We start from the raw sequence: 288,358 nt of genomic DNA on the forward strand, positions 1-288,358 counted from the left end.
CTAGCAACCTGAAGTGATAGACGCACTCCTCAGCTACACACACTGCCTGAACGTTTCCTGATTCAAACTTAATTCAAATTTAACTGGGTGTTCTGTATTTTTATTTGCTACATCTAGCAACCTGAAGTGATAGACTCACTCCTCAGCTACACACACTGCCTGAACGTTTCCTGACGACGGCCATGTAAGAATGTTTCTTAATAGCAGCCAGTTGTGAGCCTGACCAGGGGAGCTTGTTGCCCCCTAGTGGTGAATCTGGTCAATGTCTGTGCCTTCAATGCCCCCACTAAATCACTATTAAACACTTAATTACCAAGTGTCAGCTACAAAGGTTAAAAAAAAGAAATCTCTTCCTAGGCACCATGCTAGACACACATACAGGTACAGGTGGGGCACAAAGACGACTTCTATGTGTGTATAGAGATCTTTTGGGAAGATTTGAGTGCATGATGTACCTTCATACTAAAACAACTCATAATTTTTCTGTAAGTAAAATTTCAGAGTATAAAAAGCATTATAAAATTTGGTAACGATAATAGAGTCAAGTGCACAAAATGAATTATGCTATTATACATTTAAGGACTACTTTTGGGAAAATGGGCTTTCTACTGGAAAGACAGGAAAACAGGGATTTTTAAAATTCAATTCTCCCTCAGCTTCTTCCTTGATGATGGATCCAGAAAACTTTGGGGAGAGGCAGGGGTGGCGAGTCACTGTGAGAAGGAATGTTTAACTTAAGCTATTGACTACTGTAACTTTTCAATTCCCTCTCTCTTCTCAAGCCTTGTTTTCCCCCTAAGCCAGAATATCTACTGTCAACTTTGTTTTCTTCACCCTCATCATTATTTCTTAATTTACAAAACATCTCCTGCTAGAACAGAGTTCCAAGTGGGGACAGATCACAGAAACGGTGGGAAACTTCTATATTCTTCATATGAAAGACACCATCAAATTCTCTCTTCTTGCCTTTGCTCCCCTCAGGGGAAGGAAAAGATATTGCTATTTTCCATCAATATAGATATCACACCACAAATATCCACTTGTATTTATGTTGCCCTTAAGACTTGTAATTCTGTAATCAGCCTAAGCCCAAGAAAAAAGGTAATGAGCAAAAACTGGAAGTTCCTGGTATTTTATCACTGCTAAGTAACGGCATTTCTTGGGCATCAGAGATGATGTATTTAATTCATATTTGCTTCCCTATCCATTGTGAAAAAGAATTTAAGGAAGCTTAGAAACACAAAAACAGAATTCCTCCCAGCATGAATACAAATTGTGTTCAACTTCCAAGGCAAATGTGTCTAGATGGCAGGGGATGGACATTTACCTGGGGGGTCTGGGGAGCCTCCTTGGAGTGAACTTATCCTGAGAGAATTAGTATCAACATTGCAACGGGGAAAGCGGTTGAGTTCCAGAAAGCAAGGAGATGCATTGCCGCCGCAAACTTTCACGGAAAGACGTGCTCCTGTCCAGTCTCGAGAGTGTGAAGAGAAAGCAAACACGCTCTACCTCCTTCAGAGTCCTCAGCACTGGGCCCTGGAACAGCTGCACAGGCCACGGTCCTCTCTGTCATGATACCTTTTAAAGGCATCCGCTGCAGCACCTTTGCTGCATAAAAATTTATTAAATTCAAGTACAAAAAACCCCCAACAAAAACCAAAGACTTTCAGGCCCAGTGTTTATTATATAAAATTGTTTATATTAACAGCAGGAGGGTTTAAGACAAAAACACAAATGAAATAAAACATACAAGTTTGTTGCATAGAAACACAACCTGGTTATGTCCTTCTATCATACAACCCACAAAACCTACAAACATTGTCAGAAACACTCCCTTCTTCATATTTTAGATTTCATTCATTTCAATAATTATTTTCTGAGCACCTTCCATGTGCACGGCCCTGCACTGATGGGTGCCGGGGACACAGCAGTGAGTAAAACTAAGTCCCTGCTCTCATGGAGCCTTGGACTCTAGCGTGGGGGCAGACAGACACCAAACAAGACAAATACACATCACAGCATGTCTGGCAGGCACAGGATTACCAGGGGAGGGCATGGGGAGGAGGGAGCTTCCGTCCGCCCTCAACTCCTTAGCAGCAATTTGAGGCTGCTTTAAGTGTCATAGGCTCTCTTGGGGGGAAAGATACAAACTCTAAATTATATATGTGTATATATATATATATATATATTTTTTTTTTTTTTTGAGACAGAGTGTCGCTTTGTTGCCCTGGCTAGAGTGAGTGCCATGGCGTCAGCCTAGCTCATAGCAACCTCAAACTCCTGGGCTTAAGCGATCCTCCTGCCTCAGCCTCCCGAGTAGCTGGGACTACAGGCATGTGCCACCATGCCCGGCTAATTTTTTCTATATATATTTTAGTTGGCCAGATAATTTCTTTCTATTTTTTAGTAGAGACGGGGTCTCGCTCTTGCTCATGCTGGTCTCGAACTCCTGACCTCGAGCGATCCACCCGCCTCGGCCTCCCAGAGTGCTAGGATTACAGGCGTGAGCCACCACGCCCGGCCCTAAATTATATTTTTAAAGTAACTTTTTCGGAGGTTGCAAATTTCTGGCCAGACTCTTAAAGTTCATACTTTTGAGCAGCATTTCTAATTTTCTAATTAGAATGTATACTAGTGAGTACTTTATTGCCATATTAACGGAATAAGGCCCACATTGTGTGTGTGTGTGCGTGCACACGCGTGTGTGTGTGTGTGTGTAGGTGTACATATACAGATATAGACATCTGTATGCTTATAGGCCCATGTCACTATTTACATATACACATGCATATTAATGCATACATATTGTTAATATGTATTATATATTAATATAACATTTTTGGCTCTAATGATGTAAGTCTTTCACGTACATTCTTAGATTATATCTAGTCTAAGAACTACCAATATTATAATTTTGAAGCGGTTTATTAGTGCCCCCAAGTGCATGGTGTTTTTTAAGTAAACTGTTGTTCAGAAAAAATATTTATCTCACTACCAAGCACATCCTGATTAAGCAACATGTAGAACACAATGAAGGATGGAATGGAACTGCCTTTGCATGTCTAGAAGACAAGGCAAAAATGAAGTCTTTTTTTTTTTTCAGCTGCTGCTGCCCAGGTGCTTGTTTGCTGAAAACCAGAGATGGTTTCAAAACTTCAAGACCGGTGTTCACATATCTTAGGGCCCTAAAGACTTCACCGGTGTCTTTCAATGTCAATGCCTCCATTTTCCTTTCTCCACATCCTACAATGGCATTGTTTCTTTTCCGGATGTCCAGCCTGAAGCAGCTTTTCCCTGTGATGAACACAGGCCTGGAAGTGCTAGACAGGCTCACTGAATTGGTCTGGTCTGAAAGGCAGTGGTGGCAGGGAGTCATGGCATGTTCCCAATCTTCTCTTCAAAGAGGCAAACTTCCAAAGTGACAGGGCCTTTCCAAATGTAAGGCCAACCCAGCAGATGTGCTCCACACCAAATGCCTCTGGTGACAAAGATGAAAAGGTGTCACTGCAGGCTCTCCAGCTGAGAGCTGTGTCTCAGAGAGGATCCCTGGGCCTCCTTGGTGGCCCATTGTGCTCTGCTAGAACGACTGAGGACGCTGGGGCGGCAGGTCCAGGAACACGCATGGTGTGGTCTGCACACCTGTGTATGTGCCTAGGATGTGCTGAGCGTCCCAGCCTCACTAGGCCTGCTGCTTTCAGCCTTTCCTCCCACCAGGACGACCCTGCTACCTCAGCAGAGACAACTACATAATTGAGACTGGCCTCAGCGATGGACACTCCCCAGCAAAGTCTGTAACTTCATCTTTCTCTTTCACTGGTTCCTGCTGCAACAACTGAAGGGAGAATTCTGCCCTAGGGGCCATCAGAATTCCCAGACTTCCTGCCTATAAAGAATATCCAGGGAGAATCCCAAATATCAAGTAACTTAAAAATAAGTTATAGGTGCCTTTGGAAAGCATTATATAATTTTTAAAATTAGGTTTTTGTTCTTAGTTACATTTTTCTCTCACCTTGCCATTCAATAATTTGTATTTCCTTGAGTGCATGCAGGCTGAGCAGAAGGGGTACCTGAATACTGCTAGGCAGTATAGAGAAGGTGGCCCAGTATTCAAAATGACCAGATGAGCTATAAGAACAAACATACATAGTGGGTTAATAATTAAAAGTGGATTATATATTCTTATTTTTTTCACCAAAGTCATTTTTTTCCCACTGAATTAGTCTACTTCTTTCTGTCTCTTCTATCATTGGCATTTTCTGGTCCCAAGATTTCTTGCATAAACTTTGACTAGTACATACCCTCAGATCTTAAAATAAAACAATGACTTCTCTAATCAGATAGTTATCCATTTTCTATGACTTCACTCATTGCAAATTCTAATCAGAAGCTATCGTTCTAATAAGTTATGGATCAGGAAGTCCTAATGCACAGTAAAAGATTACTCGGTTTTCATCCGGGGCCATGTGAGGGATAGGTAACTGTGGTGTAGAAGCCAACGTTCTGGGATAAATGGATAGAATTCCCCAAACATTTTTAAGGATCATCTTTCTAGCATCTGTGGCTGTTTTCTAGGGTAAGCTACTCTTCAGAAACCCAAGTGATAACAGTGTCCAGGCTTGCCTATATACGCTTCCTCAGGGCCTACAGCAGTATTAAAAGAAAAGATCAAACGTTCTAAATATCTCTCGAAAAAGAATGACATGTAATCCCGGGAATGAAGAACAAACAGCTGACACACACAGCAGGCTGCAGCACCCGTGACGGCAAGTGACAGGAACACAAATACCATCTTTCGCCACAGAGCACAGCTAGCACCGTGGTACTTGAGCTGTCATGAGAAAGATGGGTGGTCATCTTCTTGACCTGACTCATCTCATCAAAGACAAGACCGACGACAGGTCTTTCGAGATTTTACACATGGGAAAGAATGTAGGGAACTTTTCTCCCAACTCCTGTAATTTCATTTTTAAGTAGTTAAGTGCTTGCCTGTATTGTTAGGACCTATGATCTGAAGATGTTTTTTCTTCCCCAACGAGCAAATATCCTCCTTCATAGTTACTGAGAGGAGCAAGGAGCTCAGGCTTCCAGCGAGCTCCCGCAGAACCACCTAATACCTTATAGAGTTCGTTTCTGGTCATACCATTTCCTGTTCTAGAAGTTCTTCACTTGTTTTACTTCCACTATTTTCATCTTCATTGGAATAGTTTCCTGAATCTTCACTAGTTTGGGAACTATATTTTTTGTGATCTTCATCAATTTGATTAGTTTCTTCTATCGGAGTAATTGTGTTTACATTTTCAATTATAAAACATTTTTCAGTTTGTTCCTCAGAAGTTGAAAGCAGAAGATTCTTTAATGGTTGTTCAGAGACATACTAATTTAAAACAGGGAAAGAACAGAAATGGATTATTTAAAATAATAAAATTTTTTTTCTAATTAAAATAGCTTTAGTTTCTATGTCCATTATTTAGAAAACCTATCTTTTAGCATGCATATTAAAGTCAACCAAGAACATACCAGATGCATTGTAATGTTTAGAATAAAATCATTAGTAAGATCACTCATATCTGAGCACCTTTTGTGGAGAGTCTATGAAGAACACCTAAGAAAGACGCGCTGTGCTCTCAGGAGTCGGGGTGGAAGAGCATGAGAGAAGACTAAAGGGGGGCAGCACTGGGGATTATGAAAATTTTATTTGAAATAATAATAAATTTTTATCCAATCTACAGATATCTGGGAGAAGCACAAGTGAGAAATTAATTTTTTCATGTTTAACTGAGAATAATTAGCTTTTGGAACTAGCTAGCTTTAAGTCTATTATTTTAAACAATAGTTATTAATATTAGAGCATATAGGAATGATATTTAAAAATTCAGAGGTATAACAGTAAAATAGTTAATAGCTATAATTGTTAGAGTGCAAAAATTTTTATGGTTTATCTCCTTTGTTCTGTACAACTCCATGGGGTAATATTATTATTATTATTTTTAATTCCTCCTAAGATTTCCACATCCTAATGGGGCAGTATTATTGGCTCCATTTTATAGTCTGAGGGTAGGTGCTCAACAACCCTTAGGTGATTTGCTCAAGGTAAGTCAGAAACTCACTCTAGCTGGCATATCATTCCCCAGGCACAGATTCTGTGCTTAGCCTTCAACATTTAGTGCTTTCATTAAATATGCTAACTTCACAGGAGTGCCACACAAAAACTGTGATGTGTCATAAAAAAACCTTCATGCTATTAGTGATTTCATCCACTGACAGAATATTTCCGTCTTTTGTGTTTATATAGACGCTCCTGGACTTATGACGGGGCTATGTCTCAATGAATCCATAGTTTAAGCTGAAGATGTCGTAGGCTTGAAAATGCATTTAATACTTCTAAAAACCCATCATAAAGTGAAAAATTGTAAGTCAAATCATTGTAAGTCAGGGACTGTCCGTACTGTGAAGAAATCACAAGGACTTTAAGTTGTAAAACAAATGCCACAATGAGTCTATAAATTGCTGGAAAAATATGAGATTAAGGACAAACCTTACTACCCCAAGCTATGTTATTACATTAAATGATGGTTTCTAAAGTTAATTTACTAAATCTTAGAAGAAAATATCCAAATCAGTCTGTATTTTTTTCTGAATATCAAGAAAACCTATATATTCTTTTGAAATCAAACATTTTCTGTTCATTTCCTAGCTGTTGACAAAGAAAAGTAACATACCTCATCTATACTGGAAGAAGGTTTAAGTGATGGAAAGAACACATAATTGATGCCTTTCCAGAGGACTTTCACAGCATAAATGACAACTAGGACAGCAAATAATGCAGTGCAAATCCCAGCTATAAGCCAGCTCTTGGAAGTATTTCCTAAAACGACATAAATCATGTTTAGCATTAATATATGGTTTGGTACACAAATACTTTAATAGTGCTGACAGCTTGTGTGAAAGCCTAGCTATATGAAAGTATATAAAATCTATTAAATAATACCCTTAAAAATATTTCTGGTAGCAGTGAATCCAAAACAACTGTGGGCAATGACATTTATATTTAATGATCGGCCTGGAAGATGCTTAAGGAAGAATATGATATTGACATATAGACCCAAACATGCAAGTATTCTTCAGCACTCTACAACTAGTGAAATTTAAAAAATACTCTGTAGGCCGGGCGCGGTGGCTCACGCCTGTAATCCTAGCACTCTGGGAGGCCGAGGCGGGTGGATTGCTCAAGGTCAGGAGTTCGAGACCAGCCTGAGCGAGACCCCGTCTCTACTAAAAATAGAAAGAAATTATATGGACAACTAAAAATCTATATAGAAAAAATTAGCCGGGCATAGTGGCGCATGCCTGTAGTCCCAGCTACTCAGGAGGCTGAGGCAGTAGGATCGCTTAAGCCGAGGAGTCTGAGGTTGCTGTGAGCTAAGCTGACGCCACGGCACTCACTCTAGCCTGGGCAACAAAGTGAGACTCTGTCTCAACAAAAAAAAAAAAAAAAAAAAAAAAAAAAAAATACTCTGTAACTAAGCCTCTACCAGTCACCTCTAGAAACTGTAAAATACAAAGTAAGACTAAATCATTCCTGCATAAAAAAATTCATAGTTGAAAGAATTAAGTGATTTCCACATGATAATTATGTTAAGGATTATATAAAAAATTAAAAGCCAATAGTCTTATTAAATGTCAAAGAGCAATAAATTAAGGAAATTAATTGTATGGATACTGAATGAAATAGAAGGCATTCAAAAAACACTGAATTAAGCATTAAAAATATTTTCTAAAATGGAAAGACTTAGCTTAAGGGTCTACATTTGATGCACATAGTTCATGAAGAAAATATTCTATTTATCTTTTGCAGTAAAGAGAAAATATTTTACAATTTTCAACGTACAGTATTGAATTATTTTTATTAAATCCAGTTACATTTAAAAAAGATGTAAAAGATTCTGACCTGGTTTTGTTTTCTCGCACACAGTATCACTAAAAACACTGCTTTTATTCCATTTTCCATCCACAAGGTGTGCTCTGGCTTTGACACAATATACAGTCAGCGGTTCCAAGTTAGGAACAGTAAAATCAGTTTTTTTCTCTAGAAATTTTCTCTACAAAAATAATTAAATCATTGATAAAATTTAGTCACCTCATGAAATCAGATAGTAAATATCTATTTTCTCAATTCTTTTATAAATAATCCAGGACTGGCCTCTTCCAAACACTGAGTTGGTATATGTTTAAGAAATACAAATTCATTTTAGAATTATAATCAAATTATAACCATTATAACCAAATCAGAAAGTTAAAAATGCTGCTGCCCAAAAAGCACACGATATATTCCTAAGGCAACTCTAATTTATAAGTACTGCTGGTTTGGTTTAATTGTCATTGTATGATATTACCTCTGATTCGTGACAAAATGGTTAAGAGTAGGGGTTTTGGCCTCAAATTGCCTGCATTAAGAAGTATCACTTACAGCTGTGTGGCCTTGCACAAGTTATTTAATTTCTCAGCACCTTATTTCCTCATCTGTAAAACGAGGACAATGACTGCTCCTATCTGCACTAGTCAGCGGTTGCTACACTCTTGTGTAATAAAACCTTCTCAACACTCAGTGGCTCAAAACCTAATCCTGTTTCTCACTCCCAAGTCTACGGATTGGCTGGGGAGCTTCCCCCATCAGGCTGTGCGTCAGGTTTAGCTCCGCTCCACCAGTCTCATCCTCCTTGGACCGGAGACTACGTGCAATATGCTTTCCTCCCCGCAAACGGGCGCACAAGAGCCAGGCCACCCTGCGACCACACTACGGCTTCTGCTCGCAGCATATCACTCAGGCTCCACCACTGGAAGCCCCGCATCAGCGAGGCAGAGGTGAAGACTCTGTCCCAAGTGCTTGCCAGGCAGCAATTTAACTGATCATACCATCTGGCAGGCTTGTTCTGAAGAATAATTGAGAAAGTTCATGTAAAATACTTAGCACAGTACCCGATATAGAATACATATTCAGTAAAAGAGCTGCTATTATAATAATCTTGGAGCATTATCCAGCATAGGATAGGATGGCAACCAAAATTTATTAAATCTTTGCTATTTGTCCAGCAATGTGTTAGGTATTTTGATGTTTCCTCATTTTATTTTTTTTGAGACAGAGTCTCCCCCTGTCGCCCAGGCTAGACTGCAGAGCATCATCATAGCTCACGGGGATATTGCCCTCCCCACACCAGACTTGGCAGAGCCAGGAGGCTGCAGTCCCTGGAGAAAGCTGCGGTCAAGGCCTCAGGCCCCAGGGTGCCTGTGCTCTTACACACACCTGTGTCCCTAGCCCCGGCATCTTCGTTCCTGGGTCTTTCTACCCAAGGTCTTTTTTCTTTTTTTCTGACAGGGTCTCACTCTGTCACCCGGGCTAGAGTACAGGTGCGTCATCACAGCTCACTGCAACCTCAGGCTCCTGTGCTCAAGTGATCTTCCTGCCTTAGCCTTCCGGATAGCTGGGACTACAGGCGAGTGCCACCATGCCCGGCTGATTTTTCTATTCTTTGTCGAGTTGGGGGTCTCACTCTCGCTCGGGCTGGTCTCAAACTCCTGACCTCAAGCAATCCTCTTACCTCCAACTCCCAGAGTGCTAGGATTACAGGCGTGAACCACTGCGCCTGGCCTGTTTCCTCATTTTAAACCTATAAACATTCTTTTGAAAGATTTAGTTGCTGTGATTACCACCACCTTAGAGAAGAGGAAACAAAATCTCAAAGAGGGAAAGCACCTTGTCTATGGTTACACACTTTGGTAGTGACACACACATTTAGATCTGTCTTATCTAGGGACAACAGAAAACTGACCATAATTCTCAATGGGCTAAGTATGCAGGGGTAACAGTTGTCAGTTAAAATGAAAGCAGCCAAGTCATTCGCATTTGCTTAGATTTCCAACAGGGAATGAAGTTATAGAATTTATCAACCTGACTGCATGAGATTTTTAAATGTTGATTGTAATTCCACAGGGGAAAAGTGATCTAGGAATCATGTAGATTAGCTGATGTTGCATTATCTTTGCCAGTGGTTTCTGAATTTTAGTGTTTAGAGCAGTGTTTTTCAACCCTATTTTCACTACTGCCCCCCTAAAAAAGGCTTTTTAGACAGATTTTTTTCTAATCCCTCCCCCACCATGAAATTAAATACCAAAGAATAACACTCTGTTGGGCAATGTTGAACTGTGAAGACATACTTTCCCCCTGGGAGGCCACAAACCATTGTAATAGCTAAGATACTTTTGCTCCATAAGAACAAACTTTTGTCCCCTTGGGGGTACCAGTAGGGGACATTTGACAACGTCTAGAGACATTCTGGGCTGTCACAATTGGGAGGCAGTGCTACTGGCATCAAGTGGGTAGAGGCCAGAGATGTTGCTAAGCATCCTGCAACGCACAGGACAGCCCCCATCACAAGGAATTATCCAGTTCTAATGTCAACAGTGTTGAGAAACCCTGCTAGACAAGTATCTGGGAATCATGTTAAAAACACAAATTTCTGAGGTCTACCCCCAGAGATTCTGGTTCAGTAGCAATGGGCTCAGCGATCTGTATTTTAAAAGCAAACTGGTGCCCAGATGCAGGTCATCCATAAATCTACAGTGCAAAACAGGGAAAATGCTAATACCATCCATATTGCAAATACCTGAGTTAATCACACAGTCTTAAAGCTTAAAAATTTCCCCAGAATTTTAAATTCAAGTTTTACTTACCCAAGTCATACTTATAACTCTAAGTCACAAAATTATACTATGTAGTCTTTTTACCTCAGCATTTGAAGCGTTTTTCCAAAAAATAATTTCATAGCTTAGTGGGTAAAGCTGGTTCACAGGCTTGTTTCCAGCCTCTTTGGGAGCGCCTACGTAGACACGCAGTGAATCACTAATGGGTTTCATGTTAATGACTGGAGGAGGTACGACAGCTGGAAAAAATGTGTAAAGACATAATATTCAATTAGAAAAACAATTTTAAGAACTTGTGCCAAACTGGAGAATTACAATCTCAAGTAAAAACTATTGCCTTACTTTGTATGTCAGAGTTAAATTTTTTCTCTTTAGACCAAAGAGATGTGTTATTTCCATCAGATGCTTGCACACGGACATAGTAAACTCCTTCTGGGAGAACATTTTGAGCAAAGACACACTGGGTAGTTTTGACATTTTCACAGTCAAGTATTTGTTTCCAGTTATGTGAATGTTTCCCAGGATTCTTTCTTACATAGGCGCTTTTAAGACAAAACACATTTTGAAAATTTAAATATATTAATTCAATAAATATTTATTAAGTATTTACAACATGCCAGACACTGCTGTTAGGGGCTAAGGTTACCGAAATAAACAACGTCCATCCTCAGGAAACTCAAAATACAGTAAACGATAAGTATCTAAAACAAAAGGAAACCAAAGATTGCTCCAGATTCTGACAAAGTAGTGGGATGCTAGAGGTGGTTCTTACCAATGTGCAAAAACAAATTAAATTTTCAGGAACACTGCAAGCTGGTTATTTTATTTTATTTTTTAGAGACAGGGTTTTGCTTTGTCTCTCAGGCTGGAGTGCAGTGGCATCATCACAGCTCGCTGTAACCTCCAACTCCTGGGCTCAAGCGATCCTCCTGCCTCAGCCTCCTGAGTAGCTGGGACGAACAGGTGTACACCACCAGGCCCGGCTAATTTTTCTATTTTTTGTAGAGATGGGGTCTCACTCTTGCTCAGGCTAGCCTCGAAATCCTGGCCTCAAGCAATCCTCCCTCCTTGGCTTCCCAAAGTGCTAGGATTAGAGGAGTGAGCCACTGTGCCCGGCCACAAGCTGATTTATAATTACTAAATTATAAAAATTTTCAAATAAAGATTACATTAAAGACAAAGGTAATAAATACTCAAAACTTATCTTGTCCTATCTTAGTATATTTTATTACCTATGCTCTTGAGGCTGTGCATGTCTGTTGTTATCTATGTGGTGGATATACTATATACGGTGCATTTCTGTGCTTATCTTCCCAACTCCATGTTCAGGGTATATCATGCTGGTAGCCTGAAAGTGGCCATGGTGGGAATATTTATATCACAAAAATCAGCAAACACTACAAATAGGACTTTGCCTTTCTGGAAAGCCAGTTGCTAACCGTGTGCTAGCACACAAATGGGTAAGTGCTAAAACAGAGAAATACACCCCAGGGGTAGAAGAGCAAGTCTAAACAAAGCACGTGCACCTGAGACTAGAGAGTTTAAGTAACTTGCTCAGAAACCAACAGCTAAAAGCATCTCAGTTCAAGCCCAGAACTATAACAGCCTCCTAACTGGTTTCCTTGTCTTTGGCGTCTCCTTAGTCGACTGCCCCACATGCAATTGTCACCATTTATACCTTCCTCAAATACAGATCTCCAGTTACCTATCCCCCAACACAATATCCCCAAAAGTATCTAAATGCCTATAGGATAGCCTGAGGCTGAACCTAATTCTTGTTCTGTCCTACTTATTCAACTTTCTTTCTCATGCTTCCTCATGCCCAAACGTTCTGCTCCTCTAGAAGGGCATTCTCCCCACTGGAGTCAGCAAAATTCGAAGATGGCCCCAAGACTCTCACCTCCTGGTGGACACATCCCCTCTCTCGATCGTGGGCAGGACTTGTCAATATGGTGGCCACCCCTCCTCCCATGATTAGGTTACATTATGTGGCAGAGGGGAAGGGATTTTACAGATGTAATTAAAGCCCCAAATCAGCTGATTCTGAGTTAATCAAACGAGATAATATCCTGGGTGAGTCTGACCTAATCAGATAAGCCCCTTAAAAGAGGGTCTAGAGGCCAGACTCTCCCTCCTGATGGCCTCTGAGAAGCAGGCCACCGTGAGCTCTACCATTACAGGAAATAAATCCTGCCAATGACCACGTGCACTTGGAGAGGACCCCGAGTCTTGTATGACACTGAGACCCTGATTGCTTTGCAGAGGACCCCAGCTAAACCATGCCTGGATTCCTGACTCAACAGAGACACTGAGATAATAAACAGCTGTTTTTTAAGCTGCTAAGTCTGTGGTAATCTGTTAGAGAGAAATAGAAAACTAATACCTGTATACTTAAAAAAAAAATCTGAATTAACTATCAAGGCCTTGTTCATATCTCATCTCCTTACAAATGGCTTCTTTGGTCTCTCTGGCCTCATTCATGTTTATATTTTTGATTTCTATGACACTTACAATTTGTGTACCCCTCCTTAGTCCTAAAACACATCGCTATGCAATGTCAGCTAACTTCAGATTTCTAGAACCATTTTCTACCCTGTTGTATCTTTACATCTCTTCAGTGCTTTACACAGTGAGCTAAGTACTCAAAAGAAACTTAGAGACCAGCCGTTAGAAATACCATCCTTCTCTATTCTGTGGCCCTACTATTTAACATGGATCTGACGGTGAAGTATACATAAGAGATTACTGAACAGTTTCCTATGTACTGTGGGGTAATACGCACATGAATGTGTTTCCATTCTATCAGCCACCCTTGGTTCAAAGTCAACACTAAAGGATAGAGAGAAATTGGTCACAGCAGTATTGACTTCTCCCTCCTTTTTTGTTTCCTTCTAGTTTCTTCTCATTCTTCCTTTCCTGTCTTAGCTATACTTTCCTTTGGTCCCTCTATTCCTCTGAATCTTTCTTTCCATCACTTTTCTCCTCACAACTCACTTTTCCTACCACTTGATTTTCCCAATCTCTTCTCTTTATTTATTCCCTACAATTTTCCAGTCACTATAAACTCTATGCAGTTCTCTCATTTATGTGGTGTTTACACTTCATTCATATTTGGCTAGTGTCTACTCAGCCACATAGAAAACAGTTCTCTCCAACTCTCTTTAATTCCCCATTGCAGTAACCACTAAAAAAGTTGTCAAAATCACTAAAATAATAAAGAAAATGGGAAGGCTAACTTTTTGAAATGAGTAAGTCAGAGTGAATGAAATGAGATCATTTCAAAGACTCATGGAAGAAGTGAGTTCTGAAGAAAACTCAACTTCAAGTGTCAAGTATTTCAGATTAAGGAAATAATATATGCAAACTAAGTCACACCTTTTTAAAAAAAACAGCCAGTAAGAATCCTAGCTATTAGAATACACCTCTTTTAAAACAAGTGAAGAAACTGAGGCTCACAGAAGTTAAGTGATTAGCTCAATGTCATCCAGCTAGTTACTGGCAGAACAGAGGCTAGAGTTGAATTTCCCAGTTTTCCAATATGCCATACCCACCTCCCAGTCATCGTGTGTGCAAGTGGCTGAAGTAGAGTGAAAAGCAGCATAATCAACACAGACTGGGCAGAAGGAACTTTACGGAATAGAACTTACGGGAGCCACTGAACTTGAAAGGTCACGTTTGCATATGCGTAATTCCATTTAAGAACATAGTTCTGATTTTTAACATCAACTTCTAAATTTTCAGGTGGAGGCAGTTTATTTTCAGCTGGAAGCCAAAGAAAACATAAAAAAGCATAAGTTTTTACTTTAGTGAGATAGTATGTGTCAAGAATTCTTAACAGCATGGGCCACAAGATAAAGGCTTACATTTTATTACATAAGGTAATACTTACATAAGTTATAGTGTATATTCACACAATGTAGTATTATGCATCCATTTAAAAGAATGTGCTAGATCTGTACATACAGATACAGAATGATAGCCTCAATATATTGGCTTAAATAAGCAAGACATAAATTACATCTAGCAGGATCTTATTTTTTAATTTAAAAACCAAAAACCTGAAGGCCTGTGTATATGCTTATATAGGCCCTGAAATAAGTATGAAAGGATATACAAACTGCTAGGCAATGCTTACCTCTCTAGTCAACAGCATTGGGGACAATAGGGCAGGAGGACTTTAAAGCCTTCTGTATTGTTTAAAAAATACAGTATACTAAATTCATAGTTAAAATAATAACCAAATCTCACCTCCTACCCTTGGCCTTAATTATTAGCAAGATGTCACTGACTAAATATATCAGGATGCTTTAGTATTTTAATATTTCACTTACAAAGCTATACTTTTTGGAAGACTGACCAGTCTACTAGCAACTCCCCCTCCCCACTCTTTTTCTTCCTTGCAGAACTCACAGTCTAGCTACCTCCCCCCTTTTGTGGATTCTGAACAAATCAAACAGTTTTTGTCATTACAAGATAATTGGACTATTGAGTGCATTGTGCACCGTTTGGGGAGTGGTTACACTTGAAGGTGCTGACTCGGGAAAGGGGGGGTGGGGAAAAAAAATATGAAACTATTGTTTTTAACTTGCACTGTTCACTTAATAATTTATCATGAATATTTCCCATATTATTTCATATCATTGTACAAGAAATAATGTATACATTATGAGGACATACTGTATCTAACAAGATATACTGTTAGACTCTTTGATTCTGTAAAATTAAATTGAAAAAAAAAAAAAAAAGATAATTGGACTATTAAGAAGAATTTTCGTTACTATTTACTTCCGACAAAAATCCCAAATGACATTTTTTTTTGCTTTATGTAAATGCTATTATCTTGCTTTTGTTTTAATATCTATTAGGTCATTAACTATGAAATGTCTGATTTCGAATCAAAAGTGTAGATTACATCTCAAACAAGCAGCAGTACAATTAATCAAAGTATGCATCCAAACCATCAATATAGTTTTGTCATCTTAATGGTCGCTTGTTTAGGCCAGCAGCAAAGAAGCCTGGACAGCAAGTAGGATGAAATCGCCAAAGGCGTTTTCCACAGCTTGTTGAGAATGGAACAGTTTTCCTTGCAAGAAGTGGTCCAAAGCCTGAAAGGCATGGTAGTCAGCTGGTGCAAGGTCTGGTGAATACGGTGGATGACAAAGAGTTTCCAAGCCAGCTTCTGTAGTTTGAGCAGCACTGTTTGCGTGACATGTGGTCAAACGTTGTCTTGCAAGAGGATTGGCCTGTCTCTGTTGACCAATCTCAGCTGCTTAATCACAAGCATCCTCACAATTTCATCCAAGTGGGAGCAGTACACATCTGCTGTAATGGATTGACCAAGTTTCATGAAGCTGTAGTGGATAACACCAGTGCTGGACCACCAGACATCATTAGCTTTTTTTGATGAATATTCGGTTTTGGACTGTGTTTCAGCACTTCATTTTTATCCAACTGTTGTGCTGAATGCTTGTGATTGTCAAAAAGAATCCATTTTTCATCACATGTAACAATACGGTGTAGACATGGTTTGCCTTTATGTCGTGACAGCAAAGAAAGGCAAGCTTCGAGATGATTTCTCTTCTGATGCTCGTTTAATTCACATGGAACCCATCTATCCAGCTTCTTTACCTTGCCCATTTGTTTCAAATGGTCCAATAGTGTTGAAATAGTAACATCAAACCTTGCTGCTAATTCATGCATACGTTGAGATGGATTCGCTTCCACTACAGCTTTCAGCTCATCATTATCTACCTTGGTCTCAGGACGCCCCATATGCCTCATTTTCAAGATTAAAATCACAGAACTTCTCAAACCATCTATGTACCATGTATTCATTAGCGACATCCTTCCCAAACACTTCATTGATATTTCGAGGTGTCTGCGCTGCATTGGTTACATGATGGAACCAATTCAAAATTTTCATATTCGAAAATAACATGAATTTTTGACTTATCTTTGGTTTCACAAAAATAGCTCTAAAAAAATTCTGAATGATAATCACAAGCCAAAATATGCATTTGCAAGACTGAGGATGTACCTTCACAGTAAAAATAAAACAAGAAGTGTCAAAGTGAAATGTCAGTGGTATCAACTGTCAAACTTAGTACTTAAGGAAATCGAACATTTCATATTTAATAACCTAATATTAAACCATCATATAAACTTCCACACTATGAGAATAGTTCCAAAATTAATATATTCCCAATCTATATATACAGTTATTGACTCTAAAGCAAAACGTCCTCCTTACCTGTGGTATTTATACAATACACTGGACTATAGATACCAACTTTCCTTGGTGTACGTAGTCTTGCCTTAACTTTTAAACAATAGGTAGTCTCTGGTGATAGTTTATCAATTTTATCTCTGAGATAATCAGTTTCAATCATTTTCTATAATAAAAAAAATTGAAGCCAGTTCTTTAAAAAAGGATAAAGTCAAATTTTAGGATTAATTCACCTAATTTTTCTTTTACATCAAAGGTAAAAATAAAAATGCTTACTTCTATACTTGAAGAATTTTTCCAGATAACTATGCTATATATGAAGCTTGGGCCAGCCAAAGCCCACATGATACTATCTTTTGTTCCAGGAGGAGAGATGTTTACTACTATTGCTTTATCTTCAGCTTCCAAATGTACGTCTGGAGGACCAATTTGAGCTAGAAAAATAAAAACAATTACTATGTAACTTTATTAATACAATGTCGAAACATTCATTCAACAAAATAATTCTGAGCACTTAATATGCGCCTGTCACTTCTGGGAGTCAAGTAGGCCAAGCTGTAAGATTACCAGCGGAGTGAGCACAGAATGAGAAGAGAAGAGGTTCAACGACGGAACCCTGCAGCAGTCCAACACTGACAAGTCTGGCAGATGAGGAGGAGGCATTGGCATTGCAGTGACCAATAAGCAAGAGGAGACCAAGGAAACAGCAGTGCCCTAGGGATTCAGTAACGGAAGTGTCTCAATAAAAAGTCAATGATGCCACATCTGTGCTACAGAGGGAGCGAGCTGGAGAGGACTGGGAATTCACCTGGCATCGTGGAGGCTGCTGGTGACCTTGAGAAGAGTGGTTTTAGTACAGCGATGAGGAATGAAGTTTGAATGGAAAGGGTTGAAGAGAAAATGGGAAAAAAAGAAATATAGAAAAAAAGGACTGATAATTCTTTTTTTTTTTTTTTTTTGAGACAGAGTCTCGCTTTTTTGCCCAGGCTAGAGTGAGTGCCGTGGCATCAGCCTAGCTCACAGCAACCTCAAACTCCTGGGCTTAAGCGATCCTACCGCCTCAGCCTCCCGAGTAGCTGGGACTACAGGCATGCGCCACCATGCCTGGCTAATTTTTTCTATATATATTTTAGTTGTCCATATAATTTCTTTCTATTTTTAGTAGAGATGGGGTCTCGCTCTTGCTCAGGCTGGTCTCGAACTCCTGACCTTGAGTGATCCACTCGCCTTGGCCTCCCAGAGTGCTAGGATTACAGGCGTGAGCCACCGCGCCCGGCCAATAATTCTTTTTTGAGTTTTGGTAAAGGGCAGTGGTTCTGAAACTTTTTGGAGTCAGGATCCCTTTATACTCTTAGAGAAATTATTGAGACTCCCAAAGAGCTTTTGTTAATGAGTTATGTCTTTTGATATTTAGCATATTAGACATTAAAACTGACAAAATTTTAAAAAATTTAATCCATTTTAATTAATTAATCCATTAAAAGTAACTATGATAAGCCCATTACATGGTAACAAACATTTGTTATAAGACACATATTTTTCCAAAACAACAAAAATGTTAGTGAGAAGATTGGCGCTGCTTTACATTTTTTTTGAAATCTCTTTAATATCTGCATTAACAAAGAAGATGGATGGCTCTCATTTCTACTTCTGGATTAAATCAGTCACATCACCACATCACACATCAAATAGCCTCCTTTGGAAAACTCCACTATGTATACAAGAGAGAGTGAAAATAAAAAAGGCAAATAAATCTTAATATTATGAAAATAGTCTTCCCTTTATGAACCCTCTAAAAGGGTCTTGGAGACTACTCTCTGAGAACCACTATATAGGGAAAGCAGAAAAATGGGGCCATAGTAGGAGGAAGATGTGTTTAAGGGAAGCTTTGTGGGTTTATTTTTTTTTTTTTAAGATGGAAGATTTCACATAGTGAAAATGAATGGGCTTGGAAAGTGAACTGTTCTGGTAATATTTACTAAAGAATTTAATTCAGCTAGCAATTTTTTCTTACCTTTTTCAAATGGCATAAATGAGATAACCTCAGACCACGAAGTGTTTCCTTGTTCTGCTCTTAAACGCAATTTGATTTCTTCATAAATATCCAACTTGGGTGAAGAAAAGCTGCATTTGGTACTACTAATATATTGACACCCAGGCAATTTTATCCAATTATCCATCCCAGGTCTTTAAAGTAAAAAAGCAAATGAATGAATGGGCAAATGCATAAATACAAAAGAATGTCAAATATGTTTTCTATTTACTAATATTATAAAGTGAATTTAAGTAGTTATTTCTTCTATTCAGTTAATGTCCTGTAAACATTTTAGTGTATACCCCTCAGTCTTTTTAATCATATAAACCAAGTTTTTATTTATAAAATGGAGTAATTCAGGCATATAGTTAATTTTTAAATACAGTTCTATATATAATTTGTGGGTGGTTACACTAGGATTTCAAAGAAGCAAAGAAATAAATGACCCATAAGACAAAAGCGGATTTAGTGTTGGCTTTGTTAAAAATAGTTGTGTGACTTCTGGCAAACTATTTTGTGTTTCTGGATGTTACATTCCTTATTGAAAATTTGGGAACTGGAATTGATGATTCAGATTTCCAAATTTTTGTCTATGTCAAGCCCATCGACCTTAAACCCGGGCAGAGAAGCTGTCCTCTGAGAAGGCATTTTTGTCAAGCCTAATTCATTAGCTGATTTATTTATTTATTATAATATTGTTGATGTCATTTTAAAGATGATTTAAGATATTAGACACCAGAGACGACATTAAAATAATTTTGTGCTGACCCAAATATAAGTCTACCTTATTTTTCAAAAAGGAAACATTTTTAAAAAATTCCCCAAAATATACACTAGCATACGAAACACTTCATTCCTGGCCAGTTTCCTTTTCCACTTTACCTATCTGAGGTCTGAAATTGGAGGTGGCATTAAAAATACCTTAATTTAAACAAACAATCCTGAAAAACTCTTCCGTATCACAATTTATTTTTAAAACTCTAGAAACTCTTATTATAAACAGAAATCCTTATCAAAAATTTAAAACTTAATATGGTTTCAACCCAAACTCACCCTTCCATTTTTCCTGTTCCAGGAGATGCAGATGCATGTGCCATTAAAACGGCTTTTGTACATAATGAAGCTACTGCAGTGGTAGCTATTTTTATATTTTCTTAAAAAAAAAACCCCAAAACTTAAAAAACTGTTTCACATTAGCTCAGAACAGAATACAATTTGAAATATCAATATGTAACCAATATAATATTCATTTCCATAAAGTCAGTTTCATGATATAACTTCATGTCATCTTTGTCTTTCCTGTTCACTGAGGTATTCTAAGCACCTAGAAGAGTGTTTGGCATGAAAGATACTCCATATTTGTTGAATCAAAGAATGCTACACATTACAAATATTATAATAAATTTTAGATACAACTTAAACACTGACATTTTAGGTCGCATATGTTCTATAGGCTCTGGAATCATGATAGTACATTTATTCATCTGTATTTCACTCAATACCAGTGGTATATGTCCTATGTTCTGAGAAGTATTAAAAAATACCTGTCTGCTGCTGATATTAATCCCACTTCGATTGATCACGTACTCTGTGTCACTCTTCTGAGCACTTTATATACAACTATATATACAACCTTCTGAGTTACTTTATTCTTGGGGTATCCTATCCCACTTTGCTGGGGCAGTCCTTGTTTAAGCCTATTATTCCAGCTTATCTACAATTAAGTGCCTCTTTTTACTCTCAAAAGTATCCTGGTTTGAATGACAAATTATATATAGTCATAGTAGTTATCCTCTCCATTCAATAAATATGGAAACTAAGACATGGAGAGTAATTAGCAGGGGATGGATTTAAATACGAGCAGCCTGGTTCAAGGCCATACTACGTACGTTACAAATGCTACAAACTTGTAATCTGCCATATTTCTGCAAGGTAATTGTTTATAAAGCTAGCAGAACAAAATAAGGAACACACTGAAATGCGTTTAATGCTAAAGTCAGAATGGAAAGGTAAAAAATTAGGATGAACTGAAGAATTTAGTATAAGCAATAATGTGTGAAGGAACAAGAGTGTAAGAGCACTGTGGGTCTTTATTTATTATAAGGGTAACTTTAAATAAGGGTCTCTGAAATAATTCCTGCTATACCTAAAACAGTTGTTCATAAGAAAATTTCAAACTAAGGCAAAGAACAAAACTGGTAACAAAACTCAAAATTCAATTTAAAGAAAATCTCTAGAGATAAAAAATTTTAAATTATCAATTCTGAGAAAAGCAGTATGTGTGTATACAGTGTGTATACATACATATATATACACACACACATGCATATGCACACAATTACTGAAGGTGTGAGATTAATATCCCAGTTTTAGTTAACTAGAGAACAACAGTGTCATTGACTGTGATCAAGGTGGTGGGATCCTGGTTCCAGAGGTCCTAACACCCTATTCCTTCACTGCTTGCTTTTTCTTGGACAGAACACAGTTAGCAGATAAAGCCCCAACACCCTACTAGGAGGTAAAGTAGTATACTTCCTGGGCTGTGTTCTCTTATATATTCATCTGGAACCCCCCTGTCTGCCTATCTTCTTGAACTATTAACTACTAAGTTAGTACTAAGGAGGAGGCATTGAAACTCTAGAAACATTGACTGAGTGTTTGGAAATGCAGGGTCCAATATATTGATGTTTATAAATTGTATCTAAAATTAAAATATTTCCTGTGATGGAGATAACAGGAAAGCTCAAGCACAGGAGGCCTGGGGGCCTATTCCAAGACCTTGGATAGGGCTTTTGGGATACTCTCCCATATCTTTAAGTTATGCTCAGGGCCGGGCATGGTGGCTCATGTCTGTAATCCCAACACTTTGGGAGGCCGAGGCAGGGAGGATTGTTTGAGGCCAGGAGTTGGACACCAGCCTGAACAACATAACAAGATCTTGTTTCTACAAAAAAATAGGAAAATTAGCTGGCTGCAGAGGCGCGTGCCTGTAGTCCCAGCTACTTGGGAGGCTAAGGCAGGTGGATCTCTTGAGCCCAGGAGTTTGAGGCTGCAGTAAGCTATGATGACACCACTGCACTCTAGCTCAGTCAACAGTGAGAGAGACCCTGTCTCCAAAAAAAAAAAAAAAACAAGATATGCTCTAGTTCAGACCCCAATTCCCAATTTATATTTAATGAAGCTGGAACATCCAGAGCAGAGAAGGTATGGCTGTGGATTAGAGCTGTCTATCATCCTCATCCGCAAATCTCTTTTGCTTCAACACCCAAAGATGAATTTGATTCTCTGTTTAAAGAAATAAAGTTATTAATGTTATATAAAGTAGACATAAAACTTCTAAAAATGGAAAAACCAAATCTGAAAAGAAATTATGGTGTTAAAATTATAAAAATCATTCAGGTCATTCTGGCAAATCAATAAGCAAAGTCACATACCTTTGATAATCTGCTGAATAAGTCATGTTCCCCATAGACTCACTGTTCCTGTTCCACCTTAGGATAAAATTGTCATCTATGATGTCGATCTCTACATTTCGAGAAGAGTTTAGATTTTTTCCACCTATAAAGGCAACAAAAAAGATAATTATACAAATACTGTATAGATATTTTAAAAAATGTTATACTTCCCCATATATCCCCATATATTTGAATGAATACATTCAAATATAATGAAGTATATTTTAAAATCCAAAAAACCTAATGATCAGCACAGGGAGGCTGCTAACTATGTTTCTGCATCTGAGAGAGCTGGAAGAAAGGTTGAGTTTTTTCAGCTATAAAAAGAGTTGTCTTTTATCTGAAAACCAAATTGTCTCTCTGTATAAAAATACAATTTTTCTTTAGTCTCAGAAGTGATACTGGTGTAAAGGATATGAGGTTCAACAGTTTAGCAGCCTCAATTTGGTTTCACACTCTACTCTCAGAGACAGAAACAGATGCTCCTTGACTTACGAGGTGTTACATATCAATAAACCTATCATAAGAAAAAAAATCACAAATCAAAAATCCATTTAATACCCCAATAAATCCATTGTAAAGTCAAAAACTGTTAAGTCGAACCATCATCAACTGGGGACCATCTATACTTCATATACTCCGATAGAGAACTGAATAGATGTGATTTCAAAGGTGACAGCTGTTTACAGGAATGGAATATTCACATAACAAAATCGAGACACAGATGTATAAATATTTGTGTCAGCCAAGCCCTTCAGGAACCTAAAAAGATCTTGATTGGCAAACGTACCAAGTCTGGATCCTTCTGTTTATTTTTAAGGACTTCCATTTATGTACCTACCTTATTTCTTACTACTACTACTAACACAAATCTTCTACCAGTTAAATTACTTCCCTTCTCATTTTTCTCTTCTGGCCCCTCCAACCTGCAATGCACTCCTCTTCCTCTCTGACCACCCAAATCCTCCCAAGATCCAGCTGAAGTTTGACCCCCTATGGAAAACCTTCCCTGAATACTGCAGCTCATGTTGATCCTGGTCTCTTACACTCTGTATCATGTAATCTGTACCGCTCCATTTCACACTTAAGTAGATGTACTTAGCTCTCTAATACTTACTGAATGCAAGATGTTTTTCATTTTTTATGTGTTTCGTGATAATATACAAAACACAAAATTTACCATCTTAACCATTTTTAAGCGTACAGTTCAGTGCTATTAAATACATTAATAATGTTGTGCAACCATCACCGCCATCTATCTTCATAACTCTTTTTATCTTGTCAAACTGAAACTCTATACTCGTTAAACAGTAACTCCCCATTCCTTCCTTCCTCCCTCTAGCCCTGGGCAACCACTATTCTACAGGGTGTCCCAAAAGTCGCCACACAGAGGGAAAATGGGAAATTGTAGCTAAACGTACCTTGATTTACAAAATATTCATTACAAAATTTTACAAAATTTTTCCTTCCTATGGAGACTTTTGGGACACCCTGTACTTTCTATTTGTATGATTTTGACTGTATTAACTACTTCACAAAAGTGGAATCATACAGTCTTCTTGGGACTGGCTTATTTCACTTAGCATAATTTCTCACGCTTCATTTATATTGTAGCAAATGTCAGAATTTCCTTCCTTTTTAAGGCTGAATAATATTTCATTGTCTGTATATACCAAATTTTGCTCATTCATTGGTCCATGGACATGTGGGTTGCTTCTGTATTTTAGCTATTGTGAATAAAGTTGCTACGAACGTGGATGTCCAAGTATCTCTTTGAGACTCCATTTTCAATTCTTTTGGGTACAAACCCAGAAGTGGAATTGCTGGATCACATGGTAATTCTGTTTAATTTTCTGAGGAACCACTATACCACTTTCCACAGCAGCTATACTCTTTTACATTTCTACCAACAATACACAAGGGTTCCAATTTCTCTACATCCTCACCAGCACTTATTTTTTCTGATAGTAGCCATTCTAATGGGAGTGAGGTGGTATCACATTATAGTTTTAATTTGCATTTCTCTAATGATTAGTGATGTTGAGCATGTTTTCATGTACTTTCTGGTCATTTGTATATATTCTTTGGAAAAATGTCTATTCAAGTTCTTTGCCCATTTTTGAATTAGGATTTTTTAAAATTGTTGACCTTTAGGAGTTCTCTATATATTCCGAACATTAATATCTTATCAGATACATGATTTGCAGATATTTTCTCCCATTCTATGGTTGCCTTTTTATTTTGTTGACAGTATACTCTATTTCCTTATCTTCTGTTTAATTGTTCTTTTCATTTTTGAGAGGGGTCATTGAAGTCTCCAATTGTTATAGAACTATTTCTCTGTTTAATTTTGTTAGTTTTAGCTTCACATGTTTTGATAACTTGCCATTAGGAGCATAAATGTTTTTTTTTTTTTTTTTTTTGAGACAGAGTCTCACTCTGTTGCCCCGGCTAGAGTGAGTGCCGTGGCGTCAGCCTAGCTCACAGCAACCTCAAACTCCTGGGCTCAAGCGATCCTACTGCCTCAGCCTCCCGAGTAGCTGGGACTACAGGCATGCACCACCATGCCCGGCTAATTTTTTCTATATATATTTTTAGCTGTCCATATAATTTCTTTCTATTTTTAGTAGAGATGGGGTCTCGCTCTTGCTCAGGCTGGTCTCGAACTCCTGAGCTCAAATGATCCGCCCACCTCGGCCTCCCAGAGTGCTAGGATTACAGGCGTGAGCCACCGCGCCCGGCCTTGGAGCATAAATGTTTATAACTGTTGTAACTTCTTGCTGTATTGAAAATTCTATTAATATATAACATCCTTCTGTGTTTCTTATAACCTTTTTTGATTTAAAGTCTATTTTGTCTAATATTAGTATAGATACCCCTGCTATCATATCATTACTATTTGCATGGAATACCTTCTTCCATTCTTTCACTTTCAATCTGTCTTTGGATTGAAAATGAATTTCTTGTAGAGAGAATATAGTTGGACCATGTGCTTTTACCTATCTTGCCAATCTGTTTCTTGACTGGAGTTTAATCCATTTAAAGTAATTGCTGATAATGAGTGACTTACTTCTGTCATTTTGCTACTTTCTATATACCTTACAGCTTTTTTACCCCTCATTTGCTGCATTACTATCTTCTTTTGTGTTCAGCTGATTTTTTGTAGTAAAATGTTTGAATTTCTTTCTCATTTCCTCTGTGTATATTCCATAGCTATTTTCTTTGTGGTTGCCATAGGTATTACATTCAACATGCTAAAGTTTTAACACTCTAATTTGAATTTATACCAGCTTAACTTCAACAATATCCAAAAACTCTGCTCCTTTACAGCTGTACCCACCCTTTTCAGTTGATGTCCCAGAATTATATCTTTACATATTGTATGTCCCAAAACATAATTAAATGAATTAGTCTCTTAAATTATGGAGAACAAATGTGGAATTACAAGCCAATGTTACAATATTAGCTTTTAAACTAATAATTGCTCTTTTTAAATGTATTATTCTCTTAAAGCATGTACAAAGCAAAAAAGTGGAGTTACAAACTGTTGTTACAATGATACCAGTTTTTATAATTGCCCACGTATTTACCTGTATTGAGATTTTTATTTCTTCATATGGCTTTGAATTACTGTCTAGTGTCCTTTCACTTCACCTTTCAGAACTCCCTTAAGCAGTTATTGCAAGGTAGGTCTAGTGGTAATGAACTTCCTCAGCTTTTGTTTAAACAGGAACATCTTAACTTCTTTTCAGTTTTGGAGGACAATTCTGCTGGATATGAGATTTTTGGTTGACAGTTTTTTTTTTTTCTTTTAGCACTTTGAATATATCAACTCACTGTCTTCTGGTCTCCAATGTTGCAGATGAGAAATCTGTTGATTATCTTATTGAGGATCTCTTGTATGTGATGAGTGACTTCTCTGTCTTTGGCTTTCATAAGTTTGATTATAATGTGTCTTGGTGTGGTTGTTTCCGAGCTCATTTTACTTGGAGTTTGTTGATCTGTCCAATGCTGACAGCTAGGCGCTGAAGTCCCCAACTATCTATGTATTGAAGTCTATCTCTCCCTTTAGATATCATAATATTTGCCGTATATATATATATGGGTGCTCCAGTGTTGGGTGCATATATAATGTTTAGAATTGTTATATCTTCTTGGTGAATTGATTCCTTTATCATTATATTATAACCTTCTTTGTCTTTTTTTTTTTTTACAGTTTTTGACTTAAAGTCTGTTTTATCTGATATAAATATGACTAGTGCTAGCTTTTGGTTTCCATTTGCATGGAATAACTTTTTCCATCCCTTCACTTTCAGTCTGTATTTCTCTTTGCAGCTGAAGTGGGTTTCCTGCAGGTAGCATATAGTTGGGTCATTTAAAAAAAAATCCATTCAGCCAGTCTGTATCTTTTAACTGGAATATAATCTGTTTACATTCAAGGTTATTATCCATAGATGATGACTTACTCCTGTTACCTTGTTAATTGTTTTCTGGTTGTTTTGTATATCCTTTGTTTCTTTCTTCCTCTCTTATTGTTTATCATTGTAGTTTGGTGGTTTTCTGTAGTGGTAAGGTTTAATTTTTTTCTCTTTCTCCTTTGTGTATCTGCTGTACCAGTGAGTTTTATATTTTTCCATGTTTTTATGGTAGTGACTATTGTCTTTTCATTTCTGGATATAGAATTCCCTTGAGCATTTCTTGTAAGGCCAGTCTAGTGGTGACGAATTCCCTCAGTTTTTGCTTACCTGGGATTATTTCTCCCTCATTTCTAAAAGATATCTCTGCTGGGTATAGTATTCTTGGCTGACAATTTTTTTTTTTTCTGAGTACTTTGAATATATCATCACATTCTCTTCTAACCTGTAAGGTTTCTGTGGAGAAATCTGCTGTTAGGCTAATGGGGATTCCTTATATGTGACTTCACACTTTTCTCTTGCTGTTTTTAGAATTCTCTCTTTGACTTTTGACAATTGACTATAATGTGTCTTGAGGAGGACCTTTTTGGGTTAAATCTATATGGGGACCATTGAGCTTTCAGGATGTAGATGCCCATATCTCTCCTTAGACTTGGGGGGTTTTCAGCTATTATTCATTAAATAGGTTTCTGTGCCTTTTACCTTCTCTTCTCTTTCTGTAACTTCCAAAATATTAACATTTGTTTGCTTAATGGTGTCCCATAAGTCTTGTAGGCCTTCTTTCCTCTTTTTCATTTTTTTCTGTGGGTAATTTATTTTTTTATTTTAATTTTATATTCTATGTTATTATTTTGTTTTATGGACTCTACTGTGGTTTGGAACTGGGTAATTTCAAATGACCTATCTTCAAGTTCAGAGATTCTTTCTTCTGCTTGAGCAAGTCTGCTGTTGAAGCTCTCAGTTACATTTTTAAAATTTTATTCATTGCATTCATTCATTGAATTCAGCAGCAGGATTCCTGTTTGGTTTTTATCAGTTTAACTTTTCATTCATATTGTGAATTATTTTCCTGATTTTATTGAATTATCTGTACGTATTTTCTTGTATCTTGTTGAATTTCCTTAAGATCACTAGTTTGAATTCCTTTTTCAGCAATTCATTGATTTCCTTTTCAATGGGGTCTGTTACCAGAGAGTTCTTATGCTTCCTTTGGTGGTGTCATATTTCCTTAGTTTTTCATGTTTCTTGTGTCTCTGCAATGATGTCTGTGCATCTATCTAGTGGACCAATCACCTCTTGCTGACTATACAGAGTGGGTTTCAAAGAGAAGACTTTTACTGGCAGTTGGGTTTTAGTGTGGTTTTTGAAGGGTATGGTGACTATTTCCCAACATGTGCAATGGTATAGTAGCCACATAGCTTCTTCAGCTGCATTCAATGTCAGTAGTAAATGGGCACCTCAGTGGCCTAGGCTGTAGAAGTTTGTGGCAGCAGTGGCATAAATTGTTAATGTCCTCAGTGTCAAGTGCTTTTGGGGTTCTCCTATTCTAATTTTCCCCACAATAAGGAGACTTAGCCAAGGGGATCGCTCTTGGTATTAGGTCTGACATTGGCTATAAGCAGTTGCAGTGGCTCTGGATTCCAGGGGCAAGTGCTTGGAGTGGCTATAGGGCTGGGATCCTAGGCTCAGGGTCTCACAAACTTATTGTGGCACCTGGTTTTTGAGGTGCAAGTTTGGTCACTGTGGCAGGGTTAGATGTTGGTTGCCCACAGAGCCAGGATCTGTGACTCTGATGCACCCTCTGTAGCTCAAACCCAGGGGTCCGGGCTGTAGCTGTGATTCCACTCCTGGGGTTAGGGCATAGCACTGGCCTGACTCCAGGGAAGAAAGGGCACTCTGGAGGTTTGGACCTGAAGAGCAGGGTACACTTGTATTTGGTACCCTGAGCCAATAGGGCTTACTGGCAACTCAGATCCCAGGGGATGAAAAACCAAGTAATAGTGACTATAGACCATGGGATAGCGGGGCTCAGCAATATCCCAGACTGTGAGGCCATGTGCAGTGACAACAAGTACTCCAGAATGGTGAAGCACAGCTTTAGTTTAGGTCAGGGGAGGGGGGAGAAGGAGCAGCACAGTGATGACTTCACTCCCCAGGGAGAGGAATGTCTCAGCAGCTCACTTTAGGACATTAGTCCAGCTATAGGGAAGGAGGATACTAGAGATTTTGGAGTTGTAAACTAGGATGTCTCAACTCAGCCACTGCTCTGCTTCCCTGGGACTTGGGGTACTACATCAACTCAGCCCTGGAATACACAGCTGCTCAGCTTGGCCAGGGCACTGATTCCCCAAGGGGCAATGTGCTCCTTTAGCTCAGACCTGGGAAGAGGCATGACTGTTTTGGGGCGGCCCAGGCACTGTTTCTCTGGAATACAGGGTGCCACTTCATCTTAGGCACTGGAGTGCATGATTGCTTTAGGTGGCTAAGGTGCTGTTTTTTCAGGAGACAGGGTACTGCTACAGTTCCAGCCCAGGGGTAGGGAGGTTGGTAGGCAGAGTGGGCTCTACTTCTGATTGGCCCTACAGGGAAGGGTATAACAGCTGCTCGTAGCTCAGCTTTGGGATGTGGGGTGGTTTGGTGGTGGCTTAGCCTTAGGGATGAAGAGGAGCTGTGGCTACAAGACCTGGAAGCAAGAAACACTCCAGCAATAGTTCCAATTCCAAGATGGCATAGCACAGTAGCTGGGTGGCCCACAGTGCTCACTCTTCCCTGGGAGTATCACAGTTATGTAGACTCTAGGCAGCTCCCTCAGCTGGGCTTAGTGCCTGTGAGGACTGCAGGGAACCCCAGTAGTGAGATCTGTAGGTGCCCAAGGTATTGATAGGGGTTGCTGGGATCCTCTTGCTTAACTCCTCACCATAGGGAGGAAGTTACTCCTGGTTCCCAGCTGATTCCAGTGGGGGCATGGGGTGGTGGTGACCTGGTGGTTCCTTCTGTTCTTTAGGTGGCCACCTCACATTTTTCTGCTCACCAGGGTTTCTGTTACTCCTATGATGCACTCTGGCATTCCTTCTGTTATTTTTGTTAAAATGCAGTTATTAGTTGTTCTGGCTGTCTTTGTGAGAGGGACAAACACTAGTGGCTTCTAGTTGGCTATCTTCCTGACATCACTCTCCCAGACTATGTTTTTTTTTTTTTTTTTTTTTTTTTTTTTTTTTTTTATTGTAGGCTGTTTCTGTACCAAAGATCATCCTGAGGTATAAACTTAAAGTCTTTTCTGAGCCTTTCCCTGGGTATGTGTGGCTGCTCTCTAATTTTCCCCATATATACAGTTATTTTTCAATGTACTGGTCTTCAATGTTTGGCTCCCAAAAGTGAAAAAAGAGGAACATGAAGTGATGGGGGAGGGCATGTGACAATGGGGGAAGGTGTAAAAACAATGACTGCCCACTTCTTGGCCTGCACACTTTTATGATCAGAAGCAGCAATCAGAGCACAGATACCTGATATTTGGTGATGGGTTTCTTTTTGCCCACCTGGCTCCTGTAAGTTGTGCGTAGGTTGCTCCAGTAACACATGCCCAGCTGCCGGGCAAGGGCTGGGATGTGGGAGATGGGTAGCTGCTACTGTGCTAAGAGCTGAAATTAACCAAAATTAACTGCAATTTACCATCCAAACCTACCCCCTGAAGTTACAAGACTTCAATAGACTCCAGAGTTTCAAAATAGTTACATCAGACAGATTCTGCCAATGCAATTGTTATCTAGGTGGGGAGACAGATTCCTGGTGCTTTCTCCTCTGCCATCTTTTCAGAATCCTCAAAAGATATACTTTTAAAAACTGCTTCTTTGTATTAAACACAAATCTCCAATCAGATTGCAAGTTCCTCAAGGGCAGAGTCTACATAACTTCATACTTAATTTGCATTTTTCAGAGTACTCAGCATAATGGTGGGTTCACAGGAACTTCTTAAATATCGCAAAGGACTAATCTATCATTTTGCTGAGCTATCATTTTTTAAAGACCAGCTTTCAAATTTATTTCTGGTTCCTATAATATTTCTAGCTTTTACTTCTGCAATCATGTTATCTCCTTGCAGACTTTTTCTACCATGGGCGTCCTTGTATAGAACTTTCTTAATTGGGACTGCTTCCTCTATTTTCCACTTAAATATTATAATATGGGGTCAAAAGGAGAGACATCAGAGAAAACACTTTCTGAAAAAAAAATTTTAATTTAAGGAGGTCTCACCACACTCAATTTTCTGATTCACACTGAGACTCTCTGAAACTTCATCCCTTAACAGAATACATCCCCTTATCCCACTCTTCTTGATTCCTGTCCTATTTGTTGGAATTTATAGATTCTATGCAGCCAAAGGGCAGCAATTGAGTTTATAGGGATTAACAAAAGATCTGATGGCATTTGTAGAATTTACAGTATCCTGTCCAGAATATTCTAATTCTGGTAATTCTGGGCCTTGAGATGGGAATAGACGATCTGATGGGGTAGAGCTGGGAATTTTCTTAGGGAAAAAAATTTCTTTTACTGCTAAAGGAAGGAAGGAAGGAGACCCTGGAGTTAAAGGCATCTTGGCATTTGGGAGACCAACAAATAACTGACTGGTAAATGGATAGGGACTTGGAAATAAAGTAATTTAACAGGATTTTAGCTTTCACAGATTTTGCTCTATTAGTATTAGCAATCTCCTTTTAATAATAGTTTATTTCACCCTTTCAACATGTAAAAGGTATAAATGGGTATTTAATCATAAATATGTGCATATATATGCATATACCCATATATATGCACATATTTATATTTTAGTTGCTTCAACATTTCACTTTGATGACCAGAATGGTTTACTATCTTTTAAAATCCAAATATACACATCCATTCAAATATAAATAAAATATATATTTCAGATAGTTTTCTTGGTATAGGGTCCCAGAATTGCATATACTAGGTTAAAAAGTATGAATATTTTTATAGTTCCCAAAAGACAAAGCAACATTACGATCTCAAGTTTGAGTTAACATTTCATTTAGTCTTTAACATTATTTCTTTGGGGAAAAAGTAGATTAGGTCATTGAAAGATCCTGATAATTGGACCCTTAATATATAGGTGGATAATCAGTAATTTAAATTATTTGGCCTTTAGGAAAATAGTCTAGCCCCAGGGCTACCAGGCCAGACTCAGAGGGTTTGATTTCCCACTCAGCCGCTGGCTGGCTGTATGGCCTTAGGCAAGTTACTTAATCTCTCAGTGTCTCAGTTTCCCCATTTGTAAAATGATAATAGAATCTACATGGTTCTGAAAGCTATTTGAGTTTATACCTTTAAAACACTTTGATTAGTGCCTGGCATGTAGGTAAGAGCTCAGTAAATGCTAAATGCCTACTAATTATATTTTAGCAGCTCTCCTCTACCCTAATTTAAAATTAATTTCTTAATGCATATCCTCCTGGAATATCAATTTTACACGAAAATTCTGGAGAAATTCTTTTTACATCAAAGCAAACATGAGTTTAATGCAAATTTTTCATTAACAAAAGACTTCAAAGAAATCACTGTCGGTTGCAACAAGACCCTAGTATCCACAAACTACTTACTATGTTTGTGGAAAAGTTTGAGAAATAGCGTATCATGTACCACATAACACACAGGTCTAACGTTTTCTAAGCAAACAGTTAAGTATTTTGAACCCATTAGCAGCCTCCCAGACCTCCTGCACTGCCGCACTGAGATGCTAGCTCTGTTTGTCTTTGGGTACATACACCTCCTCACTACAAAAGTACCTCTCACTCTTTCCACCTTATTATAGTTGCCATTCCCTACGCATCCTGGCCGAGTATTAAGAATTGCAGCTAACTAGACTGGTGGCCTTCGTATTTTTCCTTTATTATTATTTTTTATTAGATCGTAAGAATCCTGAGGGCGGAGAAAGTCTTGCAACACTTACCTCATTCCCACGTAGGACTGGGCAACTGTTTACTAAATTGAGGAAATGCGTTTCAGGAACTGCCTTGTTTGTTATCAAACATGTGAGCGGAGGTGCTAGATTTTTTTTTCCAGAAATCAGCACTCAAGACCCGAGGCGCTCTCACATCGCTTGCCGGGGGTGGGGGCCCGGGGCGTGGCCCGAGGACTCTTGGCCGGGAGGATGTCCCCAGCCCAGCGACGGGTGCGCCGGCTCCCACGCAAGCGACGTGGAGGGAGGCTGAACACCACTTTCTCCTGCTTGATTGTCTAGCCAAAATCGGTTTTAATCTAAGCGACGCAGCCACGGACCTCAAACCCCCAGGGCACAGAGGGCCGGAGGTGTCCCAGAGAGGACGTCTGTCCTCCTCCCCGCCACCTCCCAGCTGTCGAGGTTTCCGACGCCGCGCCGCAGCCCTTCCCCGCGTGCCTTACCTGCGGCTGCGGGCAACACCCATGGCGCCCCGGCGACCAGCACCAGGGCTGTCGCACCCAGGAGGGCGAGCATCGTCCGCCAGCTGCCGCGGGCCCAGCCAGTCACATCCTCAGACACGTCTTGTTGGGCGGCGGGATCGGAGAGCACCTCGTCGCCGCCGCGCACGCGCGCGCTATCCGCGCACACGCCATCCCTGCCGTGCACGCGCCTTGAGCATCGGCATTCCGCCCCGCCTCCTCCTAGCGCCCTCTCCTTCCGGCTAGTGACTGCGCCGGCGCGGCCCGCCCCCTCCTTTCCGGAAGACGGCGTCCAACCGGCGGCCTTGGCGTTGGCTGGGGTGCGGCGCGGTGCCAGGTTGCCCCGCCGCTTCGCTTCCTGCGCCGGGGTCGTGGTTGGGCGGCCTCGGGCCTCGCCCTTTCCTGCCCCCAGTAGCCGGCTGGATCACGCGCCGTACAACACGGCGTTGGGAATCCCCAGCGCCCCGGGGCCGAAGGAACCTGAAACCGGGAAGCCGCCGAGCGAGCCAGACCGTTTCCTGTGTGAAGAGACCTGTGAGCCGAGCAGCGCGGCCGCTCGGAGCAGCCGCTTGTTCCCCGGCGACCTGGTCCCTTGGCTAGAACCGCGACAGGCTTCTGGGTGGTGGGCTCCGGAAGCGGACCTTTGTCAGTAAACTATTTGAGCTCACCGTTCAAATGGCTATTTAAATGTACCTAAGAGATTATGTACATTATGAAAATAGGCAAATAAAATTTAAAGGATGAGAGATGAAATAAGCCAGTACTTCGTTGTTTATTATAACGACTAAACTATTGTGAAAAAAATTCAAAATCAAAGCTGTTGGAACTTTATTTTGAGCCTTAAAGGAATGTGATTGTGGGACCTGTGTTACGTACCCACAGCTGTAATCTCGGCAGCTTTAAGTGACCTTTCATTGAGCAATATCGTTTTTTCCTTATCTACGTTGTTTTGCAAAATGTAAAAAACTAAAGGGTGCCAGAAAAAAAGATCCCTTCCCTCTTAAATGTTGATTCTCATTTATTAACTTCCCTCTCATACAAAGACTAGACGGCTGGCTATCACATTGTCTAAGATGGAATGTTAAGTATACCTTTTCTGAAAAACAAAACAAAGCACACTGTACCTAATCAAATTGATGTAAATCTTAAGCCAGCCTTGTATGGAAAACATAATCCTGCTAAACTTCTTTGTTTTTGACTATATAAGTAAGATCTTACTTAACTTTTCAGCTATGAAGCACTGACCCCATTTCTTTGGAGTCTGTGTTTCTTTGAAGGCCATGCTCAGCTTTGTGCTTCAACAAACTATTTTAACTGGATTCTGATCCTTTTGATCATTTCAGGTTGACGCTATTAATTAGCAATTACATGGTAAAGTGAATATTTGTAAAGAACATGATTGAATATGTCTATTTAAAAATATGTTTGAGGTATAATTTATCATATCATGAAATTCACCCATTTTAAGGGAACAATGATTTTTAGTAAATCTGTCTAGTCGTTAGGCCTCATTTTTAAAACCTTGAATTATCACTTTATGATTCAACAATTTGGAGCTTTGATTCTGAGTGTGTCAGTAGTTTGTTTTAATGATGTCATAGCTGGAAAAATGCCCCACGAAGGTAAGTGGATCCGAATGGAAGAAGAAAATCCCTGGTTGCACTTACTAAATCATACTCATTTTAAAAGCCTCTCCAATGACTCTTTGCATGTTTTTATTAAAATTTTCTTTTCCTATTGTCCAAAAATTACTCTTGCAAACTAGTTACAATAGGATGCATTTTTATTTTTAGAATGATGAGCTCAAAATGACTGAAACATTTCATTTGAAAGATTTTTAAACACATTGGTGATTTTCCCCCAGTTTCTTTAGTGGGTAGCTAGAGTATTTATAGATGCACACAGCATTTTTTTGGGCAAAAATTCAACCGAACAGAAATATTTCCAAATGTATTTAAAAATGCAAGAATTTCTTTTGACTTTCTCTTTTTCATTATAAAGGCAGTTTTGAGGGATTTAGTGGTTTATTTTATTTTTTAGTGTCTGCTACATAAACATGCTTATGTGAGCCACTTGTTAAAAGACAGTAAATATCTGCAAAAAAATACATAATTCATCTTTAAGTTGGCAATATGGTATTTGCATGGTACAAAAGATTTTCATGATGTTTCCTCATCTTAATACAACATATTGTAAAGATAGAATTGTATTTTAATAAAATTGAATGGTATTTTAATAAAATTTACCACAGATGTGACATCCTCTGGCAAGCACTTTTTGCACTTTAGTATCAACTTATTTACTATAATAATTATCTATGAATGAGACGTGAATTAATTTACCATGTGGTGCTAGCTCTGTAACTTTAACTCAGAACCTCCTTTTCCACCTTTATTCCAGCCAAAATGATCCATCAGAGGCTATGCTTGCAGTTTTTCTATACACCATTTTTGTTTTGAAATAATTTCAAATTTATAGAAAAGTTGCAAAAATTGTGAGAACTTCTGCATACCCTTTGCCCAGATTCACCAAATTGTTAATATTTTGCCACATTTGCTGCACTGTCTTTTTAAATACAAACTCACGTATATATCTGTAGTTGATTTATTTTCCTGAACAACTTTAGCTTTCTTTAATCTGGAGCAGTTCCCTAGCCGTTGTCTTTCATGTCATGGACTTTTTGTTTGTTTTTTGTTTGCAGATTTATAGGTCAACTATTTTATAGAATGCTTCTCAATTTGGGCTTGTCTGATTATTTCTCCTGATTAGATTCAGATTATGCATACCTGGCTGTAATACTATTAATACATAGTGTGGTGTCCTTAGATATCCCATCTGTAGGCATATTAAGTTTGTTAGCTGCTCATTGGTGATGTTCATTTTGATCATATATCAAGGTGTTATCCAGTCTCCACTGTATAGTTCCTATTTCTCCCTTGCAGCTAATCTGTGGAAGATACTCTGAGATCCTGCAAATACCCTATTCTTCATCAAACTCTTTCTTCTAGAGTTACCATCCATTGATGATCCTTGCCTGAGCCATCTACTATGATGGTTGTGAAATGGTAACTTTTCAACCCAGCCTCTCCCGCTGTCAGTATTAGATGACAAATTTTAAGAACGAGCTTTTCTTTCTTTCCATTTATTATCTGTATGATCTCATAGATTCTTATTTCGTTGGTTATAGTTTATTGCTATCCTTATGTATTTAAAGAGTTTTTAATCAAAGGACTCAATTTTTAGAGCAGTTTTAGGTTTACAGAAAAACTGAACAGAAAATACAGAGAGTTCTTATATATTCCCTCATCCCGAACCCCCTCCCAGTTTCCCCTGTTGTTAGCATCTTGAATTGGTGGGTATGTTTCTTACAATTGATGAACCTATATCGATACATTATTATATTATAGCTAAAATCCATAATTTACATTAGGGTTCACTCTTGGTGTTGTACATTCTATGGGTTTTGACAAGTGTATAATGTCATGTATCCACCATTACAGCATTCTACAGAAGAGTTTCACTGCCTTAAATATCCCCCATGCTCTACCAGTTCATCCTCCTTATTTATTTTAATGCTCAAATTGTCCCAGATTTGGTTAGTGATAGCCACTTCAAGCTGACTCCTGTTCCTTTTGATATGACCCCATCATTTTTTTAAGCACTTCTTTACTTTCCAGCACAAGTTTCAGGCTTGTCTTATACTTTTCCCACCCAACCCTAAAAGCCATTTCTCCAAGGGGCCCTGGTTTCTTTGAGTGGAGATTCATATTTAAAAACCAAGATCTGGGCACTAAAACTTTTTGTTCTAATTAAGGAAGTAAATTACTGTTGAGTGCATATTTTGTCTTTCCCCTTGTGGCTAACAAAGAAAAAGTAGTTCCTTAAGTTTTTCACTTGTGAAAAGGACATGTTAGAAACATCTGTGCTTTAGGGCAGGCTGCTATATAATTATATGGCAAACTTCCCACACTGTGAAATTTAACTCTTATTTCTTCAATCTTCAGCCATATTTCCTGTATGTTTTCCAATAGTATTGCTGGTTAAGGAATATGTTTTAGTTTATTATCACATTGTGGCAAGAAAAGAAAGTGACATGTAGCTTTTTGTCTTTGCTATTAAGAACCTCTGGGTGGGGCTCAGTGGTTTAGCCTGTAATCCTAGCACTTCAGGAGGCTGAGGTGGGAGGATTGCTTAAGGCCAGGAGTTCAACACCAGCCTGAGAAACAGCAAGACTCTGTCTCTACAGAAAAAAAAAAAGAAAAGAAAAATTAGCGAGGCACGGTGGCGCATGCCTGTAGTCTCAGTTACTGGGAAGGCTAAGGCAGAAGGATCACCTAAGCCCAGGAGTTTGAGGTTGCAGTGAGCTATGATGATGCCACTGTACTCTAGACCCAGCAACAGAGCGTTACCCTGTCTCAAAAAACAAAATAAAACGCTCAAAAGCAGTTTCTAAATATTTTTACCAATTATGAAATTTTGTAAAGAACCAGAGTGAGTGAGTATCATGTGACATTAAACACTTGAAACGAAATTGTAGAGGCTTGCTCTTTTGGAAAATGTCCTCCTAAAGTGGTGGCTTCATGCTGTGGGTTAGCTAATATGTGAAGACTCAGCATCATTTAGAGGAAGGTGAATAGTTGATGACAAGGGTGTGAATGCATTTCACCAATAGTCTTTTTGATGATTTTTTAAAAACTGACTTCTTGAAGATTCTGATCAGGTTGTCATTATTTTTACATTTATATTGTAATGTGCTCATACCAGCAATAGGAGATGGGTCAGTTCTGCCGTTCACTTGTGAATTAATAGCATTATCTTTAATTTCCAACTTACTTACAAGAATCTTCTCACATCCATTTTGTGTTAGTTTAGTTGCAAACTAGCTAACATTATCTGTAAATACACATCAGGCCAAGTAAATGGCTAAACATAGTTCAACTCCAAAAGTGAACAAATGGAAGCATCACTCCACATTTGCACCTTGCGGGTTTCCCACTCTGCTCCCAGGTATGTCACATGTCACTGAATGTAACATGTGATCCCCTGACATTTGGAATAATGCAGGTGCTAGTGCTAGGTTATGTTTCAAGTAGTAAAGCTTAATTTATTTCTTATTAAAGAATGCAAATAGAATTTCATTGCACCTCAGAAGACCCTTTACTCCAATGCAAACCCTTAGGGAGGGTGCACCCCAGGTTAGAAACCACTGCTCTAGAACCTTTCAGAAGAATGACTTCACTTCTTTCTGGGCAGAGAGGTTGGTGGAGGAAAGTGTAGAGTCACTAGATGAGCAGCAGCCCAGGGGAACAGACTTTTAGGGTGTACAAACACCAGCTCCAGGATGCTCAGGGAAGAATCTGAGCAGTTCTACTCTGAAATTTCCTGGAATTGCCTTTCTCCTTGGTGCTGTATTTTTCCTTTCCTTTCCTCATCCCAGTAGGCAGGCAACTAAGTAAAAAATAACAATGAAGCAAACAGTAGGGACACTCAACAAGTTTGGAGGTGAGGGGCAGGGATTGCAGCAGGTGACCTGGAGTAAGAGGTGTTTAAGTGGAGATAGCGTGTAAGTAGGAGACAGTCAGGGAAGGAGGGGGGTACAGTGTTCCAAGCAAAAGGAACAGCATATTTGAAGGTCACTTTTCAATGTAGCTTGAGGATAGATTGAGACTGGCTGCATACTCAATACATATAGGGAAAGAAAGAAGTCTGTTTTTAAATGATAATAAGAGGACAGCCACACCCCTTCCCAACTGGTAACTAAATATCTCCCAAACAGACAGTGGGCCTACTGGCTAAGTGTGTGAGTTTTGAAGTTGACTTGACCTGAATTAGTATCTCAGCTCCATCACTGTAGGACCTTGGGCACATTATTTAATCTTGTTTCCTTACAGGGACCATAACGATATGTAGGTCAGAGTGGTGTGCTGCATAAATTAGTTAATAATGTAAAGAGCTTAGTCTAGTATCTGGCACATGGTGCTCAATAAATTCTGGCTATTTTCTTCCTGAGCATTGTGGTTATTGCTTTTTTCTACTTCAGAAGGGCTCGGGGAGGAGGTATAGTTTAGTCAGAGAAAACCTGAAGGATCACATAACCCCAATGATCAAAACTTCATAGTCTCCAGCCTCCATTGAGCTGAAATTAAAAATCTCCTGCACTCACCTCAAATCTCTACCCCACCACTTCTCTTTTTCGACAGATGTTCTTCCACCAAAATCCTATTTTCTTGGAAAATACAAGCAATCAACAGATCAGGTCTCAGCTTTCCACCTCCAAAACCTCTAACTCACCTGCACTTGTATCTATTCTTTCTTTCCTTCTGCTACTGGAAAGACATCTTTGAGTTGAATGATGATCTATCTGGTTCTGTAAGCAACCCGTTTGTAGGGCTGCATTTCCATTGATAATTTTCCCTTCTCTCTTGACTTCATCTTCTCCCTTTGGTTCCTTCTCCTCGACAGTTAAACATTCTCAAGTCTCTTAACTTAAAAAGGCATATCCTCAATTCCCTCCAGAAGCTATGCTGTCTGTTATTACTCATCACCAAATTTAGTGACATTTGTCCACAGCTATCTTTGTTTTCACACTTCTCATTTATTCCTGAGCCCACTAAGTCTGGCTTTCTGTCCTTGTCATTGAGCTTACTCCGTTCTCACCAAGATCATCAGCTAATTCCTAGTATTCAGACCTACTAGACTCTTTATACCCTTTATCTTAACTTGACTTCCCAATAGCATTTGGTATCTGTTATTCCCTATGCCCTTTCTCTCAAATCTCATGATTCCACACTCATTCACGGTTCTGTCTGTCTCTCTGGCCATTCCCCCCAGTCTCCAGTGCCTGTGACTTAAATATTGATGTCTCTTATTATTTTGTCATAGCTCCCCTTGTCTTGTTTTAAGTGATCTCCCCTAGTAGGTACATGTTTTTACACCGTGAACGGATAAATATTTGTTGAATTGAATTGAAATAAATCATATGATGTCTTTCTCCTTCTATGAGTTCATTGACTGTCATTTATGTTGATGGCTCCCAAACTTGTCTTCAGCCTAGATTTCTCTCCTTGTGTCCAGGTTTTAAATCCACTAACATTGTGGTCCCAAACCCCCGAGCCACGGACCGGTACCAGTCCATGGCCTGTTAGGAACTGGGCCACACAGCAGGAGGTGAGCAGCAGGTCAGCAACCAAAGCTTCATCTGTATTTACAGCTGCTCCCCATCAATCCCATCACCACATAAGCTCTGTCTCCTGTCAGATCATCAGCAGCATTACATTGTCATAGGAGGTCAGACCCTACTATAAACTGCACGTGTGAAGGATCCAGGTTGCATGTTCTTTACAAGAATCTAATGCCTGATGATCTGAAGTGGAGCTGAGGCAGAGATACTAGCACTGGGGAGTGGCTGCAAATACAGATTATCATTAATAGAGAGGTTTGACTGCACAATAAATGTAACGTGCTTGAATCACCCTGAAACCATCCCTTCCTCCCCGTAACCCTGGTCAGTGGAAAAATTGTCTTCCATGAAACTGATCCCTGGTGTCAGATAGTTTGGGGACCGCTGCACTAACATATTGAAAATGGGAGGAGGGGCTTTTATTCTCCAGCTACTCTGTTCCCCATCTGAGGGGTCTGGCTTCAGGCCAAAATCTTGTGTGGGATTCTGGGGCTTGCTTTTGTTAGGTAGGACCAGAGAAGTATTTAATGTAGAGCCAAATTTGTCCCACTATTGCGGTAATATCCTCCTGAGTACTCTACCTGATGCTCCATGAATGACGTGGTTTTCCACTCCGGTGGAGAAAATATTTTTGGCTCTGTATAAACCCTAGGGATTGATTCCTTTGCTTTTTTGGGGTGGTCCTTTCCCTGGCCTCAAGTTTCCTTACAACATATGCTCTGATTGGTATTTACCTGAATACTTGATAGGGACCCTTTGCTGCCCTTTGGAGCTTTCTCTGTTTGCAGCTCTCTCCTCCCTGGTACTCTGCCATGTGAAATCCAGCTGCCTCTGCGTTCTTGGACTCCTAGCTCTGTTTCCTCAACCCACAGGGATCTGGTTCCTCCTGTCTATGTTGAGCCCTGAAAATTCTCTCCAGAAAGTCAGCTCGGGCTATTATGGAGCTCATCTCATTTGTTTCTCTCCTCTCAGGGACCGCTGTCCTAAGCTGCTTTTTGTCTAATATCTAAAGATGTATGTTTAAAGTACTTTATGCTTTTTTTTGTTGTTGTCGTTTATTGGTAGTTTAAGGCAAGTGAGTAAATATGGTCCATGTTACTTCATCATGGCCAGAAGCAGAAGTCCCATCTTTGTACTATGTTTTAAATACTTCCTTCCCTCCATTTTATATTATGTGCATGCAGGTCAAAAGTTTTTTTGTTTGTTTGTTTTTCTTTAGCTCAAAAAGCACTTAAAATAATTCTTGAGCATTACAATGATGTCTGATTTAGTAGAATAAGTTGTTTCTGGGCTGCAGATAATAAAAGGTTATGAACCCACAATAGTAGGTTCTTCTGATTTCTCAGTGCAACTGCTGAGACCGTAGAGTCGTGAGCATGAGTCATAAAGAAACAGTGAAGAGCCATGGGTACCCACTTATTTCTTATCTAATTTTGATCATTTGTAAAGCTTATTTGCTGCTTCAAGAATAAGCCAAAATAAAACACCACCCTAAGCAGGGACTGAGTCCTTGTTGCCAATCCTAGGACCTGGACCAGACGTTAACATCTGGCCTTGCATATACTGTTACTATTGATGACCCATCCATGACCCTTTGGACCTTCCTTACATGTCCACAGACATCAGCCTGTGTCTTCTAGTGGCAAGCACCTGCACTTTTGTTGGATGCAAGCCAGAAGTTCTTGGGAACTAATGTTCCCCTGGGGACAGCTGTTAAGCAATGACTGATGGATGTAGGCATAGAAATACCCCAGCTCCCTCCTCCCTTGGCCAGGATAATTCTGAGCTATGTATTCTACACTATTTCTTGAGTTCTTCCATAGGATTAAGATTTACTCACATGCTTTGAGAGATGGCTTATTGAAAGGCCTTCCTTTTGTCATCTCCTCTCTATTCTGGTGTTGTCCCTGTACCTCCCAGAAAAACTACATGCTCTCAATCTTCATCTTAAGATCTCCTTCTGCAGGAATCTCATTAAGATAGGTGGAAACATGAGCACAGTGACACCCCGTCCCATTACCTCCTCATATAAAAAGCCCTACTCTGCTTTCTCAGAAGGTCATTTTTGGAGGCTGAGGCAGAAGGATCGCTTGAGTCCAGGAGTTCAATACCAGCCTGGGCAACATAGAAAGACCCTGTCTCTACAAAAAAAATTTTAAAAAGTTAGCCAGGCATGGTGGCATGTGCCTGTAGTTCCAGCTACTTGGGAGGCTGGGGTGGGAGGATCACTTAAGCCCAGGTGTTGGAGGCTGCAGTGAGCTATGATTGCACCACTGCACTCCAGGCTGGGCCACAGAGCTAGACCCTGCCTCTAAAAAAAAAAAAAAAAAAAAGAAAGAAAGGTCATTAAGAGAGTCTGGTGAGAGGGGCAAATTTTCATTCTTGTACTTTCTATAATGTATTTTTTGATCCTGTCCAGCATGTGGGCAGAATCCAGCCATCCAGGATATGGCAGATTTTTCTCTAAGACTGTTAAACCACAATCCTGCAAGAACAGTTAGAATGCAGGTTCCAGCTGTCACAAGAACCTTTTCAGCTGATGTTGGGGTTTCATATCTGTTTATCTCTACCACAACAGGGTACTTTTCTACTCCTGCAAAAATAGAAAGTCCCAATAATACAGAAACCTGCAAATTTTGCACTCAGTTAACAAGTGATGCATCCTTTAAGACAGTGGTTCTCCAATGTCGGTGTGCATCAGAGTCACCTCAGACCTGTTTTAACAGAGATTAAAATACAGGCCTCACTCCCAGAATGTCTGAACCGGTAGGTCTGGGGTGGGGCTGGAGAGTTTGCATTTCTGTTTCCAGGTGATCTTGAAATTGCTTGTCTAGGGAACACATTTTGAGACCCATTGATTTAAAGAATTTTGACATTCTTCTCACTCATAGCTTAGATGATTATATCTTTTATAGTCTCTGTTCCTTTTATGGACTCTTCTAATGCAGTGGACCACATACAGTTTTCCAAGTGATTATATTGTATTTAGTGAACTGTCAACATTTCTTATTAGAGATCGTAGGATATTTGGAATTTTCTACTTATATAGATGTCCTCACCAGCAGTTGTCCACATTAGAAGCTCTTTTACCTATAATGAAATATTAAGTTACTTCTTTTAATTTTAAAATCAATTAGCAATCTCATTTTTTCAGATACAACACTTAATTAGTATATTCAAATATATTGCAAATACCGTGCTGTTTCTATCAAAAATTGTGAAGTTTAGAATCTTGCAGGACACTTTTACATGCATAAAATGATTCACTTTCAAGAAAAAGCTCCCATCTCTCCTTTACTCTGACACATTGGCATCATATTTTCCAGCATGGAAAAGGAGGTTCCCTGAGGGATTTGTGCATTGAAGCGTTTCTGAGAAACGCAATAATTGATGTCAGAGTGCTGTGAAGAAAGGAAGCAGAGGTCTTGGCATGTATGTACGCATAATTTCTGGGAATCTGAAAGATGACAAATCCTGGAATGCAATGCAGTCATCAGTGAAAGGGACACAGAAAACCTGAACTCAGCACCTGAGTTTGCTGCTAATTTACTGGATGGCCCTGAGCATTCATTCATTCATTCAAGTGTTCAGCAAATAGATCTTGAGCGCCTACTAAGCGCCAGGCACAGTTCTAGAGACTGGGCATCCAGAAGTGCACAAGACACACAGTGTCTCTGCTCTCCTGGAGCCTACAGTCTAGTGTGGACTCACTAAAAAAAAATAGTGAGGTTTATACTTTGGAAAAAGGAGAGCTTTATTTCTTGTAAGGGTCTTTTTATAGCTCGCAGGGGCCGGTCTGGCAAGTTGGGAAACATGGCTCTCAGCCACAAGCTGAGACACGTGCTTCAAAGGAGAGACAAGAGGAACAGGATTTTATACTGAGTGGGGTGGCTACATATACATATTTAACAAGGTATAGGAGTCATGACTATCTATGAAGAGAGACATCATGCACTTGTGTAACTGTGCTTTCTATCTCCCACTCCATCATGGCTGGGAACTCAGTGTTGAGGTGTTTCTGGGGTCCCTGTGGCTGAGAGGGGTCCGTTCCACTGGCAGATGGCTTAGGATTTTATTTTTAGTTCGCAATACAAAGGGAAACGTGTGAACGAATAAATATTTGTTGAATTGAATTGAAATAAATCATATGATATCAAGTAATGATACCCGCTGTGAAGAAGGAGGCAGGACAAGAGACAGTGAGAGAGAAGACCTCCCTAAGGAGGAGACCCTGGAGCAGACATGCAGTGACGCGCGGAGAGGGTGGAGGGAAGAGCAAAGGCAAAGGCTCCGAGACACATGCATCTCTGGCGTGTCCCAGGCTGTTCCGGGAAAGGGCCAGATATGCAAAGCGGCCTCCAAATGCTGACGGATCTGAGAAATCAAAGAACAAGGTAGATAGATCCAGTTTTTTGGTAAAGGGTGTTTTATTGGAGACCTTCCAGATGGAAGTGTGGCCTTGGGTGGCAGCAAGACAGGTAGATGTCAGCACCGTTACTCCCCAGACCCAGGGCTTATATACCATAGGGAAAGGGGGTACACAGATGCTGTTGGGGGAAGGGGAAACTTCCCTTTCCCCTGAAAGTTTGCTGAAAGATCAACTCACAATTAAGGAAGATGAATAAGAGAAAGAGGTTTATTTACCATGCGCAAGGGGAGAATCACAGAGTGATTACTCAATATTCCAGTGGGGTCCAGAAATTTATATACCCTCCTTTGGTGGGGGGAATGAGGAATATAGGTAATTCTGTGTAGGGGCAATAAATAGTTGCTAGGGAGGATGAATGGATGGGGGATACAGATTGACTTGTAAATGGTTCTCTTTGCAAATGAAAGTAACCTGAGAGACAGGTATTTAAAATGATTTGAGCCAGGTCTAGTTGCAATCTTGATCTTCTTTGCTGCAATATAGTGAGATAACAGGGAAGGGAAGGGAAGTCGATTGTTCTTTTTGATGGGTCTGTCTGGTTTATGCAGACAGAAGGAAAGTCCCTTCCAATGCCTGTTGATCTCTAAGGGCCTCTAATTCAAAATTCTCTTTATACCAAGGAGTCATATTTCGGGGTGAAATTTCCTGAGCTCCTTCAGTGCTGTATAGAGACAACTAAAGGCCACCCTTCAGCACAGGCACAAATGCCACAGGCACCATCGCTTGTAATTTGTGCAATAACATCAAAGTCGCTTTGATCTAAAGGCAGGATGTATAGTGGCTACATGTTCTTACACTGAGGACAGTAAACAAAGTAGGAATGAGGAGGTGTTCCTGGGACTGGGGTTAATCAGAAGTCAATGTGACGGGTCAGCGTCTAAGATGGTGTCACTTTTGTCTCCGCACAGGTGCAGCAAGGAGGCCGAGCCACTGAGAGCTGGCGGGAGGGGTGCAGAGGAACCGAGGCCACGGAAATAGTCTTCAGGGCCTGCAGGTTGTATTTGGGCCTTATTCTGAGTGAGATCAGAAGCCATTATGGCGACGTTAGCAGAGGAATGACATGATCTAGGTTAGGGAAAGAAGAGCTTCAAGGCCACCAGGTGCTTATCTCCCTCCCACAGACACTAGACTTGCTCCATTTGAATAATTTTTGTACACTGAAGGGAACCCACGCTAAATTATCTTTCAAATAACAAGGGGCTTTTTTACACTGAAAGGAACTCATACTAAATTGATATTTGTTTTTAAACAAATTAACAGTTAACAATGATCTAAATAGTCACATTCTTCTTGGATAACTGTTCCATCAAAAAACAAGAATTTTACAAATTAGAGTTCCTGAAACATTTAAATAGTGATTGAAAACTTAATTCAACTCTTCCAAACTAAAATGTAATGAAAATTATAAGCCAACATATTATGTCTTTTTAAATGCTTTAAACAACTTAAAAATTGGACACATTCATGTAATGACTATAAAAATTTTCAGTATAAACCTCCCAAAAACCTTTTTTTTAAAATGCCAATGTCATGGATATAAATTTGCTTCGTCATTATCTTTGTTCTTATTTTCTGTTTCTCATACTGCTTCCCTGGGTGGTGGGGGGAGGTGGCTGGGGCCTTCCGTCTGCTCCCCAGACCCATCCGCCTCCTTGTCTTCCTTGCTCTGTGCCCTGGGAAACTCCTTGTATAAAACGCATCAACACAGTCCTTTATCCTCTGACTTTTGGTGGGCTCCAGCAGCAGAAGGAATCGGATCACAAGGTGGCAGGTGGGACAGTGAGACGGGCTCCCTTCTTGCAGGGTCTCCATTAATTGTCTGTGTTCCCCAACAGAAGCCCTGTCACTGCCCCTGCTCCCTCTGGGGTGATGGCTCCCGGCTCTTGCTACCCTCACACTACTGTATTGTTCCTTGTTGGTGTCAACATTGTACCCCTGGCTGACAGATGAGATGAACTCTCTGTGGCTAAGCTGAGACCCTCAAGAGAAAATTCAGCAGCCATCGCAGGGAAAAGGACTTTGTGAGGTTCCCCTACATTGCTAACTACTATAAGGTTTGTTAACCGCCATAAAGTTTTCCTCTTGCAATTAGGCAGAAACCTGCTCTAGAGAAACACTGCCTGATTGACCTCAGTGGACTGCTTGATGCCAGCCAACTGGGACAGCCCCACTTTGAGGGTCCTGCCAGCAGTGCTGATTGGACTGGCCTTACAAACATTCTTTCCTGGTAGGAAGCTACAGACTCTAAGCCAGTTCTAGCCAGCTCACAGAGACTGTGCACAAAACATCTTTGTGCCCTGTAGTTCACCTTTTGACATAAACAGCCATATTCTAACTCATTTTAATGTTAAAACCCTGCCCCCAAGGAATCTGGGATGTATGTTTTATATACATGTTACCTTACTATGCATGTGCTAGACTTTCCCCTTAAATATTCACAGACATTTCCCAGACCTGATGAGTATGCATGTGAAACAAACCCTGTGAGGCTTAAACAGCACTGTTTACTCCCCTTTCATGGAGTGTGTTCTTACAGTTCCCCTGGAGTTTATGTTCCCTGATCTGCAGATTGTTACTCCAAGAATAAAATTATCTCCTTTTTCCTTCCTCTGTAGATCTCATGGTCATTTTGTTAACGTTGGTTTCCCTTAACTCTGCCGACCTCTCTATAAATAGAGACTTCATTATAGATCCTCCTCAATCACTCTGTTGCAGTGTGGTTTCCCATTAGGACCTGGACCAATAGACCAGGTGAGGACTGAACTCATCTTTTTCTTTTGCTCACAATTCCTTCCTAAGGGGGCCAGATGAGTCATGCTCACATATAGTAAATTCCCACTAAGCAGGTTTTGTTAACCAAATATAGTGTGGTTTACTTCCCAACCTGATTCTGATATACCATTAACATCACCTAAAAGATAGAAAGCCCCCATCTTAACTCAACCATCCTAGCAGATCCTTTACTTGAAAGATTCTCCTGTCTGGACCTCCCAGAGTGCTCACACCTTTATCTTAAATTGAACATTTCCGTTGTGGTCTTTTAGATTAAGCCTAACTCTCTCAGCCAATTGTCAGCCAAAGAATCTTTAAACCCACCTATAACCTATAACCACCTCTCGCGCGCTACCCCGCTTCCAGACGTCCCACCTTTTTTGGCCAAACCAATGTATGCCTCCCATATATCGATTTATGAGTTTACCTGTAACCCCTGTCTCTCCAAAATGTATAAAATCAAATTGTAACCCAGCCACAGTGAGTCCACTTGCTCAAGGCTTCTTGGGAGTGGCTCTAGGCCATGATCCTCAAATTTGGTGCAGCATAAACTTCTTTCAAATATTTCAGAGTTTGGATTTTTCCGTCTACATAGGTTATAATTTTATTTGCCTGACCTAGGAAGTCAGGGTGACTTTTCTTGGCCAGTTGGGGTGACCAGCACAGGTGAACAGTTCAAGACTCAGAACCAGGGACAGGAGACTTAGTTCTGCCTTCCAGGACACTCTATGCAAGTAGAATAGGCTCTTATCTTTTTTGGATAGCCTTTGTTTATTATGTGAGGAATTGCCCAGGTTATTGGCTCTAACCAGTTTCACTTTGATTTTTTTGCGTCGTTAGTCTTATGATCTGTAGGAAAACGATACTGTTTCAGTGTCTCGTCTTGACAGCAGAGCCTGAGAAAAGACTATGTCTAATTATATAAGTGTTTATGATGCCACTAATACAAGCTGTTTTGCAATTGCTCGTTCTAAGAAGGACCTGGCTTGGCTTGACTAATTATGAAAATGCTGGTCAATTCAGTTAACCGAAACAGCAATTTTATTTCTCACTGACTGTTAAGACCTGCAATATTATGAGGCCTCTGCAACTCTGGCTCTGGCCCTGTGTGCACTCAGGAGCTCGGGGCCCACAAAGCCCCCAGGAGAGTGCACACAGGGAGGGGGCTTTCAGGGTAGCCCACTTGGGATACTTCCAGGCTTTCAGGAAAACAGTATCAGTGATACCCAGTCAGCTGGTGCTGAAGGAGGAGTAAGAAGAAAAAGCAGCCGTGATTCCAGCCTTGAACCCTTTCTGATACGGTCTGTAATCCCCGAGTGACCTTGGCTGGACTATCAGCCAGGAATTGACTGCCCAGCAGTGGGTGTCAGCAATGGTCGTACTTGGCCAGCTGGTTTGGTGTTTGACTTTTCCTGCCTTCAGGCTTTGTTCAACTGGGCTCGTATAAGTCACTTCTGATGCACCTTCACCTACTGGCTGGGTCCCTTTTTTCTCTAGACTGCTATGGAAACTAGAAACATAGTGACATGTCAACATTACCCCTGAGAGGGCTTTTCTTTTGGCCCCTTCCCAGCTTACAGTGCTCTGCTGCCCCCGCCATGGCAGAAAAGCAGGTGGCGCCAGGATGGGGGGCAGCCACCATGAAGCCCCTGCTACTGGCTGGTCACAGAGCTGGGCACCTTGCAGCTCTTCTGTCACTGGTCTTCAAGCAGGCTCTGACACTGCCCCATCAGCCTTCTGCCTCGTCAGGTGGGCTTTACTTCTCCGGGAACATGGGAGACATTGGGCTTGCTCAATACCCCCACCGCACTCAGATCACCTGCCCGCCCCGGCCCATGTTCTTCTCTTCCCTCCAGTGACACACCTCAGAGACATCACTCCTGTCAAAGGCCAGTGTGGGGGCTCTGGGCCCTGTCACCTGTCTCTTGTCCTTTCTAAGGACATCAGTCCTTCTCTCGTGGGTATCAGCAATGTTTCTGCTGAGCTGGAGAGAGAGAGTAGTTGATTAAAGCACCAAGTCCAAGTTTAATCACTTAACTGCAAAAGCATGAGCAAGAGGCCTCCTCCTGTCAGGAGTCAGTTGAAGCAGCACAGACGTGTGGGTGGGAGTCATCTCACTGTTGAGGGAGTCCCCTAAACAAAAGGCTCCTGCAGTTTTAGGGACCTGGGGACCAGCAGGTGAGGGACAGAGTAGAAAAGTACTGAGTCCTGAGTCAGAGAGGATAACAATGTTTTCAAGGTTATCCCCTCCCCACTCTACTTGTATAAGGAAGCCTGGGCGGTGGAGCCTAAAGATGACCTAGGGTAGAGGCCAGGCCATGGTAGCTCATGCCTGTAATCCTAGCAAGGCTGAGGTGGGAGGATTGCCTGAATTCAGGAGTTCGAGACCAGCCTGAGCAAAAGGGAGACCCCATCTCTACTAAAAATAGAAAAAAAATTAGCAGCATATGGTGGTGTGTGCCTGTAGTCCCAGCTACTCGGGAAGCTGAGGCAGGAGGATTGCTTGAGCCCAGGAGCTTGGGGCTGCAGTGAGCTATGATTGTGCCACTGCACTCCAGCCTGGGTGACAGAGCAAGACCCTGTCTCAAACAAAAAAAAATCTTGATAGGGAGACTGGGGAATGAAGGCGCTGCGCTAGGGACACAGGTGTGTGGAGGAGCATGGCCAGCAGGTGCAGCCTGAGGCTTTGACCGCAGCTGATTTGTGGGAAGGTGCCGCAGGCTCTGATCTACCCATTGCCAGAGGCTGGCAGCCGGTTGGGGAAATGGAGTAGGGCAGAGGGAGAAACACCTGTTGCCTGACCGCTACCACCCCTGCGGGGCACAGGTACTCGCAACTGTGTATTATGCCATCACATTTGGGATGGCAGAGCTAAGTAGCTCATGAACTTGTTCTCCTATTTGAAGCTTTGTTCCAGCCTCTTTTGAGGCCCCTACACACATTAAGGGTATGGCGCCTTAATGGATTTGGGGACCCTCATTTGGGAAAACCCCATTTACAATGGGCTGTTCGTGTGCTTGCCTTAAATGGATTTGGTGAGACTTCATTTAGGAAGATCCTGTGTACAACAAACTGCTTATATGCTCGAGGTGGTCCAAGGACAGAAAGGTGACCCACTGCACAGGCAGTTCAACATGTAGGGGGCCCAACCCCTTTGACGATTGACACTTTCACTTGGTATTAGTAGGTTTTTTTTCAGGCTGGGAATGGAGAGAGCGTCTAAAGCTCCAGGATGAGCTCCTACCAGGAGCTGCTGGCCCAGGACACGGCCTTTGCCGAGTTCCTGTGTGTGTGCGCCAGAACGGAGCAGGAACAAGCCTTGGAGGACGACAGGATGACGGTCGTCAACAGTTCGGAGAAAGTGACCAAGCAGGTGGAAAGTGGCATGCTGGTGCTGGATGCCATGGACAGGCAGCTGTGGCAGCTGTGGAGACAACTCAGCAGCTCCTCCTCCCACAGTGAGGGTGTCAACAAGCACCGCAGCAACATGGCTGAGCTACAGAAATCTGAGGCCGAGAAGGAAGGGACCTGGAAATCCGATGGAGACAGCGGAGGCTCAGACAGCCCATTGTTGACAGGACCCAGGAGCCCAGGGAGCCCTGGACATTTCACAAGGTGACGACTCCATGGTGGTGTTGTTTCCTGCGGTCTATACCTGGATCTACTGCACACTGTCCTGTGTTTGCACATGAACTTTGAGTTGAGCCTCGGTGGGAACCTGGTACTCAGTGAACTCAATGGTCCCACAAGTCATCAGGATGTTCATACCCTCCCCTGCTCCATGGACACGCTTTTGAATCAGAGCAGAAAAGTAGAATAGGGTATTGCTCTTTGTCCCCCTCTGAATAAGGATATCCTTCAGAAGCAGACTTAAGCTAAGCCCCTAAGAAATAGCTTATGAGAGACCCTTCCTAGCACCCAGAGGTAAGTATGATAACGTAACCAGAAGTGAAAAAAACAGGGTAAAGCAATGTGCCAAATGAATGGGTCAGGCACTAACCACTATGCACGAGTTCCCTTCTTTCAGGTCTCCACCCCAGTTAGAAACAAAGAAGCGGAAAAGACCCTACGAAGTGCCTCTAACAGCTCACACCTTGTTGAAGTTGTCAGAAATGCAACCTTGGGTCCATCATACCAGACTAAAGAGGTGTCCCATGGAAGAAGAAAACCAAGCCCCCAATGGGGGGGGGGCAGCCTTTAAGTGATCTAAAGTGACTGTTTAAGGAAGGGGAAAACTGAAAATGTTAATTTTTCATTTTTTTGCTAACCTTTCTTTGATTATTTGTTCTGTCTATAGACAGAGAGACACCTTCTCAGTGAGGATTTCCCTGCGCTATCACCTGTCCTGTTGATCAGTATTTGTATCTGTCATCCTAAACCTTGTTTGGTGCTGTGTGTGGTTTCTGAATTTGCAGAAGCCGGTATCTCAGATCACTTGCAGGGTGCAAGTAATAGCTCTGCACTCAGAGGTCCTGTGTCCCTGTCTAGCCCAGCCTGTATCAGACATTGTGTATGAGGCAATAGTCCACGTTGCCTGGTCAACTCTCACTGTTGTAGCTGTTGCTTGTAACTTTTTTTGCCTGGTAATCTGTTGTTGTAAATATACTGCCAAAGCTTTGTAGTGACTTATACATAAGTATAAACCTTCCAATTGAGACATCGCCCCAAATCAGCAGGAAGTAGCTCCGTGACTATGTTGCCCCTCCTTCCATAGATATGGAAGGGAAATGTTGGGAGTGGGGAATATGTAACAGAAGGAATGGCCTGAAAACATGGCAAAAATATTTTTTGTCTCTTTAAAACATCCTCTACTCCTTTTTGAGAACTAAAACCTGCACCTCTGTCTCAGGCCAGTGGTTGGGAGGGGCAGGGTAAGTCTATTGTTATTTGCACTAAAGGGGGTGGCTCAGCCTGGACCTGGTAGAGGGAGGTCCTGGGTGGAGGTCGCCAGGTTGTCTTCAGAGGAGATGGGACGATTAGAGTCAGCAACTGTAGTTGAACAGCAATTGCCTGAAGCTGAGAACCCAGCCTTCAAAAGCTCTGTCTTTCTGCTTATTATTAGGACGATGGCATTTCAGATTAGAGTCTCCATCCTCCTCCTTTCCTGGCAAAGTAATAAAATTTCTTTCCTTCCTCCTCAAAGAAAAAAGAAAGAAAGAAAGAAAATTGCAGGATTAGATATTTTCCTGTTATTTCAGCAGGGCCATTCTTTCAATTCCGTCTGTTACACAATGAAGCAGCCAGGGGACAGAGCCATGAACTTGACCCAGGGAGAAAATCACATTGAGTCTCCATTGCATGAGCAGACTTTTTCCCCCTCCCTTTTGTTTTTTAAGGAAGTGGATGTACTCAAACATTTTCTGAACTAGAGAGTTCAGGAAACAAAACAGTCAGCATGCACAGTCATCCTCAGGTAAGTCCCTCGCTGAGGAGAGGATGGTATCCGCTTCCCAGAAAACAAACAGGCCTCTTCCTCCTTCCCATCTGAGGCACTAAGAAGACATTATAACTGGTCAGGATAAACTAATGCTGTATTAAGTCTCCGAGGGCTGCTGTAACAGATTACCACAACCGCGTGGTTTAAAACAACACAAATTTATTCATTCTTTCACAGTTCTGGAGGCCATGAGTCCAAAATCAAGGTGTGGGCAGGGCGGTGCTCCCTCTGAAGCTTCTAGGGTAGGATTCTTCCTTGTCTCTTCCTGGCTCCTGGTGGTTGTGGATAATCCGTGGTGTGCCTTGGCATGTAGGCGTGTCACTCCAACCTCTGGTTCCATCTGGCATAGCCACCACGGATGTGTCTGTGTGTCTCTGTCTCTGTCTTCGTGTCTCTTCTGATAAAGACACCAGGCAACGGATTGGGGTCCATCCTAATTTATTATGACTTCATGTTAAATTAACGAATTACATCTGCCAAGACCCAATTTTCAAATGAGATCGCATTGTGAGGTTTTGGATGGACATGAAATTTGGGAGCATACTATTCAACCCCAATACAACTTCCAAACCTTTTCACATTTCCATCTTCACTAGTTTCAAATCACTTGTCATTATTGCTCTGAGGTCTTCAGAAATCTGGAGCCATGAACAACTTATCACGTTCCAGTTGGAAGATTTATTCTTGATTAGGACAAAACTGGGGAATGGCATGAGGCTATTTATAAGCAAACAAGCTATTAATACGAGCAGCAGGGCATCAAGAGATGCAGAATCTATAGCTCTGCTTCCTCTGGGCATTGTCAATAGCTTTATAGACATCCAGAACCTTTGACACCATCGCGCCTGGCTCAAACTCCAGCCCCATGCAGCAATCTGCATCCCCGACACTAACATGGTCTCCTAGCCCTGATTGGTCGGCTTCATGCTGGGGAGGGGGCCACCCGCTTCTGAGGCAGCTCGTTCACTCTTAAACCAGAGGCATTGATGGAAACGTTGTCCTTCAGGTGAGCTGTGGTCTATTCTGCCTTCTTGTCAGTCTTCCACAGGACAGCCTGGGAAAGGTTCATCCCTCCATGTCATATTCTAGTTCCTTAAAAAACATCCCTGTTCTGTCACCCTTTCCACAGTGTGCTGCAGGTATTCATGGTGGGACCAGGATCTAAATGTATTCCTCCGTATATGATCTCACATAAGCCCTGGCAGGGGGGTTAGATGCTTAGTGTTTCTCTTCCTTTTATTCTGAAATAATTTAAAACCGACAGTGAAGTCATAAGAATCATAAAGAACTCCTTTGTTCCCTTAGCCCAGATGCACTGAGTGGTATTTGGTGTTTCTTTTTTTTTTTTTTTTTTTTTGAGACAGAGTCTCACTCTGTTGCCCAGGCTAGAGTGAGTGCCGTGGCGTCAGCCTAGCTCACAGCAACCTCAAACTCCTGAGCTCAAGCGATCCTCCTGTCTCAGCCTCCCGAGTAGCTGGGACTACAGGCATGCACCACCATGCCCGGCTAATTTTTTCTATATATATTTTTAGCTGTCCATATAATTTCTTTCTATTTTTAGTAGAGATGGGGTCTCGCTCTTGCTCAGGCTGGTCTCGAACTCCTGAGCTCAAACGATCCGCCCACCTCGGCCTCCCAGAGTGCTAGGATTACAGGCGTGAGCCACCGCGCCCGGCCTGGTGTTTCTTAGAAAACAAGATGGGCCAATGACCCGGCTGCAGAGGCTGAGGCTGTGGGCAGTCTTTGTGGCCTGCACGCTGGGTTCTGAGACTCCAGGTGCAGGTTCCAGAGCTTTTTCTTTGGTAACATGTCCCACAGAGTTGCCACGGGTTGAGTTTGACATCAGACATAATCTCCAGCTCAGTTAATTCCTGGCTTCTTCTTTCTGGCAACCCATGCATGAGAAACCTCTGCTGAGGATATCTTGTTCGTTTCAGTCCATCATTGCAGCTTGTCAAATACAGGCTGCCACCAAAGCCAAAGACGGTAAATAGGAAGAGGTTCTAAGAATTGAAATGATGTCTGGCCCTACCTAAAGATAAAAGGGGAGTATAACTATATAAAGTGATGATTACAAGCCCAGACTCAGAAAAGATCTGTTCTAAAGATATGAAGTGGGCACATGGTCAAAGGCAATTGTTTCAGAGAAGCTATTTAACAGAACCTTCTAAAAGGCGTGCCGGCAAGATTGCAGCGCCAGAACGAACTGCGAAGCCTCTGTGAGCGTTTGAGAAGCCACAGTGGCAGCAGGAAGAACAAAGAGGGCGGGGCCCTTCGCTCTGGGCAGAAGGTGTTTTGTTAACTGAAAACCAAGAGGAAGCAAAACTGTTCACCTGCTGTCTTTGCTTCTGGCTTCACCATCAAAGCGACTGGTCAGACAGGACAAGATGGGTGAAAGGAACGAACGTGGGGACGGGCAAATCGAAGCCCAGACAGGTGTAGGAAAGGGGCCCGTGGGCATAAACTGTCACCTCCAGGGCTAGAAGACCCTGTAATAGCTGAGAAATAAGGAGTCAGGGTTGCTGGAGAAGGGCCGGGGGAAGAGGGCAGAGGAAGCAGAGCCGATTAGGGTCCCCATATCATCAAATTCTCTAGTGTGACTCAGAATGTATAAAATCCATTAACCATGACGCAGAGAATCATTTTAGAGTTTAGGGAGATTTTTCTGGGGATGGAGATTTTGAGTTGGAACAGCAACAGGGAGGATTACCAAACACTGAGATACTGAGCTAGCGAACCATCCACTCCTCTCTTTGAATGTCTACCCTCTGCCATTTTCTAGGAGAATCAAACATATGTATCTCTTGCACCCACTGGATTCAATCCTTGGGAGTTCCCTCCTCCCCTCACTTCCCCGGGCCAGCCTGGACACAGGTCCTCTGCCTACACCCCAGCCCCCAACACTCCCCTTCCTGATGCAGTTGAGGCCGGTGAAGCCATGGGGCCAGTACAAGGATGTGCTGACAGCCTTGGACCAGCCAAAGGGCTGGCAGCAGAACTTACAAGATAGAAGTAGGAGAAGAACAAGGAGGCAGCGTGGGGGAGCGGCAGGGGAAGAATGCCAGGCTCTAACAAGAAGTGGTTCCCTATCTCACAGTGAGTATCGGGTCATCGGGGGACTGAGGAAAATGGGTGTGAAGAATGGAGAACTGTAACATGGCAGAAGTCTCAGCAAACACCCGTCAGCACCCTTGTGGTTCCAAGTGCTGGGGAGACAAGATTAGCTAGAATGTGATCCTGCTGCCCTAATCACTAACAGGAGGGACAGATGCTGTGTGAAGCCATCTGGCAGTTCTTCAGTTAAACATAAAATTACCATATGACGCGGCAATTCCCCTCCTAGCTGTAAACCCAAGAGAACTGAAAACACTTGTCCATACAAAAACCTGCCCACGAATGTTGATAGTGGCATGATTCATTGTAGTTAAAAAGTGGAAACAAGCCCAATGCCCCTCAATCGATGAGTGGATAAACAAAATGTTGTTTATCCAAGCTGTGGAATATTATACAGCAGCGAAAACAAACGAAGTGTCGATAAATGCTACAGCGTGGTGAACCTCGAAAACACCACGCTTAGCGGAAGAGGCCAGTCACAAAGGGTCACATACTGTGTCTTTCCACTTGTAGGAAATGTCCAGAATAGGCAAATTCATTGACAAAGAAAGTAGATTGGTGGTTGTCAGGGCCAGGGAAGGGGTGGGTGTAGTTGCTAACGGGCAGGGTTTTTTTGAGTGCAAAGACCAAGGGTGGAGTATTTTTACCAAATTGGGGTGAAAAAAATGTTCTGTAATGAGATGGTGGTGATGGTTGCTAAAAAATTTTGGATTATATGCTGTAAATGCATGAATCGTATGGCATTTGAATTATTTCTTAGTAAAGCTGTTTTTTTTTAAGTGCTGAAATTGTGGTACACACAGGATGCTGGGGTAGGCCCGAGGGGGGCCACCGACGCAGCTTGAGGGTTCACAGGCAGCTTTGTTCATGTGCTGCCACTGTTAGCATCTCTTCTCTGCGCAGCGTCCCAGAGGCCACGATGTCTGGAGTGTGCCGGCCTCCAACATTGTCATCAGCCACAAACGTTCCCTGTGGTTTCAAACAGAAACATCAGAGTATGGACATTCCTTCATTTTATGTGCAAATGCAATTTGTTGTTGTTTCTTAAAATCATATTTTCTAGCCATGAGTTCTACATAGGATTTCTGAAAGGCTAGAAAAAGAAAGGGAAAATATTGATTTTTCTTTTTAATTTTTCTTCTGCAGCATTTTGTCCACCCTTATCACAGCTCCCATCTTTTTTCTTCCTCGCCTTTCTAAAATTTTTTATCTTTTGAGACAGTGTCTCACTCTGTTGCCAGGGCTAGAGTGCAGTGGCATCATCATTGCTCACTACAACCTCCAACTCCTGGGCTCAAGTGATCCTCCTGCCTCGGCTTCCCGAGTGGCTGGGACTGCAGGTGTGCACCACCACACCTGGCTAATTTTTTTTAGTTTTTGTATAGGTAGGGTCTCACTATGTTGCCCAGGCTGGTCTTGAACTCCTGGCCTCAAGCGATCTTTTACCTGGAATATTTGTACCGGTTTTGTTTTTCTCTTGCATATGTTTTATGGTGTTTTGTAAACTTACAGCTCTCTATTTAATCTGCATGTGTAGTTGTCATGCATTCAAGAAAGCTTCAGTTTACCATTTTTTATTATCCATCAATTCAACAGATATTACTTAATACTAGCTACTTAGTACAATCTACTAGGCACTTTGTCAGGTGCCGGCACAGAGAAAGGGGTAGCCACATGGAGAAGTGCTTCCCAGGTGGCCAGTGGGGCGCCTCCAAGAAGCCTGAAGCAGTGTGGGCAGGGTGCATTGGTGGGGCCTGAAAACATTTCCTGGATACGCTCACAATCCTTCCGGAAAGAAACCTTCCAGCGGAAACACAGGGCAGTGGGTGGACCCCATTAGTCGGGTGTTAAAAGCAAGAGTGATCCCTTTGAAGGGCAGGGAGCAGGACTGCATACGGCACTGCAGCGGTGGGCAGGTCCTTACAGCCCACACCTGCTCTGCTGCAGGGTTCTCCACCTGGACTGCACATTGGGACCACCTGGGGAGCTTTAACAATGCTAATCCCATCCCAGGTAGCTGGAATTAATTAGTCATGGTCACCTCACATTGGGCATTGACATTTTTAATACTTCCCAGGTGGCCGCAATGTGCAGCTCTGGCCGAGACCCACAGCTGTGGGAGGGAGGAACAGGGTGCCTTGGAGGTTAATCCAGTCTCAGAGGGCAGGGTGGGAGCCCCATGAGGAAGTGAGATCCTTTCTACAAGGCTGGGCAGCCAGAAAGAGCCAGAACAAGGGAGGATGGGGAGGGGTGAAGATGGCTTATGCTGCTTCCCCTCAGGGGCCTTTCAAACCAACTGGACATATGTTTTCTGCTACAGTGTCTTAGGGGTGACCCACAAAGTGCCTTGCTGCAGCCCCTGCTGGTCCCAGAATTGTTGGACATTTTCTCACAGTAGGGGCCGTTCCTCCTCCACTGCCTGGCTGCAGAGTTTGCAGCCTCAGCAGACTGGGCGTGTTGCCCACATCCTCCCAACGCAGCGGAGCTCCGGCCCAGAGACTCGACAAAACCTGCCCCGAGTACCAGCGGGGCACAGATCACGAGGACATGGCCCTTTTCACACATCCGGGATGAGCTCTGAGCAGGGCTCCTATGGCTGCCTTGTTACATGGTTCCAGAGGTTCCTGTCAGTTCAACCACAAAGAATATATGAGATAATATATGTAAAGTGTTTATTGCAAGGTTTTTTTGAAGAGCCGGTGCCAGAGAAAGAAAGACGAGCAGAGTTGAAAGGGATAAGTAAAGAGGCTTTATTAGGGTGCTCCCGGCTGGGGGTAACGAGTCCCCGAGAGAGGGACCTGGACAGTCCCACGAGTGAAACTAGAGAAGCCGCCCCACCCAGAAGTCTGAGTGGGTTTATATAGGTTCTTAGGACTGGGAGATGGGAGCTTTTTCGGCCAGGAGATGTCGGTGCGAGGAGTGAGGAATTTCTTTGTTTCAGCTTTGGGGCGGGTATTGAGGGATAGGAGGGACTTCTTCTTTTTTCATTAGGGAGGGGAGGGGTACCTGCCACCAGCCCTATATTTATCACAAAGCCTGGCACATAGTAAGCACTTCATACCAATACTTTTGTCAATATTATTACTTATTAAACAGGGGAAAAAGATCAAGCACATTTAAGGGGAAGACAACTGTTGTCTGAATTCCCCAGGCCTCAAACAGTTCTGGAATGTGGAAAGAGAAATTTGAATAATCCTGGGCAACAAAGGCCTCCGAGTGCCCGAACAGAGTTAGGAAGAATGCAAGTGACAAGACAGCAGCTGGACACTTAGCCAGGGCGGGAGGTGCTTCCCCTGGATTCGTGCCCAGTGTCCTCGCCAGCGTCCTTGGGATGCCATGTGGATGCCGTTAGCTGACTGTTCTCTGTGTGTCTCCAAGTAAATCCCACAGTGGCTGGTCGGGGACAGAGTCTCAGCCCCTCTCCCTCACCCGCTAGCGTGGACACCGCACGCCAGAGCACGGTGCTCAGGAGCTTGCGGCTGTTTGGGAGCCACTTCTCAGCAAGGGCAGTGTCCCCTCATGTAGCTGTCCCCCAGTAACACCCATCCTGTTAGACTGGAGCAGAGATGTCACCTATCACATAGAAAGACTCTGGGACAAGACAGTTTCTAAGGTTAGGCAGTGTCAACCTAAATAAATGACTGAGGCAAAAATCTCAGCCAGTGGCGGTTTATTAAACCAAGACTTTGAGGAAGTGCCCAGGAAAAACATGAACCGAAGACAAGCTGTGGCTGTTTTTCCAAAAGGGAGGTTGAAACCCTCAGCATTTTTAAGGCACCCAGAGAGAAGGATAAAGGCGGGGGTGGGATTGGGGTGGGGTGGGGTGGTGGCCGTGTTGATGAGGTAGTGGCTACTTTCTTGTCAGGCCCAAGAAATCTACATTTTACAGAAAAGAATGGAGTGGAAGGAAGCATCATTTACGCAGATGTCCCTGGGCAGGTGGAAGAATGTCTGATCATGTCTTTTCTCCAGTTCTGTTACCTGTGAGATAAACTTGTAATGCACTATTAGTGTGGAATTGGATAGGCTCTAGCTTTAGGTGCTCGACACAGGTACAGTTTGCACGTCCTCGCTTATGGGAGGTGAGCAAGGAATTTCCTTGATGAAAGATCTGTGGGGCCACCTTCTTACAGGTGCCAGAGGCTGTGATTTTCTTTTTACAGCAGCGAAATGAATGCGCAATGCCAGACCAAAATTTTTTTTTTTTCAGAGACAAACACCCACTATCAGGTTGTTTTGAGAAAATACTTTGTGTTTTGAACACTTATGGGGATTGAATACATGTTGGAATGACTATTTGTAAGCCTTCATTACAATTTCCCCCAACTTTTTGAAAACTTTTAAACCCTTTGAAAAGTTTAATGCCCTTCATCTGGGATCACGGTCAACACTTCATCATATTTACTTCCTCTTTTTGTCTCTAGAGACACACACACACACACGCACAGACACACACACACACACTTTAACATCTCTGACATTTAGGTGTGTCTTACAATTGACAGTGAGGCATAGCCTAGGTGACATTTTCCTTTTTTCCCCAGTGAATATGTCAGGTTTCAGTTTGAAATGTCGGTTCTTAGTGTGCTCATGACTGAAGAATGACCAGACACACCAAAGTAAGGCAAACAAGAAAATGAGGTTTATTGAGGAGAGAAAGATAGGATTATAGGGCAAGAGCAAGATGTAGGTTTGCAGAGCATGATACATATGCCACAGATGACGACCAGACCCACTGTCGCAGCAAAGGGAGAGCAAAAGGAAGGGGCCAAAAGGGGGTTGGTTATGGTCTGAGTCTTGTTTTACTGTGTCCAGATTGGGACCTCCCTAATGGCTCAGACATCACCATGGAATCACTTTGATTGGACAGTTGGGAGCTGTATTACTACACATGCAAGTTGTTCTAGGTCAATTTCCAGACTCTATGGTACCTATGCTGCCTGGCCCGTGGGCTAGAGAGTCCTCTGCATTCTTTTGCAGCTGGTGTACTAAGTTATGATTGGTAAATCCGTAGGGTGTTGCTTCCTCCCCCAGGTATGGAGAGGATTAGGGTGGGGCAATTGCACCAAGGCAAAGCACCCACTTTTGTCCCTAGGAGACCTAGAATCCCTCACTATCTACCTATCAGTTCAAATACTAATGGTGCACCTTACAATTGATAAATATGTACAGTTTTTATTTGTCAATTCAAAATAAATTAATTAAAAAAATTTTAAACAATAATAACTTTGAAAAATAACTAAAACCCAGGGAGAGGGAAAATAAAATAAAAGTGTTTTAAAGTTCTTCTTGTGTTTGGGAGAAGGATAAACACACCAATTAATCTGAGACATGAATAAATTAAGTATGTTAAAATTTCTAGATTAACCTCAGTACTAGAGAAGTGTCTCTCAATTGGGTGGGTTATTTTGATTCAATAAATGACAGAATTGGCAATGTGCTTAGCATAGTGTCTGGCTGGCTGTCAATGCTACACAAATGTCAGCTATTATTACTATTTTAATGTGATGATGAATTTGTCTAGTTCTCCTTATGACTGTCAATTCTGATCTATTTTGAAGCTATGTTGTTAAGTGCATATATATTTAGAACTGTTTTATCTTCCTTGTGCACTGAAACTTTTTATAATTATATTGCAGTCCTCTTTAACCCTAGTAATGTGCTTTGTGCCTTAAAGTCTATTTCGTATGATGTTAATACAGCAAAATCAGCTTTCTTGGGTAGAATTTGCTTGATATATCTTTGCCTTCTTTTTGTAATACTTCCAATTTTTCTGTATCCTTATGTTTTCTGTGGGTATTTTGAAAACAGCTAAGCTTTAGTATTACTTTTTTAAAAATATAGCTTGATAATCTTATATTTTGCTGGATCATTTAGTCCATTTACTTTTGGATTTGTTTCTATTATATTACTTTATGTTTTCATTTATTCTGTGTGCTTAATTTATTCATATCTCAGATTAATTGGTGTATTTATCCTTTTCCCAAACACAACAAGAACTTTAAAATACTTTTGCTTTATTTTCCTCTTCCCTGGGTTTTAGTTGTTTTTAAAACTCATTATTGTTTAAAATTTTTTAAAATTTATTTTGAATTGACAAATAAAAATTGTATATATTTTTGTGTACAATAGGATGTTTTGAAATACATGTAGATTGTGGAATGGCTAAATCAAGCTAATTAACATATACATTACTTCACATACTTATTTTTTTTTTTTTTGTGGGGAGAACCCTTAAAATCTACTCTCTTAGTGATTTGCAAAAATACAACACATTGTTACTAACTATGGTCACCATGTTGTACAATAGATCTCCAGTTTAAATTATTATTGTTTTTTTTGGTTTTGTTTTTGGTTTTTTTGGCTGATGTAGTACCTTTGTGGAAAAAATTTTTTAAAAATATCATTGTTTTATACAGTCAAGACTTGTTTAGGCTAACCAGAATGTTTACCAGTTTCTTTCCTGTATTTCTTCTTAATATCACAACTTCCACCTGGAATCAGTTTCCTTGTGCCTGAAATAATCCTTTAGATCTTTATCTAATAAAGGTCTTTTGATGTTAAACTCTTACAGTTTTGTTGGTCTGAGTTTTTATTTTATCCCTTTTCTTGAAAGATGTTTTTTGCAGGGTATACAATTGAAAAGTTTTTGATGCATGTGAAAGTATTCATTCTACCACTTCATGGCTTCTGTCACTGCTAAGAAATCATCTCTATGTTTAATTGTTTTCCTTTGAAGGTAGTCTGCCTTCTCTGTTTTTGGTGTCCTTCAGTTTCACTATGATATGATTTCTTCTTATTTGTCCAGCTTGTGATTTGTTAGGATTCCTAAATTGGGAGCCTAGTGTCTTTCATCAGCCATTATCATTTCAAATATTCAAATATTGCTTTTGCTGCATTCTTCCTCAGCTCTCCTTCTGGGACTCTGATTAGACATGTAATAGATCATCTCATTCTATCCTTCACATATCTTATATCCTAACCACTCATATTTTCCATTCTTTTGTTTCTCTGTACTGTGCTGTGGATAATCACTTTTTTTAAAAAAAGTAAAATGGTCTTTATTCAGACAACATAATTGTGTACATAGAAAATTCTAAAGATTCTACAAAAAAATACTAAGTTTAACAAGATTTTAGGATACAATTTTAAAAATCAGTTGTATTACTATTTCTATATACATGCAGCAAATATTGAAAAAAAATTTTTAAAAAGCAATCACAGATCTACCCTCCCTTGGTGGTTAATTTTATGTGTCAACTTATCTAGGCTGTGATACTGATATTTGGTTAAACACTAGGCTTGATATTGTTGTGAAGGTTTTTTTTTTAGGTGGGTCTCATCCAATCAGATGAAGGCCTTAAGAGAAAAAAGACTGAGATCACTTGAGGAAGAGTTAATTCTGCCTCCAGACTGCCTTTGGACTTAAGCTGAAACATCAGCTCTTCCCTGGATCTCCAGCCTATTGGTCTGCCCTGCAGATTTTGGACTTGCCAACCTCCACAATTGCGTGAGCCAATTCTTTAAAATCAATCTCTTTCTATATACACGTCCTATTGGTTCTGTTTCTCTGGAAAACTCCAACTAATCTACTTCCCTTTCTGCTCAGTTCACTTATTCTACCTTCAGCTGTCTCTAATCTGCTGTTAAGCCTGTCCTCTGACTTTTTAAACTTCCATTATTATATTTTTCATTTCTAGGGGTATTTGCTCCCCTCTCAAAAATCCTCTCTATCATCTCTTAGTAGATGGATAGTAGATGGAGTAGATTGTAATTATTGCTCTCAGTTATTCTCTCCCTTCATTGTAAAAGACTTGCCATGTGACTTGCAGTTCTTTCTTGAGAGGAGTATGCCCACCTCCCCACTCTACTCATATTGGACTTGGCCATGTCTTTGGCCAAAAAAACATGGACAGAAGTGACATGTTCCATGTCTAAGCAGAAGCTCTAAGAACCATCGCAGAGATTGGCCTTTCTTTTCCCTTCTGGCATGTCCTTCAGCCTAGATCAGGAATGAGGAAGTCACTGAGATTAGAACAGACCCACAGTTGACCCAGAAGCCTTTGTTGTAAAAAGGGACTGAGATTTGGGGTTCATTGTTACCACAGTAAAGCTGCATGATTCAGTGTCTTGTGTTTTCCTCACATTATTAATCCCTTCTGACACTTCCTTAAATCAACTAAACATACTTGTATATTCTCTGAAAAGATTTATCAGTATCTGGTCTTTGTGGGTCTGGCTCATTGCCTGTTGTTTCTGCTGGCTGTGGCTCACCAAGCTTTCCTTTTGGGTTTTGTAACCTCTAACAGTCAACCCTGAAGTTTTGTTGGACCACCTGCATGAGGACCAGTTTGAGGTTCTAATTTCTTAGGAAAGATGGATTTTTCCCCTTCATTCAGAAAGCAAAAGCAAAAGCAAAACCAAAACGGTTTCCTGAAGTTCTGGTGTGTGTGTGTCTAGCCTGAGTAATGACTTCCAGAGATATTAATGTCAAGTCCTAATCCCTGGCATTGGCGAATATGGCCTTGTTTGGAAAAAGTGTCTCTGCAAATGTGATTAAATTAAGAATCTTGAGATGCAGAGATGATCCTGAATTATCTTTACATGTAATAAGTGTCCTTGTAAGAGAGAAACAGAGGGACATTGCACCCAGCAGAAGAGGAGAGAGTGATGTCAACATGGACGCAGAGACTGGATTATGTGGCACAAGGCCAGGGAAGCTGACATTTGGAAGAGGAGAGGCATGGATTCTCCTTGGAGCCTCCAGATGCCCTTTGACATCTTGATTTTAGCCCAGTGACACTGAGTTCAGACTTCTGGAATCCCAAACTGGGAGAGAAGAAATTTCTGTTGCTCTAAGTCACCAAGATTGTGGAACTTTTGTTACAGCGGCCCTAGGGAACTGGTAATAAAGGGGTGGGGTGGAGATTCATTTATTCCTAGTTCACCCTTACACAGAGCGGGTAGCTCTGTGGGATTTCAGGTTTGCAGGAGGTCCCCTTCACACCACACCTTGGGTGATCCAGGGCTCTGTCTTCTGTCCCCTGTGAGAGGCTAAAATCTCACAGAGTTTACCAAATGTCCTCAAGGTGAAAGGTGGCACTTGATTAACTTGTCTAGTTTTTGGCCTCTGACTATTCCTTCCTTGCTTGCTAGGCAACATTTGGAAAGGTGCTTTTGAGACTACATCCAGCATTTAGTTGGTTTTACCCGAGGGCCAGGGAGGTTGCCTGGTTGGCCACATCGTGGGACATGGAAGTCTGTGCATTTCTGTCACTAACAGTGCTGGAATCTCGCAGGCCAGATGCCAGGGGCATCCCCTTACCGTTTATCACACCAGGGGCACCGGAAGGTTTCATCAGTGAAGAGCTGGTCAAGAGAGAAACTGAGTTAAGATGGTGAATGTGTGGAGGACTTATTTTCAGCACCCAGCAAACTCCCACGGCGGCAGGAGCTGGATGGGGTGTGCCCAGGGCGGAGGGGAGCAGACAGTCGTGCATTGTGCAGTGGGAGCAGAATCCTTGGTCACTGAGGAGCCAGCTCAGGGTTTTAGCTGCAAACATTAGAAACGGACTCTGGCTGATATAAGCGAAAAAGAAGTTTCTTAATATGATATTGAGGAGTTTACAGAATCTCTGGAAGGGATGGAGAAAGTTTTGGGGGGACATAGGCAGGAACAATGTCCCAGTCAGACCTGGTCTGGTGGGAATGTCACTGCTACAGTTACAGAGCCACCCCACCCGCCAGGCCACTGGACGCGTCTACCAGACCCCCTGCCTCTGCTGCTGGCCCCCATCTTTTTCCTCAAAGTGGGGCTCAAGAGCTTAGCAGGAAGCGGGGCTGGGAAAATGAGCATTTTGAGTCCCTCACAAGGCAGAGGGGTTCACGCTTGTAAGGTGGGAGATCCCTCAGCCGTATGGAGGGGATTTTGATGCAAGGCAGGCAGAAAGAATGCCAGTGTCCACTGCAGGATGGGGTAGCTCCTTTTCTTCTCTCCCAAACCAGAGGTATCCACAGGACGTAGAACTTAGGACAGCTCTCCCATGAACCTCCACATTTAGGAAGGAAGAGCTTAATTGGGAAAGAGAATTTCTCTCTTGTCGTAAGACTAGCCCCAGACCAGAGTTAGGCTTCCAGGGGCACTGAGAACTGAAAACATGGTGATCGTTTGCTCATAAGACGTTACTGAAAATAATTTTAAAATACTGAACTGTAAAATGAACATAAGGAAGTCCCAACAAACTTTTTTTTTTTTTTCTTCCTGAGACAGAGTCTCACTCTGTTGCCTGGGCTAGAGTGCCATGGCATGAGCCTAGCTCACAGCAACCTCAAACTCCTGGGCTCAAGCAATCCTTCTGCCTCAGCCTCCTGTGTAGCTGGGACTACAGGCATGCGCCACCATGCCTGGCTAATTTTTTCTATTTTTAGTAGAGATGGGGTCTCACTCTTACTCAGGCTGGTCTCTGGTCTCAAACTTCTGAGCTCAAGTGATCCTCCTGCCTCGGCCTCCCAGAGTGCTAGGATTACAGGCATGAGCCACCGCACCCAGGCCCCAACAAACTTCTGATTTTTTTCCTCCCATGATGCCTCTCTTTAAAAAGGTCAAATGATTTCAACAAAATGTTTTTCCTATGTTGGGGTCTTTAGTGGTTCCATTCCATTGGGCCATCTGGCACAGAGGAAGGGACGTTTGCTGCTGGCCTGCATTTGTGGAGGTGAAGTCGTACCCATGAGATTATATTGCTGGTAAGAGTAGCTGTCACTTACTGAGTGCCTATTTTGGGCTGGCATTGGGCTGGGAATTTTTTATGTCATGTCACAAATCTTTTGGTCTTTTCATCCCCACATACAGATAAAGAAACTAAGAGGTCACAGACTAGCAAGCATCTGAGTTGGAATTCAAAGCTCAGGGCCCTTCTATTCCTTGAAGCTTCTTAGACTGAGGGCTCCCAGGCGACTTTGGGACCTGGTACCTAGCCAGTGTCTGGTTGGTAACAGGCAGGGACTAGGAGGTACCTGTTGAATGAATGGACGGACATCAAAATGGCAAACTGGAGCCTTGTTCAGTAGCTAATAATTACACACGTCTAGCATCATTAACACATACAGAGTCAATAGACAGTAAAACTTTAACAGAGCACCAGTAATATATAAAACATATATAGGTAGAAAAATAAATCCAAAGTATTCCAGAGAATCCAAAAAGTCTGTGTTCTATATAGCACTGTACTATCCACTTTGAATTGCGGTTGTTTTTCAGATCAGTCTGTCCTCAGCCTGGTAGAATTTTACAGCGTCTCCATTTTTTTTTTAAATACCTACTCCTGGATGCCAAGTATCTCCATTTTTATTCCTCATTTTAAATACTTCCACTTCTCACTATTAAAAAGTGGTCCTATTTTAGTGAGCTTAAGAGGCTGAAAATTGCACTCTCCGTGGCCAACTTTTGAAAAAAAGATGGTTAAAACCTTTATAAAGCAGTGAGTTCCCAAGGTGGAGTGTTTTGCCAAGTGAGCCCTTATAGTCTAGCTGCTTGGTTGTTCCTGCAAGTCCGGGGTCTAGGAGTTCTAGATTTGGAGTTTGCTCAGGTGGTCTTGGACAGTGTTTGTCACTCTGATTACTGGCTGAGGCAGATGTGAGAAGTAGGGGTCGCTGTGCCCGGCTGAGTGTGTTTCCTTCTCAGTGACGAGCTCTAGGGTCCCTGCTCAGAGGGTGTCCTGTAGCTGCAGCTGGTGTCAGGGTTCTGCTTGCTGCTTTCAGAGTCTTCTGCAATGACACTTAGTTTGTCAAAGACTTCATTCTCATCAGAGAGTGGGAAGGAGAAAAACCGAAGTGTGCTATGATTATGATGAGGGTGGCCCAAAAACTGCGGGAAGAAAAAAAGGGTAGTTAATTATCAAATTTTTCCATTTATTTTTCTGGGCTTACAAAGGTATTTTTTTTTTTAAACAGTACTCCTGGCTGCAAAATGCTATCTTAAAAATGTGACAACAATATGACAGTTCCTCAAAAAATTAAAAATACAATTATTGTATGATCTCACAATTCCACTCTTATGTATATACCCAGAAGAACAGAAGGCAGAGTGTTGAAGAGATATTTGTACAGCCACGTTCACGTAGCATATTCACAATAACCAAAAGGCTGGAAACAACCCAACTGTCTGTCCACAGAGGAATGGATAAGCAGTATGTGGTCTAGACACACAATGGAATATTATTCAGCCTTAAAAATGAAGGAAATTCTGACACATACTATCACATGGATGAACTTTAAAGATATTATGTAAAGTGAAATAAGCCAGTCACAAAATGACACATACTGTATGATGATTCTGCTTATACGAGGGACCCAGAATAGTCGAATTCACCGAGACAGACAGCAGCATGGTGGTTGCCAGGGGATGGGGGAAGGGGAACAGGGAGTTCATTGTTTAATGGACAGAGAGTTTCAGTTTTGGAAGATGAAACAAGTTCTGGAGACGGATGGTGGTGATGGCTGCACAGCCATGTGAAGGTACTTAATGCCACCGAATTGTACTCTTAAAAATGGTTAAGGTGGTAAATTTTATGTGTATTTTGCCACAATTAAAAAAAAAGTGACAATGAATATGCAACTCACTTGCTAAGTGATCACAAGTCATCCTCTGATAGTTCCTCTTTTAGACAAGGAGGGAGATTTTTTAGCCTGAGCGTGAAGCCGTGACGCTGGCACAGCTTGGGTGTCATTTCCTGTAGGAAGCAGGGACGTTGCAGGCCCTGGGTAATGTCTCTTGGGATAACAAATAGCATCTCCTATGTGACCCTGCCTGACTTAGGGGCCCTCTGTGATGCTTCTCAGCATTCCACGTGCCTCTCGATTTCAGCCCTTAACTCTGCACGTCCAACATGGTGGCCACGAGCCACGTGCAGCTACCCACCACTTGAAACGTGGCTAGTTTGAGTTGACAAGTGCTGTAAGTGTAAAATATATACCGGATCTCGGAGACTTTGTATCAAAAAGAGGATGTAAAATATCCCAATCATTTTTTGTTAAAAAATATTGATTACATGTTGAAATGATGGTATTCTAGATATACTAGGCTACAGGAAATATATTATTAATGTTAATTTCACCTATTTCTTTTGACTTTTTAAAAATGTGGCTACTAGCAAATGTGGTTTGTGGTACACTGTCTATCGGACAGCGCTGCCTCGGTACATCTGGTGGCCACTGACTCTTCAGTGCGTCTCTCCCGCAGACGGGGCTGGGTACGGGCAGGGACCAGACTCCAATCACCTCTGTCCCGCCAGCACTTTGAACAATGCAGATGCCTGTACACACTTCCTGAAATCTCTGCCGGTTGCTCCTTCTCCATTCTTCATCCTCCTAGGTTCACCAATGCCCTTAACCCTCAGATTAGATGGAGAAACATTCCTTAAAGCCTTGCGTTGTGAACCCCACCCCTCCAGAGGGAACCCCTCTTGGTGTAATTTCCACACTCAGCCTGTGCTGTGGCTTCACTGAAGCTGAGCACAGCTGCACTACCTTCTCGTGTGGACCTGTCAGGATTTCCCCTCCTGCGTCTTGAGCGGCTGATGGAGGGGAGGGGACGGGCAAGAGGGACGATGTCCAGATCTCTGCTGGGCCAATGAGGAACCTGGGGAAGGGGAACCTCTATAAACCTCAGATCCAGTGGACTCATGAGAACGGACTGGAAGGTACCCTGCATTCTCCTAGGACGGGGGGACAGGAGAGAACATAGGAAGATGCACTAAACCTAAAGAATGTAAATATCAGCTGAGTCTCCTGGTGGGAGAGACACACACACACACACACACACACACACACGAACACATGTGACCAGCTCAAGAGGTCAGTGTTGGATAAATCTCCATTGCTTTTCCAACTCAAAGTCTCCATCCCCAGGAAATCTCCCTAAATTCTAAACAATTCTGTGGGGCATGGGGAATGGATTCTATACATTCTGAGTCAAACTGGAGAAGTGGTGACGCGAGGACCCCAGACTGCTCTGTAGACACCTGGTGCCTCACTCGCCTCTCCTGACCTCCTTCTCCATCCCCGCCTGGTTTCTCAGCTATTACAGGGGCTGGCTTCCATCAAGCCTGCAAACTCTTCCGGCCCAGAGGCAAGAGCTCTGCCAGCAGGCCCCTTACTGTTTGTTCGCCTGTCCTGTCCTGTCTGACCAGTCGCTTTGATGGTGAAGCCAGAAGCAAAAATAGCAAGTGAACGAACGGTTTTGCTTCCTCTTGGTTCTCAGTTAACAAAACACCTTCTGCCCAGAGCGAAGGGCCCCGCCCTCTTTGTTCTTCCTGCTGCAGCTGTGGCTTCTCAAACGCTCACAGAGGATTCATAGTTCATTCTAGAGGATTCTCAGTTCACCCTGGTGCTGCAGTCTTGCTGGCACTCTTTTTTGGAAGGTTCCAGTTACTCTGAAACACTTTCCTGTGGTCATGTGGCCACTTCTATGCACAGTAGATGCTGTGCTGTGCTGCCCACGTCCTCTCATGTTGGGACGCTTGTCCCCCCAGCTTCCAGGAATGCCGGCAGCTGAAATGGCTCAGAACTGAGGCGCTTTCTAGCCGGTGCCCTTCACACAAGGCAGTTGCCTTGGCCAAGGTTCCGTGTCCTTCCCAGAGGTGGGCTGTATCAGCCGACCGGTTGGAATACGTTAATAGGACCAGAAGTGCAAGAAGTGGCAAGGTATCGGGAAGGCACGCACCGTGGAGGGCGGGACACTCACCCTGTGAAGGTTCAGGGACCCGCCACGTCAGTGGTCAGTGACGTCTGAGGGGTCCCATGGAGTGGGGCTTGCCAGGACATCCCCTTTAAAGAACTGATCACTGTGCCTCACCCCTCCCACCACCACAGAGGAAGCGCGGTGCGTTGCGGGCTGGTTTGGGTTCTGGCAGCCACATGTGCCCCACGAAGGAATACTGCTCCAGAGTGTTTGCCAAGTGACACAGAAGGCGGCAGCTCTGAGGGGCCCCCGAGCAGGAAAGGGCCCTGCAGAAGGTATGGGCTACGGTGCAAGCAGCCCACCCCACCTCAAGACTGGTGCGTTACCCACCAATGACAATGTGCTAATGGAACAGATCTCTGAAGCGTCTGCATCTGCGGTGGGAAAGACGCTGGGCGGCGTTGACAGCAGATCCCAACAGGAGAATCGCCACCCAGACACAGGGTTCTGGGGCCAGGCTGGGCCGTCTGCAGGGGGTAATTACACCCCGTTTGGAAACCAGTTCCTGGAGTGCTATGGGGACCTAGTAGTGCCATGGGACACAAGGTGATCACACTGCCCAGAAGTGACCATCAGGAGGCCTGCCAGAGCCAGCAGGTCCTAAGATGGGGCCAGAGGGTGCACGTCAGCCACACGCCCCCTACCCCTACTGCGCCAGTGTCTCTGTGTCTGCTCACACCACGGCCACACGGGGACGGGTCACTATGACCAGCTGAAGGAGAAAAAAGCCAGCCCCATTTCATAGGGAGGTCGGCACAGTAGGTGGGCGCAAATCAAAATGTCCTGCTGCCGTGTGACAGCCCTGACAGGCAGAGCTGCAGGACGTGTGGCTGGTCATCCCCTTTGTGTGGAAAGAAAAACGGCCTAAGGTCAGAATAGCCATGGGATCACAGGCAGGGGTTACAGGTCAGGCTGGGGTCAGGGTCCTAGTGGAAAGAAGACTGGAAGGTCAGGGATGAGGATGTGTGGGGAAGAAGTGTGCGGGGAGACCCATGGGGGCAGCTGCAAGTGCGAGATTTCCCTATCACACGTTAACTGCCCCCGAGAGCATGTGCCACGGAGAGGGCACCACCTAGGAGACAGGACGACACAGCCAGTGGACGTCAGCCGGCCTCTGCCCCCGGCCACCTATATGTGGCAGGATGGGCTGATGAACAGGCAGTTGTGGTGGCAGGATGCAAGCTCAGCACAGGCCTGAGAGGAGGGGCTCCCGCTTCCCCAGGCTGGTGTAGCTTCTGCTGCTGCCGAACGTTCAACCTGCCTGCAATGGAGAGCAGTGCTGAGCCCCATACGATGGCCCCCCTGAGGGGACCAACCCGCCACCTTGTAGCCATAGATGACATCGCATCTCTTACACTCCGGAAAGGGCAGGGACGCACCTTGGCTGAGCTGACCTTGCCGTTCATGTCTGCAGGGCCTGTCAGCACCACGGAGGCTACAGAGTTTGCTCACTGGCGGAGGGGCCTGTTGGGGCTGAACTGTGTCCCTACAAAATTCCTGTGTTGAGGTCCTAACCCTTGTACCTCAGACTGTGACTGTATTTGGGGACAGGGTGGTTGCAGATGTGATTAGTTAAGTTAGAATGAGGTCATACTGGAGTAGGGTGGGCCTCTAACCCCATAGGACTGGTGCCCTTATAAAAGGGAAATATAGACACAGACACACAGGGAGAAGGCTATGCAAGACAAAGGCAGAGATGGAGGTGATGCTTCTACAAACTAAGGAGCCCCAAGATTGTCAGCGACCCACCAGGAGTTAGGGGAGAGGCCTGGCATAGGTTCTCCCTCACAGCCCTCGGGAGGAGCCAACCTTGGGGGTTCCTTGATCTCAGACTTCCAGCCTCCGGAACTGTGAGACAATATACACTTCTGCTGTTTAAGGCACCCACTTTGTTACAGAATACAGACCCCATAAAACATCATGTCCGAACAGGAGCCCCACTGACAGCAAAGGCGGCCAGGAGTGGGCATGTGACCTTGGGACCTCCAGTTATGTCACACATGGTACCTCCCAGCAGCTGCCAGCCTGGGAGGACAATGGAGCAGCCTGTTGACAGTGCAGGCGAGATGCCAGCTTGAAGATGAAACCCACGGAGGACAGGGCGTCGTCCTCCAGCACCTGGTGTGCACTCAGCATCCACAGCCATTATGGGGTGCTGTGTCCTCAACAGGCAGAATGCATGAGTGCAGGAGGGCCCTGGTCACCCCCGCTCCTGTGACCTGCTTGGGAAAGTGGTGTCCCCCAACCCCTTGCCGTGCCCCTGCCCATGAGACTGGGTTCCGTGAGTCTCCAGCAGGGGGCAGCAAACTATGGCCCACGAGGCAAGAATGGTTTTCGATTTTCTAAATGATCACATTTAAAGGGTTATGTAAGTGTACATAATTTCAATTTACCTCTTGGCCTGCAGAACCTGAAATATTTTCTATCTGGTACTTTAAGTAAAAAAGTCTGTTGACTCCTGGTCTGGAGGGTTCCCAGGGAGGGTGCGTTCCCACGGGGGACACAGTACGAGGCCCATGGCTGCCACCTCCTCCTCCAAGAGACCAGCAGGCAAGGAAAGGAGGCACCACAGTGACCACAGCGGAGGTGAGGCTGCTGCTCCACGGTAGACGCCCAGCTGAGCCCCTGGGGCGTCCCCGGGTACTCCCCTGCCCAAGTCTGATGGCAGATGGACGAGCACAGTGGCCACTGCCTGAGACAGGCCTGGCGCCCAAAGGCTCGGTCCTCTCAGGGACGGGGGCTGGGTCGCCCCATCAGGTCGGCAGCCTGTGCCAGCAGAGGCTACTCTCGGAGAAGAGAAAGGGGACTCTCGACAGGACAGCAGAGGAAAGAGACCACAGATGTTACCCGTGGCCCAGAGGCCAGCTGCAACGGTGGACGCGGTAGTTTGTTCCCCTAATCTTCCTCTTGGAACCTCCCCCAGAAAGAGATCAACTCGCATCCCAGAGCAGCTGCTCCCAGTGGGTCACAGGGGTAAAATGGGTGGACTGTAGATGCTGTGGTGTCCCACCCAGCTGTCCCTCCAGGCATGAGGCACTCACCCTCCTAGCTGCCAGGAACACAGGCCACTGATGTCTCATGCCTCACCCGGGGTTAGGTTCCCTTCCTGGGTATAGCCCACACCCAGGGCATGGTCCATGTGAGGTTCACAGGCCCACCCCTTTTGCCTCAGCTTGGGACATCTCTAAAGGGCCATCCCAGCTCTCGAGCCCCCATGGGACTGGCCGAGGCCTCTGTTGTGGCTGCATGACAGCTCAGCCTCTCTCTCTACCCCATCCCGCTACCTTCACTCCCTTAGAGGTATTAATCCCAAGGGTACTCCCCTTTAAGCCTTTCTAAAAATATTTGTTTTAATTAAAAATATTTTTTAGAGATGGGGTCTCACTATATTGCCCAGGCTGGCCTCAAACTCCTTGGCCAAGCAATCCTCCCGCCACAGCCTTCCAAGTAGCTGGAACTACAGGCAGCATCACTGGGCCTGGATCCCATTAAGCCTTTTGAATGTAAATCTCTATTTCAGAGTCTGTTTCCTGGTAGATGAGACCAAAGATAGGTGGTTTTTTGGGTCTGGGCTTGGCATAGTTTCAAGTGTCAGTGTATATCCAGAATTTCATTGCTTAGGGCCTCTTCGGTCCTATAGTCATCAGCCAGGTTCATCCTTTCTTTTCCCTAAACTTTTTAAAAATAGTCTTCCTAAAGTCTAGGATACACATCCCAGAGTTTCAATCACTCTCGGATATTCTAAAACTGAACACGCATCTCTCCCTCCTCCCATTCTCTCCCTCCGGCTATGTTCTGGCACTTGGCCTGGAGTTTGCTCTTTCTCTTCCCTGCCCTGACCTCTGCTTTTTCTCTTCCTGCCCCAGAACCATCACCTCTGCCCCCCAAGTTCATGGGGCTTTGGCAGCGAAGGTGGGGAAGGAGCAACGTCCAGGTTGCAGGGACGGCTTCTGGTATAAATCTCTGCCTCCTTCCTTACGGCTGTTCCTTGACCCCAGGCTGCTCTAAAATGGGCTCAAAAGAACAGACTAGCATGCGAGACATGTGTCATTCTCCCGGAAAACGTGTCGTCTGGAATCAGGAGGCCCCAACTTAAAAAAAAACTCTTTCCAGTCAGGGTTTTCGAACCCGCATCTTCCTCCATCCTACCCACCTCTTTCAGGTGCTGTGGAAGGGAGTTCCCGGGGCAGAAGGTGTACTTCGTCTTCTTGTAAACGCACCACAGCAGAGCAAAACAGCCGAGGAGCACCGGGAAGACCACAAAGACAGACGCGATGAGGATGACGGCGACCAGCCAGGAGGGGATCGTGTCTGCCAGGGAAAACGTCGTGTGTCACATTCTTATCCCAGCTTGGGTCACAGTGATCCCAAGACCATTTTAACCATCAGAGCCCAGCGGCGATCCCTGAGAACAGGACCACGCGTGCACCTTGGAGGGTGTCTCAGCAACACAGCGGCTGGCTGGAGGGCCAGAGGTTTGCAAAGAGTTCCACCCCTTCCTATCTTCCTCAGAGTCTGGTTTCTGGCTTTATTCCTGACATACATAAAAAGAATAAGCAAGGATTCTCATGCACTTTACCTACTTGCAGGGTAGCAACGAGCCTCCCTGTGCTGGATATACCTCTTCTGCCCTGAAGCAGCCAACGGACTCCGCTCGGCGCGAGCCCGAGTTAACTCAGGCAGCACCGCATTTCGTACTGATAACTACACGTTGGCATGAACGACCCTCAAAAGCCCTACACTGAGAGATCTGCGCCAACTCCAGCCTGGCTTCTAGCAGCCTGAGGCCACATCCCTGGGATGACACAGCCCCCTTTCAGTTCCTGTCTAGAAAAACTCAAGGCTGCCTAAAGAATTTACCATTTGTTCTTGCCAACACCTGACGATAGGCCCCTGACCTCTCTTTCTGAGAGCATTTTCTAGAAAGGGCTTACAACTGTGAATCCTTCCTCTGTCCTTCTGAGACATACATGTATCTCCTACAACTGGGGAGTGTCCTTCGTGAGGACAGAGAGCCACTCCTTTGACGTTATCAGGAAGGACAGGGCCTCTGTCTCCCCGTCTCTGGGCAGGGTAGAAGCCTAACCTTGATAAATGCCTTTGCAGACACAGGTTGGCCTAATGGACTGACCAACCTCCTACCCAGTTTTTGCAATTTTTTCACTCCCTGACTCTGCTCGAGTCCCCTCTTGTGCCCCCTCTCTACTCAGTCATTACTGAATAAAATGTTTTTACTGTTCTAACTAATGTCCTCGCTTTGTTTATCTCTGACAGAATCCAGGATGTCACCCTGGTTATCTATGGTCCCAGCTCCCCTTGTTTGGCCCCAGGCCCCTTCTCCTGGTGGCTGCCCTGGCAGCCTAACCTCCCTGTGCCTGGCCTCTGCCAACCAACACAGCCCTCACGAGCAAAGCCCACACATCTGGGGATAAGCGGGCCAAGAGAACAAACTTTACCTGGTAGCAGCAAGTTACTTTCTGTGCACAGAAATAATTAGTTTCTGGGTCAACTGGTACCTTCTTCTCTCTCTCTTTCTCCCCTTGCCCCCTTCCTCTGCCTGCTTCTTTTAGGAAACACTAAGTGTGGCGGCACTCTGCTAGACGCCGCAGTCCATATCGTATGTGAAGGACTGTGTTGAGGTCCTATTGTTTTTATTTTACAAGGGGCTCTGAAACAAGTGGCGCCAGCTGAGGACAGTGGCGAGGTTTCCAGGCTCTCCCTGCCCGGCACGTGTCTGCAGGAGCTCAGCCTGGGAGCAAAGACTCCGGGGATGGGGTGGCAGGGCGCAAGGTGGCCTCAGGAGGACCCAGGAGCCTCATTGCAGGCAGGCTGGGAGGGCAGAAAGGCACAGTGGAGGGCGGCTCCTGGTCACAGACCTCAGCCCAGCAGGCAGAAAAGGTTCCCATCAGTTCCTCTGATCTGAGGTTCTGAGCAGCCTCAGAAGGGGGTGGTCCCCTTCCTGCACGAAGCTGATCAGCCAGGGCTGGGAGACCACGCCAGGGTGATACGTTTTTCCCAACTGGGTTGGAGTCTGGGCTGGAGGCGATGGTGTCTACGGAGACTTCGGGCCCTAACGTCTGCAGAGCCACTGACAACGCTCAGGGCAGGCAGAGCCCCAGACTGCGACCTCACGACTCACCGTCCTCGGTGGTCTGCTCACAGACAGGCTCGCTCCACTGGCCGGTTTTGTTCCGATCGGGAAGAAACCCTTGAACTTGAACACAGTAAGTTGTCCACGGCTCCAGGTTTCTGAGGACCTCGAAGTCATAGTGAGGAGTAACTTGGAACTAGGATTGGAGACAAAAATAAGAACATGGCTCAGCAGTGAAGGGACATCAGCTTTTTTTTCTTTTTTTTCACACTTATCAGTTATAATCTCTGCTTCAGATTAAAATAGGAAGGAGCAGGTAGCAGCCGCTCCTCCCAGTTCATTTCAGGGGACCGTGACACCATGTTGAGGGGCTCGGCAAGGGGACTGACTGTGATGCTGACAAACCCTCCCATTTCCTGAATTCTCTAGCTTAAATGACACACAAAGCATCCTGTTTATTTTTTCAAAAAAGATAAATCAGTTTTAATGGGTTGACCCCGTGTCGCACAAAAATTCATATGTCGGAGTCCAAACCCTGGGTACCTGTGAATGTGACCTTATTTGGAGAGAGGGTCTTTACCGAGGTAATCGAGTTCAAATGAGGTTATGGGTCCCTAATCCAAGGACTGGTGGCCTTATTAAAAGGAGAAATTTGGACACAGGCACACAGGAAGAATGCCATGAGAAGGTGAAGGTGGAGACTGGGGTGATGTTTTCACAAGCCAAAGAACGCCAGAGATTGTCAGCAACCACTGGAACAAATCCATCCCTGGCACCTTCAGGAGGAGCCTGGCCCTGCGGACACCTTAATCTTGGACTTTCAGTCTCGAGAATTGTTAGACAATAAATTTCCATTGCTTAAGCCTCCTAGCCTGTGCTACTTTGTCATAGCATCCCTAGCAAATAAGTGAATACACCGGTCACATACAGTAAGACTCAATGTGATTTTCTTTCTAAGTTAAGAGCACGTTTCGAACCCTGGCTGCCTGGGCTTCTCCTGACTCACTTCTCCACTTGTGTCCCCCACACACCCGACCTCACCTCCAGAGCACACACCACAGCCTGTCTCTGCTCTGGGAGTGGCGGCACTGACTCATCTTAGTTTGATTTGCCTATAAGATATCGTAATCAAGGATATATTTCTGAATTTGAGAATTCAAAATAGTTCCCGGGAAAATAAAGGGAATTAATAAGTATACAAAGGGAGCACAGACTCTTTTTGTACTTTAGTAATTGCTTATTTTTCTTTTCGGGTTGGGGTTGTTGACAGCTTGTCTATATCCCTTCATTGTGTGAGCAGGTAAGCGCGTGGAGGTCAATCACTGGATTAGATCTATTGAATATATGAAGAGTGCTAGGCTTATATGCCAGAATATATGAAGAGTATGGTATAACTTCTAATAAGTAAATTAAAAAACCAAATCCAAACCAAACCAATCCAAACAAACAAACAAAAAACCCCACAAAAACACCTGGCTTTCATTTCTAGAAGCCTAATACCTCTAAAACCTCACAGTGCAATTTTTTCAAAGACTACACGCAGAGGCCCTCGCAAGCAGGTGAGGTGCTGGCACAGCCGGGAAGGCGGCCCCTCAAGCCCTTCTGCGGCTTTTTCACTTCTGGGTGACTTCTGGTTTTATCTTCTCACTTTCTCCCACCAAGACAGAAGAATTTCCAAAAGCCCTCATGCTATTCGTTTAGAGACCGAGTCTGGCACCGGCTCAGGAAAAGCTGCATTCTAGAAGGGAGCCTTTAATGGTGACATTGCAGCCACCCATGAAAGGCCAGGCAGCAGGTGGCCTTTCCACACTCTGAAGGCTGCCACGCAACTGGGCTGAAGTGAGAGGAAAAATGTGCAACCAGATGCCTATGCTGGGCGTATGCGGGATAAGAAGCTAAATATAAAATGGGGTTTGCATTTCACACTTGCTGCAGGAGACACTCAGCCATAGTGACTGTGGAACTGGATTTTTTTTTTTTTTTTGAGACAAGGTCTCAATCTGTTGCCTGGGCTGGAGAGCAGTGGCATCATCACAGCTCACTGCAGCCTTGAACTCCGGGGCTCAAGCTATCCTCCTGCCTCAGCCTCCAAAGTAGCTGGGACTATACGTGCATGCCACTATGTCCGGCTAATTTTTTTCATTTTTGTATAGATGGGGTCTCGCTATGTTACCTAGGGTGGACTCAAATTCCTGGTCTCCAGTGATCCTCCAGCCTTGGCCTCCCAGAGTGCTGGAGTTGTAGGTGTGAGCCACCGCACCAGGCCTGGATCTTTAATTGGAGTCTGCTACTAGCCCCTGGAGGGAAGCGGTCTCCTCTTATCTTCCTTCCCCAGGGCTTAGCAGAGACACCTGCATTTAATATGTGATCATGAGTATGTGTCCCCACCAAAATTCAAATGTTGAAACTTAATCGTCAATGTGATAGTATTAAGAAGAGGGGCGTTTAGGAAGTTATTAAGGGGATTAGAGACCTTATAAAAGCAGGACAAGGGAGCTGTCCGCCCCTTTCGCCCTTTGCCTTCCACTGTCTTGGAAGCAGAGGCAGCCAGCACTCAGCAGACACTGCGTCGGCTGGCACCTTGATCTTGGACTTCCCAGACTACAGAACTGTGAGAAATAAATTCCTATTGTTTATAAATTGCCCGGTCTGCGGTATTTTGTTATAGCAGCAGGAACAGACTAAGACACTGAATCATTTAACAGAGCATTTTTTTGGGAAAAAAACTTGAGTTTTGGGCTATGCAGTATAGATATATAAATTTAATTACATCATTCCTGAGACAATAAATATTGGTGAACTCCTCCTCCCAAACTCATTGAGAATTAAGTGATAAAATCAGTATTTAATGTGGGAGAGATAACATATACGTAATATAACTTAACATATATGTAGGTCAGTTCAGGACCAGGAATGGCATTCACCTCAGAAACACAAAGAATAAAACCTGACCAAGGAAGCATGAAAATTGCCTTAACATGTCTACAAAAGGGGAAGGAAACCTCACATGTTGGCCATATATATTGTTCCATGGGATAAGTTTATGTTTTTCATTATGTCATTAAATTCCCCAACAATCCTATGAAGTAGGTCTTTATCCATATTTTATTAAACCCCTTTTGCAGACCTGAGGAAGCTGAGGTCAAGAATGTGACCAGGGCCACATGGTGGCAGGGGCAATATTTCAATCAGGTCTTTTGACTCCAAGCCCATGTTCTGAAAGGACTTGTCCCCTGAAGAAGACAGCAACAGAAAAAACCGAGGTCAGAAAAGGCGAAACGTGACTCTGTCCATCCAGCCGTAGGGCTGCCTCGACTGCGGACTTGCCTGATCTCTGGGAAGTGTGGGAAACTGGGGTTGATGCCATGAGACAGTGGTCATTCAGCCGAGCCCAAGTTCCCACAGCCAACCCTGACTCAGCTTTGCTGCTCCTGCAGCTTCCGTCCGGGGGGAGAAAGGTCTGCTCTCCCCGTGCAGACTTCACCTTGAAAGTCAGCTCTGTGAACGTCCCTGGGGGCTGGGAAGCTTGAGCCAGAGGTACCAGTCACCCTTCAGTCTGGAAGCTTCTGGCTCTCAGAGGATCAGGCCCTGGACCGTAAGGTGTTGCCACCTTTCCAGACCCTCCCTGGATGGCCTCGTGGCCTTCTCTCTTTATTGTCACATTCTCAGACTGAAACTTAAGGAAAGAACATGGGAGCTTCCATCTGAAATGCAATTAGCCAAACTTACCTTTTCATCTGTACCATTTTTCCAATATTGCACATTATAAGCCCACAAGTTATAAATATTCTTCATGGTCCATGTCTCAGGTTCATTCTCAATTTGGGGGGCTGAGAAACGCATATGTAAAGAATCAGCAAGCATTTCTACTTGCATTCCAGGAGGTCCAATAACAGCTAAGTGTGAGAACAGAGCAAAATGACAATCAAAAATCACATTTTGTAAACTTCATTTCACCGTTAATTTTTCATAGCCATGCAGAACAATTAGTCCACTGAAGTCTATTGCTCTCTGATAAACCATTGCTATGACATTGACTGATATGGCTGAGGAGGACAGTTGGATTTTGTTTCTTTAAAAAATATATGATAACCTTTGTCTTTATTAATCAAGTATAGTTTATTTGTGTTTATTGTGATTTCTGATATATTTGGAATTCTGACTACATCATTTTGTGTTTTCTGTAAAGGCTGCTTTTAAAATTTTTATCTTATTGTCTTGGCTTCTTCCCCTCCTTTTTTTTAAATTTTTATTTTCTGTTTTCTCTTGGCTTGAATTTTATTTCCTTTGCTAGGCTGGAAGCTACAGCTGATATTTCTATTATTTTTAGTGGCTGCCCTTAAACATCTAACGTATATAATTAACCATATGTATTTTTCCAACAAAGTCTAAAGCTGTTCTCCTGCTGTACGTGCTTTTGCTATTCAGGTGTCTGGCGCCTTCACTTCATTTGGGTCTCTGTTCAAATGTCTCAGTTTGAGAGACTGTATCTTACCACCCCAGGTAAAAGAGCAGCTTCCATCACTTTCCGTCCTATTACCTTGCTTTAGTTTTCTTGAGTGCCACAGTCACAACCTGTCCTACCACAGGTATCTATTTGTTTATTATCTGTCTTCCTTATTAGAATATATGCTCCGTGAGGGCAGGGGCTTGGTCTTGTTCCCTGTTGTAGCTTCAGCTCTCAGAATGTGTCTGGAACAACAGTGCTCAGAAATAACCACAGATTGGTTAATAAACGGTTCTGGGCAACTGTGCTGTTTAGAGTTATGCCCTGAACTTTTCTCTGGCTGCTGCTACTTTTTCAGAGCTGCTAAAGGGCCTACTTGTACCATTCTAATATGCTGGTCTAAAAACCAGATTAGAAAACCTGTTAGCTATGTTTCCAAAGCAAGTATAAATTGGTTCTGCGTGACATCTCGAAGCACTTTCCTATTGCTAAAGTACATCAACTCCAGGAGGCGAATATCCAGTACAGGCAGTAGCTGTAAGAGCACGGACACAGGAGCCTGGGTCTGAGTCCCCGCTCTGTGCTCACTGCCTGTGTGACCTTCCCACAAGCTGCTTAACCATTCCGAACCTCAGTTCTGAAGGTAACATTCACACATAGGACCTGAAATAGGATTTGAACCAGTTAGGACACGGTCAGTCAGTAGTTATAGGCACAGAAACCTATCCTTGACTATTGTGAAACTGTATTTTTTTGTGCTTATTTCTTTCTTGGTTTTTATAATAGTACCTTTGAAAAAGATAATGTACCTTCGATCATTTCTGATTCCAGAAATAAGAGGCTTTTGCCCAAGCTTGGAACAGTATTAGAAAGGTAAGAAGGACCTCCTAGCCTCATTCTCTCCCAGGGAGGATGTGATTACAGGAGCAGGGGGGGCCAGAGCAGAGGACTGGCACAAGGACCCCTTCCCACACAGGGACAACTGTTTTAGTGCTTCTCTCTGCCTACTCCTTGGACGGCTGTACTGAGTTTTGTTTATCATGTTCTTGTAACCCCCAATCCTCTTTTCTCTCTCAATTGCTATATGGTGGTTTAATTAGTTTCCAATTAGATATTTTAAATATGTTCATCTCAGGACCTCTGGCAGGTCCCTATAATTCTCCAAATTTAATCCAGGGACACTCTTTGCAACACCTACCAGCCACCCTGACCCAACCCATGTGCCATCAGCTGTACCCCTCCCTTTTGTCCTTTGTCCCTTGCTTCCAGCAAATTTACCACATGAATCTCTCCAGTTCTTCTCATGAGCAGTGCTGGCCCCAACTCATGTATACCCTTAAGGCACTGAAGCTACTAAATTTACATTTAATTATTTTCCTGATGATATGCTTGTCCTTTCCTGTCTCTCCCAAGAACTCCTTTAAGGCCACAGCCCTCTCTGTTATATTCAGTAAGCTCCTTGTACAAGGCCCTCCACTTGTGGGCACTCGGAGGATTCTTGTTGATGGACCAACCAATGTGCAAAAAAACCAAGGCAACATGACAACATTCCAACAAAATGGGAAACAAAATGGCTTACTGTCGTCCACAGGACAGAAGGTGATGTTTACCCAGTCTGAGTGCTCATCTGCAAATTCAGCTCTGACTCTCAAGGTGTGGTCACCATACTTGGAAAGAGTTGAGAAGTCACATTCCGTTGAGGCAGTGCTCACGCACACATCTTGGAATTTCTTGTAACTACGCAGTCAGAAAGATAAATAAATCATAAGAACTCTAACTTCAGTCTCCCTGCGGCTGACTGGTGCTTTACTCCTCCTGCTGCTGATGACTAACAGAGAATAATGACAGAAAAATAAAGCAAATTCTTAATCATCAATTTTGATGGACAGTATGTATGATTTATATTAGTATTTTCCAAACTGTGCTGCACGGAACCTTAATGATCCTTGAGATATCATACGGCAGTTCAAAAATAATCTATCCCCTGGTTACATAAGTTGGAGGAAAAACAGGGTTAAATATGAAAATAGATGTCTTTAAAAAAGAACAGACTTCTTACATCCTAATAATAATAAGCACGTGCCTCTCAAAAAATGGGTTAAGTATTCAACATACTTGACCAAAAAACTTCCTTCCTTGATTATGTGTTTCTGAAAGCAATGGCACGATTTGTGATATATATAGATAACCAAAATAAGGATATTACAGCAATTTCAAATACAGTCACATGATACAAAATGACATTTTGGTCAATCATGGATGACAGAACACATACAATGGGTGGTCCCATAAGATTATGATATTGTATTTTCACTGTACCTTTTCTATGTTTAAGTTTGTTTAAATACAGACACACCTCATTACCGTGCTTCATTTTACTGTGCTTCAAAGGTAGTGAATTCTACAAATTGAATGTCTGTGGCAACCCTGTGTCAAGTCTATTGGTACCATTTTTCCAACAGCATGTGCTCACTTTGCGTCTGTGTCACAGCTTTGTAATTCTTGCAATGTTTCAAACTTTTTCACCATTATAACATCTGTTATGGTTATCTGTGATCAGTGATCTTTCATGTTACTATTGTAATTGTCTTGGGGTACCACAAACTGTGCCCAGATAAAATAGCAAACTTAATCGATAAATGTTGTATGTTCTTCTGACTGCTCCACCCACCGGCCATTCCCCAGTCACCCTCCCTCTCCGCAGGCCTCCCTGTTTCCTCAGAAACAACAGTACTGAAATTAGTCTTTTAAGGCAACAGCTTCCACAGATTCCTCTGATGGATCTGAGCAGTCAATCGAAAACCTTCTGGAAAGGATTTACCATTCTAGATGACATTAAGAACATTTGTGTTTCATGGGAGGAGGCCAAAATATCAACAGGAACAGGAGTTTGGAAGACATTGATTCCAACCCTCATGGATGACTTTGAGGGGTTCACGACTTCAGTGGAGGAAGTCACTGCAGATGTGGTGGGAACAGCAAGAGAACAAGAATTAGAAGTGGAGCCCGAGGATATGACAGAATTGCTACAATCTCAGGCTAAAACTCGAATGGAGGAGGAGTTGTTTTTTATGGATGAGCAAAGAAAGTGGTTTCTTGAGATGGAATTTACTTCTGGAGAAGATGCTGTGAACATTACTGAAATGACAACAAAGGATTTAGAATGTTACATAAGCTTAGTTAACAGAGCAGTGGCAGATTTTGAGAGGATTGATTTCAATTTTGAAAGAAGTTCTACTGTGGGTAAAATGTTGCCCAACAGCGTTGCATGCAACAGAGAAATTCTTCGTGAAAAAAAAAAAAGTCAATTGATGTGGCAAAGTTCACTGTTGTCTTATTTAAAGGAATTGCCCCGGCTACCCCAACCTTCAGCAACCACCACCCTGATCAGTCAGCAGCCATCAACACGGAGGCAAGACCCTCCACCAGCAAAAAAAATTACAACTTGCTGAAAGCTCAGATGATAATTAGCATTTTCCAGCAACACATTCTTTTTAAATTAGGGTATAGATACATTTTTTTAGATAATGTTATTGGATACTTAAAAAGACTACACAATACCGTAAACATAACTTTTATATGTATTGGGAAACCAAAAACTTCATGTAGCTTGCTTTATTACTTTGTTTGCTTTATTGCAGTGGTCTGGAACCCAGCCTGCAATATCTTCGAAGTATGCTTGTACACAAATACTAACCATTATGTGACAATTGCCTGCAGTATTCAGTATGGTAACATGCTGTACAGGTTTGTAGCACAGAAGCAATAGGCTACACCATATAGCCTAGGTGTGTAGTAGGCAATACCATCTAGGTTTGTGTAAGTATACTCTATAATGTTCGCACAAAGGTGAAATCACCTAACTACGCATTTCTCAGATGTCCCCGTCGTTAAGCAACGCATGACTGTAATATCCTATATATGACTATTGTTGCAATTACCCTGGAAAATTTATAAAGCAATGCATCAGTCCCAGTAAAAACTCTAACCCCAACAGCAACCACTGAAGGGAGGGTGGCAGAAATGTGAAGTGGAAGCATAAGAGACATGACGTTTGGGAATACCTACTTACAATCTCTCAATCTCCATAACTTAACCTTACGACAGCCTGAGGAGGTAATTATTAATAGCTTCCCCTGACCTAAGGAAGTCCAGGTTCTTGTCCTGCAAAAAGCCAGGAGACTGCTTGACTGGTTCCCCAAGGCATCCTTTGTCTAGGGGCCAAAGCCAAATTTGGCTGTGCTCAGGAGTGACAATGAAGGTGATGATGATAAAATAATAACAGTTCAACATTTCTCGAGTACTTAGGGGTCAGGTGTGGAGAGCCTAAGAAATCTGCCCAATTGAACTCAGATCTGTTTGACTTCAGAGCCCACGGTCTTAGGTAGCACATCGCAGCTCGAGGAATTTTTAGCAATATCCAGAACAATCCCTTGCAAAAAGCAGGTAGAGATATTACAACTGGAATCATACTATTTTGCAATCTGCTTTTTTTCATTTAATATACCACAGACATTTTGCCAATCAATCAATTCTTCATGGCAGTGTATCACCCATCATTTGGAAAATTCAGGGGTTATTTCATTATGGGGTTTTCTCACATGTGGCCATTCCCTTCATTTAAACTAACGCATCGATTGGCTGGGCTCGCAGTATTTGAAAAGTTGTTTTGGAATAACTTCTCTTTCACTAAGTTATTTTGATTGCATTTACAAATATTTCTCTCCTCATTAAATAGGTACTATGACCCATTCCCCATATTGACAGCTAATTTTTGGAGGATGGTTCCATGTTAAAATCACCAAATACATCCTCTGAAGTGCCCCAATACGCACATACAACAGAGAGTTTGTGCTATGCAACTGCTCAGGCTAAATTCTAAACACACCTTTTATGGAGCCACATAAGAATTAATCAGATCTTTTGGGATCAAATGTCTTCCCCAAGAACATGCCCTGCACATGTTTTTGTTTTCTCCAGCACGTGCCAGGCTTGGTCTATAGTTTCATGTGAAGGAAACCTGGAACCCGAGCATGGACTCTCAGTTAATAACCACCTCTTGCCCCTACGTCTTCATGAGGTCACTAGGACCCCTCACCTAAAACCAAGTGCCCCTACTATGATGGCAAAAAAGCAATCACAGAACACCAAAAAACAAACTACAGGGGAGAGAGAGAAAATGAGGGAAGTTAATTTTCTAGTGAAATCTCTATGGCTGTCCAGACTGAGGGGAGAAAACACAGAAATGCAATGATAAAACCAATCAGTACTAGAAAATGCACCTCAGGAAAAAATAAAGTGTAGAATGACCCTTCTTAAATTCATGGTACAACTGACAAAACTGGACTATGGACTATAGATTAGATAAAAGTAATTGTATCAATAATAAAGTTCCTGAGCTTTTAACTGTAGCGTGTGATGTGAAAGACTGTCCTTGTTTTTGCAAAATATACACTGAAATATTAAGGGACAAAGGGCATGATGTATGAGAGAGAAGGAGAGGGAAGGGAGAGAGAAAATGTGGCAAATGTTACAATTTAGTGAATCTGGCTGTAGGCTATCTAGAAATTCTTTGTATTATACTTGAAATTTTGAAATGTTCTGTTAGTTTGGAATTATTTTGAACTAAAAAGTTAAAAAGAAAACTACTAACACGTAGACATATTTATTCATCCTTCTACCTCTTCACTGACTCAGGAGGCCATGAAGATGTTTGTAAAATGACAGCCAGATGGGAGTGTGGGATTAATGGGACCCAGGACGGAATTTCCTTCCACCTCACTGAAGGACTTGTCTATCTGCGTATGTTTCTGAGTCACATAAAAAGCAAGAATGTTGGCTCGTCAGCCTTTGGCCTCCTGCTGCTGTTTGCACCTGACGTAAAGGTGTGTCACCTGCAGGCCAGCATGTGGTATATGGTGGCAGGCTGCCAAGGGAGCACTGGCATGGATTCCCTTCGCCAGGCACAGGGAAATACTGACAGGCAGGAGAGGTAGAGGGAGTTCAGACCACCGCTGAGACGATCAGCTAGGGTGACACTCACTCTTCCTTCATAGTGTCTGCTGTTGTCAGAGAATGGAGCTTTTGACAGCCAGTAGCTGTCTTACTTTCAATTTCAGGAGGTGGCCACGGGAGTAACTGAGCGCCCACTATGCAAATTGTGTGCGCCCCAAGGCACTGGGGTGTACTACTATATCCACTGCAGGGGGGCAGGTGGCACTTGGTAGCAAGGGTCTTCCTGACTGCTTTGCATACCTCAGCTTCCACTCATACATTGTTGACTTCTAGCAACACTAATCTGGAGACGACAGCAGTAGCACTTTCCTCTTACATATATCAATTGTGACAAACAAACTAGGTTCTACAGCACGAGAGGCTACCGACTGTGGCTGATTACATCTTACATACACATGATACAAGGTCTATATCTACTAGCAGCCTAGTGATAAACAAACCATGAACCATCACAACAAGAAAACCTAAAAAGGAAAAGGTGACCACAAGAATTTCCCAGACAGAAAAAGGCCAGGAGAGAGGCTCCCTAAGGGCTGTCATGGTCACATGGTGACAACAGTCACCCTTTCCTCCTGTGGCCCAGCCCAGCAACCAGCCCAAGGCCCCCTCCTTAGCTGCCTTCCTACCAAAAGCAAGGCCAGACTCACCTGTGGTACTGGGCTGTGAAAGTCAGGTTCCCTTTGGGAAAAGCAGGCGACTCCCACTGCAGAATGTTCTTGAAATTAACTGAATTCATTCTGACATTTTCAGGAGGTGGCACCATACCCAATGCTGTAAAAATAAAAGAAAAAAATTGCAACTTTTTTCCTCCAAAAGGTAGCCCATGAAAATGACCATATGAAAATGACCACTTGGTTCTCCCCTCCCACTCCATGTCTTCAAATATCACATGGGTGAGGGAGGGAGAGAGAGGGAGATTTAGCTGTATGAGGAATCTGGATTTTATTTGAAGAGCCACGAGAAGACATTTGGAAAGGGGGGTGGTGGTGCCAGGAGTGAAGTGGGGACAGATGAAGGGGATTTGGATTTGGGTGGTGGCAGAAAGGATGGATTTTAGATATATTTCCAGAAGTATAAACTCTAGATTTCCTGACCCATTTGATGTGGAAAAGTCAAGGTTAAGGTCCGCTTCTGGCTTATGCACCTGGTGCCCTGATTGGGACTGGGGCAGGGAGCTCACGAGTCCCCTTGTAGCTGCATTAGGTTGGAGATGCCAAAGAGACGCAAGTAGGGATGTCAGAGGGACAGCTGGCTGAAAGACCCCAGAGGTCCCACAGAAAACAGATCTGGGCTAGAGACAGAAATTATCTGTAAACCTTTTAATAGAAAATTCTAAACATATGCACAAGTAGAGAGAAGAATAAACCACTTGCTATCAGCCAAGTAGTACCAATAGGGATTTGAGAGTTATGGCCCACAGCCGGTATTTAATGCCAGGGTTCTGCCGAAATCCCCCGAAGAACTGCCCAGGGGAAGGAGAGGACAGGGCTCGGGCACGCCCTCGGCTACGCACAGCTCTGGGAGGGGAGGAGGACGAGAGTAGAAACAGCCTGCGAGGCGGGAGGGAAGCCAGAGCGCCAGGGCAGAGCTCTTCAGAAAGGACGGAGGGGGCCATCGTGATGCCTGACGCTGGGCGGTCAAGTTAGAGGACAGATAAGGTTTCATTAGATTTAGAACCGAGAAGCCACAGAGCTGGGCGCTGAGGGGCGAATTCAGATTTCGGGGTGCTGAGGCCTGAACGGGAAGGTGTGGGCAAGTGGAGACGGTGATGTAGACACTTAGATGCTCCGAGATAGAGACGCCGGGAGTCTCCCCCTCGAGTTTACGGCCCGGAAGGTCCGGAACCGGGCGCGGGCTGAGGCTTGCTCCCCGTGGCCCGTGTTAGCAGCCAATTGTGGGTTTGAATCTCCTGCCCCGAGGCCCTGGCGGCGCGACCCGGCACGTAGCCGCTATCCGGACGCCCACGGGTGCCAGCAGGGGTCGCATCTCCCGCGCCCCTCCGCGCGCGCGCCCCCCGCAGCCCCTCACCTGACACCAGCAGGCAGCCGCCCAGCCAGCTCCCGAGGCCCCGCGCCATGGCTTCCGGGAGCCGGGGGGGCGGGGCGACCTGGCCCCGCCCCCGCCGCGGGCCCCGCCCCGGCCCAGGTACCACAGTCCCCCTGCGGGCCCGGGACCCCCGCGCTCTAGGCCGGCGCCCGGCCCGGCAGCCAGGAGGAGGTTAAATAAAGTTAAGTAAATACACTAAAACTCCACCCCGGGGTGAGAGCTGGATGGTGGAGTCATGGGCGGCGGCAGGTTCTCTTCAAACCACTCCGCACGCCCCAGGGTTTCTCCCGCCGACGGGCACGCCCTCCAGATGCCCTCTCCCCGGGGAGGGGAGCTAACAGCACCCGTCAGCAAGCCCAGTTTGAGGGGGCCTTCCTTACCCTCCCTTTCCCCAGCGATGAACGACACAAAACTAGGTCGTTTTATTTCGCAATAACTAGTTTCTTCCACGAGACTGCTGAGAAAGTTTTAATTTCCTCTTTTTAAACTTGATCGGTGGTGAGCTTGGAAAATCCAGAGCCGGCCGACGTATTGGGTAATGCACAGCACGGCCAGCGTTCTGGCGCCGGTACACTCTCGGCAAGGGCACTGGGGGACCGCTCCCGGGTACCCGGCAGGCCACCGCGCGCTCCGGGCTGGTGCACCCCTCGAGATGCCAGCTCGAGCACGATCTGCAGCAGACACGCACTGGCCAATGAGAAACAACTCTGAAGACCACACCAAGTTTGTATTAAAAAGTATTTTTATATTACCCTTTACCAGCCTCCAACCATGATACAAAATTAAAAAAAATACACACACACACATACAAACAGCCATAAAGAGATTATACCAAAATATCAATCTGGAAATCTTTCAGAATACAATAGATGCATTCAGAGGGCAGAGAAAGGGACTGTGTATACAGCAAGATCTCTTTCCTATGGAATTCCTTTAGATCATTAAATAAGTGCTTCCCTCCTCACAGCCTTCTCCCTTTTGAGTTACTTTAAAGCAACTACACAGATAATCCATTTAAAGTCCTTGAACTAGGACTCCTATAATTTTTGGTTTTCCGCTTTTGAATGGGCCCAGCACAGAGGTCTGAGAGGGGGAGGAGAGTGAGACAGGAAAGTCTTCTACCCTTCATTCGTCCTGGGAGCCTCTGGGGGTTGCAGCACTTCCACCTGAGTCTTTATTCCTGGGTGTTTTCTAATCTTTCTCCTAGATTCATAGGCTCTTGGAGATTACCTAGGGTCACATTGTGAAATCGCAGCGATCAGATGTCTGAGTCCCAGTCCTTGTACTGTTTGCTACATGACATTCTAGAACCTCACTTCTTTTTTTCTTACTGATTCATAGGAACTGTAATCACATGTAGGACATTTGGAATCAGCACACGAAGCACTTTTAAAACTGTCGAATATGATGTCTGGGACTTGTATGCCATAATTCTTCTGAAGACTTTGAAGCACTTCTGCTTTTGTGCTTTTTTTTTTTAATCTTAAAATATGGCACTGAGATTTTATCCCTGTCCCCTATGCAGTGTTTCCTCTCTCTGGTAGTCACCTGCCTGGAGTCTGTCTTCCACACTCACACTAGGGAGGGCCAGATGAGGTGCAATTCTCAGAGTGAAGGAGACAGAATATGACATGGGCGAGGTGCCCAAGGCCCTTCCCTTCTCTCCAGCTGCCCTCCCGCCCCTCCGCCTCCTTTCCTGCTGGCTCTGCAGCTTTCCTTGAGCCTGCTGGCCTCATGGGCTCTGCTTGCTAAACCCTGCTGACTGCTGCTCTTAGGAATCCCGTCCAGTGTTTTCCTTTTCTTTCCCCGCTCCCACCCTGGCCCAATTTACTTCCCAGAAATATCACAGGGCCCTGAACCAACCCTGAAAACCACATGGAACCCTGCTTCCTGGGAAATATTGCACATACATCATAAGTGCATTAGTGTGAAGGGAACCGCACAGCATGTTCCCTTCAAAGTGCATCACTTTGAACATGTAAACAACGCACCGAATGATAATATGTTCCCCATCCTGGGGATTTGCATAGATGATGTCACCGGGAAGAAGGAGACATACTCTACAGTTTCCCACTCCTTCCCTCAGAGAACACTTGCAGACCACAAACCAGCAAGTTAGGGTGCAAGGAGCGAGAACTCTGCAGGAACTTGTCCAAGTTCATTGAATAGTTGTGGAGTCATCTCATTATATAACCATCCCCAAGGTCAACATCCGACTCTGAAGTGTCACTTTTATCAGACGGAGCATCTTCAGGCCACAGGTGCTCTGAAGAGGGGCTGAGATAGGCTGTCTGTGTTCCTTCCCCACTGGCCAGCAGAAGGCTTGATTCTTTTTCGTCTGCCTCCTCTGGGCCAACCGTCTCTTCCGGAAGAGCTGATAATATCAGAGGATCTTCTTCTGAGTTGTCACTGTCATCACTGTCATCGTCGTGGACCCTCATGAGCACAGAGTTTAAATCCACATTGAAGATAATTCTGTCCCCAGACTGCTCAGTGGAGCTGCTGTACTCCTCAAAGGGGTCCTGGAGGGGACTCTCTCTCCTCCCATAGGGCCCACTCGTGTGTTCCAGCTGCCAGGGGTCATGCCCTGGTGTTGTGGGGGGCTCCGCAGCAGCATCAGGCAGGTCAGGCTCCTCGGAGGAGTCTGGGTCTACGAACTGGGACTCCTCGGAGGCCGCGGAGGCGGCGGAGGCCTGGCTCAGGGGCCTGACTGTTAGCCCATGCATGGTGTAACCACCGGCGCTTGCTCTGGGGGCTGCTTCGTTATCGCTGTCACTCTCATCATCATAATTGTAATCCCACACTTTCTTCTTCCTGTTGATGTAAATGACCTCCACCATATCCATAGCTTCCCACGGTGGCAGGTCGGGCAATATCCAGGCTGAAAAGTTATGAAAATTCTTAAAAAAAAAAAAAAATCTGTATCAGCTGTGAGTGTTTGCTCTTTACGTTTTACATAATCAAACTTAATGAGCTGGGTGTGGTGGCGCACGCCTGTAGTCCCAGCCACGTGGGAGACTTCAGGGAGGACTGCTTGAACCCAGGAGTTTGAGGCCGCAGTGCGCTATGACTGCACCTGTGAATAGCCACTGGATTCCAGCCTGGGCAACATAGCAAGCCCCTCGTTCTAAAAAAAAAATAAGTTAATTAAAAAAATTAAAAAATAAATATAAATTTAAAAAACTTAATTGTATGAGATTGACTGCATAATGATGCAGATGATGATGATGACGACAATAATCACATCTAACAGTTACACAGTACGTATGATCTGCCGGGTGCTACTCCTAGTGCTTTATACATAATTCACTTGGCCCTCACAGCTGCTGTATAAACTAGGCTTACTATTCTTATGCCCCCTCTACAGATGAGAAAATGAGGTGCAGAGAGGTTAAGAAACTCGCTCTCGGTTCATGACAGCTGGATTTCAAACCAGGATGGTGCCTGACCAGAGACTCTATTCTGACTCACCCCTCCCCACTTCCTCTTCCTTGGGTGCTGCTTGCCTGTTCGAGGAATCTATCCATTTAGGCTGGACAGATTTCAATTCTGGATTGCCAAAACATTCTGCAGTGGTGTCAGGGAACTGTGGGTGAGGGAAGACTCTAGAGAACTGATTCTAGTGGAGTTAAAAGGCCCAGAGAAATAATAATATGCACCCTCTGGCTTAGAGGACCTTAACAATACAGATGGCCCCTAAAGGGTCAGGCATGGGGGGGAGCAGGGAGACTGAAGCTGTTCTATCCCAGCCCTGGGAAGAAAACACTGCCAGGACCCAACTCCAGAGAATAGGAGACAGGCTGAGTTCCCCACTGCTAGAAGGTACTATTGTCAAATTGACTTCAGTGGGATGACCGGTGAGAAGGGGGGTCACAAGAATTTTTTCACAGACCTGGAATCCTCACTGGCATGGTTCTCCTCTCCGCCCTCCTGTACCTGCACAGGCTGCCCAATCTGCCAAACCTGCCCTTCCTGTACTCTATCCAGACCCAGCCTTGGGGTAAAATTTTCTACTGGGTTGTTTATCTTTTTTCTTATGGACTCATGGGTGTTCTTTATATAATTGGTACACTAATTATTTGTCAATTATTTATGTAACATATATTTCCCCCCAGTCTATGGTTTATCATTTTACTCTCCTTATGATGACATTGGGGTGAAAAGAAATTCTTAATTTTAGTGTAAGAAAACTTATCAATTTTATTCCTTTATGGCTTTTGTTTTTTGCATCTGAATCTTCCTTAGCCCAAAGTCATACAGAATCTCCTATACTGCCTTCAAAAACGTTCACAGTTTTGCCTTTCACATTACAGTCTTTAATTTACCTGCAACTGATTTTTGTGTATGGTGTGAAGTAGGGATCCAATGTCATTTCCCCCTGTATAGATGACATTTATTGAACAGCCCTTCCTTTTCTCACTAATCTACAACACCCACTCTGTCATTAATCATGTTTCCATACGTGTAGGTCTGTTTCTGGGCACACATTTGAGAAGGTCTTTATTAATGTTTTTCAATAAGATTTGATAGTGCAAGCATTTTTTTTTTTTTTGATACAGGGTCTTGCTCTGTTGCCCAGGCTACAGTACAGTGGCATGACCATAGCTCACTGTAACCTCAAACTCCTGGGCTCAAGGGATCCTCCCTCCTTAGCGTCTTGAGTAGCTAGGACTACAGGTGCGTGACACCATGCCCAGCTAGTTAAAAAACAATGTTTACAGGGGTCTCGCTATGTTGCCCAACCTGGTCTTGAACTCCTGATCTCAAGTGTTCCTCCTACCTTGGCCTCCCAAAGTGCTGGGATTACAGGAATGAGCTGCTTCACCTGGCCATAAAAATGTAAGCACTTTTTATTGATTTTGTAGGCAACAAATTTGCTAAACTTATTCATTCCAATAATTTCCCTCTTTTAACAACTATTACTGCTTAAACACAGATACACAAACACACTAGGCCTAGAGTGTTCTGTTTCCATATTCTAGAGTTTTTACTTAAACATAGTGCAACAATTTTTCATGGAGAAATACTAGACAGACACAAGACAACACCATGACAAGAAGAGTGCATTTTTATCAACTGTGGAGGGATATTTAATTATATTCTCCTAATTGAAGAAAGTAGGAGAATTGGCCGGGCGTAGTGGCTCACGCCTGTAATCCTAGCACTCTGGGAGGCCAAGGTGGGTGGACTGTTTGAGCTCATGAGTTCGAGACCAGCCTGAGTAAGAGGGAGACCCTGTCTCTACTAAAAACAGAAAGAAATTATATGGACAGCTAAAAGTATATATAGAAAAAATTAGCCGGGCATGGTGGCGCATGCCTGTAGTCCCAGCTACTCGGGAGGCTGAGGCAGGAGGATTGCTTGAGCCCAGGAGTTGGAGGTTGCTGTGAGCTAGGCCGACGCCACGGCACTCTACCCTGGGCAACAAAGTGAGACTCAGTCTCAAAAAAAAAAAAAAGAAAGTAGGAGAATAATGTGAATGGGTTCAAACATAGAAAAATAAGATATTTCTGGATGAAATATTACAAAACTAATATAAAAAGCAAGCAATCGGATAGGAATAACGATACATGATGGGCAAAAGCAGTCGAGTCAAAAGACATGGGAGGTTTCAGAAACATACAAGATCAGTCCCCAGACTGGGCTGAGTAAAGGCTCCGGGGAGAAGCACAGAAAAGAAAGGAAGACAAGTGACGGCTGTTTTCACCAATAACAAAAATAACACAAATGAGAGAAACTGTGGGAGACTGTTATACACATGATAATGAACCAAAGAAGTAAAAATGATTAATCACTGTCAGTGGAGCTCTGGAGAAATATGTGCACCAATACATCGCCACTGGCATTATAATTCAGTTCTTTATAGTATCTTTTTATAAGGTAAATCTACTTTGTGTATATGTTCCACTGAAGTAATCCAAAATAAAAAGATAATCTATATAAAAATGTTCATTGCACTATTCATAATGGTCTAAGAAAGAAAAGGAAAAAAAAGAAAAAGAAATCAGTCCAAATGCCATATAGCTGAGAAATGGTTTAGTGTAAAATAGTACATTAATAGTAATGAAATTCTAATGATTATTATAAATAATGGGTGGAAAAGTATAAAAAGAAAACAGAAAATGCATGGATATACTTATAACTGCAAAATACATGTATACAGGGATGGAAAAGAACCCAGCACCCTGGTGCTTTTAGAAAATGAGATTTTCTTCTGTGAAAAGATTTAGGTATATAACAAAAATTCTTAAGTTAAAATAAAAAAGATAGAAATTTTTAAAAAAGCTACATACCAAGACTTTGGGAATTTTTTTTCTCAAGCATATGTAGCCAATCCGTTTCAGTACTACTATGGTGCTTGTCAAGATCACTGCTATCAAAAACATGGTAATTATTCCTCCTATTTTGCCAGATTCTGAGGATTCTGCGGATGAAAAATTAAGTGACTTTATTTCAAAAGAAGTCCAATAAACGATCACAGACGGGAATACATACACATTGGTCTGGTGTTAGAGGGTGATATCATGAAAGCAAAAGTTTGAAAAAAAAGTTTTGTATTGCTGAATACCAAAGAATGGAGATTCATCCAAGTGTATATATTTTAAACAATAAAATAGATTTAGCTTTTAAAAATACAGGTGCTCTCAGCTTGTGTTCTATAACTGTACTGTCCAATACAGTAGCCACTAGCTGTGGCTGCTTGAATTTAAATGATCAAAATTAAACAGAATTAAGAGCTCAGTCCTTCAGTCCTATGAGCCACATGCCAATGCTCAACAGCCACATGTTAGCACGCGCGCAGGCAGGAGGAGGGAAAGGAGAGTCAGCCTGAATAAAACCAACTGGCTCAGTGTGACGCTGGACTTCAGCCGTGCCCGGACCCCAAATCAGGGCTCTGCAGAACCTGCCTTGCTCTACTAACAGTTCCCCTTGGTTTCTTGCCAAAATTCCTTTTGGACAATTTCAACTTTCTGACCGAACATAGCTTTTTTCCTTAAGTCTTAATGGACTGAGAAGAAATCGGTAGTGACGTAACTAAGGCTCTCTTAAATTTCCAGAAAGACCTTTATTAATATTAATCCTATAACTACAGCCTCAGGCAAAACAGACAGAGGGGAGAAAAGAGGAAGTATAAATGGATTGCATACTTTCAGTCTTTCAGGTTAAAGCATGAATGGAAAGGAAGTCAGTAAAGATCCCTGCACTGCTAGAGAACACAGGACTCACGAAGTCACCCTCATCCTCATCGAGAGTGCATGAGGGATTGTCATGTCAGTGACAGTTCTAGACTCAGATTTAGCCCCAGAGGCTCACCTTTATGACACAAAGGTATTACACGTATCGAGCTTACATTCCTGAAAAGGATACTGTAAACCAAAATGATTTCATTGGTGACGCAATGGCACAATACTGAGATTCTGACTCATCTACCCATCCAACTTTCAGAGGCTAGCCACAAAGCACCATCTGTCGTCTATTTAACAGGACATCCTACAAACCAAATTACGTAAATTGCAGTTAATAGGCTAGGATAATACTTCTCAATTTGGGGTATTTTCATGCGACTGAGTGTTGTTTATGAGAACTTAATATTTTTGTTTTTAGCTTGATGACAAATTATGCCATGCAGGCTATTTTTAAACATTCCTGTTTGAAAAAAGATGAATTCTGCCAGTGCTCCTACTCAGAAAGGAGAAATTGTCATTAGATGTTATTGCTGTTTTCCACATTCTTCTTTGAAGATGAGTCAGATCAAGCCATCTTGGGATGGGGAGACCAGGTCATGTCTTCAAAAATTTGGCCTTGGACACACCTGTCTTTCTCCAGACTCATTGTTGAGACTTTTTAAACAAAACACAAGGAACCTCACAAGCAGAGGGCTGAGCTAAGCAATAGGGGGTTGGTAATATCTGATTATAATTACCTTTAATGGAAAAGAAAAAGAACTTTGTCAAAAGATTGATGATGATTAACATCAGTCTCCTGGGGCTCCTCCTGTCTCACCCCTCTGGACCAAGCACCGCCACCTCCCACTTAGATCACAGCAGCATCAGCCCCGCCCTGGCTATGACCTCATGGCCTCCAGATGCTCCTTTTACATCCTAAGTCTGATCACAAGGAGGCAACCTGCTCTCCACCCTCTGAGGGGGCCTCATCTCTTACAATGGCTCCTAAAGTCCTACCTCATCTAGGGTCCTCCACCCTTCTCTGACCCAAACTGTTACTACTCTTCCCCTGCTCGGTTCAATCCTGCCATACCTGCCATACCGTGCCAGGCATAACCCTGCCTCAGGGCCTTTGCACTCGCTGGAGCCTCCATGTGGTGACTCACTCCCTCACCTCCTGCATTAGTTTCCTATTGCTACTGTAACAAATTACCATGGAGTTAGTGCCATAAGACACTGTAAATATATTATCTTACAGTTCTGGAGGTCAAAGGTCCAAAATGGGTTTCCCAGGGATAAAAATCAAGGTGTTGGCAGGACTGCATTCCTTCTGGAGGCTCTAGGGGAAAACCTATTTCCCTGCCTTTCCCAGATTCTAGAGGCCACCTGCATTCCAGGGCTCATGGGATAGCGACAGTTTTATAGCATCTCCAAGTCACACCCTCTGATCCTTGCTGCTGTTGTCATGGCTCCTTCTCTGACTCTGAGTCTCCTGCCCCTTTCTTTCCCTTAGAAGGATACTTGTGCTTACACTGGGTCCACCTGGAGGATCCAGGATAATCTCTCCATCTCAGGATCCTCAATTTAATCACAACTGCAAAGCTCCTTCGCCATGGACGCAGCCTGTTCACATCTATGGGATTAGGAAGTGGACATCTTTGGGGGAGCTATTATTCTGCTTACCACATCTCCCCTGGGTCTTTACTCGAATGCTACCGTCTCGGGACGGTCCTCCCTGGCCATCTGTGGTGGCTGCTGCAGGTGTCCCACCCACGTCCTTTTTACCAGTGTTCACCCCAAGTGCTGCTGCACCTGTTGGCCAATACATCTTCGGAGCTGATCCTTCTCTAAGGAACTTCCCTAGGCCAAAGCGGGGCTGCCTCACCTGGAGGCCGTGCCACAGATCACCACCGCTAACTGACTGACCAGCTGACTGAGGGGACAGTCCATGCTCCAGAGAACTCCCTGGGAGCAGGGTCAAGTGAGGCTCAGCTGGGACCACATACTCGCTTTCCCGTCTCTACCTGTTCCCTCATTCTCCTTCTCCAGATTCTGCACCCTCCTCCCCTACCCCAAATACATCCCACTTGAACAAGAACCCCTCCCTGGGCTCTGCTTCTAGGGAATGTGAACCAAGACACTGCCCTACTTAAAACAGCGACCCACCCTCTCCACCTCACACACCCCTCACCTTCCTTCCTGCCTAATTTTTCTCTGTGGTACTTACTGTTACCTAACATACTGCATATTTTACTTTTTTATCTTGTTATGCTGTCTCCTACCGCAATATAGGCTCCCCAAGGTCAGGGATTTTTATCTGTTTTGTTCACTGCTATCCCCAGTAACAAGAATAGAATATGGGTCATACTAGGCCCCCAGTAAACATCAATCAGTGAATGAATAGAGCTTTCTTTCCCTCAGGGCCTTACTAAAAGAACCAACCAATTAATTTTCAGGGCTTGGCAAGGGGAAGGCATTTCTCCAGATCTCTGGGCTAAACTCCTCCCATGCCAGCCTGCCCAGAGCCGCAGTGTTTACTGCTGAGCCTACGCTAAGGCCGGGCTCGTGCTGTCCTTCAAAGGCCCCTCACCATCCAAACCCGTTTGGTTCCTGAGTTGGCTAGTTGAGGGCAGATCAGATGGCAAGTGGACGGCGAGAGAACCTATTTGGTTCTTGCATTTCCGACAAGAATCCGGACACCATGTGCAGTATGTGGATAGTCAGGGATACCCGCACCTTACTCGTCCTGGGTAATGATCAAAGAGCGAAGGCTGACAATATGCAAATAAGGATGGAACGATGTGGCAGCACGCTGTTGCCCGAGCGTCTCTCGGAGGGTGAGATGGAGAAGGGTCAGGGCAGAAAGTGAGTCACCACAGAGCACGTCCACCTCTGGAGAGCCTGTGTCTTCTCAGCAGTGACATCTTCACCTTGGAGGTGGCGATGGAGTTTCAGTTTCATCATCATTCTGACATGCGTACACATGAGTTTGGTTCCTGGCACAGAGTTTCAAAAACCTGTGGAATCCTCTGAGTGATAGGAGTGTCTTCTGTTATTCTTAAGGAGTCTCTTTTAGGGACCATATCTGACAATGAGGTGACATGGGGGTATGGATAGACAGTCTCAGGATGAGGGCTGGTCTCTAGAAAAACGAGCCCCACGATTAGAGGGTTGGAAGTTCCGACTCCACCCCAACCTCCAAGGAGGGGAATGAGGCTGGAGATTGAGTTCAGTCCTGTGGCCATGATTTAATCAACCACACCTACAGAATGAAGCCCAATAAAAACTTTGAACACCAAGGCTTGGGGAGCCTCCAGCTTGGTGAACATGTGGATGTGTGAGGACAGTGGTACACCCCAACTCCACAGGGACAGAAGCTTCTGCACTCAGGACCCTTCCATACCTTGTCCTATGTACCTCTTCACTGGGCTGTTCATTTGTATCCTTGATAATAAATTTGTTGGATTTAGCAATCTTGTTCTGTGTTCTCGGGTCTTGGTGCTCTCATGGCCAAAGAATGACCAGATGCACCAAAGTAAGGCAAGCACGAAAATGAGGTTTATTGAGGAGAGAAAGATAGGATTTTAGGGCAAGAGCAAGATATAGATTTATAAAGCGTGATACATATGCCACAGATGACAACCGGACCCCTTGTCATAGCAGAAAAAGAGAGCTTGGTTACGGTCTGGGTCTTGTTCTATGGTGTCCGAATAGGGACCTCCCATGGTTCAAATGTCACCATGGGACCACTGTGACTGAACAGCTGGGAGTCATATGACCTGAGTCTTACTGCACATGCAGATTTCTCATGAACACAGGACGAGATTGTTAAATCTGACAAAACGGTAATCATAAGTGTAGCACTTTCCTGAGTTCTGTGAGTCATCTTAGCAAATTACTGAACCTGAAGGGAGGTCGTGGGAACTCCTGACTTTGTAGCCGAGTCAGACAGAAATGCGGGTAACCTCGGGACCTGGGACTTGTGGTAGGCATCTGAAGTGGGGGGCAGTCTTGTGTGACTGGGCCCTGAACCTGTGGGGCCTGTGCTAACTTCAGGTATTGTCAGAAATAAATTGAATTGTTAGAGATTAGTTAGTGTCATAGAATTGGTGTTAGGATATAAAATATGTACATTTATTTGGGGTTTATATATATACATATATAATTTTTGAGACAGAGTCTCACTCTGTTGCCTGGGCTAGAGTGAGTGCCGTGGCGTCAGCCTAGCTCACAGCAACCTCAAAATCCTGGGCTCAAGCAATCCTCCTGCCTCAGCCTCCCAAGTAGCTGGGACCACAGGCATGTGCCACCATGCCCGGCTAATTTTTTCTATATATATTTTTACCTGTCCATATGATTTCTTTCTATTTTTAGTAGAGACGGGGTCTCACTCTTGCTCAGGCCGGTCTCGAACTCCTGACCTCGAGCGATCCTCCCGCCTCGGCCTCCCAGAGTGCTAGGATTACAGGCGTGAGCCACCGCGCCCAGCCAGGGTTTATATTTTTTAAAGAGCTATGGACATACCAAATCTATATGCAGTTTTAGGTTTGCCTCCTATACTTAATTGAAATTATAAAAATAACTCAAGCTAAAGATCTGAGATATTTTCTCCTTTAAAATCATTCTGTACATCATTTAGCTTTGAGGAACACCAGAGAATCAAATCATATTACCCTGCGGTCAGAGCTAACATCGGGCACTTTTATGTGCTAGGCAACATTTCATGGAGCTCACTTAATTCACAAATAACCATATCGCTTAAAAGTCATTTCCTTATAAATCTTACTTTGTTTTTATTCTGGTAAATCAGAAGATTCAAGAAGCTTCCATTGGGGTTGGGGAATTTAGAAAGGCTTCTTTGAGGGTGATTTTCATAGATTTTCACTTTTGATTAAACAGGTGGAGACCTAGTTACTTCCTAAGGAAGTAACCAGCAGGGAAGTTTCTAAGTCTGACGTTCTCACCGCACATTTCTCCCTACGGGAGGGAGGTCTGGGCCACACTGTTTACTGTCCTGCTGTCTTTGCAACAGAAGGGCTTTCAGCCTTCATTCGTGACTATCTCATCCACCCTGGCAAGTTTCCCTTTCATCGATGAGCTACGGCAGATAGAGCTGGGCCGCATCTGTGGACCACGCCCAAGCTTGCTGCCTCCATCTTTCCACCCTCTGTAGCATCGCAGGCAAGTGCTGGCAACTCCGCCTCCTCCAGCATTTGGCTCAGACAATGGCCACGCTAAGGGCACACAGCGCTGAATTTAATCCTGATCCCCTGAAATAAAAGCGTTTCCATTTCAAGATTTCTGACCTTATAAAGGGAGCTATCCCATTGTCCCTATGGTATGGCAACATCAAAGTGACTCTACCAGGTAGTAGAGACCGACCGTCTGTAATGTGCCGTCATTGGAAGAAATACCTTTAGCACCCCACAGATTTCAGATTTTTCTCTTTAAATAAGTTTTTGCTGAGAGTAAAAAAGCATGAATTCTCAAAGCATGAATTTTTAAAAACAAACATACCTGATTCCTGGCCAGGGTGAAGGAAGGTGCATTTTAAGGGAGATTTTACTACTGTCGCCTGGTCTGCAGACTCAAAATAAACAGACACACAGTGGTTTGTGTTTGGAATTAACTTGTCAATGACATAGGTGAAATTTCCACTCATGTTTCTTTTCATTTTGGGTATATGCTGTAAAAACAAGCAAAAAATCAGAAGACTATGAATGAGAATTTCATTTAGAAGCAGGCCCTAAGAGTTTCTTTGGGGATTTGTCTTCAAATCTTAAGCAAGTTAGAATATCACAGGCTTGGCAAGAAGGATTTATAAGTCACTTGGGGAGAGCAATTTATCACAAGACTACACATACGTGTATTTATATACACACCCATACACATATATTTGCAACCGTGAAATCTAGTCTAGCAATTTCATCTTACAAATGAGGAAAAGGTCCCCAAAAGGAATAATCTCTGTGATGTCAAGATTATCTTGTCTCATTGACAATGTATGTGTACTTTACACTTGAGAAATGCTTTCATGCATATTAACTCATTTGACTTTGAAAACAGTCTTGAAAGTAGGCATTATCTCCATTCCACGGGTGAGGAAACTGCAGCTCAGAGTGGCTAAGTAACTTCTCCAAGGCCACACAGCTTGTCTGTGACAGAACTGAGGCTGATGTCTGGTTTCCTAATTTCTCCCTTGAAACACCTTGCCTCTTATTTCCCATGTAGTTGTGTTCCGTTTTGGAAGGTTCTTTCATGAATAACAACTTTTGTACCCTGTTTTACAGTTCTCAAAATACATTCTTACTAGCAGTTTTACAGATGAAGATTCCTAGCAGTTCAAAGACAGCATTCTGTAATAATGCTGTCCTGCAAGTTTCTGTCTGGAAGGAGAAGGAGTTACTGAACAAACACACAACTCAACAAACTAAAAGCTTCCCCTCCAGCGGCCACTGCAGATCCCTCCTTCCTTCCATAGAAAAACTCCTTAGTGAGCTTACCCCTCTGTCTCCAACTTTTCTCCTCTCTTTCTTGAATCTACTCCAACCAGGTCTTTGCCCCATGACTCCATCAAAAATACTTTTATCAAGGGCACAGTGACTACCATATTGCCAAGTCCAATAATCAAGCCTCTTCTAACTTGTCCCATTTACACCACTGGACTCAGTAGATCATTTTCTCCTTCTGGAACTTTCTTCTCTCAGCTACCAGGACACATCAATCACTCTCACCTGTTTTTCCTCCTACCATGCTAGTTGCTCCTTCTTAGTCTATTTTTGTTGTTTCTTCCTCATTTGCTAGATCTCCAAATTTTGGAATGCTCCAGGGCTCCATCCTGGACATCTTCTCTTCTCTCTGTGTGTCCACTCCCAGGGGATCTCATTGGGTCTCAGGGCATTCGACATAGACCAAGAAGCCAATGACTCCCCAGGACATCTCTCCAGCTGGAGTTCTCCCCTGAATTCCAGGCTCGGTACATCCAACCCCTGCCCAGCATCTCCTCCTAGATGCCTTCCTTACAGGCACCTCACATTTAATGTGTCCAGAACTGAGCTGCTATCCAACTCCTGCCTGCTTCATCTGTAATCTTCCCCATTTTAGTTAATGGCAACTCCAACTTCTCTCTTTCTCTACCACACCACACATCCAATCTGTCTGAAAATACTACTGGCTCCATGTGCAAAATATGTGCAGAATTCAATGGCTTCTCACCACCCCCTCAACCTCCCAGTGGTCCAAGCCACCACCATCTGTTGCCTGGATGATACCAATGGCCTATTTTTTTTTTCTTAATTTAACTAAGACTAACTTTCTTTAATGAAGACAATGCCTATTAACTACAGTTTTCCTCTTACAGAGTTGTCAATATCCTAATAAGCATAGGATATTTATTTTAGAAATCATAATCTAAAACATAGAGTTAGTAGCTTATGGGTTGAACACCAATGAGACATGATTGAAATATGATAGCTAATGACACTTGATACAGTCCCTGACTCACATAAACCTATTTTCCCCTATTATTTTTGCTTCCTTTTCCTAGAGTGTTGATTATAATCCATGTGAATATTAAAGAAAAAATGATAATAGTCATGTAATTTGCCTATTAAGTGACTACCATCCTAATAGTGTCTTAACTGGTCTCCCAACTTCCGCCTTTGCCCCTATGATCCGTTCTTAACTTACCAGCCAGGATGCCCTGTTAAGCCTTAGGTCCCCCAGTGACTTTTGGCGCACTTAGAAGACTCAGACCCACAAAGCCCTACAAGGTCCAGCCCCATCACCTCTCCAACCTCACTTCTTCCTATTCTCCCCCCACGTCACTCCATTCCAGCCACCTCTCCCTGCTTTTTCTCAAATTCATGGGCCCACTCCAGCCTCAGGGCCTTTGAACTTCCTGTGCCTTCTGCCTGAAATGCTTCTGCCCTGATATCTATCTTGCAGGCTGGTCTGACTTGCAAGGGTTTTATAATTGGCAAAGGTGCTGCTAACATAAGCTGTGGTTCCAGAAGGGTCGGTCCACTGCTGAATGTAGTTTGTCTGTTTTCACTTTATCCAGCATTCTGAGGGATGGAGACAACCAAAACTGAAGATCCAGGTCTGTCTGACACCCTGAGGTTACTGACAGTCAGTCAGGTCCTTTGTGGAAATCAGGAGAGGCTAGAACTTCTGGAAAGCGTCACTTCCCTGTGTATGACGGCCGGAGAGGCAGAGACAGATGCTTTTCCTGCATGGAAACCACGCTTTTCAAAGAAATCTCACCCTGGCTTGCTGAAATCTATGCTACACTGTCTCTCTCTTGTGTGTGTCCCTTGATGATGTGCAAGTGGATTATTCTCTTAAAGAAGACTGAATGAACTCTAGACTTCTGTCCTAAAATCAGACCTTGTAGTTTTAATTGTTCAATTACAAATTTCCTTTTTCAAAAGAGAGTCAACTGTGTTTGTTGTCAACTCAGAACGGTTTTGATCCTAACACTAGAGACAACGTACCTTCTTCACAATCCCCTCTGACTCTTCTTCGATGACAAGTGATAAATCAATCTGCAATCTTTCCTCAATGTCGGATGGAAATTTTACCATCACATTGATGTGGTCTGTAAAACCAGCAATCTCAAACTCTGGTGGTTCAAAAGATACTGTTTAAAAAAACAAAGTCAGACACAAACCCCAAGGTCAGTCAATGATTGCATAACGAGGCCTCCCGTTATGATACAACCTTACTTCTTTTAAAGAAAAGCTATTTTCTTTTTAATCTGCCTATGATCCTAGTTGTAGCATGTGTTATTTTTATTTTCTTGGTGAAAAACTGAGAATAATGTAAGTGAAGTGATTTGTTTCACATTACCACAGGAAAACACAAATACATTTTGGAACAGAAGCCAGTAACTTTCCCAATTTTCAGGCTGTATTCTTAATACAAAATTAAAAATGACTTATATTCATATTACAATAATAATACATAATCATTGTAGAAATATCAGAAAATATAGACAATTGTCTCTGAATGTGGTTAATTATATTTTGTCTATGCTGTATGTGTATAAATATATACATATATAAACTAAACTTGTGTTAATATAGGTATATACACACATATATGTACACACACACATATATATAAACTAAAATTAAATCAGTCTAACCCATACTGTTTTGCATGGTATATATTTTCACTTAACTATATTTCACATACATATCAATATATATCTAGCTACATCAAGGGCTGGTAAACTATGGCCCACGGTCTGTGGATTTTTGCATTACCTACAAGTTCAGAATGGTTTTTATTTTTTTTAAGAGTTTAAAAAAAATGAAGAGGAATATATGACAGAGACCACAGGTGGCCCACAAAGTCTAAAAGTGTTTCTTCTCTGGTCCTTTATAGAAAGTCTGCCAACTTCTGATTTACATCATAATTTTTCAAGGCTAACTCTATTCTACTAAGTGGCTGTATCAAGGTTTAACTGATTCACTGTTTTGAACAGTTAATTGTCTCTAATTTTTCTGTATCATTGAGTGTTCTTGTAGCTAAATCTTTCCATTTGTCCTTAATAATTTCTTTAGGACAAATTACTAAAAAGGAATTCTGGATTAGAGTAGGCCTATGTTAAGGTTTTTAATAGAAACTGTCAAATAGCGTCTGAAGGGCTGTACCAAAACATGTTCTCTGTATTTCCTTTAAATCTGGGTATTCAGGTATTTTTCATATTGATCATTTGAGTCATGAAAAATATCTCATTGTTACGTTAATATAGATTGTTTAATGACCCAAATACCATGACCTATATATTGTGCTTTTCTTTCTTTTCTATGTATACACACAGATGTCTGTTCATACACATACACAAACGTGCACATGATTCTGGCAACACTTGTGTCTAAACTGTTTGCCACAGTGGGATTCGGTCATCATCACCACTTTGCTAAGGGTGTATGTGTGTGTGTGCACCCACACAGCCATACAGGGAGCTGAACCTGAATAGATCTCCTGGAAACTAGCTGTGAATTGGGAAATGAAAAAGTAACAGAGCTAGAGCTGTTAATACAACTGCCTTGGGGAAGCTGACACCAGTCACAGGGAAAGAAAGAAGGGGTAGACCCACTTTTGGGGTTTGCTCTTCTCCTCTGAGCTTTGGGCCCTAGGTGCCTGTACATGTGGGTGTTCACACATACAAGAGCTACTGTGCTACCATCTGGGGGTGGAGTTGCTGTATTAAGAAAAACACCGGCCCAAAGAGATGGGACAGCTTAGCTAAAGACACCTAAATACAGCTCCCCACTTCCTTTTGGGGTGTAAAACAGAAAAATAGCAGCTATGACTATCTGAATGCCTGCCTTATACAGGCATTGAGCAAATCTGCAAAGTGAAGATTATTGTTCCACTTTTCAGATAAAAAGCTGAGGCCCAGAGAAGGAAGGTAACTAGTCCATGGTTCCAGGAGTAGGAAGTGGCAGGGCCAGGAGGTGAGCCTAGCTAGTCCCGAGTCTCGAACACCTTTGCAGACCTTCCTATTTCATGGTAGAGCAAATGATGATCTTGACAATAAGGATGAAGCTGAGAAACAGAGATCAACTCACTATCAATGGCCGGAAAGAAAGTCTTCATACAATGGCCCAGCAACGTGGTCCCTCTGAATCCTTCTACTTTTATAACGTAGACCTCATGTATGTTTTTCCACACATGTGTTAGGTCACAAAATGATCTCGTGGTATTTACACAGTCCTCAATGGTCTTCATAGCTTCTTTTCTACTTTGGAAAGAAAAGACATTGAAAAAGGAAAATGTTAGCATTTATGTAATAGAAATCACTTTTCTGGGTGCCTCACTTCCTCATTTCCTTTAGGGTTCTGCTCAAATATCATTATATCAAATCATCTTCCTTAACCACCTTATTTAAAATGGGACATCTTGTACCCTCCCCACCCCTGCACTCTCAATCCCTCTTACCCTTCATTTTTCTTCATAGAGTTTACCTGCACCTGCCACAATATGCCTTTAGTTGTTTGCTGATGTCTCTACCTACTACTTTCAGAATGTCTACTCCAGGAGGGCAGGGATTATAGCTCACAGTTGGATGCCCTGGCATGCAGGAGGTGCTCAGTAAATATTTTCTGGATGAATGAATGAATGAAACTTGGGCTTTCACGGTAGAGGCCTCAGATTTCCCTCCCCCTACAGAACGATCATGAATGCCTTCCCTGAGACCTCCTCTCTCTCTGGCTAAGATGACATGATCCAGTCCTAAGTCAGTCCTGAGTAAACATCTGACCTACTGAACTTCAGAAAGGTGGGTGAGTGATACACCTGATCACTCAAAGCGGAGTGAAACTTTAAGACTTTATAGCAGGCACTGAAGAGAAACCCACAAAAGACCCTCCACTGGCTCAGGCAGCAGCAGCAGCAGCAGCAGCAGCAGCAGCAGCAGCAGCAGCAGCTATATGCCAAATAAATAACCAACAAAAGGGGCTACCCAATCAAAGCAATGACTTAGGAGAGTGATTGTTAGACATGGAAGAAGACAGCCAAAGAAGGCTCCACCCACTATGTCCAATCCTTGCAGCAATCCCTCAGTGGAGGCATTAGCTCAACAGGCTGAGCTCTGTGCCAGGTGGCAGGCTGGTTAGTAACCAACCAGACTTTGGACCCAGGCCTGTCCTAGACTGGGCAGGGAGCTTTCTGGTGTCCCACCGGAGAAAAGACAAGTGGACATAAACAATCAATATTGTCAACAGACCTTTGTACTCCAGTCCTCAGAAAACATAGGATTTTTAAACATTCAGATCAACTGAATTAGGAAAATCATTGCAAAAACCATATGCAATAATATTTTGTTTGTGAGGTTTTGACCTGTAGGAATCGGCTTTGATTATAAATATAAGCTTTGTCAAAAAGAACTTTGGATTATTAAAGCATTCAATTTAATTAAAAATGGATAGGTGTTTTATCTTTGACCTTTTAAGTCTCTAAATAAAAAACAGACAGAGAGACAGAGAGAGAGTGAGATATCACCTCTTCCCCCACGCCCCACATAATAGAATGATAATGTTTACCAACAGAAAAATTAAATGTCAAACCAACCTCATGACTGTGTACAATGATGTATAGTGAGTTGGTACAACAGAATGGTTTTTAAATTCCCATGATAAGATTGACCGGAAATTTTGTAATGTTATTTTTAAATCGCAAAGTTCATTTGAAGAATCTAAAGAGAAGAGAAGGGGAAAAACACATTAAAACGTACAGCCCAAGGTTGTATTCTGGCCACTATTCAATCATCTGTTGAGATCTACGGCTCACATCTATAGCAGAAGAAGCCCTCTGGAGAGCCCTAGGGTCTTAGAAACAGGAAGTCTGCTGGACATGGGAAATGAACTATTAATAATACAGTTAATTAATAAGCAACACATTGTCAGGGCAGGCAAGCTTGGGAAACAGGAACTCAGTGTTGCGTAAACAGAATTTGGACAGAAGGGCTTCTTCGATTATTATTGCTCTCCTTCTGCGGCTCACTGAACCAAAATAACCCAGGCCATCCTGACCCACATGGTGTACTTCCCCTTTCCCGCCACACCCAGTTCTTTCAACTCAGCTCCCAGCTCCTTCACGAAGTCCTTCTTAAGCAGCTCAACCACTGCAAGATTTTCTTCTTCTGGATTCCCTTCTGTACTTATTCTCCCATCACAGAGTAGAGGGGAGTTTAATGTGTTCCCAGACAGGCTCTTTCCAGGCATTTAAGCCCCACAACAATGCTGAAGCAGGCACTACTAATAGACCCATTTTACAGACTGTGAAATCGAGTTGGGTTACACAGTGTTATGCAGCTGGGAAGTGGCAGTGGCAAATGAGACTCACAGCTACCCTTGTCAAGTCCTGCCTTATATGGTTATATTTTTAAAGGTCATCTAAGTTTCCTGTGGTTAGGTCCCAGGCCTTTGCTCCTTTTTTTTTTCCCCCTCAATTTTCAGATATTTATTAGTCAGTGTAATCCCCAACACAATACATCAACATGATTTCAGGCATTTAGAGAAGAAATATTTCCTGGTTAAGTAGAAAATTGTGCAGATGGTTTCTCGAAGACCTTATAGGCAGCTTTATAGTGAAACTTCTTGTTTAGAAGTCTGGACTTTCTTTCTTCAGTTTGCTGTAATCCACATTTACTAAGCAGAACTTGTATTGATCATTGGGACCCATTTTGTTCCAGAGTTCTGGGTATTGCTCAATCCAGATATTAGTTGGGACAGAAGGGCCTTTGCTTCTTGATTGCCAACTCTTCAGCACCCAATGCTTAGCACAAGGCCAGAGACATATTTAATGCTTATTGAAATTTTGTGGACAGATTTATATATGTAGGCAAGAAGTTTAGTTAAAAAAATTATTTCCATTTGTCTAGAATCAATAGGTGGAAGAATGTAAATTAAAGAGAAATTATTTCTGGATCATTTTTTGTTTGGCATAGTCTGTGTCTCCTCATTATTAAGAGTTTGAATAGTCTTTCAAGGGAGTTTAAAACGATCTCTAGTGCTAATTTCTTACAGTGGTTTTGTGAGACAAATGTGAAAACCTGAGTAGGCTCATTTTAGTTCCTTTTACAGAGAAAGGATCTCAATAAAATAGGCAACAGATCTGAGGTCAGACATCAAATTTCTCATATTTTACATTTATGAATGGTTGCCCCAACACTTTGACCCTTATACAAAATTTAGTTAAGCCAAGAAAATCTCTTACCAGGCAAATCACATAAAACACCAAACACTAGGCTGATGAACACTAGGAGGAAGAAAAACATGTTAGAGAAGCAACAAAGTTTTCTCTGGGCTCAACTTAAATAATTGTTACTCTAAGTCTGGGATTCTCTTACACAGGGACATGTATTAATATTGGATTGAGACTTTTTTGCGTAAAAAAAAAAAAACTCAAGTAAATGGTTCTTACTTGACAGGAGTAACAGCAGCACATGGTCTAAGGATTATGTCTTAAGTAGATCCAAAATAAGGTCCATTTTGGAGCTGGCACCAACAACAAGCATGTACAGACCCTGTTCTACCCTGTGGTTTCCACTTAAAATATATTTGGGAACATGATCATTTCAATAGTGCGGAAGAAACATTCGATAAAATCCAGCACACTTTCAGGATAAAAACCCTCAACTAATGAGGCATAGAAGGAAAATACTTTAAAATTATAAAAGCCATATATGACAAACCCACAGCCAACATCATACTGAATGGGGAGAAGCTGAAAACATTCTCCCTAAGAACTGGAACAAGACAAGGGTGCCCACTGTCACCACTTCTATTCAACATAGTATTAGAAGTCCTAGCCAGAGCAATCATGTAAGAGAAAGAAATAAAAGGCATCCAAATCATGAAAGAGGAGGTCAAACTATCTCTGTTTGCTGATGATACGATCTTGTACCTAGAAAACCCTAGAGACTCCACCAAAAGACACCTGGAATTGACAAATAAATTCAGCAAAGTCTCAGGCTACAAAATCAATGTACACAAATCAGTAGCATTACTATATACTAACAACAGTCAAGTGGAGAATTAAATCAAGGACTCAGTGCCATTCACAATAGCTACAAGGAAAATAAAATACCTAGAAAAACTCTTAACAAAAGAGGTTAAAGACCTCTATGAGGAAAACTACAAAATACTGATGAAAGAAATTGCAGATGACACAAACAAATGGAAAAACATCCCATGCTCGTGGATTGGTAGAATCAACATCATTAAAATGTCCATACTGCCCAAAGTGATTTACAGATTCAATGCAATCCCCATCAAAACACCAGTGTCATGTTTCATAAATCCATAAAAAATAATCCTAAGCTCCATTAGGAACCAAAAAAGACTCCGAATAACCAAAGCAATCTTAAGTAAAAAGAACACAAATCTGGAAGTATCACATTACATGGCTTCAAATTATACTACAAAGGTATAGTAACCAAAACAGCATGGTACTGGTATAAAAGTATAGACATAGACCAAAGGAAGAGAATATAGAACCCAGAAATAAAACCATCTACCTACAACCAACTGATCTTCAACAAAGCAGACAACAGCATATACTGGGGAAACGAAGCCCTCTTCAATAATTGGTGCTGGGCAAAGTGGATAGCCACATGCAGAAGAATGAAACAGGACCCCTGCCTCTCACCATATACAAAAATTAATTCAAGATGGATTAAAGACTTAAATATAAGGCATTAAACTATAAAAATTGTAGAAGAAAATGTAGGAAAAACTCTTCTTGACATGGGCCTAGGCAAAGAATTTATGACTAAAACCCCAAAGGCAAATACAGCAACAACAAAAATAAATAAATGGGATTTAATTAAATTAAAAAGCTTCTGCATAGCAAAGGAAATAATCAACAGAGTAAATAGACAACCTACAGAATGGAAGAAAATATTCACAAACTATGCATCCAACAAAGGACTAATATCCAGAATCTACAAAGAACTCAGACAAATCAGCAAGAAAAAACCAAACAACTCCATCAGAAAGTGGGCAAAAGACATGAGCATAAGTTTTTCAAAAGAAGATAGTTAAATGGCCAGCAAACGTATGAAAAAATGCTCAAAATCACTAATCATCAGGGAAATGCAAATTAAAACTACAATAAGATTCCACTTTACCTCTATCAAAATGGCCATTATTAAAAAGTCAAAAAAAATAGATGCTGGTGTGGATGCAGAGAGAAAGGAACGCTTATACACTGTTGGTGGAACTGTAAGTTAGTACAACCATGACGGAAAACAGAATGGAGATTCCTCAAAGAAATAAATGTAGATCCAGCAATCCTGCTGCTGGGTATCTAGCCAAAGGAAAATAAGTCATTTAATCAAAAAGATACCTGCACTCAAATGTTTATCACAGCACAATTCACAATTGCAAAGATGTGGAATCAACCTAAATGTCCTCCAATTCATGAGCAAAGAAAATGTGATATACATTAACACACACACACACACACACACACACACGCACACACAATGGAGTACTACTCGGCCATAAAAAGGAATGAAATAATGTCATTTGCAGCAACGTGGATGGAATTGGAGACCATTATCCTAAGTGAATATCTCAGGAATGGAAAACCAAACACTATATGTTCTCACTAATAAGTGGGAGCTAATAAATGGGTATACACAGCACAAAGCGATATAAAGGATATGAGAAATCAAGAAGGGGGAGGGAAAATGGGTGGGTGTGGGATAAAAACTTACCTTTTGGGTACAATGAACACTATTCTGGTGACAGGTACACCAAAAGCCCTGACTTAAGCATTATATAAGTTATCTATGTAACAAAAACATTTGTTCTCGTTAATTAATATTTTGAAATTAAAAAAAAATACGTATTTGGGAGATCTTTACACCAAAAAGAATTTCCTTGTTTTTGTTTTTTAAATAGCTGGGCTGGTTAAAGGAGTGCCTGGAGAAGAAGTTACCCATCCAGAAAAATTTTCAGAATATGAATAAGCATGTTGCTAATTAATAAACTTTAAAGGTAAAGACATTACCAGAGGTGAGGGAGGCAGAAAGGGTATGAAGAGAAATCATTCTTCAAATTATATACAAGATAGTCACTATCATTATTGAGCCTTAGGTCACTCTTGTTTATTTGTCTGTTTTCCTAAAATTAACAGTAGGGCAGAAATCCATATTGAATCCAAACCACTAGCACAGGTTTCCTATCTACTTTCCATTTAACTCCTGACATTGGGCAGCTGATACTGGGTCCTTGAGTCAGGGAAATCGGTTTGCTGTTTCCCAGCAGGGCTCTCGATGATGATGACGTCACAGGCTTGCTCCCACAAGAGCAAAGATAAAAAGTAGCACTTACCCATGAGAATCAAATTAAGTGATCTGATGGCTGAGGCATTCTGGCTCAAAAGCATCTTTGTTATTTTTTAAGTCTGTTCTTTACTTTTACATCTGAAAGGAAATCAACATGAAGTGATCAAAATTCTCAAGTGTCTAAACTGCAAAGATCAAAATGGGGGAAAAGTTAAGATAACGAAAGACCAGCAGAAATAGCAAAATTTTTACTACAGGAACTGGACCATTTACCCCATTTATTTAAGCAGCCTTGTCTTAGCTTCTGGGCCCAAACCTCTCCCTAGTCAGGGAGAAATTTTAAATTTAACTTTTGAACAGGTAACCGTCATTTGGTTCAAAAATTTTAAGCATAAAATAAAGTAAATAGTGAAAAGTCTTGCTCCCTTTAGAAAACTACTTTTATTTGGTTTTTGTTTTTTGTGGGTTGTTTTTTTTTTTTTTGGTAAATCCTTCAGATTGTCTTTGTGCATAAGCAAAAATATATACTTATTCCTAATTTCCCTCTCTTTTAGACAAGAGATAGCATGTCCAGTCCCTGCTTTGCCTTGATTTTTCCACTTAAAAATATATCTGGGAGATCTTTCCAACAAAAAGAATTTCTTTGCTTCTGTTTTTTAAACAGTTGCATAGTGTTCTACTCTATGGACATAGCCTCATTTATATAACTAGTCCCCTATGATGGACATTTGAATTGTTTCCAATTTTTTCTGCAAGGAATTCTCTTAAATATGAATCATTTTGCACACATGCAAGTCTTCGTGTAGAAAAATTCCCAGAAGCAGGATTGCTAGACAAAGGGCATATCAGTTAGGGTTCCAGCAGGAAACAGCATATTCAAGTTAGGATAGACTTTAATTGAAGGACTACCTTCACAGTCACTTAACAATAGGAAAAGATTGGGAGAATGCGTGGTTAGGCAATTTCATCATTGTGTAAACATTATAGAGTGTGCTTACATAAACCTAGATGGTATAGCCTACTACACACCTAGGCTACATTATAGCCTGCTGTTCCTAGGTTACACACCTGTACAGCTTGTTACTGTACTGAATACTGTAGGCAATTGGAACACAATGGTAAGTATTTGTGTATCTAAACATAGAAAAGGTACAGTAAAAATATGCTATTATAATCTTATGTGACCGTTGTTGCATACGTGGTCCATCCTTGCCCAAAACATTGTTTTGTGGTGTATGACTGTATTTATAATACAAATGTGTGAGCAGGCTGCAGGCAAACCAAAAGGGAAGTATAGTACCTCGAGCTCACAACAGTGGGGCTTGAGAGGAAAAGAAAAGTTGCCAATACTGGAATTTGAACGGAGAGAATCCTGTGTGAGGAGCTGTGACAGGAGTTCACAGGACACAGCCAGCCCAAGGGGACCATGCTGGGAGGGGACTAAAGAATAGATATCCCTCACCGCCTCTCTCCCTTCTCTCATTTGGGGCTCCCGACTGGCTGAACCCAACCAGAAGCCACAGGGCAGGGGTCTGGGGTTGTACCTGTACAAGACGGGATCCCAGGGTAAAGGCTGTGGAAGGGAAGGGAGAGTGGTGCCTGCAGGGGCACACAGAAGAGACCTGGCATTGGGGCTATGCATCTGTCACTTGGATAGAAACTGCCAGGCTGCCTGCCCTCGGGGCTGTACCAATTTACATAAACACATGCAATGTGTGGTTCTCCCCAGAAACCAAAATTACAGGCGTATCATCAAGCTCTTAGATTTTTCTCAAATTCACAAATGAAAAATTGTCTTCACACTAATATTAATTTGGATTTCTCTTATTCTGAGTGAGATCTAGCACTTTTTCATATGTTTAAGCACTATTTGTATTTCCTTTCCTGTTAACTACCTGTCCTGTGCCTTGGCCCATTTTTCTATTGAGTTGTGGCTTTTAGTAGATTGCAGGAGTTTCTTTTTTTTTTTTGTTGTTGTTGTTGTTGTTGAGACAGAGTCTCACTTTTGTTGCCCAGGCTAGAGTAGTGCCGTGGCGTCAGCTTAGCTCACAGCAACCTCAGACTCCTCGGCTTAAGTGATCCTACTGCCTCAGCCTCCCGAGTAGCTGGGACTACAGGCATGCGTCACTATGCCCGGCTAATTTTTTCTATATAGATTTTTAGTTGTCCATATAATGTCTTTCTATTTTTAGTAGAGACGGGGTCTTGCTCAGGCTGGTCTCGAACTCCTGACCTTGAGCAATCCACCCGCCTCGGCCTCCCAGAGTGCTAGGATTACAGGCGTGAGCCACCACGCCCGGCCAGGAGTTTCTTTTAAGTATGAGGGAAACTTAGTGATACGAATCACGTCTTTTGATTTTATACCACTTGGAAGTTTCTGAGTTTTATGAGTTCAGATTTAAAGGTTTTTTTTTGTTTTTTTTTTCTTAGCTTCTGGATTTTGAGTCATAGAAAATCTTCCTCACTCCAAGGTAAGAAAGAAATTCATCAAGAATTTTAAGAAGCCCTGATTGGTCTTGTTCCTTCTCTCCCTTAGACCGTTTGTCCCCATCCAAGTGACTAAGCCCTGTAGATTCTGGGTATTCTTCCGTCCCTTCAACCCCTGGGGCAATATCATCAAAATGAAAAAAGGCCATGAAATAGCAGATTGAGTTCAAACTAAAAACAACTTAATTTTAAAAGTTCTCTTGACAGTCATAGTAACAGGTCTCATCTAGGGTATTCTGGTAGAGAAATCCAAGAGATTCCAAGCTAAAATTTTCATCCCTGTCCCAGACTCCTCTACCCATGAGATATCCAGGCAACTTATCCCATAATACTGCACCCATTTAGAAACTCTGACGAGGTATCTTGGTATGTGACATCATCTCCCACAATCAGTCCACCGCAGAGGGGCTGCATGGCTGTGAATCTTTCCCGAGATCCTGAGCCCACCTGACCCAACCTGTGGCCTCTAGTCCCTCAGGTTTTTCTGATGGTGGCACATCTTCACCTTTGTTATGTATCTGCAGGAACACTCAGTCCCCTCAGTAGCCAGGAAACCCCCCCCCACACACACACTCTCTCTCTCTCTCCAGGGGATGACCACTTTCCTTGGTGACCCACCCTCCACATTGAACCAGATGTCTGACAACTATTGCTTGCTTGGAAAATCTAATTTCCCATCTTGGCATCCCACCTGAATTGTTAAGGAGGCTCCTTAAAACTCTCTCTGACTGTAAATAGAGCAGTCTTCCTAAAGTGTGGCTTGTTAGTCCCAACTCTGTAGCCAGGGCTGGCCTCTGGCTCCCAGGGCCCTGTAGGCAGAAGGGTCCCACCCTTGGCTTAAAGTTCTCCTGTGGCTGTCTTGAAATTCTTAACCGTTTTATCTTTCAATGTGTGTTTTGTTAGTGGAGTCTGTTGGGACAATGGAGCCTCAGTGCACACTGGGCCCGCTCCCGTCCCCTGCACGATGGGAGTCCCAGGCCCTGGCTGGCTTCTCTCTATGCTCCATGACTGCTGCTGCTTTTTGTGTGGGGCGTCAACTAGGTCACACTGGCAAAGAGTTCCAGTGTTCCAATGAAGCCCTTCTGGTGCGGGTGCTGGGGAGGTCAGGGTTGGTGCTCTAGCCCTGACCCAAGGACTAGAGCCAGGGGGCAGCTGGCTGCAGGTTGGGTCTAGTGGGGATGAGTCTTTAGGTCACCCTTGATTCAGGTACCCAGCATATCCGGAGAGGTTTAAAGACTCTTGGATGTGGCTAGTACGTTGTGGGTTGGGATGGTGGGTGCTTGGGTAGGGGAGATGAGAAGCTTGACTTCCCCAGAGCTCATTGCAGGCTGAAGTGAGGGGCAGCGAGCAGGAAGGGGATGCCTGGAAGTAGGCGCAAGTGCCTGCATGCCTAGAGTCTCCCGGGCAGAGGGGCCCCAGGCATCTGTGGGGATCTGCATTAGCCCTTCAGTATTCTTGTGCCTGAAGGAGCGCTCCTTTGGGTGGCTCTGTGCTTGTGGTAGGGGGAACCCTTTCTTCCTCTTTGCAACCTTCCTGAGTGGGGCTTGAGTTTGCTTCTTCTGGCTCGTTCCAGGGAATCTCTCAAGATGTGCTATAAAATACTAATCATGTAATTCGGTGATTCCTCATATAAATTAAATGCCCTTATATTAGCATTTAAATCTGGCTTTGCATGATATAAAGAACTGTAAAATTCATGCTTAATAATTGAAGTTTTTATTTTTTTACTTAGAATGACATTCAACAGCACATTAAGAAAACATGACAAGCTGAGAGAGAGAAAGATAGTGGAATAAAAGAAAAAGTTTTATATTTTAGTACCTTTAGTGGTAATTTTTCTGCTTTTTAAATGAGTAAGCCCCACATTTTTATTTTGCTTTCGGTAGACCCTGCAAATTATGTAGCCAGCCCAGCCTGTAGCTCACTGTTGCCTGACCCCCAGCTCCTTGTACCCAGTGCTCAGGTTAAATTCAATGCCACCAGCCTCTCCAGTTTTCCCTGGAGTTACTCTCCCACACATGTGCCAAGCTCCAGGCGACAGATCACCCCCTGCTCTTCCCAGATTTCCTACCTGGGAGGTCTCCTTGCCATTTACACTCAAACACACACTACCAATTTTCAAGGCCCAGCTCAAGTGGATGGACTAGGTGAAGTGATTCTCTGAATTCCAATTCCTCCTAAATGGACAACCCTCAAGGAACTCGCCGCCTCAGAGTCCCCGAGTAGAGAGCACAACTGTCTTTTCTTCTATCTGCCATAGCCTGATGCACACTGCCAAGTAGTCAATGAGTAATGAATGAACTGGATTCAGAAATGTTATACAAATACAATTACATACCTTTTTTCTGGAAATAAAAAAAAAAATACAAAAAAGTACCGTCCAGCATCATCACTGTTACACAGCTTGTCATATTTGTTTCTAGTTTATTTTTCATATATCTTTCTTGTTTCTGTAAAAATTCTTCTACATGCTCATTTAAATAAATTAAAATAATGTATAAAAGTAAAAATCCCAATATCCAGATATTAACCATTATTAGCATTAGGTAAACAATCCCAGATTTTTCTATGCATAAGCACGCACGTGCATGCACAAGCACACACAGTGTTTCTGTCTGAATTTAATTTTACATGGGAAAAAACTAAAATAAAGCCGAGGGAATTGTTGAAATTTAATTTTTTGCGGCCATAAGAAAGTATAACTTCCTACAATATCCCTCTGAGGTTTAAAGAAACATTTATGAAAGACATTAGGAAGTTGGAGTACTATATATTCATGCAGCACCTTTTAATTTTAAACCATATTTACCGATCCATGCTTTGAAAGAAGAGAATATGAGCATTCTCATATTTCCTTCCATCTTCTTCCCTATTTCCTTATTTATTTTTGCTATATTTTTTTGGCCTAGATTTATAATAATCACATTCTATTCTACCCACAATTTCCATAGATGTTTTGTATTTATTCTCCATTTAAATAGAATACTCAACAACAGTTGGGTTTTTGTTGTTGTTTTACCATTTCTCCACTCTTAAGTTCTTTATTTTGATTGATTAAAATTATTTTCCCTAATAAATAGGAAAGAAGCAAACTGGGTCCCACCATACTTAGCTTTTTCCATTTCTGGAAAAAATTTTAATTTGCTATTAAAAATTGGTATTTCCTTAATTTGCTGTTTCCTGGATTTTGTTATCCAGCAGTTTTTTTTTTTCCCAGAAAGAACTCATGGATGCTGATCTCCCTTTGTTTTTCTGGTTAAAATACTCCCTTGGGAAAAGTTTCTTTCCCTTAGAACTTTTCCTTCAACCATTATATTCTGGCATTTAGCACTGCACTGAAGTCTGAGGCCAGCTTGGTTTTTTTTTTTTTTATTTTGTCTCCTTTGCTTTTTCTTCTTGGATTCCTAAATAATTATTTTTCTTTGAATTTAAATCATTTAAGATATCTTAGTGCTTGAGAATTCCCATGTGAAATTTTCTGGACCAGTGCATGTTCTTTTGGCCTACAGACCATTTTTTTCTTCTTTTCAATAAGATTTCTTTTGTCCTATCTTTATTTGCATTTTCTGCCCCGTTTGTTGGCTTCTCTACCTCAGGGATTCCAATTATCCTAATGCTTGATTGTGTTTTTTCTGTCTTCCATCAGATTGTTTTTAATTGACTTATTCTTTTTTTTTCAAGAGAATTAAATTGTTTATTAATTACACATGATAGTGGTTGATACACAAGCTTCATTCCCATCTATAATTTTATCTGGTACCATTATTCAATTTAGATATACTGCATAGGATATGCCAACAATCATCTTTATAACCAATAATTCCGTGATTTTCCTTGGATGATCCCTTTTAATGGTGAACTTCAGGTGACAACAGTAACCTAGTTCAGAAACACCAAGGTTTCTGAAGACAATGGCTTCTCCACCCAAGCAGGTTGTAAATTAATTTCAAACATAACTGGCATCATTCTGAAGGAATTCTATCTTCACACTTTCGGGGAAGTTTACCAAAATAGCTTCAGAGTAGACTAACTTTACACAGCACATTAAAAAAAAAAAAGACACATTTATTCAGCATGATGATCAGACTATTTATTACATTTTGCAATCAACAGCATGGGTACAAAAAAAAAAATCTACATTAAAACCCTTTGTTGGAATGCTTTGCCCTTTCCACAGAACAGAAATCAAAATAACCTGTTATACAATTAGTCACAAATACAATCCTCAAGTTTTTTACCCATACACGAGTATTGTCTAAAACGTGTCTTCTTTGTAGCAGCTAGGCCCTGCCACCACTGTGCTTAGCTAAGTTCACAAATCTGTGGTAACCTGTAGCTTCCCTGTCATTTCTCTGACTCTCCTTTCCTGCTAAGCTTTGTTTCCTGGGAGTAATTAAAACCTTTTGCCACTGCCATAGCTACTGCTGTTACTGGAACCACCATAGCCACCTTGGTTTTGCGGTTTGGCCAAGTATTGGCCTCCACCCTCATTGGAGCCAGAGCTTCTGCCTCCAAAATTTCCTCCCTACATGGGTCCAAAATTTGAAGACTGATTGTTGTAACTGCCAAAATCATTGTAGCTTCCACCACCCCAAAATTGCTTCCATCATTACCAAATCCATTGTACCCATCCTCACTGCCACCATATACACCACCACTATGGCTGCCACCAAAGCCACCACAACCACTTAAGTTTCCTCCACAGTCAAAGTTGTCACTCCCACTAAACCACCTCCACAACCACCACCAAAGTTTCCAGAACCACTTCGACCTCTTTGGCTGGATGAAGCACCAGCCATCTCTTGCTTTGGCAGGGCTTTCCCTACTTCGCAGTTGTGGCCATCCATGGGATGGTAATTCTGCATGACAATCTTATCCACAGAATCATGATCAAAGGTTACAAAAGCAAAGCCCCTCTTCTTGCCACTGCCTCTGTCAGTCATTATTTGAATCACTTCGATTTTCCCATCCTGTTCAAAATAGTCTTTTACGTGATGTTCTTCAATATCTTCTTTAATGCCACCAACAAAGACCTTTTTCACAGGGAAGTGGGCACCTGGTGGTCGAGAATCTTCTCTGGCGACACCTCTCTTTGGTTCCACAACTCTTCCATCCACCTTGTGGGTCCACCTCCTCCACAGTGGCCTATGCGACAAACCCAAAGCCCCTGGAGCGCGTGAGGTTTGTATCTCTCATACCACACAGTCCGTGAGTGTCCCCCGTTGCTCCTCAGACTCCCTTCGGTCGTTTCAAAGCTCAACCTCTGGCGATGAAGAGCTTTTGCAGCAGTTCTGGCTCCTCAGGAGACTGGCTTAGACTGGACGGCAGTGGGAAAACGGAGACTTTAAGGATGCTTCCTCCGCAGCGTCCGCGGGCAGAAGGTTGACTTACTCTTTGCCTCTTTTCATCTGTATTCACTGGGCTTCAATCAAGCCTTTCCTCCAGTATTTTTATTTTCAGCAGTATTTATTCTGTTCTTTGCTCTAACGTATTTCTTCTGATTGTGTTATGTGTGTGTGTGTGGGGGGGGGGCGGGGGGTTGGTCTTCAATTTATTCCCTTAGGTCTGCAATCTCCCTTTTCATCTCCATTTTAAAATTTTCTCATCTTTCAGTGTATTTTATTGAATTCATTCATATTTTTATCAAGCTGTTGTAGGGTGTGAGGCAATTGTAAGGTATGTCTTCTGTTCCAAGAGTAATTCTTTCTAGTAGACTCCTTGCAGGCTATGTTGTCCTTTCCTTTCCTTTTCCTCCCCGCTCCCCACCCCCCATCATTTCTGTTCACCTTGCTGGTACTCAGACGGCTTTAGTCACTTTCTACTGAAACAGTGGAATGAAATCTTTTTTTTTTTTTTGAGATAGAGTCTCGCTTTGTTGCCTGGGCTAGAAGTGAGTGCTGTGGCGTCAGCCTAGCTCACAGCAACCTCAAACTCCTGGGCTCAAGCGATCCTCCTGCCTCAGCCTCCCGAGTAGCTGGGACTACAGGCATGCGCCACCATGCCCGGCTAATTTTTTCTATATATATTTTAGTTGGCCAGATAATTTCTTTCTATTTTTGGTAGAGATGGGGTCTCACTCTTGCTCAGGCTGGTCTCAAACTCCTGAGCTCTAGCGATCCACCCGCCTCGGCCTCCCAGAGTGCTAGGATTACAGGCGTGAGCCACTGCACCCGGCCTTGGAATGAAATCATGACTTTCCTTTGGTAACTGTTCCTGCTTCCAGTTTGTTCTGTAAAGCCTGGGCAGATTCCCTAGCCCAAAGGGTTGGCGCTGCCATGAAGAAGGAGGAGAGGGACAGGGAGAGATCGGTCTTTGTCAGAAAACCTGGGCCCTGCTGTCTCCTGGGAGATCTGTGAAGTGTCTTCAAGGCAGGCTCACTACCTCTGGGGGAGGTGGGAGGTATAACCAATCCTTTGGGCTTTGGGTGATTTCCTGATTCTGGGGCAGACTGTCCCTGCCTGGTGATTTCCCCTTTCGCTTACCTCTGCCCACACAAAGAGCCTGTGCACTTTCATCGGAAATGGAAAAAGCTAACTATGGTGAGATACACACTGCTCCTTTCCTATTTACTAGGGAGAATTTTCAAGATTTTTGATAATTTGCCAGTATAGTTTCTAGTGGTAGGGACATACTTAAATTTTAAATGCATTTTAAAAAACCGGATTATTAAAAACAGACAAACAAAAACCAACGACAATGTTTAAGGAGGTATCTCCAGGTACCAGTTTGTGTTAATAAAGCCCTGTCGTGTGTGGTAACTGACTGTCCTCATTTTCTTGCTGGCTCTGGGGAAAATTTTGAGTGCCTCTGAACTCCTCCCCATCCTACATAAATCTCTTTTTTCCTCTTTCGTTTTCATTACCTCTCCCTACCCTTAAGTCAGCCAACCTCCTCTGCCTACCTGCTTTTCCTTTCCTCTTCCCTGAATTGCATACCACCCCTTTCACTCTTCCAAAGAAAGGTGCTGGCAAGCTCTGCTCCTGCTCACCAATACTTCACAAACTATGAAATGCGCTTTTCCTTTTCACATGTGAACATTTCTGAAATCAGAATGCTTTGTTTTGCACATGGCGTGGTATAGTGTGATTGACAGTGCTTTTTCTTACTTGGTTACATAAAAGGAAAGTTATCTTACAATCAATGGCATATCAGGTTGAGTTTTAGTTTTGATAAAATATTTGATAATCAAAGAACGTGCATGCCATTGACTCTTTAACAATTTGAAGGTTTAGAAATGTAACAGGAAAATGAGTCCAGTGTGGCTCTGAGTGGGTGAGTGTGAGCAACGGAATATATATTTTAATAAATGTTTCACTTCTAAGACTGTACGGTTTGTCGTATCACATGAACCAAATTTCAGGCAGATTGTCTTTAACTTTTAAATAAATACATGAGAAACTTTAGCGGAAATACAGGTAAGAATAATAAGTCATGCAGATTTTTGATGACCTAAAATTGAGAAACAAGTTTCGAACTATAGGACTTAAAAGTTCAAGCCATTTTCTGAGACAAACAGATCAAACATTACCAATCAAGCCCAAATTGCTAGGAAAGTTTATCAGACGTTTTTCTTCTTGGGGCAGATTTTGATATGGCTTCTGTTCCACGCACCCCGCGCCTCCCCCCACCCAAGCCTGCACAGGATTGGGGTGGGTGGACAGGATACTTAGAAACTTTGGTAAGTCCTGGGACTTAGCCCCTGGGTCTGTTCACATGACTTCTTGCGGGTGTGGGGGGGAACTCCTGGTCTCCTGGGGCCAACCCCAGTACCTCCCACCTCCCACCACGGTCCTGCTGTGACCTGACGCTCAAGCATGTTATGTAGTTTCTAAGACCTCTTGCCAAAAAAAAAAAAACAAGGATCAAACAAATATTAAAAGAAAAAGGCGGTGAGATAACCAGAGTTTCTCAATAAAATCATCGCTAGCCAAATAAATGGGTCGATGGAGCCAACTTGCTACTGCGTGTAACGGATTGACTTGCTCAAGGTTGAAACTCAAGCGCCGAATATCTTCTCAGTATCTCATCCCTCCCGACCCTGAAAGGAGTCCCCACCTTTCTCCGCGGCCACATCCCCTCTCCCCTTCCCACTCCCCCCACCCCAGCTTCCCAGCGGTGGATCTGGAAGGATGTGGGAAACTTCAGCCCCGGCTGCCCTTCTGTGGCCTCTCTCCCACGCGGGAAAGAGAGATGGTTAATCCCGGGGGGCTCTCAAGGGGGGCGGGCCGGAGACCCCGCACCCGAGGCCCGGGCGGGTAACCGAGTTTTGCAAGGCGAGGTGGATCCGGAGGAATTTGACAGCCCTCAAATTTGACGATTCACATCGTGCTGTGGCAAGTGTCCGGGTGTCCCGGGCATCCTTGGTGACGTAGGGGTTCGGGGGGGCCCAGGCCTGGGTGCAAATAACTGTGGGTCCCCGGCAGGGGCGAGGAAAGGAGGCCGCCGCACAGGGCCGAGGGCAGCCCGCCCGCCGGCGGCCGCGTGGGGAGAGCCAGAGGGCGCCCTTAAACCACCCGCAGCGCAGGGGGTTCGCTAGGAGGTGGGCACCGGAGAGGGGCAGAGGCACACGGGCGACGTCCCCAAGACTGGAGGGAAGGCAGGCGGGGGAGGAGTCCGGGAGGAAAGGGAGGAGGATTCCGGGAACCCGCTGCAAGGAGGCGGCGTTTGCTCCACAGTCTGCAGCCCCAGCGGTCCCCTTCCCGAGTCCTCGCCACCCCCAACCCCGTTACCTTTGCAGTTTCGCCCCGCGGCTCCCGTCAGAGATGCCAGCCTCAGGCCCACTTCCCGAGCCGCGCTCCGCGGCCGCCCCTCGGCACCGGGCTCCGGCGCTCGCGGTCGGGATGCGCACTGTGGCGGCCCCTCGGGCGGCGCGGCCGGGGACGGCCCACGGACTGCGCTCGGAACGTGCCTGGCTCGCCGGCGGGGATCCTCTCCCGCGGGGGGCAAAGTCTGCAGCGCGGGTGAGCGCGCCGAGCGCCGGCCTGCGAGTTTCCCTCCCGGAGCGCAGGCGCGGAGCCGAGGGCCGAGCCGGGGGCGGGGTCGGAGCGGGGGCGGGGCCGAGCCGGGGGGGCGGGGCGGGGATGTCTGGTAATTTACTGGGGTCTGTTGCAGATTGTCAGCTCCTAACCAAAGCCTGCCTCCACCTAGTATGCACCATAGGGAAAGGGATAAAGGATTTGGGCTGTTTTGTTTACTGCAGCATCCTTAGGGGCTGACACAAGACACTCAAAAATATGTCGAACGAATGAGTGAATGAATGAAAGAGTGAATGAGTTCTGTGCTGGCTCCCCCAATTATTAGTTATATAAACCTCTCTGATCATAATTCTTCAATCAACAAAATAGAGATAAAAATGCCCACTATTAAGTAAATGTTGTAAATATCATTCCCCTGTCTTCTCTGTGGGTCTTTCCTCCAGATTCCTATCCTCCCCCATCCCCTCCGTCAATCCACGTGTTTCGGGATAGGTGGGGAAGAAAGATAACTCTTCAGTAGTTTGTTTACCTATTATTTATACCCTGTCAATTTCCAAAATAGAATATGAGGTAGTTTTCAGTAAAATGTATGTGTATTCTAAAACATCACAGCTACTAAAATGGGAATGTTAAAATCTTTTTGAAGGAGAAGGGGAAAAAATACACCAACCACCACGGTTATTCTAATTGAGCATTCATCTTTACTTCAGCTTTCTGGCCTCTGAGGAAAGGGGGGAGGACGACAGGTCATCCTTTTTGTAGATGGAAAAAAAGGAAATTTTTTATCCATGAAATCAACTAACATCTGCTGATCCTGCTTTGTAGGCTAGGCACAGGGTGATCATAAAGAGAATGTCCCAGGCCTGCCTCTCAAGTAACCGTTGGCAGAATTTCCATCAGCCTTGTAAGATCTGAGGGTAACTCATCCAGGATCCTATTTCTTACAAAAAACATTCAATACTGAAAACATTTTCAGCAACAGTTTTAGAGAATTTGCAGAAATAGCCTCTGAAAATGGGGGAAAGCCAATACAAATGTACTGGCTGTACTGCATCTACCCTTTTATATAAATACATACATTACAAATAAAAGTATATCAAGATGTTATTAATAACTATGATTTATTGCAGATTGGGCAAGGGTAGGTGACTTGTATTTTCTTTCTTCCCCCTTTCCAAATGTTCTACGGTAAACACTTTTCCTTACATAATCAGGAAAAAGATTTTTAAAAACAAATACAGTCCATCCCAATGCAAAGAGCTTGGAAGTTGTCACTCCACTCCAGTAACAAGGGAAAAGCTGAATAAACTATAAATCGATGGCTCTTCTTATTTCCATCAGTAAATTGAGTCACAGGGCAAACTGCAACCCCCAAAACTGGAAAGAGACAAATGCAGAGAATCATAGTTTGCAGGGACCAGAAGCCTCTAAACCATAGGAAAACATAAACTGTAATTGACTGATTACTGGAGACTGAGCATGGACTAGCTTGAGAGTTAAAAACTCCTGTGGGCCCAGTCTTAGTGGGATATCCCCCACTTTCCTCAGTTTTACTCCAAGGAGTCCTGCCAGGTTCTCATGGTGAAGACCACAGAAAAATTCCCTTTTGTTTAGCCAGGGGATGGGGAAAAATAAACATTTTGAAATATGCCCAGAGTGTTCTGTAACTAAAACCTGTCCCCAAGGGAAATTATTAATACTTTACTAGAGCCTAATCTGACCTAGCAGAAGGACAATTAGACAATTGAACCCTATCTACCCTTTCCATCTGTCAAAACTAGAGGAAAAAGACAAAAGAAACTCCTCTGGAGGTAACAGCCCAGAGACAGGCCCGTTAAAAAAAAATCTGAGATTTAATCATAAGGTTATAGAGTGTTTCCCTTCCTCAATATCTTACTACCATATCAACAGGACTCCAGGATAAGAACAGTGGATTACAACTCCATTTAAGAAGGCACTTCTAGGAAAACCCAAAGACAATGGGGAGACAAAAATGAGGACACTAGATAAAACTAAAGCCTCTGACATAGCTATAGCAAACATTAAACAGAGCCTAACTCTTAGCCAGAGAAACTTAACACCTCACACTAAAGGACCATTTACCTCAGCTCCTAGTACCTGATATGTTATGTCTAGCTTTTAACAAAAAATTACAAGACATACTAAAAATCAGGAAACCCCCCCCCACAATTTGAAAAGACAAAGCAACTTTAAGAATAAAACTCAGATATAACAGAGAATTTGGAATTATCAGACCAGGAATTTAAAATCACTATGATCAATCCGCTCAGGGTTCTGTGTTATCATAGAAAGGTATTTGGTCTTCATCCTGATTGCTGATGTAAAGCTCCTAAATCCTCTGTATTTTCCTGAATGATAGGGATGATAGGAGCTCTAATGGGGCTACTCATGGTGGGCCCCTGGATAGCTTTGGGATGAAGGCTTGTCATAAAAAGATCAAGGCTCATTATCAGTGAAGCCTAGAACTTCCAGCCCTATTCCCCCACAGACTTCCCAGGAGAAGAGAGAGACTAAGGTAATAATCAATCATGCCTACATGATGAAAGCTCCATAAAAATCCTTGAACAACAGTGTGTGAAGAGCTTCAGGCTGGTGAACACATCAAGGTGCAGGGATGGTGGTGCACCTAGAGAGGGCATGAAAGCTCAGCGCCCTTTTCCCCATGCTTTGCCCTATGCTTCTTTTCCACTTGGCTGCTCCTGAGTTGTATCCTTTATAATAAACTAGTAATAGTAAGTAAAGTGCTTTCCTGAATTCTATGAGTAGCTGTAGGGGTTTGGTTAGATGTTCTTTATCAAGTTGAGGATAACTATTCAAAATAATAATAGCAAAATATCAGGTGATTATAGCTTATGGGTAAGTGAAATGTGTAATAGCAATGTTGTAAGGGATGAGAGGGAGAAATTGAGATTACTCTGTTAGAAGGTACCTGTGTATTACCCATGAAGTGGTAGAGTATTATTTGAAAGTGGACTTGGATTGGTTGCAATGTATATTGCAAACCCTAAGGTAATCACTAAAATATGTTAAAAAGAAATATAATTAATATGTTGAGGAGAGAAAATGGGATCATATAAAATGCTCAATTAAAACCAGAGAAGACAGAAAAAGAGTAGAAGATAAACAACAAAAACAAACCAAAAAACAAAGAACAAGTACAATAAATAGAAAATAGGTACAAACATGGTAGATATTAACCAAACTACATCAATAATAACTTTAAATAAATGGTCTAAATGTACCAATTAAAAGACAGAGATCAACAGAGTGGATAAAAACAAAACAAGAGCCAACTATGTATTGTCTACAAGAAACCCACTTTAAATATAGATATACAGATACGTTAAATGTAAAGGAATGGAGAAATATATGGCATGCTAACATTAATCAAAAGAAATCTGGAGAGGGTGATGGGGAGGGGAATTAAAACAACCTAATGGGCAATATGAAAACTATTTGGGTGATGGGCATACCTATAGCTGGGACTCAAACATTACAAAAATGATCCATGTAGCCTAAAACATTTGTACTCCCTTAATATTTTGAAATTTTATAAAAAAATAAGAAAACAACAAAAAATTCATTTCCTTATTAAAAAAAGAAAGCAAGCTGGAATAGCATATTAATTTCAGACAATCAGATTTCATAATAAAGAAAATTATCAGGGATAAAAAGAGCATTAGATAATGATAAGGGAGTCATCTTTCCAAGAAAGTATAATAATACTTAATGTGTATGCACCTAACAACAAAGTGTCAAAATATGTGAGGCAAAAATTAACAGAATTGCAAGGAAAAATAGACAAATCCATGATTATAGATGTAGGTTTCAACATCCCTTTATCAGTAATTGATGGATCCAGCAGGAAGAAAATCAGTAAGGACATAGTTAAACTGACCAGCACCATTGATCAACTTGATCTAATTGACATAGAATACTTCATACAACAACAGCGGAATACACAGTCTCAAGCTCACGTGGAACATTCATTAAAACAGACCACATTCTGGGCCGTAAAATTAACACTAACTAATTCGAAAGAATAGAAATCACACAAAGTATGCTGTCAGATCTTAATGGAATTAACCTATTGTAGAAATCAATAGCAAAAAGGTAGCCATAAAACCCCCAAATATTTGGAGATTAAACGACGTACTTCTAAATAACACATAGGTCAAAGAAAAAGTCTTGGGAGGAATTGAAAATATTTTAACTAAATGAAAATGAAAGTATAACTTATCAAAATTTGTGGGATGTAATGAAAGCAGTGCTTAGAGGGAAATGTATATTGATTGTATATGCATTGAATGTATGCATGAATGTATATGTATAGAGGGAAATGTATATGTATAGAGGGAAATGTATATGCATTGAATGCATATCTCAGAAAAGAGATGGATCTGAAATCAATAATCTAAGCTTCCACCTGGGGAAACCAGAGAAAGAAGAGCAATGTAAGCCTAAAGCAAGCAGAAGAAAATAATTAATAAAAATTAGAACAGAAATGAATGAAATTGAAAACAGAAAATCAATAGAGAAAATTAACAAATGGAGATAGTCCTATATCTGCAAAAGAAATTGAATCAACAATTGATAACCTTCCAAAAACAAAATAAAAACAAAAACAAACAAACACAAAAAACCAGGCCCAGATGATTTCACTAGTGAATTCTGCCAAATATTTAAAAGAGAAATTATCACAATTCTCTACAATCAATTCTAGAAAACTGAAGTAGAGGGAACACTTTGTAAGTCATTCTGTGAGGCCAGCGTTACCCTAATACTAAAACTAGACAAGGACAATACAAGAAAGGACAACTATAGACCAATATCTCTCATGAACATAGAGGCAAAAATTCCCCACAAAATATTAGCAAATTGAATCCAACCACGTATACAAAGGATGATAGACTGAACAAGTAAGATTTATACTAGGTATGCAAGGATGGTTCATCCTTCAAAAATCAATTAATGTTATCCATCACATCAACAGGCTAAAGAAGAAAAATCACATGATATCAACAGATAGAGAAAAAGCATTTGACAACATCCAACTCTCATCATGACAAAACTCTTAGCAAACTAGGAAGAGGAGGAACTTCCTCAACTTGCTAAAGAACATCTATGAAAAATCCTACAGCTGACATTATACTTAATTGTGAGAAACTGGATGCATTCCCTCTAAGATTGGGAGGAAAGCAAAGATGTCCTTCTCACTACTCTAATTCAACATTGTTCTGGAAGTCCTATGTAATGCAATAATAAAGAAAAGGAAATAAAAGGGGTACAGATTGGTAAAGAAGAAATTGAACTTTTGTTATTTGCAGATGATATAATTAGCTATGTAGGAAATCCCAATGAATCAACAAACAAAAACAAAAACAAAACAAAACAAAACAAAAAAACACACACCACCAAAAAACCAAACCCCATAACCTCCTCCTAGAAATAATAAGTATTCTAATGATAACAAGTTTGCAGGATACAAGATTAATATACAAAAGTCAATTGCTTTCCTATATATCAACAATGAACAACTGGAATTTGAAATTAAAAGCGAGAGAGAAGGAGGAAGAGAGAAATATTTACATACAAATCTAACAAAATATGTAGAAGATCTGTACGAGGAAAATCACAAAACTTTGATAAAAGAAATAAAAGATCTAAATAAATAGAGAGATAGTCTATGTCCATAGACAGGAAGACTCAATATTGTTAAGATGTTGGTTCTTCCATTTTTGATATATTATACATTCAATGCAATCCCCATCAAAATACCAGCAAATTATTTTGTGGATATTAACAAACCGACTCTCAAGTTTATGTGGAAAGGCAAAGGACCCAGACAGCCAACACAATGCTGAAGAAGAAAAAGAAGAAATACTACCTGACTTCAGGTCTAATCAAGATAGTGTGGTATTGGTGAAAAAATCAACAAATAGATCAGTGAAACAGAATAGAGAGCTCAGAAATAGAGCCACAGAAAACTGATTTTGGGTTTTTTTGGGACAGGGTCTTGCGCTGTTGTCAGGGCTAGAGTGCAGTGGCATCATCATAGCTCACTGCAACCTCAAAACTTCAAGCGATCCTTCTGCCTCAGCCTGCTGAGTAGCTGGGACTACAGGCATGTGCTACCACGCCTGGCTAATTTTTCTATTTTTAGTAGCGACAGAGTCTCACTTTTGCTCAGGCTGGTCTTGAACTCCTGACCTCAAGCAATCCTCCTGCCTCAGCCTCCCAGAGTGCTACGATTACAGGCGTGAGCCAGTGTGCCCAGCCAGTCAACTGATTTTTGACAGACCAGCAAGGACAATTCAATGGAGAAAGGATAGTCTTTCTATGTTGCTGGAATGACCAATGCAAAAAGATGAATCTAGGTATAGATCTTATACCTTTCACAAAAATTAACTTAAAGTGGATCATAGACCTAAATGTAAAAAGCAAAACCCAAAAGATTCTACACAGGGGAATATCTAGTTGACTTTGGGTTTGATGGTGACTTTTTAGGTGTAGCACCCAAAGCGCAATCCATGAAAGAAAAAAAAAATAATAAGTTGGACTTTATTTAAATTAAAAACTTCTGCTCTATGAGAAACATTGTAAAATAATGAAAAGGCAAGCTACAGACTGCGAGAAAATATTTGCAAAACACATATTTAGTAAGGAACTTGTATCCAAAATATACAAAGAACCCTTAATGTCAACAACAAGAAAACAAACAACCCAATTAACAGGTGGGCAAAGAATTCAAACAGATCTCTCACCAAAAAAGATAGAGATGGCAGGTAAGCATATAAAATGATTCTTAACATTGTGTGCCATTAGAGAAGTCCAGATTAAACCAACAATTACACACCTATTAGAATGGATAAAATCCAGAATGCTCGCAATACCCAGTGCTGGTGAGGATATGAAGCAATGGGAACTCTCACTTCTTGGTGGTGGGAATGCAAAATGGTATGGCCACTTTGGATGACATTTTGGCAGTTCCTTACAAAGCTAAACAGGTTTACTATATGAATCATCCACTTAATGGAGCAAGTTGACAACCTATGTTCACACAAAAACCTGTACACAAATGTTCATAGCAGCTTTACTCATAACTGCCCCAAACTGGAAGCAACCAAGATTTTTTTCAATAGGTGAATGGATTAACAAACTGTGGCACATCCAGACAATGGAATCTCATTCAGCAATAAAAAGAAATGAGCTATCTAGCTGCAAAAAGACAAGGTGGAATCTAAACATGCTAAATGAAAAAAGTCACCCTGAAAAGGCTATATACTGTGTGATTCCAATTATATGACATTCTGGGAAAGAACAAACTACAGACACAGTCAAAAAATCAGTGGTTTCCAGGGTTTCAGGATTAAGGGTGCAGGGATGAATAGGGGCACAGGGGATTTGGGTGGCAGTGACATTATTCTGTATGTTATCATAACAGTGGATACGTGACATTATACATTCGTCAAAACTCATAGATTGTACAACAAGAGTAAGCCCTAATGTAAAGTATAGACTTTAGCTCATAATAATGTATCAATATTGGCTCATCAATTGTAACAAATCTATCATACTAATGCAAGATATTAATAATAGGGGAAACTGCGGGGGGTGGGGGCGGAGAGGGCAGTATATGGGAAATCTCTGAACTATAGGCTCTACTTTTTTGTAAACAAAGTCTATTATTTTTTTCAATGCACGCTTGTTCATTCACTCAGTAAATATTTATTGAGTGCCACCCATGCCAAGGACTTCTGTAGGTGTTGTTGGAGACAGTGCTAGGGATGTATGGATGTACGTCACAGGTGTAAAAAGAAAATCAAAGTCTCAGGGCCACCCCCCGGCTCCTTAAGCCAAACAAAAGGTAAATCAGGCACCTGGGAAGAGCTGGCCCCATAGATCATTCATTAAGGAAATTCCTTGCTAACCTCCCATAAGCGAGGACTTGCAAATTGTACCTGTGTTGAGCACCTAAAGCTAAAGCCTATCCAATTCCACACTAATAATGAATTACAAGTTTGTCTTACAGGTAACAGAACTGGAGACAAGACAGAATCAGACATTCTTCCACCTTCCCAGGGACATCTACATAATTGATGCTTCCTTCACTCCCTTCTTTTATGTAAAATGTAGATTTCTTGGGCTTCACAATAATGTAACCACTACCTCGTCACCCCCCACCCCCCTACCTTTCTCCTTCTGTCTGTATGCCTATAGAATACTAAGGTTCCAACTTCCTCTTTGGAAAAACAGCCACAGCTTGTCTGTGGTTCATGTTTTTCCCAGGTCTGTCCTCAAAATCTTGGCTTAATCAACCTCCATTGATTGAGATTTTTGCCTCAGTCACTTATGTGGGTTGACACAGGCCAAGTCACTGCTTGTGAAGCTTATATTCTAGAAGTGGATGGTGGCGGACACAAACCCAGGAGTGAACAAGACAATTTCAGAGTGACATGAAGACAAAATAACCAGGTGCCTGGGAGAGCTATATTAGACAAGTCTGGAAGGGCCTCCCTCCATTGAGGACACCTGCACTGAGACCTGAACAACGGGAAGCCTGGGGCCCAGAGTTGCAAGTGAGTCAGACTGGAAGAAGAGCAAATGCCAAATTCCAAAAGGCCCTGGGGCAGGCACCAGCCAGGGAAGGAAAGGAAGGGGTCCGTCGTGGAATCAGGGATGACTTGTACTTGTGGGTTTGAGCGGTGGCTGGATGGTGGTATCATGAATTGACATGGGAAAGATAGAGACAGAAACCATCTAGGGTGGAGGAAGGAAATCAAATGTCAAGACTGCAGTGAGAGAACCCTAAGGCCTGTGCATGGGCACAGCGAGGTGGGTGGCCACACCAGTAGGGAATGGGGGAGCCATGGAGGTCCAGTGTGGGTGACAGAACTAGAACAGAACCTCAACCTGGCATGGGCATTGGGCAAAGGGGGCATCCACCTGTGAGAGGGGCTTGGCACAGGGGGTCAGGGCATGACAAAGTCCTGAATTTGAGGGTGCCATCTGCACAGGAGATGGGGGTGGGCCCCACTGTGAGGCTCAGAGCCTGAGAGGACCAGGAGGGAATTCTCACCGGGACAGCGTGGAGTGGAATCTTGGGCACAAGTGAGTTGAGGAGGGCAGCCATGCTGGAAAGGGGGTGGCAGGGAGGATGGGAGATTGTTACATACGGGGGATTGGAAAAATGTAAGTCTATTAAGGACAATGGGAGCTAGGGTTCTCATTGTCTGAGAAGAAAGTTACAAGTATTGAAAGGGAGAAACTAGAACGAGTATTTTGTGATGTGGGGTTGGAATTGGAGGCATTGATGTGAATGTGTGTTTTTGTATAGATAGGTAGATCCATAGACAGGTAGCTATAGATAGATACAGATGCAGATATAAATGTGTGTGTATATATATGTGTGTGTGTATGCTTTCCCTAACTCTGCCCTCTGAGATACAATTGTGTGTGCGTGTGTGTGTGTGTGTGAATTTTCTCCCCCAGCCCTGCCCTCTGCAGAGCCTGACAACACGCCACTAGTGATGGACATGCCTGGCCCCCAGATCTTTGATTCTAAATATAATTCCCCAGTAAAAGGAACTGGTTTTCTTGGAGAAATGGCTGATTCCAAGATAGGGGCAGAGAAAGTACCAGGTGAGTTTGGAACACCTTGTGCAGGAAGACAAGGAAGTGCTCAGAGAATGAGGGGGGCATGTCAAAAAAACTGGGTAAAACAGGCACAATTTGAGCACCAAAATTAATCATGCTGGCAAGGGATTATGATCCAGTGAATAAAAAATAAGATCATGAGTCCACACTTGTAGTTTCTTTTTATAATATTGAATACATTGAAAGTTTGGTGAATAGTGTACATTTATATAGTTTCAAAGTATCTCACTACAAAAATACTTATTACTTATAAAGGGGGAAAGAGGAACTTTACAGCAACAAATCCTGATGAGGTCATTTTAAATGACAAAATTAAATACTGCCAATAATAGAACAAGGCAAAATTGCACACCACTTGACAGGGAGCAATGAAAAGAAGACAGTGCCATGTCTGTGATCCTCCTGCCAAAGGTGTCTAACCAAATTGAGGGACATTCTGCAAAATAATTGGCCTGCAGTCTCTAAAAGTGTCAAGGTCATGAAGGTCAAAATCTGAGTAACCGTTCAAGACTAAAGAAGAATAAAGTGACATGATTACTGAATGTGATTCCGGATTCTGAACTGAATCGTTTTACCGTAGCAGACATGACTGGCAAAACTTGAAGGGGCTCAGAGGATTAGATGGTTATTAATGAATCAAAGTTACTTTCCTGATTTGGCGGTTGTATTGTAGTTGGGTAGGACAATGTCCTTGTTTGTAAGAAAGAAACACAAAAGAATTTAGGAGTCATGGGGCACCAGGAAATTGCTCAGGAAAAAAGTTTTCTGTGTTATAGTTCAACTTTCCTATGAAGTTTGTAATTATTAAAAAGTAAAAATGTATTGATGACATGCAAAGACAACATCAAGGAGATAGACAATTTCGGGCCTTAGTGGAAAGGTACAAGATGGAGGTATAAATTTCTGCGCCCTCGGCATAGAGCTGGAATGTTAAGCTACCAGTTGCATGGGTTTACCTAAAGAACAAACAGAGAAGAGGGCGGAGGTCTGGGCCCTGAATTACCTCCACATTTAGACAACCTACAGAGACGTGAGGTCAGGATACTCAGGAACATGGAGATTAGATGTCATGGAAGCCAAGAGGATAGAATTTCTTGAGGAGAAGGGAGTGATCAACTCTGCTGAATATGACTGAGAGGACAAGCAAGATGATGGAGTGACCATTGGCCTTTGCAACTCAGAGGCTGCCAGTAACCTCTTGACAAGAGCTGGCTCAGTACAGCCCAGTTAGAGAGTGTGGTGGGCTAAACAATGGCCTCCCAAAGATGTCTACAACCTAGACTCAAGGATCTGTGACTAGATTATTTTACACAGTAAAAGGTATTTTGCAGATGTGACTAAATTAAGAATCTTGAGGTGGGGAGATAATCCTGGATTATCCAGGTGGGTCCAAAGTCATGACAAGGTCTGCAAAAAGGTGAGGCAGGAGGACCAGAGTCAGAGAAAGAAGGAGGAAGGACAGAAGAGGAGGCCAGAAATTGGAAGAGGCTGTGCTGCTGCCTTTGAAGGTAAAGGATGCGGGGCTGCAAGCCAAGGAATGCAGGAGGCCTCCAGGAGGCAGAAAAAGGCAAGGATCGGATTTTCCCTTAGAGCCTCCAGGAGGAATGTAGCCCTGCCAGCACCTTGATTTTAGGACTTCTGACCTCCAGAGCTGTAAGATAATAAATTTGTGTTGTTTAAGCCACTAAGGTTGTGATTATTTGTTACAGCAGCAGCGGGAAGCTAGTACAGAGGGTGAGGGTTTGGGAAAAAATGGGAGGTGAGAAAACAACTTTGAAGAAGTTTTGTTGCATGAGTGAGCAAAGGAATGGGGTGGGAAGGGAAGTGGGCCATGGGGAGCCAGGGTGGTTATTTACATTTTTATATATTCTTTTAATTAATAGACTTTCTTTTTTAGAGCAGGTTTAGGTTTACAGAAAAATTCAGTGGAAAGTCTGGAGAGTTCCATATATCTCCTCTTAACCTTCATCTGCCCCACCGGGCAAATTTCCCTATTATAAACATCTTGCATTAGTGTAGAACATTTGTTACCATTGATGAACCAATACGGATACATTATTTGTAACTGAAGTCCATAGTTTACATCAGGGCTCACTCTTTGTGTTGTCAAATGCATAATGTCATGTATCCACTATTATGGTAATCCAGCATAGTTCCTGTTAGGTGGGAACACATAGCAAGGTATAAGAAAGAATTCTCTACAGTAATATTAGAATAGTGTTAAAGAAAGAAAAGTTTATTTTACTTTCCCAGAGAGAGAGAGAGAGAGAGAGAGAGCGAGGAAAGGGCATGGCACATGAAAGAAGGAAAGAAGAAGTTCCAGCCCTGAGGGTAGGGGCTCAGAGTTCTTACTGGGGGTCGTAAAGGGTAAAAAAGTTTATTGCTGCAGACTGATAGCAGGAGACAGCTGTGAAATGACTGTGTTAGTTTTCTCTTCTTTTTTCTCTTCTCCTTGAGACTGGCTTATCAGGGACCTTGGAATGTGGTCTGGTGGATGTGGGGAAGGGTCACACTCCTTCTATTTTCTCAGTTCTTTTCAAGTGCTGTGAAAACAAACTCTCAAATAAAACAATTTAAGCCACAGGTGGTTAATCTTAAAGATGAGTTGAGCCACTGGTGGTTAACCAAACAAGGGGCTGTGATTTTTCTCTCCTTTTTTCTTTCTGTTAGATAGTTTATTTTTCTCTGTTAGATAGTTTGTTAGCAATGCTGGCCTTTCAGTTCCATTGCCCTAAAAATCCTCTGAGCTCCCTCATTCCATCCTCTTTTCCCTCAAACCCCTGGCAACCACTGATCTTTTTACTGTCTCCATAGTTTTGCCTTTTCCAGAATGTCATATAGTTGGAGTCATGTAGAATGTAGCCTTTTCAGATTGTCTTCTTTCATTTAGCAATATGCACTTAAGCTTCTTCTATGTGTTCTTATGACTTGATAGCTCTTTTTATAAAGTGCTGAATGACATTCCATTGTCTGGATGTGACACAGTTTATTTCTCATTCATCTACTGAAGAAAATCTTGGTTGCTTCCTGTTTTGGCAATAATGAATCAAACTTAAAGCTTATGTTCACACAAAAACTTGCACACAGAAGTTTATGTGTACAGACATAAATATAAATATAGACACAGACATGAACATCTGTGTGCAGGTTTTTGTGTGAACATAAGTTTTAAATTAATTTACATTGATACCAAGGAATGTGATTGGTTGAATTGCTGGATCATATCTTAAGGTATGGCTAGATTTGTAAGAGACTGCCAAACTGTCTGCCAAAGTGGCTGTATCATTTTGTATTCTTACCAGCAATGAATGAAAGTTTCTGTTGTCCCACATTCTCACCAGCATGTGGTGTTAGCAGTGTTTTGGGTTTTAGCCATTTCAATAGGCGTGTAGTGGTATCTCATTGTTGTTTCAGGGGGTGGGTATTTTTAAGATGGGAGATTATCATGCATGTTTGTAGTCTACTGAGGGTGACCCTGTGGAACGTGGAACATTGAAAATGGGGAAGAGAGGAGATAAAGGCAAGAATGAAGTCACTGAGATGGGGTGAGGGGAGTCCAGGAACACATGGAGGGAGTATCCTTCAATAAGAGTAGGGACTTCGTAGCCTTTGTAACAGGGGAAAGGAAGGCAGAGAGTGCGTAGATACAGAGGCAGAAGATAAGACAGTCCCTATCTTACAGCTTCTGCTTTTGACAGGAAGTATGTGACAATATCATCGCTGAGAGTGAGGTGTGTGAGAGGGTCATGAGGGGGATTTGTGAAGAAAGAACAGTCTAAAAGTGGAGCACCCTTCTAACGCAATGAAGTCATGATGGAAGGTGACTCAGTGAAGGCACTTCTCTGGGCTGGAGACGGTATTGATGTGAGTGTGATCCTTCTCTTCATAAATAACACACTCCTATCACTTTCTACTCTCCCAGAGGGTCAGAACCAAATTAGAAATCTGGAGAACCGGATATGGTCTCAATTCTGGCATGAACTTGACATTGGCTAAGTTTACTTCTGAGGCCAAATGCTCAGCTCTTGCTTCCTCTTGGCAGATCCAGCTGAGGTTCCTGACAGCTGTGCTCATGATAAGCCATGAACTTGCCTTCAAACCTGCACGTGTGAGGATGGTGGGGGCTGGTTCCTTCCCTGAGTCTCTGACCGAGAAGCCACAGACCATTGTGTGACCACACTTAGCTTCTCTCTTTTGGCAGCTGCCTTCCTTAGCCCAGGCAGGTGGAAGGAAGTGTGGCAGGGAAGGGTTGCTTCTTCTGGCTCAACTGCTAAATGTCTCTACAGATTGAGCATCTCTAATCCCCATATCTGAAATCCTAAATGCTCTATGAGCACTTCCTTTGCATGCTAAAAAAGTTTTGGATTTGGAAGCATTGGGGATTTTGGATTTTTGAATTTGGGATGCTCAATCTTTACTATCAGAGTGTTGCAGCATTGGCAAGCTACTGGCCTTGTATGACTAAGAATGAGGCAGCTGCCTCCATCACACCCACCTTCAACTCAGGGGCTAAGCCACAGGCACATGACCCTGTTTCTTCACCTCTGATTCTCAGAATTACTCACTTCCTTCCTCTTTCACACTTTTTTTCAAGCTGGTGTCACCATCAGGGGGTTGGTTCTGCCCATATCCTCATCCTACCAGCCTGCTTATGGGGAAGATTCCAGGGCCTGGGGCTGTTGTAGTCCCATGATGTCCAGACCATCCCTCAAGCTTGCTTGAGAAATGGGCTCAACCAGTACTTGAGGGGAAAGAAAAAAGGCAGTGAGGAGATTTGAGCCAGCTTTCTCATCTAGAACATGCTGTTGGACCAAGTGACTCCGAAGTCTCTTGATACTGTATTCTGTGGCAATGAGTTAATTTTGCATAGATATTATTGAATGTGATTTAGTGAGTTACTGAGGAAATGCAGATTCATTCTTTTTAGAAAACCCCAAATCTCACCAACTGTTTCTCATGTACCTTGGGTCTCCCAGTGGCCTGTGGTCATCTTCTGGGAGATCCACCAGCATGAGGGCCTCATGGGTTCCTAGGAGATCCTGCTTTTCCAGCAGAGTAGCCCAGTGGGCAGGCAAGAGCTAATCAAGTTGCCTAGACTTGATCCTAGTCCTGGTGGGCTGCTGGGGAGCAGGGGTGCCTTTGTAAATAGCCCCCTTCAAAGATCCCCAATTTCACTCTAGGGAGAACTGAGTCCATGTCCCCCACAGGAAGAACTGTAAGAAACTCAAAGATGAATGCCCTGGGGAACCCTCTAAAAATTGCATGGTTGGAGGGCTCTAAACCACACGTTGGGGTCTCAAAGGAGCTATGATGCTGGCAGGAAGAGAACCTGGGCTTGGGGTTCCAATAAGTTCTCTGTGTGGGAGAGCAGAGACCAGGATGATTTCCAGGACCATTTTGTTGCTGTCCAAACCTCTTCTTGTCCCACCTCCCAGGCAAGTGTGGCCCGGAAGAGGATTACATTTGTTTGCAAACAATATTTACTGAGCCCCTCGGGTTCAGAGTCCACATTGGATTATCTTGTTTCTGATCAATTGCTTGATCAGAGAGTGATGAAGGACTTTCCATTGGGTCTGGAAATTGGGAAAGGGAAAAGGTGAGTATAATAAAATCAGCAAAAGAATAATGATTCAGTAAGAGTCAGCATTCAGTAAGAATGCAGAAGCTTTGTGGGGAGAGGTTCATGGTGAGTGGCTTTGGGGTAGAGGTTGGTGTGGTAGCAAAATGAGGGGGATTTCTGACCAAAGGACTGACATGTATGGTTAGAGAGGTGGGCTCAACTGCAGGTGAGAGTTGGGGTTAGTGGTGGAAGTCCAGTGGTAGTATGTGAACTGCAGAGCAGACACCCCCAGGAGGCACTGTGGGAAGTTGTGTGGTCAGTATCAGTTATCATGTTGATGGCTGAATGCTACTGGCATTTGGTGGACAGAGGCCAGGGATGCTAAACATTCTATGATTTCAGGATGGTCTCCCACGATGAAAGTGGTTCTAAACCTTCCAAGACTCTTGAATCCATGGCTAGACTTTCATGGAGATGAAAAACCTGTTTGTAATTATTTGAGCTTAGAACCTAACTCTGTTGTACATTTAACTATACTTTTTGGTATGTGACTGAATTGTGACCTCCAAAATTCCTGTGTTAACATTCTAACACCCACTGTAGGTATTTGAAGGTGGGGCCTTTGGGAGGTGATTAAGTCATGAGGATGGAGCTCTTGTGATGAGATAAGTGCCTTTAAAAAAGAGACTTGAGAGAATTCTGGCTGTTTCTCCATGTGAGGATGCAGCAAGAAGACCACCGTCTGTAAGCCAGGAAGAGAGCCCTCACCAGGAACCAAATCTTGATCTTGCCCTTCTAGCCTCCAGAACTGTAAGAAATAAATGTCTGTTGTTTAAGCAATCCATCCTACGGCATTTTGTTATAGCAGCTGAGTAGACTCAGACAGTATGTTTTAATATCACTGAATTTTCCAGAAATGTAACTGCTGCGTTAATTGAGAGGAGATTGTACTTTGCTTTGTTCAGAAATTTATGGTGCATTCTCCACTTTGGAAAATCACACACCAGAAACACTCACGATATCTGAGTCAATGATGGATCACCTCGTACCAGACTGGTGATAGCTGTGGCATTTGTGATGAGTGGAGATTAAGCAGGGAATTAGCACGATCCAATTTACAGGTTAACAAGCTCTCTCTCCTTGCTGTGTCTAGGGAAATTTTGAAGAAAGTAAGACTGGAAGCTCAAGTGCAGTGAGGATGCTCTTGTAGTAGTTCAGATGTGGTGGGATTTTGATGGCAGAGATGGATTAGAAATATTCAGGAAGATGAGTCAATCGCTGGTATTAGCAGTTTGGCTGTGTAGAGTCAGGGTCACATAAGGAACCAAGGCAAACACCCCAGTTCCTGGATTGGGCATCTGTTAGATGGTGGTGCCATTTTCTAAGGTGATATTTGTGATGGTTAATTTCAGGTATCAATTTGGCTGGCCCAGTTGTTAGGTCAAACACAAGTCTAGATGTTTCCCTGAAGGTGTTTTCAGGATGTGATTAGCATGTAAATCAGTAGACTTTGAGTAAATCAGATTATCCTCCATAATAGGGATGGGCCTCACCCAATCAACCTTAAGAGAAAAGACTGAGGGTACCTTGAGGAAGAGGGAATTCTGCCTCTGGCTGCCTTCAGACTCCAGCTGCAACATCAACTCTTCCCTGGGTCTCCAGTCTGCTGGGCTGCTCTGCAAATTTCAGACTTGCCAGCCCCTACGATCTCATGAGTCAATCCCAATCTCTCTCTCTCTCCAAGCACACACCCCATCGGTTCTGTTTCTCTGGAGAACCCTACCTAATACAGTTGGGTGTCTAGAGAGGTTGAGTGTTAGGGATGTTGGAGAAGTTTCCTGGGGGTAGTTGCTTCTGTGTTCCTGGAGTGAAGGGGCTTTAGACTGCAAGGATGGGTTTGGAGACCGGCAGTGTACACACGGCAGCTGGTGCTGTGAGTGCAGAGGGGCTGCTCCAGACAGACTAGAGGGCACGGACGGAGGATGGATGTGAGGACCTCGACATGTAAGCAATGGCAGAGGAGGATGAACCAGCAGGTGAGATGGAAAGGAGCTCGCAGAGAGACCAGAGAAAACTCAGGGTGCTGTCGCAGCTGCCAAGGGAAAAGGGTTCTTGGAGGAAGTGGTTGAAAGAGTCAAAGAGCATGTAAATGTCAAGAGCGTTAGGCTCTGAACAGTCGTTGGTGGCTTGGTTGGGTGCAGGTTTGCAGAGGTGGGAGGGCAAGAGACGTGTTCTCAACAAGTTTTGCCGGGAAGGTATGGAACGGAGATGGTGTTGTCGCTGGAGGGGGATGTGGGGAAGAGAGGGGTCCTGCTGCATTCTTTCCTTTTTCTCCCCCAAATAGGAGAGCCTTGAGTGTGTCTAAAGGTTGACACAAAGGTGGTGGAGGAAGCAGGAAACAGGAATAAGGGGTAGAGTGAGGTCTGAGTGGGTGAAGGTGGCATCTGATTGTCCCTGATAGCTCTGACCAGGCTTTTCCAAGAACTAATGATAATTTCTACTCACATTTTGGAAGTTTTCCAGGGTGACAAGTTTGATCTGAGGATAGAATTCACTCAGTTCCTTTTTGGTGATAGCTGGAAACCAAACTGCTTCCCCTGCCCTGGAGGAAACACGTTTTATAATTGCATGATGTGTTCTTTCATTTTACAAGTCTTTTTTTCTTTTCTTCATCATTTTAAATCATGGGAATGGGAAAAAATCATAATCCTTCATTCATAGCTTTCCTTTAAAATTGGTCCATATTTGTCCTGCTTTTAGCTAGTTATTAATTAGTTATTTTAACTTGTATACTATGATGGCATCCATGAACCCACTCACACGCCAAAGCTAGGCCTCTGACAATACCTACATCTACTCCTTCAGCACCTTCTCCGCCTGCCTCTCCCTAACCTGGGGCACCCACCATCCAGAATGCAGTCCCTTACCTCCTGGCTTTCCTTTTTATTTGCTTTATAGCATCTATGTGTATTCCTTAAGTGCCCTTTTAAAATTTTAGTTGTTTTTAATTTGTAATGTTTTGGGACTGTATTTGTCACATATCAAATTGCTAAGACTCATTCCTTTTGTGGCAGGTGGCTGCTACCCACTCCACGTGACTGCCGTGTGATATTTCATCACCAGACTAGACCGTCGTGGGACGCAGAATTCTAAGGTGGCTGCCAAGATTCCTGGGCCCCACCTAGTGAACACACAGGTTATGCAAGCAACCACTCATCTAGGTGCTTCTGTGATGGGATTTTTGCAGGTGCAATTAAGGTCCCAAATCGGTGGATCCTAAGAAAGGCAGCTTGACCTCCTCACGGGAGCCCTTTAAATCTGGGTCTAAAGTCAGAGACAGGGAAGTCAGACATCCTAAGCCTCAGTGAAATTCATGAGTTACTCTGAGATAAATTGCTGTAGAAGGAACTGACAAATCTCATTCATTCCTTCTTTGGAATGGTGTAGAGGTTAGGGTGTGTAGACGCCACATTCACGCAAGTGCTGTGTGTCAACTATTGCTTTTCCATTGCCACGTACCCTATGTTATTTAGAGATAAATAAGATTGAAATTAACATTTAGCATTGCTAAGGTATCCTTTTCATCTGTATTTGAGCTTTTGAGATCAGCCTGCATCTCTTGCTCCTGAGCAATTGGTGCTTTGGGGGGAAATTTATCTCTCTCCTTTACCGTTTCATGTGTCCCTGCTGCTTTGAATTCTAGTGACATTGACCTCTAGTATAAACACTAGTTTGAGGTGTTTAGAAAAAAACTTTAACTGCTTTCTAATTGTCAAACATTGTTTTCATTAAAGATGTTTATTCATGATTTGCTATTCCATTTGTTGTGTCTATTCTAATATATGTGGCATTTTTAACAATTCCAAATATTCATGTCTCCAGTTTAAATTAAACTACAATTTATCAAATAAAGGAATTCCTTAAGTGGACTTCACAGAATGCTAATGTGTCTATTTGTTGTTTGTGTTATATTAGAAATTGTACTTTTCCATTCTAACTGTATTGCTGCCAATGCTGCCAATGTTATTTTTTCCTTTAAAAAAATTTCATTTTCAGCTCACTCTGTGTCCTAGAATGTATTCAGGTAAATGTATTCAGATAAAAGACATTTCGTTAAAAAAAAAAAATCCTGGCAGGAGAAAACTGTCATGTGGAAAGGGCCACAAGGCCAGCAACCTTTGGAAGCTAAGAATGGCCCCTGCTGACAGCCAGCAAGATATTGGAGACGCACTCCTTCCACTGCTAGGAACTGAATTCTGCCAGCAACCAGCAAGCTTGGAAGAGGACTCCAAGCTTCAGATAAGACTGCAGCCCTGCCAACACCTTGAATTCAGGTTGATGAGACCCTGAGTAGAGAATCCAGCTATGACACGTTGAGACCTTTGACCTACAGAACTTTGAGATGATGAAAGGGTGTTGTTTTAAGCCACAGAGTTTATTAGGCAGCAATAGAAAATGAACACAACCATAATTTATCTTTCTACTTTTCTTTGATGAACATTTGGGTAGTTCCCAGGTTTTTGTCACTGAAAACAGTGGTGCTATGAACATTCTTATACATGGGCAAGAATTTCAGGTGTCATTTTAAGAGTGAATTGTTGGATCATAGGATATGTGAATGTTTGAATTTGTTAGAAAATGTCAAACTTTTTCCCAATGTTCTTACATCAATTTCCATCCCCACCAGCTAATATGCAACTTTCTTTGTTTGTATTTGGTTCTATCTTTATTACACTATGACTGAAAAATATGGTTCATGAGGTATCCATCCTTTGAAATTTGTTTAGGTTTTTTTTTATGGCCCGTTATATGATTAATTTTTGTAAATGTTTTATGTGTGCTTAAAAAAGTATTCTTTAAGTTTTGGATGCATAATTCTCTGTATTTATTAGGTGAACTTTAGATCTTTTGTATTCATGCTGATTATTTTGGTTTAGTTGACCCATCATTATTGAGAATGGTGTGTTGAAACCTCCCCCTGTGAAACTGGATTTACCAATTTCTCCCTATATTTCTATCAGTCTTTGTTTTATATATTCTTGGGCAATTAAACTTTTTATCATTTTGGGGGGGCTCCCTCCATTCGTAATGATATTTTCTTCTTCTTCTTTTTTTTTTTCAAACCTCAGTACACACCACAGGATTTTTCTTTCTTTTCTTCCTTTTTTCCTGATCTATCTTATATAGCCTGACTAATCATACATCCTGATTTTCCCCAAACAATCCTGGTTTATATTACTTCTCTTGTCCTGATACAATTCTTAATAATATCTTTTACTCACAAAAGTATTCTGATTTAGACAATTCTATGTAGTTATCCTAATTTTTTATGATATTAATATAGTGACACTAATATTGCTGGTCTAGACTTTAAGTCTAGGCAATTGTAAACATATTTTTTTCTTCTTGTTTGGTCTTAGAATTTTTAAAAAAGATAACAACTAACTTTTCTAAGGTATTTGATAATTTTTATTTCTGTTTCTTGCAGCAATTCCTTGATGTGTTTCTCTACTTATTCAAGTTTTGAGACCTTGCATGACTGAGGATGTTTGTTTCATGCCCTGATATTTGGACAGCAGTTTGCTAGATGCATTTCTAGTTTCTAAGTTGTTTCCCTCAATGCTGTGCTAACATGTCTCAATTGTCCTCATGGATCCACAGTCGCTGAGGGGAGGTCTGGTGTCAATCTTGTTTTTGCTTCTTTGTATGATCTACTCGTTTCAGAATTTTTTTTTTGTCTTTGATAGTCTCATAATTTGTCATAAGGTGTCTAAGTCTGATTTCCCCTCTTATTTTTCTCTTTTTCATTCTATAGCCCCTTTCATTCTGAGCTATTTCTGCTTTCTTTGTCTTAATTCTAAGAAATCTAACTTTATTATTTTTTCAAATATTTCCTTTTTTTTCATTTTATTTCTCTGTCTTTCTGACTCTTACTATTGGGATGTTACATTTGGATATAAATCCTCCCCATTTCTTTGCTTTTTTCTAGTATTTTCTATTTTTTTTTGTCCTTTTTTTGAAGGACTTCCTCAATCTAGACTTTCAACTCACTAATTTGTCCTTGAGTTGTATCCATTTTGCTATTTAGTCATATCAATGTGTTCTTTGCTTCAACTATTCTATTTTTTATTTCGTATGCTTGGTTCCTTTTAAATATTGCCTCATTATGGTTTCATTTCTCTTTATTTCTCAGTAAGTTTATTAGGCTAATTTTAACTTCTTGGATATTTCCAACATTTTTGCTTCTAATGGAATCTGTAATCCAGTGTATGTGTGTGTGTTTACATATATATTATTATTATTATTATTGAAAATGGTTATACTTCTCAGCTGTCTTGCTATTTTGACCTGTGAGCTCATTTTCCATGGAGGTGTTGAGGGGGAGAAGGCTGGACTCAGGTCCGCATCAGCCCCAGGAAGACGAGGTGGGGCCAGATCAGTCCCAGATACCTGCGCCCACCCTCGATCACCCCACACCCAGCAAAATAATGCTGCAGGTCAGCACGTCACCTTCCCTGAGTGTGGGTAAAGTGAACCTCATCATCCTGCACCTCCACCACCATGGCACTGTGACCTCATGGTGGGGGTTTATTTGTCCCCCTCGCTTTCTGTGCTTATCTGGTCCATCGGGTGCCTACCATCTTGCAGCTTATTCACCCTCGCTCCATGCCAGGCGCTGCTGTACGTGTGTCCCAGGCAGTAGTGCCCTCCCTCACACCAACCCTAAGTGTCAGGTGCTATCATCACCTTCCCCATTTCATAGGTGAGAAAACAGAGGCCCAGAGAGGTTAAGTAAGTTGCTCAAAGTCACACAGTAAGTGGTGAAGCCAGGATCCTAAGCCCAAGAGACACTCTTTGGATTGCAATTCCCCTGCCCTAGGGGTTTGGAAGGGGTGGTGTCAGAGAAGGAAGCAACTGCCTGAGTTTGTTTTTTCTCACCTGTTTGTTTTTTTCCCCAGCTCCTCACAGGCACAGGACTTCTGAGATGCCAGATTTCACTCCTGGGACATGTGGACCACAGTTCTGAGTCAGCATCAGGGCAAGGGCAGGCCCACAGTTTCTTTTCTGTCCTACCCTTTCCACGGCCAGCTCACTGATCCTGCTCCTGACCAAAGCTCCCACCCTTCCCAACAGCTCCCTCTGACACATCCCGTGGATTTTCTCAAAGTTTTGTCAGTTTTCTCTCTACGGCTCCTCCTGGGCTTATCCTGGGGGACAAGCACTCTTGCTGATCCAGCATCTTGGTCAAAACTTTGAACAGAACCTGGATACACTTAATGGATATTTACGGAGCATCCACGGTGCTAGGTGCCACAGCACCCATGTCTGTAGGTTCTACATCAGCAGATTAAACCAACTGCAGATAGAAAGTATTAAGAATAAAACCAAGAAAAATAATAATACAAGAATAAAAAGTAATGCAAATTTTAAAATTACAGTATAACCACTATTTATATAGTATCTACACTGTATTAGGTATTATAAGTAATCTAGAGATGATTGAAAGCTGTGGTCCCCAACCCTGGGTCTCCGGACTGGTACCGGTCCGTGGCCTCTTAGGGTGGAAAGCTTAGTAGGTGCTCATGGCACGGGCGGAGAAAGATTTCTCACACAGAGATTAAGATATGTAAGTAAAATTTATTTTATCCTTTAGAAGGACAGAGAGAATGAGAGAGAGAGAAAGAGAGAGAGAGAGAGAGAGGGGAGAGGGAAGAGAGCAGAGAGATGGCATGACATCCCAAAGAAAGAGAAGGGAGATGCCAGCAGCCAGGCCAAGTGGCTTGCTGCTTTTATTGGAACAAGAGAAAAATAGTAATTGCAGTGAAGTAATTAGCAGACAGTTGCAAGATGTCAAGTTGTCCCTCTTTTTTGTTTCTTTCGCTCCTGGAGACTTGGTTATCTCTGAGATGTAGTCAGGCCCATCACAGGGGACGTAATTTTTGCTCCTGAGATATGGTTTTGGGCAGGAAATGGAGGCCTGCAGTTCAGCCACCTGCTCTCTGGTCTGGGAGCTTCTCAGGAACACCTTGAGGCTATGGAAACAGGATCTAAAGGCTGTGAGCTGGTGAGCGTAAAGGGAAAGATTTGCATTTGCTTTCTGGGCTTTTTCCAGGTGTTTGTGAAAACGCAGCAGGTTGCCTGCTAGCTTGGGACAGAAACAGCAAAGAATAAGGAGAACTCAAGATTGATCTTTAGCTGTTATTAGAAAATTGGGAGATTCAAGGCTGCCCTAACGTTAGGAACCTGGCTGCACAGCAGGAGGTGACCGGCAGGTGCGAAGCTTCATCTGTATTTACAGCCGCTCCCCATCACTTGCATCACCACCTGAGCTCCGCCTCCTGTCAGATCAGCAGCAGCATTAGATTCTCATAGAAGCCTGGACCCTACTGTAAACTGCACGTGTGAGGGATCTAGGTTGCACGCTACAGAATCTAATGCCTGATGATCTGAGCTGGAGCTGAGGCAGTGATGCTAGCGCTGGGGAGTGGCTGCAAATGTAATAAATATAATGCACTTGAATCATCCCCAAACCACCTCCACATCCCAGTCCATGGAAAAATTGTCTTCCAGGAAACTGGTTCCTGGTGGCAAAACAGTTGGGGATCGCTGATTTAAAGCATAGGGGAGGATGTGCATAGGTTTGCATATGCAAACACTACACTATATTTATTATATAAGGGACTCAAGCATCATGGATTTTGGTATCTGTGCGGATCCCGGAACCAATCCCCTTGTGAATACCAAGGGGTGTCTGAATACAGACAACTCCCTTTGCTTAAGCACCTGGCTGAACAGTGATGCTGAACACTGAGGAAGGACATCCTAAAGGAGAACAGATTTGCAGAGAAGATGAGGCGTTGACTTTGACTTGCCTGTTTGATGTCGAAGTGAAATACCGGTGCTCAGAGGAGAGGTCTGGCTGGGCAGCCCTTGGCCTGCAGATGGTAACCGAACCCATAGGAGTGGATGCCATCGCAGTGTCTCTTGATGGAGGGCAGGTATTGGCATTTGGGGGTGGACAGTTCTTTAGTGATATCACCCTTTGTTGGGTCTCCCTGCCCCCACCCACTCGACACTAGTAACACAGGGTCTGCCCCATCATTGTGACAACCAAAGCTGCCCTCACACATTTCCCAAGGCCACTTCCCTTTGGGAACTTGTAGCCTAGAGAGAGAATCTAGAATGAAAAGAGAAAAGGGCCTACGACCATCTCAATATTGAGATTTTGTGGAGGAAGAGGGGCTTGCAAAGGAAGCTGTGCAGGGGCCAGAGAGGGAGGGGAAAGCCCAGAGACGAAAGTGTTTTTAGGGGAGGAGGGAGGCCAGCTGTACTGAGTCTACTGAGAAGCCACAAGGGGACCTTAGTGAGGATGATGTCAGTGGCATGTGGGGAGAGGTGTGAGCCAGCGGGGGGCGGGTCTGTGTGTGCACCTTCATGTGTGCGGACACAGACACCCGTACATGCTGACTGCACATCCTGGGTGTTCTGGGACAGTGCCATTTAAAAAAATTTAATTCTTTCTAACAAAGGCAATTAACTAAAAGGCACTTACATAAAATTTAACGTCATAATTTTCATAGAAATCATACAAAATAGAAAAAATGATCAAATTAAGACCCCTTGTCATAAGCTTTAGTTGAGAAAATATTTTTTCTTGTTGTTTTCAAGAAATAAACCCAACCGATGCATTCTCGTAATGATGCCTTGCTCAGAGAACTCCTGAGATGCGGTCTAAGGACCGAGTGGCAGCTTCGAGGGACATTCCAGAAGGGAGTTTCCATGGGTTTGGGGCAGTGGCCACACTGCCGGCCTGGGTATATAGGAGGAAGGGCAGGATCTTGGCCCGAGGGCTTCTCAAGTGACTCTCGGGGGTGCGTCATCGCTGGTGCAGGCCCTTCTTAGCGGCTGCTGCCAACAGCGGGATGCTCATTAGGTTGAAGATTAACCAGGAAGAAATGGTCCAGATGCCCGAACTCCTGAGCCTCGTTGAGTCATCATCTAGCAGATTCAGCCATAGGCTGTGGGCTTTGGATGTTTTCTTTATTTTTCAGCCTGTAATTTCTTGAGTTGCTTCATTCTGTACTTCTGTGTCTGAGTCACCAGGCATGATTGATTGTGCCCTCTACTTACGGCTTCATCTATTTAATAGCTGGTTTGACAGTTGAAGAAAGTTAAAACCTGGTACACACATACACACACACACACACACACAGACACACACACACACACATGCAGACACACACACACACACACACGCAGACACACACACTCCAATCAGTACCAATCCTTATTACGCACCCTGGGCCCTGGGCACTGCTCTATTTTGTTATATCCTATCCCATCCCATTGCTTTTTCTTTAATGCTGTCTGGGACTCACCAAATTAATTTCCTGACCCAGTTGCAGTTTGGAAAACAGTGATATGGAGGAAGGAAAAGGAACCCCACCCCCCAGACATTGTGAAACAACAGGGTGATTAAAATCAAAAACGGGTGAGGTTACTTCTTAGGTTAAAATTAGCCATGCAGACATAATGAAAGTGCCTCTCCTGTAGGCAGCCCTGGCAGGTGACCAGGCTCACTTCTCCCATTCTTGGCCGGGGCAGCCACCATGGTGAGGTGGCCTTGTGACACAGTTGTGTCTGGGGCGGGGGCGCGGGTGATTTGCAGCCCACCTTGCAGAGTGGCCGGGCGGACCACAGAGCAGACGGTTGTGCAGCCGCCTGTGGGTTTGCTTCGTGTCCTTGCAGGCCGGTGTTTTCCAAACTGCTGCTCAGGCCGATCAGTGGGTCATGAAATTGATTTAGTGGGTGTCAGACTTCATTAAGAAAAACAATTGGAAATGGAATGGAGTGGAACAGAATAGAAAACAGCAGAGCGCATAATGCATAGTTAGGAGAAGTATCGCCCTGTTTCCAGTATGTGTGATGTATGTGGCGTGTGTATGTGGCATATGTGGTGCGTGGTGTGCGTGTGGTGTATGTACAGTAGGTGTGACATGTGCGGGGCTGTGTTTGGCATTTGTGATGCGGGTGAGCCGGGTTGCAGTCAGAGGGGCTTACCTTGAAGCCAATGCAGCTTGAACTTCAAGTCCCCTGTTTCCTCGCAAAGTGGGGGAAAAAAGATGTGCCTGTAATGCTATATCCTTGTGCTCTTCCTCTGAAAGGATGGGCAGTTTCATTCCAGATGTGGGCCTGTTTCTGTTTGGGACGTAGCGCGCTTTACTCCTCACAAACATGAGGAAAAACCAAACCAAACCCAACCGTGTGCTCTCACTCACTTCCCACGTCGCAGCCAGGCCTGTGTTCTGAGATGCAAACGCAGTCCCTTTGCTGCCCTGCATCAACCTTGGCAGCCCCCTGAGGGCCTCAGAGTAACACGCAGACTTCTCGTAGGGCCCCCAGGCCACCTGTCCTGCTCCCCGTCCCCCTGCCCGCCTGCTCCCGCCAGCCTTTGGGCTGCTCCTCCGCCCAGTCTCTGCTCTGCTTTGCTGAGTTAGTTTCCTGTCCTTGGATCCTTGGATGCTTCATTTGCTTCCTTCCCGTGGGGTCTACACACAAATGTCCCTTCTCCAGGGACACTTCCACCTCTCTCCCAGCACCTGGGCTTAGTTTGACTGTCCCCTCCCGCCAAAGAAGCCTCTCCTTCCCTGAGTGTGGGTGAGGTGAACCTCCTCATCATCCTGCACCTCCACCACCATGGCACCGTGACCTTGTGGTGGGGGTTTGCTTGTCCCCCTGTGTCTGTGCTTATCTGGTCCATCGGGTGCCTACCGCACAGTGGCTTATTCACTCTTGCTCCATGCCGGACGCTGCTGTACGTGTGTCCCAGGCAGTAGTGCCCTCCCTCACATCAACCCTAAGAGTCAGGTGCTATCATCACCTTCCCCATTTCATAGGTGAGAAAAACAGAGGCCCAGAGAGGTTAAGTAAGTTACTCAAAGTCACATAGTAAGTGGTGAAGCCAGGATCCTAAGCCCAAGGTCTAGCTCCAGAGCCCCCTTTGTGACTAGAATGCAGAGGCATTCAATGAGAATTGGTTAAATGGATTGTTAAGAGAACAGGAATTTAAAATTTAAAATTGAAATTTAAGCACGATCTTTAAAAAGACTGGATCATGTTAAAGAGAGGGTTCAGGTGAGCTCTAGGAGGGATTGGAAATGACAGGTGGCACGGGGGCGGGGAAGCTGGATTTCCCTGCAGATGCCCACCACGGTGCTATGTGGGTTCGAGTCAGCCCTGGGCGCTGGGGGGTACAGGATTGAGGAGGGGGCTGCAGTGAGGGTGGCCACTGTGTTGCAAGGGCCAGAGACAGAGACAGACACAGAGAGCTCCCTACCCCTCCAGGCAGGGCACTGGGAAAGGGGAATGTGGGGAAACAGAAATGTCAAGGCACTATGGTGCCATTGTTTGCTGTGGAGTATGTGATGTAACTGCTAATCCCCCTGCCCTGGAGGCCCCGACGATATTTTCCAGAGCACCCACAAGGCTTTTCTGTGTGAGCGGATTCCTCTGGCAGACCGCAAAGAAGTCCTGAGGTCACCATGGGCTAACGAGGGGGATCCAAGGATCCAAGGACACAGGACTGGGGACACAGAATCTCGGGTTGTGATACTGACGAGCCTGAGCCAATGGACTTCCATCTCCAAGGGAGAGGCCCCTGCTGACTCTGGGATCTAGAACGAATGGCCAAGTGACCCAGTGTTGGTTCAGAAGAACAACCCCCTCTTCCATGAGACTGGCCCCTGTCCCACAGCACAGAGGGGTGTGCACAGCCTTGCCTCCTCCTCGAAAGCCACAGCATCCAGCGTCCTCTGGCCCCAGACTCTGGCTTTCAGTCTCTGAAGAATTAAATTTCGCCTCTAGCGTCCTGACGCGTTCAGTAAGTATAAGTGATCTTATGGTGCGGCGAGTGTGCATGGAATCCTACCGTAAGCGAAGAACTGCTCTTTCCAGGTCTCATCTACTGTACTGCTGGTGGTGAAGGTCTGTTTTGCAGAAAACCTCTGATACATGAATGTGTAAAGAAGTTTAGACCATAATTTTCTAATGATGTTTAGTTGCAATACACTGATTGTAGAGTAAGGCAACTGATCGCTACTTACATGCATTCATTCATCCTTAAGATAACTCTTTAGACATGGGTGGATTACACTTTAGGACTGTGGGGTGAAGTCTGTAGAGGGTCTAGGGGCTGGTTAGCATGACCCTGCAGAGACACCTGGGTAACTGTCATTGTCCCAGCACTGAGGCTCTAAGCCAGGGTGTCCTGGACAAGGATCTGTTTGCCTGGGAGGTGGAGGGTGCTCCATTGTAAGGAGACCACTGTCGTCTAACTATGGGGCTGCTCAAGCCAACCTAGCCCAGTGAGGTTGTCCCCTGTGCAAATCCAGGCAGGCCAATCAGCAGAACCGCCCCAGCCTTGGGTCTACAAAACTGGGACAGGAGCAGGTGAACTCGGAGGGACGAGGAGGCTCCAAGGCTGCTCTTGAAGATAATAGGGTGGCCCTATTATCTTGGCTTTGACATCTGCCATCCTCCACTTGGTAGCTCAGGAATTGCACTGGGCCTCTGCAGATGGCTGCCAGCCACCCTCTGTGTGTGTCCCCACTCACAGACTTTCTCCTCTGTCTTTGGATATGTGAATTTGTAGGACCTGCCCAAGGCGGGGCCCAGGTCTGGCTTTCTGTCAGTCTGAGCACACCACTGGTGTAACAATACGGTGGTGGGACAAAGACTTTAAACCGTTGAATCATTATGGGAGTAAAAACAACATGGGCAACATGATTTTTAGAAAACAGTGGAGAAACATTTTGAAATATATATCTTTTTAAAGATTAACAAAATTGAAACCAGGTAGCTGTTATGGGCTGAATTGTGCCACCCCACCCAATTCATATGTTGAGATCCTAAGCCCCAATCCCTCAGAATGTGACTATTTTTGGAGAAAGGGCCTTTAAAGAGGTAATGAAGGAAAATAAGGTCATGTGGGTGGGCTCCAAGCCAATGTGACTGGTGTTCTATAAGGAAAGGAGGTCAGGACACACACACACAGGCCGAGACCGCAGGAAGGCTCAGAGAAGACGGCCGTCCACAAGCCAAAGAAAGAGACCTCAGGAGGCAGTCCTGCTGTCACCTCGATTCCAGACTTCTGTCCCTCAGAACCGAGAGACAATAAATTTCTGTTGTTTAAGCCACCCAGTCTATGGTACTTTTTTATGGCAGCCCTAGCAAACTATGAATAATGTAATGGCCGTCTTGTTGGGGGGGGGGGTTGGGGGCGGGGGCTGTAGCTCCTTTTATATTAGGAAACGGCTCCCCCTGCAGGGTCTTTATGTCAAAAGCCAAATGATGCCCTGAAAACGATGACTTGCATTCGGAGAGCACACAATTAAGAACGAAGTACTTAGATTCTTCTTTATAGGATCCTTTATAGAATCTATATAGAATAAAGAATATAGTATCTTTCTAGAAATCTTTGTCGACTCCTTCACCTGTAATCAGGGTTGATATTACAAATATTTAGCAACCCGAGTGGCTCCCTCCTGCGTTGGGCATTAACCTTATGGATGCTGGACCGTGGGGAGCAGCTGGGGCTGGTCCTGTGGGTGGGGGCTGAGTGGAAAGGGCAGTGTGGGGCACACTGGGGTGGGGGCATTCGGGGAAGTGACTGTGTACCCACTAGATTGGAGGATACAGCCATAAGGCTGGGGACCAGTTTGTCATCATGTAAAAATAGTCTCCTAATACCTTCTTATAAAACTGCAAATCTTCAACTTAGTTTATTGCTCCTAGAAATAGCGCACAAACAAATATGTTTTCTCAGCAGGAAACTGCTGCCCTGCTGTGGTTTATGGCTATTCAACACATACTCCTTGTTAGTCGGATCAGTGCTCTTATCCTCACTCTCCTCCTGGCAGTCAAGTTGTGTTGCCAGGGTTGCAAGATACGTCTGGAGACCGAGTTTAGTGCATTTCAGTTAGAATGTTAAACGTTCCACCACTTTCCGCCTCGTGTTACTGCTATGAAACAGTGGACCATCTAAGCACTTTGTGTTCCAAAAAGCTATCATGAGAATGGAAAAATCCTTAGAATAGTGCTTGGCGTGTAGTAGGTGTCCAGGAAATGTTGTCTGAATGAGTGAATGGTGACAGGACACCATGAAATGGAAGCACGGGCAGCCCCGTGTTCCAAATGGGAGTGGTCACTTGATTGTTCTACATTGTCTTTATAAAACGAGGATTTTTCTTCTATGGTGCAGTCTGGGGAAGATGACAGCACATTTTTGTAAGGTGCACAGAGCGTGCCTCTTCTGGACACAAATGAGAAAAGTCAGGGTGAAGGCAGAGAAGAGACTACACTGTCCAGCTTCAGCCTCCAGGAGTCGATCTGATAATAGGAACTAGCTATGGAATTAGGGACGTCCTGGCACGTCTAGGCTGTGTGGAGGGGAAAGAGTGTGGTCAGAACACGTCTCCTTTAGAAGGACGAGGCAGCTTTCGGTTCCTTCTCACTTGAACCTTTCATTCATCCCATCATTCGCTGTTCAGGAAGCACTTGCTGAGTGCACGCCATGCGCACGGCACTCGCAGGGGCTGCAGCAGTGGGCTTGAGGGACCTGCTGCCACAGCTTAGACTCTCACGGGGAAGAAGGACAATTTCACAAATGTTTGCAAGTGTAATTACAGAGGTGTATGGGTGACAAGGCAATCGGAGAGGGGAAAGCTGAGCAACTTCCAGGTGAGAGAGTGGGAAGGCTTCCCTGTGACAGTCACCTCTAAGGTGGAACTTGAAGGAGGAACAGGGTGGGGATGATATGAGACAGCATTAGGTCCTGCAGCCTGGCTCATTTGAGGAACTGAAAGTATGCCCAGGGGCTAAAGCCTCCCTACCAGTTACTGGTCACTTTAGTAGATAACTGTCATCATCTTTACCTATTTGACCACCTATATTGGTGGCTCCATTCTGGTAAAACCGCTCTTCATCCATCGCTGGCAGATTAGTCTGACTTTGTCCCTTAGGAAGATGTCACTTATCTCCCTGCATAAACTCTTTCCTCCTCTGGATCCAACCAAATGCCTCATTTGCTTAAAATCCATTAGTATCACCCAAGACCTTGGTTTGTTGTGATTATGACTCTATCTATGCCCAGTGTATGACACGTAGTAAATGTGCAATAAAGTGTGTAGTTGAATAAACATGCTTTCAAAACCGTGGGGACCTCCCTATGGGAACACCTCTTACTCTGCCTGAATCCAGCCCTCACTGTAACACCACTGGGCACTCACTTCTGTGCATGTTGTTTGTCACCACCAAAGGTGATGCATACTCTTAATCTCTAACATCCCACCTCCCTGGAGCAACACCAGCCCTCTAGACTCCACCAAGAATAAAAGACAGCAGCTTCAGAAAACAATGCACTGAGGACCATACTCTTGATATTGCAGAAGCAAACCTCAGCACTCTGTTATATCTTATTAACTCTTACTATGCACATAATGATAACTATTTTTTGATTCTCTGTTGTCCTAGACTCCTGCAGATTAGAAATTGTAAAAAGGAGGCATTGTTAATTGAGGGTGGGATAGAAAGAAGGAAAAGGGGAGGCTAGCAGGGTAGAAACATGGATGATATTGATGCTTGACAATAGATTGCTAATCTACCATCATCATTATTGGAGCTTGAGATGGGTCTTACCGGGTTCCAATCAAGCTTAGCTCAGCCACTGCTGCAGCTGTTAGGGCTAGATGCATGGTACTCTTTCAGGGACACATGCCATGTGGATGGTTTTGCTTTTCTGCTCCAGTTTATCCTTAGTAGTTGCCTTTGTGACGTGACAAGGCTGGCTTCTTCCCTTCCTCCCTCTCAGTCTTAGCTTCTGAGACACCATGGAACCCACAATGCCAGTTCTGGTAAAAAACTGGATTACAACCACCAAGCTTTTCTTTTCCAACTTCTAATTAGTTGTGACTTAGTGATCATTTAACCTTGAATAACATAATCTCAGCTGACTAGAAAAAGATGCTTAAAATTGAGAAATCACTTGCTTACACAATATGTTATTTTCTTTTTTCTGGCACTTGCCTTGTGGTTCAGATGTCATACCTTAATTTCCCCTTCCCCAAAGGGTCAACCAGACTCGGGGGTATTGCTCCTTCTGGGTCTTTTCCTACTTCCACCCTTGATCTAAAGGTCCCCAGGCACTTCCCCAACCCCCTCTCAGCCAGGTTCCTTCCTTGGGCTCTGCCCTAGAATAACTCAGCTGACGTATCAGATATGTCTGATCACACCAGCTTACGTAATTCCTGTTTTCTGTATATAGACTATGTATTCTTTTCTAACACACCAGCAAATATTTGGTGATTTTATATTTATGTGCCAGTATTTTGTAAAGGACGATGAAGGATGCAAAGAGTAGAAAACTGTATCTCACCAACCAGAGTCATCTAAGCATGTGTAGGTTCAGGAAAGAGAGATACACAGCCCAGAGCCCTCCAGCACTGAGCAACGCTCCCCAGCTCTCTCCTCTAGGATGCACAGGAAACCTATTTCCAGATGTAATGCATTCCCTGGGGCTAGCAGCTGCTCTGCCCTTTCCCAACCAAGAAAGGCTATGGAATTTAGGGAGTGACAAGATGTGACCAAAGGGACAATTGTAAATTTTCTCTGCTCTATTTCTTAGAAGGATCAGCATTTAGACACTTAGTAACAAATTGCTGTACCCACTTTATACTGCCCGGCATCTATCAATGGCTCAGGGAGCTGCAACTGAGGGTGGCTGGCAAAGATAGGGCCTTTTTCTGAGTACAGATCACACATCAAAGAAATAAACTAAGTTCTCAAACTGCCTTTGCCTCCACACTGCTGATCGCAATCGGAAGATCTACATGGTGCTGAGAGATAAGCTCTTGGGAAGGGGCAGTTACTGTCCTGTTCTCAGAGGAGGAGTGTGTCAATGCTTGCATTTATATATTCAAGCTTGTTGCCAGCTCTGCTATGTCTGGGCTCTTCAGATTCTCAATTTCGTTGTGTTGAAATTTTCAACACAATTTCGTTGTGTTGAAATATGAGGATATAATTCCTGCCTTACAAGGGCTGTTGTGGAAATTCAATAAAAGGAATTTTGTGAGAGCCCTTAGCACTGTGCTGGCATTAAGCGGTTGCTCAGTAAATATTTGTTGGGTGACGAAATGGATATTTACTTAAGCGTCTGCTTGATAAAAGTGTATCCAAGTAGATATCGTGCTAAAATAAGAACAGGTGGAAACTGTCTTAAGTGGGATTGCCCAAAGAAGACGTGTGTCCCTTACTATTGTTTTATAGGCTTCAGGTCGTCCAGTGTATTCCTTGTTTCCTTTCCTTCTTCAGACGGTTTCACAAGGAATTATTCTGTGGGTGAACTCTGTTAGCTGGGGGTTGTGATAATTAGGCCAAGGTCGTGCATCTGTCCCCTGTGGGCCAGTTAGCTCAGCTTGGCTCCATGTCCACACACATTGATCTTAACCCAGCTGGCAGACTCACAAGTGTGTGACCGCCTCCCAAAGGACACGGGCGAAGGGTTTCTGTGGCTCAGGGCAAATTGCTCCTGTCTGTTGGAGAGGCACCTTTGCAGACCGCTATGTTATGGCCACTTTGACCTGAAGGTGGCGCTGTTTCTCAAGGAAAAAAGACAGGGCTGCTGACGTCCTGTTTTAAAGCGTGTGTGAAATGATAAAATATCAGCGTTGCAGAGAAATCTGCGAGATAATCTGGATCAGTTTCCTCACTTTCTAGGTACGGAAACAGACCAGAGAAATAAAACTCTCGCGGAAGTCATACCACAGAGTCACGACAGAGGCAAGGCTAGAGATGTGGGCCTTCCAGACCATAAATTTTTGCAATTTTCACTGCACTAAGGGTTTCCTGGTATTATTACAAATGTCATGGAGCAGTTGCTACCCTTAAAAGAAAATGGAAGGAATCACTGATACCTAAACTGGTGATATTTTCAAAGAATTAAGTTGTCGCTGAATTTCAAATGTCTAATTTTCCTAATCACAGCCCAGATTCCAGTTGTTTTTGGCTTTTATTGTACAAAGCATCTTTATACATAGCTGTGATTTAATGGATCATTTATTTTCCCTTTCCAATCATCTGAAAGAAGAAAAATAATTGGTATGGATGGAATTTAATTCTGTACTGACTTCTTTGGATATGTAGGTAAGCATTATTTCTGTTTAAATGATCACAATTGAGACAACATGTGGGTTTTTCAAAGGAGCTCATGGGTAGCAGCCTGGTGATGAAAATACCTCCAAGGTAGCTATTTTTAATGGCTTTCTTAATTCACAGAGAGTCAAGTGAATATTTGGGAATGTGAGAGAGTGTTTCCTACTCTGTCGTGGTGGGAATTGTCAGGATGTGGTCAGTGAGGGTTGCAGCCGTCTTAGAGAATTCAAGGTCACCAAAAAAGGCGGGGCTTGTAGCTCTGCTCTGGGCACGAGTTAAAATTTTTCCTGGGATCCTGATCAAATCCAGTGGCTGACACCATCTCAGGGACAGCAGTGTCCTTTCCCCTGGTCACCTTGGAGAGGTGGTTTTTATTATCCTTGTATTTGTTTTTTTCTTTCTTTCAGAGCTAAGGGAGACCGATCAGAATTGATAGTTTCTGAAATGTAGGCCTATTCAGGGTGCAGGAAGATAGAACTTTTATTTTCTAAACAATATTCCTTATCAAGTAACTGTTTTTCATCGCACTGGCCTGCGTCATGACAGAACTGCAGACTTTTCCAGTTGTGACCTGCTGTCTCTGTTCACCTTTATCCACGTTCTCTTCAATGACTCCTTGCTGCATCAGCATCACCTGGGAGCTTGTTAAGGACGCAGAGTCCCAGGCCCCACCTCGGACCTACCCAATCGCAGTCTGTTTGTTGGGGTTCCCCAGGCGGGTCTTGCGCTGGCTGGAACACACAGATCTATCAGGCGAGCTGAAATGACCAGGAACATTTCCTCAGTTCAGGATGTGAATGCCAGTGTTTTCTCCTTTCCCGTGTAGTCACTCTCATTCACGCAGTTGCACAAATGTGAATGCTTACTAAGGCTCACTGTGTGGCAGGCATTATACTAAGGGCTGAAAAAAAAGATGAAAATCTTTTACTTAAATACATGGTATGTCTCTAGTGGGAAGCTATGCAGGAAAATCAGGCAGGCTAAGAGGGCCAGGAGTGTGGGGAAGGCGCAGTGGTGCATGGGACCGTCATTGTCATCGAAGGCCTCTCCCCTGAGGGGCCCCTGAGCTGAGAGGGGAAGGAAGGAAGGAGAGTTCATGGGGGGCCTCAAGGAAACCCCTGCCAACCCTCCAAAGTCACTAGTGAGTCACTGTGTGCCAGGGTTGCCACATTTAGCAAACAAAAATACAGGTTACCTAGTTGAATTTGAATTTTAGATCCACAATGAATAAGTTTGGGGTATGATATACTAACTTTTAATATCATACTCATATATAATTTAGTACATACACTAGTACATAGCACATATACTAAATACAGTATAATTTTTTTTAGTGTGTCTCATGCAATATTTGGGACATAGTTATACCAAAAAAGGATTCATTATTTATCTGAAATTAAAATTTAACTAAGTGTCTTGTATTTTTTTGGTGCCCCTTTGTGTGACCAATGGCCTCTGGACCAGGCCGTGGCTGACGGAAGTGGCCTTAGCAGGATCACTGTTTCCCTTCTTGGTCAACCATCACCTTGTTCCTAGGCAGGGGACCTGGGAGGCAAGTGGCAGTCTGTGTTAACTCCACTGGTGACACCTGGATTTGGTTCCCCTGCACCTGCCTTCTCTAGTCAGATAAGTATTTCCTAAACTAAATATTCCTAAAAAGTCTTTCCTAGTAAATAAAACACATCTTGGAATACCTCCAGGAATACATTGCATTGTGAATGGATTGCACATCACCCATTGGGGAAAAGAGTGAATTGTTCCTTTGTCTGTCTAACGTGTTTGGGAGAAACTCATGATTTATTTTGCAGGCAACCTCCACACAATGCCGCTTGCAGTTTTCCAAATGCTGTTTTTGATGTGGAATGTGCGGCTCCCCCGCCTCTTCCCCGTAGAGTCTGTGGTGTAACATCTGTGTGTCTCTGCTCAGAGTCAAGCCATTAACCTTCCACATTTAAATAAGGGGAAATCCTCCTGCTTCTCTTTTTTATTAATTTTAAAAACCATGCCTAGTGGCGAGAATGTGGCTATTGAAATAACAACAGCGTGGTGTTACCTGTTGCAATGCCCAAGCTTGAAGGTAAAGTCCTAGAAGAAATCTAATTAGGGAAATGATTACTGTAAACAAACTACCAGACTTAGCCAAGATAGCCTGATGGGCTGGTTTGTCACTTTGTCTCGTACTTCCAAACACTTGTGATCATAAGCTTAAAAAAAAATCAGTGATACCCAACAAACCAAACTTTAGATGTGTTTCATAAGAACAAGAAGAATGCCAATGGGAAGTTACAAGCTGACTTTAGGGGCTAGAGTCCCCTTTGATGACTTGGGACTCCCCAGCCCCTCACCACCCTTTGGCAGCAGAGACAGCTGGCCTGTTGCTATGAGTTTGTGGGTCCTGAACTGAAAATGTGACAGGTTTCTAGGGTGGGGCTACAGTGGGCCAAACAATAGGATACCTTTTCCAGAAATATTTTGTGTAAATGAAAATCAGCACTGTGAACTCAGCTTCAAAACCATTTCATTTTTTATTTTATTTTTTGCATGCAAATGTTTTTTATTATTTTAATTTCTTCTCAGCTTTATTCAGATTATCACAAGTAAAAATTGTATGTATTTAAAGGATAGGCTGTGATTTGACATAGGTATACAGCGTGAAATGATTACCACACTCAAGCTAATTAACATAGCCATCACCTCTCATGGCTACCTCCCCCACGGTGAAAATACTTAAGATCTACTCTCAGCAAATTTCAAGTATACAGCACATTGTTATTAACATTAACTATAGTCTCCACACTGTACATTAGGTCTCCAGACAAAACAGTTTTAAATACATTATTCTAAAGTATCCCTAGAGCTAACAGTTTTTCCCAAGCATCTAGGAATACATTTTGTCTTTGTTTCCTATGTTCTATTTTCAGTAAAAAGAAATAGTTGCTGTTTAAGTTCATTAGTGGCTTTATTGAGGTATAAAAGAAGACTTTAGACTCATTTTCTGCTGTTCTCTAGTCCAGTAGAAGCATATTTGTTGAACTAGCTGGACTGCAATTTTAAAATCTATTTTTGAAATTGGGATAACAAAATAAATTGTAGTGTGTGTATGTGTTGTGCTTGTATTTTTCACATTTTCTGGGCTTTCCTACTCAACAGTTATGATGTGGATTTGTAAAACTAGTATCCTGTGTTAGAAACCTCTGATGACAATAAATTAAATGCTCATCAAAGTGAAAAATAAGGAAAGCTACTGCCAAAGTGCAAATGGAACCAACAAAACCAACCAATAAATAAATTTAAGAAAGAAAGAACAATTGCATTGTAATTACTCACTGGGATTTAGCAGAATGAACCTGAAAAAATTTAACATAAAAGTAAATTCTTTAAATATAAAATTTAAGTGTAAATATTGATAGTGATTTTAATTTTTTATCTATATAGTTTTCACGTTAAAAAACAGCAGTGAAATTATACATAATTTGCACATGAAGTAAGTCATGCTACTTATTTATAGCAGTTGTATTTTTTTTTTATGTAATTGTTTTCATATTACCAAAGTCATCCATATACATTGTAGGATATTTAGGACATAGAAATTAGCCAAAAAAAAAAAAAAAAAGAAAAAAGAAAGGAAAATGAAAATCACGGGTAATCATACCAGACACAGAGAATATCTATGAATTTTAGTGTACATCTTTCTTGTCCTTTTATCTATGTGTGTTTATTTTTTTTTAAAATGGTTTTGCCCTGGTTCTTTGAAACTGTCATTTAATTTGTTTATAATACGAGCAAGGGAGGAAACCAGAACGGAGAGGAAGGAAGATGAGATTTGGCAATGACTCTGACAATAACATACAAAACAAAGAATTGCTGGACAAATCAGAAAGCAGAGTAACATCGTTCTCTACTGCTGTTACTATATTTATGCCAGACTAATAGCCCATGACTCCCTGAAATTCTCATCATCAGAGTCATATATATTTTTTGTGTGGGTTGAAAGCACATTTCTGTATGATTTAAGAATACATATGGACAATTACATTTTCTTTTTTAGCTGTGGTCAATTTCAGAAACATTGAAAATTTCCATTCTCATATTTGAATTTTGCAACTTCATCACATGGATTTAGTAGTTAAGAGGCTCGCACATTTTCCTCTCTGGTTTTAGCAGGGGAAAGGTCTTGTCAGGAAGAGTCTTCAACCCTGTGTCAGAGGCCTGCATGGTGAAGCAGAAACAGAGGAGACAACTACAGCAATTTCACACCCGAGCCAGAGGCCATTGTGCTAGGTTTGCTGGGTTAAAAGCCAGCTAGAACTAATTATGCAGAAAAAGAAAGTTAAAAAAAAAAAACCTCACACATTTTCACAACTTCTGGAAATAAATAACAAATGTACTTATGCTTCATTATCAGAAAGATTTGCAACAGGGCACAGACAGGAGCCAGCATTAAAATAAGAACAAAAATAGCTGTGTGTTTCAGCAGGGTGTGTTACCATATTGTACTCAACATGAGGATATTAATTTCACAGTTTTCACAGATAAGTTTAAACATAGGAACATGTCACAAATAAGCAGCAATCTCAGTGAGGATACATCAGCTGGGATTTCACAGTTTGCAATTTTTAAATTCAACTGGGTCCCCCAGGGCCAATCAATATTGGTGGCAATTATTCTTAGTACACAGTCCAAATGAAATGGGTGTGTTTTTTTTCTTTTTTATCAAGGTGGGAGACTGTGATATAGAAATAAGCAAATTCCCTTGTGGATGGCAATTGGGCTACCTAACAGCTGCAGCTAGTCTGCTATGGGGCCCTTTTGCTGTTCCTCGGGAATAGCCCAATAATGACCCCATTATTTTAACCCTTAAATGTGAGCAGTGTTTGGTAGCTAGCTAGGAAAAACCTAGCATGTGTCAAACAAAGAAAGTATGAAAAATAAAAAAATAAACAAACGGAGAGAACCTCCCAAAGCAGCTGCCGAAAGCATTACTTTATACACAGGTTTTATTTACACTCTTGGGTTTGGTTTCTAAGCCACAAACTCTCGAGGGCCAATGTTTGGGACTCAGGTATGTTCTCACGAGGCAGAGTCAGTTTACATTCTAGAGAGTGGAACCTTTTTTTTTTTTTTTTTTCCTTTTAAAAAAATTTCTGAAAGGCAGATCCTGAATTATGCAAATCCTTAGATTTTTATTGTTTAGAAAGTCAGTTTTTCTTTTTTAAATTTTTGTTAATTTTGGGGGGTGAAGAGGTGGAGATTGGGAGGTGGAGAAGAGGGGGAATGAGGAACAGAAAATCGGGGGAGAATTGAAACTCAAAATGACAGTTCAAGTTCCTTTTCCTGTTGGGGCCCAAGTTTAAGTTAGTTGTCACTAACCTTGAGGGATCTGGCTAGCAACGCTAACAAAACTCAAGTCATCAGGCAGAGAAGGGACAGAAAAATGCACTTTGTTACCATAAATTAGGATTGATGTGTGTTTGAGTTTCCCAGTCCTTGGAGTGGGGCTTCTTTTGTCTTCAGTCCAATCCTAAATTAGGCTTTTCATCCAATTTGACTTTTATCTAATTAATCACTTAAAATGTCAGATTGCTAGGAATCTAAAATTACTCCAATGTCATTTTATGTTAACTAATAACAAAAGAAATCAAAACTGTGGGCTCTGTTTCTACTTGTGTTTTCAAACCACCAGTTCTCCTACATCAATGCTGCAAGAAATGACAAATTTTGGAAAACAGCCAAAGATACAAGCAGAAAAGGCCCATCATAAAAACAGTCTATTGGTTTTATAAACACAATACTCCATCAGCTACTGTGGGACTGTGGATTTTTCCTCGTGTAATTTGGTTATGTTTCTCTCACTTTGAAATAAAAACTGAAATGAATCAAAGGGAAATTTTGGAAGAGTTCTGAGGTCGTAAAAATCTCTTTGACCTTTGAAAGTTGCAGGTACATGTGGATCAACATTTATAAACTGGAGAGAAGTCCGAGAGAGGTGAGGCGGAATGTGTGCACAGAGCTGACCGCTACCGAATTTATGATGGTATGTAATTATTTCTCACCTAAAAACAGGGGGTATGAATGAAGTATTCATTCACTTATAATTCTGAACTGCCTTTTGTTAATCATAAGTCTTTCAGTTTCTTTGAAAGAACAGATCAAAGTTGCCTGAAATCAGTGGTTGGAAGTCAGTATTCTAAAGCTCAAAAGCACTTTGTTTTCTACCCCTCCTCCCCAACTTGGAAAATGGTTTAGAATAAAGGTTCCTGATTGCAATGGTGATTTGTGGTTAATATCATTAGGCTTCTGGTTTGGATTAATGCTGCTAATTAGTTTCTGTCCTTGACTTTTTCCAATTAAAGCAGAGAGGCCTTGGTGCTAAACACCTGGGCAGATTACCTAATTAGATGAAAGAAACATACACAGTCGTTCACAGGTAATTATTTAAACTTTCACTGCTTGTTTTGTATTAAACATGTGATGAAAAGGGCATCCTTCCTACCCCGCTATCTGCAAAGTTTCAGCTCCTGGGCAGGGAAGTTGGTACTGGCACTGCCTTCTACGTAGACAGCATTGGGTCCCTCTGTTGTGCAAGCGGGCAGAAGGTGACAGATTTGGTTTTTTACCACTAGACACAGGATAAAACACACACGATCGTCGCTCCCACTCTGCCCCCCACATGTTCCTTGGAGAAAGCCATGTCCTTTGTTCCACTTGGCTCTCTTCGGGTGCACGGCGCCCTTGGGCGTTCTTGGAAACGTGCTTGTTTGTCCCAGTGCCGAATCACGTTCGGGAGCCTCCAAGCTCTGAAGGTAGGACATCTTCTTTAGAATTCAGAATTTAAAAACCCAACCTCTGTGTTTGATGTTCTTAAAAAAGGAAAAGAGTGAAAGCCACTCGCATCCTTTTTGGTCATTCCTGGCTTGCACGGCACGGGAAGAGTCAGGCCCGGGTGGACATGAGCAGGGGGAACCTGCGCTGAATCCACCTGGGACCTACAGAATGTTCTACCCTTTGAGGCACACGCCGTAACAATGGTCGCAGCCAGTGTATGTAATCTCAGCCCCGTCCAGTCCCTGTGGACCAGTCCAAGAGCACCCTGGCGGTTTCCTAGGCACACTCCGGCTGCCTTCCGTGGGTCTTTGGTCTGACTAATTCTCCCTCAGTCACACGCTCCACGGCACAGCTTCATCTCTTGAAATTCCCTTTCCCCTCTGAGGCCCATCTGCCCTGGTGCCCTCTCACCAAAGCCTTGCCTGGAACTCTCAGCTGAGTGGCTTTATTTCTCTTTCCTTTGAAGCCCTGAGCTTTGTGTACCTCTCCTACAAGCCTTACTGTATTGTTTTGCGTTAGTGTTATTAGTTCTGTGACGACATTATCAGCCTCCTCATTTGTTTGCTCAGCAAGCATTTACCTGCTGAGCGCGCGATTCATGCTCCACAGACCCTCCTCTAGATACTGAGGATTCAGTGACAACAGAGCAAACGTCCTTCCCGCATCGAGCTTACAAGCCACCGGGAAGGAGGGCAGACTGCAAACAAGGGACACATAAATACATTTGATGAGGTCATACAGTCACGACAGCTGTGACGGAAAGAAGACTCCAGACAGGAAGTGACGGAGCTGACGTAGAAAAGGACAGCACACACTCACTGGGCAAGCGCTGTTCTCGTCATTTCTATTCATTTGTCTGACCCTCACAACAACCCTGTGCGCTAGGAACTGCTGATGATTCCACTTTAGAGAAGAGAAATCGAGGCTCAGAGAGGTTAGGAAGCTGGCCTGAGGTCACACAGCTGGCCAACAGCAGAGCTCATGCTCGCAGCCAGCACACACACTCCTGGGGGGCCTGGCCGCCTTCCTTCTCACCACGGCCACAAGAGTGACAGCCGCGGCCAAAGTTCTGGCGCTGACTGCAGTGTCCAGCACCGTGGTGTGCACTGTGGGAGCCTCGGGGGTGGCACTGGGACCCTCGCTGCTGCACTCCGCAGTGCAGTTTGGGTGGGGCTCGTGGCTGCAGAGCTGATGTTCTGGTTATCTATTATTGCTGAGCGACCACCCCGAAACTTAGGGCTTAAGCCAATGGCAATGTCGATATTGCTTATGAATCTGCACTTTGGACAGGGCTTGGCAGGGATAATCCTTTTTGTTTCACTCAGCATTGGCAAGGTGGCTTGAAGGCTGAGACACGTGAACCCTGCTCACCAGCACGGCTGGCAGTCGATGCTGACTCTTGGGTGGGACCTTAGCTGGGGCAATGGCCAGACACCTGCATGTGGTTCCCCAGTGGCTCCTTGGCTTCCTCACAACATGGAGGCGAGATTCCTAGGGTGAGCATCAATAGAGGGGGAGAGAGAGAGATCGGCAGAGGCAGAAGCGGTATCATCTGGCTTCACACAGCATCTCTCCTACCATATTTCATTCATTAAGAGAGAGTCACTAAGGCCAGCCAATATCCAAGGGGGGACAATTAGACTCCGCCTTTGATGAGAGGTCTTAGAATTTCTGGCCATGCTTTAGAACCATAGTTGGTATGTTCCATTCCCTACCTTTTCCAGAGCTTCTATGAGCTAACTAATATTTTAACATAAGTTCCTTTTAGGAGTAAGCTGTGCTGAGTGGTTTCTATTGCCTTATATGAATAAGGATGAGTGGAGTCAGGCTCGCCCAAGTCTGGCTGATTCCAAAGTCTGTTCTCCAAATCCTGCATTTTCTACCTCCTGGAGGGCACAAGAATAGAGCTCTCATGGCCAAGTCATTCATTCATTCACCCAACCAAAGCTCAAAGATGTAATGAAGACCTCCCGTTAGTCAGGCCCTGAGGATACCACAGTGAACACGTTTCCTTGCACTGAATTTACAGCCTGGTGAGAGGGACAGCAGGTAATGAGGTCATTACGATGCAGTGTGATGGGAGTTAAATAAGGAAACCGCTGGGGCTGCAAGAGGTGCATCTAACCCAAATGACTTAGGGGGTTGGGAAAGGTGTTCCAGGGAGTGACATCTAATCTGCAACTTGAAGAGTGAATGAGTTGGGCTAGTGAGGATGGTGGAAGAATGTTTCAGCAGCCAGAGCAGGATGTGCAAAGGCCCTGGGGCAAGAAGAAGTCTGCCCCTTTACAGGAGTGAAGGAAATTGTGTATGGTTGGAGCACTGTGGGCAGAGGAGGGAGGAAACATAGAGACGTAAGGCCAAAGGGGTGAGTTGGGGGCAGGTCCTGCAGGGCTTTCAGGAGCCTGGTCACTTAATTTAAGGACAACCGCAGTATTGGACATTGGAAGTACTTGAAGGGAAAAAGTAAAATTATTGGATAAAGTCAGGGGCCCACATTTAAATTCTGAGCATCCAAATAATTATATCAGAATGTTACCCAGAAACTACCTTTACTGATATCCATTCAGTCATTCCATAAATAATATCAAGTGTTGACTATATTCCAGGCAAATCCTAGCACAGTTTGATAAGAAGGATAGAGAGCATGGCAGTGTTTATTTTCCTAGGACCTAGAAGGAGAATGTCGCTCACTTCAAGATCATGCTGTGGTCAGGAGGAGGTCCCCAATTAGTGCCAACAGTGCAGTGGCAAATGCTAACTGGCCAGAGATACAGATGTGGCGCCATCCAGCTACTCAGGCAACGTAACCTTGGCTATGAATGGACAGGACCAGCAGGCTGCCTTCCTGTGTGGAAGTACAAGAGCAACAGGTATTTCTTTATACCGGAAGGGAACAACAAAGTGTCCTGTTGCCTCTTTAGATGGAGAACTTGAAAGAAGCAGATGTAGATTAAATCTCCGCTTGATTGACGGCATGTGAGAAACAGAGAGGGGTGAACAATGCCTGTAGACCTGCAGCCAGACCACCTCTCATGGTGGTCTCTTTCAGTGTCTATGCAGTCAGTACTGGGAACATCTGTAAGTTATGGCACTCGGGGAACTGTAGGGGAGGACTGGGCAATTCCATGCAGGTTTGCACGGTTGTGTGTGTTGGTTTCCATCAACAGTTTCAGAAATAAGTTAAAATCTAAAGCGAAAGCTCTAGAGTTTCACTGATCTAGACCTACATGGCTAGTGACTTTCTGTTCCAACACTCGAGGACAAAGCAAGTGGGTGGGACAGTGAGAGGCTGAGAAACTGGGGCATCTCCACCATGAAGGAGCTGATGTCCTCATGGCTCATCTTGGGACCCACCCGAGACACCACTGTGGTCATTTCCAATGGGTGCAAAATGGATCATTAACCTATGGCTTGAATGATGCAATGTAAAGGCATCATTGTAACAGGCAACAAACTTGAAATAAGATTGCAAGCCTACATCAAGGTCAATGCTGTTACCATCTATTTTCATATCTGACCAATCATCAGAGAGTTAGAAGGGACAAAGTGGAATGTGAGAATGCACAGATTTTGCTTTGCTGAATTCAAGAAACTGGATCTATTTCTTGATTAAGCCTCATGATCTTTGGTGAAGAAGGTTGAATTCAGAGATTGTAAAAGGGACGACCAAAATCAAGCTGACATTTAAATATTACAAGATTTCTCATGAAATTCTAGATTTATAACTTCTCACAAAACGTTGCACGATCTAGCCCAGTTACAACATGTGACAATGGGCTAGAGCAGCAGCTGCCCACTCCCTGGCCATTGTCAGTCTTGCTCGTAGGTGGGGGTCCCTGAGATGGGAATTTACAGTCAGGAGTTTTGTGGGTGGTCTCAGGATCAACACTGATAGGGGGATGAAGGAAGAAGGATCGGACAGGAAAGCTGAATCGCAGTGTGGAGGATTGGTCACACTAAGGGCTTTGCTCATCCCGCAGGAGCTAGGATGGCCTTTCCAAGTCGTCCTGCCCCAAGGAAGGAGCCATAGTAATCGCCACTAGATGCGGGCTGCCCCGGAGGAGGGGCGTAACCATGAGCAAGGTGGCTATTTTCAGCTGAAGGCAATTCCCACAGAGTGACCCCGAGAACGCCCTCAGCATGCACGCTCTTGGTGCCAAGGGAATGATGCCGTGTTCTGTCGGGGATGTGGGCAGCATACCACGGCATCCACCGACCATCACTCCCGATTGCCACCCTGAGCCTGAACCTGCATGTCACTTGCCATTTGTAGGTGCCCTTGCATGGCTGTTTGTCTGCTAGTAGAGATCATTTCTCTTATACTCCCATGTCTAGCAAAAGTGAGAATGAAACACCCAGAAAGGGCTGCCTGTCTCAAAAACATGGGAAATACAGTTCCTTTTGGAGCTTGTCCAGGTATACTTGCCTAGTCTCTGTAAGTATTTCAGTGTGTGACCCTGGGGAAGGATTGGGAGGAGGCAGGAGCCATGGGGACTGTCATACTTGGGGCTGCCGTGACAGAGTACCATAGAACAGATGGCTTAGAAACACCAAAAACGGATTTCTCACAGTTCTGGATGCTAGAAGTCCCAGATCAGGTGCTAGCATGGTGAGATTCTAGTGCGGGCCTCTTCTGAGTTGCAGACTTGTCTTCTAATGGTGCAAAGAGGGTGAGAGAGCTCATGGGGTCCCCTTTAAAAGGGCACTAATCCCATGCATGAGGGCTCCCCACTCATGACCTAATCACCCCCAAAGCCTCCATCTCCAAATACTATCACATTGGGGGTGAAGATTTCAACATACAAATTTTAGGGGGACACTAAATATTCCCATAGTAGGAGCCACTTAGCTCATGGTCTCATTTGGGGAGGCTCCTTCCCAGCAGGAGCCAGGGTTCCTTTGACTACACTGTTCTCCACATCTACCCCCAAGATAGACGGGCCTGGCTCGGGGGAATTTCTATGTCCTCTATAGGGATGGATCCTACAGTCCTGTAGTGGATTGTCTCAGTTTTCTGTTGGCTCCAACAGAGCAGTTATGTGTTAGGTATTTCTGTGTAACACACCACCCCAAAACTTAGTGGCTTAAAACAATAACAATGTACTCTTCCTCTGGATTCTGTGGTCGAGGAGGTCAGACAGGGCTCAGCCAGGCTATTTTCTGCTTGCACGTGATGTCAGTTGGGATCCCGTGTGTCACTGCATTCAGTTTCGAGCTCAATTGAGGGGTGACATGCCCAAGATGGCCACTCGTCCCCTAGGTCCCTCCCTGCATGACCTCTCCCCTGGTGGCCCAGATGTCTACGGCACAGCAGCTGAAGCCTAAGCAGAAGCTGGGAGACCATTCAAAGTCCAGATCTGGAACCAGCACAAGTCACTTCTGTCACATTCCAGTGGTCAAAGCAACTCATAAGACCAGCTCAGCGTCAGGGGAGCCGACTCCAGCTCTCCATGAGGAGCACCAAAAATGTTGGCCGTCTTAACGGCACCACAGTCAGCACGCACACACTTCTGCAGATTTCTGATGAATCACTATTAGAAGCAGATATGAAAGGGCACATAGCCACCCCTTTGCTGCGCCCCGGATCTGGCAGCATGCAGAAACCTTTTCCGAGGCTTAGTGATACTGGCTATAAATACCCTGATATACAGAGAGATGGGCTGTCTCCAAGGAGGAGCGTTTCCAACCTGCCCTAGGGAGGTGCCAACAATTCTGTAAATTTCAGCATCAGGAGACTTTGATGTTTAGCTTATCAGCCCCTCTGCATAATTTCATTCCATTGCTCCCAGTTGTCGTCATCGTCATCATCACAGCCACTGCACATCATCATTATCAACATCAGCATGCAAAGACTTTATTAGGCACCTAATTGCACGTGCAGCGGTGCTGGGGGATGCGGAGCAAACATCAGGAAGGCGCAGGGCAGGTCGGCACAGGCTGACGCCGAGGCTGCATCAGAGGCGCCAGAACCCGAACAAGAAGCCACCAACGAGCCCTCAAACACACAGCCAAGGACTCAGGTCACATAAAGCTCAAGAAGGCGACTGGGTATGAGGGAACCACAGCACAGCATTTGGAGTTCAAGTTCTCCTGGTTCTGCTGGTTACTGAGGCTCAGCTCAGTTAGTGGAAAATTAATTCACAGGATGACCCATTTGCTGAAACAGTGAGAAGGATACTTCAAACTGGGTCAAAGCAGGTTTTGGTGTCACTGCCAAAGGCAAAGGCAGAGGCAGGGGCGGGACACAAGTCTGCAGAAATAAATGATGTGAAATTCCCACACGGCACATCTCACACATTCACACAGAAACCCAATGTGCTGGACAAGTGCTTCACACCAGAAATGAGGAACGCCCAGAAGGCCGATATTCAGCTGCCCTGGGCCAACAAATTTAGAGCAAACCGACTGCAGTAGGAAGACCAGAATGAAACTATCGTGAATCTACAGAGTATGAGGACTTCCACAAATCCTCAGGAAATTCAGAAAATGGTGGAGTGATCATTCAGTGAGTTAACCATGGGGCCAGTGCGTCACACAGCGAGTTGATTTTTGGTTTCCACATACAGGGTAATTGGGAGATGCATGTATTTTGGTTTAACCCATATTGCTTTGTGGCCTTAAAGTTTCTGAGCTTCAGTTTCTTTATCTATGAAGTGGGAATAATAAGAGCCCCTACTTTATTAGGCTGTTGTGAATTTTATAAGCACTAGTTCCTGGACATGGTAAGCACTTTTTATCAACGCCATTGAGTTGCATCTGTCCTGTCAATGATGGTTTGAACATTTTTGTTCCCTCCAAAATTCATGTTGGAATTGAATCCCCAATGCAACAGTATCGGGAGGTATGGCCTTTGGGGGTGATTCTGTGTGGACACCTGTTTTCATTTCTCTTGGATACACACCTAGGAGTGGAATTGCGGGGTTATAGGGCAACTCTACATGCAATTGCCTGAGAACCGCCAGGCTGTTCCGTGCAAGCGCTTTAAGCAAATATGGGACATGTTCTGATTTTCCTTTTAAAGAGATCTCTGGCCGCTGTGTGCAGAATGGGGTGGGTTGGAGCAAGAAAGGAAGACCAGTTGGGATGCTATTGACATCATGCAGGTGAGAGGAAGTCCTTGCTTGGGTTGGTAGGAGGATGGGCATAAATGGGTGCGCGGAAGGTTTATTTTGGGAGAGAATCAACAGGACTCGGTTATCGACTGGGTGGCTGTCGATGGTATGTTGAGAGCGGGAGAGGTTCAGATGCCCCCAGGTTTCTGGGGTGAGCAGGAGGGCAGGTCAAGTCTCTGCTTTCTAGCCTTTCACCTTCTTTATCCCCATGAAAAGGAAGTTAGTTCTAGAGGCCAGAATAGAGTTAACTATTTTAGGGAGAGTGTTTTCTGGGCCCTGCTATGTGTTCATGCTGGAGCTCTTCAGCATGTCCTTAATAAGTCACTTGCACGTGAACCCTTGTCTCAGGGTGGCTTTTGGGGACTTTCCCTGAGGCACTTCTCTTCCAAGTTCCAGAATCAGATATTCATTCCTCTGCCCACTTCCACATGTCCCCAAGTATATTCTGTATCTTATATTTGCCAGATCTATTCCGAGTTACGCACAATAATAAGGAAATAATACAGTGAACCTCCACACACTCATTGCCTAGACTCAATAATTATGGAGCTATGTAGCGTGAAGGAAATGTTCTATATCTTGACTCTTGTGGTGGTTACATAACTGTATACATTTGTCAAAACTAATCAAACTTTAAATGGGTGAACTTTATTGTGTGTAAACCTCAATAAATCTTATTTTAAAATAAATCTTGTTACATGTTATATTTATTCCTTTTCAATATGCTGAAATAGTTTAAAGTAAATCCCAGAAATCACATCAATTAATCTCCACATGCTTCAGTACATAGCTCTAAATATTGTTAACATTTTATTACATAACCACAATGCAATAATTAGACCTTGCAGAAGGCACACAACTTCTTTGGCAATGTATAGTACTAGGTGTAACAGTCAGCCCATAGTAAAATTTCCTTACTTGTCTCCAAAGGGTCTCTTTATTATTGGTTTGTACAAATCAGAGTCCAAGCAATGTCCCCATGTGGCATTTGGTAGTTATATCTCTTAAGTGTCTTTTAATTTAGAGTAGTCTCTTTTTTTTTTCTTTTAAATATCCTTCCCTTGATTTGTTTCAGAGACTGGGTCAGTTGTCCTGGAGAATGTCCCACATTCTGTATATGTCTGTTTGCTTCCTTATGGTGTCATGTATTTGTTCCTCTATCCCCCATATGTCCAGTAAGCGGAAGTTAGCTGGAGATGTTCAATTAGATGCAGGTTCAACATTTTGTAACAAGGGTATTTGGTAGGTGCTGCTGTGTGCATTTGCATTTTGTCAGGAGGCACAACATCTAGTTGAAAACAGGCCTTTGGATGTTAAGAGGTAGCCCTTGGTAAGGAAAGGGACAGGTTTAGGTGTGGCTTTCAGATAGAGGAGAAAGCATAATATAGGGACCGAGGTTCTTTGCTTCTGAAATCATAAAGGGATGCTCCAGGCTGTGGAAGGAGGAGAGCTGGAGGGGAAGAGGGTGCATAAATATCTGTGGTCCCTGAGCTAAAAGGGCCTTCACCCGCTCTCTTCCACCAGCTGAGTCTAGATTAAGAAAAGGTTTGTGGGGTGGGAGAGCACAGAAGCCTTGTGCCTCATGTTCTAGATGGACCCTAAAGGGGCAGCAAGAGCCCAGAGAGGAAATGGGGCTGCGAGTCAGTTGGTGGAGGTGGCCAGGCCTAAGCAGCCTCACAGCGTCCCTGGGCATGCCAGGCGCTCCAGGTGCCACAGCTGCAGCAGAGGGGACCAGTGCCCAGAGGCATACCTTCTACTCTGTCATCCTGGAGCCATGTGAACCCCAACCCCCGCCCCTGGAAATAGAAATGGATCCTGGAGAAAATATAGCAATAAAATGGACTGAGGTGCCTTTCTGCCAGCCAAGTGGGGCCTTAGAAGAGAACTTAGGTAATGTCATTTTTTGTAGAATAAAGCATTTGGCTGGCCTTTGCTCCTGCTTCCTGGGAGGGAGATTCTATGATCCTTGGATTTTATTAAGTAATAGGAGTGTCTTTGTTATTTGTGAGCTTCTTGGATCTCCCCTGAGTTTATGCTGAGGGATGAGAGGCTTAGGATGGGTGTTGGTCACCAGAAAGAACAGCCACATGACTAGAGGCTGGAGTGTTGGGCCAGTATGTCCTTGGGGAGGGGAGGGTGTGCTGGAGAACGAGCTCAATCATATGGCCAAGGACCCGTCAATCCTGCCTACGTAATGAGACCCCACTGAAAGTTCTGGACACTGAGGTTTGGGGGGGCTTCCTGGTTGGTGAACACATTGATGTGTGGGAGGGTGAGGCTCCTGCAGTCCTCGCAGAGAGGGCTCAGAAGCTCTGCAGTCCCAGACCTTGGCCTGTGTGTCTCTGTACAAAAGCTGTAGTTGTAAATGGAGTGCTGCCCTGGTTTCTGGGAGACTTTCTAGTGAATTACCAAACCTGAGGGGGTCATGGGACCCCTTGCATTGGCAGCCAGTCAGCCAGCGGTGCAGGTGGCTTGAGAACACGTGAAGTGTGGTGGTGTCTGAAGTAAGGGCTGTCTCGTGGAGAACTGAGCTCTTACCTTGCGAGGTCTGCACAAATTCTGGGTGCTTAGTGCCAGGGTTGTATTGCAGGACCCCACTTGGTGTTAGAATTGTTACCAAAAAATAAAGTTGCACACTCACAGATGAGACCTGAGCACCTCCTAGGACTGGGTTTCAAGAAGTTGAGGGGGCACTTCTCATAGTGCCTGGGGGGCACAAGATCCCTGGTAAATGTCTACTTTTATTGTGGTTTTATTATTTATATAGTTTTTTTTTGGAAAGTCCTGATCTATGACTCTTTCTTTGGGTATATCACAGTTCTTTTTTTTGGCCACATCAACTTCTTTTCCATGGTAGGAAGGGAAGCCAGGAAAGATTCTTGGAAGATTCATCTTCAGCTCGCTGTTTCATGACCTTTCATTTATTCACAAACTATACCTACTATGGGCTTGGCACTGCGTCCCTGCAGATGCAAAGGTTTCTGCCCGGTGCTGGAGCTGTTGTTGCACACCCCCGACACCCACCTGACTTGCATTCCTGATTGCTTTTGGTTCCAAGTCCAGTGGCAACTCACAAGGATCAGTTGACTCATAGTCTTCTAAAGGAAGAACAGACCCCCCAGAATAAGATTACAGCAGTTGGGGCTGGTGCTGTTGGCATGGCTGTGCCATCGGCATCTTAACGAAGGACTTGGCAGATGAGCTTGCTCTTGTTGATGTCACTGAAGACAAACTGATGGAGAGATGATGGATCTCCAACACGGCAGCCTTTTCCTTAGAACACCAAACATCGTGTCTGGCGAAGACTATGATGCGACTACAAACTCCACCTGGTTATTATTACAGCTGGGGCACGTCACCAAGAGGGAGAAAGCCGTCTTAATTTGGTCCAGCATAACATGAACATCTTTAAACTCATCATTCCTAATGTTGTAAAATACAGCCCAAACTGCAAGTTGCTTATTCTTAGCCAGTGGATATCTTGACCTATGTGGCTTGGAAGGTAAGTGGCTTTCCCCAAAACTGCGTTATTGGAAGTGGTTGCAATCTGGATTCAGCCTGGTTCCATTCCCTGACGGGGGAGAGGCTGGGAGTTCACCCATTAAGCTGTCATGGATGGGTCCTTGGGGAGCGTGGAGACTCTGGTGCACCTGTGGAGTGGAGTGAATGTTGCTGATGTCCCCTCGAAGAATCTGCACCCAGATTTAGGGACTGATGAAGATAAGGAACAGTGGAAAGAGGTTCATAAGCAGGTGGTTGAGGGCACTCATGAGGTGATCAGACTGAAAGGTGAAAGGCTACACATCCTGGGCGTCTGTGGCAGATTTGGCAGAAGGTACACTGTAGAATCTTAGGCGTGTGCATGCAGTTCCACCGTGATTAAGGGTCTCTATGGAATAAAGGATGACGTCTTCCTTAGTGTTCCTTGCATCATGGGACAGAATGGAACCTCAGACCCTCTGAAGGTGACTCTGACTCCTGGGGACAGGTACACTTTGGGGCATCCAAAAAGAGCTGCAATTTTCAAGTCTCCTAGTGTTACACCACTTCACTGTCTAGGCTACAACAGGATTTTAGTTGAAGGTTATGTGTGTTGTCATTTTTATCTGATCTGTGATTAAAGCAGTGCTATTAAGATGGCCTGGGAAAAACATCAATGTCCTACAGTTAGAAATGAGAATGATTCGTAAATCCCTACAGCTGTATCCTGATAATGGGTGGTTCTCCCTGTGTCACCCTTAACTGGCTAGTGTCAAATAGTTCCACCACCGCTGAGACACCACTACCAACGCTGCATAAGCCACAGTTGCCCTTCGAAGCAGATGTGTGTTTACTGTGTGTTATATAACTTCTGGTTCCTTCGACCAGCACACCTAGTCCAGGTTTTTCTCAATCAATCACATCCTGGGATCCAATGTGTAAACCCAACACTGCATGTCCTTGTGCATAACTGTTCTAAAGGATCTTATTTTGTGCATTGTATGTATCAATAGCATACATTGCCATACAATGTAAAAAGGAAGATCTACATACAAACAATGCAACCGACTCTCCAAATGTCACGCCAACTAAACCACCAAATAAACCTTGGACAGTCAGAAAAAAATGATTTCTGCCCTGCTGGTGTTTACTTACTGTGTATGTTTCGGGGAGAGGTGGAGAGACTGACTGTATACAATAAACAGGATAACTAGGTAATCGATGCCATAAGTGAGAGGGTGATAAGTGTTATGGGGTAAAATGCCACCGGGGGGTGGTTAGAAAGCTCTGAGTGCTGGTGGAGGAGGTCACAATTTTAAATAGGGAGGTCAAGGCAGATATCATTGAGAAGGTGATGTCTGAGCAAAGACTTGGGGAAGGCAAGAGAGTGAGCCCTGGCGTTATCCAGGGATGCATGTTCCAGGGACAGGAAACAGTACAAAGGCCCTGCGTGTTGGAGGAACATGGGTAGGGGTCGGTGGGCATGGGGTGGAGTCAGCCAGGGGGAGAGTGGAAGATCCCAGATGAGGTCCAGGGACCGGGGTGGGGTGTGGACAGGGGCAGATGATGTAGGGCCTCGGAGCATTGCAAAGACTTTGGTTTCAACTCCAAGTGTGACGGAGGAACCCTGGAGGGTTCAGAGCAGAACCCTTGGCCTGACTCAGGGTTTCGAGAGACCATCCTGACTGCTGTGTTAAGAGGAGCCTGCGTGAGGCAGGGAGACCGAGCGGGGCCCCTGTGAGACTCCAGGCACAGCACGACGGCAGCCCTACTGGAGGTGGAGGCGGTGGAGCGTGAGAAGTGGTCACATTCTAGATGCATTTAGAAGTTTAGGATTTGCTGACAGATTGGGTGTGAGGTGAGAGAGAGAGAGAGAGAGAGGAGTCAGAGGTGCCGCCAAGGTTTTGTTCTGAGCCACAACAGCCTCTTGGGGAGGTGGGAAAGACTACAGTGACTTTTTGGTGCCATCTGCTAGTCCTACAAAGTCACGGCCTGCCTGGTCATCTGCAGGTGGGTTTATCGCTTTTCCTTTCTACTGAAACAGCCCTGTCCCAGCCTTTGGTGGAACTTCCCGCAGAGAGCCCTGGCTTTCACCCCGCGGGTAAATCAGCTGCTCTTGTCCCTTCCAGCTTTACTGAAGTATAATTGGCAAATAAAAATTGTATATATTCATTTTTTCATATATGTGATGTTTTGATATATATTATGAAATCATTATTAGCACAACAAGCTAATTAACATATCCAGCACCTCATATAGTTACTATGTGTGTATGTGTGTGGTGAGAACACTTCAGATCTACTCTCAGCGAATTTCAAGCATATAATACATCGCTGTTAACTATAGTCACTGTGCTGTACATTGGATCTCCAGAGCTTATTCATCTTAGAACTTAGAACTGCAAGTTTGTACTCTTTGGCCAACAACTTCTTTCTCATTTCTCTCACCCCCGGCCTCCCTGGTCTACTTTCTGCATCTGTGTATTCATCTGTTGTAGATTTCACATTTAAGTGAGATCATGCGGTATTTTCCTTTCTGTGTCTGGCTATGTCACTTAGCATAACGTCCTCCAGGTTCATTCAGATTGTCACAAATTGCAGGATCTCCTTTATTAAGGCTGAAAAATATTCAGGTCTATCTGTGTGTGTGTGTGTGTGAGTGTGTGTGTGTACATACCATAATTTATGGAACAGAGTATGAATGTTCCCTCCAAATGGAAAAGAGAACTCCCATATGAGCCAGCAATCCCTCTTCTGGTATATATCCAAAGGAAATGAAATCAGCGCCTTGTAGAGACGTCTACACTCCCACGATCATTGCAGTGTTGTTCACAATAGCCGAGATACGGAAACAATCAGCTGCTTTTGATAAGAATAATAGTTGGCTTGCCCATGAAGGTCTCCCTCAGAGGTCATTCATTGTGAGCCCTTGCTTAGGAAATGGGGAAACTATTTTAGGGTGGGAAATGATGGATGAACACTTTCAAATTCACAGCTAGATCTAGATTCTTCCAAAACCAATGCTGGGAATCCACTATTTATAGTCATGAGCCTTCAATAAAGTAGATCACTGTAAATTGAGAGATGGGGGGGGTCCCTTGATGAGTATGACCTTGACCACACGATGTATCTTCCCAGGTACCAGTTTCCATCACCTTAAAGTGGGAATATTACTAGTAACTATCTGAGAGAGCAGAGATGAGGATTATACGTGATAATTCATGTTTGTACTCAATGAATAGTTATTATAATTGGCAAAATAAGAATGTTTATTATTTTATGTGGCTTTTTCCACCTTTCTCTGGAAAATGAGAAATGAATGCCCCCTTTTACATATATGTATACACATACATTATACACATGCATATACATATACATATATGTATACATATGTACATATATTTTTTAATGTGGGGGTAATTAAATACTAATTTTAATTTTAGATATATCCTTTGGAGCTGAGCTCTCTCTTCTTACATCACTCTGTTTCAGTGATAAAAAAATACTAATGTGCTCTTTTTCTCTTAATTCCAGCCTCCTCCACTCTAAAAATATTATATTCATTGCGTTGAATTTCCAAGGTCATTTAAAAATGCCTTTGGAAATACAGTCTCAGCATTTGTGGAATGGCTTTGTTTGCTCAAATCCCAGGCTAAGGATGGCTTAGGTGACATTCAGTGTGTTCCCCTTTGGAAATCCTAGAAATCCACTGCTGATCTCTGACAGGGCAGCTTGATCTTCCTGGTGGCACTTGGGAGCCCATTAAAACATCCAAATGTGCCAACTTATTTTACCATTCAGATGAATGGCACTTATTTGAATATTACTTAGATATTCAATACTTAGTTGTCTTTTGAAGTTAGAATCAAGGTTTAAATTTCTGTGAGCATCCTATCCCTCCGACTGGACTCATGGGGGCCATAGGTGAGCATCGTGCCCTAAAGGGACATGGTACCAATGTTGTGAGTTGTTAGCTTAATTTTTTCTAAAATTTCTAGTTCAATTACATTTTTCCTAGGACAGAGGTAATAAAAACCTTTTGTAATGAAAAATTTCAAGCATATTTTGAAATTCAATTTCAAAATTAGAGAGACTAGTTTTATGAATTCCCATATCCCCACCATCCAGCTCCAACAATTCCCACACATAACCAGTCTTGTCTTGTCTATAATCCCAGTTTCCTAAGGTATTTTGAAGCAAATCCAGGCTTTATATCATTTTATCTATAAATATTTTAGAAGACAAAAGAGAAGGACTTTAAAAAAAAACATAACAATATAGAATGAAGGCCATTTTTTTGAATCCTGGCTTGTGGACTGGTGCTAATTCCAGCATTATTTTGTCACTATTGATTTGCTACTTGCCCGATTCAATAAAAGAGCATAAATTACATTTCTGTTTCTGTGAGCTGGGCCTGTATTTTGAAAAGAGGATTTATTTATTCAACAAATATTTGCTACTTTCTACTATGAGCAAGGAATATGCTCTGCACTGGAGATTTGGAGATAAAACACGCTAAGCTGGGAGAGACGCAGGCACGTAGGCCTTGATACAAACACAAATATAAATACAGCTTGATACACTTTATAGCAGAGGTGTGTACGGGTTACTTTCTGTCTGGGAGAGATTTCTTTCTCTTATTCACAGTTTCAAGAGGCACCTTGATCCTGGTCTACTTTCAAGTGTTGATTATGAATTAATGTAGGATATATAATTACCACCAATTTTAAGTGTCTATAGGCTTATCACAAACCAACTAAAGAAGATGCCTTTCTTGGTGCACACAACTTGAATGAAATGGCTTGAATTGTTTCCCTTCAATTTCCTCCCCAACACTGCACATAGTTCTCTGGTGTTGTAGCAGAAACACTTAAAATGAGTTTTGTTCTTGGAAGTGAGGGAAGGACGAGACAGGGGACACAGGAGGAAAGGCAGGAGGAGGAGGGCAGACACTCACAGGGACTCACATTGACGTGGCTAGGTCCCCGTGGGCTCCCTGAGTGGTGGGAGGTGTCACCAGCTGTCTGGATTTGGAGATGAAGTGACTGAAAACCTGTCAAATGCCTGTGATACATACACGCACACACACAGCCTCTCTCAATCTCAATCTCTGAGTGTTTCAAGTTTATCACCTGGGGTCTGGTTGGCCTGGAGCTGGTGGGTGCTGGGTATAGCCTCCTTGGGCAGTAGTCCCTAACCTTTCCACCTCCTTTCCCTCTCTTCCTCTCCTTAGGTCCCTGACAATCGCTGAGTGGGAAGCCCAGCTTGGTGTTGGGAGCAGTGGCCTCTGGATTGGGGATGGACAGATGGCTGTTCCCACGATCTCCCTTTTCCCACCCTCCCTCTCTGGGGCTGGGGTCCCTGAGCTGGACCCCTGGCTTGGTGAGCTCCTGCCTGTGTACGGCTGCATGTGCTCAACACCCCCTCCCTGGGGGCCTGAAAGTGCCATGCTGGGGCCCAGGAAGCTTCATCTGTTCCCAACCCCCCACCCCCCTGACCCCCAGGCAGAGTCCTCACCCTCCTGCCCTGCTGTCCCTGGAGAGGCACCCTCCCTGAGTGCTCGTCATGGGGCCATAAGGCAATTGTCACAAGTCTAGGTAAATTCTGCTCTCTATAGATAGGGGGACTTGGGAGAGACAGCTCCCACCGGTGACTGCTGGGCCCTCCTCTCACTGGCTGCAAACCCTGAGGCCACTTCCCTCCTTTGTCCAGAGCAGGGACAGCCCCCATGTGGATGTTTTTTATGGTGATCCTAGAATCTCAGTTGGGTTTTCCTGGATTCAGAGCCTGAGACAAAGGCTTAGGTGTGTGGGGTTTATTTGGGAGGGGGAAGGAGGTGAGAAACAGAGAGGGAGGTAAAGTCCATTACTGTGTTTGCAGGCACACCCGTCCCCAGCCAAGTGGACAGACAAGGGCTGGATTTAATGGAATCTGAGATATCATCCACTATAAGGCATGCTGTTATTTTAAGAAGCTCTAAGAAAAAAGCTGCCTATCCAAGTGCGACACACTACGAAATGCGAGACACTTCCCCAGGTCAGAGACGTGAAAGTGTAAGAAGAATCTGGGCCTTGGGGTGGGCACAGAAAGCACTACAGCCTGCTGGGCATGCGGGGGATCAGGAGATAGAAACCGTCTGTGTTTCCCGGAGGGGAGAAAAGCCATGCAGAGATACGCGATGATGACACGCCAGGAGAGGAGGGAGGAACAGATCAATCACCTTCAGACTCCAGACGAGGAGAGATGGCTCCTGATAGGGAGGAGACAGGGAGGCCTCCTTGGACCAGGTGGTGGTAGCTGAGCTGGTTTCAGAGGATGGAGGGGTTTGGGCTCTATGGGGTGAAGGGGAAAGCCATTCCAGATGGCGGGAACAGCACAGGCAAAGCCTCTGAGCTGTCCTGGAAATAGTCATTGTATTTGCTTGGGATGTAGGATTTGTGGGGGAGCATCAGGAAGCATCAAGAATTAGGAAAGCAATGAACATGCCCTTTGACCCGGAAATCCCACCCCTAAGTGCATGGCCGAGAGCAACTCGCCCTCAAGTGCACTGGAGAGGACACCTGGACATTCTCAGCAGCACTGGGGAGGATACAAGGGTGGGGACGGCTCCTCCACAAGGGAAGGACAGGGCAGGGGTAGGGCGGGGCTGCTCAGAGTTTTTCTTTTCTTTTTTTTTTTTTCTTCCAAAATGTTATTTTATTTATTTATTTTTTTTTATTTCATCTTGTTATGGGGGATACAGAATTGCAGGTTACATACGTTTTTCTCTAGAACAACCCAGCTGGATGGTGAGCGGCAGGGGAGACTGAGGCCGGCCAGGACAGACAGGAGGAGGTGAGAGCAAAGAAAGGGCTGAGAATGGCTCTGCAGGGGAAGGGCCGACGGGACTCAGCGACAGGGAAGGTGATGGCAAGAGTGGAGCCTGGGAACGCAGGACAAGGAGGAGGGTGCTCTTTTCTTTGAGGAGGGAAGTGGGGATGATTTATTTGCTCTTGTTCACGGGATGCTCCGGGGCACTACATCTGCATTTAAATCATCCAGCTTCTGTGACGTGAATCTCTTCCCGTTTCTCTTCCCGTTCCCGTCCTCCTTCCTCAGCTCCTCTGCCCCGCGGCATGCCAGCTCCTTGGGCCTGTCTTTGGGTCACGAGGCTCCTCTGGACCTCACCTGAGGGGCTCAGTCCTTTGAACTGAGTATTTCCCACATGAAACGCCCTCATCTTTTGGAATCTCTTCTTTCCCTTGTGCTTCTTGTGTGTGAACAGAGCACCACTGTCCTCATGATTCCTCAATCCTGAAAGCCACCATCTGTCCAGATGTGTGTCCTCCTCTCACTTCCTCTACGCTGCCAGCTTCTTCTGCCCATCCTCCTCATGCCCCTTCTCAAGTTCTCTTGACTCACCTTTTTGCTCTGGGTGTTGCTATGACACTCTGCTCTCCAGGTGTGGGTGTCTCTTGCTTTCCGTCCAGGCCTGTGGGCATTGCTGGCCATGAACCTGTAAGTTCAAGAAAGGTATCATTCCTTGGGCAAAGCTTGACCAATGGGGGAGGGAGCTGATGAGTAGCTCTTCCTTCCCCCGTGTCTCGAGGACAATTCTGAGGCACCTTCTACATGCTTCCTTGGGTGTCTCCTGCCCCAGCCACCCATTGGGGTGGCCAGGCCAATGACACCACCTGGGGCTGCCTCCTCCTCCTTCCACTCCTCCAGTCCCATTGCCGTTCTTTGGGATCGATTCCTAAGCCACCTGCACATAAGCCCTTGTCATAGGCCCTGTTTCTTGGGGAGCCCAAGCTAAGACACCCCTTGAACACCTGTCAGAGCTCTTCCCTCCGGCCCCAAACCACTTTCCTAATTTACACCCAGACTCCTCGCGTCTGGGCTGCTCACAGCAGCTCACTTAGTTGATTGGCCTCTAATCTTGTTCTATTTTAACTCACTGACTGGATTTTAGCCAGGATGACCTATACTAAGTAAAAGTCTGTCTATATCACTTCTCTGCTTTAAGTCCTTGAGAAGCATCTCATTACCTACAGAATCAATTCCAAGCTCCATAGTGTGGAACACAAAACGCCCCGTCACTTGGCCCCAACCTACGTCTCCCTGCAGCCTCCCGGGCTGTTTTCTGCCTCCTGTCCAACAGCCTGGGAACTGCAGGCTGGGTCCAGTTTGCTGGCCTGTGCCACACGGTCTCACGCCCTGGTGCTTTTGGTCATACCCTTGCCTGAATGTGGCCACCTTCAGCCAATCTTCACATGTTCTATAAGACTCAACTTGGGCGTAACCTGTGGCCATCCTGACAGACCCCTGCAGGCCACCCACCTCTGCCTGACCCTGTGCCAAACCAGGTCCTGTTTATCCGTGTTCCTCCACAGGAGGATCCACACCTATTTACCTCTAAATCTCCACCACTAACACTGTACCTGGCATACAGCAGGTGCCCAGGAAATATATTTTTGGACTAAATTCTAAATTAAATTTCCATTGATAAAAACTTTCTGTTGGTTGCATCTCTGATGGTTGGTGGTCCTGTGGGGTAGCAGGCTGCTGAGATGCGCTGGGGAGGAAGGGCTGAGGAATTTATCCTCAGCTGCCGGGGGATTAGACCTCACCTCTGGGTGGCTTTGCATCAGCACTGCCCTCCTAGCTGGCTCTTGTCTAGCCAGTCCTCTATTTCTTTTCAAAAAATGCACCCCACTTTCTAGTACCAAAATCTGCATTAGTTTCTCAGGGCTACCCTAACAAAGCACCCCAAACTGTCTGGCTTAAAGCAGCAGAAATTTAGCATCTCACATTTCTGGAGGACAGAAGTCCAAAATCAAGGTGTTGGCACAGCCAAAGTCTCCAAAGACTTTAGGGGAGAATTCTTCCTTGCCTGTTCCAGCTCCTGCTGGTGGCCAGCACGCCTCGCCATTCCCTGGCTGTGGTTTCATCACTCCAGTTTCTGACTCTGTTGTCACATGGCCTCTGCGTGTGTCCAGATTTCCTTTTCCTTCCAAGGACACCATCTTTAGATTTAGGGCTCGCCCTAACCCAGTAGGACCTCATTTTAACTTGACATCTCCCAAGACCCTATTTCCAAATAAGGTCACAGTCACAGAGGCCACAGGTCAGGACTTCACTGTATCTGTTTTTGGTGTGACACAATTCAACCCCAACACTGATTCATGGAACACCTTCTGTGTGTCAGGGGTTGTGTTAGGCTTGTTGCACAAAGAATCACGTTTAATTTTCTCCCCAACCCCGCCAGGTAGGGAGCATTATCACCTGATTTTACACACAAAGGTTCAGAGAGGCCGCACAGCTGGTTAGGAAAAGAGTCCTCCGTGCCGTGTGTCGTGCACCATCTCCCAGGACACTGTGAGCAAGACAGTTTCAGGGCGGCGCAGGCCCTTACCTTCTGCAAGCTGAAATCTTTTTATTATCATTTTTTTTTTAAATCTTTCACAGGTAGAGTCAGGATCATGATCTCTAAAGAAAAACTAAGAATCTGTATAAGGAAAATTGATATATGATGATGAACAGAGCATCTCGGAATCAGAAGTTGAGCAAGACCTGGGCTACTGTTCTTTTCTCAAAGTCCTGAAATAGTAGGGAAAAAAAGAAAAGAAAAAGGAAAAAGAAGGAATTCCAAAACAGGGCTACATAAATAAAGTATGAGATATTTTACCGTGTTTAGAGTGAACAAGTGAACACCTTGATATGTCAAAAACGCAATGTATGTCAGAGCATTTGGCCTCAGTTGGAGATAACATGAAAAGGCTGAAAGGCGAAGCCTTCTGAGAATGTGAGCTCTGGTTCTGGGCTGAACCCCGAAGCCCAGAGAAGGGCAGAGTGAGCGGCACGCGGTGGTCTGCACCGCTGGGCTCTGTTCTGCGGGAAGGACTGACACTCTCTGCACAATAGCCAGTGCGGGTGGGCTGTTCAACATGAGGGTCAGGGAGGGGAGGGCCCGGCCCAGAGCAGACTAATGGAGCAGTTGGTGACCCCATTTCCCTAGCTTTTAGCTAAAGACACCCCAGATGTCCTGGGAGAGCCGTTGGATGCCCTCAGCGTGGATTTTCATGTCCCTGCTAGGATTAGCTCCAGAGCAGTGGTTTCCATCCCACAAGTCTTTTTAGAGAAAACCTTTTCCTGGAGGACCTAAAGCTTGTGGTTTCAGAATGAATCCAGAAAAAAAAAAATACCCTGTTGTGAGGGGAGTGGGAGCTGCCAGCCTCAGTACAACTCCCTGGAGCAGGCATTTGAGGCTTGGACTCAGGACAGAGTGGTGCATCCCATTCTGCATTCTGATCTTCTTGGAATGAATTTCTCCACCTGCAATCAGAGCTACCTGGCTCCCATCTAAACCTGCTGAACCAGAATCTGGGTAGAGTTAGGGAGGGAATAGAGGTGTCATAGGTGATTTATATATGCACCAAGGCTTAGGGCCATCATTGTAAGCCTTGGGGTGGATGTAGGCTGGAGAAGATGGTGGTAAGTTGCCATTTCGTGGCTGAGGATTCTTTTTTTTTTATTTCAGCTTATCATGGGGGTACAAAAGTTCAGGTTATATATATTGCCTCCCCCTCATCCCCCCAAGCCTGAGAGGATTCTTGAGAGCAGGGAAGTCAGTTCAAGTGACTGGGAAGGAGGAGGCCTAATGCCGGGCTGGGTGGAGGGCGTGCCATTGTGCTAACTGAGGAAAGAAGCTGCTGGTGGCTGGTTAGGGAAGACTGAGTCAGGCAGCATGCCCTGAGCCTCAGCTACTAAACAGTTCTGGCCCTTGTATCAACCTGCTGCCTTGCCATTTATTCCAGTTACCATTGCTGTGCAACAAATCACCCCAAAATTTAGTGGCTTAAACAGTAATAATCATTTTATTATCTCTGACACTCTGTGTGGGTCATGAATTCAGGGAAGGTTCAGCAGAGTGGTTCTGTCTCGGTGGCTCTCATGCGGGTATAGTTAGATGGTGGTTAGAGATAGAAATAGGGGATCTGGAACAGCTGGGGGCTGGCTGTACATGTCTTCCTCTCTCTCTGTGCATTCTCACCTGCCTCTCCAGGAGGGCTTTCTGTGTGAGATGGTTTGGGCTTCCTCACAACATGGCCACCCTGGGCCCTTTCACAGCTTGGTGTCTCAGGGCCCTGCCTGAGTGTTCCAGTGAATAGGGTGGAAGCTGCCTCACCTCTTACGACTCAGCCTTAAAAGTCACACAGCGTCACTTCCATCACAGTGAGTAACAAGGCTGCCTAGATTTAAGAGAAGTGAGCAAAGATCCCTGACTCTCAACAGAAGGAGTATCAAAGTCCCATAGTAGAAGATCAAGTGAATGGGAGATATTCTTGCAGCCGTCTTTGGGAATTTTATATATATATATTATTAATATATTTGGATATTATGTGTATAACACGCCACACCCTAAATCAAAACATTATTTTAAAAAGTTCCTCTACTGATCAATCAGTCCATCAGTGATGGGGGAAGCTGCCTTTCTCTGGACAGTTCTCAAGGAGTTGGAGCCTTTCATTCTGAAACTGAGGAACTGGCAAGTCTCTCTTCAGAAAATATGTCAAGTGATTTTGAGGACTAAGGCATAAATAGCATTCCCTCAGACATCACTTAAAAAAAAACTTGCTTGCTTGTGCATGGTTGGGTATATGACAAAACTTCTGCCCATTTTATCAATGAGGAAACTGAGGTTCAGAGAAGAGATCCAAGGCCCAGAATAGTAATAGAACTGGGACTAGCCAGGGTTGAGTATGTCTGGTTTCCATACTAAAGCCAGGGGGTCCCCGTGGGTGTGGGGAGCCTGTTCATGGTTTTCAGGAATCACTTTACAACACAGGGCAGTGGACGATGTCCCAAAACTCATACAAAACTGAGGGCCAATTGCTCCCTTGCTGAGAGATCTTCAGTGGCTTTGCAGCACCAACGGAATCCAGTCTGAATCTCTCTGCAGAATGTTCAAGGCCTCCATGATGTGATGTGTATATCATCTTTATACGCAGGTATATTCCATTCTTCGAAGTTAATTCATACCTGTTGGAGGCTGATAGGCATTTGATGAAGGTAACAGTTTCTGCAGAGACAACTGCCCCTCTGATCCGCCACCTCAACACCCACCCTCTCTTCCTCGAACAGCTCTTGCCAGTTTTAACAAAGGAGAGAGACCCACTGTGAAAATTCCTTTGTTCAAAGCTTGAAGCCGAAAGAGAATAGGCTTCGCTGTCTGGGCTGCCAAGAGGAGTGATGGGAGTGGGGACAACAGGCTTCGGAGGAGGCCAGAAGAATCTTGGGGAAGTTTCCATATGCTGAGGAGTTTCCGAAAGAACTTGAAGCCGACTGCGCTCTCTTGGACAGTGCTTGTTCGGTGCCCATCCAAGATGTCTCAAGTGGCCCATAAAAATTTCACTACATTTTGTCCACCCATGGATACTGTGACCCAGCGTGACCCAGTCAGAAATCTGTTTTGGCAATGCTTTCAGAGGGGGCTGCAATGGCCCGGGCCGCGGCCGCATTGACAGTGTTTGCTGTAATCAGGAATGATGGCTTCTGGTGGGAATTGGAGGCAGGTGGTGCGGGGAGCCGTGAACTTTGTCACAGAGCAGTGACTTCTGTAAAATTCACAGCAGTTCCTTCCAGTTCTGTCTGAATGAGCTGGAGTGACTACAAATGTGTCCTATGCGCTGCAAGGAGTCGTATTCAATCCTCAACTCATGGGGGAAAGCTTACAGGGGTGAATCGTGGATTGTTTTCACTGTTTGAAAGTATTTTACCCTGTTTTCTTATTTTAATCACTCAGATTTAAATAAATAGAAATAAATGAAAAGTATGGACCCTATTTTTCCAGCCTATTACTTTACAGTTAATCCATTTGGGGGATGTGTCTTAACTGTCATTCAATCTCCCGTGGTTGGGTCAGATGCCCCCAAGGAACCCACGGTCCATGCAAAAATGCCTCGTTTCCAAAATGATGATTAATTCTAGAAGCCTTGAGATTTTTCTAAATAGGGGCCACTATCAACAAGTTCCTCTTCATTATTATTCATTTGATTCAATACTGGGATGCCTTTGAGGCAGCATTTGATGGTGTGTTTTTATGACTGTTCTGCTATTGCCTAGTCAACCATTCTAAAGTTCATGCTTCTTACACTTTGTCAATTTCTTGTTAACTTTCCAAGAAACTGGGGGCTCAGGAGTTACAGCCACATTATTAAGACTGTTTCTGGCAACAGTAACACCATGCTGGTGAATTCTACCTAATTTTAGGTGGGTCTATATCACTTTTATTGACATGGAAGCCAATAAAAAATTTTGTCATTTTGATGATACTAGATTACATCAAAACCTCAAAGTGGTAAAAGTGCTTTGAGACATAAGGGTATTTGAAGCAACAAAGGACCCCCCTCCATGACCACCACCCCCATGGGGACCCTGTGAGTCACAGCCATGTGGAAATATTGACCTTACTACGAGCAAGGCCACTAAAGAGCTCTGACTGCCCAAGTGGTGCCTTTTTGTTGGTCCTGATTCTGCCATTTTTGCAGAGCCATCGCTTTCGTAAGTGTGGCTCTTCTGAGACTTTCTTCAGGCTTTATTACATTTTCTTCTATCCTACAGGCAAAATAAGACTAGTGACTGAATCAAAATTCACAAAAATCAAAGTCAAAACAGCCAACAGAAATTTTAAATGTGAAGGTTTGATTTGGTAAGGCTTGTGGCATTCGTGTGAGTGACCAAAACAAACTTTGTTGTCCCCTGGAACGTGGTTCCCACCATTGTGGAGTTTCGACCCTCACTTATTGATTATTTGGTTTCGTGACATTTCTCCCATTTCTAAAAGTGCTATAAGATATATATTTATATAAGGCATGTGCGTGTATGTGTGTGTTTCAATTTAAGCAACATTGATTAAATTGCCTTCTGAAAATATTTTATTGATCTTGCTATGCTGTTTAAGGAATTGGGGGGGGGGAAATCTCACCTAAAAGTAGTATGCATATTAAGAAAAGAAAAGGAATTGGGGGTCCTTCGGGTTTTATAGAGCCAAGGTTTGGGGACAGCCATTCCAGGTGCATCAGCTGCACCATTAGGCACTTGTCAAATAACTTCCCTCCAATTCCAGAATGTGGGTGATATTCAGTGACTTATGCTTGGCTGTGGTGAGCAAGAAGTATGATTCAGAGAATAAGGGCTGAGCTGTCACACTGTCTGGACATTTTAATGGTCCCTGCTTTGAGCCTTACCAGACATCTTCCTGGCCCCCTGGACAGAGGTTGTTAGTTGTGTCACCCAAAATGCTTTTCTTCTCCCCTTAGAACTCCTAATGCCCAGCAGGTATGTGACTGCCTGGAATTAAGACTACATTTTCCAAAGGCTAGTGTGGTGGCTCATGCCTGTAATCCTAGCACTTTGGGAGGCAGAGGTGAGAGGTTGCTTGAGGCCAGGAGTTCAAGACCACCCTGGGAAAAATGGTGAGACCCTGTCTCTACAAAAAATAGAAAATTTAGGGCATGGTGGCATGCACCTATAGTCCCAGCTACTCAGGAGGCTGAGGCTGGAGGATCACTTGAGCCCAGGAGTTTGAGGTTGCAGTGAGCTATGATCATGCCACTGTACTGTAGTCTGGGTGACAGAGTGAGACCCTGTCTCCAAAAATAAAAAAAAAGACTACATTTTCCAGCCTCCTTTGGAGATAGCTGTGGTCATGTGACTAATTTCTGGCCATTGGTCAAGACATAAGCAAGAGTTACAGCTTCTAAGGCCCTTCCTTAAGAGGTTACTGGCTTAGGCCCCTCATGCATCTTCCCCCTTCCTCCCACCTGCTGCTTGCAATGTGGACACAACGATTAGAGCTCCATTTTGGACCATGAAGGTGGGGGCCATACCCTGGAAATGGCAGAGTAGGAAACTGGAAACAGCCTAGATCCCAGGTGATGGTGGAGAAGCCACACCACCACTGGGATGCCTGGATCCAGAGTCTCACAGGACAGAAATAAACATATCTTCCATAGCTGTTTTTTCAGCCTCTTACTAGGAACCAAACCTAATTTTAATTTGTAAATATCCTCTTTTCTTTCAAAGTTTACCTGCTTGTATTAACTCCCCCAGACCGGAGCCGTTCTTCCTACAAGGTGGTGGTTGTCTAGTGTGTTCACTTAATCCGGTGTAAGCAGTGGTTATTTTGTGCTTCCTTTCTCAAGAATCATAGTTACCTTTTAACAGGAGCCTTCAGAATATTGCATCCTAAGCCAGTAGTTTAAGAACTTGTTTTCAAAATAAATCCAGTCCCTTCTCATCGTTTCTGGGGATTTGTCACCTGTGTAAACATGCTGGAGTTGAGCTGAGCTTACGTTCTAGTGGTCAATGCCTGTCACTTCTTCCCCCTCCCTGGCTCCTGGCTTCTCCCTCCCTGTCTGAGGGTTTCCTCATTGCTACGCTGTCTGCCTCCTCTTCCCAAGAGGACACAACCCTCTTCCTTCATTTCTCAAACATCTCTAATGTAATACTAATGAATTTTTACTGTGCAATGGATTTTTATTTAAGATTTGGGAATACCATAGTGTAGTTATAGTGCAGAAAAATTAAAAACTTACGACTAGGTTTCTATCATCACTGTTGAAGTTCTTCACTTACGCCCACTCAGTGTCGGTTAGGGTGTCTTGAATGCTGTGGGTTGGCATCCTCCAGGCACTCACTGTGTTTGCAGTTGGTTCTGATAGTTGGCTGACGTCTCAGTGGGGGCTGTCAGCTGGCACATCTCCATGGGAACTCTCCATGTCACCTGGGCTTCCTCACAACATGGCGGCCAAGTTGGAAAGGAGAGCATTCTGACAGAGAGTGAGCCAGGCATAAGCTGTGTTACCTTTTATTACCTAGCCTCAAAAATCATGCAGCATTACTTCCACTCCACATTCTACTTGTCAAGGCAGTCACAAAGTCCTGCCCAAGCTCAAGGTGTCTATTTCTACTCCTCACCGCTTGATGGAGAGTGACAAGTTTCTGGAAGAGCTTGTGGGTAAGAAAATATTGTTATGGCCACTTTGGGAAAATGCAATCTGCCACATTCACCTGGGGCATCCTTTACTGGCCACCACTTCCTTTGGCCCCAGCCTGCTCCTGAGTTCCTAGGATTGTCCTCTTTCAATGGAGTTCCTGTCCACCTCTGCCATTCTCAGGTTATTCCTCTCAATAAAACTCCCAGCTTTTGTGCCAACCCAAAGAAATCTGAAAGCACCCAGTTTTTAAATCATTATGCAGAGCCCATTGGTTCTCTTTGTCTCACCCTTCCCATTCCCAGCTCTGCCCTCTACCTTACCTCTCACACCTTATGCTACCTTCTATAACAAGAGGCAAATGAAAAGACCCATTCTCTTTTTAAGTATAATGGGTATAAACAGCAGAATCTTTAAAAAAGTAGCATTTTTCTTTCTCCCTCATACAAAGCTGGTCCTTTTAGGCACCGATCCATGTGAGTCAATGACTGTCGGGAGGTGGTGGGGAGCAGAAGGGGCTTTGGAGTCAGACAGGACTAGCTGTTTTTGCCTGTTTCCTTATCTATAAGAATAAGATGAATATCACCCACCACACAGAGTGACTGTGAGAGCTGATGTGACAATCTGTGACCAGCGCTTAGTGCCATAGGAGTTGCTCAAAAGTCAGAGCTGTTGCTCTTATTAAGGCTGAGGTGGGGGGAGGGAGAAGGGGATAAAAAAGTTTTGTAAGCTGTTAATTTATAATAAATCCCCAAAGAGATGTTCTTTCAAAGCCTTACTTTTGAAAACTTTATCAACAGGGGAAAATTTCTCAAGAGAGAAAAAAAAATCTAGCATTAAGCTGATTTCCTAATATTTGAGCAAAACTTAGTAGAAAGAGTGGTCAGTATAAAACAGTCCTAATCCCTGGCCACTCCCTGATGTCCTGTACACCTAGATATCTGTGTCTTTTATTTTTATTTTATTTTATTAAATTTTGTTTGGAGATAAGGTCTCACTATGCCACCCAGGCTGGAGTGAGTGGCATGATCATAGTTCACTATAACCTCAAACTCCTGGGTTCAAGTGATCTTCCCACCTCAGCCTCCCAAAGTTCTGGGATTATAGGCATGAGCCACTCTGCCCAGCTAATTTTTAAAATATTTTGTAAAGACAGGGGTCTCCATATGTTGCCCAGGCTCATCTTGAACTTTTGGCCTCAAGCAATCCTCCCACCTCAGCCTCCCTCCCAAAGTGCCAGGATTAGAGGTGTGAGCCATTGTGCCTGGCCTATATTTTATTTTATAGCATAAATAAAAACATTTCAGTGGGCTTAGTACATATTATATTTAAGATATGTAAATTAATTAAAATATTAATATAATTGGAATAAATAAAATTAATTAAATATGTATAAATATATATTTTTACCTGAAAGTCGTCACTGGAGTTATGTTTGGGATGGGATACGTCTCTTGGTGGGCTGGTTTTCTTGGTGGTCTTTAGACCAAAACTGTCATTTATAATGGGATGGACGGTCTCTGGCAGTTTCCACAAGCATAGGAGGTGTCCTTGGTGCTGAATTATAGGCAGAGAGTCTGGCAGTCAACACCCTGGATAAACATCTCAGCTTTTGATGAAGGGAGAAGGAGGGGAGGAGGAGGGGGTGGAGGAAGAGGAGGAGGGAAGGAGGGGGGAGGAGGGAGGAGCAGGAGCAGCTACCACCACCACTGCCACATTCCTGGGTGGATGTCCTTGTTTGTCTTGTTCTCTTGAGGGAGTAGATGGGGGAATGTGCTGATCAGAGAAAGCCTAGAAAGAACAAGATTCTTAAAAATAAAGCTGTGGTGCTGCCCAGGGGTGGGCACTGCCTGGAGCTTTCTAGGGCTTCCCGTGTTGTCGTGGGGATTAATTAGTCAATGTTTGGAGTCAGTTTGAGTAACGCATGTGCAGGAAGCTGTGACTGAGATGCTAAATTCTTTCTAAAGGGGGACGTGTGTGTTAGGGTTTCTGAGTGGTCGGGCTGCACGCGTGTAATTTCACACCTAGAAAGCCTTCTTTTGAACTATGTAAGTGATATCTTGGCAAAATATCTTTGCTATTTTTCTGCTAAAGCATTTTAGGTTAAAATTAAATTTGAAAAGTGACATCTCAGGAGCATACACTGGAAATCTAGGAAGATTTGGAGTCAACAGTGTCCTTAATGGACTTCTCTTCCTTCTTTTCTTTATCCCTTAATTCCCACCATCTCTTTTCCTTTCTTGCACTGTGTCTGCATGAGAAAAATAGGCCTTGCTATGATGTAAGGTCTTTCTTGGTAGATGAAGTAGCTCAAGTTTATTAACCATTATTTATGCCATATCTTTTGCCTCCAAAGCACTAGATGTCAGGAATCGTGCCTTATTTATCTTTGTAGTCATCAGAACAGCTAGAATTTCATTCATTCATTTAACAAACATTCATGAGCACATTCTCTTTGCCAGGCCCTGGGCATGGAGTGGTGTCTTGTGGAGCTTCAGTGGTTTCCATGTAATAGGGACCTCCCTGCCACCGCAGTACCAGTGGAACTGTTTTCTTAAATAATCACCTACCAGGAAATGCATTAATAACATCCTTAGATTCTTAGATATACACCAGATACATGTATATGTTTTTATTAACTCAAAGTAAATGTTCGTGACCATTCATGATTTCTGGTCATTTTACATCATATAAATTATCTCACCCTTGCCCTTAGCTCAACTTTGATTTTTAGTTTAATCCTCAGGTGAGAAGGTGCATCCTGATTCTTGTCTTGCTTGGAAGAAGCAGGTTTGGCAGCTGGTCCAGGCTGGCCTGCCTCCCGGGTAAGCACGGGTGCGTAGCAGTTTAGTGTCAAGAGACTCCTCAGGTCTGAAGGAACACCCAGGGCTTAAAAATAATACTTGCATAGAGTATTTAAAATTACTCTTATTATTGACAGGGTCTTGTTTGCAAAATAACTTTATAATTATACAAATAGAATAAAGACAATTATATTATTATACTCTAATATTATGTTGATTTGTATAACCTCAAACCTGCCAACCCATATGCCTCTTTAATTCACAAAGAGCACTGAGTAGACACTTTGCATATACTCCATGCCTGACAAATATTAAATTTGAATATTGAGATTATCAATACAGTTTTCTCTTTGGATCTTTTGTTTCCTGTGGCATGCACAGCGGTCCCGGGGAATCTTGAAGGACAAAATGTGGCAAAGTATATGTCTGTGCTTGACATGGGTGTGTAGGTGGCTGCCAAGTCATAAATGAGCTGCTTTTCAAAACTTCATTTGCTAAATGGCCACATGGCATTCACAGCATATATTTTTCAATCAAATACCATTACACCCACGTCTCCTGCAAACGGGGACAGGGACTGAGTCCTGCTCGCTTTTGAGTCTCCAGCACCTAGTACTTCATCTGGCTGTGGTCTGCACTCGACAGTGGAAAGAATGAGTCTCCCCTCTTTCTGAATGTCCCATTCCATCTCGTCACCTCTTGTTTTTCTTTGAACCCTTCAAGATTCAGCTCAAATGTCACAGCCTCAGAGAAACCGTCCCCCACTGACCCGAGGCAGAATTTATTTGCCTTTTTCCCAACATTCCCACGGTATTCGCAGCGTGTACCACTTACCGCATTGCATTTTGATGAATTAATTGGCAGCCATCTCCCTGCTATTGCTGTGAGCTTCTCGAGAGCAGAGACCCTAATTCATTTACCCCAATTCATATCCCTGAGCCTCAGCCCAATACGTTTGCTAGAGTTCTAGGCCAGCCCAGAAACATTTAGCATAACCTGTGATGGGCTGGACTCCAGTGCCCATAGAACCTGTCACGGCAGGTAATGTAGTTTCTAGGCAAAAACTCATCTGAAGCTCAATTTTGGAGACAGAAGTGCCCAGTAACGGGGGGTATGGGTGGTGGAAGGGGTCTGTGGGGTGGGGAAAGGTGAGAAAGGAAGCGATTCCCAGGCACTTCCTGCAACAATTACTGTGCTTGAGTGGAAGTGTTCCAGGACCCGTGACGAGGACGTGAGTCCTTAGCAAGGACAACCTCCGACATATGAGGGACGGCCATCACATTTGGAAACCAGAGACAGCTTGTCAGCGAAAACCACCTTTTCTCCCTCTCCAGCCAAAGGTGCGGTGTTTTGGGAGCCACAGTACGGTTGCTGCGTTTGCTCGGAAGCCCGGCTCCCTGTGGCTGCAGGGGAGAGTCGTGTATGGGGCAGCCATCGGTACTTGGTCTGTTGTGTACCCTGGACAAGCACTTGTTTGGCCCCTGGGACAAATAAACTTCCTTCTGTGTGCTCAACCCCCCTTGTCCGGAGGGGATGTCCAGCATCACTTCCACGTGAGTCCCGGGCCTTGGGGTCGTCGAGAGAAAAGAAGGTGGCCACCGTGCCAAGGATGACTTACTTAAAAGACAAAATCAAAACCTGTTTTGAGGGCATTTAGGCGATGGCTGTGGACTGCTGGCTTCAAACCTGTCCCTCTTCCTCCCAGCCTCCAACTTCCAGCAAAATACATCAATTTTACTAAAATGGTTAAGTGCCGGCATTTAAACTTGGTCCTTTGATGTTGATATACGGAACCACCACAGTGACATTTAAGACAGGAAGTCGGTGTGGAAACGGAGTGGGGTGACTGTGAGCCTGACCTTTGAACACTCTGTGTCGTCCTCCATCCCTTGCATGGCAGGAATCAAAGTCCTCGTTGGCCTTTTATTCCACTTTGTTCTACTGGGTCCAACTTTAAAAGGAGAAACACCCCTTCTGGCCATGCGGGGTAGGGTGTGGGGACAGAAGAGGGGGGCGAGACTCCATTGAAAGACAAGGCGGCGGAGACAGATGAAGCCCAGTGACGGGCCAGGGGCTCTGTCTTGCTGCCGGCCGGCGGCAGAAGGCCGGGAGGAGAGGAGCATAAACAGAGGCATCTGGTCCCCCAGCATGGAGCGGCGGGTCCGTGAACCGTGGCAGATGCAGCCTCAGCTGTGATTGGGCACGAGGCCTCGGTGTCCAAGCCTGGGTCACGCGCAGGGCCCGTTTTAGCAGTGACAGTGCAGTGTCAAACTGCCATTCTTTCTTTCTCCTGCGGTTTTTTTTCCTCTGAAATCTGCCAGCTCTCGGAAGCAGCCTAGACTAGGCCCCTCGGGTTCACAGGCTGGAGGAAGCGAGCGGGCGAGAGCCGTGAGTGACATCCAGGAGGGACGCTGAGGAGGGGGAGCCAGGAGCCAGCAGCAAGCGGCGAGATGTGGAAAGAAGGGCTCTTTGGGTTTTGCGTCGTGGGCAGAATTAAGTTTCAACCAGGCACAGGTGCCGGGGTTGGCAAATTATGCAGGCTTTGCTTGGAGGGAGCCACACGAGCTCTGGGAGGACGTAACGTGCTCTTCATCGGAACTTAGGAAGAATCCAGCGGCATCGGGTTTCTTAAAAAATCGCGGATACGTTTGTGGCGGAAACCAAAGAACAGGAGCATTTGCCAAGAGGCGCCCTGCTCTGGAAAAATGGGGCTCTGTTGTCTCAGAAATCTGGGCGTTAGTCCACACCGCCGCCCTCGCCCTGGAGGTGTCTGCGGGAAGTTTGGTGGAAACGGGCGCTTTTCTGAAGCTGGCGGCTCTGGGGTCGCAGCGTTGAAACTTCTCCCGGAAGTGATTCACAACACCCCGCATCTTCTAGTTCAGGGTTTCCTCAGTTTCCCGCTCTCCCCTCCTCTCTTCTCTCTCTCTGTTAGAAAGGGTTGAATTAATTTCAGGACTTGATTTATTTTAAAAAAAAATCCCCACACTACCAGTTCAGCTTTTTACTTTCCATTTGTTCTGGATTATTTCTAGAAGCCTGAAGATGAGGGAGGGAAGAGAGAATGCTACAACCTGGCACAGAAGAATATTTTTATCCGTCGTCTGAGTCTGTGGTGACAAAGGCTACGTGTCTCACTAACCTTGAATTCCACACACACTCAAGGCTTTTTGTATTTACCTTTTCTTACCTGTTTCTTTTTCTTTGGTGCCATGTACCGTGCAGGATTCCTTCCAGGTTTTTCTTACTTCCTTTGCTTTCCCTCACCCAGGGGAAAGGACTATCTGCAGACGAGGATTAGCAATCTCCAGCAAAAAGTTCCTCCCAGTTCTGGGTGGAGAGACCTGACAAACACCCTAGTCACGGGGCATCCCGAGAGCATCGGGCCGCAGAATCCCAGGGAAGTGTGCTAGGGCTGTGCTTAGAGTTAAAAAAACAAAAACAAAACAAAATCAAAAGGAACCCAAAATGGATCATATTACTTGCTGAGGTCTATTTCCATTACGTCCACATTGATTCCCTACAGGTGCATTCCTGAGCCCCTAAACCTGGTCATTTCCCCCACCGATAGACGCTTCCTTCCTCCCTCTCACCCTCACTTTCTCTCTCTTTATTGGGATACAGTCCTCACAGCCTATGTCTTAGGATTTGTTTCCCTTTCTGGGTGGATATGTGTTCTGGACCTATACCAAAGCCCCTTCCAACTCCGTAGGTTTCCCTCCGTCCCTTTCCACGTGCCTGTCTGTGTGTTTGACTTTCTCTGTCTGCGGCATTCTGGGGACTCCTCCTGTACCTCCCTGTCCCTTCCCAAGGGGCTGATCAGCTCTGGGCACTCACCTCTGCACCTTTTCCCACTCAAACTCTTTTGAAACCGGGCATGGGCCAGTGCCCTGACACTAGACACTTCTCGGTCTCCCAGTAGGAGGAGTGAAGCCAGTGCACGCTCCGGCTGTGCGTGGGTAAGCGGCACCATTTCTCTATGACGTGCAACCCGGGTCTTGGAGCCGTTTGTTTTCCATTGAGTTTGTCCCTGTCCAGATGAAGCCTTTCGTCCGCCCTATGTAGAAAGTGGCACCAGAGAGTATGATAAATGGCAAACTTTTCCCCCTGACGTGTGCACAAGGTGCCTTTCCTCTCCAAACATCTGGCCCCTTGATACGTCGTCACAGTGCCGCCCGTTGCTCCGCGAGCCCCGCTCCCTGGGCCATCACGGAGCCTGCACGCCCTGCTCGGGGTCTGTTCTCAAGTTGTTGCGGGGATCCCGCCGTATGATGACAATTAGGAGCAGTTAGTGTGCAGATGAGGCCAGCGAGTGGCAGGTGGCGGGAATGGGCCTCAATTAACTAACAGGCACCAAATCCCCTCCTAATGAGGCTGGGCCACCCAGATGAGCCCGGAAGCATGTGTCACTGACAGCGGCAGAGGATTTGAACTGGAGAGGGGGGAGGCTGGTCAACAGGTACCCGGCTCAGCGGCAGACATGGCCCTTTCTGTCTCGTGGCTCGGAAAGACGAGCTGGTGGAGCCAGCAAAGGGTAGGGAGGCAGAGAGCAGGAGCTGTAGGCGCCATGTGTGTTGCACGGTTTTGCACGGCCTCTCGTCTCTATGGGCGGTTCCCTTTGGTCAGTTCACCTTCCTAGTGTGTTTGGGTGAAGAGTTAGAATGTCTCCCAGGATAAGCAGTCAATGAGATGTGGCCCGGCCAACAGGCAAGGTAATGAATATCAGCAACTTAATGAAGGACCGTTGTCTTGAGTGGAATTTGAATTCCAAATCAGACACTGTAATGACACTGCAATAACACTGGGCTCTGCAGTTAAGGACCAGTGGCCACTCCCATTGCAAATCTTCCGGGGGGCTTTGTGTGGATTCACCATCTGAGTTTATAAGGAATTGAAACTTGTTTGGCTCAGTGTGAGCTTTTAAGAACTAGAAAACTTTACCAAATGCACAAAGTGTTAGCAAAGAAGCAACCATGGAAGAATTCCCTGCTTTTCACTTCCTTTCATCTGTCCACCCCAAACAACTCGCCGGAGGTTTGAGACTTAAAGGAACAAGAGCCATTGGCCTGCAGTGTAAGCTCTTCAGCTTTTCTAGAAGTTGAGACAAACTAGCTGTGCCTTCATCATCGCACTGCCGTGCAAAGGAGGCAGGGCAGCCGTGACGCGCGCACCTTCCCAGGCCCCGGCTTCGCGCTGTGCGCAGGGCTTTAAGTACAAGCCATACTCTAGCGTGTGGGTTAGAGGCGTGTTTGAAACTGGTTATTTACAATTCTTCCCCCGTCCCCCCTACCCCTTCATTCTTCTCTTACAGCACAAAAATCATGTGGAAAGAGGTCTAAAGCCTTAAAAATAAGGCACAGAGCAGGGATTGGAGATGTGGCTGTCCCCTTGTCCACATGTGTGTGACGGTGTTTGGATAATACTACGTACCGTATGTGTCAGGCTGCAGAGCTCAGAAACAATGGGGTAAACCAAGAAACCACCAGGGACCGCCACATATTTCTCTCCTTTTGTCATTTTCTGATCCAAAGAGTATTTAATTGGACATTTTTGTCCTTTCCCTAATGTTGTTGTTATAAAAACAAATGTTGAAAAAGAGGATTCTGCTTCCCTTTAGGGAAGTTTGCCAACCTCTATACACCTAGTCAGTTTTCTCTTTACCTATTTGTGGCTCTGTGAGTTGGAAAATTGAAGACTCTCGCCATTTAAATTCTGTAGTTTAAGTTGTGCCATTCGTTTTCTTGAGTATCATGTCTTTAGTTGTTCAGGAAATCTTTTAGGGACAGTCCAGAAACACTGGTGACTCTGTTGTGTTGTAAAACTAGAAGGTAATACACATTTCATTTTCTTTTTCCTTCCTTTCTTCCCTCCTTCTCTCCCTTTCTCCTTCCTTCCTCCCTTCCTACCTGCCTTTCTCTCTTTCATTTTTGGGCAAGACCAGGTCCAAAACCACTTGAGGTCAAGTAAGTCTTTACTCTCCCAGAAACTCTATGGGGGAATGAAGTCCACATTTCTCAGAGACGTCCACTGTCTTCCAGACCAACATGGCAAGCGTCTCCCCAGTGGACGCTTAGCCTCGCTCAGGCCCTGATGCAGCCCCTCTCTCACACCACCTCGCGTCCTTGCTGTGGGAAGGGGAAGGAAAAGTCTTATGGGAGCTCACTTTATGGAGGAGAAAGCAAGCCTCAGACAGGTCAGCAACTTTCTAAAAGCTTCACAGAACATGCTTAGCATCCTGATGTTTTCATTTGGATTCTTCCAGAAGCCCATTCTGAGACAAAGATTCTGACACAGATAGTTTATTTGGGAGCTGATTCCAGGAAACGTTGGCACAGCAGTGGGGCAGGGAAATGGGGAAGGGGAGGAAGCCAATAAAAAATGGGTTATCAGGCTGGTGACTACCGTGGGAAACGAGCTCAACCCTCAGAGGGACTCTGGGGGACAGAGAACGACCAAGGGCCAGGAGCCCGGGCTCGTCAACTCCCCGGCCCTGGCCAAAGCTGCCTCCAGGGCCGGGCACACTGCACCCCTTCCGTGGTTCACTATGCATGAAGGCCAACTGTGGCCTCAAGAAAGGGCCAGAAAAAGCCCTTGATTGAAGAAGCATCTGGAATGAAGGACTCTTTGGAGTGTAGGGAATGTTGATGGGACACTGGTGGCATCTGCTGCACTTGACTTCCGGATTCCTCGCCTGGTTTCGTTCTGCTATTACCTACCCTTCGGAGGCACGGGGCGGGGGAGTGGAGAGGCGGAGATGCTGGAGAGGGAGGGGGTGTTGGCAAAGTTTCTTAATATCACACACAATGCTTAGGAAGAGAGATGGCGCATGACGGCAGGGCTCAAAATTAATCTGAATTTGACAAATGAACAAATCCAAGTCATTTTTGTTATCCACATTTGTGGACAGGACCAGTGGTGTGGCTTGTGGATTTCCTTTTACATTGCTAGTTAGCTTTCCACGTGCAAATGTATGTAGTTGGAATCCTAAACCTTAACACATTAGAAGGGAATTGAAAAAAAATCACCTGGCCCAGCATAAGGGAGGAATTTTTCTTATTTTGCAGATGACACTCTGAGGACTAGAAAAGTTACCTGCTTAAGAACCCATTGCACATGGCGCACAGAGATGGCCTCGTTCGCTCACCTCCTCACGTCTTCCACTGCCAGGTTCCCAACAGACAGAGGCAAGGGGGACTTCCAGTCGAATGCTCGCTCCGTCCCGAGCTCTGCCTCCTTGTCTAGGTCTTAGCTTCTACGTTAGTGCCCTTCTCTTGCCCTCTGGACCCTAACTTGATTGGCCTGGAGCTCACTAATCAAGGATTTCCAAGCTAAAGCTTCCCTCCAGCCAGTGGTGTGAGGTGAAGGGTTAATAACTGGCTCTCCCGAGGTGGGGATGGGAAGAGCCCTGATTTTTAGCAATAACCAATTTCCATGGTGTAAATACCCCACCATAGCTGATTCTGAGCCTCCAACAGAGTGGCACTAAGCACAGAGCTGAGAAGACATGTGCACGCTCGGTGCTGGTACAAATCGGCCCCATCGTACCATCACCACCAGTTTCCCAAAACTCCAGAGCTCATGGAGCCTAGAGCTGAAATGCCGGCCTAACTGAGAAACCTTCTCCCAGCCCCAAACATCTACAGTCCTGGAGCTCCTTACCATCCAAATCTCCTTCCTTGCAACCTCGCCCTCCCCGATCCCTCATTCCTCCAACATTTCCAGATGGGGGCTTGGCCCTTCAAAGTGTCCACTTATGACAGCTGCCCCTGGGGAGAGGGAGAAGATGGGCTCCTCTGTAGGAGAACGTCTGCCACGGTGGGGCCACCTCCTTTGCTGGGAGGTGCCGCCTGCACTGCTCCTGTCTGCACCGGCAGGGAGTGAGTCTCAGGTGACGAGCTGCCCGGGCCCCACCCCAGGTCCCGTCCTCTTTATTCACTGCCTCTCCCCCTCCCCTTCCAACATCTTCAGTGTTTTCTGTCTCCCCTCGTGACGTCCCCATCCTGACCTCTCCCTTTGCTCGGGTCCCACTTCCACTCTAACGAGCCTAGAACTCCAAGAAGAATCCAGACCCTTGCCAAGCAAACGTCCTGCCCTTGAACTTCTGGTGGATTTCTTCTCCCATTCTTCTTGCATACTTCTTTGATGGCAGCAGGCAGTCATTTCAAAGTCCTTCTTGGAAAGAGGTAGACATAAATAGACAAAAACAACCCCCGACAGGAGTCCAAGGCTCTGAGCTCTGGGCTGTGGGTGCCTCAGTTCTTGCTCTTGGTTTCCTAGAGTCTATTCAACACCCAAATTCCAGCGAAAGTTTTCCCATTTGGCCGACTTCTGGCATCTAGAAAACACCCCTCAAAAGACGTGGGATATGGAGCACTTTCTGATAATGCTTCTTAAGCTGTGCCCTCAAGAGCACATTCATTCATTCAACAAATGTTAATTGAGCACCTACCATGTGCCAAGGACTATAGGCACCAGGAGTTAAAGGTTTCCAGCAGGTGATCCAGGCTTCCAAGCACTCCCACTCTGTCTGGGGAGAGGCGTCTCCCCTGGGTCTGACCATCCCACTGAGCCAGGTGAAGAGTAGGCTCTCAGTGACACGCAGCTCACTCCACTGCCTGGTTCTGACGCTTGTTAGTTGAGTTATCTTGGGCGAGTCACTTCGTCTCTGAGAACCCCAGCATTCTCGTCTGTGAAGTGAAGGGCCTGGAACCTACCTCAGAGACAAGCGGACCCACAAGGGCAAGGCTCTTATCATACAGAGTGGGTGACTCAGGATGACAGTGCTCGTGAACCTCTTCTGTTCACAGACACAGACTTGAAGGGGACATTCTTTCCTGTGTGGTCTCAGAGGTAGATTTGAGAGGAACCTAAAATGTCCTCTTACCCATTTCTCTCTCTTTCAAACGTCTTTGGTGTTCAGTAATTCAGTCTTCTTTCCTGGGCTCTTGGGACACGAGGGGTCCCAATCTCTTGGAGGGTGGGCAGGGAGTGGCCTTGTGGTTTGTCTCACTCATGGCCTGGAGTGTTGGCTGGACGCTGAGGGGCGTCACACAACTCCGCCGCAAAGCAGGCCATGTCACTTTGCTGCAGAGGAAGCCCGACCAGTGAGGGGCGTCCTTCACACCTCTCTGACCCACCAGAAGGGCCCGTTTTTCTGGAGCTGTCACCAAGTCTACTTCTCACGGGTCCTCTGACCGCTCTTTCCCAGGGAGGATGGCCAACACATATAGAGTGACCCTTCCTATGGTGAAGACACTGATTTAGGTGCATGTCAGCAACTTCTGCTCCTACCCCTAAGATAAAAACAAAACATAGTGTTGATAGAGTTGACAATAGCTTATCGTATTTCAGAATAGCTAGAAGTTTTCAAATGCTCCCAACATAAAGCAATGATGAATGTCTCAGGTGAATCATGTCCCAGTTACCCTGATTTGATCATTGTATGCTGTGTGCTTGTATCAAGATGTAACAAGTACTCCACTAATATGTACAATTATTATGTATCAATAAAAAAAATTTAAAAAAAAAAGAATAAAAAATATATACCAAAAAAAAAAAAAAAAAACCAAAAAAACAACCCACTAACTATTGTAGTCACTCCCCCTGGGTCACACGCGTATTTCGGTGTCTGTTGTATCCTAGTTCATCCTCCCTCCCTCCTGGCCCTCTCTCCTCATTCCCGGGCAAACCCTCTGTGGTTTCCCAAACACTTTCCTAGGGCCGGGTTGGAGGCCAAGAGAATGGCAAATGCCAAACGCCTCTGCCGTTGCATGGAGGGCCCCGGGATGATGACTCCAGGGTCTTCCTGGTGACGTATGATTTTGCGGGAGCATGTGGGATGTGAACCCCAGCACGTTGTCTGTGTCTCCTGAGCTCTCTGCTGTCGCTTTCTCCTGCAGGTGTGCCTTTTCCCAGCACGGGGGACAGGTCCTGCATTTCTGCCAGGGCTACCTGGATAGGGGTGGCTTCCACGCTTGCTCTCATTTACACTGACTTAGGGGACAGGACAGAGCATTGACCGGGTAGGACTGAGGAGGGGAGATGAGGATGACCTGGGCTTGGCCTCCTGCACCCCAGGAAGTCAGGGTGCACCCTCAGGTCTCAGGGCCATGTTTAAAAGGTGCTCTGCTGTCTTCTGAGAGACACCAAGAGCATATCCAGGAACAGTGTCCATGTGAGCGTCCAGCCCAGCCGGCCTGTGACTACTAACTATGGCAGCTATGGAGCCGAGGCACTGCCCCTTTCTCTGTGCTCTGGTGAAGCCTCCAAACCACTCTTCAGAATAATATTTTTAAATCCACAAAATACAACACTCACGAATGCAAAGGAAACCAATTATATTGCAATACAACATTGAAAATATTTTTTAAAAACAGCACTGTGATATATAATTATGTATTTCTTTGGAAACACATTAAATGACCAGATCTAGTGGCAGATCTAACACGTATGTGACTTTGTAACAGTGAAGAGCGTAAACAGTGTTTCAAGATGTCTCCAACCACAACTGGAACATAACTGGAAAAAATAAGAGCAGTTTGGATTGGTGACACGGCTCTGGTACTGCAAATCCTATGGTGGTTTGTGCTCTCCATTCCGAATCAAATTCAAAATTTCAGTTAGAGGTTGGTGAGAATAAGGGTGTGATTTCTGCCCGTCTAAGTTCAGGGAGCCCAGTGTCAGCATGCGTGCTGCAGAGGGAGTCCCTGGCTGGCCTGCAGGGAACCAACGTTCCGATGGTAGAGTCACAGGAGCTGGCTTCAAATCCCACCCCTACCACTGGCTGCTGTATGTGTCTGGGCAAATAACAGCCTCTCTGGCCTTGGTTTACCCGTTAGTAAAATGGAGACGGTAAGAGCAATTACCTAAGAGGATTGCTGGGAGCCACGAATGTGTGGCAAAGCACTTTGCAAGCAGGAAAAGCCCTATGTGAATGTTCTTTGCTCTTCATTACAAAGGAGAGTTTGTACCTTAAGTTTTGAGAAAGACTAAAAATCAAATTAATACTTTTCAATGCACTGTCCCTAAATTTTCTGCCAAAGAGGTTTGAGTTCCTCACTGATATCTTTATTTCTCCCACCCTAAACCTATCGTGTAGGTACACAATGGATTCCTAGGAAGCCCACCCTCACCACAATTTTTAAAAACATCAATGAGGGAGTTATAAAATTCTTGGCACCGAAAAAAAAGACATTGTGCTTAATTGCTGGGCTCACGCATGGCTTTGACAGTCACAATACCTGGTTCAACACTGCTGCTAGCCAAAAGTCACCCGTTAAACATGTTTTCTTAAACAGTGACTGATAAGTTGTTATCTTCCAGCTTCTCCTGCTAATTAGACATCATGAGTCAAAGTTAATTTGGTGGAAAACATTTCTCAACTTAATGACATTTATGGGCAATTAGGCACGTTGTGGAAGGGAACACACATTTACATTTCAGCCTATTTCCAGGGCTTAACAAGAATCTCCTCTTTCCCGGTTGGAGATTTCTTGTTCTCTGAGGAATATGTTCGATACAGACACCACGGGCCTCCTTGTTATGCTAGAAACCAGCAATTGTTTGCACGAAACAAGCTACCACACAGTAATGAGGTGCAGACGGAGATAAAATTAGGCTCAGTGAAGGCTTTTGTGTTGTTTAGACCCGTGTCTAAAAACCACAGCCAGACTCAGAGCACTGATAAATGTGTGCCAAACACAGATTCTCAGCCTGGTGTCAGAAATGGCTCCTGTTCTCGAAGTCTGGCCATTTGAGAAACAGCTAACCAGCTAAAAGACGACATTCTTAACTTACAAAATCATGCACCTTTGCTCTTGGGCATTTTTTGTAGGCCAGCACATTCCCAATGTGTCATTTGGTCATAATGAACTGACACAGCCTCATGCCTGCACCCACCACGTGGAAATCCAGCCGGAGATGCAGGCAGGGGCACCTGAGTGCTCAGCCCTGCTCGGCTTCTGCGACAGTGTCCTGCCCTCCTGCTCCTCACTCAGCCAGCACCCGACTCTGGCTAAGCAATCCTTTACTCTCAGCTGACTTCCGTCTTCTCTCCAGGAACGCTTTAACTGAATGCACTGGAACTTTCTAGTTCTTTTCTTTCAGAAGGTGAGATTTGTATTTATGTGTATACACGTGCACGCACGTACACATACACAATGATAATAAGTGTTGGTGATTCTTCCCCTCACCCCACTGCCAGGATGGTTTCTGGGCATAAAGAATGAAGATTGAGGTAGAATGTCCTGTTCTAGAAATTCCAAAGTAATTCCATGGGCTAAGGTGCTGAACTGGGACTGCTTATAATTAACCAAATCCCCAACCCAGGAAGCAACGGCCAAGCATCCTCCAAAGGACACCAGGAACTCACAGTTTTGTAAAACCAGGATTATGAGACATGCCTGGGTGTCTGAAGATTTGTGAAATTCTCGTATGCTGGTTATTTAAAAAATTAATTTTGTTCAAGGTACAATACATGTACACATTACATGTACAAAAATTTATCATTTTCTGAGTGATTGAAGGGTAGAAGAAAACTTTACATAACAAATAATGGTAAGAGTAGAGAATCTTTATAATTTAGGTGTTATAAACAGATGTTTCCTAAGGTAAAAAAAGAAACTGTCTATATATTATAATAATTTGTTATATGTAAATACTATAAATAATATGTATAAATATATATCACAAATAATATATAAATAGTAAAATCAGAGGAATGTACAAAATAAAATAATGGTCAGGTTAAAGCTCCTAAAATCAGCAAAATAAATAATATTCTCTTTTAATAAAACTTTCCAGGAGACAATGTGATTTCCTGATTGCTTGAACAGCAATGGAGAAAATTACAGTTCAGTTAGACCCCAATGTCCCCCCAAACCAATGCAATGATGGGATTGGCCCCATCTCAGGGGAAAAGTCCACCCAGAAACCCCAGAGCAGGTTGGGGACCTGTTCTCGGTGACCTTGGGTACTGGTGTGCAGCCGCATGCTGGAGGCTGTGACCCTGACCAGCGGGAAGTCGGGGCCTGGCCTCCAGCTGACCGTCGGAGCAACTGCGTGGGGCTGCCAGGAAAATGACTTTGTGTGTGGTGTCTCGTCTAGACCGCCAGGTGCTTGCGTACACCTTGCTGGCTGTGTGGTTGGGGGCGAGTTACTGATTCTATCTGTGCCCCGCTGTTTCTTCATCTGTAAAATGAAGATAATAATTGTACCTATGTAGTGTTGTTCTATGAAGCTTAAATGAGCTCGTATATGTAAACTTCTTACCACAGTGCCTGGCACAGCGTAACAGTTGTAGTTATCATAACAGCAATGGCCAACCCTTCTAGCGGTGCTACATGTTAGCTCTTCGTAGCAGTCTGCAGACACCAGTCGTGCTACCAGTGCTGAATGGGGAAACCAGAGACCTGGACTCGAGCCCTGGCTAGATGCTTGATGCTCCACAGAAGCCACTTAGCCACCTTGGGTTTCACCTTCCTGTCTGGAAAACGGAGCTAACGATACCTGCCTTATGAAGTCGCTGCAAGAATCAAGCAGACCGTGAGTACCATAAGCTGTGACGTGCCCTCTGTGGACGGCACCAGAGCAGGTGGTCAAGACAGAAGCACAGCTTTGACCTGGGCTTTTCCTCTTGACTGGGGAGCTGACGGCAGCGCCCATCTGGGCATTGCCCCGGAACACATGCCGCGCTCCAGGCCTTTCCCACCCCTCTCCCCCAGGACAATATGCTCACTGGTGTCCTTTTCTATGGGACCCTGCTTCCTGCCAGGTGACAGCAAATAATCCAGCCACACACGCCTTGCTAATGGGGATTAGGGTGCTAATGGCTTCTCCCTCTAGGTTAACATATGTACTTCTACACAGGGACCTTCTGGAGATAATGCTTTTGCCAGAGAAATAAGTCTGATGGGCCGAGTTTGGAAGCAGTGGGCCCAAATCCTTGCTTTCAGTTCTTTGGGGTATAAACCTAGATGTGGAATTTTTGTATTATATGGTAATTCTATTTTTCACTATTTGAGAAACCACCATACTGTTTTCCATAGTGGCTATACCATTTTACAGTCCTACCAATAGTCCACAAGGGTCTCAATTTCTCCATATCCTCACCAACACTTGTTATTTTCTGGTTTTTGTTTTGGTCTGCTTTTGATCATAGCCCTTCTAGTGGGCGTGGAGGAGACAAGCTTTTGGCTGGACACTAAGGGCCTACAAAGCTGTCTTGTCCTTCTGAGCTTGTGAAGTAGTTACAGAGCTGGCTATGCTAACACTCTGATGCAGAGAACAATAAGTGCCTGCAAATAAAGTCCAGAGCACAGTAGCAGGGAACAAGTGAGAACTCCAAGGGGGATCGTGGGACCCAGTCCAGGCCTTGTGGGAAGGATGGGGAGGAGGTGGCTCTAGAAGAGGGAGCACCAACCACAAAGGTGCATAGATGGCAATTAGCCCAGTGACCCAACTAAGAGGCACTAAGGAAAACTGGAGAGACAAGAGTATGTGTCAAGACAAGCCCATTTCTCTAGAACTTTCTTGCTGGATTCCAGCCCTTATTAAAGCCCTGATAACAGCAGGGATGTTTGGTCATGCAATCCATGGTGAAGAAGGAGAAACCAGACAGTCTTTCAACCCAAGAATGAAACAGAGCGATGCCAGTGAGGGGTTGGTCTTAGCAGTGTAACGCTGCCTGGGAGAGGCCTTAGGAGGATGTGACTGGGTGGCGGGTGTCAGAGTGTCTCTACAGGCTGCGACGGGTATAGCAGTGGCAATGTCTACACACATGAAGACAGGTCATAGAAACAAATACAGGGTGTCTCTAGAGTCTGAAAGCATAGAAAATAATATTATGATTATTATTTTACTGATCGAACTCGTCTTTGATGACATTCTGTGCATTAAACTATGTCTCTGGACCTTAATGACTCCATATATTAAGGCCAATAAGGGAACCAGGTTTCTAATTGTTGAAGAAGAATGGAGTCACACACGTGGAAAGGGAAAACCTAGAATAAGCCCTGTGGTGTTGGACTGGAATTGGAAGTTTCAGTGTAAACTCACATATAAATAGATCCTAGCTCTGTCCACTGGGAGGGCCTGGGAGCAGTGACACCCAGTGGCAGACAACACATCAGTGCTCAGATCTTGGTTTCTAAGGTCCCCACTGAAAGGAACTTGAGCTCTTGGAGAAATGGCCAATTCCAAGGCTGGGTGAGGGTGTCAGGAAAAGTACAAGATGAAGCTAGAACATCTTGTGCCAGAAAGTAAAGGAGTTCTCAAAGAATGATGGGCACGGATCCAGAGAACCCAGAAGCCACTGTGAAGGAGTTCCTACTGGGAACAGATCTGGTACAATTTGGGCATAAAAATAATAAATAAATAAAAATAAATAATAATAGGAGCATAGTATCACCTGTTATACAAAACAGGAACCCTTGAGTTCCTACTGATACAAATAAACTGGTGAATACATAAATGGAAAAAGTAAAAGCTTCTTCTTAAAGTAGAATTGCAACTATTAAATACAGGGGGAATGATGGAATTGGAAAATCATCAATTGGCAACCATCACAGTAATTATTAATCCAACCAAGAAAAACCAATGGATATTAAAAACAGCGAGTAACGTCTTTTGAGGAATGGGATATTTGCATAGTCTCAAAGACCTCCCCACAAAATTCTTATAAATTACACTAAAGTAACTTTCCAGTGGAGACACATGGAAGACATCACTTTTACCATTTGATTTACAACAAAATCACCAGTATAGGGGTAAATTAAAATCATGTACCATTTGGACAGATACAATATGAATCCAGCATCACTTCTGAGATGATGTTTTTGGCAAAGATGCATAGCTTGAATTGAATGACAAGAAATCATCTGAAAAACCTATACTAAGGAGTATTGTACAAAATAATTGGCCTGTAATTCATCAAAAGTGTCAAGGTCACGAAAGACAGAAACTGTGCCAGATTGGAGAGGACTAAAGAGATATGACAACTCAGTGTGATGAGTCGTCCTGGACTGGGTCCTTTTGCTGTAAAAGGCATTTTTGGAACAACTGGAGAAACTCGGATGGCATTTGAGGATTAGATGATAGCATGTATCGATGTTAGTTTTCTCGTTCTGATGGTTGTTTTTGAACCATTTCGATGGCTGCAGTGTGTAGGAAATACATAGTAAGGTATTTTAGGTGAAATGGGGCATCATGCCAACAACTTGCCTCTCAAATGAATTAGGAGAAAAAGTCTTTGGATTCTTTTTGCAACTTTACTATAATTTTAAAATTGTTTTAAAAAAGGGAAATATTTTGTAAAAATCTACATTTTAACATGTAACATCAGAATCTGGGGCAAATAATGAGTCGAGCCAAGGTACATGCCCTAGAGCAGTGGTCCCCAACCTTTTTGGTACCAGGGACTGGTTTCAGGAAAGACAATTTTTCCACAGACGGGGGCTGGGGAGATGGTTTCGGGATGATTCAAGCGCATTACATTTTTTGTGCAGTCAAACCTCTCTGCTAATGATAATCTGTATTTGCAGCTGCTCAGCTCCACCTCAGATCACCAAATATTAGATTCTCATAAGGAGCTTGCAACCTAGATCCCTCGCATGTGCGGTTTATAGTAGGGTTCATTCTCCTATGAGAGTCTATTGCTGCTGCTGATCTGACAGGAGATGGAGCTCAGGCGGTGATGCGAGTAATGGGGAGCGGCTGTAAATACTGATGAAGCTTCGCTTGCTCACGCCTCACCTCCTGCTGCCTGGGAGTTGGGGACCACAGCCCTAGAGAACATGACAATCCTGAGTGCTCCAGCCTGGTATTGAAGGGCAGTCCTCTTCTGCTTTATTTCCAGGTGTTGGGTGTGTTTTAATAGCAGGGGATGTGGTTTTCTCTTCTTCTTCTTAAGTGGGTGACCATATGGTGCTCCAGAGCCTAGAACTGAGGTTACGTCCATACCTACTGGAGGAACAGGAGCAAGTTGCCGGGAAAAGCCACTCCTACGTCTTTACCTACCTGCAGACTCCATATGTGTTGGAAAATACCAAAGTTGACGTAAAGGTAGTGTGTATATTCTCTGGGTTGCAGTGTCTTGCCAGACGATAGCTTGGAGAAGTGGGGGTGCAGCTGGAAGAAAAGAGGTTGGGGAGCAAAGAGAGTCATAAAAGGCTTTTTGAGCAAGGCGGAGGAAATCAGACTTGATGGAGTCAGCGTGGAAAGTCACAGCTGCATGTGAGTAGGTTCAATATATTGACAATGGCATTGGGCGGGATTAGGAAGCCTGACTCGGAGCAGTCAGCCAGGCTAACCCCTGTCTTCCAAGGGAGAGGGGATGGGTGTTATAAAATTCTTTTGATTCAACACATGTGGATTCAGAATTAATTAACAATAAACATGAAACACACAAATACATAGCAAGCCCCCAAACAAGAGCTGGGCATATGAGAAGTAGCCTCCCTAAATTGCTAAAAACCTTAACTAAAACTCCAAGAATCTGAAGATAGAGCATTGGCCATTCTTCTCTACCACGGCTAGTGTTGTGACCTCTTTATTTTATTTGCGAAGGCACTTTCTCCCCGAGGAATTCCAAGGTTTTTTACAAACTTTAAATTACCCAGGGGAAATGAATCCTCACAAGCCAGAAAGCAAAATAAAGCATCTCAACCAAAATAAACTCCCTCCACCTCTCTTTCTCCCTCTGCACCAACCCCCTCACCTAAAATAACCCAGCCCAGCCCTGCCAGCCTGCCCAGGGCCACCTCTGCCAGCCACGGCCTCACTCCTGGGATCAGCTGACCCATCGCAATTGCTAGCGAAGCTTGTGCACTTTAATCAGGGGGGTTTCTTTGGAGAACTCCAGAAAGGTGTTTGAAAAAAACCTCACACGTCTTTGCTTTTTAACAACTGCCCTGTGACATTCACCACTTAGAATTCAAATCCATTCTGCTCTCAGGAAACACGATGCTCCCGCTGCGATGTCTGTCTGATCTGATGAAGGCTTCTTGGCTCTTTGGATCTGCTAGGAACACAGTGTATTTGTGGTTATTGGTCTCTTGGGAGAAGCAGCGCCCTGAGGATAAAACTCCTGCAGAGAAACCTGACTTTGTCAAGACCAGAGCTGAAGACAGAGGGGCGACCGGGAGCCTCGAGCTGGGATTTGCAAGAGCTGCTATTCCCGGTGTGTTCAAAATTCTGTAACTAGAAATGGAACAGATTTGCCCATTTCCGGGTTGCTAATGGTGATGTGAGAAGCCCCGGAACCCTCTGGGTTTACATCCCACTGGCCAGTAAGGGGCGCTGTTGATCGAGCGACTGTGGCTGGAAGATGGGGGAAAGAAGTGACCAGCAGATGTCCGTGTTTTTGGTTCCTTGGAGGCTTCCCTCTTTGGGGGACGCCTCTGTCTTGATTAGAGCTGGAAAACTCAAACGAGTGGCTTCCACCTGAGCATCACTCCGTTATGCACTCTGAACAGAAACCCGTCCCCACTGCCGTCTTTCCCCCTGCGATGTCCTCCCCTTGCCCAGCCACTCTCCCTCCTCCCAGACAGCACTGAGGGCTCCAGGCCGCCACAAAAGGGATTGCTGTCATCAGATCAGGCTGCAAACTGCAGCTTGCTGGTTCTACTTCCCTTTACTCTTCCCTTCACGTTTACTATCCCTGAGGACAATTCAATAATCGTGGCTGCATCCCATCCTTTCTTGTACTCATGATCAGTGAAATCTACCAGGCACTGGGCACTCAACCGTTGACTAAAGTCCTCAAAGTGTGTGTGTGGGGTGGGGTGGGGGGAGATAGAAAAAAACAGAAAAAGAGAAGAATCTGAAGATATTGCATTGCATATTTATCATACCTCTGATGGGATTTTATACATACATACACACATATACATAAACACATATCTTTAAAAAAAGAATCAAAACTCCCCCAGTCCCCATTTAGCCCCGGTTTTAAAGGCAAGGTGCCTCGTTGCGCTGAGACAGGAGCTGGGGGCACCGTGCCCACAGGCAGGAGGCTCCTTCCTTGCAGGCCAGGCCCGTGTTCATGGGAGGGCACTTAGAGACTCGCTCAAGAAAGGGCTATAGAAGTGCAAATTATTAATAGACATTATTCCAGTGATGTTCACTTAAAACCTCATTGGCAGCAGATGAAATGCGGGAGGCCTCTTGCTATTTTACTTGGGTTTTGCCTGCTGTTTCCCCTTCACTGAGGACTGCACCAAACATCACATGTTTGAAAACTCAGGATATTTGCATTTTTGTGTTTTTATGGGTCAAGTGAGGGAACCCTGGTTTTGAGGGAAAGGTACACTTTCTTGAGCTGGCAGTGAACAAGTTAAGTGAATGCTGCCCCTCTTTTCTTTCTCCTTCTTCTTCTTCTTCTCCTTTTTTTTTTTTTTTTCTTTTTTGAGGTTATATTTAAAGATAACAGTGTCCCTATTAACATGCAGATTTGGATATCCATTTGCAAAGAACAGAGTTATTTCAGATGCTGTATGGGAATCCTTTTTTTGTATTTGTATCTTTGGGGGTGGAAAGTCCAGCTGCCTCTTCTAAGATTGCCCATAACTCTTCAGATGTCAACAAATCATTGAAAGGTGTCAGAATGAGGGAAATGAAAGATAATTATTCCAGCCGTGGAGAGCTACTTTGAAAGTGAATAGAATCTGTCAGATCGTCTTTTGAAAACAGCAGTTGGCTGCTTGTCCTGGCCATATTAAATGGATATATCTAGAGCCCAGTGAGGTTGTTTGAGATGGCGGTAATCAGCTTAAGTTGGTTTTGGTGGAGGGAAAAAAAAAAAAGGCACTAGAAACGGGGCAATTACTGAGTTGGCGTGGAACAGCCGCCCTGATACGGTGACGAGGGGATTTCTATTCAGTTCTTAAAAAAACGGAATCTTGCATTCTTTGTGAATGAATAAAGAACGAAGTCCATAAGGACTTGGTAATTTCCAGATGGGGTGGGTGTGGGGTGTCTGGGGTGGGGGGACCTTCAAGGGGATCATGGGGCAGGGGTGAGTACACAGCCTTCAGTTCTTCTCTGGAACTGAACCAGGGACAGGAGGACAGACAGACCTTGAGGCTGGGTGAGGTGAATGGGGGGTGCTTATAGTGAAAATGAAGACTCCTTCGACTTGGGTCATGTCCCCAAGTGGCAAAGCAACAAGGAGGCAATTTTGGATGAAGTTCAGCCAGAGTCGTTCTTGCTTCCCCAACATCAAAGCTAGATTCTGGGGAACTTGAACTTACCAGTTTGTGGAAGAAATATCAGATCCAATACAGGGAGGGACAGGAGAGGCATGGCCTGGGCCTCACTTGTCCCAGACCTCAGAACTAGACTTTGGTGCTGCCTCGGAACAAAGCTGTGCCTCAGATCTCCAGAGGGACGGCCAACTGCGAAAGAAAGAGACAGCTTGCACCAGGCCCCAAAGCCAGGCCACACTGAAGTGCATGATGAAAGAAAATTTTGCAAGCCCTGTAGTTATTCTGTGAATAATATAACTGGATTTTTATTACGTTTCTATGTTAGAGTGAATCGTTAAAATAGATGACAATTTATCTACCCCTGTTTCAGCATTTCCTTGTAATGGGAATTCCCTATGGTCTGGGCTGCTGGCTCTGGGGGAACAGGGCAAAGCCGGCCCATAGGTTATAGGAGCTTGGACCAGATGGCTGGGTGGCTTTGCAGTCTGAGGCACGGGTCTCCATGCCTCCTGACCACAGACACTTGTCTGCCACCAAAACAGGAAGAGTTGTCCTGCCCCGTCCCTTTTCTCATATTTGGGGGCAGTTGAGTGGGAGGATGGGGACTGTGCTCCGGTCTGGGGGGGCTGTAAGACACTGTTGTGCAGGGGACCAGGCACCGGGTGTTCCCCTGCCCTGGTGTCTTTATATGTAGAAAAACTGCCCCAGACAGGCAGCTCTTTGAGGAGGGGCACTGCGGGTACCCTGCTCTTCTGCTGTGTTTTTGCAGAAACATCTCACCGCCTTTAGAGCTTTGGCCAGGGACTGTCAGCCTCTTGTCGGCCGAGTGACCACTGTCACAGCAGAAGCACCTTCTCAGAAGTGCAGGGGCCCAGCACGAGGTTTGCCCTGTTCTCCCTGCTTTGCCAGCAGACTGCTCTCTGTCCTCTGTCCTCCTTTTCTATGTGAGTGGGGCAGCACAACACGTGTGGATTCCAAATGAATTCTTTTGTACACATTTTTGAGCCCATGACAGACCCTGACACACTGGCCTTATCCCATTAGATATGGATACGATTGGTTAGCTCATTGGCCCACTTATACATTCATTCGTTTCCCTGCCGAGAGCGTTTCTCTGGAGGGCTCAGGTTTCAGAAGGAGCAAAGAGGGCTCTGAGTGTTAGTGCTCAGTCTTGGAAAGGTGAGAGCCCTCTGGGAATCTCTGTACCTGGGCTTGGTTTTCACTGGCCAAGGCTGACATCATTTGAAGTGAGCTAATGCTTTGACGGTGGCTTCCTCAGGGTACTGGGCTTTGCTCGAGTGTCCAGAGGCCCTGATTCTATTTGGCCTGGCCTCTCTTAGCAGTTAGCCCCTTGCCCTTGGGCAAGTCATTTGCCTTGAATGGCTTCAAGGTAATTTTGAATAAAAAAAAAGTCCCTTTCCCTTTTCCCTTTAGTCAGAGAAAATGCAGCCAAGGTTCCCACTGGTTAAGGAGTTTGTTCACAGGGCAAGTCTGGCCCCTTCTGCTCATTCTCTGGCAAACTGCCATCCAGTGATAGGTTTCAGAGCCATAAAAATGTGGCCAGGAGTAAGGAAAGTGGGCCCAGACTGTCACAAGGGCCCCCACGTTCAAGGCACAGGAGTGCTTCTACCAATTTTTGAGACACAAGAGGACAGAGTCCAAAGGCAGCTTGTCCACTTGGGTCACTCATCTCTGCTCAGAGGCCAGGGAGGAGCAGACACCTTCCACTAGGAAAAGGGGTGGCAGGAGGGAGCCCCAGAGCCCTGTCCCTTGCACACAGGCTGGGGAGGGGTCAGAGGCACTAACTCTGCACGAAGCAGAAAGCGTCTATGACCCCCTCTCTGCTGTAATGACTGGGCATTCCTTCAACACAGAGGAATTTCTGGGGGACACTTTTCACTTCCTGCCAAGCCCATCTCATGCATTTCACTGGTGGATCCATGTATCTGTCCTCAGTTTTTCTTATTACTATTACTGCAACAAAATATCAACAGCTAAATTCATGGTGCTTACAAGGCTCTGAGCTAAGCACTTTACATCGACCCTATGAATTATTGTAGATAATGTGATTATCCCCATTTTACAGAGAAGGAAACGGGCTCAGAGACACCAAGTAACAAAGTTTCACAGCCAGTAAGTGGCAGAGCTGAAGTTTGACCCAAGTCTGGGCTCTTGAGCAGCACATTATGGCCTGTATTGCTGTCACAGAATCAGCAACAGCTGACCACAAACCATTGAAACCCCCATTGAAACCCCCCAGATGGGGTAAGTCAAATCATCCAGGTCTTCGTAGTATATTTTTTAGCCACAGACTTATTATGCCACTGTAAGTCCCTTAGGGAAAGGAATTATTTTTTCTTTTTGGCCGTAACTCCCTCAGCCTTTGGCACTGGCCCCTTCTCACAGTGGGCATCCAGGAAGTTTTACCGGCCAACCCTCCCTTCTTTCTGCCCTATAAAGTTCATGTCCCCTGTGCCAAGGAGTAACGGCAGCTTGACAACGTGACAATGAACAGTTACTGGGAAACATAGTTTTGTGTTATTTTTAAAGTACAAAAGGGTTATATGTTTTTGGTTTTTAAAAATGTAAATACCACCAAAGGGCATGCTATAGAAATGAAATCCCACCCTTTTCATCTTCTGGCTGGCGGCCATCATTCTTGTAGGTGATTTTCTGTACAGTAGATACAGGTGAAGACATAGAGCGTGCAGACATAGAGCGTGCTATGCCTACGCTCCCAGCATTCTTCTTAATGGAAACACCGTGAGTTATTCACACAGTCCCCTGTTGAAGGACACTGAGCTTATCTCCAGTTTTTCACTTTTGCAAATAATATTATGACCAATCCCCTTGTACATATGTTTTTGCACACTTTGAAAGACTAATTCAGGAGGATGTAGTCCCAGAAGTGGGATTTCTGGGTCAGAGGGTGTAAACATTTTACATATTGGTAGAGGCTGCCAAATTACTCTCCAAAAAGGTTGTTCCAACCCACGCTGCCATCAACAGTGTATGAGAGGATTTCACCCCGGCCTCCCATCCCAAAGGTATATTTCTAAGTTGAATTGGCTTCGTATATGTCCTTAGCTGGACTTCTATTAGGTCCTAGGGTCCTGGGGCACTGTTTGTCTGCCTGGTTGCCTGTTACCCTGGAAGCAGTTTTCCTACTGAAATTAACCAGGATTCCTAGAAATAATGCCACCTGTACAATAGCTTTCACACTGAAGCCTTAAAAATAAAAACAAAACAAAAGAACCTAACAAAACAGAGGTGGAGATTTGTGTGTATGTACTGAATATTTTACCTTCTACCAAAGCTACAAAGTCTGGAAGGTTTTCCATATGGAAATTTCTATTAGCTTTGATATTTTGAGAACACTTTACATTTCTACTGCAAATGTGTGGAGAAGTTATACAGATGGTAATCAAAGCCATGCCATCATGTCCTGCTCAGTTGATTTACAGACCTGTCACAAAGTTTGGGCTGTAAAGGGCCCAGAACTCAGTTTATAGTTGGTTAAATATGGCATTTATGGTATTTTTACAAAGAATTATTCCCCAGGCGCTGGGTCCAGATTGTGTCCTCTCAACTAACTGACTCTGAGAAAAATCAGCTTTCATAACTTCAGCCAAACAGCTTCATTTCTAGAAATCAATATGTTGTAGGGAATTGTAAAGATTACTCTTAAATTAATTGCAAGCAATTAAAATCTTGGGATTGATTGGAACTAAAACAAAAGCAAAATATAAAAGTCATTTTAGATATCAAGCCAGTACCTATGACTTTACACTTAAGATATGGCAATTGTACCTACAGTTTCTCATTTGTTTAAAAAATATGACTGTCACAAGAATAACTTAACATACAATTCTGGCCAGTTTCCTGCTGCATGGAAAAAGTTCTATCTGAGAAATAGGATCGAGGACAAGCCAACTAATAGTACAGTTTCTAACCCAACTTTGCCAAGTAATTTGGGTTTATGTTAAATATTAATGATAATATTAATGTTCCTATTACCAAGAGTCTATATTTATTTGAATGAGTGACTGGTATCCTGGAAGTTGTTTTGCTACTGAAATCCCAGGAGTCACAGAAGCAATGTTACCATTATCTGTAATCTTTATTGTCAGAGCTACTGTTTATTAAACCCTTACTATATGCCAGTCATTATGCAAGAATTTCTCGCCTATTTTCCAAACATAGTTCCTGTAAGAAAGGAAATATCCCTTTTTACAACTGAGTTTAGGCACTGAGCAGTTCAGAGTTTGTGTGAAATGGCAGAACTGGCAAACATGCATGGAGGAATTCACCCTCCTCCATCTCCGACACGATAGTCTTATCACTGTGCCACATGCGTCATCACTTCAGGTGGCTCTGGCTGCAAAATGGCCCAGTGCCTCCTTGCATTCGAAAAGCATTTAGAAATCTTATTTTATAAGGCGTTCTACATGCAAAATATTTTATGCACAGGGGTGGGTCAGGGTTTCTGTCTCTGAAAAACAAAACACACAGGAGTTGGAACAGGTGGAATACTTAAGCCAAGCCAGCTTTTTGGTCTGCTCTTCATCAAGTCTCAATTTCTGCAATGAAATTTTCCCACCAAACAGTCACACAAATGCCTTGGTCGTGGAGACTGAATTGGGTCTCTTCCGGAGAATGACACTTCTTCCATTGAAACGGCCCCTTTCTTGGACGGGGTGAGTGTGTGTGTGTGCGCGCACTTGTTTGCCTCGTGAAGCAGGCATTCAGGTGGCTCAAGGCTGCAAGTGACTTGTTCGGCTATTTGTGAAGAAGCTGGCAAACTTGGGCCTTCTCCCTGGCAGGGAGGAGAAAGAGCTGCTTGTTTGGGAAATATCAGCGAAAAGGCTGGTGCAGGTGGGGCCTCCATCAGTGAAAAGTTGTTGGAAGCAAAGACTGCAGGTGCTGCCTCTGGAACATAGACGTGTGCTTCCTGGGTCGGGCGCGGGAGAAAGAGGACTGCCAATCCCCAAATAGAACCGCACTGTTGTCCCAGGGGTGAATGAAAAAGATGTTTCAGTGCTGTGGACGGATCTGGATGGTTTGCCACGGAGGACAAAAAGTCTCCTATAAAATTCCATTTACATAATCCTATCTCACTTGGGCTTTTGGTGACCAGATTCAATTGTGCTGGTGTCCCCTGTGCAGTATGATATCATAGCTTCAGAGGAAGGCTTTATTTAGAGGTCACACTAGTTTGTCCTGGGGATGTAGTCATTTTTTGTGTCACGGACAATGTTTTACTGTGGAGATATGAGCCAGATGGCTCAGCCACTTGCAGTCCGGAGCTACACAGTGTCTGTATTGTTGGCGAATAAACAGAATCTATTGTTCGCTGCTCATGAAACTCTAGTGCCTACCACTGTTTAGAGATGAAGTATTTAATAAATTGTTAGGTCTCGCTTAAATAATCTGTAAAACAACATCTCAGAAGGATGTGGGCCTCCAAAAATATAAATCTCATGTGATCTTAAAAACAACCACCACCACCAATTTATCCGGCTTCCTTCCCCGCCCCCTCCATCTCTCGAGCCATTCACTCTTACAGTAGCGATGGGGAAGGATCTGATTTTTGTTTCTTTCCCACAGCAATCCATATGCTAATATGATCTGTACCCCTTGTCCTGGGTGGCGGTGGGGGGGACAACAAGACGCTTGTGCTCGGGTCCCCTCCAACTTTCTCACCCCATCCAGGGCACGGCTACCTATTTGTCAACCCAGAACAGCACAGTGGAGCCTTACAGGGGAGCACGTGTGCCACGGAAATGCAGTTTTGGGATTTGCTTCCTCCCTTCTGCCTGACATTATTCCTGCTACTCTGAAGATAAAAGGTGCAGTGTCTGGAGAGCTCTTCTCACATGCTGAATTGGCCTAACTCATGGCTGGAGTCTGCTCAGTTACCCAAACAGCAACACCACCACCACAGCACAGCAACCTGGAAGCCCTGCAAAATATTTGTTTCCTTTTGCAGAATGAGTTTAGAGTGTCACTTTCTGAGCATTTACTACTATTTGCTTCCTTCCTTTTTTTTTTTCTTTTTCTTTTTCCAGCATGCATCTTGTCTTTCTAAATGAAGCACACTTTTCCATTTAACTTGGCCCAGCTGTGGCTGGGTATATTGCAATGTCAGAAGTATTCGTTTCCTGCCTTAATTGCAGCCAAAGCCAACCTTGACTGGCAAGGAGAAAGCCACTGACAGGTTTGGGCTGTGTCCAGACCTCCTCAGACTTTCTGTCAGCCAACTGTTTGACAGTATATGCAAATGCTATGCAAATGCAGGGACACTGGCCGAACACCTGCAGAAAGTGACCATCCCCACTCAGGCTTGGCCTCCCCTGTAACTGGGGGTTTTGAAATGCTGCTTGGTCGCTTTCTGTCAGTTTATTATGCGTTTGTCAGCAGAACGTTGGGCTGATAAAAACACTCCTCTTTGTCCTGAAGAGCCGCGGAGCTCCATGCGGAGCTGCGAGTGCCAGGGATAGTGGGATGGCTCCTGGCCAGCCCTTGTGAATCCTCCCCTCTGTCCCCAGGACCCGAGTGGCAGCATCCGAACTCTTGTGGGCTCGCCCGCGTGGAGGAAGGCCTTCTGTTTCCCCGGGTATAAAGACGTAGCGTTGGTGGTGGGGCAACCGAGCGAGAGGCTGGCTCTCCCTAGCAGCTGGAACTTGGTGACTTTGAGGAATAATGTGTCCTGGATTTTAAAAAGCCAAAGGAAAATCTGCCCAGGCTGTCAGGGAATTGGAAAGGGGGAGAGGGCCTGCCACCTCGAGCGGGAACGGAGTCGCCAGCCACACACCCCCCTCCAGACTGTGGGAAGACGGCCAGGTGGCGTGACTCCGGCAGCCACTTGCTGCCCGGCCATCTCGGCTCCCATCTGCTCCGGCCTTCGCTGGCTTCCCACAACCCCTCTCTTTAAGATGCAGGGACCAGCAGTCAGCTGTTATCTGAAAGTTGTATGTGAGACTTGCGTGGTGTCAAGTTTGGCCTTTTTGAAGGCAAGGCAGGTGACCTGACTATCATGGCCCCAAAGACTGGTGGACGGGACCTGCATTCTGGGGCCTTCCTTGAGACAGTGCTGAGGGAGACAGTCCCTGAGTAAGGCAGGGACACTATAGAACGATGTCTCATGCAGTCCTTAAACATTGATCGCCAGAACTGGGGAAAGCATTTTTTATTTTTTGGGGCAGCTGGGCTTTGGTCCTCCAGAACAAGTCATTTTGGGGATGGTTGTGTAAAACAGAACTTCTAAATCCCTGGACTCCCTCTACTTACAGATTGGAAGGCGCTTGAAATCTGGGCATCCTCTTGCATAATTGTGGGTACCTGAATATACACCACGGTGTCCTGGGCATAGATCTATAACCAACTCTGGCAACGTCTGGGGAGTAAGTGGGTATTGCTCATAATGAACAATTTAGCTGAACAATTTAGTGTAGACAGCTGATCCAAGTAATTTATACTCCAAAATGGATTTTTTTTTGGCCTAAAGAATTGTTTTGCCATTCATGCAACTTAATAAAATAATTGCCCATTCTTCTTGTATATTAAGAGAAATGAAGAGTCATGGTAAACAGTCTTGAAATGTTTGACCATCCAGCCTTTTCCCTCTCTAGAAGGAAAAAGCTTAACTTTGGGCTTTCCAGAAGCTGCTGTTTTGGGACCTGGCAGAAAATTTGAGTGCATGGCTTCCAAGCAGGTGTGATGGCTCTCTGCTGAGACTGAGTGTGTGCAAACATCCCTGAGCAGCCCCTGAATCCTGGTGCCTCACGAACGGGCACCTGGGTTTCGTGATTGCTGAAAACCATGGTATTGAATAGCAGCACAGTGATGGTGCCAAGTGCTTGTGGAATCCGTGGGTTTTCCAATTACTGATTTATTGCAGAGGAAGAAAGGGGGCAAGTTAAGCACAGATATGTATATTAGGTGCCTGCTAAGTACCCAGCATTGAGCATCTGCTGTTATGGATAAACTGAGGCACAAAGGCATGGATGAGAACTTACTCAGGGTCATGCAGTAGACCAAGGTCATTATTAGCAATAGGACCCAAAAGCCCAGTTCTCAGCCCCATCTAAATGTCTCCTTTGAATTATGTCTTACGGTGTATGCAATAAGAAAAACTCTTAGACCAAATATCCACAAAAACCCTGGGGGATCTGCAGATGAATGATAAAGGTGATTTGAATTAGAAATATAAGAAACTTCAAAAAGGGACCAAGGGACCAAGGGACCGAGATGTTGGCAGGGTGGAGGTGGGGGGCTTTGCGGGGAGGCCTCTAGCCAGGTCCTTAGTTCATTTGAGTATCTGTGAGACTGATATGGTTTGTGGTTGTCATAACATTAGCAAGGAACGAAAGTGGGAATTTCATCGGCAGGGACATCCTAGATGAATTTTCCCAGCCCCAAAGCCTGGCATGAAGGTGACAAGATCCCTCTCCTCCGACCAGAAGGCCAGCGTCAAGGCAAGTTCCATGGGTACAAGTTTCACTGACAGGAAAGTGAGTTTTATCACAGTAGCTGTAATTGCAATGCACGGGAATCTCTTATTTAAATGAGCCCACTTCTTGCCTTTTTAAAAAAGAAAAGCCGGAAAGAAATAAAATGCTATGTAAGTGAGCCTGCTTCGTCTCTCTCGCTCATTCTCTTTCCTTCTTGCACGCACTCTCTCTCTCTTTTAAAAAATAAACCCAAGGTAGTTGTATTTAAGCAGCTTTAATGTCCTTTCAGGGCTATGCGCAGGGTTGTGGTCACTCAGGCAGCAGTAACTTTGAAAAAATGACCCGTCTACACCCAAACAATAACAGAATCCCCCTTTTTATGTTGGAAACGCCCACGGCTTTCTGTGCATCTCCAGACTCCCCACGTAGATGCAACTGTTTGACCAGCCTTCTACTGAACAACTTAATTAAGCAAAAGAAAACGTGTCAGTTTCTGCCAACCTCACAAAAACAGAGCTGTGGGGGTAAAAAGGGTCGGCGAATTAACCCACATTCCTGAACGGGTTCACTAAAGCGAGGCCTGGCTTTGCAGCGGTGCCAGGGGGAACCGTGTGCTGAGTTGCCATTCAGATTTATCAAGACATATTGTTCTGTAGATCATACTGAACACAATTAAAGCCGTGGTACCTCGGGGGGCTCCAGCTCGGGTGTGAGCTTAGCTTAACTTTAAAAAAAAAAAAAATCTTGTCACGACATGGTGCCCACCATTGACATTCTGCACAGTTACGGAGACAAAACAGTTCTACCCGACCATATGAAAACAGCAAGTTGTTTTTAGTTTTTTCCCCTGTCTTTAGTATCCCTGCCCTCCCTCTTCCCCCTTTTCCCTCTCCATGAAAGCACATGCAATATGCAAAGCAACTGTATACTCTGCATGCAATTTGTACTGGCCAGACCAAACCCGAATTTAATCCTTTTTTTTTTTTTTTTTTTTTTGTCCTGAAGGCAGGGAAGTGTCCCAGCCTAAATCCTTCTCTGGAAGCTGGAAAAGCATAGGCCCCAGGAATCCTTTTTCCTAGCCAATTAAATTTAGTTTTTTTTGTTTTTTTTTTTCAGGCTTGGGTTTTGATTTTGCTTCCTTTATGTGAAGCCAGGCGGGAGCTTAGCGCCCAGCACTCTGTGCCCCACCCCCACCCCGTTGGAGCTGGGAAAAACAGGGGCTTTCAGGGGCAGCCAAAGGGAATTCAGAAACATCATAGGGCATTTGGGGAAGAATTGGATCAGCACCAGTTTTGTGTCGAGGCCACGAGATTGTGGCATTTTTATTCCCAATTATCCTCTCTCTCCCCAATATAGCAAGTCATCCTACAGCGGTCTGTTACACAGAAAGCATCCCACAGTTAGAATTACATTGTCCCTCATTCTGGACTGGGAGACACTGACTGAAGTCAACCTGCAGCTGCATGATTTTGCAGGGAAGCAGCTACGCCGGTGTCTGCAGGTTGGAAGCCTCCAAGTTACACACCGAGAAGCAGGTTCTCCAATACCAGATGAGCTAAAGCACAAATGCTTTTCTGGGGACGTTAGGGGATCTTAACCTTCCGACCCTTCTAAGATGCAAGGAACAAGTGGATTAAGAGGCATTTATGCTTGATGTCTATTGCTGATGTTCTTTGGTGTGGCGATATTTTTCCACGAAAGATTCCGAAGTGGCTCAATTATCAGAAGACCAAATAGGCAGCTTTTGTTTGCTCTGCCATTTGGGAAAAATATATACAAATTTGGCTAGATGTGCCGGGCAAAGAGTAGTCGGTTTTGAAATGTTGGAAAGACAGACAGACAAGTGAGGGAAACTGGCAGTAGCTTAGCTTGGAAGATGAGTAAAGCCCCATGCAGAATGCAATAGTGGCAGTAGGCATGCATACTTTGCAGATAGATGGGCATCAAATGCTACATGCCACGGTGACTTTTTCTTCTGGCTTCTCTTTTGAGCTTGGGACATCCCACAGAAAATGAATCTCCTGAGAGTCTTGGAAAATGCAGTTTTATCACCAACTGGTTGAATTACGCATAAAACATGCATAAAGCAGAGAACATCAGTGATTAAATGCAACCTGGAGCTTCTATCCTATAATTATCCAGATAGTTCATCTCAAAAGAATTATTCTGCACTAAGTATACAGATGTTGCAGGTGAAAGCCATCAAAATCCAGAACCCATGACAAGAATGGCTTATCCTTTTAAGGGTTCCTTATTGTCTACAGAAAATGGTCATGTCTCACAGGAGTTCTCTATGACCTAGGACTATCTTATATGTCTACGTTTTGGTTTTTTTTTTTTCCCCCTAAATAATTCAGGCTCCAAAGAAGATTTTTCTTTCTGGTCCGAAGGGTGAAGCTTGTCTGGTCGGCACGTTTTGCAAACTACAGCTGCTCGGTGGAGCCCATCCCCCAGAGGTCTCTGTGCCGTCCAGAAATGGTTCTTCTGGGGCCCAGTGGAAAATCTGAGCCAAGAGGTTTAAGTAGGCACAATGCCCCCGGGATCAGGCTCGCCAGCCAGCTGGGCCCCGTGCCTGCCTGCGGCCCCACTCCCGGCCTCTGCTCCGGGCTTCTTGCTCTCCCCCATGCCTTGACTTGTCTCCCTCTGTCGCCAGGACAGGAAGTGTCATCTCTGCCAAGGGCCCAAGGCTGCTCTCTGTGTCTCTCACCACTTGCAGCCCAGCTTCAGGGGTTCCGTCTCCTTTCTGCCTCTGAACTGCAGTGATCTTAGGCAAATTATTTAACCGCCCCACACCTCAGTGTACCCATCTGTAAAACTAAGCTAATAATGGTATCCACCTCAAGGGCTGGTATCAGGCGTGAGTCCATTTATGTAGAGGACTTAGAACCCCACCTGGTGCACAGTAGCAATTGCTATTATCTCCCCTGTTAGTCTTCAAACTGCTTCTGGGCTTGAGTGTTACTTTATTTATTGCAGCACTTCAAGAGGCGCTCAAAAGCACGAGGAGTAAATAATGTCCGAAACCGCACAGCACAGGCAAGTGTAGACTTGGCTTGCAGACCCTCCTTTTACGGATGTGAGCTGAATACCCCTGCCTTCCCAACCAAGTCAGAGTGCCAGCCCCTGGAAAGGGCTCTCGTGACAAATGGCAGCAGGACGAAGGCTGAATCCTCCTTTCACCTTGTTGGTGCTGCACAGAGAGAGGAGGAGGGGCAAAGACCAGAGGCCTCTTAGAGCCCAAAGGGACTTAGAGGTCCCCCACGCTGACCCTCCAACTCCCTCACTCCACAGCAGGAATGGTAAAGGGTCAGGTGCAAGGGCTGGGCCTAGAACCCCAGTCTTTAACCCCTTGGCTGTGTGTTTCTCCTGGAGCCATTGAGATGGCAAGATACGGGACACAGCATCCAACACACTAGAGTTACTCTGTTTCCTTTTGTGAACGTACAACCTGAACTGCAGGCTTAAAACGATCGAGATGGGGTTTAACACACCTTTCCAATGTAAAGAGAAACCTTGACACCCAGCCTCTCCCACCCATGTGTTTGGGTTGTGGGAGACCAGTTGTGATATAGCCGGGCAATACCACGGAGGCAGAGTGACTCACACAAACATGGCACTGAACACAAGGACCCCAACAACCCTCCAGCAGCCTGCACCCTGGCCGCCCTGGACCCTGCCCTGGGACTGGGAGTGATTAGTGGCTGGGCCAGTGATTAGTGGCTGGGAGGTTTCCTAACAAGCCCTAGCTTGATGGGAGCCTCTTGTTGGGTGAAATTTATGACCCAGCACTTCCTCCGGGAGACTTCCCACGTTGAACTGTTGAGCACTCCTGACCTCACTGCCCCAAACAAGGGAAGGGTGGGGAGGGGAGGACCGGGGAGGGCAGAGGCTGAAGGGAGCGGGAGGTGCCACTTAGCCAGATGTCCAGAGCAGGACAGTGCAGAGGCTGGAACCGGGGACGACCTGCGTGATGGGTCAAGGCGCCCGCTGTCCGCGTGACAATCTAAGGCCTGCCCTGCCTTGCAGATGGAGCGAGCCTGGGGCTGCAGGGCTGGTGCCCTCCAGGAAGAAAGAATCGTTGAGCCTGGGAGAGACACGATGGTTTTGTTGGTTTATCCGTCCCTCATGTGTTGTTTTGTGGACGCTCCTTCATCTGCAGATTGCATTTGGACATTCTCCTCTGTCACCATCCACTCCTTTCTTTGGCTAAAAGAAAGCCCTGAACACTTTGTGTGGACTGTCACTGCTACCTCTTCCTGCCTCCCTCCCTCCCACTTGGGGGATGGATAGGCTCTTCTAGAAAGGTCTCTTGGTTCACAGCTTCTCACACTTGGGTGCACATTAGAATCACCAGGGAAATTAAAAAAATACTGATGCTGGGGTCTACTCCTGGCAGAGTCTGATTTATTGATCTAGGGTGAGGCCTGGGCATCTGGGTTTTACAGGATCTCCTGGTATTCTAATGTGCAGCAAAGTTGGAGAACCTTTGTCTCAGTCAGCCTGCCATGACATTTAGGGTGTTGCCTACTCAACATCAAAGTTATACTTACAGATTAATATAACAAAATAATTTTTTGACTAGTGACTCATCTAAGCTGGGTGACCATTTACCATTCAAAATAGAATCGAGCTAACCAAAATGTTCTTTATTGCAGGGGGGACAAGTTGTAGTTCCCCGTGACCAGTGCACTCAAATTCATCACCTGGCATCTGGCTTCACCACTGTGGCTCCCTAGCTCTTGGGTTAGAGAGGCACATGCTGAACTAGGCCCTGCAATACGTGGCCTGAGTTCCCTCCCCAGCATCGTCTCAAACCCCATGGGGCTCCAGCCACGCCATGGGGGGCTCAGACACACTTCATCTGGTTGATACCTGCTCACTGTTTAGCGTTTGTGTTAGACACTCATTCCCCATGGCAGCACCCCCAGACCTCCCAGCCCATGTTAAATCTCCCTGCTATAAATGCTCACCATCCAGACCATTCTCCACCTAGCCATTATCACGTAGAAATTCAATAAAAATTAATTGTATAACTAGTTTCTTAATATCTGTCCCCTTGCTAAGATGTCCCCTTTCTTAATCATTGCTGCAGTTCTAGAGTCAGAGGAGGACCAAAATAAATATTGGTCAAATGGTAAAGATAGGCCACTCTTACCACTTTAAACACTGTGTTTGGATTTAGTCTTGCGTTCAGCTGGATTTTGTTGGCTCAGCCTTAGGAGCTGGTGTGTAGGTGTTCGGGCAAACAACTTTAGCTCAGAGAAGTGCATGGCTGCATGGTGGCTTTTCTGTTGTTAACGATAGTGAGCCCCTCGCATGTCACTTTGTGCCTCTGTTTACTCAACTATGAAGCCAGCAGAGGTTAGAGAAAACCCACGGGACCTCAAGGAAGATGCATGCTACTGTTGTGAAATGCTGTGAATGGGAATACATTTCATCTAAAAAGCAGAAGTTCTAATGACTCCTTTTGTTGTGGGCATTTCTTAGCAAGTTGTCAATGCTATATTTAAAATGTTTATGAGAAGGATGATCATTTAATTGCAAATACTATAATCAAAATGAAATGAAGTAAGGAAACTAAGATTTCTTGAATGTTGACAGTACGCCAAGTACTTTTGCATATGCCAGCAATTAATCCTAACAATACACCTATGGTGTAGGTCTAATTATTACCATTTCACAGATGCAGAAACGAAAATTCAGAGAGACTCAGTAACTTGCCTGAGGAGGTTGCACAGCTAGTAAGGGGTGAAAATGAAATTGGAAAACAAGGATCCCCAGTTCCCTACCCCCCCCCACTACTTCCCTTTTAAAAAGAAAGAATCTTGAGTTGATGGAGTTGTAGATTATTTCTGATTTGGAGATGGTACCTACACTTTGGCTACTTCTCTGTTGTAGAGATAAAATAATTCTGAAAAATTTCCAAGGGAGATCCCAATGCTTAGACAAAACCTTGACAAAACACCCAAATTTTCTTTTCCTTGAAATTCTTTGATCAACAAACTGAGGAACTCAGCGCTAGAGTCCAGCTGAAACAGAGTTTTTCCTTTGCAGCTGAGAGAATAATCAAAGCCTTCAGACCAAAGCCACTTGAGATCAACAGACGTGACATAGGACAACCTAGCATAGAATCGCACTCCTGGCATTACCTGGAAAAAGTTGACTAATTTATCTTTACTATGTGTAACACATGTGCCACAAAATCAGAAGTGTAAATTTTATTCTATTATTCCGTTTAGAATTAAGCTGACATATAAATTATTCTGTATCTACCTGTAATCAGGCCTGATCATATCTTTTACTTCCTCTTTCCCTAGTGATACCTTTTCAAACAGATTAAAAAAAAAAGAAAGAAAGAAACAAAACCCAAAATCTATGAAAATATCTAAATTTTCAAATATATTTAAATCACAAATTTCTTATTTTATTCTTTGTTAGGGATTCTATTTTATGTATCTCCTTGTCATTTTCTTACCCCCCCAAAATTCCTTTTCTTTTCTTTTGTAACCATCATGTGGTTTGATGTGCAGAAATTGTAACAGTCAGTTGGTTATGCCCTGAAAGGACCACAGGCATCCTGGGTCTGACAGTGATTTAAGGAGTTTCCGTGAATTATCTTCTGTGAAATCAAGACCCAAGAAACGTCATAAATCCTGGAGTTCCCAGCCACTGTGTAAATCAAGATAGGTCCTTGGATAATGGCCCTAAAAGAATCCTAATCATGGAAATGCAAAACATTTTATTGAAAATTCATATTATATCTTGGACTGGACTTCTTAAGCCTCAAGATACACATTACCATCATTTCTACTCTTCAAAACAAAGAGGAAGCTAATGAAACTTTTCTGCGATGCCAACATCATTTTGCATGTGATCCCGGGGGAGCGAGAAGACCGTGGGGGTGACTTTCCTGGCTGGTTCCGTGGTAGGTCCAACCACAGAGATAGGGAAAGATGCAAAGCACCCAAGTTTGTGACGGAAAAGATCTCAAACTTTGTTTTGGATATTTTTGAGTACAAAGTGCTTTTAAAACATTCAGCAAAAGGTGTGGACCTCAGTAGTTGGATATATGATCTCTGAAGCTGTTGCCTGACATTTGAGAATCATGGTCACATAGATGGCAGTTAGAGTCACGAGCAGGGAGATTGCCGAGAAAGAACCAAAGTGGAAAGAGACGGAATCCCAGCTTCCAAGCATGGGAGGAAATGCAGGTTTAAACCACCAAGCAGGAGCCAATAAAGCAGGAGAAAACAGGTGGGCTAATTTGCAGGGAGGTAGAGTAACAGACCTGGGCTGAAGGAGAAATTCCTTTCTTACAGTAATGGGGCGGCGGGAGGGACCGGGGAGAGGCAATACAGGCAAGTGTTTAGGGTGGGGGCGGGAAAATGTTCTATTCGTCTGTGATTGGCTGCTGTTTCCTCTGTGAAGTGATAGAAAGGTCATCAGCTGAGAGTGGCGGGAGGTAAGGGACAGAGGTTTGCAGGGGTGGAGAAGGTCTGGGAAGGCATTGCAGGGAGGGAGAGTGGGTGCTGAACCTTGAAACGTCGTAGGGTTGCTGGCAGAGTTGAGGGTGGGCAGATAATCGTGAATCAGAACCCAGATCAGATTTGTGCTCAGCGGGGTTGAACTTTCTGGGAAAAGCTCAGACAGCTTCCGTGCCTGGTTTTCTAACACTCCCTGTTCCCAGGCTGTAGTGGGGTGAATGGAGGCCTCCAAAAGAGGCTTGCTTACCCCCTGGGACCCATGAATGTGCCCTTATTTGGAAAAAAAGGTATTTATAGATGTAATCAATTTAAGGATCTTGAGATGAGATGTCCTGGACTAACTTATTGGGCTCTAAATCCAGTGACAAGTGTCCGTATGAGACTTGCAGAGAGAGACACGGGGACAAGAGGAGCGTCCTTGTGAAGATGGAGGCAGAGGTTGAAGTGATGCAACCACAGGCCAAGAGACACCTGGAGCCACTTTCAGAAGCTGCAAGAGGCAAGGAAGGATCCTCCCTAGGTGCTTCGGAGGGAGCAAGGTCCTGCCTTGCAGACTTTGAGCCTCCAGGACTGTGAGAGAATAAATTTTTGTTGTTTAAGCTGCTAAATCTACGGTGCTTATGGCAACTGCAGGAAATGGATACACAGGCCTTTCCACGGGGCCCTCTCCTCCAGCTTGGAGGGCACCTTCCTGCTCCCTGTCCCTGCCCTTGGGGTCATCTTCCAGCCCCTTGTCACACCTCCTTTGGAAGAAGATGTGGAGTGTGGCACCAGCTGGACCCCCAGCTCCCACTTCCCACCTTGGACAAATTCCACTGCAACTGGGACAAAATAGCTGCTGTGTCTCCCGAGACAGTCAGAGCTGCTGCAGCATCCCTTCCTCCTAAAGCTCGTGTGCAATTTTCGGTCTGAATTCCCAACCTGCTCCTACCTCTCCATTGCGGTTCTCCTTCCCGGGGCTGTCATTCATCTCAGATGTGCTCGAGAGGTACTTTCTTGGGCCATCCTGGCTCTGAGTGCTCAGCACAGCTTCCCCAGGATGGTACTATGTATGCTTTTAGGCAGAGGGGCCTTTTAGAAACCACAGCGTAGAGAACAGTAGATTGCCTGGATCTCCAAGGTTGTTATTCTTAGACAAACGGGACCAGGAATGGACGATTGCTCTTTCATTTCCTTTTTCTTTCCAACTCCAGGATTCTTAAAACTCTCTCCCAGAGCACTGAGGATGCTTCTCCCTCAGCTTTGCAAGTGTGGTCTAAGTATTGGACCCCAAAGCAAAAATTTCAGAGCTTCGCAGCTGGTGTACCTGGTCGGGATCACAGGTGTGCTGGAAGATTTGCTCCCTGAGCATGAGTGACCAACTTGTCCCGATGTGCCTGAGACTGTACAGGTTTTAGCACTCAAAGTCCTACATCCAGGCAAACTGGGACAGTTGGGCGCCCTCACGGCAGGTCCGTACGCTGTGCAAATACAATGTTTCTGTGTGTGCTATGATGGGGGGAGAGAAAAACCTGTCCTTAACCTTAACCTTCATCTTTTTCTAATTACAAAGGAGGCATATTTCTGTTGGAGAGTTGGTTCCTCCCTCTGTGACTTCATCCCTCCGCTCTGCCTCCTCGCTGGGCTTCTGGAAGGCAGCATTAGAGCTAGTTTCTCTCTCTAAAAAAAAGTTTTGCTTTTCTCATTGTAATAATAATACATGATCACTGCAGACATTTTAGACAATAAAGGAAACATAAAGAAGGAAATTAAATTCACCAATAATTCTACCAGCCACGGTGATGATGATAATGATGATGAAGAAGATGAAAATTACGATATTTAGCATTTATTGACAGTTTGTTTTATGTGGCCCTGTCCTAGGCTCTTTACAGTTAATAAAACATTTAATCTTCAAAATGACTCCTTTTTACAGGTGAGGAAACTGAGGCATGGGGACTTTAAAGGAATTGCCCAAGGCCTCAAAATTGCTGTTTGATTTTCAGTCCCATATTTTAAACTGCACACCAGGCCTGAAAGCGGCAGGGCAGCACGCTGGGTCTCAGCCTTCAGCAGCTCCTAAACAATGTCCTGTCACAGCACTCCTCCCGGCTACGCTCAAGTGTCCTAATGAAATATGGATGACGGTGGTCCTCGCCCCCCACTCACGGACAATCGAGGGCAAGCGAACAGCCCCTTTTTTTCTAATTGGGTTTTACTCCCAACTTCCATTTTCCCCCTAAATCTTTGCAGTTGTAGCCACATTTATAAGCTCTAATGTGACATTGAACGGTATCTAATTTGACACCAAATCGTACGTCTGGCAGTTCTAGGTTTCATAAAGCTGTGTTTCTTGGGGTTCTGCAGAGAGCCTGCTGACTCCCCATCCCCCGCCGCAGTCTCCCCGAGGAGCCTGGAGAGTCCGGGGACTTGTCCTGGGACTCCCCCTCCGCACCCCGCTCGGGCCAGGCCACCCCGCCACCTGCCGCCGGGGATGAATGAGGCCTGTCCGCCTCCCAGCAGAGTTATGGAGGCCCACGGGCTGCTGGTTGCCTAAGGAACCGGCCCAGGCGCCTCTCATCCCTTGGGCTGTCCTCGCTCCCAAGTCCCTGCGGCCCCCACTTGAGATTCTTTGTCCCTCCCCTGGACACCCCAGGCCACAGGCCGAGGTTAAGATCCTGCCCCTCGTTTTGTTGTTCTTAGTGGGCGCCGCCCCCTCGGCCCCCTCCCCGGCCCAGATGACAGCACTTAGTGACCTTTCACACGAGCACTTCAGGCCTTTGTGTGGAGCAATTGGTCTTCCTGCTCTTTCTGTGAGAGGACACGGATGACGGCAGGACAACTGTCAGCCCGCCTGGGCGCAGAGGGGGCGACGAGCCGGCAGGAAAGCCCGGGCTCCCGGTGGCAGCAGTCACCGCACCTCGGCAGGGGGCAGTGAGAGGAAGCCGGGATCACGGTCCCCTCGTGCCCCACTCGGGGTGACCACTCCTGCCTCGGAGCAGTGAGCAGCATCCTCCCCCATCGCCGAGTAGGGGCACTGCCTTGACTGTCGCCTGCCTATTGCCAGAGGAAGGCATTTTCGTAAGGGGAATTGTGCCCACCTTTGCGGAGTGACTCGGATCTACTCCTAGTTGTGACTTGACTATGTGACTCCCAGAGGAAGCCATCTCATCTCTTAGGCAGTCTCAGCTGCATAGTTTTTCTTATCCCAGGTCTTTTTGGAAAGAAATATGAAATATTTTCAGCTCCCTGCAGAAGAGCCCTTTGTATAAATAATCCAGACTGCAATGAATATTGACTATGGTGCTGCTACTAACCGTATTGCTCCTACTATTATTATAACTGTCCCCAGGATTTCTCAGAGCAGTCTATTTCCTGATGCGCTAATGGAGTATTAAAATAAAAAGAGAGGAAATGAAATGATATAGCCCGTATGCTCCCAGCTACATAAAAACTAAAAGTATATGTTCTAATTATACATGCATAGAATCAACAAGTGGAAGGCAATACTTCTCAGCGTTAACAATGGTTATCTCTGTGAGGTGGGATTGCACACAATACATGGTTTTTCTATTTCAGCACGGGCTTGAACTTATCAAGAACCTGCATGTCTTTCGTAATCAGAAAGAAACACTAAATGTTTTTTAAATATGCTCACCTGTATTCTATGTGAGTGCTAAAGACCCTAAAAATGTTCTCTATTCCTATTCTGTTTGTCTGAAAATGAGGCAACTGCCACTTTTTTGGAAGCCCAGGGTGGGCTATTTGTGAGAAGGAATCTGCCCTGACATCACCACCCACCTGCAAAACGGACAGAGAGAGGAACTGGAGTTTGCTATCCTTCCACCTGAGGTGATCAAAGGAAGAGATGGCATATTTTCCGTGCCTTATCCTGCCTCGGAACAATCCAGCAAGTCTGTTTTGGTTTGCCAATATTCTTCTTTCTAATTTGGTGCTAAGAGAATGGGCAGAATAAGTCCCCATGTGAGTGTAGATGATGTAATTTCATGTAGTTGTCATTCACTTCCTTCCAGCTTGGTCCAATTGCACCATCACCAGGACAACACCTTTGCCAAAGCTGCCTGGAGAAGTGCATGGTAAAGGCATGTGCAGAGCTCTGGTTAACATCAGCTTTGCACTCCTGGTAGATAAGATACCTTGACCCTTCTGCTACTGCAGGCAACCCTCCGAAACCTGTCGTGCATTTTGTTCATCCTCATCTTGTACATTCTCCTTAGTCTTTTAAGACAGCAAAGGGACACCTTGCAATTAACTGGAACCAAAAAGTTTTGTTTTAGGGGTCATGGTAGCTGGGCATAGTGGGTTATGACTGGAATCCCAGCCACTCAAGAAGCTGAGAGGGGAGGATCGCTTGAGGCCAAAAGTTTGAGGCCAGCCTGGGCAACATAGTAAGACCCCATTTCTAAACAAAAAGAAAAAAAAATTAGTTGGGTGTGGTGGTGCGTTCCTATAGTCCAAGCTACTGGGTAGGCTGAGGCAGGAGGATCGCTTCAGCCCAGGAGTTCAAGGTTACAGTGAGCTATGATCACGCCACTGCACTCCAGCCCGGGCATCAGAGCATGACCCCATCTCTGAAAAAGAAAAAAGGGGTCATAGTGAAACAGTGCAAGCCTGGAAAGCTACCACTGAGGAATATTTTTCTTGGTCACATTTGATGTTGGGCGGTTTACCAAGGTGCCCAGACACTCCGGCTTGCCCAAGCTCAGAGCCTACATTTGCACTGATTAGCTGAGCACTCAAAGAGAGCCACATGCTGTTCCAAGTCAGCTTTGACAGAGAACTTAACCCACAGCTCCACTCTTCCTCACAGACTCTCTCAGCCTTTTCCCTAGATCTGCTTGGTTTGACATCAGATTGCAACAAATTTACAGGTGATCAACCTATTCTTTTCAAGGGGCAAATGAAACTCAGACAATCTCTGTCAACACGAAGGAGCAATGAAAAATGAAAAATACATTCTCCTAAAGCGAAAGTAGGACTTGGAAGAAAGGCAAGTGGTGGAACCAGCAGTCCAGACACCCAGGCTCGTGGGGACCGGGCGAGAGGGTTTGTGTGAACTTTTGCTCTGTTTTGGCCTCAGAAAATCTCATCTTCTGCCTTTAAAATCACTTCCAAAATGCTCACCAAATCCTCTTAAAAACATAATTCATTTTTAAAAATAAAATAGATGTTTTATTGTAAAAGTAATTCTTGTTAATTGTAAAAGAAATTAGTAAATGCCAAGAACAAAGTAAAAATCTGCCAAATCCCACCATGCAGAGATAAACACTATTACTATTAACATTTGGCCAACATTTTCCAAACATTTTTTCTCTCTCTCTCTCTGTCTCTCTCTCTCTTTCTCACACACACAATTTTATATACTTAAGATCATATTATACATGAATTCTACAAACTGCTATGGACCTCTTTCTCTAATTACCTACCTAATCAACTAAAGCTCCAGATCTATTTTCAGATCATTTCAGATTCAGATCATTGTAATGGCTACATAATGTTTTATTGTAAATTTATAGCAAAATTTGCTAAACTCATCCCAGAAGGGTGGACATTTTGGTTGATTCCTATTTGGTTTTAATATTAAAAGCAACTGTGTGATGAATGTCCTGACACATAAATCTTTAAGCCCTTATGCTGTGCCTATGCCAAATAAATTCTGGAAGGATTGCTGGCTCAGAGGGTAGGCTCATTAATAATTTATATAATATAGATAGTACATATAACATAGAATGCACACATAATATATAATTATAATATATGTTATTATAAAATTATATACATGTAATATAAATATATAACATTTGCAAGGGACTTTTATGAACCCAAAAGGTTTAGATGTATTCAGTCCTTGGGTATTGAACAGAGGCAACGTTGTCTTTTAGGTACTGTACCTAATTTTTTCATTCAAGCCATGGATATTTGAAATTCCCCAGAGACCCACTAACAGTAAGTGCCTCACCCCTCTAAACCCTGCAACAGGCTTATATCAAACCTCTTATGAGAACTTTCTTTAAGGTGGGGAGCAGAGAAGGGAGCAAGGCTTCATTAACAAAGAAGAAAGGAGGAACTGGCCTGCACTGAAAAACAACTGAACATCATGCGCACCATGGTGGTAGCTTATATCTAGACCTGAGGGGAGAAAAACTGCATTTCACAGGAAGTAAGTTTGGGCCTCAATAGCTGAGTTCTTAAGTTGAGGGCAAATAAAAACACAGGACTCTGGTTCACTCTAGGAAAGATTTTGTTTTGTTTTGTTTTGCTGCTGCTTCTTTTTCTTTCTGGTGCCAATCTGATTATGACTACTCTGTTCTAGTTGACCTTTTGAAGCTTTTTTCCCCCCATAATTTGGAAGAATTAAAAATTATAGCCTCCATGAATAAATATAACTCTTAGCGCCTTGTTATTAACTAAATGCAATCGGAGAATAAATACAGTGAGTGTTCACAAAAAAAAAAAAAAAAAAAAGTGAAGAATAGAAAATTGTTTAAGTGGCCAAAGAAACTTTATCCTATTGTGTTGCAGGCCAAGCTATACCAGCTATATGTAAATGTAAGCAGTGGCCTGTGTTCATGTGTCCACTCTGAAGTTGCCATCTGAATTTAATTCTGCCTTTGTGATTAAATCAGGCCATTACGTTTAATCTCACTTAATAGTAAGAAACGTCCTTTGTTGTTTTCTATAGGCAACATATTCTGCCCCTAACATATACAGCTTGGTATTCACACTTTACTATTAATCCCCGATGGCTGGTAATTGCTTCATCTCCAAGCCCTCTGTCCAATTCACAAGGGGCTGATTGCAACTATTCTTCCCCTATACATTAATGCACTGTTTGGGTCTTGCTTCTTTGGCTCAGTGAACCCTATCAAGCTGTCCACATTTTCTGGGCATGTGGGTGTATTGTGAGATGTTAAATTAAATTCTGTGTTGACCCCCCTAAATGCCAGAATCTATTAGCCCCTGCAACTTAGCTGATTGACAAGCGGGACTACTTTTCCACTCAAAATCCTGTGATAAAAAACAACAACAACAACAACAACAACAGCAACAACAGACTGAATATTTTGTTTCTAGGCAGAGTCTGGGGTCTTCTTACTTTTTATTAACATGTTCATGGCCATGGCAGGACCAATTGAATTATTATCATGACATTGTTTCATTGATTTTCCATTTGTCTGCTTTGTCATTGCTCTGGGAAAAATTATCAAAACCCCAGAGAAGCACCATTCATTGCTTTAAGGTTTGAAATTATTTCCCCTTAGTTTTTGTTTTTTTTTCCCAAAAATGTTTTGGATGGTGAATTGTAGGGCTTTCTCTGCTTGTTATCTGTGACATGAATTGCTCAGGCATAGAGATTTCAGAAGGCAAAATACCAGCTGGATGAACAGCCTTATGTCTTTCCTTTTTGCACCTAAGGTAACAGATATGGTTAATTTTAAGGTTAAGCTTTACAAAGAAAAGAGGCTTTCCTTTCTCTTACCCATTCATTAGATGGGCAATAGTTACCAAGCTTTTCATTGTGCTAAATTAAGGATATTATCATTATCAATTTGACTTTGTGGTTCCAAAAGTATTATTAGCTGTTTGTGTCTAATTCATATTAACCACAATATAGTTGCTAGAGTTGGAACAATAGGCAGAGCACAGACGCAGCCGTCTCTTTCCCGCAACAGCTCAGCCCAGGCTTATACAATTTCAGCCTCCGGCTCTGTGGGTGCTTTTAGGAAATCAACATGGCTATTTTAATTTTTTTCTGATTTTGAAAGCAATTTCATAAAGGTAATTTTATTTTACATATCATATAACTATGAAGTATATAATACATAATTATATAGGTAATAATTATATAAAAGTTATCTTACATTTGCCATAGAAAAATCATAAAAGTTTAGAAAAACTAAAGAAAAATAAAAATCACTCCAAATCCCACAGATACAGCTGCTGTTATAATTTTGGTGTGTTTTCTAGGTATACTTTTCTTCTGTAATTTACATATGAATAGAATCATAACATATTAATATATAAAAATACACACATAGTATTTTTTTGGCATTTCCAAGGTGTTATTAAATCAAATGTTAAACTACTGAGGCACTGAGAAATGTGTGCCCTAGAGTTAATAAGTTCTCTTATTTTTAAAATAAATGTTTTATTTTAGAATAATTTTAGATTTACAGAAAAGTTGCAAAAATAGTATGGAGAGCTCCTAGCTACCACTCACCCAGTGTTCTCTGCTGTTAATATCTCACATAACCATGATACATTGGTCACAACTAAGAACTGCAGATAATTTAAAAAAATACAACTACGTGCATACAGTTTCTTAATCTGCTTCACTATGTAAATATTTTTCTATGTCATTAAATAGTCCCATCATCATTTTTTTAAAGAGGAAACTAAGATAATAAGTATGCCCATCAAATGAGATAGGTAACATTTTGATAGTGTCTAATTGGAAAGCTGCTTCCAGAAAAGCTCTAGTTCTGGGGATGGAGGCAGAGATCCTGTGCTGAGGACCTTTACCCATGGACCCCCACCCCCACCCCCGCCAGCCCCAGCCAGGAATCTGCCCTGGTGTCCGGCAGGGTCTACCAGATGCCATTAAGAGCATCAGCCATGTTCCTGGGGCCAGCCTCTGCAAAGGAGATTCTGAGTGTGAACAAAAGGAGTCCAGCCATTATTTCTAGCTTTTCTTTTGAAAATTACAATAGAAATATATACTTGTTATAGAAATTTTTAGAAAATACACTAGAAAATAAAGCAAGCAGAAAGTGTGTGTACACAATCACCCAGAGATAGCTACTGTCTACAGGCAGATACGTATATAGGAGCACACTGATTTCTAATCTACTCTTTCACTTATATCATGATCCTTTTTCTCTGACATTTAATCTTATAAAACTTTCCCCCAGGGGCTGCAAAGAAATCTATGATTTTATCATAATTATTTAACCCCATCTCACATTTTGGACATTTAGTTTGTTTCCAGCTTTTTCCCATTATAAAAGGCACTGTGATTTTTTTCCCTATTATATTATTTTTTTCCTTATTATAAAGCGTATAACTAAGTAACATGACTTGTTATTTCCTCAGGAAAAATCCTCAAAGGTGGAATTAATGGGTCAGATTGCGGTCCCCCAATTTGTGTCTTTCCTGAGTGCTATTTTCCAAGAGCTTCAGAAAAGAAAAACAAAACTCTGAGTGTCACTGTGTTTGGTGGGGCAAGCTTTGTACAAGTGCGATTCTCAGAAGGAAATGCCCAACTTTCACCAGGGCTCTGGAATACTGATGAGAAGTTTCTGTTTAGTCAACCGTGTAGCTACCCAGGGCCCCCGCAAGAGGAGACAGTGTGTACAAGTGTGGGTGCTCAACACAAACACGGGCACCCCAAAGAGCCTCCCAGGATCTGGCAGAAAGTTGATGAAAATAAAAACAAGGAGGAAAAAAAAGACGTGATCACCAATTGTCATTTGATGACTCAAAATCACTTTGCTGCTGTGAGTAATCTCACATATTCAAAAGACATAAACAAGGTAAAAGCAGTCATAAGTGACATCAAACTATTCAGTGTCTCAAGCATAATTGGGATTTGGCACTGCAGGTGTTACTGCTGTGCTGTGTGGGGCTCCAATTCCAGGAGAGTTTTGAGCTTGAAGGTTGTGTGAGTTTACTATGATTGAGTTTATTTGAATTATCTATATGTGATGATTGAGTGAGAGTTTGTGATTTTAATTTTAGTTTATGCTAAGTGAGATAGGAGATTAGACACATGATTTTTTAAAAACAGATTTCTAAAGCATTTTACCAGGTATAAAAGAAGAACTTTTAGAAAAATTGTGTGGGAAAATAAAAGAAAGAAGCTAAAACTATCTTGGCCTCAGATATGTTTGTTCTAACACTGTGTTAATTAAAAAAAAAAAAAAAGTCTACCAGTTCTATAAAAGTCACAATCTGCAGCCACTATCCTCTATGCTGGGAGTAGATTTTAAATGGATTGAATGCTGCAAACTCCACAAACTGATTTTTTAGCTTAGGCATGGAGTTATCCATCACCCCTAATTTCTGGGAGGAAGAAGCCGAGCAGTAAATGTCTTAATGAAATGAAAACAGGTGCCAGGAAAAGAGAGATATGAATTACACATTTATAAAATATGAAGACTAGAACTTCCTCGGGCACCCACGTGGGGCTGTGGAACTGGCCCCTCCTGTGTTTGAAACGGGAGCACGCTCACATTTCCTCTGCGTGTTTGGCCCTGGGTATTCCTAAGCAACACGCTAACGTCATTCCCTTATTGAAGAGCATTAAGTCGCTAGCCAGAGGAGCTGTTGATGCTGTGTTCTCAACATTTAAATTCCATTATAGAGATTCCTTAGAGAGCTGGGAAAGAGTTTCATTTCTGGAATTATCTTGTTTTCTCTTTGAAGACACGATCGATGAGAGGAGTTAGATTAAGATCAAATCCACAATTGCAAAGATGTGGAAACAACCCAAATGCCCATCAATACATGATTGGATTAGTAAGCTGTGGTATATGTATACCATGGAATATTACTCAGCTATAAGAAATAACGAAGATACGACATCTCTATGGTTCTCCTGGAGAGAGTTGGAACCCATTATATTAAGTGAAGTATCCCAAGAATGGAAAAACAAGCATCGCATGTACTCACCAGAAAATTGGTTTCCCTGATCATCACCTAAATACATATCTGGGAATGATACCAATCGGATATCAGACTGAGGCGGGGGGTGGAGGAGGGGATGGGGGTATGCCTACATAATGAGTGCATTGCGCACCGTTTGGGAAATGGTCATGCTTGAAAGTGCTGACTCGGGGAAGGGGGGTGGGGAGGGGATGGATATATACCTACATGATGGGTACAACGAGCACTGTCTGGGGAACAGACACGCCTGGAGCTCTGACTTGGGGGGACAGGCAGTACATGGGCAACGTAAGTAACCTGAAATTCTGTATCCCCCATAATAAGATGAAATAAAAAAAAAAATCAAAACCCACTACCTAACTCTAATAAGCTCCCTTCCTCTTTCTCTTTCTCACCCACCCTCTGTCCCTCTCTCCTTCCCACATTTATCCAGGGTTTGCTCAGGGACACAGGAGCGTAGAAGGTGGAGTTGGATCTCATCCCTGTCCTGGAGGAATGTGAAGGAGATGGCCGTCACCTCTGCCTGAGTGGCCGGAGAGCCAGAGGCAGGAAGCAGCGCTTGAGCCACGTGTTGAGGACTCTATAGGACTGTGGCAGGTGGAACAGTGGGGACACCGTGGCTGGCTGGATGGTGGAGGGGTGCCTGGTGTGGTACCTGAAGGGAAGAGTGGGGCAGGGGTGTTGCCTAAGGTGACTACCATGGGGTTGGGAATCACTGTGTTTTTGGCACTCAATCCTGTAGGGATTTGGCTCCTCAGCGGGAGGAAGCTGTCAGTATGCAACACGTGTGCAGGGCAGTGGGTCTCCTTTTTGAGGTTCTCAAGCTTTCGATGGAAAATGAGGAATTACCAACTAGGTGTATGTTAGTCACATATTTTACCCAAGAGTCTAATGAAACACATGGATGAAACCCTCCACTTCTACCAAACTGAAGATTATTTTGAACAGATAACTTTGTGTTATCCTGAGCCTGTTTACGTCATTGAAATGACATTGCATAATCTAGTCTGCTTTGGTGGTATAAATAATATCTGCTTCCCTAAAGAAACCGTCCCTGGGCCCACAGGGAGCCTGGGGTGATCTCCAAGGACTTGTAAACTGGAACCCCAAGTGACAGCTTGAGATGGAACCAGAAAGGCTGCTGGCAGGCCACTTCTTGCCATGGCCCAGCTATGGCCCTGCAGCGAGCTGCGGGAGAGGGGTGATCAGAATTTGGGGTACACATGTGCGTGTGTGTGTTTATGGGAACGCTGCACCCACCCACAAGCCAACTGCGAGCACCGTGTGGACTTTAGGAAACCAAGAAAAGGGTTTGAGGGCCATTGGGTTTTGAAGCGGAGGTATCTTTTACACCAGAGCTTCACCCAGAACCTAAAGCAATTTATTTCCAGGCCTCATCTCTGTGGTCTCCACGTAAGATAGGAAGGCAGCATTGGGCTCCCAATTAAAAAAGGAGACAGTTGGAAAACAGAAATTAGAACATTCGCTTTTATGTCCTCACTGCCCCAACTTCCTTCTTTTTTCACCTTCTCTTTTAACCTATAACCCCTATGGAAAATGACCAGAAATGATTGAATTTGAGAGGGAAAAACATGATGAGCGAGCATCTGAGCCCAGAATCCAGGCTCCCTACCTCCCCCACCCCCGTGAGTATCCCTACTATTCCTGGCTGAACCTGTCCTGGGTGTTCCCAGGATAATTCCCTGAATAAAGCCTCCCAAATCGGAAAGCAGCTTCAATTATCACCCTTACTGATGGCGTTGAGATCATTGTGCACGGGCTTGGGGAGCCTCAGGTTTTTTTATATCCATTCTCTCAACCCCCCCCTCCAAAACCTGTACTGCCTTCTGCAGGCCGAGAGCAATCCGTCTGTTCCAAGTGTCTTTGGAATGGAAACTTCAGTAAACAAGATCCAAGAACGACTTTATAAATTCGACTCAATCCTGAAGACTGTTAAATCACCAAAAAATTTTTTTAAAAAAGCAGAGTTTAAACATTAGAGAGACAATATACGTTTACAGTGTAGCAAAACAGTGTTGCCCCAGAAGCTGGTAAGAAAATCAAAGTGAGGATTGGGCTTCCGGTATTTGCCTTTCTTACTTTGGCTTCCGTAACTGGCATTACTTATTTATTAATCCATCAAAATCAGGCATGACTTTGTAAGCTTTTTGAAGACAGAGGCAGAGTTTAGAGAGGCTGGAGTTCTCAGTGCAGGTCAGCTTGCTCACTGCAAGTGTGGAGCAAAAGCCCCAAAGAGCAGCTGCATGGGCCTGGGAAACATACTAATAAAAGGGAATAGTGGAGATCGTGGCCCTCGGGGGTCCTTCTTACTCAGCTCCAAGTCACTGGGCCATGTGGAGGCCAGGCTAGTGTGGCCATACCTTCCAGTTCTTCTAGAGAAACTCAAAATCTAGATTTTCATGTAAAATTTCCTGATATTTAAATGTTGACAACTAATTCATTTAAAACAACTAACGAACCAACCAACCAGCCAACATACACCTGCAGCTGCCTTTGCCCCACAGGCTGCCTCTGGTTTAGAAACTAGTAGAGGCTCTTAGGTAGAAAAGGCACTGGAATTGAAACCCTGTTGAATTCAAGTCATTCCACCCCTTCACAGTGATTCACAGTCAGGTGTGCTCACCTCTATACATGCCCAGACCCCACCCCAGTGTAAACCTCTTCAGGAGTGGAAACTAGATATGTGCTTATTTTTTAAAAAAATTTTTATTGTGGTAAAATTTCCATAACATAAAATTTGCCAGCTTAACCGTTATTTAAGAGTACAGTTCAACAGCGTTAAGGTGCACATTGCTGTGCACCCGTCACCACCATCTGTCTCCAAAACTCTTTCCATCTTGTGAAACTGAAACTCTGGAGCCAATAAACAACTCCCAGTCCCCTCCCCAACTCCTGGCAACTACCGTTGTATGTTCTGTCTCTACGAATTTGTTCTACTCTAGGAAGCTCATATAAAGTGGAATCATACAGTACTTGTTCTTTTGCCACTGGCTTATTTCACTTAGCGTAATGTCCTCAAGTTTCACCCATGTTGTAGCATTCGTCAGAATTTCCTTCGTGTTAAAGGCTGATGAATATTCCATTGTATGCTAGACACATTTTGTTTACCCATGCCTCTGTGGGTGGACACTTGGGTTGCTTCCACCTTTCAGCTATTGCAAATAATGCTGCCACTTGGGTGTACAAATATCTGTTTGAGTCCCTGCTTTCAATTCTGGACGTGCCTATTTTTAAAGGTCCTCTGATGGTTCAGACAAGCACCCCTCTTTCAGAACCACACTTGTACCTGGTGGTAGCCGGTCCCTTATCTGTGCTGTACTTCAGCCACATCACCTGTTGTATCATGTCACCTGGTGGCTACAGGTGAACATCTGGTGCAAGTTCTTGACTCTAGCTGACCTAGCAGGAGAGGAATTGATGGAGGGAGAGTGGCTGGCTCATCAAATCAATGAGGAGGCTCAGGGACTGGCCTCAGGGGTAACTGGGACAAGCAAGATCCTGCCATAGGAGCATTCTATTTTGTATGCCTCCACTGTCACCATTGCCGCTGGACAGTTTCTGCTGCCTCAGCTGGGTTCCACCCCTGGACCCTGGCCCAGACAGTCTCCACCACCCCAGCAGGTACTCATCCCCACACCACCGAATGCTCGCCAGAGCAAACACTCCCTGTCTACCTTCCCTGAGAGCCAATGTCCTGGGCGGGGGTGTCCCATTGGCCTCGCTTAGACCCTGATCCAGAGCTCTAGGTGCTGGGGGCTGGAAAGAGGGAAAATATGCCACCTTTGGCTTCCAGAGTGGCGGTGGGAGTCCAAACAGGAAAAGGACTCATAGTCTGATGTGCTCAGGAGCTGGCTGTACTGACCCACCAGGCTACTTGTGTGCGTCTCTTCCTAACTCCAGGTTTGGGGACATCACGCTGTGGCTTGGAATTGGACATATTTACACCACAGAAATGGCAAAAATGACAATCGGGGTTTTGTTTTTCATTCAGAGAACCATTTTGCATGCCACTGGTTCATATAGCAGCCAGCCAAATGACAGGTGTCAACTATCCCAGGGATATAAGCAGTCGTGTGTGCAAATTAGATTATTGAATTGAGTTGAAGGAAGAAAGGAAAGGGAGGAGAGAAAGAAAGAGAGAGACAGAACACCCCCAAGCAGGAGAGAGTGCCCACACAAAGTCTGGGTGTATTTCTGCAGGTGTACAGACAGCTTAGCTCAGTGCCGCCCAGTAGAAAAAGAACTCAAGCCGCCTATGTAATTTTAAATTTTCTAGGAGCCACATTTAAAGATTAAAAAAACAGGTAAAATTAATTTTAATAGCATATTTTATTTAACCAATATGTCAAAAATATTATCATTTCAGCATGTAACCAATATAAAACCATAAATGGGACCATTTATATTTTTTTCTTTGTACTAAGTCTTCAAACTCCAGTGTGTATTTCACACTTACGGCACATCTCCATTTGGCGTAGCCACATCTGACGTGCTCAGTAGCTCCATGTGTCTAGAGGCTGCAATATTGGGCAATGCAGGCCTGGCGTATTTCAGTAATGCCGTACGGTGGTCTTCAAACCATCGCCCAGTGGTGGGTTGTGAAGGACTGATTGTGTTCCTCTCTTGCAGATGTGGAAAATTAGAAATTGGTATAAAAATGAATTATGTATCTTCCCATCTGTGATAGGTTGGTACAGAGTAGAGGGTGGGCCATTATCTTATGAAGGAAGCATAAGTATTGCTGAAGCTGTCAGATATCGCCTTGCAAATGTGTGTCCGGACCGAGGAAGCAGGAGGGCAGGAGCTAGGGCGCCTGAGTCCCCCTGGGTGAGTGAAGATGTCCAAAGGATCCTTACAGAACTACTGGGCTGGTTCTCCTCTCTTTCCAGAAAATACATGTACAGGTGAACACACAGGTGCCGGGAGGGTGGAGAACCTGGAGAGGGCATGGAAGCCCCTCCCACACACCGTGCCTCTGTACTTCCTCTCCTGGCCGTTCATCTGTACCCTTTGTAATAACCAGTAAACATAAAAAAAACCCAGAAACTACATCCACACTATATGCCTGCCAAGTGAACAATCAGACCTCACTTAAACACTTTCTGGAAACAGGTGCTTTCAGGTACTGTTGGCAGAGTATTCATTGTGGGAGGGCAATTTGGCAACAGCTACGGACATTTTAAATGTGCAAACCCTTCGGCGCAAGTGTTTTTCTAGGAATGATCTTAAGAAAGTTTTTCACACGTGCAAAGACATGTGAGCAAACATGGTCATGCAAATACTGAAAATAGCTAAAATTTCCACCCATGGGGGACTGAATTATAGTATGCCCAGTCTGTGGAGCGTCCGCCAGCCGCTACAAAGGGGCACCTATTTATAACTGACAGGGAAAGAAAGCCACAGTATACACAGAAATACAGAAAGAAAAAAGCAAGTTGCAAAACAATCTGAATTATATACTATTTTTACAGAAAAGCAAAAAAAATTTTTTTTAGTCTAGGCATTGAAAAGAAAATTTGGAAAAAAATACAATCAAGTTATCTGTGGGTGTGGGACTATTTAGGGAGGGAGTTTTCCTTGACATATATTGATAATGTTTGAAATTCTACAATGATCTTGTATAGTTTCTACAATTATAAAAAGATATAAAATAATCTTGTATAGTTTCTATAATCCTAAAAAGATATAAAATAATCTTATATAGTTTCTATAACCCTAAAAAGATATAAAATAATAAATAGACATGGTAACATAATTTAAAAGAAAAATACTTGTGCTGTCAAGGCTAAAAGGACAGCAGTTCCCCAACCTTTTTGGCACCGGGGACCGGTTTCATGGAAGACAATTTTTCCACGGGATGGGGAGCAATGGGGAGAGGCTGTAAATACATTTCGCTGGCTTGCCCAAGATTCACCTCCTGCTGTGCAGCCCTGTTCCTAACAGGGCCACAGCCCCAGGCCAGGGCTTGGGGACTGCAGTACTAGGACACATGTTCTCAGGCCCTGCAGGTGTGAGTGTAAGCTGGTCCTGCCCTGCTGCAGGAACCTACTCTGCAACATGCAATCAAAGCCTCACCAATTGGTAGCATTTAATTAGGTGATTCCACCTCTAGAAGTTTATACTAGAGTAAGTTGACTGAGGGCATATAGGTGTGTGTGCAAGGATGTTCATTACTATGTAATTTATAGTAAAACATGGAGAGGTTGAAATGTTCATTTATAGGGAGTTACTTCAATGAATCACGGGCTAACATATAGTGGACTTCTTCATTACAATGATGATATAGGAAGTGTATTTGTTGGCATAAAAGCTGTTTCTGATGTATTGTTAAACGAATAATGCAGGTTCTAAGACAGTCTGTGCAGTTTAATTCTGATCTGTGTCACATGTTTGGTGACATATGTACATATACAGAGAAGAAAATCTGTAAAAACATTCATCAGGGTACTGTTAGCAGTGGCTTTCTCCAAGTAGTGAGATTATAGATAATTTCTGTTTTCTTCTATATTCTTTTAGAAATGGTCTAATTTATTTATAATGAGTATACATAATTCTTTTAATATTTCAAAAAATAATTTAGATCTCTTTAAAACATTGCCATAGAAGCCAACTACAAACTTTCCCTATTTCTCTCAGCAACAGTGTCAAGGTAGGAAGAGTAAGACAGTCACTCTGGCATCCCTCACCTGCCAAAGCTGTTTGTAATGCCGGTGTGGACTGCACCCCACCGTCTGCGAATCTTGTTTTAAAGGCTTTAACATTGTTTCAGCTGTTGTGATACAGAACATCATTTGATCTACAGTGGCCAAGTATGATGAACAAATTCTCACAAGGGGCTCTTTTAAAATTCTGTGTGTGTGTTTTTTTTTTTAATTTTAAAAGTGAATTTAAGCACATGGAGTGTTTTTTTGGTGGAGGGTGGCTTCTTTCCGGTCGAAGAGGCTGCTCGGGGGTCATTGGTGATTCCTGTGTGCACTCAAACCAGCCACGCCTTTGCAAAAAGCCCATGGCAAGCATTTTTAAAAGGAATGGATTAATTTTAAAATCTGAGTGTAACATTTAACACATTCCAGAGGCTTTCAGACAACAACGACATTCAAGATGGGCTATCTGTTCTTTGTCTTGGTGAGCCATCTGCCCAGGGCTAAGATTTTGGTGTGTGAGGATCAGCCCTTGCTTGGAAAACAAAACCCCTTTATTTTACCCAATTCAGGTGACGTGGGACCATGTTCCGAGGCTCATTATGTTTGATTTTCAAGCGTGCTCTGATACAGCGGCCCCAGGCTCACACGGAGTCACCAGGCTTCCCAGCGCAGGTGAGGTGCCACTGCCCTGTGAGAGGGTACGGGGTGCGGGCAGAGCCAGGGCTGAAGACCTGGGCATGGAGGGAGGCCCTCTCCCACCCCCACGCCCCAGGCTGCAGACACTGAGGCTGGAGGTTTTGCTAGACGGGGCTCCCTGCGGAGCAACAGCTCACTCAGCCTCATCACCTGCCCTGTGAACCCCAGACCCTCAGCACAGGCCTGGCGCTAAATAACATCCCTGAGAAAACACTCGGTAAAAGCGCTAAACACGATTACCGAGACTGCTACTGCCACGAGACTGCTACTGCCAGTACTATTTACTTAAAGAAAAACAACTCCAGGCACGTGTGTGTGTGTGTGTGTGTGTGTGTGTGTGTGTGTGTGTGTGTGTTATGGAGCCTACATTCCTCAGGAGGGGCTGCTACACGGGTCTCCAGAGTAAACAGCTGAATGGAACAGGCATTGTTCCCTCAACAGAGGAACTGCAGCTCCAACCCAGCGCAGGGGTGATGAGATTTGCTCGTGGCCACATCTGCAGTAATAATGGTTCAGAGCTCTGCTGAGCTGAGCGCTCATGTGTCTCATTTAATCCTGTGAGATAAACACCATTAGCACCCCCATTTTACAGATGAGGATGTCAAGGCTTAAGGAGTTTAAGTATAAACACTTGCAAGGTAACAGAGCAAGGAAGGGTGAGGGATTTGAGGCCTCCTGACGCCTGCGCAGGCTCTCGACCAGGGCACAGCACTGCCCCGTGACACCTGTCACACTGTCCTGGAATCGGCTGGGAGAGACTATGTCTGTTGATACTTGAATCCACCCAGTGCCTGGCTGTTACTTCTGGGAGTGAACTTCAGCTTCTCCACCTCCTCCCTGACCTGGCCAAGGGCAGGCAGGGACAATGGGGAGGCTGTGACCTCATCGGTGACATGGAATGGACCTGGCAAACTGGGAAGGGGACAGGGAGCTTGCCTTTAGTGCTGTGTTGACCCATGTTGGAGTCTGAGAAAAATTAGTAACATTGGTCCTATTTGTATTTAAACTTTTGGTATTTTGTTGATCATGGGCTTTTGCATCAATTTTGATTTTTTAAAAAAAACTGCGTTAAAAATTATTTATTGTGATAACTGCATTTGTTGGTGCCACCTTAAATTTCGTGTCCAAAGGAAGTGCTTCACTGACCTGACCCCAGACCTGGCCCTACTTCCTTCCCCAAACCCTCTGTCCTCCACCTCTTTTATTTTACTTTGGGAGACAAGTTTAATTAGAAGATTTTTCTGAGTCTGCCCAGTTGACCAGTTTGAAATGGTCATTTAATTAATGACCAAAACATAACGACAATTTAAAACTTAAACATTAATAAGGCCTTGGTTCCTCCCTCTTTCCTTCCTTCCTTTCTTTTTTATTTTAACAAGTGTTTCTGTGCAGAAAACACAGGCTGAAACTTGCTTTGGGCGCCATCCCTTGAATTTAGATGACCACAAACACTATTCTGGGAAATAATGGCCGTGCTGAGACCTAGTAGGTGGGCGCTCAATAAGCATTTGCTGCCCAAGGAGTGGCCCAGCCTCGCTGGCAGGGAGTGCCCCGTCCCGGCACCTTGCGGGGAGGCTGCCTGCGCCTGACTGGGCCTCATCAGCCTCCATGCGCAGCAGATGACTCAGCCTGTGATTTCATTCACCCAGCCTGGTGTTTATGCCACTGGCCACAAACCGGTTGATACTGTTTGGAGCTGTCCTGAGGTGACGCTCTGCTGGTGGAGAATGACATCCAGTCAGCTTGTGGCCACTGTGGCCAAAACAGCTGAAATGTTGTGGCTTCTGAAGCAGCCATTGTCTGCCAGTCAATCGTGGGCGTGGCACCACAGCCGTGGGTTCTGACAGCCAAGCTTGGAAGGGCAGGTCCTTGCCTAGGGCTCCCTCCAAGAAGGCCCCCAAGACACACTATTAGGCTCCAGTTAGTTCTGGAAGAAGCTGGGGATGTCAGAAGGCAGCTTTGGTCAGTCACTCCAATGGATTTGTACTTGGTACCATCGGATCCTATCCAGGACCCTATCAATGAATTGCAAGAGAAGACGGAACGACTGAGCACACGCCATTGCCTTCTGAAGCACCCATTACAGCACACATAGTCATGTAAATAACCTATTTCTAGCCAGTGGAGAAAATTATAGGAGTGACAATAAGAAAAACATCCACAGCTGCTGCAACAGGCAGTGTGCTTAACGGTGTGTGTGCACTGCCTCATTTAACCCCCAGGAAGGTGGATCTTGTTACTACCCTGACCTTAGATGTGAGGAGACCGAGGCTCCAGGATTCAAGTAGCCCGATCAACATTGCACAGCCAGTGGGTGCAGTAACCAGCTGCAAAGCACAACAAGGGATGAATAACTAGCACTTTAAAGGGAAGAAAAGACCAGGAGGAGAAAAGAAAGGAGAATGGGAGAGGAAATTGGGGTCTGACTGTGTCTGAACACAGCAGGGTTCTCAGGAGTGGAGTATGGGGATGGGGGAGCGGGGAGGGCATCCTTCTCTCCCTTCTCCCTGCTCCAGGGTCAACCTGCCCTCACCAGCCAGCTTGGGCACACCTTCCCCACACCCTCCCCGGGTGGTTCATGTCTCAAAGCCAGCAACTGTCCATGTGAGTTACCGTGAGTGTGTGTGAATATAAAATGTGAAAGGCATCTTCCGACACCCTCACAGCCCCTAGAACCATGGATACCGTGATCATGAGTGAATTCAAGAGCTGTGTGTTAAACCGGGATGGGGGGAGGTGCTGTAATGCCCAGTTTTGTTCTTCCCTCCACTGGGGATCTGTGCACCGAGAGTTGCTCACATAGGTTGTACATCCCGGCCGTGGCGCGCTGGGTAAAAGCAAAGGACTGTGAAGAACCCGGACCGCACAGGGAACACGAGACTAAAACCACCAGAAGGGAGCCAACGGCACAAAACAACAGCAGCAATAGCAGAAAGACTGCCTTTGAGCAGTAATCCCGGCAGATAAAATGTTATCAGTCCATCTTCAAACTTTCTTTACTGATTCTTCATCTGCTCAACTCTGAATTTCAGGATTTGAATTAGACAACCCCTAATCGTCACTAGCTGAGAAGTTTTTGGTTTTGGGGGTCCTTTTGGCCAATCATACTTAGCGGTCACCGCGGGAGCAGGGACACGCATGTCTTGAAGGGTGCAGGCTGCATGCATGTCTTGAAGGGTGCAGGCTGCGTGAAGTCTCCCTTCTGCCCCAACCGCAGTCCTTAATATCTTATTATCACACACCCCTAGGTCAGACTCCACCAGAGCTGGACATTTTGGAAATAAAATTCAATAAAAATTTTAAAGTGGAACTGAAAAAAAAGAAAGAAAAGTGAAATGATCTAACATAACTACCATACGGTCTCAGGGCATTTTTGCTCAAGAAAGAGCAGGAATGAAGTGGAGAGTCTGCTCACTGAGTGCATGTTGAAACCTCGACCTCACATTGGTTAGACATGTCCTGAGTAGTGGCAGCCGCAGCCAGACCTGGGGCAGGCAGTGGGGCACAGGTGGGGATGCCACAACTGTCCCGTAAGAGCCGAGGAGGAGGAGGGAAAAAGACACCTCTCCACGGTCCCGGCAAGGCAGAGAGGACAGCCTTCGGGGGCTCTCCCTCCTCTAGATAAAGCCTCATTTCTTTCAGTATCTGCTCCTATGACTTCCCTTAACTGGCCTCAGCTTCCTTTGTCTCTACCTCTTCGTGCTTCTGTTTTCTCGTCTGTAAAATGGGGACAATGCTCGTGCCTGCAAAATGAAGTTGTGCATGTGAAATGCTTAGCGCCCTGCTTGGCACCTGATAAACACAATTGGTGTCATCAATGCCATTATTATTTCTGTTACCGGTGCTCCTACTCTACCATTTCTGCTACGAGCTGTTCCTCTTACCCACCTGCCTACCCCTAGGTGAGTTGGCTTTTTCTTTTCCTTTCTTTCTTTTTAACCTCACAGATGAGTCTTCTCCTACGATCTTGTTGTTTTGAAGTCCTCTGGTTGTACGACCTTGGCATTCTCTAAGGAGTTACCCACATTACCTTGAAGCTTCTGGGGACACAGCAGCACTTCTTGGCTCCCAGTGCTGGGACCCATGGTGAGGGGTGTTCTCGGGCCCCGTAGCCTACCTGGGACTGGTGCTCCAGCTGCAGGGCCCACCGTCAGGGGTTTCTGTCCTCTATCCCCTGGGTTTGGTGGCAGTCAGCACTCACTGCTACAGAGGAGCCTCTTGGAAAACACTCGGCAAAAAGATACCTAGGACGTTGACAAAAATCAGAGCCCATCAGGGTCAGGACATTTAGTGTCTACGTGAAAACACTGAGAGGCAGCCACAAAAGAGAAGGTCTCTGATGAAGTTGTGCCCTCACGCCCTGCTGCCCTTGTCTGTCAGCTGTCTGCTTCCTGGCTTTCTGAAACCCTCGTGACTCACACGTAACCATCAGAGGATCTCTCACAGGGCTTGCCTTGCCTCTGCTGCTCCCTGTCAGCGATCTGGGCCTCCCTTGGGGCCAGGGGGTGAGGCTGCCAGAGACAGTTCAGGTGACTCAACTGCAGCCAGGTCAGCAGGAGAGGGATTGGCCCTGAGCCTTTCTCTCCTGGATGCCACGCGGAGGCCCAGACCGGAGGCTGCGCAGAGAGGCTGGAAAAGGCCAGAGGATGGAGATTGTCCAGGGGGCAGGAAGAATATGCTCAGCGCTGGGTGGGGACCTCCTGCAAGGATCTTGTTTCCCATCCCACTGGGACAAACCAAGGAAGCAGCTTTTGCCTCCCAAGGCAGGTACCAGTCCCTGGCATTGCTGCCTCCGACTACCTATGCGGTCTTGAGCACGCCTTCTGATCTTCCAGGCCTCGATTGCCTTGTGCATAGGGAGGAGGGTGAATGGGTGACATGTAAGTTCCCTTGCCTTGCCAGCACTCTGTGAAACTCAGGGATATGATTTGGCATCTGTGGTCTTTGTCCTGGGCAGTGGCCCACCTGTGTGCTGTGTCCTCTGTGGTCATTGTGGAAGGCTGAGCATGGAGGAGAAGTGCGTGTGTGTGTGTGTGTGTGTTTTTTTTTTTTTTTTTGCTTTCAATTGAGGCATTTTTTCCCCCTGAGTATCATGCAGCCTGTAGTGTTTAAGGACTTCGAATATTCAGCCACTTGTCTTGAGCTCAGAGCTTGGCCTGTCAACATCGGCAGGAGGGGAAGGGAAAAGTTTTTGGAACTGTTAATCCTGTATGAGCAGAAAAGAATGTGGCTTGATTTCTCTTCCAGGCATTTCCACTTTTACACTGCACATAGTTAAAAATGACAGAATGCGAACTGCTTTAAGAGTTAATTTGCAATTGCAATGTCTCCAAAAATAACTAGACTAGTTTGAGTGTAAGTCTTTTTTTGTTTGTTTTATTTTTTGAAGACAGAGTATTTGCTCTGTCACCCCAGCTAGAGTGCAGTGGTGTCATCACAGCTCACTGCAACCTCAAACTCCTGGGCTCGAGGGATCCTCCTGCCTTAGCCTCCCGAGTAGCTGGGAGTACACACACGCTTGTGCCATTACGCCTGGCCAATTTTTTCTGTTTTTAGTAGAGACGGGGTCTCGCTCTTGCTCAGGCTGGTCTCAAAACTCTGAGCTCAAGTGATCCTCCCACTTTCCAGAATGCTAGAATTACAGGTGTGAGCCACTGACCCTTTAAAGCATATTTTGCTGCCCTGTTTTAGCACCTTACATTTGTTAGGATAAACTGGGCCTTACTTGAAAGCAGTATTTCAAACGACTTTCTCTGCAACTAAAATCTACTGGATAAAAGTGAATCCCTGCTTTGGAAAAACATGACACTTCTCAACACATTGCTTTGTGAGCCTGCTTTTGGTGAATGTGGTCTTCTTCCTACTGGATATTTATTGAGTGTGCAGAAGGAAGGGGCAGTGAAGGAGAGGAAAATACCTTCAGAGGGAAACACACTTTTCCGGTCAATGTGCTGTATGCTGTAAGCAAAAGCATCAGTTTCACGGCTCTTCCCAACCATTACCTTGCTCTTGGCAAGTTCATAGTGTATCCTTGTATGGCAGAGAGAAAAGCCCTTCTTCTGGCTGGCTTCCTCTATGGCCTGCCTTGCTCAACACAACAGGAGGCTCGGGGAGGTCTAGCTAATGGGCTGAGGCTCTGAGTATTGGCTGCCAACTCGAACTAGCCTCACCTGCGCACCTGGGCAATCAGAAAAACCAAAGAAACCCTGAACCAGAGGGGCAACATGGAAGCACTGTTGTTCATAATCTGAACTTCTGTCAATTGAAATATTTTTCCTGCTTGGGGTGGAGCCTCCTTGATGGGGCCACTTACTCTCTAAGTTATATATTTCATAGGTTATATTTTTATGCCTGGTGTAATCAGTTTCCCTTAGAGGAGAACATCTGTAAATAGACCATCACTACAGGCTAGGGAAATCCCATGGTGTATATAATCTGCTCTCTGTTTACTGATTGCTCACCTGGACTCCAACACATATAACAACATAATTTCTCAGGGCCTTGTGTGTTTTCCCTTTAGGGTCTGTTTACTCTAATTGCTAGGACCTCACTTTGGTGGTTGGCTGGATGCAGGGACTTTTTTGACGTTGGGCCATGTGTTCCTTCTCATCTGGCTTCTGAGGACCAGAGTACCTTTCTCAAGGAGACTGCCTAAGGACCCTCCCTGCTTTTCCAACCCCTTCAAAGGCCAGCTTAAACTTGTTCCTTCTGCATAAAGCCCGCTTCAACTAAAATCAAATGCGGTGGGCAATTCAGCTAGCTCTTTTGCTGATGTGACATAGCACTGCAGATTGCAAAAATCAACTCCATGTTCTAGAAACATTCATGTTTACCCTTAAGCTTTGTGCCTGCAGAATACACTGTCCTCCCATAGGCAGATGTTGAGAGGTCCGACTTTGCATTATGGACATCATAAAATTATCTTTTGTTTCATCCTACAGGACTCCTAATGCCTGCTGATGCTATTTCTTTATAAGGATGTAAACTCTTTATAAGGCACAGTGTGCTAATCTTGCTAGGCACAATGACCAATAAGATGCTAAACGCAGGCAGATAACTTAAATGTTTTGATGGCACCCGCAACAGCCCTGCATATTCTTCTTAAATTCATTCATAATCTTTGGTGTTTCTAGAAAGCATGACAGACTGTGATTTTCTCAGTTAAATAAAATCTTGCATACATGTAGTGTTACCTTTCCTATGTGGCTGGAGCGCTTTAGCCAGTTTACAAGTAGAGACAGGAGGGAAGATGGCAGCCTCTGCCCCCTCACTTCCTGCCCTGTAGCTTTCTGCTCCTTTTAGAGATAATTTTTCGAATGATGGTGGCATCTAGGTGCTGGAGTTGGGACCAGGGGAGGAATTGTTTAGTTCTAATCCCCTAGAAATTTTGTTCAAGGAGAACCTGATTTGGTTTTGATTTCATTGTTGATTTCCACTTTTCTTTCTGTCCTTTGTCAAGATGCAAGGTAAGTAAGGACAGGCGTTGAATAAACAGAAGGCCACAATTCAAATCGCTTTATTATAAAAGCCCATGTCTTTGCTCATGGCAGAGTCTAGGAAGAAGGAGAAGTCCTTGCCTGGAACGGGCTGGTGCACAGAGCTACTTTCTCTCCTGTCCTCTCCTACCTCCCCCTTAAGGAAATAGACACAGCCAAGGGGGGGGGGGGGCAATTTAATCTCCCCAGCACCCTCCCACCACGTGTTCCCACAGTGAGTTCTCATTTTCCCTAAATGTATGTACATGCCTCAGATAAACCAATGTGGATAAAACTGACTAAGTCACCTCATCTGGGTTTTAATTTTCCTCAGGTCAAAGGGGACACACTGCTCCTCTGCTACTCCCCTATATTTAAATAGTGGTTAGATTTCATTAATAACTATGAAATATTTAAATATTGCAAATGAACAAGTCAACATTCCAAATTCTTCTTAACATCACCGACGGGACAGGAAGAGCTTTCTTTACCTCTTGAAAAGAATGAAATGACATCCAAAGTCATAATTTCAAAGGAGACAATCCCAACCTTATTTCAGCTTGGGGGTGGGCAGAGGAGAGTTTATACTTGTGCAATGTTGTTTAAGCTTCTGTCCCTTAAGATAGAAAAGGTGGATTTCTGAGAAAGATGTTGAGATATAAAATAATTGTATGATAAAGGTATTGCTTAACTCACTTCTCAGGGGGAGAAGTTGTAGTTAAAAGAGACCAATCCTCAAAGATTAGCTAAGAACTAATTCCTGGAATTGTCTCCCTTCCTTCTCTGACCCACCCACCCACTCACCTACAATCCTCACATTTCCAGGTGATGCCTGAACTTGAACTACAGCTGCCTGTTCATTGTATTATTTTACAAATTCGGAAGTCACGTTTTAAAATGTGGAACTCCAGTCATTTAACTACTAACCTTCATCCTGAGGTTCTGAATCCACTAGGGTACCAGGACTCTTTAAAATAACAAACAAAACAGACCAAAAATGTAAAAATCAGACTTTAAATGTTTTATTTTGTTGATTCTGTACAATGCAAGAAAACAAAGTTAGAGGTAAAATAAAATGCCAGTTAAATTCGGCTACTACCAACAACCAAAAACCTTAAACATAAAAATCAACGCAAGCTGCTGAAATACCATACTGTAATCTTGGGTAACGCAATTTGTTAACGCCTGTAACAAATCAAAACTGGCCACCTACGTAGTTCTTCAACTGCAAAGCGAGAGAAGGAAGACCAGCGCAGCGCTGGTTAAAGGACCCTGCGCGCTAAGGAACTGCGCGGTCCCCGCCGTCGCCACCGCAGCTCGATGGGCTGAGCTGCTGGCGGTTTGGGGCTCCAGGTCCTCCGCGCCTTTTAATGAGAACGTTAATTAGCGATCTTGACTAGACAGGTGACTGCGAATGCCTTGTTACCTATCTTAGTAAAACGGGAACACCGAAGTCCTGAAAGGTGTTTGGGTTTTGTTTTAAGCAAGCTCAAATGTTGGGTATGCTACCTTTGGGGAAAGGGAGACGAAAAGGGGAATCTCGAGTTCTAAGCTGCCTTTCTAAGAAGACCCCAGGATTTGAGTGAATATTCTTCATAACAAAACGCCAGATCACGCGAGTCTCAAAAATTAGCGCTCTAAACAGCAGGTCACCAAAAGCGGACCGACTTCCCAACCCACCACGCCCAACGACCCTGGCGTTGTCATCGCCCCCTCCCACTGCACCGCGACCCCAACCGTTTGGCCGCCGAGGGTCCATCTGTCTGCCACGTCCCGGACGGTCTGCACGGACTAACCGGTCTTTCTCAACCTCTTGAAGTCCGGCAGCCTCCTTCGGCAGGGCTTGGCCGGCGGGAACAAGGGCGCCTGTGGCCTCTGGCTGGGGAAAGGGAAGGAACCACCCCGCCCCCCCGCCGCCGTTCAAGCGCGGTCCCTCGGCCTGGGAGCGACGGGCTCGGGTCCCAGGAGGTCGCCCTCGGGGCTGGTCTCTCTCCACACCTAGGGCGAGCCAAACCCACCGCACGGCGCCCTAAAATCCATACCAGCCCCACGAAGCACGCGACTCCAGAGACAGGGAGAGAGATGCACCCGGTGAGAGTGAGGGGGTCGCTCACTTTCTGCCCCAAAGCAGCTGGAATCGACCCAGAACCCCAAATAGCCCCAGAGCGGCATCGAACATCCGCTCGGGTCGGTCACTTTAACTTTCCGGGAGTGGGGGCGGGGAGGGGGCGCCCGACAGTCCCTTCCTCTGGACCAGAAGGTTTGAAATGCCCTCCTTTTTCGGCCCCGCTCTCCCTGGACGCAGAGCGCAGGGGCGCGGAGAAGCTGGGCGGCCGGAGGCCGGGCCGAGGTCGCAACCCGGCCCGGCCGGCCATCACTTGGAGAACTGCGCCTGCACGGCGGCCAGGCCCAGGCCGGCGGGGACCAGGTGCGGGAACTTGCACACGGCGCAGGTGCACAGGCCAGGGCCGCCTGCGCCGCCGCCTGGGAGCGCGAACTGGCCGCACGGCGGCTCGTCGAGCGCCAGCGACAGGTACTTGGCGGGGCGCAGCGCGTCCGGGGGTCCCACGGCGCCGGGCGCCAGCAGCACGGAGCCGGGAGCGGCGGCGAGCAGGGGAAGGCCGGCCAGCAGCAGGCGCGGCGCGGCGGGCCCGGCGCCCTCGCCCAGCGCCCGGCGCAGCTCCTGCAGCGAGCTGCCCAGCAGCAGGATGTAGTTGCGGGCGAGCAGCAGCGTGGCAATCTTGGAGAGCTTGCGGCCCGGCGCGCCCTGGCAGTGCGCCGCTGAGTAGGGCAGAATGACCTCGCGCAGCGCGTCCATGGCCAGGTTCAGGTCCTGCATGCGCTTCCGCTCGCGGCTGTTGATCTTGCGCCGCAGCTGCTGCTGCTGCTCCTCCTTGGCGTCCGCCCGGGCAATGCCGCCCGCGTGCGCGCCGGACCCCGGCCCGGTGCCTGGCGGCTCGGCCGGCCCCTCCGGCTTCTCGCGACCAGCCTTAGGGAGGAGGGGGGCCGTCGTAGAGGAGGAGGAAGTGGAGGAGGAGGAAGAGGAGGAGGAAGGCTGCTGCCGGTAGCCCACCAGCTCGTAGAGGGAGGCCCCGAGCTGCAAGTCAGCGGGCCGCTGTGGCCGCAGCATGGTCCCGGGGGCCGCGTTCACGCGCGCCTGGGAAACCGCATAGTACATCTGGGGGGCACTGGGGGCAGCCGAGGGCGTCTTTCAGGAACGCCCCGGGGTGGGCCAGTTGGCAGGCCGCCCCTCCCCGCGGACCTGCGCGCGGGGAGCCGATGGTGGGGCACCGGCCCGCGCCCGACCCCTTTAAACCCGGCTTGGGAACCTGCGGGGCCGCGGGCGGCGGGGTGCAGCCAATGGAGGCGCGAGGCCGGGCGCGGGCGTGTGTTCATTGGCTGCCTGCGCTCGGCCGGCGCGGAGGTGCCCCTGGCACGGCTCAAGGAGGTTATTGTGAGCGCCTGTGCCAGTGTCGCAGGACAGGGCCCGGGAGCGGAGGGAGGGCGCCTTTTCGGGGAAAGTTTGGCTGTTCAAGGAGAACTGGTGGCATTGCTCAGGCTAAGACTCGTGTGCCTCCCTCCAGCTCCTCTCTGCCTCAATTTTTCTTTTTAATACATGGGTTGTTTTTTAAAAAAATTGAGATCAAATACTCATAGCATAAAATTTACCATCTTAATTTTTTAGAGTCCAGTTCAGCAGTGTTAAATACACTTACGTTGTTGTGCAACCAAACTCCAGAGCACTCTTCATATTGCAAGCCTGAAATTCTAGGCGTTAAACAACTCCCCATCTCCCTCCCCTGGCAACCGCCATTCTGTTCTGTCTCTATGTATTTGTTCTGCTCAAGTAGGTTCCTACAGAGTTCTAATTTAAGTAGGATCATACAGTGTTTGTCTTTTAGTGACTGGCTTCACTTAGCATGACGTCTTCAAAGTGCATCCATGTTGTAGCATGAATCAGAATGTTCTTCCTTAAGGCTGAATAATATTCCATTGTGTGGATATACCACATTTTGTTTATCCATTTGTCCGTGCATGGACACTTGAGTTGCTTCCACCTTTTGGCTATTGTGAATATGCTAGTGTGGAACATTTTTTTTTTTTAAATATGTGATTTCCTGCCAGGTTCAGAGAACTAAATTGCTGGGCTAAATAACCATAGCATTAGAATGGCGACTCTCTGCCACTCCCCCCTTCCCCAATCCCTTTGACTGAAAGTTTTTATGGACAAAGGAGCCCTTGGGGTCAAGTTTCTCTCCTCCCCCCCACCCCAGAGACGTGTTCGTTCTATCAGAAAATCTACACTTGGTTAAGCAAAACTCACTCAGAAATTGGCTTCTTATCAGAAACAAAATAAAACAAAACACCTACACAGTCCTATCTGTGGAGGGTGGGCCTGAATTTTTTTCTTCCACAAATAAAACAGCATTACTTGGTGGCTATGGACATTTTCTACCACCAACATCAGTGCATACTGCTGCAACTTGTCATCTGAGCATGGCAGAATGTCCTGAGGGAAGAGGACCTTTTGGTATTTAAACCTCTACCATCCAATATGGTAGCCACTAGCCCCTTGGCTGTTTAAATGAAAATTAATTAAAATTACGTTAAAAATTGAGTTCTCCAGTTGCACTAGCATTGGTTCAGGTGCTTAGTTGTCACAAGTGACTATTGGCTATCTACTGGAGAGCACAGATATAGAACATTTCTGTCATTGCAGAAAGTTCCACTGGACAATGCTGACCTAGAGTGTAACACACAAGAAATGAGCTTTCTACATCTGAGGGCTCTCTGGTCTGAGAAGAGAGACACTGCTGAAGGGCCTGTCCACCATGGGAAGTGATCTCTGCTCTAGGAGCCCATTGGCTGTGCCTGCTGATTTTAGGGCTGCTTTGTTTTTGTTTTATTCCACATTCGCTCCATAGGCTTACCCTGGTCTCTGCTTCCAACTTGAGGCTCTACCTTTAACATCCTGCCTCGGAGGCAACTCCCACCTTACCTTCTTCTGGAAGCCTTGGTGATTTCTCATCTTCCTCTTTCAGCATGCCCAACAAACCGTTGATACCATTTCTCCATAGCCTTGCCTGTATTATGTGGGTACCATCTCTGCATTCGGCTGCGATTGTTTTGAGGGCAGGCACCACCTGCTCATTTCTGCGTCCTCTCAAAGCCCAGCACAGGGCTTTGCACCTCCTGTGTGTCCAGGAGGTATCTAAGGATAGGTCTGAAATCTCCACTAGTTCTCGGGCTCATCTCTTAACTGTGCAGACCCCCTACAGTGCTCAAACCCAAGGGTTTCCTATAGGTTTTATAGGGAGGGAAGGAACCTGGTAGGACCCCCAACCCTCAGAGGGGCCTGGCCTGACATGGTGATGGGGGCCCTGCTTCAGAGAGAGAAGGGGGCCTTGGCAGGAAAGAGGTGAGTCCCCAAGCAGAACCATACTGGGTGGGGGGGGGGGGAGAGAGAGAGATACCAAGAAGGTAGCCTTGGAAGTTTCAAGTGATTAAGTTTAACACCTCATTAATCATTCCACTGTTTGCAATTGGTTCTCACAGGACCCCTGGTAAGCTGAGCATTTTTGATCCCTGCTGTACATGGTAAAAGCGAGCCCTTTGTCTACTGAGGGGGTAGGAGATCGCTGGGTGCCCTCAGGGAGGAGAGGCAGAACCGTACCCCCAACAGCTGGCCTCCTGGACTCCCTGTAGCTGGACCAGACTTCTGGGCAGCGCAGGAGGGGGCCATGATGGAGGAGGGTTGGGGACTGGGTGTAAGGATGGAGGAGCCAGCCTAGGCCAAGCCAGTACTGACAAGTTGTTGGGTTCCAGCCATGTTCCTGAAAAGAGGGGCCCCAGGGTCCTGCCACGATGAGCCCTGCACCAACCCCCTTGGCCATGCCCACCCTCACTCTCAGGACCTTTCTGTCCTGTAGCTGAGGTGCCAGATTGGGACAGGCCCTGGTGACCTCCCCCTCCAGCTTCCTCTGCCCACATCCAAGGTGCCCTGGGGCCTTCCCCTGCCAGCAGGAGGAGGAAGCAGATGAGGAAGACAGAACCTAATGCCTCACACAGAGTTGCCTAAATTGCACCCTCCATATTTCCCAGCCACAAGCAGGGGTGCTCAGAAATCAAAGAGATAGAAACACACATGCTTCTCTTCCCCCCAAAGTACCCCTCTTTACTGTGGGTGTCCATGAGGGTTCCCTTTAGCCCTTGGTCTCACCTCATCTCCTCCTCCTTGGAGGAGAACTCCTCTCTCCCCTGGCCAAGGACACTGTCAATTGGACATGCTGGTCAGTGTGTATTTAAGTGCCCTCGGTGGAGGGCTCCACAAGAGAGTTCTGGGTGGCCATACGGACCCAGCATGGGCACAGGATTTGCTGCTCATTGGAGCTGGTGACTTGGATGGTCCCTTGTGCTGGGCTGAAGCTGCAGCGGCATGCAAAGTGTGACAGCTGGCAAGGGCTGGTGAGTCACCGTGGCTGCTGGCAAGGGCTCCCGGGGCTGTCTCAAGGGGAGGCAGCTGCTGTGGCCTCCCACATTCAGGACATACTTGGGGAGCAACTTGCATCCACCATAACAACCGCTCTTGTCTTTGCCTGAAGGGGCTTGTGTGTATGTGTTGGTGACTCCTTTCACCCTGAGGAGGTGTGTGTGTGTCAGGCTTCCTTTTCCTTGTGTCTCCCCCAACCCTGCCTCTCACCCTTGCTTTAGGTCAAGAAGCTCCAACCTTGGAAATGGCAGACACTAGAAACTCAAAACCTCCTGTGAGTGTTTTGAATGTAGCACCATCCATCTCCTCTGTAAGCACAGAGACAGGCTGTGCTGCTGCAAAGCCCTCTGTTGTCCCCCAAGAGACTGTCTTCTCACAGAAGGCCGGCTAAGTGTAAAAGGTTGTCTTTGCTAAAACTTGCTGTTTAAACTGACTAGAGCTTAGGCCTGCAATGGAAAAATGAAGTTCATGTTTTAAAGTGCTACTTTCTTCTATGAAGGTCAAATTCTTTGGAAGTTTAAATTACTCATTAAGCATTGACATTCATGCCTTTGTTATAAGAAGTGGCAGCCATGTCCAATGCTTGCCCTATAGTAGGATCTCGCAACCCATCCAAATATGACCCTGTCTGGAACACAAAAGGCAGAGAAGGTGCAAAGAGGAGCCTTAGCTTCATTCTGAATTTCTCTTTTCTGGGGAGAGGGGAATAGTGGTAGAGAGAGATAATGGAGACAAGAAGATGGAGTACCTTTTGGTAATTGTTCTTGGATGGAGAGGAACTCTTTAGAGATACTTGGTCCCATTTCACCTGAGGACCAGTATGCCAGAATCTAAGTCACACTTAGAAACAGTTCAGGTTAAGTAAAGATTACTGCTGGGAAAATGTGAAAGGATATGAATTTTGTTCATTTTCCAAAGAGAATACAAGTTAAATAAGTTGTTATGAATGGACACAATGTTTATAGCTACTTATGATGTTGCTGAAAGCTATGTAGTTATCACAGTGGTTTTTATTTACAATGTGAAAAGACATAGGCAATAATATAGTATTCTGTCTTCTGCTTACAACATTAAAGATTATCAAATGTAGTAGGTATGTTTTACAAATATTGTAAGGAGGTTTATTTTATTTTTAATAAATGTTATTTGGCCTTATTTTAATAAAGTTTACTATTTAAGATTATTTCTGATTCCAAATTTGTCCTACAATGTGTTTGTTTTTTTATGGAAGAAAGTTACAAGGAAAGAAAAATAGGAAAAGAAGTTAGACAGCATCTGTGTATTTTAGGGGGACTGCTTCCTTTTAATATCAAAAACTTGATTTAGGCCGGGCGCGGTGGCTCACGCCTGTAATCCTAGCACTCTGGGAGGCCGAGGTGGGCGGATCCTTTGAGCTCAGGAGTTCAAGACCAGCCTGAGCAAGAGCGAGACCCCATCTCTACTAAAAATAGAAAGAAATTATATGGACAGCTAAAAATATATATAGAAAAAATTAGCCGGGCATGGTGGTGCATGCCTGTAGTCCCAGCTACTCGGGAGGCTGAGACAGGAGGATCCCTTGAGCTCAGGAGTTTGAGGTTGCTGTGAGCTAGGCTGACGCCATGGCACTCACTCTAGCCTGGGCAACAGAGAGAGACTCTGTCTCAAAAAAAAAAAAACAAAAAAAAAAACTTGATTTAGCTATTGGTGACATAGCTCAAACAGATGGGCACATGCTTTTCTTTTTTCCAAACTCAGGGTGACCTAACAGAAGTAGAAATTTGTATTGTTTCTGTGAGCACCAAACAGTAAAACTCTACACATCACTGGGACTCTATAAAAATGCATTTTAATACCTCTCACTGTATATCTGAAAAGGACTATTCTTTAAAAGAAACTTCAAATAATCATTGTGAAATGCATTATAAAAAGAGAAGCGCATCTTTGTGTTTCAAAGATGATTGGAGATAGTTTCTGCCACATCAAAACTTACAAGCAGATTGGTGGGATTTCAGGCAGAGAAATGGAATATAACTAACAGATCCTCTGAGTCAGTGTGATAAAAAAAAATAACTGTGAATTAAGATATGTATATTAACACATGCAACTTGGTGTCTGAAGGGTTGGTTTGGGGCAGAACAAAAATATTCTCTGAGCCTCCCTGAAGTTAGTAGCTAAAGCCAAATGTTCCAAAGGCTTACACTGATACAATAAAAAGAGACAATTTGCTTGGAAGGCTGTGGCTAATTTATAACACAATGTCCAATGTCATGGTTAGTTTTGTTGCAAAAATTTGGCAGTTTAACCCAGAGTCTCAGGCAGCCTGAAAAGATGTGAGCGATCCTGGCTGCAGCATCTCTCACTCGCTGGATGTTCCAAATGGTTCAAACAAGCCCTTTCATAGAGACACGGGGCCAAGTGTGCTCAAAGGAATGAGGGGAAACAAAGGTGGCTCTGAAGTCATTTCCCCGCACTGGGTCCAGCCATCCGGTTTCACTCTTTCCCCATTGAACGGGCAGAATGCAACAGGAAGAGCGGGGATGAAAGAGAACAAACAGGCCGATGTGTTTGGGGAGAGAAAGGAGAGAGGCCCGGGCGCTGAGCTGCTAAACTTTCATTCGAGGTCTTCAGAAAGGAGTGAATGATGAATTATAGAAACCTGAAAGGTAATAAAATATGGGTCACTGAAGCGCTGAGGCCAAGTTCCTAAAACACCTGCAGAGGCAGAAGCTTCTGGAAGTCAGCGCAACCCCGCAGTTGCCGGGCAGACACCCTGTCCAAGGCACAGAAGGGGACTGTTCACAAGCTCACCTGTTGTTTTCCTCTTGGCTCCCGGTCTGGTGTTGCCCAGTGTGCCAGAGCTGGCGGCTGGATCTGACTCCAGATTAGACCACCAGGGGAAAGAAAGGCAGTGTGCAGACTTCCCAGGGTGCAGTTAAGGAGACCGGAGCGCGGAGGCCACCGCCTTCCTCCCTCGAAGGCGCTCTGACCTGGAAATATTAACTCAATGGTGAAGACTCTTTGAGTTAAACATGTAAATCTCCTCTCCTGAAATATTTCAAGGCTTTTCTGCCCAAAAGCTCAGCCTGTTTATGTCTTACAAAGAAGAGTCCTGATCCCTGGATTGGGGATAAGAGGTGGCTATACTCATTTGAGCCTCAGTTTCCTCATCTATAAAATGGGGATAATATTATTTATCTCCTAAAGTTGTTATAAAGCTTTGAAGGAAATATAAGTAAGAGGTCCTGCCCAGAGCCTGGCATATAGCGATATCTCAGTAAAATGATAACAGTAGCTAATATTTGTTGCGTACTTGATGTGTGCCAGGCACCGCAAAAGGACACTTGGTTCATGGTTTTCATTAAGACTAAAGCAGCGTCCCAGTTTGGTTTGGTTTAAGTGCGTGGTTTCTCTGCATCGGGCATATGGGGTGTTCTAGCCCCTTCTGTCCCTGTGCTCACTGAACACCATGAAGTCTCCACCCACATGGCTCTGTGTCAGAGCTGCTGTCCTGGACACGACGAACCAAAATCCAGCAATCACTTGCTAGAGAAATTGTATGGATGTGAGCTCAGTATTACCCTAAACAGCATCAGAGAGGGCAGTGGTGCTAACGTCAACGCCAGACTAAACCCTGGCTCCCTCACTTATTAGCTGTGTGACTGGGGACAAGACACTTAACTTGCCAGTGCCTCAGTTTCCTCCCTCTGCAAAACGAGGATGAAAATAGAACTTATAGGCTTGTGGTGGAGATTGAGTGAGTTGCTATGTGGAAGGCACTGAGAACAACGCATGGATACAGTGTTAGCTGTTATTATCATTTTGTTAACCTTTGTTATGAGTTGATTGTGTCCTCTGAAAAATTCATGCTGAAGTCCTCACCCAGGCGCCTCAGAATGTGACTTACTTGGAAGTAGGGTTGTTGCAGATGTAATTAGTTCAGATGAGGTCATTAGGGTGGGCCCCCCATCCAGTATGACTGGTGTCCTTATAAAAGGGGGATCTTTGGACAGACACTGACACAGGGAGAGCGCTGTGTGAAGACAAAGGCAGAGACCTGGTGGTGCTTCTACAAGCCAAGCAACACCAAAGATTGCCGGCGACCCCAAAAAGCTAGAGGAGAGGCCTAGAGCAGATTCTCCCTCACAGCCTCAGAAGGAGCCAACCCTGCCAACACCTTGACCTTGGAATTCTGGTCTCCAGAACTGTGAGACAATAAATGTCTGTGGTTTAAGCCCACCCAGCCTGTGGAACTTGTTTACGGCAGCCCCAGGAAGCTAATACAGCCTCTGTGCCTGACTCCTCTTAGAGCACAGGCTCTGTGGCGAGACCCGCAGGGCTTAAACCCAGCCTTGCCACATCCAAGTTTATGAACCGGGCAGGTTCCTTAACCTCCCTGTGCCTGAGTTAATTCATCTGTAAATGAAGGTCATAAATATATTTATACCTACCTCAAAGTGCTTTTAAAAGCAAGGGTCAGATGGGTGTCTGGCCCACCATCATGTTGCCTGCTCTGTGTAGCTTGACTGGTGGTTTCCAGGGACAGAGTCTGGAGACAGAACTCTGCTCCAGGTCAGATTACCCAGGGGTCTGGTTAAAATGCAGATTCTGGTTTGGTTTGAGTGGGGCCCGAGATTCTGTATTTCTAATAAGCTCCCAGATGAAGCCAATGCCAGGTGGAGGGCTACACTTCAAGTAGCACTTAGATGGTTGCACCTGGTCCCAACAGGATAAGGAGACTGAATTTTAAAAGAATTCCTCTTCCTGTATCCATGTCACTCGGGCACACGGATATTCAGTGTTCAGCCATGCTCAAAGAAAGAGAAAAGAATGAGGAAATGAAGAGAGGCCACCACCCTACATCAGGGGAGGGCTGTGCGTTGACAAGGGGGACAGGTTCAGATGGATGAGCCTGAGACCTGGGATTTGTCCTGTCCCAGGGAGGACAGGACTGGATGGATGAGATGTGGAGGATGAAGAAGACATGAACTGGGAACATGGGCCAAGCCCGTTCTTCTGTGGGGACTTTGGCTCCGCTATTCTCTCTGCCTGGAAGCTTCTGCCCAGACATCGCTGAGGTCTTAGTGAAGATGTGAGCCCCTAAAGAGGCCTGCTCCCCACTGGTTACTCTGTGGTATCCTCCCTGCTTAATTTTCTTCTTGGCACTTAGCAGCAGCTAGAACCACCTGGTCACCTGCTTGCCTACTTGTTCAGATGTGTCTGTTTCTCGGCTCTAGAGAGTACATTCCATGGAAGTCCTGTTCTTGGCTGAATCCCCAGTGCCTTGGACAGGGCTGGTCCCTGAATCAGTGCTCAATAAAGACTTGAATGAATGAGTGAAGATAAAGAATCTAGACTGACTGACTAGAGTCCACAGAATGCTCTGTGTGCCCAGCCCTGTGCCAGGCCCTGGGAGAAAGCGAGGGCTCCCTGCCTTCTAGTAATGTGTAATCTGCTGGAGGGTATGAAGTGCACCTGTGTGAACACCTGCCTAGCAACAGAAGGTTACCCAGAAGAGCCAAACAGTGGCATGGACAAGGGGTGAAGCCTATGTGTGGCGCACCAGGGGAGGTAAGCAGAGCTGCTACAGCCCAGAACACACCAAGCACCCCGGACCTCATTAAAATGCAAAGTCTGCAGTCCAGTTCAGTGGATCCAGGTGGAGCTTGAGAGTCTTCATTTTTATCAAGTGCCCAGTTGCTGTTGCTTCTGCTCTGAGGACCACAGTTTTGGGGACAGCAAGGCATTACTTTCGAGGTTTGGGTGAAGGAGAGGTTGCTTGCAGCTGAGGCATCTTGGAGGGGCGTTTGACAAGCAGAAAGGACGAGAGGGTGGGGGATTTGAGAAGGGCACAAGCAGAGGGGGGAGTCAGGCGAGGAGGGACGGACTGTAGAGAATGGGAACAGGAGGCAAGGACAGGTGAGGAGGTTGGAAGAATGGAGGGGTAATGCAGGGAAACCCCCAGCCACTGCCACCATGACAGGCACCCTCCCTGCAGTCTTCTGTTTTTAACAGCAGTTTCTAGAAGGATTGAGACACCGGTATGTTGCCTTCCTCTGGTCTGTCAACAATCAGTCAGATGTGTTTTCAGAAATGTTGCAACCTGAGATTGCCCCACAAGGTGCCGTGCAGGGGCAGAGCTAGCTCCGTGCAACCAGCTGTGATGGGGGTGTTTCCTGTGCACGAACAACCCCACACTTACTTTTTTGCAAACCACTGTCACATCTGCTATCTCAGTTTTAGCCTTATGGAATCCCTACAAGGCTGAGAGGGCAACTGCCCATTTTGCAGGCGAGGAAACTGAGGCCCAGAGAGAGTCAGGGGCCAGCCCAATGTGGATGCAGAGCCTGGGCTAAGACAGAGAAGAATGTTCTCCACGTCTTTCATGCCGAGCCTCTTGCCTAACATGCATACGGGATTGGAGACCCACAGCTCTTTGATCAGTTAAAAGCCTTCCCAGGAATTTCGTGGAATGATGATCTCTTGATCACCAGAGTTTTCTTGCCAGGATGGTACAGTCCAGCCCAGTGCTGCTGAAATGCTAGAATATTCTCAAATCTCCTGAGGGTGGGCTTGGCCGCCCGTCATGACAGCTCCCCCCACCCTTGGGAGGGAAAGGGGTGCAGCTGTGGCAACTGGCACTGCTTCCCATGTCACACAGAGTGAAGGGCAGGACCAATTTCATGCTCCTCGTCCCCTAGTGTGACCTTTACTATCCTGGCGCATGGCAGCTGCTTGTCTCCACATGAGGGGGCAGGAAGTATTATGTTGTTGTTAGTAACACTCAAGAAGAGCAGTAAGACCATTATTAACTCCCTGATCCTTCCCGATTTTAACCGTGAATCCATTTAACTTACATGGAGTGTTTAGGGCACATGTTCATTTGCTTTGGCAGAGCAGGGACTTGCTTGCATTGTTAGACTCTTGCCAAGAAAGCAGGATTCCTGTGCCCTTTGTCAAAGGGGAGAATTGAGTTAGCTGTCACTCTCCAGGTCTAGAATTCTGGTGCACCGAGAGACGCAGAAATGAGTATTAGCCTGGATCAACACTATGCTACTGACAAGGCTGGGACCTTCCCAGGTCTCCTGCCCTGGGGTTGGGTCCAGCCACCTGGGCCACCCTTCTCTGGCTTCTGCTTGGTTTCCTCTGCTCCGGGCCTGCCTGCTCGGAGCCGGTGTAGCCCAATGGGCAGAGTGGGTCACTGCTGCTGGAGAGGCCCCTTGGGATGCCCTGGGGGTACAGCTCTTCTCTGTTACACACACACACCACTCATGCTGCCTCCAGCCCACCCTCCACAGTGCGGCTTCAGGGCATGGTCATGGGCCTCCAGAGGTTTGCAGTGTACACAACACACTCAACAGACCACCCAGACTCCCCACTCGCTGCTGTCTCCTCTAGCGTCCACTGCCAGTGTTCAGTTTTGCTCTTTCCATCCTTTCGCCTTTCCAGTCTCTCTGCTGTCCTCTCCTTTATTCTACACACTAATTCAGCACATTCCCGGTGCCAGCACCCAAACTCGTCTGCCCAAACCCACCCTCTCGCCCTGCAGTCGACAGGGTCACCCTCTTCAGGAGAGTTATTTGCGCATACTCTGCATCTCTGCCTTCTAGCCCATCACGGCACTTTCCCTGGGGGACTTCTGGTGAGGGAAGCTCTCTGTATCTTATTGCACTGATAACATGAGCCGACTGCAGTCCAGAGAAAGGGAGGCGTCGTGAGCTGGCAACACTCCAGCAGGTGCCCACTCTGTAGGCCCTTCATCCGTTCATGCCCAGTGTCCTTCCCTGTCCTCCCCCGGGACTGTACTGTCAATGGGTCCCCAGCCTGGCTAAGCTACCCCTCGGTAGGACTCTGAGGACACACATTTCCCACGTTGCTCCCTTTCCCCCCTCCCTGTTCTGGGCTGGCTGCCACTCGGATGTTGGAAATATCAGCCCATGTCGAGGCTACGCTGTGGCTGCTTGTCTGCGAGACACTGTGCCGAGTGGGGAATGAACTGATCAGCCATGTCACAGCCTGACAGTCAAACCCCGACACCTCCAGTTCTCCGCAGTCACGGTCTGAACCGGAGCTACCGCTGGGTGCTCTGACTCAGGCCACCCGCACTGGGCCCGAGCTGTAGAGGCCACACTCAGGCCTTGTCTGGCTGTGTCCCTCTCCATGGGCGAAGCATACACAGGGCCAGGGGACATGTCCACCCAGAGCTTTCCCCCCTCCCGTGCACGTGCGCGAGGCCTGCAGTGCAGAACAGAGCTGGGGTGGGGAGACAAGAGGGTTGGGATACAGGACTTATTTCTGCTCTTCCTTCTGGGTCCCACGATATTAGGAGTAGCATGGTTTGACCCTTCAGTTTTACTTTCTTCTGAACAAGTCTCCCATACGCAAGCTTCCTCCAATGGACACGGGAGAAAACCACCCCAGCCCCTGAGCAAAGTGTAAATCAGGCAGGGTGTCTCCCTCTCTCAAAAGCTTTTAGTGGCTTCCCTGCATGCTTAGAATTAAATCCAACGGCCCAAAGGCTCTACCCAACCTGGCCCCTGAGCTTTTGTGCTTTTGGAAGCAGCTGCCATACTGGAAGTCCAGCGACCTTGCTCGAGGGGCCCAGAGAGGGAGAGAAATAGAGAAAGGGGGACCCTGAGACCATAGAGGGGCTGCTTGCCTCTCAGACCCCTTGTCCTGCCTCTTCCACCTCCAGCCCTGCAGCGACTCTGCTCCAACCACATAGGCCCCACGGGTCCTTCTGCAACACCCCAACCTCAGCCCTGCCTCAGCACCATTGCTCTTGAAGCTTCCTGTCCTTGGAACACCTTTCCTGCACAGCCTGGCACTATTCACACTAGTCACACTATTCACACTATTCTCCAGGTTTCTTCTCCAAAGACGTCTTATCTGAGCTGCCTTCCCTGACCCCGTAACCATCTCTCCTTTATTCTCTGTGAGATTTGTTTTCTTTCCTACCTAAAACTATATTTAAAATATTTTTGTCCCTGGAGCCCAGGACTGTGCCTGGGACATATAAAGTCCTGGATAAGCACTTGTTGCATGGTTGAATGAACCCCAGCCACCAAGTTCCTTAACTACCTTCAGGCTATTTGGCCTCATAAAGAGAGATCTTTGCTGCACATCTTTTTATAGATGCATCTGTGACTTTGGGAAGCAAAACATCCCTAGTGGGTATAGTAACTGACTCTGTTCCCCTCCCCCACCTCCCGTTTGTCTTTTCCCATTTGAGGAGGACCTGGTTGAGAACTGTCTTTCTCTCCTGGGTTACTGCACGGCCTCAGATGACAGTGCTCGTGTACAGCCAGTCTCCATGCCACACCCTACGGAGGCGACTCCAGCCTGCCGCACAGGGTGGTCAGATCCTCCCTTCTCCTCTGCTGGACGTGCAAAAGTCCCCATGAAGAGTCCATGGAGACCAGACAGCCGTGGAGACGGCCTCCAGTTTCTCATTTCGGACTTCCCCCGGGGTTGCTATCAGGCTTGAGCAATTGCTTGCGTGCTGCAAACTGCTTTCGTTCACTTTTGCACCCAGGGGAATTTTCCGTCCTTGTCTGGATGGTGCCATCCATGTTTGTCCAGTGCATCGCGATGCTGGAGGATTGGCAGACCCGGCCTCCCCCACGCTGCCCTCAGGGGACACCACTCAAGGATGGACACTGAGCCACTCGGCCATTGGAGGGGCAGGAGTGGCAGCAGTGAACTCCTAAGGTGGCTGTCCTCCATAGATAGCCCCCACTGCACCCTGCCTCCAGCGCTCATGCCCATGTGTAATTCCCCTCCACATCAAATCTGGGCTGGCTGCGTGGCACACTTTAGCCCATAGAATACAATAGAAGTGGAGCCATGTCTGTTCTGGGCCTAAGCCTTAAGAAAGTCCGGCATCCTCCACTTATGTGTTTTTGGAAGCCAGCTGCCATTTTAGAAGCCCAGCTACAGGGGCCACATGGAGAGAGAGGGACGCCCTGAGTCTATATGGAGGGAGAGCCAAGGAACCCAAGACCTCAGACATATGATACCCCACATCTAGCAGATCCAGCCAACCCCCATCTACTCAAACCATCTGTGCCAGTTACTGAGGGGTGACCCCGACTGAGCCTAGCTGAGGCACCAGATGTGTGTGAAGGAGCCGTCTTGGACATTCCAGCCCAGCATGTGGAGCAGAGAGGAGCCATCCCCACCATGCCCTCTCCAAATTGCTGACCCTCAGATCTGGAGAAATAATAAAATGGTGGTTTTAAGCCACTGAGTTTGGAGATAGTTCGTTCTACTGCAATGTAAAATTGAGACAGCCCCCAACCTTTGTGCGTAACTCTTGTCTGCATTTTCTAGCTAGTAAAAGTGTTTCTGTGGGCCTGGCCCACCCACAGCCACATACAGCGAGAAGGGCTCTCTTCCCCTTTGGGCAGGGGAAGTGAGTTGGACGAGGTGCAACAGTATTAGAGGTAGGTGAATCACACAGAGGTACAGGGCAAAGGATGCTCCTTGCATTTTTTTCCTACAAATATTTGCATTTAAGCTTTATGGATATTCGAGACATCCAAGGAAATAAAACGTTGGAAAATTATTATTTGCATAAAATGGAAAACCCCAAATAACAGTAGTTGAAACAAGCTGTTTTTCTCCTCTGTTGTAAAAGAAGTCCAGAGATAGGCAATGCCAGGACTGCTCTGGTGAGCCCTTCTAGCTTTTTGTTCCACTATCTTAATGTGTGGCTTCCACTCTCAAGGTCATCTCACAGTCTAGATGGCTGCTGGAGCTCCAGCCATTAGGCCTGCATTCCAAGTGGTAGAAAGAGGAAAAGGCAGAGGGTAAAGAAACATGCCACTCAAATAAATCAACATCCTTTACATTGCTTTCCCAGAAGTCATATCTAACTTCTCCACTTATGTCTTCTTAGCCAGAACTTGTTAGTCACATGGCTGTACTTAGCTGCAAGGGATTCTGGGGAATACCTTATGTCTGGGCTCATTGTAACCCTAAATAACACCAAGATTCTGTTGCCTCCACCAGAGGTAGAGGACTGCCTCATTTTCAGGGGTGTCTGGCTGCCAACTACCCACAGGATAGCCCACCTTTCCAGGGCCGCCAGAGGAACAGCACCAGCCCCCAGGGCGGTGGGACCATCAAAGGTAATGACCACCCTTGCCCAGACGTGGTTGGAGAGGGATTTGCCAGGAGAACAAAATCTTCCTCCCTTTGCTGTGGACAATTTTGGGGATCTCAGAGTATCTGAGAATAGAGACTTATTTTAATGCCAACTTCTATTGCTAGGAAGCTCTAATTCTAATTCTTGGGGGGATGAGTAGACATGTTTGTTGAGTGATTGTGTCTGGCCAGACCCATGACCTCAATGGGCCTCAGTTTCCCCATCTATGAAATGAGGGGTTGCCGTGTGATCACTATAGGATCTTTCTGCTTTGTAAATTCAATCAACTCCTTCACACAAAGAGGTACATGGCTGAGGAGGCTCCTCATACTTCTTTTTCTACAAGGATTTGCAATTAAGCTCCATGGATGTTTGCGACATCCAAGGAAATAAAAAGTTTGAAAAATTATAATTTGGGACACAGAAGGTGGAGGACCTCCAGGGAACTCTGAAATAACCTCTTGTGGGGGCTGCCCAGCTTCCTGTCTCCTGTCTAAGAGATTTGTACAGTTGTTTCGCTTTTACATTAATGAGGCTGAAAGCAGCCAGCTGTCACCATCATTAATAGTAAAGACAAAACGGCTCTATAAGTCTCTTAGATATTTGGAATATGCCCGAACACAGTAAGTGGCAGTTTTTCAAGCTTCCCTGCTTTGGGCCCCCAGGTATAGATGACACAGTGTGGAACAGCCAGGAACAGCCTGGAACAGTGGAGGAGGCAGGCCTAGTCCAGTGGTCCTGAGCTTGGCTCTGCCATGTGACTCTGGAAATCTCTTGACCTCATGAGCCTTGGTTTCCTCCCCTGCTATACTGGAGCGATAGTAACCTGAGCTGCTGACTCATAGAGACCAGCGATCACGATCACGGGAAACTCAGACAGACACATTCCAGGGGAGCTGCCTTGTGGGAAGGGATTCGCACTCGCCTCACCAACGGACCACCGACTCCTTCTCAGACACCAGGGTTTGTCTGCCAGGCTAATTATTTAATTTGGGGAGAATCTTTGCAATGGAGATTCCGTCTGTTTTCCCCTGTCCTAAGAGAGTGGTTGTCTAGGACCGGTGGGGACAAGAGGCTCACTGGAGTCCCACCGGCCGCATTCAGACATTCTTTTATCCATCACCTCTGCCGGCTCATGGCCCGTGGGAGTAGAATGAGGTGATGCCTGGCAGAAGGAAAACAAATCACACACACACCTCTTTAGACAGCCGCTTCCTGTTTATTTATTCTCTGAAATAGCTTTGGGTAAAAGGAAAATAAAGTTTTGTTTTGTTTTAATTTGTGTAAAAACAACTTCCTGTTTCTGGGTCCACCGTGCAACCCATGCATTTCTGCCTATGGGGAATAACTAACAAAAACAACCCTCTCTAAGGTCAGGTCTTTGTTGGCTTGTTATCAAGGAACGTGCATGTGCTATCGATGCTCATCCTTGTGACAATGGGTAGAGGTAGGAATTTTCCGGAAGCTGAGGCTAAGTAGTGGGCGCCAGGTACACAGCTGGCAGATGGTGGTGCTGGCATTCTAATTCAGGTCTGCCTGACTCCAAGAACACAGCTCAGAGCATCAGCTCTCAGCTGACACAGGTGGACCTCTGTCCTTGGCACCTTAAGTCCAAAGCAGTCCAGGTACTGGAAGCATCGTGCTAATGCATGTTGACAACATGCCTTTCTTTAGAGATCCAGACTGGGGATTCCAGGATTCCCTACAAGAGGAAAGTAAAGGATGCTTAAGGTCTCCCCAGCCTCTGTGGGGTTAAAGTGAGGGGTTCCCTCAAAGCTGAACATCAAGACTTTCTAATTCTCTGTGGACCCCTCAGAAGAGATGAACACTACCTGGATTCTAGACCTCACTGTAGCACCAGCAGGCTGGGTGGCCTCAGCCCATTTTGCCTTTAGATCACTTGCACAAAGGGGCTCAACTCTTCTATTAGGTCTTTTTGAGTTCTGACTCTCTTTGAAATAGAATTGGTACATTCTTAGAGACTTAAATTCCACCAGAGTAGCCCCTATGTAACAGTAGTAGACAAAAACAGAGGGTGCCTCTCTCTGTTTGAAAGTGATTTGTTTTGCAATTATCTTAAAGGTCGGTGTTGATATTTGGCCAGAGTACAGGATCGGCTCTCTAGGATGGCTATTCTCTAACAGCTGATGGGAAACCAAAGAATTTTGTATTTTCACGATGTCTACAAACCCTAATATCTTGCCAGTCTGGGTGGGGGTTGGAGTACGTGGTGCTTTCATGTTAGTTCCCTTAAACAGTGTGTTATGGGTTGAACTGTGTTCCCCCACCCCAAAAAAGACATGTTGGAGTCCTAATCCCTAGTCCCTCAGAGTGTGACTGTATTTGCAGGTAGGGCCCCTTTACAGAGGTAAGCAAGTTGGATGGGGTCACTAGGGTGGCTCTGATCCAATATGGCTGGTGTCCTTATAAAAAGGGGAACTTTGGACACACAGACAGACACGCATAGAGGGGAGATTGTGTGAAGGCACCGGAAGAATACCATCCACAAGGCAAGGAGAGAGGCCTGGAACGAATCTCTCCCTCACAGAAGGAACCAACACTGCTGACACCTCCAGCCTCCAAAACTGAGACAACAAACGCCTGTTGTTTAAGCCACTCGGCTTGTGGTACTTTGCTATGACAGCCTAAGCTAACTAATGCCCGTGGTTTTCCCTGGGGTGGGGGGAAAGGCAGGAAAAACTTCATGAAAATGGTTTCTCAGCCGAAAGAAGTCAGCCTTGGCGCTACCTTAGAGACAGACGCTCATCAGGCCTCGTAGGGAAGATACACAATGTTGGAGACCCAGGGACATTCTGGTCTTCGTCCCCAGTTTTCATATTTTGCCTTTTCCAAAGAGACGGTGAGATATGAGCCAAGATTTTTCCCCATTTGGTATCACCCCTCCGCTCCCATTAATTTGAAGTTATATTTAAAGATCAAAATTATAAGAGTTTCGATAGCTTTGGAAATTAACAAAGCCTAGGATAGCTCTGAGTGGCTTTCCCTCTGACGGTGTCCGGCGGCCTTCCTGCCTGGAACTGGCCAAAAGTTGATTTGCTTTTCCACTCTTGTGGTTTGCAGCTTCCCACATACATTGCTCTTTGTGCTGGAAAATACGGTGCATCCGGCCCAGCAGACCCAGATCCGCCCCGATCCCGAGGAGCGGAAAAGCTGCCTCTGGCCTGGCAGTTGCAGGTGACGGTCCTAACCAGTCGGGGAGCAGATGAGAAGTTCATAGGCTGTTAATAAACTGGAACCAATCGGTGAATGCGGGCGGATTGTGCCGGGGCGGCCGGGGCCGCAGGTCCTTGGGAGAGCTCGCACTTGCGTTGCCTGGATCTGCATATAGCAGGGCCATGAAAGCGCCCGCCGCTCTTGGCGTTTGTTACAGTGAATAGACATATGTCCCTCACACTAGCACGGGGAATATCTAATTAAACCACACAATGGCTGCTTATGCCTGGGGCTGTTACAAACAAGGCTCTGTCACTCTCCTTGGAGAACCACAAAATGGGAATTCGCTTTTAGTGCATGATAATGAATATATTCGAAATATATTAGAATTGATTTAGATCCCTCACGCTCACCCCTTAAAAAAAAAAAAAAAGCAAACAAATGCTGTTTTCACAAAAATATTTTGCCCTTTTAGATCTCACGGTGGGGGTGGAGCGAGAGAAGGCTGTCAGTAAATATTGGTCGGTTGATCATGCTGTTCAGCATAACTTGCTTTCCGACCGTTTTTCCTGAATGAATCAGGATCTTTGCGGTGGAAGTTTATTCTGTACAATGTTAGCAGAGATGATGGTAGCAGATGCTATGTGGGAATCCAAATGTTTAAGAGCTTTAAGGAGCGAATGTGGTTTTCTTGCGTTAGCTGTCCCTTCCCTTATGTTAGTATATGTGGGACTCATAGGGAAATTTAATTTTCTTTAGAGCTTTAGTATAGTAAACTGAAGTTCTGTATCCTATTTAAGACCCATGTTGTTACTTTAAAAGGGAATGTAATTTTTAACAGGAAAAAATCTTATCTTGGGTTAGAACCTAAGAAGTGATCTTTTTCCTGCCTTTTATCAATATGACCAGGAAAAAAGTGACACCAGCCATGGAAGTGGTGACAGTGTGAACAGATTCATGGCTGGAATATGGAAAACTGTGAAAACCGCTTCGAGGAGTCTCTCATTACCAAGAGCAGGACTGGCTACTAATTTGCAGGTCTCAGTGCAAAATTGAAAATATGGGCCCTCCTTGTTTAAAAATTATGAAGGATTTCAAGACAGTGACAGCTTAGTGTTGACCCAAGCTCTTCGGGGCTCTTCTGAGCATGGGACCCCGTGCAACTGACCGAGGGGGAGGGGCACCTGCGCAACCATCTTTTGTCCTCAGTGAGGAGAAGAGGGAAGCGAAAGAGGCAAGGGACAATTTTAAATCCTAGTTTTTATACAGTCTGTGAGCCCAGAGTAGGTCTTCAGTTGAGATGGAATGAACTGAAAAATGAACTCCAAATTTCCTCTGTTCACCATCACCAGATGAAATTTCAAGAATGAAGCAAGGCTGTTAACATTGGCAGCTATGTTTTAGAGACCTTTTCTGTGTGTTTTTCTCACTTAAAGTGTAGCCCTGCCTCTCCCCCGCCACCCCACTCAAGAGTCCATCAGGGCAGAGAACCACTCCTTGTAAGGAACGGGCATTTGACACACCAATCGGAATTCTGGGAGAGAAATAAAGAAGAGGACATTTCCGCCTTCTCCACAAAACAAGAACTAAAAGCCTTGATTAGCATTCACCCAGATGCTGAGGGACTCCCAGCTGCGGTTGGGTTTTGCCTGGCTGGGCAGGTGGGGTGTTGTGGCTTGTCTGTCTCTTGTTGGCCCGCACAGATGAGGCCACCTCAAATGTCCCTGCTCCTCTGGCTTGGCCCCTGACCCACACTCACCTCCTATTGGCTCCTTTGTGCCGGGCCTGCTGCTGGGAAATGGTCCCTTCCTGGCACTGCCCATGAGCCTGTATGCACGGGAAAGTGGGCTTGTTTTCCTTAGGTCGGGGGTGTTGAAAGTAACCTGCCAAGGTTTTTTTTAATTGTGGTAAAAAACACATATGTATGCTCTTAACCATTTTAAAGTATACTCTTCAGTAGCATTAACTATATTCATATCATCATACAACAGATCGCAGGAACTTTTTCCTACCTGTTGGGTTTTTAAGTCCCTTCACCGTGACCCTACAGGCCTTGGATGGCAGCTATTCTAAGGAGAGGAAGGGCCCGTCAACACAGGAAGTGTTAAGTAAATGTCTATTAAATGGATGGAGCCAAGCTGTATAGCTAAGGCCTCATGTATGACCAACCAGGTTCCCTGGGCACCAGAGTTTGTGACATGGTCTTTTGTTGTATCCTGATAATTGTCCATTTACAAAAAGAAAAAAAAATTGTAGTCACTTGCATTCTTCAGTCCACTTCTTTAGGCAACTCTTTTTTCTAAATAATCTCCTAATTCTGTTGTGTTGGACCTTAATACTCATGGAGCCACAGCAACCTCCCAGCTACCCCAGGGTTTTGCAGAGAGCCTGGTGTGCTGTAGCGCTTCATGATGTTTGACTGACAGGTTTTCGGTGCTAACGAGGAGGAGGAAGGATAAACAAGACAAATGTGATCTCTAAACCTCACTTAAGGCGTGGTCTCAGTCCCTTGCCGGAGATCCTTGTCCTGGCAAAGCTGGTGGGACTTCAGTGGCAAAGGGCATCAGTGCAGGCACCAGAGGGACAGACAGAGGCTGTGCACAGGGCCAGAGACCCCTGGCCTGGGAGGATCCAGCTTTGGAACGGAAGGTAAAAAGCTCTCTTTGCAAACAGAAGAGGCGGAGCAGTCTCAGGGGTGGGGCAGCTTGAGGAAAGGTCGTGTTGTCTAACAGCAGCTGAGGGTTGGTGTGAACCATGCCTGCTTGGGTGCAGTTGGGTAACGGGGAGCTGCAAAGACTCTGGGGAGGATGCGTTGCAAGTAGGGCTGAAATTAACCGTGGTCTGGCTTAGGGATTCAAAGGCACCTGCAAAGAAATCGGAGGTGGGATTGGGATATTAGGAAATTGAAAGGAGCAGGGAGAGGCATTGGAGCATTTAGGAACATGATCCTGTTTGCCTGTTTTGGCTGAAACAGCAGAATTTACATGTTTGTACACATCCTTTCCAAAACGGGCAAAAACTTAAAAACATTTGCAAGGAACCCCTGTGCTGACAAACTGGCCAATAGCGAGCTGTGAGGGAATGAGGTTTGGATTAAGGAGTGAGAGAGCAGCTGTTCCTCAGAGACAGCGTGTCTGAAGCTGGGGCAGGTTCTGTGGCTAAGGCCAAAGCAAAGATGGGAAAAGGCAACATTGTAAAATCAGCAGGTTTTTTTTTTTTGTTTTGATTTTTTTTTTTTTTTTTTTTTTTACCATCCCCCAGCTTGCTAAGGACAAATGGTCTAATTCCAGAGGTGGAACAAAAAACTGCTGCTTTTTCCTCCCGATGAGTGGGTGGTTAACAATGAAGCAGAGAAGCTGCCACGCACCCTAACACTCTCCTGGACCCATTGGGGGAGACAGGGCCCAGTCAAAGAGAAGTGTTAGGGTTACACCTGCTGGCCCCTGCAGGTGTGGTCTCAGAGCACACCCTTGGTGGAGAAGAGTTGGGGAAGGGTTGGAAATTCACCTGCTAAGTAAGTTAACATATGCCCCGTGGGCCTAGCCCATCCTTTCTCTGGGCCTCCATGTCTTCATCTTTGAGGTGGGGTGATTAGATTAGCTCAGTGGATCAGAGTGGCCTGGCAATGACAAGCCCACACATTCCTGGAACCAGCCCCTGGAGATGCCGATTCAGTGGGTTTGGGGGCAGGCTCTGGCATGGATGTTATAAACAAACACACAAACCACCCAGGAGGTTTCGGTGCATCAGGGTGCAAGTCTTCCTCCATACCACAAGTTGACTTTGCTCTGTCCGTAGTCAGAAGGATGCCAGAACTCTCTGAATCAGAATAAACCCAAGGGTGATCTGACTTTTAGCATCCCTCAATTCCTGGCTTCACTCTGATTCATCTTTCAGGGCCAGTTTAAATCCCCCTCCTTCCTGAAGCCTTTCCTGCCTTTCGGGTCCCTAGCCTATCCTTTCTCTTCCCATCTCCAGAATCATCCAGGACACACAGGTTGTCTCAGATATGTAGAACAACATTGTTCGGTGTAATCAGCCACCCTGTTGTCTCTTTCGCTGGTCTGCCCAGAGAGAAGGGCATGAACCTCGTTGGGAGATCCTTGTCTCCTCCAGCCCTGACACCGTGGTTACTGACTTCAATTGGACTGCGCTCCGTGCCGCCGGGTCAGCGAACCACCACGCGATGTCTAATCACCACTTCACTTATTGTCAGTTCAGCTAAGTTAGCATCTGCTCTTCGATCCTTTCCAATGGGGCATGATATAGTTTATTAATTTTAGTCACCTTCATGCAAATCTCCTGTGCATTTATTTCTTGTGATTTCATTAGCCTGAAGGTTAGGGTTTGGGTTTGTTCCATGACACGTTGGAGTTCTCAAATTATAGGTAGCTTCAGAAACTTTTGGCTTTGATTTGGAGAAGACTGTCTGGCACCCACAACCCTAGGAAGAGTCATGCTTTTCTTACCCACTGTTTATTGTACTCTCTTGTCCCAGAAAAAAAAAATGGGAAGGAATTAACACTCTAAATTAGGAACATACATACAGAGACAGGCGGAGATAGAGTTGGGGGCTTTGGGGGCGGGGGAGCATGGGAGGGGTGGGGGCACCATATGCCAGCTGGAGTGAACCTGCTTCCTACTGTATCACGTTTCCTTGTTTTCCACTCTCCTGATCCCCATCCTCTTCTCTGTCATTGTTTTATAGTCCTTTTTAAAAAATTACAGCAAATGCCAGTTATCACTTTCACGTGGTAGGGGCAGGAAAATGCACGAGAAGTTTCGGAGAGAGGAATATGTCATATGTTATCTCCTGTGTGCAAATCTGGTGCCTAACACTTGCTTTCTAACAAACCATTACAGGATTTCCAAGTGACTCAGCAAGGTGCATTGTCAGTGCCTTTAAGTAAAGGTTCCTTGTCTGTTGGTGCAGATGATGTGGATTCTGAATGTTGCTCGTGCAGTTTTAGAAGCAAGTGGGCTCTTTGCGATTACAGAAGTGAGGCTTGTTCAGACTGTGGGCAGGTCTGAAACAGACATGTCTCTTCTGTGGGCACAGATGCATCTATGAGCAGACTCCTGTCTCTTGTTTCTCCTCTCTCACTTTTCCCTGGTAAAGTCCTGATCACTCAGCAGCCTTAAATAACACCAGCAGTTAGACTCCTGCTAAGAGGACTTACTAGGCAGATTTTCTTTTCTCTTGCCACTTGGTAAAATAGACCCTTCACTCCTCGGAGCAATGCTCTGTGGCGCTCCTCCTTCTCGTTCCACCCCTTTGCAGGGGAATTGTCATCTGTGTGCTTTAATTGTGCTGTTCTTTAGGGTGTTCCAGCCCTTTCCCCCTCTCGGGGATTTTAATACTTCCTCCCAGTGTACCATCCTCACCTGACTTCCCCCTAATCCCATAAATCTCCTTCCACTAAATCTTAATACAGTGGTGATTAGCTTTTTCCGTATCCATTTTTCAGAACAGTGGAATTTTTGCATATCATCCCCCATAAGTGCAGCGTCTATAACTGCTCTGAGCTACAAGGGGTTGTGAAGAGAAAGTCTTTGGTTAGCACTCTTCAAAATAGACCTCAGCTAAATGCAATGTGCCACCCTGTGTTGGATACCTTCCACTCTTCTCTGGAACAGCAAAGGACACTCGTGGAAAAATTGGTGAAATATGAACCGAATTGGTGGTTTAGTTAATATCATTGTGATCGTGTTACTTTCTTAGTCAAAAGTGCACCGAGGTTATGAAAGATGTTAATATTAGGGGAAGACAGGCATGTGCGGGAAATTTCTGTACTATCGTTGCAACTTTTCTGTGAATCTAAAATTATTCCAAAGTGAAAAGTTCATTTAAAAATCAATATTTTTTTAAAACAAAAAAAAAAATATGTGGAGGGAAGATGTGTACTTTTTGGATGTGCCAGTACAGCATCTTCTTTATGAGCCTGGGATCTTGAATCCCACCTCTCACCTCACTAACTGCGCGATCTCTGTGCTTTTGCTTCTTCATGGGTCAAAAAGCAGTTTCTGAGTCAATGCACCTGGAATAATGCTTAGCCTATGACAAGAGCTCAGCCAGTGTGAACTTTTCTTATTAACGTTTCACTGAATTCAGTCTACAATCGGTGAGTCATACCAGAGTGCATCGTCTCTTAATTTTAAACAGTTCCCATGTAGGAAACCAAATGAATCCAGCTCCTTTTGTTTTCAGATCTAACTTTCCTGGTTCCAAAACATGTTCTAGAGATGCATAGGCAAAATCACCATATCCTCCACTCTTCTCATTTCTCTGAGCTCAGGGACAAAAGTCCATTACTAATAAGAACTCTAAATAAGAAAGAGGTTTATGACAGTTAAGGGTTCAAATAAAAATATATGACTTTGTGTGGCTTTCTCCTCTTCTGCTGTCTTGTCTGAGGTCACGGTGTAGGCGCTAAAGGGAAGCAGAGCGGAGGTCTTCATGGGGGAGCGGGATGGATTTTGTCCCCTAGAGGACACTTGGCAATGTCTGGAGACGTTTCTAGTTTTCTCAACTGGAGACAGGGCACTACTGGCGTCTAGTGAACAGAGGGTCCAGGGATACTGCTAAAATCCTGGCCCCAAGTGTAATAGTGTTGCTGTTGAGAAACCCTAAACTGGGTTAGCCAACTACCTTATTGACCCAATAACACTTTTTCAGTTGAGGTTGTGCCAAGTCTATCTTTCCTACCTAAATAATTTGTTTGTCTACAACAGGTCTTGGGAAAATTAAAGAACTTTCCAGATGGTCATCAGAGACCACAGGAAAGGTTTTCTAGATGGTAGGCATACCTTCGAAAACAGAAACTTTCAAACTCTCACTTTCAGCTGTTTGAGTTAGGGGAGAAATGTGGGCAACACAAGGTTGTCAATAAAGGAAACATTATGTGCTTTTCTTGACTGTCAATAAGGTGTTCGTGCCTGTGATTCAGGCTGGAGGCTAAACGTACATAGAGGGGCATGAGTTTTATGAAGACAAAGGACAGAAACAACAGAGTTGGAGGTGTAGGGGATGGGTGGGGGAGGAGACAAGAGCTGATGATGCGAGGCTATTGTCAACGATGTCACCACAAATTGGCCAATTCCAACTCCACAATTCTTCACAAGTCAGATGACCTTGACCGGCACTGAATGATGGGTTTTCTTGCTATTGAATCAATGCAAATAATGCTTTCTGGTAAAAGACATACTTCTGACTTGATGGAACCCTCTGCATTTGGGACCTGGCCTGACCATATTGGTTTTGACGAGCAAGTGTGATTGATGATGTGCATGCTGAGAATTCTGTGGCCTCTCGTTCCAGAGCTGCACTAGCCAATACAGCAACCAACAGCTGCATGTGGCTATTTAAAATTATAATGAAATAAAGGTAAAAAATTCAGTGGTATGGTCACACTGGCCACATTGCAAGTACTCGATGGCCGCGTGTCGAGTGGCCACTCTACTGGACAGCACAGCTATAGAACATTCCCATACCGTGTAAGGCTCGACTGGACAGTGTTGCTCAAATCCGAGTCTCCCTATTGCGTGTCTGGGTTGTTCTACCAGGACGGGTGCCTGCCTGACCAGGCACAGTGCGGCGGTACAGTGGTCCATCAACTGAGCCCCTTCTATACACCGGGTGACCTTGGACTTGGAAATTCAAGAAGCAGAGGGAAATGGCTGATGGGAAAGTTCCTTCTCAGGCAGAATAAAACTTATCAAGATGAACCTAAGAAAAAGGAAAGAGAGAGGGGCAGAGTGTGAATCAGGAGAGAAGGAAACGGGTTTTAAATTTTTATTAGGCAGGAAAACTAAGGTTAGGTCGTAGCGATCAGGCAAATAGGAATTTCACGGTGTTTGGTAAAAGCCTCTTCAAGCATGGTTTGCTCCTGGCCCTGGTCTCAGACCTTAGACTCACGTCACTGTCATCATAATTCAGTCTCCGCATCTGGCTTCCTTCATCCCGAATTTGGGAGAGTTGGATTCCACTGGATTCTGTACACCTTGTGTGGGTTATAAGATGTTTTCCTTTCCTTTGTAACACGCCAGGCACGAAGGTGTACCTGTCAGGACTGGCTCACCTTGTGGGTGACACAGGTCATGGGGCAGGGGGCAAGAACAAGACGCATTCTGTCATGGCCCCAAGCAGGTTGTTGGTCCCATGTTGCGAAGCATCAATTGATGAAGCTACAGCAAATGTGGCCGAGTCTGCACCCCTGCAGTGAGGGTACAGAGGCCAGGAGGGTGGCTTCCCAGAGGCTGGACATCAACGAGGGCGGCATGTCAGGCACGGTCTTGTAACATGGGAGTTCACAGAAGACTGGATCTGTGGGGGTGGGAGCTTGTCCCGGCCGCCGCGTGATGGGATGAAGAGAAGCACTCAGAGCCCTCTGGGCTCTGCTCACCTCGGAGTGAGCACAGTGAGCCTGAGAGCCGCCATCTGCTCATCTGTAAAACGGGGATAATGTGCATTCAGCTGCCTTCTCATTTGAAATAATGTAACACATGCAAAATATCAAAGGCCCTACAAACTAGCAAGTGCTATAGAAATTCACTATTTTTATCTAAAATTCCTCTTTTCCCCACAACTCTTGGAAAGTCCTGCCCTCTCCCTCAGAACACTGATTTTTAGCCTGTTGAGGTCCACAGCTAACATTTGCTGTGTGCAGGCTGTGACCCAGAGCTGTGGATATAAAGCTCCTTGAGTGGGACCTCCCTTCCCCAGCTTGGTGCGACCTAGGTTGTGCGTCGTCCCCAATATCTGCTCTTTCGTAATGAGTAATAAGAGTTTCAGCTGGCTCACGGCCACACAGAGGATGCCCACATTTTCCAACCCCCTCCGCAGTTGGGTGTGACCATGCAACTGAGTTCTGTCCTGGGGAATATGAGCAGAGGTGAGGTGTGCCAGTCTCGGTTTGAACTTTAACGGGAAGGAGAGGGCCCACACCTTCCTCACACCTGCTCCTGGAGTACGGGTACGATGGCAGGCTTGAAGTGGACACTGTGGCCACAAGATGGAGGCTGTGTTGAGGATGGCAGAGCAACAAGAGGGAAGGAACTTGGGTCCTCCAAACCACCTTAAGCTTCCAGACCAGCTCTGGGCCACCTCCCCAGACTTTAACTTTATCTGAGCCACTGTCTTGGAACTTCGTTATAGCATCTACCCTGGATCCTCATGAACACACCCTTCAAATGCCTTTCCCCACAGTCTACTTGCAACTCACAGGGCACCAGCCCTATTGGTCTCAAAGTCTCTCTCTTCTCTGCCTCCCCTGCTTCCCTTCCAGGTAAAATTCACCTTTCCAAGTTCTCAGTGCCTACTTCATGTGATCAATGGTACTTTGTAGACTAACCTGTGCTAGCGCTTGCTGCGCATTCCTGCCCCGGCAGTGGGCATTTTGACAGGTAGAGACACCACATGGTCCATGCAACGGCCTTGACAGAAGGAATGCTGAGCACAGAGACAGCCTGGTGGGAGAGGCTGGGGTACACGCCAGCTTCCCAGGGCTCCACCACAAGCAACACGAATCTTAAACTGACTTTGAAGACCACAGGGCCACAGTGCACCTGCTTCTCTATTTCAGAGAGTTGAGCATGGGGGTCGATGGTCCTTCCTGCTCTCTGCGAGCCTGTGGTGCTTCTCTGTCTCTGCACGTATCTGGGGTGACTCTGGCCCTCATCCCAGGGACCCTGCTCTGAGTGCACCCCCATGCCCGGCTGTGGGGACATAAGCTAGAGAAGTGGGCTGGCTTGCCCAGGAGGCTCCGCCTGGCTCCGTGGTTAGAAGCCACCACTAAAGCTAGTCACTGTCCTCCTGCCCCCTCCCAGGACACGTGTGCCCAGCCACACCTGCCTGAGCCTTCACTTTGAGGTGGGGTAGGAAAATCAAAGGTGATGGCTAATGTTGGTTTTCTTCTCATTTATAGGGAAACAGGGACAAACACCCCTTTGAGAGCATGTTTCCAAAGGAATTTCTCTGTTAGCCTCACTTTGTTGTTGCAAGAGAGCCTGCTGGTTTTTTTGTTTGTTTTGTTTTTGGTGGGGATGGGAGGGGTTACTTTCCCTCCTCCCTGATTCACCGGGATGTGGGGAAGGATTGATGAGAGACTCCTCAGAGGGAGGGGAAGAAAAATTAGAGCTACACTAAAAACACCGCATCCCAGTCACAGGAGAAGATTAAATATGGGAGCAGTGCCCACAAGCAAACATGTTGGAACAATATAGCACGCGTCTCCCTGTTTCTGACTTCCACTTGTATGAAAATACTTTTCAATTCTGCAACATGGTTCAAACAAACAAGAAACAACCCCCCCCATCATTAT

At 44.6% G+C, this 288,358-nt stretch overlaps 4 protein-coding genes and 1 pseudogene across 12 annotated transcripts; 1 reads left to right on the forward strand and 4 right to left on the reverse strand.

Moving 5' to 3' along the window:
• Nucleotides 1-2,865: 2,865 nt before the first annotated feature.
• Nucleotides 2,866-33,355, reverse strand: IFNAR1 (interferon alpha and beta receptor subunit 1). 2 transcript variants are annotated; one of them, XM_069472328.1, is made up of 11 exons: nt 33,244-33,355; nt 22,394-22,517; nt 18,939-19,111; nt 17,201-17,358; nt 16,949-17,090; nt 14,346-14,460; nt 11,041-11,240; nt 10,783-10,937; nt 7,949-8,099; nt 6,720-6,865; nt 2,866-5,374 (listed from the first exon to the last, which is right to left on the reverse strand). In XM_069472328.1, exons 1-11 carry the CDS (start codon nt 33,314-33,316, stop codon nt 5,135-5,137), a joined length of 1,677 nt encoding a protein of 558 aa, XP_069328429.1. In that variant the 5' UTR covers nt 33,317-33,355; the 3' UTR covers nt 2,866-5,134. The 2 variants fall into 2 exon arrangements, with proteins under 2 accessions (XP_069328429.1, XP_069328431.1); XM_069472330.1 differs by lacking the exon at nt 33,244-33,355 and having other exon boundaries at nt 11,041-11,228; nt 22,394-22,519.
• A 10,355-nt stretch (nt 33,356-43,710) lies between these two features.
• IL10RB (interleukin 10 receptor subunit beta) lies at nt 43,711-89,563 on the reverse strand. Of its 2 annotated transcripts, none has more exons than XM_069475000.1 (7): nt 89,515-89,563; nt 88,134-88,257; nt 83,051-83,208; nt 80,754-80,920; nt 77,073-77,220; nt 75,087-75,244; nt 43,711-43,842 (listed from the first exon to the last, which is right to left on the reverse strand). In XM_069475000.1, exons 1-7 carry the CDS (start codon nt 89,561-89,563, stop codon nt 43,711-43,713), a joined length of 936 nt encoding a protein of 311 aa, XP_069331101.1. The 2 variants fall into 2 exon arrangements, with proteins under 2 accessions (XP_069331101.1, XP_069331100.1); XM_069474999.1 differs by lacking the exon at nt 43,711-43,842 and adding an exon at nt 67,280-68,059.
• Nucleotides 89,564-90,296: 733 nt separating this feature from the next.
• IFNAR2 (interferon alpha and beta receptor subunit 2) lies at nt 90,297-124,958 on the reverse strand. 7 transcript variants are annotated; one of them, XM_069474993.1, is made up of 9 exons: nt 124,725-124,958; nt 113,555-113,646; nt 110,430-110,471; nt 108,783-108,906; nt 107,282-107,451; nt 105,194-105,339; nt 102,216-102,384; nt 95,826-95,956; nt 90,297-92,432 (listed from the first exon to the last, which is right to left on the reverse strand). In XM_069474993.1, the coding sequence occupies exons 2-9, from the start codon at nt 113,607-113,609 to the stop codon at nt 91,710-91,712; spliced, it is 1,560 nt and encodes a 519-aa protein (XP_069331094.1). In that variant the 5' UTR covers nt 113,610-113,646; nt 124,725-124,958; the 3' UTR covers nt 90,297-91,709. The 7 variants fall into 7 exon arrangements, with proteins under 7 accessions (XP_069331094.1, XP_069331093.1, XP_069331099.1 ...); XM_069474992.1 differs by having other exon boundaries at nt 107,282-107,454; XM_069474994.1 differs by lacking the exon at nt 90,297-92,432 and adding an exon at nt 92,442-92,659 and having other exon boundaries at nt 107,282-107,454.
• Nucleotides 124,959-170,425: 45,467 nt separating this feature from the next.
• LOC138385679 (L-lactate dehydrogenase A chain-like) lies at nt 170,426-234,227 on the forward strand (annotated as a pseudogene).
• Nucleotides 234,228-258,253: 24,026 nt separating this feature from the next.
• OLIG1 (oligodendrocyte transcription factor 1) lies at nt 258,254-260,531 on the reverse strand. Its single transcript, XM_069472331.1, has one exon. It carries the CDS (start codon nt 260,423-260,425, stop codon nt 259,622-259,624), a length of 804 nt encoding a protein of 267 aa, XP_069328432.1. The 5' UTR covers nt 260,426-260,531; the 3' UTR covers nt 258,254-259,621.
• Nucleotides 260,532-288,358: the final 27,827 nt, after the last annotated feature.

This window comes from Eulemur rufifrons, chromosome 7 (genome assembly GCF_041146395.1).
Source record: "Eulemur rufifrons isolate Redbay chromosome 7, OSU_ERuf_1, whole genome shotgun sequence".
Taxonomy (NCBI): Eukaryota; Metazoa; Chordata; class Mammalia; order Primates; family Lemuridae; genus Eulemur; species Eulemur rufifrons.

Excerpts from the sequence above, each read along its gene's own strand:
- IFNAR2 (XM_069474992.1), bottom strand. The coding sequence starts at position 113,609 with ATGCTTTTGAGCCAGAATGCCTCAGCCATCAGATCACTTAATTTGATT. Across the intron at positions 107,455-108,782 it reads TCATTGTACACAGTCATGAG|TAGAAAAGAAGCTATGAAGA; the intron begins GTTGGTTTGACA and ends TTCTTTCCAAAG. Across the intron at positions 95,957-102,215 it reads TCACCCTGGCCAGGAATCAG|AATCCTCAGAATCTGGCAAA; the intron begins GTATGTTTGTTT and ends TTTCATCCGCAG.
- OLIG1 (XM_069472331.1), bottom strand. The coding sequence starts at position 260,425 with ATGTACTATGCGGTTTCCCAGGCGCGCGTGAACGCGGCCCCCGGGACC.
- IL10RB (XM_069474999.1), bottom strand. The coding sequence starts at position 89,563 with ATGGCGCGGGGCCTCGGGAGCTGGCTGGGCGGCTGCCTGCTGGTGTCA. Across the intron at positions 88,258-89,514 it reads CGGCTGCCTGCTGGTGTCAG|CATTGGGTATGGTGCCACCT; the intron begins GTGAGGGGCTGC and ends TTATTTTTACAG. Across the intron at positions 75,245-77,072 it reads TGAGCAGACCACCGAGGACG|ACACGATCCCCTCCTGGCTG; the intron begins GTGAGTCGTGAG and ends TTTCCCTGGCAG.
- IFNAR1 (XM_069472328.1), bottom strand. The coding sequence starts at position 33,316 with ATGCTCGCCCTCCTGGGTGCGACAGCCCTGGTGCTGGTCGCCGGGGCG. Across the intron at positions 11,241-14,345 it reads TTTCAAGTTCAGTGGCTCCC|CGCCTATGTAAGAAAGAATC; the intron begins GTAAGTTCTATT and ends TTGTCTTAAAAG. Across the intron at positions 5,375-6,719 it reads CTTCTTCCAGTATAGATGAG|TATGTCTCTGAACAACCATT; the intron begins GTATGTTACTTT and ends GTTTTAAATTAG.